This window comes from Mustela erminea, chromosome 1, assembly GCF_009829155.1.
Source record: "Mustela erminea isolate mMusErm1 chromosome 1, mMusErm1.Pri, whole genome shotgun sequence".
Lineage (NCBI taxonomy): Eukaryota > Metazoa > Chordata > Mammalia > Carnivora > Mustelidae > Mustela > Mustela erminea.
In genome coordinates this window covers 105,877,504-106,137,189 of record NC_045614.1, presented here as the reverse complement: position 1 = coordinate 106,137,189, position 259,686 = coordinate 105,877,504, and the positions used below count along the sequence as shown (strand labels likewise).

General features: G+C 39.1%; 2 protein-coding genes across 6 annotated transcripts; one reads left to right on the top strand and one right to left on the bottom strand.

Annotated features, from left to right (window-relative positions):
• Positions 1-106,119: 106,119 nt before the first annotated feature.
• On the top strand, positions 106,120-124,488 carry PLAAT1 (phospholipase A and acyltransferase 1). 3 transcript variants are annotated; one of them, XM_032337736.1, is made up of 5 exons: positions 106,120-106,288; positions 113,416-113,482; positions 113,970-114,108; positions 118,207-118,475; positions 124,231-124,488. In XM_032337736.1, the coding sequence occupies exons 3-5, from the start codon at positions 113,970-113,972 to the stop codon at positions 124,330-124,332; spliced, it is 510 nt and encodes a 169-aa protein (XP_032193627.1). In that variant the 5' UTR covers positions 106,120-106,288; positions 113,416-113,482; the 3' UTR covers positions 124,333-124,488. The 3 variants fall into 3 exon arrangements, with proteins under 3 accessions (XP_032193627.1, XP_032193633.1, XP_032193637.1); XM_032337742.1 differs by lacking the exon at positions 106,120-106,288 and adding an exon at positions 107,012-107,197; XM_032337746.1 differs by lacking the exon at positions 106,120-106,288 and adding an exon at positions 110,120-110,146.
• A 3,219-nt stretch (positions 124,489-127,707) lies between these two features.
• On the bottom strand, positions 127,708-232,876 carry ATP13A5 (ATPase 13A5). Of its 3 annotated transcripts, none has more exons than XM_032337717.1 (30): positions 232,667-232,876; positions 215,489-215,662; positions 214,431-214,577; positions 214,138-214,208; positions 213,953-214,033; positions 208,371-208,440; positions 204,406-204,540; positions 195,404-195,476; positions 194,362-194,490; positions 187,097-187,267; positions 184,700-184,857; positions 181,609-181,797; positions 177,591-177,652; positions 175,772-175,922; positions 173,290-173,376; positions 172,433-172,589; positions 170,190-170,307; positions 166,890-167,014; positions 165,920-166,080; positions 163,323-163,448; positions 162,140-162,219; positions 159,694-159,736; positions 157,642-157,751; positions 154,175-154,271; positions 151,461-151,533; positions 142,658-142,832; positions 139,684-139,886; positions 132,201-132,289; positions 129,794-129,874; positions 127,708-128,375 (listed from the first exon to the last, which is right to left on the bottom strand). In XM_032337717.1, the coding sequence occupies exons 1-30, from the start codon at positions 232,724-232,726 to the stop codon at positions 128,115-128,117; spliced, it is 3,657 nt and encodes a 1,218-aa protein (XP_032193608.1). In that variant the 5' UTR covers positions 232,727-232,876; the 3' UTR covers positions 127,708-128,114. The 3 variants fall into 3 exon arrangements, with proteins under 3 accessions (XP_032193608.1, XP_032193616.1, XP_032193622.1); XM_032337725.1 differs by having other exon boundaries at positions 194,362-194,433; XM_032337731.1 differs by lacking the exon at positions 194,362-194,490.
• Between the last annotated feature and the right edge of the window lie 26,810 nt (positions 232,877-259,686).

Genomic DNA, 259,686 nt, shown 5'->3' with positions numbered 1-259,686 from the left:
CCTGAAGCTGTTGCCACAGATCAGGGGCTCTGTCTCAGACATAGTCTTTCACAACTCCCAAACTTCTTGAACTGACCCTTATGATGTTTTTCTTAAGAGTTGGTTCATTTTTCTACTTCCATTAAGACTTTACCTTGTTTGACTTACTGTGTTGCCCCCTGGGTTACAATTTTGATTTCTCCCTTCTGTTATCCATCTTTAGACAACACAAGTAAGATCAATCTTTGTTGTCCCAATCTTAGAACAAACATCCAAATATTCCCTCCAAGTTCACCTAATAGAATCTGGACACCTGAACAAAAAAATTTAGTAATTCCTTTCCAGGGGGCAGATTTTGATTCTCAGACAGAAGGAAGTGAGATCTGGGTTTAAGAGAGTTGTGTGAGTGAGGGCACCTGGGTGGCTCAGCTGGTTAAGCATCTACCTTCAGCTCAGGTCATGATCCCAGTGTCCTCTAGGACATGAAGCCCAACATCTGGCTCCCTGCTTTTCTTTCTCCCGCTACTGCTTGTGTTCTCTCTCTTTCAAATAAATGAATAAAATATTAAAAAAAAGAAAGAAAGGAAGAATGTTGCATAAGTGTGTATGTATTCACATTCTTTTCAGCTCTGGAAATTGTATATGTTTGTGTATACTCACATATACATATACAAAATTTGCCAGGTCAAGTGGCAAAAATTGACATTTCTCTTTTCTTTTAAAAGACAAATTTTAAGTACACTAACATTTTGCTTACAGAAAATAGACACTGATGAGTCATTTAGCATTTCACATAATTTTTTGAATCTTACAGCAATCACATAAAGTAAGCAAAAAACCCCATAATCAGGGATAGTTTAAAATCTTGAGAATCATTACTCTTTCAAAGATTAAGGTACTCATCCATCCCCCATCCTCATGTAGCCTTTAACGTGAAAGCATTTCTAAATAGTATGGTAGGTATAAGAGAGTCTAACAAGTTCTGAATTGTCTTGCAATTACAACTTTGATGTTTCTTGATCAAATCAAACATTTAAATTTTCTTCTCTCTCTCTCTTTGGTATTTTGTAGGATATGGAGGCATTTTCCCTTGGTGTTATCTCAGTTACATGGGCACTTGAGTCTGTACATGGCACAAAGCCAGTAGTAGGCACAATTACTGCCATGGCCATTTTAAAGACCATCAGTGACTATGCAAGACTCATGCCCTAAGCAGACTTGCTCACCTGGCAAGAGGTAGAGCTAGAAGCAGATGAAGCTTTCACTTTTCCTACCCAGGATTACTCAAAACTTGCTCCACAAATGACAGTAGGCAAAGTGTTTGTTCCTGGTTCTGGGTGTGTAGTATAGGAATCAAGAGTAAGTGCTTAGAAATGTTTATGGAAATTTGATTTTGCTCTGACACCCAAACATATGACCAGTGGGTGCCTCTCAGTGAAGAGGGTATAGACCTGTTGTCCTACTCAGTGCAGAATCACAGAGGTGCAAGCTATTTCTGGACATGTATAGTCATTTCATCTCTTTGGGTATTGCTGCATGATGGACCGGGGGTAGGAATGGAGTTATTACATAAAATTCAGGATGCCCAGTTAAATTTGCATTGCAGACTACAATGAATAATATATATTTTTTATTTTTTATTTTCAGCATAACAGTATTTATTATTTTTGCACCACACCCAGTGCTCCATGCAATCCGAGCCCTCTCTAATATCCACCACCTGATTCCCCCAACCTCCCACCCCCCTTTTAATAGAACTATGTCCCAAGAAGTTTTGGAAACATATTTCTACTAAAAATTATCTCAGGTTTATCTATTATAATTCATATTTAATTGGGTGTCCTGTATTTTTCTTAAAGATTTATTTATTTATTTGAAAGAATATGAGGAAGGGGAGGGGCAGAGGGAGTGGAAAAAAGAGAATCTTAAATGGACTCTATGCTCAGAGGAGAGCCTAACGTGGGACTTGATCTCACACCCCTGAGGTTAAAATCGAGAGTCTGATGCTTAACTGACTAAGCACCCAGATACTCCAGGTGTCCTATATTTTTATTTGCTAAATCTGGAAAGCCTAGGTAAGGATGTTTGACATTTGTCCTCCATCACAGCTACTGCGAGAAGCTCTGCTTGGTGTCCTCAAGAGATTTGGGCCCAGAATGGCTCTACCTCATGGTGCTGAGACTAGATCCTTGGTGTCGTCTTCTGCTTCACTCATTTGTTCCACCACCATGTGTGGTAAACCCATCTATGCTGTCTTTTGCTAATCTCCTTAGCTATTTTTCAAATCTTGATGTTCACAGTGATACTATTTCTTTCTTTTTCTTGGCATTCAGTGATTTTAGGAAAGTAGGGATTTCTAAGATTTTTGTACTACTTTGAGGATTAATAAGTTAATGCCTGGCAGCACTTTTAAGAGATGCAAAAGTGCTTTCTCCACAGTTCACTAAACAATAAAATTGTTTCTAGTGTATCTTATTGTTATTATCACTCAAGCTGTTTTGCGGTGGTTTCCATCATTATTCAAATCCATCTTGGAAATTCTCCAAGAATAAAGAAATAAATCTCTAAAGATTTATGACAAAATATGCATTGTACCTTGTCCAGTAATTTGTGTACAGGCAAAATGAACATGTTTTACTTAAAAAGGCCATTTAAGCAGCTCAAAAGGGTGAGTGACCTCAATTTCCTCATTTATAAAATTGGGCTGTTGGGCTAGGTGGTATCTAGGGTTCTTTGGTAGCTTGAATGTTCTGATTTTAAAAAAATCACCAGAGAAAGCCAAAACTGTGTAGAAAGGAAGAGCAGCAGTTTGCTCACTTCCTTAATGAAGGGAAAATCCTTTTCTACTCCTTTTCTAAATCTGCCTCCCACAATTAAGCTCTCCCAGGTTATGGACTGCATCAAGATGCATTAATGGGTATAAAATAGGGTATTGGGCTGGGAATCAAAAGGGCTGAATTTGAACCTTGGCTTTCCCACTAATCAGCCATATGATTTGGGAGCAATTACTAAACCAGATGACCACATGTACTTCTGCCCTCTATGGTAAAGGCACAATTCATATCAAAGTGGCTAAATTCTATTGAGGAAAACATCTTGAAGATCTCGTTAGTCTTATTTGGTTGTGAAAGGATGGGGTGACTTGTGCTAGGTTAGGTGATCAGGGTAGCCTCAAAGAGAATTAAATGCTCTATAAGACAGAAGATAGGAATGTTAGAGCTATTTGCCAGAGAAAGAAATTGGGCCTTTAGAAAAAGAAGAAAAGTAGAGAGAGAAATTTAGAAGCACTCCCCCCACGCCAGGGCCTATTCTGGTACAGAGCTAGGTGAGATGATGCTTGAGTAGGAGGCAAGTCCTGGGCCTATCTGGTACTCAGTTCCAGCAAGTTATTGCCATGCTTAGGTGGGGCTCCAATACCCTCAGGTCTCCCAATCTTCCAAGGAAAGGCAGAAATCTGAAAAAGTTTCTCCTTTTAAAATGTTGAAAATGAATTAAAATTTTATGTTATTTCTGTGCTGTCCAAACAAAATATGTCCATGGACTGTATTTAGGCCATGAACTGCCATTTTAGAATATTTTGCTTAGAGAGAGTAAGGGTCCCTAAAAAGGTGAAAAATTATTTTAGTGCAGTTGATCCTTTTCCAAGTGGTCATCATAAAAATCTTAGGTTGCTTCCAACCTTTCTTAGAATTTGATACACACAAAGAATTTGTGATCATTTAGAGAATGAAGGAAGAAAGGTGTTGCCTTACAAGGAACAGTAGTATGAAAGGGGACAACAAGAAGGAGAGGCAAGATGGTGGAGGAGTAGTGGACTGAAATGATATCAGGTCACAGGAATTCAGTTACATAGTTATCAAAACATTTCAAACACCTACAAACTCAACAGGAGATCAAAAAGAAGAAGAGCAGCAATTCTAGAAACAGAAAATCAACCACTTTTTGAAAGGTAAGACATGAGGAGAAGTGAATCCAAAGCCATGGGAAGATAGACTGTCAGGGGAGGGGCCAGCTCCTGGCAAGCAGTGGAGCAATGAAGCACAATATCTGAACTTTTAGAAGTCTGCTCCACTGAAGGACATCACTCCAGAGGCTAAGAGAGGATGGAGCCCTCATGGGGATAGTGTGGTCTCAGGTCCCACAGGGTCACTGAAAGATTGGGGTATCTGAGTGTGGCAGAACTCCCAGGTGTCAAATTGGGGGAGCCAACTATAGAGTCAGAACCGAGGAGTGAGCTCTCAGCTCTGGGTTACCTTAAACTATGATCTGCAGCAAGTTGAACCACTGCTCTTTGAGCAGGGACCCCACAAGTGGCAGATCCAGAGAGACTCACCATCCTCCTCTGGAGAAGCAGCATGGCAGGAATCCCTGCATTTGGAAACTCCAAATGGGGCTGTGTGCTAGAGACAGAAACACGTGGTCCCAGGCTGGGTGAGCCCAGAACGTGGCCGGAGACCAGGGAGATGGGAGTGATTGACCCCTTTTCACTGAGGGCACACTGAGGAGTGGGGCCCCAAGCTCTTGGCTCTACTGGGCTAGAGATTGAGAGGCCACCATTTTCATTCCCGTCCTCCAGAGCTCAATGGAAATCATTTGGGGAACAAAAGCTCCTGAGAGCGAAGGTGAACAGATTTATTAGCCTGGCCCCTGGCAAGGGCAGTGCAATTCTGCCTCAGCCAAAGACATTTGAGAATCACTACAACAGGCCCCTCCCCCAGAAGATCAGCGAGAACATCCAGCCAAGACCAAGCTTACCAATCCAGGAGAACTGTGGAACTCCAGAACAAGGGAAAAACAATGCATGGAATTCATGGCTTTCTCCCCATGATCCTTTAGTCTTGCAAAGTTAAATTAAAATTTTTAAAATTTTATTTCTTTTCTTATTCTAATTTTTTAAAATTTCTGTTTCCTCTTTTAACATTTTTTAAACAGTTTATCTTAACAATACTGTTCTAAAAAAATTCTTTTTAAACATTCATTATTATAGTCCTATTTTATCCTTCATTGTATGTAACTTTATTCTTTGTACACATACAGGGCTTTTTTTCCCCCCCTCTAAAAAATTTTGGGATACAATTTCTTCCAATACATCAAAATATACCCTAAATCTAATACAGGGCTTTGTTCTAGTCTCCAGCCTAAGTACATTCTCTCTTTTTTCCTTCTTTTTCCAACCAACTTATCAATTCTTTTTTTAGATTTTTTAAAAATTTTCATCTTTATAGTCATATTCCATCCCTTCATCGTGTATACCCTTATTTTTGTGTATCTATAGGTTTTTCTTTCTTTAAAATTTTGGGAGATAGTTTCTTCTAAGAGACCAAAATACACCCCAAATCAAGTGGGTGGCTATGTTCTATTCACCAGTCATATGTATGTGTGTGTGTGTGTGTGTGTCTATACATATATTTAATTTCTTTTTACTTTACCCCGAGTTTGGGATCTCTTCTGATTTTGTTAGAGTACATTTTTCTGGGGTCTTTGCCACCCTTTTAGTATTTTATTCTCTCATTCATATATTCTTATCTGAATAAAATGACAAGGTGGAAAAACTCACCACAAAAAATGAACAAGAGGCAGTACCGACAGATAGGGATGTAATCAATACAGACATTGGTAATATGTCAGACCTAGAGTTCAGAATGACAATTCTCAAGGTGCTAGCTGGGCTCAAAAAAGGCATGGAAGATATTAGAGAAACACTGTCTGGAGAAATAAAATCCCTTTCTGGAGAAATAAAAGAACTAATATCTAACCAAGCTGAAATAAAAAAGGGAGTTAATGAGGTGCAATCAAGAATGGAGGATCTTACTGCTGATAAATAAAGCAGAAGAGAGAAATAGTGATATAGAAGACCAAATGACAGGGAATAAAGCAACTGAGCAAAAGAGAGACAAACAACTATGGGACCACAAGGGGAGAATTAGAGGGGTAAGTGATATCATAAGATGAACAATTAGAATAATTGGGATTCCAGAAGAAGAAGAAAGGGGGGAGGGGAAGAAGGTATATTGGAGCAAATTATAATAGAGAATTTCCCCAATATGGCAAAGGGAATGAGCATCAAAATCCAGGAGGATTTTACAGTCAATACAGTGGCACTAAACTCATATCTCTCAATAGTTACCCTGAATGTTAATGGGCTAAATGCCTCAATCAAAAGATACAGGGTATCAGAATGGATATATATATATATATATATATATATATATATATATAAATATATATATAAAACCATCAATATGCTGTCTACAAGAAACTCATTTTAGACCCAAGGACACCTCCAGATTTAAAGTGAGGGGGTGGAAAAGCAATCTTTATATCAGATCAATTAGATTTTAAGCCAAAGACTATAATATGAGATGAGGAAGGACACTATATCATACTCAAAGGGTCTGTCTAACAAGAAGATCTAGCAACTTTAAATATATATGCCCCTAACATAGGAGCAGCCAACTATATAAACCAATTAATAACAAAATCATGGAAACACATCAACAATAATACAATAGTGAAGTACTTTAACACCCCCTTTACTGAAATGGACAGATCATCCAAGCAAAAGATCAACAAGGAAATAAAGGCCTTAAATGACACACTGGACCAGATGGACATCACAGATATATTCATAACATTCCCTCCCAAAGCAACAGAATACACATTCTTCTCTAGTGTACATGGAACAGTCTCCAGAATAGATCACACCCTGGGTCACAAATCAGGCCTCAACTGGTACCAAAAGATTGGGATTATTCTTTGCATAAATTTAGACCACAATGCTCTGAAGCTAGAACTCAATCATAAGAGAAAAGTTGGAAAGAACTCAATTATGTGGAGACTAAAGAGCATCCTTCTAAAGAATGAATGGGTCAACCAGCAAATTAAAGAAGAATTGAAAAAATTCATGGAAGCAAATGATAATGTTCAAAATCTATGGGAAACAGCAAAGGCGGTTTTGAGAGGAAGTATCTAGTGATACAAGACTTTCTCAAGAAACAAGAAAGGTCTCAAGTATACAACCTAACGCTACACCTAAAGAAGCTTGAGAAAGAACAGCAAAGAAAGCCCTAAACCCAGAAGGAGAAGAGAAATAATAAAGATCAGTGCAGAAATCAGTGAAATAGAAACCAAAAGAACAGTAGAACAAATCAACAAAACTAGAAGCTGGTTCTTTGAAAGAATTAATATGATTAATAAACCCCTGGCCACACTTACCAAAAAGAAAAGTGAAAGGACCCAAATAAATAAAATCATAAATGAAAGAGGAAAGATCACAACCAACACCAAAGAAATACAAACAATTATAAGAATATATTATGAGCAACTATACACCAGCAAATTTGACCATCTGGAAGAAATAGATGCATTCCTAGAGACATATAAACTACCAAAACTGAACCAGGAAGCAATAGAAAACCTAAACAGACCCATAACCAGTAAGGAGATTGAAGCAGTCATCAAAAATCTCCCAACAAACAAGAACCCAGGGCCAGGCGGCTTTCCAGGGGAAATCTACCAAAAATTTAAAGAAGAATTAATACCTATCCTCCTGAAACTATTCCAAGAATTAGAAATGGAAAGAAAACTTCCAAGCTCATTTTATGAGGCCAAAATTACCTTGACCCCCAAACCAGACAAAGACCCCATCAAAAAGGAGAATTATAGACCAATATTCCTGACGAACATGGATGCAAAAATTCTCACCAAAATACTAGCTAATAGTATCCAACAGTACATTAAAAGGATTATTCATCACGACCAAGTGGGATTTATTTCTGGGCTGCAAGTTTGGTTCAACACTCACAAATTAATAGTGTGATACAATACATTAATAAAAGAAAGAACAGGAACCATATGATACTCTCAATAGATGCTGAAAAAGCATTTGACAAAGTATAGCATCCTTTCTTGATCAAAACTCTTCAAAGTTTAGGGATAGAGCATACATACCTCAATATCGTAAAAGCCATCTATGAAAAACCCACAGCGAATATCATTCCCAATGGGGAGAAACTGAGAGATTTTCCCCTAAGGTCAGGAACATGGCAGGGATGTTCACTATCACCATTGCTATTCAACATAATACTAGAAGTCCTAGCCTCAGCAATCAGACAACAAAAAGAAATTAAAGGTGTCCAGATTGGCAAAGAAGCAGTCAAACTCTCACTTTTCAGATGATATGATACTTTATGTGAAAAATCCAAAAGACTCCACTCCAAAACTGCTGGAACTTGTACAGGAATTCAGTAAAGTGTCAGGATATAAAATCAATGCACAGAAATCAGTTGCATTTCCATATACCAACAACAAGAGAGAAGAAAGAGAAATTAAGGAGTCGATCCCATTTACAATTGCACCCCAAACCATAAAATATCTAGGAATAAATCTAACCAAAGAGGCAAATAATCTGTACTCAGAAAACTATAAAGTACTCATGAAAGAAATTGAGGAAGACACAAAAAAATGGAAAAATGTTCCATGCTCATGATTGGAAGAACAAATATTGTGAAAATGTCTATGCTGCCTAAAGCAATCTACACGTTTAATGCAATCCCTATCAAAATACCATCAATTTTTTAAAAAAATAAATGGAACAAATAATCCAAAAATTTATATGGAACCAGGAAAAAAAAAAAAAAACCAAATAGCCAGAGGAATGTTGCAAAAGAAAGCCAAAGTTGGTGGCATTGCAATTCCAGACTTAAAGCTCTATTACAAAGCTATAGTCATCAAGACAGTATGGTACTTGCACAAAAACAGACACATAGATCAATGGAACAGAATAGAGAGCCCAAAAATAGACCCTCAATTCTATGGTCAACTAATCTTCAACAAATCAGGAAAGAATGTCCAGTGGAAAAAAGACAGTCTCTTCAACAAATGGTGTTGGAAAAATTGGACAGTCACATGCAGAAGAATGAAACTGGACCATTTCCTTACACCACACTCTAAAATAGACTCAAAATGGGTGAAAGACCTCAAGGTGAGAAAGGAATCCATCAAAATTCTTGAGGAGAACACAGGCAACAACCTCTTCGACCTCAGCCACTGCGACTTCTTCCTAGAAACATCGCTAAAGGCAAGGGATGCAAGGGCAAAAATGAAGTATTGGGACTTCATCAAGATTAAAAGCTTTTGCACAGCAAAGGGAACAGTCAATAAAACCAAAAGACAAATTACAGAATGGGAGAAGATATTCACAAATGACATATCAAGTAAAGGGCTAGTATCCAAAATCTATAAAGAACTTATCAAACTCAACACCCAAAGAACAAATAATCCAATCAAGAAATGAGCAGAAGACATGAACAGGCATTTCTGAAAAGAAGACATCCAGATGGCCAACAGACACAGAAAAAGTGCCAACATCACTCAGCATCAGGAAAATATAAATCAGAACCACAATGAGATACCACCTCACACCAATCAGAATGGCTAAAATTAACAAGTTAGGAAATGACAGATGTTGGCAAGGATGCAGAGAAAGGGGAGCCCTCCTACACTGTTGGTGGGAATGCAAGCTGGTGCAGCCACACAGCATGGAAGTTCCTCAAAAAGTTGAAAATAGAGCTACCCTATGACCCAGCAATCGCACTACTGGGTATTTACCCTAAAGATACAAATGTAGGGATCCAAAGGGGCATGTGCACCCGAATATTTATAACAGCAATGTCCAATATAGTCAAACTATGGAAAGAACCTAGATGTCCATCAACAGATGAATGGATAAAGAAGGTGTGATACACACACACACACACACACACACACACACACACACACACACTATGGAATACTATGCAGCCATCAAAAGAAATGGAATCTTGCTATTTGTAACAACATGTATGGAACTAGAGGGTATTATGCTGAACGAAACGGGTGAATCAGAGAAAGACAATTATCATATGATCTCTCTGATATGAGGAATTTGAGAGACAGAGTGGGGGGTTTGAAGGGTAAGGAAGGAAAAAATGAAACAAGATGGGATCAGAAGGGAGACAAACCATAAGAGACTCTTAATCTCACAAAACAAACTGAGGGCTGATGGGGGGCAGGGGGTTAGAGAGAGGGTGGTTAGGTTATGAACATTGGGGAGGGTATGTGCTATGGTGAGTGCTGTGAAGTGTGTAAGCCTGATGATTCACACATCTGTACCCCTGGAGCAAATAATATATGTTCAATAAAAATAATTAATAAAAAAGAAGAAAAAAGGGGAGGACAACAAATGCAGGAGTGACATTAGATTAGGAATTGAGAATTCAGCAGAAGAAATCCAAAGACATAAAAAAGAGAAAGCCTCCCCAGAACACCCTCCTGACAAGAAGAATATTGGTGTGACGTCCTGGGCTTTCTGCGTGAATAGAATGGGGATTGAGACATTACTAGTTTAATATAAAAAGAATGTGTGGGGCGCCTGGGTGGCTCAGTGGGTTAAGTCTCTGCCTTCGGCTCAGGTCATGATCCCGGGGGCCTGAGATCAAGCCCTGCATTGGGCTCTCTGCTCAGCAGGGAGCCTGCTTCCTTTGCTCTCTCTCTGCCTGCCTCTCTGCCTACTTATGATCTCTGTCTGTCAAATAAATAAATAAAATCTTAAAAAAAAAAAAAAAAGAATGTGTGACACCAGAAATCTGGAGAACTTGAAGATGTTCAGAGCAGACACTTAATTTACAAAAGGGATAAAATGATATAAAACCTCTCAAAGAGTAATGTCCTACACACACACGCACGTGCATGTAACCTGAGACTGGAATGTTCTGAGGCTGTAGGAGTCTAGAAAAAAAAAGGACATAAGTTGTCCTTCTGATAAGGGCTGGCAGGTGGGAGGAGTTTGGTGACACTTTTGCTCCAAAGAAGCCTGCCTGAGTAGGGAGAAGGGGAGAAGCAGGACAGCCTGCCTCACTGTGACTAAGAACGTTGCTGAGCGATTCCAGAATGGCATGTCCACAGAAGCTCAGAACAGTTAGGGAAAACCTGTAGTGATCAGGGGGAGGCTTGAAGAAACTGGACAGGAGAAATGAGGAGTTACAGAGACAGATGAAAAGTCAGGATCTCCAGGATTTCAAGGCCAATCACTTTCTTTTTGAATGAAAGTTATGTATACAGAGTTAATGTATGTATTAGTGACATACTGGAGAGGTGAGGCTGTGTACTGAATAACTATAATGAGCATTCCTTTCCCTTTCCTAGGAGGTTGTTTCAGGTATTCTGCAACTCAGAAAGCAGCTTATTCCTCTCTTTGTTCTCTTTCTTTTTGTGAAGAACATGGGGCATAATATCATTGGCACTCTCAAAGCCAACATGGGTTTTTGTTTCTTGTGTAACAAGCATATCAGCTTCATCAGGCTAGCATATTTTCATGGCTAACAAATTCAGAGAAATCAGCATTCCTGTTCCCTGTGCAAGTGTCAGGGGTCAGGGATGGTTTCTGGAAATGTTATGCTACTCAGCACCACACTTATGGAGAGGGAGATAGATTTTTCCATGACAGTGCCTCACTGCCAGAGAAGAGACTATTGGCCATGTCATCTTGCTGGTCATCAGATAATTAGCATGTGCTGAATAGAGGCAGTGTGCTCTGTATCATTCTAGGAAGCTGGAAGAGTGCCCTGCCTGGTCAGGCCATTTAACCAGACAGACACCAAGAAGAACAAGGGATTGGAATCACAAGAAAGCTAGTACCTATGGCTAAGATTTATGGAGCACAGCACTGAGCTCTTGACATGAATTATTTTTTTCTTCCCCAAATCTTGGTGAGATAGATATGGTTGCCATCATCATCTGATGGTTGAGGAAAGGAAGGTTCACAGAGAATAGATAAAATGCCCAAGACCACAGAGCTAGTTAGGGACAGAGCCAGGACTTGAATGCAGGTCTGTCTGATCCAAAGCCTGGGTACTTAAGGTCCTGGAAATGCCATGGGGTGACCACTGACTTGTACACAGCTAAGGTTATTGGATTCAAGTCTCCATGGAAGCAAAGATACCAAACCCACAAAGGCACCAGTTTGAGAACAAAGGCTGCTCTCTTAAGTTATCAATAGGCCATTAAATCCAACCTCATGATGCTAGAGCTGGGTCATAGCCAAATGACCCAAACACCCATGGGCATTTCTTGGTAACTCCTTCTAGCCACACACAGAGTGTTAGGGTCAGCCTTCCACACTGCCCAGACAGCCAGACTTGGATTTCAGCATGAGCACTTAGGTGAACTAGAGCGAGATTATGTCCTACTCCTGATTTCTGTGCTCCGAGCAATTTGTGTTACCACCTCTACCTCTCAACCTCTCCAACCCAGGCACTTAAGAAAAAGGAGAGAGGACCTAGGAACATGGGGTAGCTGACAGTCAGAATTTTCTCAAGATGCATCTCTTTTGTTTTCGTATTTTGGAATTACTATGATTAAATTTTGTTTTTACCAAAGAAATCCAGGCATCCAGTTAAAATAAAAATGAAATAATACTGACATAATCTTGATGAAGAATAGATGTTCTCTGACCCACAGCTGCGTACTCCCAAAAGGAATCATTTTACTCTTCTTAGTGTTTTTTTTTCTGATAGTCACTTTTATTTTTGTAAATATGGTGATCCTGTGCATTTCTTAATTTCTCCATCTGAAACAATAACTCCTGACTTTCTGTTATTGTAGATGAGTTTAATGCCCTTCTACACCCTCTACCTCATCCCAACTCCATCTTCAGAATGTAGTTTTATCACAGATTATGGTTAAAAAAGTAATCATTGTGACTATTTAAATTTTGGCTCCATACACTAACAGACTTTTCAAACATACCTGATCTGACCGTATCCCATTCTCCTGAGCCCCACTCCACTTCTTTCTTCTTACAGACCATCTTTCAGAGCTCTCCATCCTCCTGCAGCATGGACTGCTGGTGGACTAGGCTTGCTACACAGCCATCATCCTGGGACTTCCTTCTGTTTGTCTCCTGATTCTTAAGTCTTCTTTATCCTTCTTTCTCAGCCTTTACCCTTGTTTGATGGTAGGACATCCTGCAGTTACTTAGTGCTGTCTTGAAAAGGAGAGCATGTAGTCACACTTTCAGATTTAAGAAAACATCTCCAGGGACAGAGAACTGGCTCATTCTGTCACAGCGATGTTCTGGTTATTCCATCTAAACAATAACATGTTTTTCATTTATTCATAATACCAAGGCATTTTAAATTATCTATTGCCCAGGCATTTGTCCCCATGTGTCCTCAAGTTTTCTAGCCTTCATTGCCAGTTCTTCACATAATATCCAAATACAATGGCTATAGTTCCCATCTGGCATACTGTGGCAAGCTCAGTATGGTCCTTGACCACCCATATCTTTAAAGTTAGACTCTGCCTTAGCCTAATACTATCTCAGTTCTGGATAATGAACCTCAGCTTCTCTACTGGCTATTCTGATTCCTCCCCTGAACCAGCTGGGGGGTCAGCAGATCAGTGTGCCAATAGACTTCCCCAGTGAATGGGTAGATTTGGGATTAACCTCAACATGTTAAGTTCAGTAGTTCTCCAAAGTGGAAATCTCCCCACTGCTGAAAAATTCCCATGCCTCCTTCTGTTCTAGTTTCTTGGGAACCTGGTTTTTTTCCATTCCCTCCAAAGCACTGGGGATTAAAATAAAGGTCTATCCTTTACCCAGACCAGTTGCTGTGCACCTCCACTGTCACCTTCCTCCTGAATCCCAATTCCCATCATGCCCTATTATCCTTAGATGGAGTCTTTGAGTGAACTAATTTAACCCCATATTCTTGAATGTCTTATACCCCCATCCTCTTCCCGTAGGCTAACCTCTTCTTAGTTCTTGCCTTGTGACTTTGAACTGAACAGGATTCATGAACCAATTCTCTTTGGACATAATATCTGGACCTTCCTTTGAGATTTCTTTTGCTGCTTCTATTTGTTCTAAGCACCTACCAATTCTTCCTTGCCTTTGGCCAAGGTCAATTGGTGGAATACTTAAGCTCCCTCTTAAAAATCAACTGTGAATTTAATTCTCCTTTCAGATACTCCTGAGCAAGAAATTTGGAAATTCTCTCATGCTAAATCTTATAGTCTTTTAGCAAAACTTATTTAGAATATAACAGATTGTGAAGTAACAGTTCATGTAGTATAGTTTTAGGGGTTCCAGAAGAGACTTTCCAAAGAAATATTACTCACTCAGTATTCACAATGTTTCAAGCTCAAAACAGCTTTTAACCAGATAGTGGTTCTCAGTCCTGGCTGAAATTCTGTATCTCCTAGAGAGGTTTCAAACAATGCTAATACCCAACTCCATACCCTGAGATTGAGATTGAATGAAACACAGTGGGGCCTGTGCCTCAGTAGGAAAGATGTCCAGGTAATTCTAATGCACACTGAGAGCTGTGAACCCCTAACTAACAGAAAAATATAAGGCTCACAACGTCATCTCTCTTGAAGAAAAAACTCCTGCCAGTTATGCTAAATTATAAGCAACTGAGGTGTCTTCTGACTGAGGGCTACGAAGTGGGTGAAGGAAAACAGAATGTGAAACATCACAAAGAACAAATTTGGCAGAAGCCGAATCCAGTCTCCACCTAGGCCTTACACATATTTTCTTAAACATTTTAACTGATACGGCCTCTGCCCTTCTAGCTTGGGTTGGGGGGTGGGGTTCTCAGTTATGAGGCCAAAGGAGGTGAGAATGAGTTGGAACTGAATGGTGGGGTAAACATAGCCTTAGGGCTGTCCTTGTGGAGGAGAGGGCCTGGCGAAAAGTTTGAATATAACTTCTGGAATGTGACAACTTGTGTTTCACCTGGACTTGCTTTGTTAACCAATCTGTAGATGATAAACTGTGCTCATCAAGTTAGGGAGGAGAGTTCTGATTTATGATTCTAAGCAATATGACTGTTTTGAAGCAGGATCCTGGTGTCGATTATAGATTCTCAGGGCTCCAGCAAATAAACTGGGCTTGAGGAATGGTGCCATTCCTGGCATGGAAGTGGAATGCAAATGGGGCAGAGCAGCCCATTATCACGTGGATAGGGCAAACCTAGCAAGAGGAAGAAAGAATTATCTTTCTGGGTGTAGGATGGTTCAGAGAAGATGCATAGTAGGAGTTGGGATGGCAAGGCAAATCAGAGTAATCTTCTTATAAGCTCCCCTTATTTAAAATATATGGAATGGTTTTCTCCACAGTTTAAAGATATAGTAGTTCTAATGGTTATTTCTTCACTATGTCTCAGTTTCCTTCAGCATAAAATGATGACATATTCAGATAATCTCTAAGGCTTTTTCAAATATAGCAGTCTCTGAGTCTGAATGTTAACAAAATGCATGGAAAATGTTAGTCATGATCAGTCCTGGCTGTTCACAGGTCTCTCCCATTCAGTTGTAATTTCTTATTAACCATTCTTACAGCTTCTTGCCAGTCCCTTTTAAAATCACATAATATAATAAAAAAATACCCATAGTATATATAAATTTTGTTGAAGTGGTATCAAGGACTTTGGGTTTCTAATTCAAGAAAGAAAGCTAAATGATCAAAAGACCAATGAATCACAATTAATTGCAAAAAAAAAAAAAAAAAAGGAATTCTAAGTAGCAAAGGTGATCTCTCCCTCTTCTGGACAAGAGCCACTGGAGTGCTAGGAAGAAGGTTAGGCAAGAAAGAGGAGGGAAACCAATTTCAGATGAAAGATTTTTGAAAGTGAAGGTGTGGGGATAAGTAGCTGAAAATAATGAAAGATCATAAGGACAGGCCATTCTCTAACATATACAAATTAAGAGACAATTAGACCATGGCTATATTCTCTCCCTGATGCCTCTGAGGATCATCAAGTCTGAATGGCAAAGAATAATATTCTTAAGGGGATGAGGCAAGACAAAAATCATACTGTCCTGCATTACCGGCAACAATTCCTTCGTTAGAGAGAGAGAGAGTATGTGCACTCACATGAGTTAGTGGGGGCAGTGGGACTTGATCTTACAGAACCCTGAGATCATGAGCTGAGCTGAAATCAAGAGTCAGACCCTTAACCAACTGAATCAGACCCTTAACCAACTGAATCACCCCAACCTGCAAAACTTTTTGGAACCAAGTGAAAGGGAGCAATAGGAACAAGAGGAATCCCACAAGGGGCAGACCCAAGAGATCTAAGACCTCTGGTCTCTGAGAGACTGAAAATGCTAGGCTATGTGATATTGCCATGCCTACACCCCACATAGGGCTCAACCCATAGCTCAGTAGACACTCCATTAATGAATGAATGAATGCAAAGCTAATCCCATGAAATTTGCCTTAGGGAGAATGAGAAAAAGGGAAAGTTTGACTGTAATTGTATTATGAGTGATATATGAATGAACTAGATTTTAGAATATGCTGAAGGCACTTTTTCCATCTTAGACACATGGGTGGATTGCCATCCATCAATGTGCTGTGTGTGTGGAGTGGGGAGGCTAAGTTGGAAAGATAAGTGGAGCACAGCTTGTGGCTTGATTGTGACACTTCCGCAGCCCCTAGTCTTTGGTGTTCCCTATTTTCCTAAAACAATCTGTCAAGCATATTGGGCTTTAGGAGAAATGCATTAATGCTGAATATTCAATAGTAACTTCAATAGAATATTTGTCTTAAGGCTAAGCCAAAGGCCCTCAGAGATTCAGCAGTATCCTTCTAGATGGATCCATATAGTTGTAGGACTTCCCTAATGAAGGGAGCTCCTGGATGTGCCTGAGGGAACTCATCTACTATATTTTTGTACATATAATAGTCACCTAAGGCTGTACCATTTTCCTGCTTTGTGTGTTTATTTCCAGGCTCACCTACAGTAGATAGAGAGATAAGCCCAGATTAGGACCCTGAATACTGGAATCTTGCTGTTTATCAGCTGTGTATCCTTAGGTAAATCTCTAAACATCTCTGAGTTTGCTGATTTGTAGAACAAAGATAACATCCACCCTACAGGTTACTCTGGGGAATAAAATTTCTTAAAATCCTCCTAAGTCATCCCATAGCAATTAGATTATAATCCTAGCACAGTAGCATAAAAGACCTCATTTGATCTAGCCCCTGCCTGTCTCTTCAATTATCATCTATATCTCTTTCCTCAGTCGTTCAGTTCCTGTTATATGGACTTCCTGTCTCTTGTTCAAATATCAATCAATATCTCATCACATCAGGACTGGAATAATCTTCTTGACATTCCTGACTTGTTCCTTGATATCCAGGTCTCAGCTATTATGACATGTTTAAAAACAAAAACAAAAACAAAAACAAAATCTATCTACCTTGTCAAATACCTGTATACCCCATTCCTACCACCAACTGGTCATTGCTTATCACATTATTCTATTCAATTTTCTTGATAGCAATGACCATTATTTGAATTTATTTTATTGATTTGTTTGCTTACCTATTCATTAGTTTTTCCCTCCAACCAATAATATCAACACTAATAGAGTAGAGACCATGTATCACTTGCACTGGGAATAATGTATGGCAAGCACATAGTTGATGGCAATAAATATTTGAATTGAAGTAGTGAACTCAATGTTTGAGTTCAAATATTTTAATGAGGGTAATTTATAAACCATGAAATGCTATGTGCATATAAGGTGGTATTTCCTTCCATTGAGAGGGTATTAGAGGGGAAAGAACAGAAGGTAAGCTATCAAAGAATACTAGATTTTCATTTAGCCTTTACTAATTTTCAGTTGTCTTAGGTAAAGCCAAGTCACTCTTGTGCCTCTCTGTCCACTGGTTTTTTCATCTATAAAAGGAGGAAAGTGGTGTTTACCTCCTAGGTTATTCTAAGACCTAGATATAAAGTTGACAAAAGCACTGTGCACACTGCGGTCAGCCATGTAAGTTTTTATCATTCTCCAATGTGGGATCCTAAACTAGGAGAATGATTTCCTCCTATTTTCTTTTTTTTTTTTTTTAATTTAAAAAAAGCAAGAGTTTTAGGAGGCATCGATGAGAAGTTGAAGAGGGAGTTTATTTTATCCAAACTCTCCCCAAAGCATCAAAAATCTGGGATCCATGGCTTCATTTGCATAAGTATATTTGCATGTCCTAATTAGGACCTTTGGCAAGAATCCGAGGAAAGGAATTTAGGCTTTGCCCTCAAGGAAGAAGATAATTCTTTCCAAAACAGGCACAGCATTTTCCTGCTGCAGAAGATAGGGGGCAAAAGCCTTAATGTTGCTTACAGAAATTAGACTGAGCAGTTGGATTAACATGAATTTACAAATGAAGCAGCATAAGCCCCTTCAAACAAAGCACATTATATTTTATTTAGCAACACCTCCTTGTCTCTCCTAGCGCTATGTAAAGGCTGTTCAAATGCTTTCACAAAGAAGACTGTCTGAAAAGAAGAAAAGAAAGAGGAGTGTGTCTATGCTTGATCTGTGTATGCACATTGCACTTCTCTGCTGAGATCCAAAAGCTCCCCAGAGAGAGCAAACCCAACCAAACCTTCAGGTCCACCCTTTGACTCTGGGGAAAACTGAGGGTTTGATCGACTCATAACCTTCTGGTGCAGGGCTTGGAATCCAAGATTCTGGGCTTGGGTAGTGAGTCTGTCATTTATGATATACTCGGGACCTTGGACTAACCATTTTACATTCTCTTAGCCTTTAATCCTTCTGCTGCAAAAGGGAGATAAAATTGGCATCTGCCTCATGGAGTTGTTGGAAGGATTAAATAAGATCCTATGTGGAGCAAGTGCTTTGTAAAGGGCAAAGTGTTATATAAATGTCCCACATTTTAGATCCTGTCCTTCTTCACCCCTGAACCTTCTGTCCTGAGAAATTATTGTGTTGCCTCTCTTGGTTGATAAGGTTGAAACACTCAACGGCCCTGAATGCTCACCAGAGAGGTATACAAATGGCACAGACACAGCTTTTCTCCTTCATGTACATGCAGCCAGCATTGTTAATGAGCCACAATACTTTTTCCTACTGAATCTGGGCCCAATCTCAAAAATCTCCACCATAACTTTCCAAAGCTACCATCAACTGTTGGAATGGGCATGGGAGACAGAGCTGATTGGCCACCCCTCTGAAGCCTCTAAGATCTTTGGCCAAACTGTCCCACACTCTTCTCTGTTGTCCAGAATGAGGACACCCAGAATACAGTCCAAGTGTATAGAGATGACACCCTGCAGTGACACAACCCCCTCTTAGCACACACATACACAGAGCAGCACAGGCTCAAACATTCGTTTATTATGTCAGAGTTAATTTCATAGTGGAAAAGAAAAGCGATGTTCAGGGAAATGTTGGCAACAGCACAATTTATAATAAATCAAATTGCCTGAAGAGATGAGTAAAAGGTTTTGGAGAGAACAAAGGCTCTGGGACTAAGCAGCAAATGTCAAGTTAGCTACGTAACTAGTGGGAGTGTGTACACGGAGTAACAGGATCAATCCCTTAATTGCTCTATGTTTTCCTATCAAATAGGATAATTAGAAGACTTTTTGATTCACAGTTGAATCAATTCTTTCCTTAGGGTTTGAAAAGAAGTGTGTCTTACAGAAATTCCAGATGTTATTATTGAAATCTCTCCCCTTTTAGGTCCTGAAGAAAGGGTGTAGTGTGATTTTGTGGATGAGATCACAGGTCTGTCCTTGACAATCCAGAGAGCAGTCCTAAATCAACAGAAGTTGACCCCAACCTCTCAAGTGCCCCACTTGCAAGGTGAGAAATATTTATTTTATTTGGTCTGGGTGTGAGTTTACAGGGTGTGCAGTGACCCACTCTACTATTTCACCAAGGTCAAACAGTCTCACATTCCATGGGAAGCAGCATTTGCCCATTACCTGAGCTCTCTACTTTGTGGCATTAGGGGCATGACCAAAGAAAGACTTACACATAAACATGTGTCTTATTAAAATAAAATGTTTTGTATGCAGAAATACAACCCAAGTGCTACATCTTCAGTAGCCTAATTTTCAAAAAGACAGTTGACAGTTATCATGTTAACAAATATTTCCTTAAGTCCTAGAAGCAAAAAGTTCATAATAAATAATACTAAGAACAAAAATGGAAAAATTCTGATTTTTCTGGGCCTAGAGATTGTTGCTTCCTTTTGCTTTAAGGGTCCGGCATCAGGGTCGAATTCAAGAAATATATCTTAATAGAACTTTGTTTTGGACAAGAGAGATGATAGCTCCTTTTACTACTTGCTGACTTTATTAGCCATCTTTCCAGTTTTGAATGGCTAACAATACTATAGTTTATAAAATACTCTTTTTTTTTTTGCGTTTTATGTGTCACATTTGATCCTCATATTATAGTTTCGACAATGTCAACACCAATTTTCTGAGGAAATATGGAAACTCAACTGGGTGAAACCACTTGATCAAGGTCACATAGCTAAAAAGTGTAAAAATTCGGATTTGAAGCCAGATAAGCTCACTCTAGAATGATGTTCCTTACTACCACATACAACCTCAAGAGTGACTTAGGGCAGGAGTTAGCACAAGGGATTTTTTTTTTTAACCTAGTAGAAGTGCCTGGGGCCAAGAGAGTGAGCCAAGATAGGTCAACATTAGAAATCTAAGAACTAAACATTACAGAGAACAAATCCAAAGGAGCCAAAGATGCCAAATTTGGGGTTGGGTGAAGGTGACATCAAAATAAAAGCAGTTGAGCATAAATAAGACACTGCTCTGCACTGATATTTGCAGTGTACCTTGGAAACTAGAAGTTTTGTGATGTCTGTGTTAGTAATTGATTTAATAGGCGAGAAGCAAAAAGGGAAATTTATAGTCTGTTCATGCTGGTGGAGAAGTACCTGAAACCCTTCTAGGTTGGATGTCTACTGGTTCTATGGCTTTGCTGCAATATGCTGGGCATTATTTGAAACAAACTAAACAGGTCAACAGCACCACCAAAGCAGAATGAGAGGGATGACGCACATTAGTTTGTTGTTTTCAGTAAAACAGAGTATCATCACACTTAAATTCAAGTTGATACAGGGATGGGAACTTGCTATCAGGAGGGACCTTTTTAAGAATGAAGGGAAAATGTGTACCAATGGCAGAGGACAGAGCCAAATAGTAAAGGGAAGTCACTGCCAAGACACATAACAAAGGGAAAAACGTATCTCTGCAGCTGACTCATGAAGAGAGCCAGCCAGAGACCAGCCCAGTAGAAGGTGCTGTGGAACAGACAGGACTTGAGCTCATTCATCATGAGTGATTGTTATAATTAAGTGTACACTTACTATGGGTCATGTATCTATATAGCAACTTTTAAGTATTCTTTTACTAATTGTCAAAATACTATGAACTGGTTATTCTTTTTTTTTTTTTTAAGATTTTATTTATTTATTTGACAGATAGAGCACAAGGAGGCAGAGAGGCAGGCGGGTGGGGGGGGGGGGTGGGGGGGACGGGAAGCAGGCTCCCTGATGAACAGAGAGCCGGACACAGGGCTTGATCCCAGGACCCTGAGATCATGACCAAAGCTAAAGGCAGAGGCTTAACCCACTGAACCACCCAGGAACCCCTGAACTGGTTATTCTTTAGGACATTTTTGTAAATGAGAAAATGGTGGCTCAGAGGGATTCAGTGACTTATTCAGTATTAAATAGTGAGTGGGCAATAAGCCAGGATTGAACCAGAAGCCTGGCTCCAAAGCCCCTACTCTTAGTCAGTATGCTGAAAATTCGTACACCAAGTTGTTGGACAGTAAGTTGATTATGGTGAACTATATTTAATAATTTCATTCCAAGTCTTTTTTAGATATGTCAACCATATATAGTAGACCTTGCCAAGTGTTTTAGGTTTATATATTGCTTTACTGGGTTTTAACACCATTGGCCACAATTGCTAAGCTCCTCTCCTATCCTGAGCTTTAAGGACCTTCACTTAGAAGTTGACAACTCCCTGGGCACCAGTATCTGGCTAGCTTATATAATCTCAGGAAATTTTATTGACGTCACAGTGCTCATTGGGCATCATGGGAGCAGGTGGTTCAATGTTTCAAGCACAGCTCTAAGGAGAGATCTTTCACAAAGATTTACACAAGCTGTTGTCCACATCGAAACATCTTTTATATTCCTTTCCAACCCATTCTACTCTCCTACCACAACATGCCACATCTGATGAGGGCACAGACAAAGAAGAAATAACAAGTCTGCAGATGCAACTGTAATGGATGGCTGGTCTGAAGATGGTTATCTTTGGGGGCCTCACTTTGATCTCTGTGTCTTTCGGTGGATATTTGGCATCACATCCACAAACAAAAAAACAAAAATACAAAAAAACCTTTAGATGAATCTGCTTGCTTTCCTTACACTGGAGCCAAAGATAACATCATTTCATGAATGTTCAGTCAACCCTAGGATTACAAAATGCTAAGGCACTTCTAACTATCCCCGCTCAAAGAGGGCTATAATATATTCTAAGACAAAGGGAATTGGACAGCAGCATCATTTGGAGGGTGTTCCACTGAAGGACACAGGGAAGGGCACGAACAAGTGATACATCCAATGCTCCCAAAGCTCAGCTTCTAATACAGCTCACTGCAACTCTTTTTGATAAACTCCAAGCTTCTCCAATAGTAATGTATTTATGGTTGTTGGAGTGTAGGCAGTGTTTTGCTACTAGTCAGTGTTTTCAGTGTTAAGCAAGAGAAACTGAAGTCTGATTTCAGCACAAGAGTAATTCTTAAAAGAAGAAAAATGGGAGGAATTAACAGGAAGGCTGGAGAAGCAGACCCAGAACAAAAGGAAGAACTAGTCTGGTGAGAATCCTGTTGCCATGGTGGCCACAGATGACACTAGATCTCTTCTTCACTGTGGTCACTGGATCCTGGATGGTGCTTGTGACATGGGTCCTCCACAAGCCTTCCTTTTTGCATCACTGGCTCCTGATTTGAATTCCCATGTGGGTGAACATGATTGGCCAGCCTGCATTACATGTTCGTAAACAAGCTGCAAAGGAGGCTGGGAAAATTATTATATGATCTTACTGGCTTAGATAGTGGAAGGCTGGCTCTACTTCCTTTCAAAATTCACTAAGTAAGAAATTTCCCCAGTCATGGACTTATAGATGTTAAGATGCTGGCTAGCCAAAGATGTGATACATTTTGTTAATACTACCTGCATATTTTTCAAATGAGTCCATCTTCTTCAACTCTGACACAGCCTTGGGTTTTAAATATCATTACCTGTTTAATTTTTTCAGCTCTTTAAAACAGTCTCTAAGATTCAAAATTATTCTTATACCATTCTTAAAATCCCATTTAAGGACATTTTCTGGGTAATCAGCATACTTCTAAAATTAGGTAAGTCAAACTTGCAACCCAATAAACTTTATTTTTGTTTTGGGGTCATTTCTATTTAGCTCAATCAGTCAGAATAATCCATGCTTGCTAAAAATAAATAAATAAAAAATTAAAAAAGCAAGCAAGCAGACAAAATTGACAAGATACCAAATACTTAAATATCTGCTACACAGATAGCCCTTTGTTTTGAATTGCAGCTGTCTTGCAATAAATAGTACAAATATAAACAAACTCAATAGAAATTCCAGAAAGAAACTGCCTAGAATAGCAGACACTATGCACTTAAACAATCCCCAAAAGAATCATTCAGAGTTTGCCACTCTTCGTTCAATCCCATGAAAGCCATTTAGAATCAAGCTGATGATTAAACTCCCTATAGAGACCCTGATTCCTTTGCCTCACTGTCTATACTGTCATGTAGAAATCTGTTGCTTCTGAGAAGTTAAAATTAATATAAACATGTGTGTGCATGTATGTGCATGTGTGTCTACTAATAAATTTTTCACCTGAAAATACAGGAAAGGAAAGTTAAAGAGCAGTGGAGCAGTGAGTGATGGGCAAAGAGCGCTGTTTTATACAGCGTATCATGAAAGGGTGAAGCCACCAGCATTTAATTGGAGTTTAAAGCTATGGTGTAAATAAGACTGCAGAAGGTGAGAAAGTAGCTAGTGAAGGGAAGAGGTATGGGGGAGCTAAGTCCGGTTTTAAATAGCTAGCTGAAACATTTAAATGAAGCAAATAGACAACAATATTTAAGTAAATAGTTAAAGAGTTTTTAATAATTAAAATATTTAGAGGTTGACAGGAGCAGCAAAAGAGATGGAGAAGGAGAAATTGCATCTAGAAAAAGAAAAGGAAGCTCTAAAGAAAAAACACACAGAGCATAGAAATCCTATCAAAAAGAGCTTTTGAAAATTAAAAATTGATAACAGACATAAAAAATTCAGTAGAGACGTGGGAGATAAAGTCAAAGTCTGTCAGAGAAGAAAACAAAAAGAAAGAAGTAGGAAAAGGGGAGTGAAAAGATCAGGAATGTAGAAAATCAGATCATGGCACCATTGTTCAAATGATAGAAGTTTCAGCATAGAGAACATAAACTGGAGAGAAGGCAAATAAATAGATGACACGATGAAATGTCCCAGAAGGGAAGGGCACAGGTGTGCAGACTAAAGGGATCCAAGAGGTTCCCATCACGATGAATATGCATATCTGGTTGAGGGAAGATCTCACCAAAGTATCAGGGATCAAATGGCAGTAGCTATCTCAGAAAACAAAACTGGGGAGAAGTGCCTTGAAAATTCCCAGGGAACCTGCAGTGTGCACCCTACTAAACCCCCATCAAGTGTGGGAAAAAGCATAAAGACATTGTAGGGCAAGAAAATTCTTCCTTTCTTCCCTTCTAGGTTCTTCAACTGGTCTAATAAGTAAATTGACATTAGACAGATCAATAGGAGGAAAAAACAACTCGATTTTGTATATATAAGAGCTCATAAAAATATGAGGCTCAAAGAAGTGACCAAAGTAGTCAGCTTCTGTATCTTTATGAAGAATTGGCAACGTAATGAAGTTTGGGCTTGGGGTTGCAAATTAATGAAGAAGTAACCACGTTTGTTTCTATTACCTTCCTGGCCCTGCAGTCCCTATGTCTGGTGATGAGGATGCCTTTTACCCTCGAGGTGCAGGAAGGGTACTGTTCACCTGGGGAATTTATTTCTTTCTTCCAGGGAGATAAGGACAATCAGAGTGTCCTTCCCGTATCAGTTGTTTCGAATGTAACCTTAACTCAAAATAATATGCCAAAGGGTCACATTTTGGGGAGGTCTTCCCTGAACCCCATCTATATCTTCAGACATGTAAGACCTCAAAAATATTACCTTTTTCGCAATGCTACTGAGAGATTTGTTCCAACAAAATTGGAACATAAACTTTGAAAGGGGAAAACACTTGGACTCAGGAAACAGGGGCCAGTATATCAGACAATCAAAAAATTTCAAAATGATGGTGAAGGGACATTCTGAATACCAGATTTGAGCAGGTCTAGAGTACAGCACGCTGGAGATGAGAGAAAGAGGTCAAATGACTCCAAAGTAATGTGTCTAAGGGGAAAAATACCAAGTAGAATACATGATAGGCTTAAACAGATATTTACCTTTTTTTCGGGGTTTGGGAATAAGTTAATAATAACTAAATATAAACAAGCAAATAAAAGTAAGTAAATTTTCAAAAGAAGGGAAAAATTTAAATTCTATAAGAAAATATAATCTAGAATAATATAGGACTCCACTATGAGTATTATTTATTTAATCTCAAAAATATAAATACTGAGTATTGATTGTATATGACCAAGTTTATATGGCTCCAGATTTGTTCCTCATTTCTTCTCACCCCCATACCTTGGCTGTTGGCTCAGTGGAGAGCACTGGCCATAGACCACCAGGTTGTCACCTCATCTCAGCCTGCCCCAGGGGGAGAGGGAGGTCTGGGCCCCAGTGCCACTCCATCACATCCCTCACGGAGGGCTTGAATAGTAGCACAGCCTGGCAACATGGAGTAGTGAAGGCCCCGCTGCAGAAGCTTTGATGACTCATGAGAAACAGGAGATGGGAAGGGGCTAACAAATTCCTTACCCTTCTTTCTCTAGAACAGACAGTTGTGAGATGAAGTGGATCTAGTCTCCCATTCTGGAGGCTTTGCATATGGCCGCAAGCCATTGGCTAGTTTTCTTGCAAGGCTCTAGCTGCTCATTCATGCAGCATCCCTTATGTTTTTTGTTTGTTTTTGGACTCTATCTCCCTCCTCCTGCATCTTAGTATTGCACCTCCAATAAAGTATTAGCCTATAAACTTTGCCTTAAGTGCTGTTTTCTGGGAAACACAGACTGAAACTTTGTTTGAACCAAAAGACAGGTCCTATTATTAGCCATATCGGGGGGAGAGAGAGAGGGAGAAAGAGAGGAGAAGACAAAGAATAAAATTCTAATCTTATAGGAAATCAACATTTTAGGAATTAAAAAATGGTTCTTTTTGAAGAGTGAGAATCAGTGTGTGGGGAGGTATTCAGGAAACTAATGATTATATATGTGTGTGTGCATATATGTATGAGGGAGGCACATGTATACTATTAATTAACTATACATTAGTAACTTTATGTTTATAACTATGTATTATACTAATAATATATGATAGATATTATATATATTATATATAAACTGGGAAAATAAATGGGTAAAACTTACGTTAAAAGCTAGACATAAGCTTGTGAAGCTGAAGAACTATCAGTGAAATAGAATGATGTGTGAAAGGAATAATGGAATCCTTCATATCTGTGATTGGTTAATTTTACATGTCAACTTGACCAGGCCACAGGGTTCCCAGACATTTGGCCACTATTATTCTGGGGGTGCCAGTGAGGGTTTTTCTGGATGAGATTAATACTTGAAATGGTAGACTGAGCAAAGCAGGTCGTACTCTTCTGTGTGGGTTGGCCTCAACCAATCAGTTGAAATAAGAAGGCTAATTTCTCCATAAAGAAAGAAGAAATCTTCCTGTCTGATTGTTGAGCTGGGACATTGATCTTTTCTTGCCCTTGGACTTGGGTGGAAACATCAGCTTATCTTCGATCAATATTCTGGGTCCCCAGCTTGCTGACTGCAGATCCTCCATAATCATGCAAGTCAGTTCCTTATAATAAATCCCTTTCTTCCTCTCTCTCTCTCCGTATATCCTTTTGGATCTGTTTCTCTGGGGATCCCTGAAGAAGTAGTTAATTAAATTAACTTTTAAAAATTAATTTGATTAATTTTCCCTGAAAATTTTAATGTCTATTGAGTTAAGTCAATATTAATCATCTTCTTTGTGAAGATGGCCACTCATGTTTCCTGGGCTGCAGGCTACTTGTCATTCTCATTCTGTCTTTATAGATTATCCTAAATATGACAACAAACTCCAACTGCCTGTATTTTCAAAGGTAACACCAAAAAAGCAGCTGTATGAATAAATGTCTCCAACAAGCAGATGTTATCCTTAACCAAATCTGTCCGGAGAGCAGTATGGGACAAGGGCAGGATAAATAGCTTTAGTTTAAGGATTCAATGCATAATAAGAAATTTATTAAGCACCTGCTGTGTGCAAAGCATTATGCAAGGTTTTGAGGGCAGTACTGAGATGAATCATCTCCAGGGTGTGTGTGTGGACCACCAAAGCTGAGAATATGGAATCCAGTATTAAGATGAATTATGCTGAATTTTTCCTTGACATGCCATCTTTATAACCTCTTTTCCAAAGGATATGACTGAGGCATGCCTCATGAATGTTTCTCTTCTCCGGAAAAAAAGTTTTTTGGTGAAATGACAAAGAGCTATGAGCACCAGTTTCAAAGTTAAAATGTAGATATCATGGGCTTGTGACTGCAGTTGATTTTTATGTACTTGAAAAGTTCTAGTTTCTCCACCAGGCTTATCATAACAATGAATAATCAAGGGAAAAAAAAGTTCCCTCAGTTACAGTAATTTCTGACACATACAAAAATGAGAAACTTTGATTTTACAATTTAGTGAGTTAGTATCCACCACATGAAATATTGAAAAGTTCACAACTTTATGTCCAACTAAACAACCTTACCCATACATATAGGTCATGGGCTCTTTTTCCCATGCCGTAACTTATTTGGAATTTCTTAGGTTCCTAGTGAGAGTAGACACGGTATGTGATGGCTAATGTTGATACCACTTAATATTTTTCTTACCAACCGAATTTTAGGTTCAAATATTCAAATATACTAAAGAAATTTTAGTAAACCTCATTAAAATAACAAGGAAAAAACCCCTAAGAAGTATATATAAAGAAAAATACAACAAAAAAAGCTGAATTTGTTTCTTTATTACTTTTTATTTGCCTTCTGATAATTTTCTGTTAGGGCTAAAGTATCTTTTTAACACAAGGGTGCATATAAAACTGTCCAGAGCTCCAAATTCAGTCACTACTGGCCAGCCATTCCAGCCTGGTAATGGAATACAAAGAGAAAACTGAATTACAGCAGGAAATTCCCATTTCTATTAGTGACGCTGTATCCACATCCATCTTCCTTTGTCAACCAAACTGTAGACCTTCACCTCCCAAATGTAGACATGACAACAGATATTTATTTGTTTTATGAATTTTCTATTTTAATGTGCATTTTATGTGCAGGAAGGCAGTCGACATAATGAGACATCCCTGGTAATAGTTTTCTAGGCATAATGAAAAATGGATAGAGCTGTTTTCTACATTTTTAGTGAAAGGAATTTTTTTCTTTAATAAGTAATATGGGCATAGCTCTTGGACAGTGCATGGCTCTCATTGAATCAAGTCCACTAGCATTAATATTTCTGTAAAGCACACTCCATGCACAAGACATCTCAATTATCAGTAGATTTGAACTTGGGTACCATTCATTTATGTAAAATTCTGCATGCAGATATTCTGCCTATGTTAAAATAATGTGTATATAATATGTGAATATACATATAATTTATGTAAGATACACACACATATGTTTGTGTGTGTGTGTGTGTGTGTGTGTTTGTATGAGAGAGAGAATGAATACAGAGAGGCTTGATACAGATTTCCAAAAGGTTTTCATTAATGTCTTCATGATGAATAAAGAGTGTTAGCAGGAGGAATTCCTTCAATCTCATTTTGTTATTTTTGAAATAAGATCTATGCTACAGTATTGGTTATCTCAATTGATGCCCTCAAAAATCCCAGATACAAAGGAGTCTCTTCTTCTTTTGACTGTTCATTTCTAATTATTAGTCTATGTATAATGCAATGTGTGCTAGATTTGCAATCAAAGTACTGTGTGATTCTGGAAGAGATCCTTAGCATTTCTATTTCTCTCTTTCTTTACTTATAAGCTGGGGATAATAACTCCTAACGGTCAGGGTTGTTACGAGACTTGACTGAAGTCATGAGTGTGCTTTGCACATCTTAAGCAGATTCTAATACAGTCAGAGATATTACGATTAATTTTCATGGTGATAAGTCATCTTGATCTATTTATGACCAGTAATAGCATTGTATAGGTTAATATCGTATGGGCTAGATATCCCCCAACAAGCTTGGAAAATAGCCCTTGTGTACTTTGGACAGAAAAGAATATAGACAAGCAGTGAAACAGCCTGATTAAAAATGAGAAAATTCAAAATCTGAGAGATGATTGTGCCTTTTGTATCGTGCTAAGTATCTTTGAGTGTAGAGTGACAGGTAGTTCATTTTGAGGTTGGCTACTTACAAGACAGATCTGTGCCTTCATTTCAGATGGGAAGTTTCTAGTCATTATTATAGTATGGGTGAATAGCCATTTTAAATACAATTATGATTTTCTTCTTCTTCTTCTTTTTAGATGAAACAATATCCTAAACAGAAAACCTCAAGATTCTTTGGTTTCCACTTCCATATCATTTTGCCCATTTTCTGACCCCAACCCACCCTTCTGTGTAGGGTGGGTTATATGCTTCTTTACTACTAAAAGAACACTGACATTGATTCAAGTCATAAATGGCTGGTTGTTGAATCGCATACAACTTTTCAAGATTATTTCATAATCTTTTAACTTTCATTTGGAATGACTTGGGTGAGTAAAATCAGTTTTTAATTAATGAAAACAAATAAAGTTTAAATGAAAGTTACAATGACAAAAATATTCTTTCACAATATAGTTATAAAATTGTACTATTAAAATATTAAAGACCATATTCTATCCATCATGAAAAATAGAAGAAGAATGTAGTAAAGTACCTGGGTTTGAATCATGGCTTCTTTATCAATCCCTAGCTTTGTGACTGTGGTCTCACGTCCCCTAATCAGTACCAGTGCTAGTTAATCTTAGAGTCTAACAAGAACAGGAGTTAACTGACAAAGCCACTGTGAGGATTGAATGGATGAATACAGGCATTAAGACCATTATCTTAATAATTGTTGGTTATTTATCATCATCTCCTCCACCTCCTTCCTTCTTTTTAGAAAGGGAATTTTTTTTAAATCCCCAAAACATAGACTAATCTTTTTTTCTTTTCCTTTTTTTTTTTTTTTAAAGATTTTATTTATTTATTTGACAGACAGAGATCACAAGTAGGCAGAGAGGCAGGTGGGGAGGAGGGGAAGCAGGCTCCCTGCAGAGCAGAGAGCCCAATGTGGGGCTCCATCCCAGGACACTGGGATCATGACCTGAGCCGAAGGCAGAAGTTTTAACCCACTGAACCACCCAGGCGCCCCTAGACTAATCTTCTTATTGAACATTTGACGAGCTTTTTTTTCTCAACATATTGAAGATTGAATTTCAACCAAATAACTTTTATATAAATAGGAAGCTGTTTCAGGCACAAGAACAGATCTACTGATTTGTTGCCTTATGTTCTAGCTTATTAAAAAAGCAGAGTAATGGTCCTGGCTCATTAATGTAGACAATGTTTAAAGACTCCAAAGCAATGCATTGGCTTGTCTTCAACTAACAAAAACATCTATATAGGGGTGCCTGGGGGTGGCTAAGTCATCGAAACATCTGCCTTATGCTCAAGTCATCCAGGGTTCTGGATGCCATCCAAGTTGGGGGGGGGGTCCCTGCTCAGTGGGGAGTCTTTTCTCCCTCTTCCTCTATCCCTCCCCACCTTTGCTCATGCTCTCTCTCTCTCTCTCAGATAAATTAATGAAAATCTTTAAAAATAAAACAAAACAACCCCCTCCCAATTTATGTAAAGGACTCAAAGCAGGAATGGGACCCTAGTAACTGAAAACTGGAGTACCAGGCAATGGAGAAGTAAAAACATAAGCGCTTTCCTTATCCTATAGGGAAATCAATAATAGAAACCATAAAGACAGTAAAGAGTACTGAACCTAAGAAGTACATGGATACCAGGGCTCGTCCCTGGGGCCCAGGATTTTGGGTCAGCCCATGAGGTACTGGGAGTTGGGTACACTATGTCAACTCTATTGGGTCACTAAACAGCCCTCCGCTTTCCCTCCAGAACTGGTCATTCTGGGCTCCTAGGTTCTTCCATGCTGGAGAGGAGGTCAGCATTGCACTAGATGCTTTTTCTACCAAACACTGCAAGATTTTAGTGGCAGAAGTATATCAAACACAGATTTTTGGCTAAATTCTGAAGTCAATATGAAATCAAATCCAAGGCTGAAGCTGCATCACCATCATTAGGGTGAACAATTCATTCCATTGAGCCCTGGACTTTCCTGATGGCAGCATGAAATCCCACATCCAGGAATATTCTCCTTTGCAGAAAAACCAGCACAAATAATATGTTTTAATAACATATTACAAAATGTTTAATGGTTCAAATTTTCAGGACTTGAAATGTAAGATTGTGGGACTTAGTGTGGGAAAAGTAATTTCTCAGCACTGCCAGCTTCTAGATTGCAACGTGTGGTCACTGAACTGCACATTTTGGTTGTGGACAAATGTTTATTCTCAACTGAAGTGAGTGGAGGAGTAAAGTTCTTTGTGGCTAACTCTGCCCGTTAAGGCAACGATTTCAGGTGACATGGCAATCAGGATGTTAAATTGGTCTATTTCTCTTTAAAAATTTTTATTTATTTATTTATTTGAGAGAGAGTGAGAGAGCATGAGGAGGGTGAGGAGAAAAGGGAGAGGGAGAAAAAGAATCTCAAGCAGACTCCCCACTGATTGTGGAACCCAACGTGGGGCTCGATCTCAAGACCCTGAGATCATGACATGAGCTAAAATCAAGAATTATTCACTTAACCAGCTGAGCTAACCAGGTGCCCAAACTTGATTTATTTTCTCAAAGTGATCACTGAAGTGATGCCTTCATTCCTCCTCAGCTCCTGTGTTTGATGATTTAGTCAATGATGATGGTGAAATTTCAGCAAGGCAATCCCATGAACTAATATTTCTCTACTTAACTATTTGAAAAATACTTATTTTTATGTGAAAATGAATGTGTTGTTCACAATCACCATTAATTATTGCAGCAGCTTACTCTGCGTTCATAAATATATATTTATACTTCAAATGAATCTCAAAGAGTCTCAGAAATGAAAACACACAAGGTAGTTTTAATCATACTTACATCTAAAATGCTTACCCATATTTGAAAGTGAATATTCTGACAATAACAAGACATCTACTGATGTTGATTCATTGATTAGACCCACGGGTAATTGGTGCAGTCTCGTGGTCACTGACCACACATCACTACAGAGAAACCAGGAATGACACAACAGTTAGGCATTCAGCTATTTGGCTCTCTGAAGGCTGAGGCTGAAGTCAAAGTGAAGAACAGATATGAGTTAAATTTGGAAGCCAAAGTCTCATATTGCTGCTTGCCTATATGAAGATGCTTGAACACAATCTTTGGGAGGCCCTAGGGATATGAGCTTCGATTGCACGGGACACTCCTGATTAAATCGGTTCTAGTGCTGCTTCTCCCATTGACCTGTGTGCTCCCTCACATAATACCTGCTGGTGTTCAATAGGGCATCCTCAAGGACAAGGACAAGCACAAGGCTAAATGAGCCAAAGGCATACAGGGTGCAAATTCCCAGGACTAAATAGGTTCTGGATTGCACAGGCATGTAAGAGCAGCACACACTTGTGTGTGTGTGTGTGTGTGTGTGTGTGTGTGTGTGTGTGTGTTTTGTAAGCGCATCAGCAGACATTTGAACAAATTAGATAGAGTGCTCTAATCAGTTCAACAACTTTGGATTATTTGTGGAACCCTTTCACCCATGGCTGGCTCTTTGAGCCAATATTTATAAGGAACTGAACGCTGCTAACTTTCATCTGTCTCCTTTTGCCCCCCACAGCTAGCGTCAACAACAGCCTCCATCTATACTCTCAGGGATGATACTTTCCCTTAGGATACCGGGTGGATGTCAACAACTCTGGCACTCACTCCTCCTACGTCCCACCAGGCCCAACTCACTGTTTTTCCCCCTTTCTCTTGTTTTCTTTTTTCTTTATTTAAAATTGTGCTACAATTTGCATAATTTACCATTCTACCCATTTTTATGTGCGTAGCTTTCAGTACAACCCTCACCACTATGTATCTCCAGGACTTTTTAATCTTTTCCCACGAAATTCTGTACCCATTAAATAACTTTCTACTTCTCCCTACTCACATCCCCTGGCAGCCATGCTTCTACTTTCTATCCCTCTGATTTTGACTATTCTACTTTATGTACATGAAGTCATACAGGATTTGTCCTCTTATGACAGATTTAGCTTACTTAAAATAATATCTTCAAAGTTTATCTATGTTGTAGAATGTATCAAAATCTCCTTCCTATTTAAGATTGAATAATATTCCATTATATGTCTATGCCATCTCCTGTTTATCCATTTATTTTTTTATGGATTCTAGGTTACTTCCACCTTTTGGCACTTAGGAAAATTACTGCTATGAACATAGGTATAGAACTATCTATTTCAGTCACTGCTTTTAATTTGGGGGGGCATATATGCTGAAGTGGAATTGCTGGGTACAGCTTGCAGTTGATGAAACTTAGAATTGTCAGGTTCCTCTACCCCAGGATGTAGGATCCCAGACAGGATTAGTGAGTGGGCTCTTGCTCTGCATTGTCTCTTTTATAGCAGAATATGCCGTTCCCAGGAAGGATGCAGGAGCATCCTTCTGTACCTCAATTTTAATTTTTTTTTTCTTCTCTGTGATCTATCTGTTTGGATCCCATCCACAGGACCAGGCTTCTTACAAGATCAAGTTTTCACTCTGCAGACCTGCCTTTCTCTCAAGGTCCCAGAGTTGTCCAGTGGTGGACCCTACCATTCTCAACTTGGATTTGTTCTTTCCCTGATTCTGTAGGTGAGTTAACAGGAATAATGGACCTAAGGGCCTATGCCTATGTGTAGGGTCTTTAGGATTGTGTTGGACTGATTGAATGTTTACCTAAATTGGCTAATGCAAATTGCAGTCAAGAAAAGAATCCAAAACTCAGAATGAGCGAAGCAGAAACAAGCATCAGAAGGAAGGTGTGAAGGAAAACCAAGTATAATAAATCATTCAAGGAAAAAACCCTGAAATTATTCCACTTCATAAGGCAATATCATCAGAAGCAGGTAAGTCAGGTGAGTTAAGTGACGAGTTGAAACAAGTAGTTGAAAGGTACAGCAAAGTAGTTTTTAGGGGTCTGTTTTTTGGCTGCTGCTCCTAGTCTCTGCTCAGTTGTACATCTGAGCACAAAGTCTCTGCTGACACATCCCATTTCTGTGGTTGAAGGTGGGGGAATTTTACTGCTGTGAATGCAGGGAACTCTATAATTACCTTTGCTCCCTTCTTGATTCTATTGCTTCAACCGCAGACCAACACTACTGTTTCCATAGTTGAAGAGTGGCCTGGAGGCATCTACCTGCTAATATAACTCAATGACTAGAAACATCTGTCTTAGTTCTGGCTCTGAGTGGAAGTAAGTCTGCCCTAAGCTTTAGTAACCAGTGACCTAGACCTTACCTAGTTCAGATTTGTGCAACCTCTGTAATCTGGGCACTCAAATAAAAAAAATTAGATTAAAAATTTGTCTGAATACCCTGTGGACCCTGTGGAAACAAATGCAAAATCTCAACCTGGACACTCAGGATCTCCATTACCAGCAGATGATATTCAGTGAGACAGAAGCCTGAGAGGTTTTAGGAATTGAAGGAAACGTTTCAGATTCACAAGGAAAAATAATATTTTCCATTGTGTTGCTCAATGTGGTACATAATATTCCCACAAGCAAATATAATCCCAAGGGGAAGTCACCTCAGACAAGTTTATAGGTCTTTTGTGGTTCCCTTCCGCCCCCTCATAACAATGGTTATATTGTACTTTTGATTTTGGCTACCAGTGAATTAAGCCAAACTCCTTGCTCAGTTGTAGTTATTAGCTCCTACCAGGTAATAGTAACGTCTATTAATTCTGCTCTCTTCTTCTCTCCTATGAACTGCATCATTTTTCACACTGTAAACTGTTTTTGGAAAGAGACAGGGAAGGGACCATGAAGAAAGGGGGAAAGTCTGTGGGGATTGGAGCTCTTGATATTCCTATCCCTTCTCATGTTTTAGGCCAGGATCTGAGACTGCTCTGTGGGCCTCAGGGAACCTCTTCAGGTGCAATCCCAACTATGAGTTCCACTTGTCTTGACAAGTGCCACTTGTCTTGTCAATGCAGCCTCTTCACTCAGATTCTTCAAATCAGTTGTTCAGTGGGACTTTCTGTATGGCTTTTGGTATTGCAAAGACGGTCTTTGTCATATAATTTTGGGATCTATGATTCATTACCTCCTACTTCAGCTCAAAACACTAATATCTAGTTGTTAATTAAGGAGAAGAGTTAAAGTTATAAAAGAGAAATAACAAATGAGTTGAAGATTGATTATCTGCCTGTTACATCTTTAAAATGATTTAACATATTTGCCGAGTCACACTTGTGTTGATCATAATCAGTGGCAGTTAAAATGGCATAAAGAACCCACAACTTTATGACTGGAACTCTAGATGAACAAGATAGATCACCCTACTATATAAGAAACAGCACCCAATTCAGCTGTGGTTTCCACTTACAGAAATCCTGCTCGGAAAAAGAGCAGTCACTGCAAGGAAACGCCATTAATGCTCACCCAAGTGGGAAGAATCTATATCATGGGGAGGGAAATAGCCATAGAACACCAGATGTTTGCTAATTATTTTCAAATGAAATTGACTAGACTGAGTTTTAAGCAAAGATAATCTGAGAGGGTAAGATAATGTTGATTCTTCCCTTGACTTTTATAAGTAGGGATAATTAATCCCTCTGAAACATTCCTCATTGCCTCTGTCCAGTCCTATCTCCAGTTATTAAGTCCTTCCTTTGGCCACAGGAATTATATCCAGTGTCTCTGTAGCTGGATCCTGGTTGGCTCAGGAATTCTGCAAGCTTCACTTTCTTATCTCCTTTCTGCTCTCCCCCCGCATAAGCTGTTCCCTTTCCTGTCTCCTCCTTCTTGGCCTGTTATGTTCGAATTCAATGTAAAATGGTTTAGGACTTCCCACCTCAAGACTGACTGATGGTCCTATCTAATGATGCCTCTAGGAGTCTCAGAATTATTTGAGCCTATATGCCTCTAAAGGTTTGGGCAAGAACCCAGCAATTTTGACAGAATGCACCTCTATTCTTCCTGGGATATAAGCTAATTCTGGCAATAGTAGACCTTCATTTGTGAGGAACAGTAAGTGAAAGCATTGAAGCAGTGCAAAATTAAAGCTGCATTTCAAAGGAAATGGAGCACACAGGAGAATGAGTATTGCTCTTACCTGAAACAGATGAACTGCAAGAAGCAGACACATTTACAACCTATTTCGTTCATGCAAGAAGCAGACACATTTACAACCTATTTCAACCTATAACACAAGACAGTAGGGTGCTCTATGTCTAAAACTACAATACACAGCACTAAAAAGGGAACCATCTGATATCAGGTAGGCTGATAGTACAGGAGTATAAATATGGTATCTAAATTAAAAACTGTGATGGAAACAATAATATGAAATGGATACTGCTAAATATTACATTTCTAAAGTATAGAGACAAAAACAAGAATATTTTCTCTTGAACTCAAGTATAGCTTGGGCAGCATAGAGTTCAAGGGATATAATATCTTCCCTTATCAACTCTGTCGACAACATCCCCAAAGGCTAATATCCTTGATATAGAAAACATTCATGGAAAACAATGAAAAAGATGATAAAATCAAAAAAAGGTACAACCAAAGAACAGTTTACAGTTGTCTTAGCCTCTGGAAAGCAGAGGCTGGAATAGGATTTTTGTGCAAGCAATAGTGATTTATATGGAGGAGAGGGGGTGAACCCAGAAAACAGAAGTGAAGAGCTGAGCAGAATGAATGGGGAAGGAAGAAAACCATACAATAGTATGCAGTTGAGTTGGCCACCACCTTGGGTAACTGAGGCTCAATCTCACTGAGATATGCTTCAGAGTACAGAGAATGCAGATTGATCTGCTCAAGAATGTTGGGGTAAAGCATCTATTCACTATCTTACATAGTCCATTGTTTGAAATTTGCTCCTGGGTTGCTAAATCCCCCACATTTCTGAGTGGACAGGCCTGTTTGCAAAGAGGAGTTCCACCAGTACTCCATTCTACAGTAAGAGGAGTTCTGGGGGCAGGGTGATGGTGGGCACTGAGTGCCACATGACAGTCACCTGCCTGCAACTGCCATGTCTAAAAGCAGAGTGAAGCTGAGAGGCACCTGGTATAATAAAAGTGTTTGCCTTCACTGCTAATCAAAGGGATGCAAATCACAACACTGAATCTCTTCTTTTGATAAATTTAAAGTGATTTAAAAAAAATAGTAATTCTTAATGTTTTAAAGATGTAGTGAGAAAGGAAGATTTTCCCTCCCATTGCTTAATATAAATACATTCTATAAATTTCCAGGACCAAATTAATGTTATAGATTGTTATGGGCTGAATTTTGTCCCCCAAATTTCATGTGTGCCTAGCCCCAGTACCTCAAAATGTGACTGTTGGACATGAGTCTTTAAAGAGATGATTAATTTAAGAGGCAGTTAGGTTGGCCCTAATCTGATCTGACTGGTGTCTTTATGAGAAGAGGAAATTTGGAGACACAGAAAGACACCAGGGATATGTGTGCACAGAGGGAAGAACATGTGAGGACACAGTGAGAAGGTGACTGTCTGCAAAGCAAGGAAACCTCAGAAGAAACCAAACATGCTGACACCTTAATCTCCAATTTCCAGCCCCCAGAACTGTGAGACAATAAATGTCTGTTGTTGAAGCCACCCAGTTTATGGGATTTCTTATGGCAGTCCCTGAGAATTAATACACAGATCATACATTTAAAAAATATCTTCACACACTGTTTTTTGGAGAGGATAGCAACTGCCCAGCACTTGGACCATGCTTGTTCTAAGCCAATTCTGAAAATCCTGTTCTTTGTTTTCCCAGCATCCCTCGCAAGTAGGGTTGACCACATGACCAGGTTCTGGCCAACGAGACCAAAAGAGAAATCTGCAATGGGGCTTCTGAGAAAACTTTTGCTTTTGTGATTAAAAAAGACAGGTGGACATGGTACATGTACATCCCCACCCCTTCTCCTGTGCTTTAAATACACAGTGATGTTGTACCTACGTTTGCAAAGCTCCAGCCTTACATCCTGCTAGTTTGGCAGCTCTGGTGCATCAAGGGGGGGCCTCTCTGCAAATGGTTTTGGGCTTGTGACCTTGCAATCAGTCTCACTGGCCTCGCTTAGGTCACATGCAAGGATGTGTGAAGGATGAACTGCTCTGATGGATGGGATCTGAACCATGCTCTGACACCTGGAGTGTGGAGTTGATGTCAACCTTGTCCAAGTCACATGGATCAAAAGTGGTGGAGGGATACTTACCCCAAAGGAAATCAGTGTGCTATACCTGAAGATGGAGGAATGGATGCTGATCTGACAAATTGACAACTGATACCCCCTCCACCTGACTAACTCCTGCTTGTCCTTCAAGTATTAGCTAGACTAAAACTTTTCCTGTGCAGTTTTCTCAGCCATGCCCATGCCATCAATTCTAGACTCCTGTTCTTTTTTCCACTACCATCTGTACTTTATCACAGTCCTTTTAAGTTGTACTATAACCAACTGTTCGCTTCTCCTCATTCCTCAGTAGACAACAAATGCCATTAAGACAGGGAACTTGATTCTTATTCACTATTGTGTCTTCAGTGTCCACTACAATGCTTAGCACATAAACATACTTGATAAATATTTCCTGGATGAATGAATAAATGAATGAAAATGTGCATTATAGAAGACAAACATAATTGAACATGTTTTCAAGCACATGAAACTGATGTGTACTGTAGGAGTAATAGGCACCTTGGTCTCCTCCTACCACAACTATACTCTTGTTAACTCCCCTCTTTTGATGGAGAAAGAGTTGATACATTGGTTAGAGTCTAGAACATTTCATAAGGTTACATTTATCAATATTCCTTAAAGATCAGAAACTTGGTTGTTACACTCTGTTTTTCTTTGGTGGATGTAAAGGGGCTGGCATCTTTGGCAGAGAGCTAAGAGGTTTCTCTCTTTTTTTCATCCCCTAGAAATCTTCGCCTGAATAGTAAGTATGACAGAACTTACCTTACAGATCCCCCCCCCAAAAAAATATAACTTGATCTTACAATTTAGAACAAAGGTAAAGAATTGGAAGTCCATTCTTTTTTTTTTTAAATTTAACTTAATTTTTTCAGGGTTCCAAGATTCATTGTTCAGGTACACCCAGTGCTCCATGCAATACATGCCCTCTTTAATACCCACCACCAAGCTCACCCATCTCCCTACATCCTTCCTCTCCCCTCCAAAACCCTGTTTGTTTCACAGAGTCCACAGTCTCTCATGGTTTGTCTCTACCTCCAATTTACCCCAATTCACTTTTCCTTTCCTTCTCCTAAAGTCCTCCATGTTATGCCTTATGTTCCACAAGTAAGTGAAGCCATATGGTAATTGACTTTCTCTTCTTGACTTATTTCACTCAGCATAATCTCCTCTAGTCCCATTCATGTTGATACAAAAGTTGGGTATTCATCCTTTCTGATGGCTGTGTAATATTCCATCATAATATATGGATCATATTTTCTTCATCCTTTCATCTGTTGAAGGGCGTCTTGGCTCTTTCCACAGTTTGGCAATATGGCCATTGCTGCTATGAATGTTAGGGTACAGATGGCCCTTCTTTTCACTACATCTGTACCTTTTGGGTAAATTCCCAGTAGTGCAATTGCAGAATCATAGGGTAGTTCTGTTTTTAATTTTTTGATGAATCTCCACACTGTTTTCCAAAGTGGCTGCACCAACTTGTATTCCCACCAACAGTGTAAGGAGGTTTCCCTTTCTCCGCATCCTCTCCAACACATGTTGTTTCCTGTCTTGTTAATTTTGGCCATTCTAACTAGTGAAGGTAGTATCTCAATGTGGTTTTGATTTGAATTTCCCTGATGTGATAACTCCATTATTATCTCAAGTCAAGACCATGTCCTCCAGCACAACTTAGGAGAGCGCCTTGAACTGCAAGTCATTGAGCTCTCACATACCTGTTAGGAAAGCAATATTCTGTTTTTGATCTAAAAATGTTCTTTATATATACTTTTCTCTTTGGGCAATACTGCCAGTAGAAGTGATCATGAAAGAATAGCATTTGGACAGTTCTTTATTTGGGGCTGGAATGAGCATCACAAATACCTCCCTAACCTCACATGATTCCCAGGAGGTACCAGGTCACACGGCACTTTTTGTTGCCTCACACAGCCCCTCATACAGGATGAATAGGACTCTTCATTGAGCAGTAAATTCTAGATGAGTCTGGCCTAAAAAAAGCGATTGTCCAATTTATAAGGCACTGGTTTTCCTTAGTCTTATAAGTAAGTATACTGGGACAATCCCTTTTTCCTAAGAACTGTGACTCTACTCCCATTAAATACCAAAAACAATGTGGAGTCACTTAGCCTTCACAGAGATAACAGATAGGATTTCTATTTGAATATTTAATATTTGAACAAGGCTTTTGGTACACCATTAATGACTCTTGATGAGGCAACTCATGTTAGAGACTTATGGCATTAAAATTTTGCAGGAGCCTAATAACTATCAATTGATTAATTCAAAGATTTTTTACTGCCAATTTGCAATGTATCAGGCCTTTGTTAAAAAAACTAACAAAATATGTTGCTGTAATATTGCAAAATGGGTAAGCCATGATCCCAACTCTAGAGGTGCTAATATTCAAGCAGAGGAGAAAGACACTTAACAAAAGAGTCAACCATATGATGTGACACTGGGAAACACGCTCAAATTTGCCTCTGCTGGACTGCCTTACCTTAAAAAATCCTGCAAATCCTTTAAGGCCAACTCAAATCCTTCCTTCAAGAATCCTTAAGTGCTCTGCTCAACCAAAATAAATCTCTCTTTCATCTCTCTTCTCCTCCAGCTTATGTATTAACTAATATTTTTGTGAGTATTTCTTTCTTCCATTTGCTTTTATATTCTCAAAGAATAGAAGCTGTATCTTAGCCATCTTTGTATTCTCTAATTTGGCTAGGACAATCATTTTCATGTAGTAAGCACTGAACCTTTATTGAATTGAAATAAACTTTATTACATTAATCAGATTAGTTCTCTGGAGTTTTCAGATACATGGTTCCTCTGTTACAGAACAGAAAGGATAACAGATGCAACATACTTCTAATTAATATTCTCAATTTTGGTGAGAAATTATTTGCCTGGATTCCAAAGAGTATGGGAGGGGTTTAATTATAATATTATAGTAAGGATATCTTGTTTCCATTGAAAATAAGGAAAACATAAAGATTTTTAGATGTGATTTGTTGTCACTTGAAATTTAGAGCATGGATTATTCTGAAGCTGGGTTCAAGTCATCCTGTAATGTTAATAAACAGAATATTTTTACCAATTATTTATTATCAGCTGTGTCTGGGGAAGTTTGGATGGGGGTTACAGTATAGAAAAGCAGGAATGTCGGGGATAAGGAGTTGAGATCACAGGAAAGTGAAACTGGAGATAAAGGAGTGGGTGAGAGCAAGCAGAGAGACTTGAATGAGGAGATCTAACATAGAACAGAGGCCATTGCAACTTCTCAATGAATGGACTAGCTGTCTGTGAGTATGGGCCTTTAATTTCACCTTTGTGGGCCTCAGTTTGTAGGGAGGTTTGGCTTGAGACAGTGCCATGAAGATTCTAAATCTAAATTAATAGCTTTTTGGGAAAACAAGCTATACAATGGATTCGAAGGAAGAGAGCTTGGGGACAGGAAGCCCAGTTGCGAGCAGCTGCTTTTGTTCCAGTGAGAGGAGGTGAAAGTAGAGACAAGGACAGAAGGAAGGAGAAGGGACAAGGAGCCTGAGTCCCAGACAACTGAAGCTGCTCCATTTGCCAAGAGGTCAGATGCCCTCTGGAAACCTTGTCATTTACCAATGACTCATCCTGTTTTGAGTTCTCCTTGAACTTCATCTTCCCTTGTTATCACTGAGCGCTGGTACAAAGCAGTGATTTAGCGCTCTCACCACATTTTAAGGCCTTGAAAACAAACATAAATGACAAAGATGCTTCCTCTTTGAAAAATTCTTTGTGATTTTAATTTTTCAAACACTCATGAACTATATCTGAAAGGGTTGGTGATTAAGTTAATTTAGTGTTTTGTTTTTCCGTTATGCTCTTTTGGATGCTGAGCCTAGTTTGACCGGGAGGGTGCCATTCAGATTCAGTACTATGGTGGGAAAGATTCAGTATTTTGAAATAGTTTCCATGTAAGGACTGGAAAACATGTTCAAGTGTGCCCAAGCCAAAGGCTTTTTTTTTTTTTTCCTGTTTGTTTTTTATTTAGTTTAATTTAATTTAATTTAATTTATTATGTTCAATTAGCCACTGCATAGTACATAATTAGTCCCTGATACAGTGTTCAATCATTCATTACTTAAGTATAATACCCAGTGTTCATCACAGCATGTGCCCTCCTTAATACCCATCACCTGTTACCCCACCATCCCCCCTCCTCCCCTCTGAAACCCCCAGAATGTTTCTTGGGGTCCATAGTCTCTCATGGTTCATTTCCCTCCCTGATTTCTCCCCTTTGGATTTCCCTCCCTTCCCCTGTGGTCCTCTGTGCTATTGCTTTTGTTCCACATATGAGTGAAACCATACGATAGTTGTCTTTCTCTGCTTGACTTACTTCACTTAACATAATTCCCTTCAGTTTCATCCATGTCGATGCAAGTGGTGGGTATCCATCATTTCTGAAGGCTGAATAATATTCCATAGTAACTTTTTAGCTTGTACTTTTTCACAGGCCAAAGCAGAAAAGCAACCTTGGGATAAAAATAGTACCCGAAGAACTGGCTCTTATCTTCTAATGAGAGAGAGAGAGCAATGCAGACTGAAATTTTCTTACCATGTTTTGTAAATTTCACATTTCAGTACCAGATGGCATTAACTTGCCAGAAATGTCTGAGCTGAAGTTCATTTGAGGTAACAATCTTGGATTTATTTCACTTTAGTCCATTCCTTTGTTTTCAGAAAACAAAAAATATTAAAATACATAGAAAAAAAAAACCCAGAATATTCAAGACAATAAAAAACAAGCAGCTGCATTCAATTTTGGAATTAGGATCTTAAAAAGACTAGCTGGTAAATTCTCATTGCTTTTCTAATATAACATGTTGAAAAACAGAGCTAAAATGATTTTCAAATAATTATTCTTCCACTATCCACAGTTCACTGAAAAGATGCTGGAAACCTAATATTTCCCTGGTAGCCAAAGGTGAAATGATAATATTCAGTAAAATGTGATCCTGAGAAGTATTGAAAGAGAAGATAATGGTTTTGCCATTGAGAATTTTCTCTCTGGCATCAATATAATTTCCCCCTAGCAAATATCCTTTGTCTGGCTTGATGGAACATCATTCTGCCATTTTCCATGAGTTCCCAGGAAGTCAGCTGAAGCACACAAATTGTATTATGACAGAATTGTGTTACTTATACAAGGTAAAAATTGGGCCAATTGTAGACTTGGGCATTTTAAGATTTCACAATCCATTACTAATTCATCGTTATTTCTTCTCCATTTCGAAGCTAGTACTTTTCCTTCCATTGAGATCCAGGTTTAGTTTGTATCAAAATTGTCCAAAAATTCATGGGAATTTGCTCTCCTGGGATCAGCTCTTAAAAGTCTTCTAGTGTATAACTTTTTCAGTGATAAACAGTCCCAGGCCCTGTTTCCTTTGGCTTTTGTACAGTTTTTAACCTCTTTGGAATCTACCATTTCTTTAGAAATGACGAACATTTGAATAAGGTTTTTTAAAATTCTCTTGCTAATTCTTCTAATCTCCCACATTGAATACATTTTCCCTAAAAGGACCAACTATTTGATTTCATCCTGGTAACCTATTATCTTCTTTAGAAGCCAAAGAAACATAAATTTTAACATCTTAAATTTCAGTTACTGCAGTCCAGAGGACTCTGGTGACCTTTCCTCCTACAACTCAATTTGATCACACTTTACATTTTATAGCCTGTCTTGAAGCCCACAAGCCATCCAGTCCACTTGACTAATTCCAGGTTCAATGTAGGTTAAAATATTGTCAGTTCAAGTTTCTACTCTGCCTTCCTCCTTCAGAGATGGCATTGGGATTGCAGGACAAGTTTATGGCAGGGATTAATGAAGGTGAGCTTGTGGTCCCTGACAGCATCCCCATGGTGTCTGCTACTACTGTAACACATGATGAGTCCTCTTCCCTTGGATCCTCCATGATGACCGCTCTGGCAAGGGGAGGATGTGGTTTCCTTCCTCCACTCTGTGCTGTGTCCGTACTTAAAAGCTTTCAACTCCTCAATTCCCAGCCAGTGGCTGATACACCACACTCTTTCCAGTGTAAGTATCTTCATTTCTTTCTTTTCTTTTCTTTTCCCTTTCTTTCTTCCTTTCTTTCTTTTCTTTCTTTCTTTCATCTTTTTTTTTTTAAGATTTTATTTATTTATTTGACAGAGAGGGAGAGAGCACAAGTAGGAGGAGCAGGACAGGAAGAAGCAGACTCTCTGCTGAGCAGGGAAGCCCAATGCTCGGCTCCATCCTAGGACCTTGGGATCATGTCCTGAGCTAAAGGCAGATGCTTAACCCACTAAGCCACCCAGGTGCCCCCTTCACTTTTTTAAGGAAATTTTTGTCAGGTAATGGCTCTCACCTTCGATAAATTTCCGTATTCCATGTATGGATATGAAATTTTGGATCTCTTTCTCACCGTTTGTGAGATTACAGGAAAATATAAGAAGGAGCTGTCCTCAGTATCTGCTCTCTGTATTCATTTCTGTCATCTAACTACACCCTCCAATGGCCAGGTGGTGAGGGGACTGTTGCCAGAAAGGAAATTGTTCTCAAAAACCTTCAACTAGAAGATGTTTCTGGTATTCCCCAAATTTCAAGAGAGTTTGTTCCTCTGTTACTTGCCCACTATTTTAAATTCTTTTTAAGCACCTAAACACTCTTCTCAACTCTCTGCTACCATAGTTATGTTTTTGTTTTTTGTTTTATGTTTTGTTTTGTTTTTTGGGTTTTTTTGTTTTGTTTTGTTTTGTTTGTTTATTAATAAAGAAGGTGAGGACAAGTGAGAGGAAACAGAAAAGAGTTTAGCTGGATGATAACTACCTTAAAATTCTCCATCTTACACCTAAATTCTGGACTGTTTGCCAAAAACTCCACCCTCCCAAATTTGATGTCTTTGTTCATTGTTCTTGACAGCTTCTTTCTCATTCATCAGACGCATGCTGATGCTTCCAGGTACAAAGGAGAGGGGTCAAAGAGGAGAAATGCATGCTAATTAGTATAATCAGAATGCACACTCTGGCCCCTGCTGAGGTTTATGATGGAACCAAGTAAGATTATTGGTTGAGGTGCTGGTGATAACAATGGAGTACCACAGGATACAGCTAAATGTCTAAGAGGGTAAATGCTTCCCGGCAGATGATGAGTTTTGGCTGCCCTTGGGCTCAATTAGAAGAAAATAAGTGGTGTTTTCTGGAGCCAAATTATGTCTCAGACTTTTGTTGTTGTTGTTGTTGTTGTTTTTTTATTGTGTTATGTTAGTCACCATACAGTAGTACATCATTAGTTTTTGATGTAGTGTTCCATGATTCGTTGTTTGCATATAACACCCAGTGCTCCATACAATCTACCCTCCTGATGCTCATCACCAGGCTCACACCCTCCCTTCTAAAACTCTCCATTTGTTTCCCAGAGCCCATGGTCTCTCACAGATCCTCTCCATTTCCGGTTTTTTCCCCTTCATTTTTCCCTTCTCCTAATGCCCCCCCCCCCATGCTGTTCCTTATGTTCCACAAATAAGTGAAACCATATGATAATTGACTTTCTCTGTTTGACTTATTTCACTCAGCATAATCTCTTCCAGTCCTATCCATGTTGATGCAAAATCTGGGTAGTCATCCTTTCAGATGGCTGAGTAATATTCGATTGTATACATGGACCACATCTTTATCCATTAGTCTGTTAAAGGGCATCTTGGCTCTTTCAACATTTTGAAATTCAGATCAAAACCACATTGAGATACCACCTTATATCAGGTCCTTGCCAGGACAAGGCAAGAAACAACAAATTGGGGGAAATTGTGGAGAAAGAGGGACCCTCTTACACTGTTGGTGAGAATACAAATTGGTGTAGCCACCTTGGAAAACAGTGTGGAGGTTCCTCAAATAATTAAAAATAGAGCTACCCTATGACCCAACAATTGAACTACTGGGTATTTACCCCAAAGATACAGATGTAATGAAAAGAAGGGCCATATGCACCCCAGTGTTCATAGCAGCAGTGTCTCAGACTTTAAAATATCAATCCAGTGGAAGCTGTTAATCAGAGAAGTAGGATATCATTTTGCATAGAACCCCAGAGCAGACTCTACCTACATAATAGCAGAAAGACTGTTTGCATGAGAGAATATCATAAATCCACTAGGTACTAATAGCATTGGAAAACTCCTTTCAGAAGAGAGATTTTGCACACAAAGAGCCCCGAGGGAAGAGATGGAAATGGAAGCATCCATCAAGTAAGGAAAGGGTGTTTAGAAAATCGCTTTTCTGACTTCATCTATCATACTATCAGAGACTGCTGTGTTAATCCATTTACCACCACGGAGTATGAACCCAAAGACAGAATGCAGAAATACTCCTTGGGGAGAGCTTTCAACAAAACTTCTGCAGAGGCTAATGTGGACAATAGGGATTTTATTCCAGCCACTGTAAATCCTGTTGGTTTGCTGCTGTGGTTTTTGAGGAGAGTCCATGGGGTTAGAAGCAGCTGAACCTGGGAACAATCCCACTGTGGGCTGGACTTTGTCAGTGAATTGGTGAGAATGAAAATGTCCTGTATGTGCCAGGTGCTCTGAAGAAAGTCAACATGTATTTTCTGGATGACTTTGATTTTTCTATATTTAATAAATATACTGATTATTTATATAATACACTTTTGGGACATTACTTGTGTTCATTTTAAATGTAAAAATAAATCCTATTTTCTATTAAAAAAGGGGGGGTACAATGGGGATTGTCCCCTATTCAGGGAGTACTGACTTCAACTTACACACTAACAAAACAGGTGGTTTTTCAAATGTGAATTCTTTGGCCTAGAGAACATCTTTTTTTCTTCTTTCATAATACAAATTCTGAATCATGAATATATGCTGTAGCTCCATCCCTGCCCTTTCCATGGTGTATGAGCTTGCTATTATCCAAGGGTTAAAAACCAAATAAGGCCTTACTTCTCTGAATGTTACTGTGATATATTGGTTTTCCATGTATAAAGAAAGGGTGTTAATTAGAAATGCTGCAATGATTATGGAACAAAATCTTCACAATATTACTTTCTTAGCTTTTATAATTGCCCAAAGGAAGAAAGCAAATGCCAAGTGTTCACGGGGCTATTAAATGTTACCAATTTCAATATTAATAACTTAATAATGAAAATAATTCCTTTTGTTTTTACAGTGCTTTTCTCTTTTTATGGTGCTTTCATACCTTTTATCACATTTGACTAATTTTTATGAACATTCTGAAAGTTAAACACTCCCTTACTTGATTGACTAATAGTTCATTCCAGTGATTGAATAAATCTTGGTTTTTGTGAAGAAATATATGAAATTACAAGATGGGAACAGTTTTTTTTTTTGGCCCAGTATGCTTTGGCGGTTTCAGTGGAGCCTTAGTGGTGTGTGACACAGTATGGGAGAAAGAAGCCTTGCCTTGTGAAATAACCATGAGTTGTAAAGGCAGCTTAAGAGAGCAACCTGCCTGGCCATTGTTGCATTATTAGGAGGGATCACTCCCTCTAGGGAATGATGTAGGCCAGTCATTCTTTTAATTTTGAGTGTAGATGACCAGAAAGGAGATTTAGCTTTAAGTCTCTTCAATAAATGCATACACTACTAAAATTCACTTGTAATAATGATCACAGCATGCTATGTTGATGTTGGTGTTTTCAATCTTTTGAGTAGAACCTGTTTTCAATATAAAATATTACACAAATATGATATTTCCATTTTTATTATTTGATGGCTGGGAGAAGGGCCACAAATTTTCATTAATTCAGCAATACATACCTTCATAAAAATTTCCCTTGAAATCATCACACCATCACTCACATATATTTCAAGTAAAAGCAACCTGTGTCTATGGCTATGCTTGGTTAGTGTGCTAACTCTTCTTAGAATTCCAAAACCCTCAGAAATCCTCAACTCATCACCTCAGAGCCTCTATCATCCAACATCAAGTTTATGTCTACAAATTGATTCATGAGTTTATTAACATATTCTTTTCACAATTTTAAAGTATTTCTATAGACATTGCATGGTACTGGATGTTATGGAGCATTGAAATTGCAGATTTAATAAATGGAGAAATAATCCATAAACAAGAAGATAGAAAAAAATATTCAAAGTGCTTCTCAGACAGAAAAACTACTAGAAGGTCTAAGAATGAGAATGAATGAAATGGAAGAGAGTGAATAACTTGACATATGTCTATCTGATGTTGTAAAAGAAACACAGAACAGCAGCAGGAGAGAGTCCATATGTGATGAGTTAATGTCCAAAAACATTGCAAATGAATTTAAAAAAAAGGTCTTTATTTCCAGAAAATGGAAAATGCTGAAGAGTATAAATAAGGTAAAAAAGAAATATACAAATAGATGTTGTATCACAGAAGACAAAGACAAAAAGAGAGAAGGCAGATTATCCATATGGAGAGGAAAGACAGATTTTCTAGAGGAATTATTATTAAAGTGAGAGCAGCTATATATAAAAGATGAAATAATATCGTCAAGGTATTGAGAGAAAATAACTATGAATCCAGAATTACATACTTCATAAGAGTATCTTCTAATAATAAGGGTAGATTAAATACTTTTAGGAAAAAAACTGAGAGAATGTGCCAATAACCAACTCTTACAGAAGACATTCATAAAGATTGAAACTTTGAGGTGCAAGAAGGAGTAACAAGACATAGACAAATATATGAGTAAATCTAGGCAAAAACTAATAGTATAAAATAATAGCAATAATATCTAATTTATAAAATTAAATAAATAAGGTGGAACCAAAATTCTGTACAGTAAGAGCATGTAAACTGAGAACAGCTGATCAGAGTTAGTCATCTGAAGGCTTTGCATTGTTTATGAAGAAGGAAAAAATGATGATTTACTTTAACCTTTGCACATTAAAGTTTTTAGAGCGAGGACTAACAGAATAAAAATTGTATCTAAAGGGAGAAATGAAATGAAAGAAAAAAAAGAAAAGCAGATCCCAAAGACTTTGTATTAAATGTGTAACAAGTTATCCTAAAACTTAGCACCTTAAAACAATAATCATGTATGGTTAGTCATGAGCCCATGTACTGCTCATTAGGCAGTTCTGCTAATCTGGGCTAGTGGAATCATCTATGCAATGTCATCGGGTGCTTGGCCTCTGGGAGCTGGCTAATTTGAACTGGATTTATGCAGCAAAACTCATCTCGGCTCCACGTGGACTCTCATCCTCCAGTGGACTACTTGTTCTCGTTCACGGGGCAACTGGACAAGTTCTGATAGAATGAACGAAAGCCCTAGGCCAGAGGTAGGCAAACTTTTTCTGAAAAGACCCACACAGTAAATATTATGGGCTTTGCAGGCACCACTCAAGAGTTGTGACTGCTGGACTCTGCTATTTTGCCAAGAGGCATCCGTAGACAATTTGTAAATGGATGAGTGTGACTTTGTTACAATAAATCTTTATTTACAAAAATAAGATGCCAGATTTGGCCAGTTGCTGTAGTTTGCAGACTCCCAATCTAGACTTAGAACTGGCCTTAGCTTCTCTTTCACCTCTTGATAGAAGGAAATACAGTCTTATTGCCAAAGGGATTTGCTTACAAGGAGAGAAATAATTGCATCCCATTTTTTAACAACAGCAACAGTGAAATCCACCATAATGCCAATAAATCAGAAAGAAATCTAGAAAAGGGGGGGGGGAAGTCCCCAGAAAAAGTAAAATAAGACAACATAAGGCAGTATAAATAAATTCAAACATATCATTATTCACAAATTCACAATAAATGTGAAGGGAATCATCTCTCATTTTAAAGCTATAAAGCCAAAATTGCTAGAACTGCAAAGAAAAATTTTAAAATTCATCATCACTGCGGGAGATTTTAGCTCATTTCTCTCAGTAATTGATTACGAAAATGACATTATGGAGTGCAGCTGAAAACATGCACGCTGCATAGCTCTGCGGTTCTAGTCCCAGATATACATTCTGAAGTTATTCTTATATGTGTTCCCCAAGATTCATGTCCAAGGTGGCTCACAGAAGCAGCATATGTAAAGCAAAATGCTGGCAACAACCAAAATATCAGTCAAAAGGAGAATGAACGAAGAAAATAGGCAGGAGGCCTGTGCTAGAATCCTTCACTCAGGGAAGATCCATGAACTCCGCTGCACAGATGGGTTTCAGAAACTGAGCGTGGAGTGTCCAAAGCACATTGCAGAAGAGCACCCACAGTGTGATGCCATTGCCTGGTGTTTAGAACATGCCAAGCTAAACAACACACTTTCAGTAATGAATACATACCTGACAAGACTATTTAGATGGTGCCCACCTTTGTAGGTTAGGGATGGGAATGGGATGGGGTAGGGCATACGGAAGGTTCCAAATACCTCTTAAGGAGAGTGTTCATATTACATTATCTCTTTCCAGTATAAGCCAAGGATGTTCTGCGTTTCCTCTCCTCTCCTCCATTATTTCATTTGCATAATATAGACTCTGTGAGTCTGAACTCATCTTAGTCAAGAAGAGAGAGAAAGAGGTTATGTGGCCTGTGACAGATGAGACTATGGGTTCTCATATATAAGAAGCTCCCTTTCACCTTGTAATTACATTATCCGGAAAGTGAGAATTATATCTCATTCTGCTAAGAGAAAAACTTTAAATACCATTTTTCAGATCTCATTATAAATTATATTTATGCTCAGTAAAATATAATTTGATTTTTATACTTTATTGCTTCTGGTCTTCATACTTGATTTTAATAAATGTGCATTTATGAATTTTTGTATGACTTAATTTAGACATTTCAAGCTAAAGTCTACCAACCATGTATGATTGTTTAATCTACTAGTTAAAATGTGTTATCATAAAATTTATCCTGATGTGGGTATTTTCCCTAACCTGATGCCATTAAACCGGGTGGTCCACCGATGAACCTTGACTCCTTTAGTAAATAAAGTTGAGTCACGGGCACTCCAGCCTTCCTCCTATTATTTGTTTGGAATCCTCTTGCTCACTCATTCACTCTTGTTTGGGTGGGGTGGAAGGAGAGAAGGAAAATTTTCCAATCTCAACCAAGTCTTCCCTGCAGAGGTGATGTCTGGGGGAAGAGTGAGAGGCACAGGGAGCCACTGTGCTGACAGATGATTGAGTTCACTCCTTCCCTTGCTTTGTCTGTAGTACCCACACAAATCTGAATCTTGTGGCCTGGACTGTTGTCCTGATTCATGCCTTCCTGTGGGACTTGGTGGCAGAGGTTGAATTTTCTTGGCTTGCTGCTCAGAGATCCCTAGCCCAAGGCTTTCACCTGCTTCCCACTCTCCCTGTCAGTGATACTTCAGGCGCCATCCTGCCTGACATGGATCCGTCAGCCGGTCAGACCTCCTGTGACCCCCTGCAAGTGGGGTTCATGTAGTATTGATGCTAAATCTTCATTCATTTGTTCACACAATTTAAATTATCACTGATGGTTAGGAATGGTGTTTGTAGAGCAAGACTGCTTGGGTTCCAATCCCAGTTTGACTACCACTTATAGCTATATGACCCAGGACAGGTTTCCATGTCTTTGTTCTTTGGCTTCTTCTCTATAACATGGATATGATAAAGCACCCATTTCATAGGTTTATTTGAGAGGATTAAACTAGTAAAAATATTGTAAAGCATTTAGGGCTTGCCCAGAACATAGAAAACATTCAGTTAATATTCACAATTCTTACTGTTAAGTTTTAAGGAAAATTCTTGATACGAAGGGGATTTTATGTCTAGAGACCAAGTACAAATTGGGGAGTTTTAACATTAATGCTGGAAGAGCAGTTCTCAGGCTTCTGGTCTCAGGATCCTTCACACTGTTTTTCGTTTTTGTTTTTGTTTTAAATTATGTTACATTAGTCACCATACAGTACATCATTAGTTTTTGATGTAGTGTTCCATGGTTCATTATTTGAGTATAATACTCAGTGCTCCATGCAATACATGCCCTCCTTAATACCATCATTAAGAGAATGAGGAATCCTTCACACTCTTAAAAAAATTATGGAGGATTCCATATGGAATTCATACGTAATTGGAGGAATCCATATGGCACCTCCATTACAGAGGTTCCAAGTAACATTTGTTTTTGTGAGTTTTATCTATTGATAAGTACCATTAAAAATCAATACTGAGCAATTTTAAAAATAGCTACTAATTTCTTGAAAATAATATTAATAGCTCCTTTTTGTGTAAATATAAAAACACATTATGAAAAAGAACTGTTTTACAAAAACCAAAATAATTTAATGGCAAAAGGGGCATTGGTTTCCATGTTTTTAAATGTCTTTAACATCTGGCTCAATAGAAGACAGCTGGATTCTTATATTGGCTTTGGATTCAATCTGTTGCCATATCATATGTCCTGTGGAAAACACTGCAGACTTGTGAAAGAATTAGTATAAAAAAGAACATTAGCATTAGTATGAAAGGAGTTTTGGCCTGGGGAACCCCCTGAAAGCATCTGAGGGAATTCTGGGGTCTGGAGATCATACTTCGGAAACCATAGTGCTAGAACATGTAAGAGTAGGGGAAAAACAAAACAAAACAAAAAAACAAGAGGCTTAAGAGTTGGGCAGACTGCTTTAATTCCTGGTTTTCCTGCTTTGCAGCCATGAGAACTGTGTTTACTGGAGCCTCCACCTGGCACATTCTATACCTGCATCTTTGTATGGAGGACCCCCTTCTCATTCTGTCTTTAGCTTAAATACCACCTCCTCAGAGAGATGGTCCCTCACAGGCAAAGAGCCCTGCTTATTTCATAGCATAGCATTCTGTTGTTTCCTTTTTAGTACTTATCACAAATTGTAATCACATGTATTTGTTTGCTAGTTTATTGGCTGCCTATCCCAATAGTAGATAAACTCCCTGAGGTTAGGCCCCTGTCTGTTCTGTTCATCATCCTAAGAGACATCTGACCCCTCTCTTTCTTCCATATCTCATATTCAATCCATCAGCAAATCCTATTGACTTCACCATCAAACTGAATCCGGAATCAGGTCATTTCTTACCTCCCCCATCCCTCTACTCTGCCCAAGTCCATGACCTTCACAGTCATATCTGTTAAATAGCCTTCTGAATGAACCTCCCACACACCCTTTTCCTTGCTGCTCACTGTCTTATCAGCACAGCCAGAACGATCCTTTCAAAACCTAAGTGAAAAAAGAAATCGGGGCTCTGCTTAAAGCTTCAGCTATACTTAGTGTCAGATCCAAAATCTGACCCATGCTCTGTCGGGCCCAATCTGATCTATTTCTTACTTCTTTCCTTATGTTAGTCCTAACAATCACATTGCCGTTCTTCAAACACATTAAGCATAATTGGAAAACCCTATTCCTCTAGAAGACTAATTGCCTCACTTCCTTCAGGTCTCAGTTCTAATTAATCTCAGTCATCTTATTAGAAAGACCTTCCATGACTAGTCTTCATAAGATAGCCACCGCTGCTCCCTGCCGGTAACTGAGATTATTCTATATACATCTTCACTTGTTTTAGCTTCCTCTTTAGCGCCAATTAACATCCTATATGTTATAGATGCATTTGTTTGAACCTTTCCTCTCTCAATAAAATGTAATATCACTGAGCACAGGAATTTTATCTTTCTTCCTCACGACTCTATTTTCTATGCCAAGAACAGTGCCTGATACTGAACAGGCCATCACATTTTTGTTGCTATGTGAATGACTGAAAAAGAGGTCTCTTGAATTCTATGAAACCCAGTTTCTTGTTCTATGCAATAAGGGAAGGTCAAAGGTGTCTTACAGTTTTGTTGTAGAATCAGAAGGACAGAGAAGTAATTTCCCTCACTTCCAGGTGTGGGTTAGAGGGTCTTCCTAAGTTCTCCCTGAGCACTCTGAGGTTATGTTTATGGTGAAATTTGTTACAAAGAACTTGCTTGCTTTTCTCTGAGGACTGTCATAACCCCAGTAGCAAACCCAGTGCCTTTCCACATAGTGGATGCTCAACTAGGGTTTGATAAATGAATTTATGAATGAACAAATAAATAACATTGAAAGCAAGGTTTGGAAAAGTAGTACATGGTTCTATACATCTGTAAGCTGTTGTATGAAGAAAGAGGGCTAGCCTCCTTTTTCAAATCAGACACAAACTGGAGAAAGTAGAAAATAAACAGAGAGCATAAATGATAGCAACAGTCATATTTCAACTGGTGGAGATGGAGTAGAAAACAAAATAGAACAAAAAATGCATATTAACTCCAAACTATTTCTTGTCCCAGTTATGTAGCTGACCTATAGCAATCATCACTACACTATGGGTAGCAATTGCTCCTTTTAGGAGGAAATTATATTCTTTTTAGTTTTTACTTGTTATAAGTTTTTTTAGTTTTTTCGTTTTTTTAGTTTTTACTTTTAGTTTTCACTTGTTATAAATTTTTAGCAGATTAAAGCACACAGCATCATGTCCTGCTGTCATCTGTATGTATTCTTTCCTAAAGAACTAAACAGGCTTAATAAACTCCCCCCTCCAACCTAGGCATGCTGGCTCTGTGAACACACATCAGTAAGAAAACTCTGGATGTATCTAGTATAATCTACCTTGCTTTATTGAGAAGAAGAGATAATATAATTTCCTTAGTCAACAAATCCTAGCCTATCAAAATATAGGTCTATTTTGAGAAAATGTATGTCAGATTTCTTTCATTCCTATAAAAAAGGTAGGAAACTTTTTAAAAATTTGTAATGGAAACCTCCTAATCCTGGAGAGGATGTTTTTGTCTGGGCTCTACAATTTAACTAACCATGTGACCTTGGTTAAATCACATAACCCCTCTGACTGTAATTTCTTCATACAAAAAACAGAAGAATGATAATAAATAAACCCACAGGTCTCCTACCAGTCCTCTTCCCCAGCACCTAGAAAAATGCTTGTATCTGGTTCACGCTTGATGACTGTTCTGAGAATTATGACACATGATATTGACGAACTGATCTTCTGCCTTTTGAATTTTCATATAGTATCAACTCCTAGCATATGAGTGGAACTTAGAACATGATTATGAAAAGGAAATGATTTCTTTTGGTAGTAATAAAGAGATTAAGACAATGCAATTCAAACTGTGGGTAATCTAGATTAAATTATTTAAAAATATATTATTTAAAATAAATAAGTGGATGTAGTCAAGTCAATAACTGTGACTTGTTCTTTCTCAATCTTCCCTTGAGAGTTCAGCAATGTGGTTTTCAGTACCTTGCCTTCATTAAGGGATTTTCTTCACACAGAAGAGCACCCCAAATGTTCTCAGGATGGTTATCCACATGGACATTGGTGAGAAAGTGAGGTTTTGGGTCACTTGCCTTCAGAGTCACTAATACAAGTGTCATATCAAAAAGGAAGCTCTCACACCAGCTGTAGAAAGTGTAGGAAGAAACCATACTTATGATGTGCTGTTCCTCCAGGAGAAGAGGTACCTCTTTGGCACTGGTGAAAGACGTCTACTGTCCAGACCAACCAGAAAACTTGAGAGCCCTTCAGGTGGACACAACACAGCCCAGAAGGTTGTGAGCAGAATCACTAATTGACAGTGGTTCCATGGATATATATATATATATATATATATACACACACACACACACACCCACACCCACACCACACACACACACACACACACACACACACACACACACACACACATATATATCTTGATTTCTTAACATGACTGTGAAATGTCTTTTCATATCAATTTGTTACAAAGACATAGTTTTCCCAAAGATGATCTGCTTACTTGCAGATATGAATAAGGTGGAATCTGTGAGGACCTGTACAATGATTCATCATGCTGAGAAAAGAAAACTCCGAGCATACTCTGTGGATGGAGACTGCCATTCTCATGTATGAATAGCACACTTTTGGAATAAAGTCTATTTCTGTGTATCCAATTATTACTGGTCATTCAAGGTCCGGGTCTCTGGTCAACCCTTCCATGAATCCTGCCTGCTGTAATCTCCCAGCTGAAGATAAGTTGTCTCTCCTCTTAGAGCTCTGTTTCTCTCTTCTGTCTTTGAGAATTCCTTCCTTCTATTACAGATACTTGGACCTGCATTTCCTTTATTCCTTCCAGTTTTATTGAGATATAATGGACACAAACATCATATTAACTTAAGGTTATAACATAATGATTAGATATTTATATGTGGTATGAAATGATGCCACAGTAACTCTAGTTAACATCTATCACCTCATAAAGTTATAACTGTCTTTCTTCTGATGAGAACATTTAAGCTGTATTCTTTTTCTTTCTTTTTCTTTTTTAAATTAACATATAATGTATTATTAGCCCCAGGGATACAGGTCTATGAATCGCCAGGTTTACACACTTCACAGCAGCACTCGCTATAGCACATACCCTCCCCAATGTCCATAACCCAACCACCCCCTCCACACCCTGCTTCCCCCGGCAACCCTCAGTTTGTTTTGTGAGATTAAGAGGCTCTCATGGTTTGTCTCCCTCCCAATCCCATCTTGTTACATTTATTCCTTTCCTATCCCCCAAGCCCCCCACGTTGCCTCTCAACTTCCTCATATCAGGGAGATCATAAGACAATTGTCTTTCTCTTACTGACTTACTTCACTCAGCATAATATCCTCTAGTTCCATTAAGATGTATTCTTCTAACAACTTTCAAAAATATGCAATACAGTATTCTTAACTATACTCGCCATGCCATACATGACATCCACAACACTTACAACTGAAAGTTTGTACATTTTGACCACCTTCACCCATTTTGTCCATCCTCCACCCCCTTCCTCTGGCAACCATCAATCTATTCTTCACTTTTGTGGTTTGGGTTTTTTTTTTTTTTTTTAGATTCCACATATGGTGAGACTGGACCGGTGTTTTTATTCTTCCACTAGACCAAGGAGCAGGCATTGCTGTGACTTTTATTGCCTGCTAAAGGCATGTTTAGCATGTAGTGAATAGTAAAAAGTGAATAAATGAAGCATTAATCTAATACTTCAGAATTAACTATTGCCTTCTCATTTGGATATACTCTATTTGCTACAGCTTTAGGAACTAATTATATAAAAACCCTGTGGCTTAGTAGCTGGAGTTAGGCTTGGAAGTTGGGAGATAATTCTTACTGCTCATTTATTAGGACCCTTGAGGAAAATACCTTACTTATCATTTCTTTCCTGGAATAGGAGGACTGAAAGCGTCCATAAAGGTCATTTAGTCTATTTCCCAAGACATGCAGAAGAAGAGAGACTTGTACAGTTAGGCACTGTATATAAATGATCAAGTCAGAACAGGAGCTTGCTTCCTGATCCTAATCTATGTGATACAAGTCAAAGTGAGGTTACCATCGTGAGGGATTGACTGGGGAGAGGGACAAGGAAACTATCTTAGGTGACAGAAATATTCTCTATCTTGATCTGAATGGTGATTGCTGGGATGTATAGACCTTACCCAAGTACTACACTTAAGATTTATAAATTGTACTCAGTGTAACATTATGCTTCAGAAAAAAAAAAAAAGAAAAAATTTCAGTGTTTTAATGAAACTGTGTACTCATCCATTATTTTACTATTGTTATTTCTTACATGTCTGCTATTTTTTCTGATTATAAAATAATGCATATTTAGTAAAATCCAACATATCAGAAATGCAAAAACCTAGAAAATGATTATCTTTCAAAGTACCACTCTGCACTGGAAAAAAAAACAAAACAAAACATCGTTACAAATTTTTTACACCCAGGTTGCATCTTCACATAAAAAAGCAGCTCCTTTGGGAGCTTGAAGTGCTATGTTTTGTCACCTGCCCCATAATCTGTAGGACATAATGAGAAGTTGTGATGTGCTGTTATCTGAGAGAAGCTTCTGAAGCTTCTTATACCCAGAGCTCCTTTTAGTCCTGACAAGGTTTGGTTTGCTCATCATCAATTTTCCCCATTTCCAAAATTGGAAGTTTGTTTACCTTTCAGGTGACTTCTCTAGGCTACCTTTTTTGTGTGTGCCCATCTCCCTAACACATTAGGAAAGAGTTAAAATGTCACCAGTTCTTTCATTATAGAAGTTCCTAAAACAGATGCATGTTACTGCTTTGTTTTACAAATCTGTTGCTAAGCACTATAGAGGAAGGAAAAAAAGGTGTAACATAAGTAATCAACCCAGGAACTGACAAAGTCTCAGGTAGGTGTAAACCCAACTCTCCTTGATAATAAACATATGGTGAGGTTTTAACTCCCTTACACCAGCCACTCATATCAGCAGAGGGGAAGCAATTGATCCTGTCTCCCACACACTGGATAGAGGTAGGGAAGATAGAAGTCAACTTGTCTGCTTCAGCTGGAAACTTAGTCAGCTCTCCCCCTTCCTGTCTTGAACATTTCCGTCCTGAGCAAAACAGGTCGCAGAGCCTGGAGCGTCTGGTTGTACCAGAAAGCTCAGTGCTCAAGGCACAATCATATCAAAAAGACAGTGAGCGTCAAAAAAAAAAAATGATAATGGGGGCACAGAGTATCAAAATAAGCAATGATAGTAAAGGATTATAGCCCACTGGAAAAAAAATGGGAATTTATGAATCAATTAATGAATACATTGAAGGTGTGGGGAAGAATAGGATATTTATGTAGTTTCAAAGTAACTCCCCCACAAAATACTGGTTAATTTAAAAAAAAGCCGGGGGAGAGTAACTTTATAGACTTTAATTGAGTGATTAAAGTGAGCATCATCAGTGATGCAAATTGAAAAATATGCCACCTGATCAGAAGCAATGAGAAGAGCACAGCATGACTTCTGTGATCTTCCCGCCAGAGATGAGTAACCTAGATCTAATTGTGAGGAAACATCAGAAAACCTAACTCCAGGGATATTCTACCAAATAACTAAGTACACTCTTGAGTCTTCAAGGCCACAGTAGCATTCCAAATAGAAATAATTAAGGACGTGAGCCCTGTGTGATTCTGAACGGTATCTTCTTGTTACAAAGGACATTATTGTGGCAGTTGGTGGATCTGAATGGAGCTGGAGGGTAAAATAGAAGCCCCATATTGATGATGTAAATCTCCTGATTTTAATGTTGGTGCTGTGATCATGGGGGAGAAATTTCTTTTTTTCTTGGAAATACGACATGTTCAAGTATTTGAAGGTTAAAAGGTATCATGTCAACAACTCCTCATACAGTTTGAAGGAGGAGTTTTTGTACTATATGGGAAATGCCTCTATAAATTTCAGATTATTTCAAAATTAAAGAACAAAAATCCTAATCTGATGCAATGATTTAGATAGTCCCTTCACATGATATTTAAGAATGTCAAAAATAGACAAAATACCCTGTCTGCCTTTCCCCTGTGCTTCTCTAAGTTTGAAGTACTTATGTGAATAGAGGGCACCAGATTATGGAACATCCTGATTGGGAGAGGAGCCATATCCACAAGGCTTCCTTGGACCATCTTCACTGAACTCTGAGGCACTGTCTCTGGTCACTGGTTGCAGTTAATGCCTATTGTCATCTGGTCTCTCCCTGGGCTTGCTTCAGCCTAATGATGCTCCCTGGCTGTTTCTACCCTATTTTAGCTCTCATTAGCATTTCAGACTGTTCTGGATCTCTGTTGTGGCTTCTCTCTGGCCTCTGCCACAAGCCGTGCAGTCTTTACTGTGGAGTTTTACCTCCCCTTGCTATGCGTCATCTGCCTTGAGAATCAGCCATTTCTGAGATACCTCTGTAAGAGGTAATGCAGGTCTGTATCTGTATGGGCACTTGCCCTCAAGATCTTCTTTAGATCATCTAAAAGTGCTTAGCATTTAGGTAAAATAAATGTGGTATGTTCTAGAGCTATTTAGGAAATTTAGGGCTATTTAGGGAAAACAAATATCAAGGCCTCTTCCTACCTAATCATGTTGCAAAATTTATTTTGATATGGTTGTATGGTGAATTCAGCCCACCAAAGATCTCTTTCCAGAGTCTTAAATGACAGTAGGACAATGCTTGCCTTGCTTAGCTTTTTTTTATTATTATTATGTTCAGTTAGCCACGGTATAGTACATAATTAGTCCTTGATTCAGTGTTCATTGATTCATTACTTAGGTATAACCCCTAGTGCTCATCATAGCATGTGCCCGCCTCAATACCCATCACCCTGTTACTCCCTCCTCTCACCTTCCTGCCCTCTGAAACCCCTAGATTGTTTCTCAGGGACCACAGGTCTCGTGGTTCAATTCCTTCCCTGATTTCTCCCCCTCGGGATTTCCCTCCCTTTCCCTATGGTCCTCTCTGCTATTGCTTATGTTCCACATGTGAGTAAAACCGTATGATACTTGTCTCTCTCTGTTTGACTTATTTCACTTAACATAATTCGCTCCAGTTCCAACCATGTTGATGCAAATGGTGGATATTCATCATTTCTGATGGCTGAGTAATATTCCATTGTATAAATGGACCACAACTTCTTTATCCATTCATCTGTTGAAGGGCATCTTGGCTCTTTCCACAGTTTGGCTATTGTGGACATTGGTGCTATGAACATTGGGATGCATGTGACCCTTCTTTTCACTATGTCTATATCTTTTCACTATGTCTATATCTTTACCCCATATCTTTGGGGTAAATGCCTACTTATCTTAATGCACCTTCTATCTATAGCCTAAAGCCCAGAGATGAGAAGTCAGAATGCTTTGGCCTCTTTACTACCGCTGACTGTCTCTGTGCCCTGATACCTTCCTTTCCCCACCATCCTTCTGGCCTGGGAAGAGCAGACTTTCCTTCAGGTCACATTCTCCTGCCTTCCCACTCTTGCCACAAGTCTAGCCATTCTTGGTGGGCCAGAATTTTCATCCATACAAGAGACACTCCTGAATTAGTTGCTAAACCTTTGTTTTGGTGTAGATTTTAACTTCCTGCCCTCGGGAAATTCACCACAGTTTGATCTAAAACATTTAAAGCACCAGAGGAAAGACCAGAAGATTGAATTATTTTACATAATGTTTATTGTATGACTGTTATTCCTGGGTGTAAAATTCTCTGTCACTAAGACTTATGGAAATCAGCAATCCTATTAGAGCCCAGGTTGGCTATGGTGCAGTGAACAAAGTATGGGCCCTGTGTTCTAGTCCCTGTGGCTTCATTGAACCAGTCATCCCCTCAAACTGGTTAACATTCCTGAACTTTGGCTTTCTTATTGGCTAAATGGGAATATTAAATATAAAAATCTAGATTTGCAAATACTTTTCTTGATAGTCTTTATTAAAAAGTAATTAGGTTGAATAGACATTAAATGGTGTAGCATGATTTGGTTAGAAACAAAAACAAAAGCAAACAAAACCAGAGTTGGACAATAGGAGAGCCAAGTAGAGTTATGGTCAGCAACAAACTTTGTGACTTTAGACAATCACTTTCTGGACCTTAGTTTCATCATATGTCAAGTAACAATTAAAATATCCATCTGTGTCTATAAGGGTACAAGAAGACTAAGAGATTTAAGTGAAATGAAAGGAAAATGCATGAGAACATTTTCTCTGTTGAGAACCATTAAAAATAGGTTTATATAATATAGATTAAAGCCCTGGGGGTGAGGTCAGACCCTTAATGGTATCTGCTCTAGACGTAAGAGTGTAACAGCACTATTGCAAATTGACTGTTTGATGCCTGATTAAATTGAGGATGGCCTCTAAAAGTAACAAGCAAGATATTCAGGGAGTGACAAATGATGTATGCCTGTGGTATATGTGGCCAGTGGAAGAATTGTAGAACAATATTCAAACCAACCAGAAGTCAATCTATTTTTACTACTACCATGTGCTAATGTTTGTAAACCATGTTGGTGGTAAGACACTACCCCTTTCAGGATGGACCACAGCTCTCCCCTGCTTCCCCCTTGTTATGTCTGTCTCTGTTCAAGAATAAAGATAGAACTTCCTCCTGCAAGAAGAATCCACAGGCTAAGGATACAACTGCTACACACACACACACACACCATTTAGCAATACCTGTTTGCCCTTCTAACCCAAGACCTAGTGGATCTTACAAGATTTCAGATAGAAGCTGATCTAGGAAACCCGAAGCTTTGCCAGGCTGACTTAGTATAATATGGAAAGATTAAACCTAGGGAGGCAAATGTCTCCTGGAAATGTGAAGAATTTGCTTTGATTGAAGACAAAATTATATAAAACTCCTTTCATGTGGGTGACCATCTTTATGACTTGCTCTTGCTTCACATTTTAGTTTTGAAATATTTTCTCTTTGCTTCTCACTAAAGAAACTATTCTTTCTGACTTTCTGTGGTTGAACCAGCTAATGAATCATTTATAACTTGCCGTTAACAGCCAAGTTCTAATTTTTATATCTACATATAATTTCTATGTCTTTTCCAGTCACATTTATAGGACTTATAGGATTTTTTCACTGCTCTAGGGTTTCTTTCAAACCCTCAGAATCTGCAAAATCCAAGTACAAAACCTAAGCATAAAACTGTAAACTTTCTTATAGAAAGTATTAGTAATTAGTTGTTTTTAAAGTAGTCATTGAAAAGAATAATGTATATTTGCATGCTTACTTGGGTTTCTTGGTTTTATGTCAGGGATTGTATTTTTCAGTTTAATTCCATTGTTCACTTACTATGTCTATGTTTCTTTAAATCTATAAACATATGTATTTTTTATAGCTGGTTTAAGTTCTTATTTGCTAATTCCAGCACCTTGACCATCTCTGGGTCTGTTCCTATTGTTCCCCCACCACCCACCACCTCCTGTTATGTGTTACATCCTTTGATCTTTTAAAGAAAAAGATATATGTACATATATACATAAATATATATATTTGTATGTGTAAATATAAATATAGATCTTTAGATATTATATCATATAGATATACAATATGATATATTTTAAAGAAAAAGATATATAATTATATATTTAGATATATTTTATATAGAGAGATATAAATACATATAAATATCATATCATATAAATATATGACAATGGATATATGAATTTATTTATTTATTTATTTATTATCATATGTTCACCATTGGAAATGCTTTAATTTTGAGAGTCTGGATATTTTTCCTTCTGGAAGGACTACTGAATTTTGTTATGGAAGTGATTGACTGGAAGATTGGATGGATTCTTTAGAGGCTTGTTTTTAAGCTTTGTTAGGTGAGATTTAGTGCAGCCCTTAGTCGAGAGTGAGTCCCGCTGGTGCTCAATGGAGAGCCCACACATGCAGCAGGGTCTCCTCACTCAGGATGGTTGAGCCCTATGTCTCCCAGCACTGTGAGAAGTCCTAGACTTCCCAGAGGCTCACCACCACCCCAGGCACCCCGTAGCTGTTTTCTGCCAGGTTGGCACTGAGCTCCCCTTTACATAAATGTTGTATTTGGCCAAAAACAAGAGGACCGACCTCTGGGTAGATTGCTGGAGTTCCTTCTCCTTGAGACCCCTCTTTCTGGTACCCTCCCACACAGTCCCAGCTGCCTCATCCCCAAGTCTGATCTCTGCTCCTCAGCTCAGTGAAATTGCTCCATTTGGGTTCCCCTCTCTGCACCCTATCTGGAAACAGCCCCAGGTTAAAGGACAGTCAGCCCTGGGGCTCACTTAAAGAGTTTTTCTTCTCATAAGTGTCACACTATGAGCTGCCTATTATCCAGTGTCTGAAAACAGTTACTTCCGGTATTATGTTCACTTTTGTATCTGATCAAAGTAGAAGCCTATCACTATCAGTACCAAATAAAGTTATTTCTTGCCTTTACTCCATTGTTTCAAATGTATTTATATTTTTCAATACTTATTATTGATCTTTTAAAGTGTATTATCTATGGCATTGTTTTCCAAAATGTGTTCCATGAAAAATTAAAAAGACTCTGTCTTAAAATAGCTTAGGAATGCATTTGTCTTGACAGCAGGACATCTCAGAGCCATAAAAAGCTAATATGGATTGTAAATTTTCAAGGGACTATATTATTTGCATTTTTCAATTTCATTTGACCGCAGAATTTTTAACAGATTGCCTTATGGGAGTACTAGACAACGGACCACTTTTGGGTAATGTTGCTCTGCAGTTGCTATTTATTAATTTTATTAAAAATTTATATGCCTAATTAAAAAGCAATCATGGTTACAACTATCTTTTAAATTAATTTTTAGTTGGAAAATAAGCATAGTTTCTCCTTCCTCTTCTAATATCCTTCCAACCAAAATTATTTCAGGAAGTCCTCAAGAAATGTATGGAGATCTATGAGAACAGGTATGTAGGTTCCCAATGGTGAGTTTATAGTAGACTCTTCCATATTTTATGTAATATGAAAAGAAGAGAAAATAATTTTAAAGGGAGAAGTGAAACTTTACTTTTTGAAAACATGTATTTCATTTTGGCTTTTTTTTTCCCCAAAAGAAAAAGTCATTTTTTTAAGACCCTGTAAAATAAAGTCAGCATTTTTCATTCTGTGAAGTTATCATCCTATCATGCTGTTTGATAAATGAGATGTCACTAAGGATGCGAGAATGATGAGCCGTCAGGAGCAGCAGCAGCTGCTGGATCTCATCTTTACCACTAATAATTCAATTATTTTAAGTGTTTCTTACGAGCAATCCTCCTCCTTCAACACACTCACACAAAGCTCTGGGTGCAACTGGTTGGAGGCAACTGCCCACTGCTACATGTCTAGGAATTATGTGGAGCCAGCAGAAAGGCAACAGAAGGGAAGATAATTGACTGAGAGAGACTCTGGGCACAGGGTGCCATTTGGCTCTTTCATTAATCTCTGCCCAGCAGGTCCCCTCTCTGGACCTCGGTTTCTCCAAGGGGACAATGAGTTCTTTGCGTGGAGTGACTTCAGTTTCCTTCTGGCTCAGTTCTAACATTCCACAGATCTTTTTGAATAGCACTCCATAAACTAAAAAATGGTAAGAATGTCATTTCTGTAGAATATTACTTCTCTGGGTTGGGAGAAAAAGAGATGAGTTCTGAGAAGCAATGGAAAATATGGCTGTCGAGAAATTTGTAGGTTTATTTTAGCTTTAGGCTTGTAAATAAAAAAAATTCTTACCCTTCAGATTTGGCCTTCATGGCATAAATAGTTCCCTCAATCACAATCAATTTGTCATCTGTCAAAGCCTCACATTTTAGCTCTTGTCAAGTGACAAAGGTGATGGCTTTTCTCCTGGAACTTTATTCCATGTTAGCTTCCTACGAATAGGAGAAGGTTGTAAGGCAGGACAGAGACTTTCTCCCCAAAGATACAACGAATTTTGCAGAGAACCAGAAGTTTTCGAATCTCTAAATGAAACCAGGAGAAATAAATAAATCTTTCTGATTCTAGCTGCTAACAAAGGCAGAAAAAGAAAAAAACAAAACAACAACAACAAAAACCAACAGTTGCTGTTACTTCTCCATAAGCCAAACTCAATACAGAGTGAAAAAGTATTTCATGGTACCACTCTACATTATCTTCAATCACCTTATTGATTTAGATTATAGTGAAAGGGAAGAATCAAAGATCAAAATCTTTGTTTTCCTTGGAGCTTCAGACACATCCAATAGTGCATCCATCTATAAGACCGTTATATACGGACACCCATGGGAGGCTTTGTGTTCTTGTCCTACCCAAGTGCCAGGTGAACTTGAAGATTTGTGGGTTGCACTACCTTAGATAGAGCATTTGCCTAGAGCTGTGGAGAGCAATACCAGAAGAGGTCCAGATGAGAGCTGGATTCTTACATACAGAAACAGCAGTAGCATTAAGCCTGAGGGCAAGGCAAATGCATAAAGGGGAAAGGAGACCTGAGGTTTAAAGCAAGGAAGATGAGGAACAGAGTGGAAAGTGGAACATGTGGTACAAGAGGTGGATGAAGGAAAGTCACTGGGAGGAAGAAGCAGGGGTGTGATGCCCATTTTTATGGGCTGCCCAGTCATGGGGCTGAAGTTGGACCATGCACCATTCCTTCCACTCCTTACTCGCCTACTCCTTCCTTGGCCTTAGAAGGGGAGGCAGAGATGTGCTTTGCTTTTTCTGGGTTATGGGTTGCAGCTTTCTTGCCATGGAACTTTATATAGAGCACAAGGGCTCAGCACACAGACATGGCAAAGACAGCCACTTACTAACTCTATGATCTGGAGCAAGTTGTTCCATGTCTTTGAACTTCAGTTTCCTCTGTTATGAGTATCATACATTTAATAAAAATCAAAAAGATGAGGATAATAACCTTAACCATAGGGTGGTGATGAGTATTTAATGAAAGAATAGAAGGAAGGCTCTTAGCACTGGCACACAGAAGTTAAACGTTAGAGCTGCTATGATTACATCCTATTCCTTGGAGTTTTGCCTGCTTCTGGCTATCCTTAGTAGCTACTAGAATATAAGCTCCAAGAGGGTGCATATCACTCCCTTCCGGTTCACACCCGCATCGCCAGCCCAGCACCATGCCTGGCATACAGGAGGCCCTTCGTGAATATTTGCTTCATGAGTAAATGAATAAACAAATAAAAGAATTTCTGACGAGCTCTTCCCAACAACCTGCCTCAGTCTCTGTGAGGGAGGGTCATGCAGCCACCAAGTGCCAGGACACTCCAAGGTGAAAGACTCTGAGCCTGCTTGGTTTGGCCAGGGACTCTGACCCAGGCCTGAACATTCATATTCTATGGCTCAGGGGATGCAGACAAATTTCTTTGCTTTTGGTTACCGTCTCCAGCACTTTGGTTCAAATCTTCCTTATACGTGTGTGGCATTGTAGCATGTATCCCTTTTTGGTACTTTCACATAAACATTTTTAAACTCCTGGTGTTGGGTCAATAGAGTCAATATAGTCAATAGAGTCCTGTCTCCCATATCATTCCCCAAAGAGACCGGTTTCAGCAGGCATTTCATGTCATCTGCTTTTCTAGAATAGATATTAAACGTACACAGACAACTCATTATCCTGACACACATTTTCCACCCTGAGATTCAGCCTCTCCAAATCCAGTTTCAAGTCCCTCCCATGGAATGACTAACACATTTTAATAGATCTTTTCTGGGGTCTCATTTCATACGCAAGGAAAAGAGAGACGAGGTGGGTGAAAAAAGGGAGGCATGTCGGTGGTGGGGCAAACAGCTGGCTCAGGTGCTGAAGACCAGTTGGGGGAGAATGATGTGCCGGATCAGAGGAGCCACAGAGCTGAAGGAGGTGGGAAGGAAGGCAGCTAGTCACCAGCAAGCTCCCACACCATGCTGTTCTGACTTCTTATTATAGTACACACCACATCTTAGGCGGTTTTCTTTTTTTAGAAGCTGTTCTCTACCGCTATATTGTAGACTTGATGATGTAGACCCTGTCTTATTCCAAGAGTCTAACAGCCTTTGGCACATAGTAATTCTTAAAAATTTTGAATGGGGGATTAGATGAGTGGATGGATGGTTGGATGGATGGATGACCAGATTATGAGAGAGAGAGAGAGAAGAGTGGAGATGATTGAGTAAGAGCATTCAAAGTTTCTAGGAGGCATGATGTACAAAGTCTGCCTTAGGTTGTGACCAAAGGAACATTTTCCCTGGGGGTGGAGAGAAGCACAACTTTCAGTCAGAAGGCTGAGTTCAGTAGGATAGAGAGAAGAAGCCAAATATATCATCACCCAGGAACCAGAATCAACATCTAAACCTGGAACTGGAAGCTGTATCTTAAAAAAAAAAAAAAAGGTAGATTTACTTGAAACAGATATTGTTGTCTCTTTTAGATCTGATGTGTCTATCTTAGGGCTTATGAGAGGACTGAGTCTTTTCTACGGAGTCAGTTATGATGGAGACACTCATTCCCAGAATGATCCTTCAGATTTATCCCAGGTTTTAGGGGTCAGAGCACCAAATTTCAGAGTACATTCTGACTTCTAAGGCCTAAGGCTGAACATGACTTTGGCAAGGGTCCAGAAGGCCTTTGACAATATATTCAGGTCACCCATGTTAGATTCTGGGATCTGAGAGATGTATAGAACAGAGTTTTAACTGGACAGATGGAGCAGAAAGTGGTAAGAACGGGTGGACAAAAATAATACAGGATGGTGGTTAGAGTTGCAAACCGCAGAATCATAAGGCTGATTATGGGTATTAAATTGAAAGACTCAAGGTCACAGTCCTTCAATATTTAGCAGGTACAAGGATTTCTTGTGTATCATCTACCATCTGAGATTCTTTGCTGGCACATTCCCTGTTCTACTGTGTAAAAGAGAGTACATTTACATTTTCTTAAACACTCTCAGGCTACTCTAGGAAATATTTTTAAAAAGATTTTATTTGGGGCATTTGGGCGGCTCAGTGGGTTAAAGCCTCTGCTTTTGACTCAGATCATGATCCCAGGGTTCTGAGATCGAGCCCTGCATCAGACTCTCTGCTCAGCAGAGACCCTGCTTCCCCCTCTCTCTCTGCCTGCTTCTCTGCCTACTTGTGATTTCTGTCTGTCAAATAAATAAATAAAATCTTTTAAAAAAAGAAAGATTTTATTTTTTATTTGAGAGTGAGACTGTGAGCTTGAGGGAAAGGGGGTGGGAGAGGAATCTGAAGCAAACTCTGAACTAAGCGTGAAGCCTGATGGGGAGCTCAGTCCCACAACCCTGACACCATGACCTGAGCTGAAGCAAAGAGTTGGCCACTCAACTCACTTAGCCACCCAGGCACCCTATCAGGAAGCTTTTTGCTACTAAAAAGGTGGTAGTGCTGGGCATAGAGAGTTTGGGGGCAGAATCAGTACTTATTTGAAAAAGGTGGTCTGTGTGGAAGACACAAAGCCTTCAGGGTATGGTTTGACCCATTCCATTATCTGCAATATTCTAGGGTCCCACTGACCCTACCAGCTTGTTGTTAGCCTAGGAGAGGTATGTGATGGGCAGGTTAGTATGAATGTGCAAGTGTCATAGGATCTTTGAGATGAGGAGAAATGCAGGTTTTCAGGCCTTTCTAGTACAAGAGGAACTATCTCTTGTATTTCTGTTTCTCAACCCATAACAAGCTACCAAAAGAACTCAGGATCATGTTTATGGCCTTTAGTGGGCTTTGGCAGCCAGACTGGTTGGTACAGTGTCACAGTTTCTAGGTGGGGATAGCTCTTATTATCAGTCTCTCTTGTATCCCATTTCCTGGAGTTGCCTCTAGCAGCCATATTTACTCCAAGTATTGTTATACATATATATAAGTGGATGTCTAGTTTGGATTGTCTTCTTTTTAGAACTGAGGTGGGATAGATGACCAGAGAGTTTTCTAGAAAGAATGATTTTTCTAGGTGCGGCAGTTTCAACCACATTCCAGTTTGAGAGCTTTTGTAATAGGGTTTCTGCCCATCAGTTTTGCTTGGAACAAAGAAGATGGAGAATTTGAATCAAAGAACTTGGACTTCCTAGTATAGGTCATTTCCATTGTCAATGCCCTATAGTCAAAGACCACTGGAAGCACACCTATAGTTGAACAAGTTGGATTTATCTCTTCAAGTGAGGGAGACCATGGAGAACTGTGAGATATTTCAGTTAGAGGGTGTCAGAAAGGACTTAGAGGACTTGGGCTTTGGGAGAGGGTCCAAGGAAATGTCAGTTTGCTCTGTATTGTGTGCTATCAGAAGTGGGCACAATTCTGTGATTGGGTCTCTTAATAAACCTTATCAAGATGGAGGGATGGCTATAAAGCAAGACTATAGCTATAGTTAGTAAAGAAGCAACATTCACTTGTATTAGCCAGGAGAGGGGGATGTTTGATATTTTGTGGTATGCACAGTGATTTTGCTTTTGTCTGTGCCCAGAAAAAATTATGAAGTGGCCATGTTTAGTTGCAGTTGATCATGGTCACAGCATGACCTTGTCTGATGTTGGCATTCCGAGAGATTGTGTCTAAAGGGAGAACACATGGCCTAGCTGTGAGCAGTTAGGCAACTTCTAATAATACTGAGGCCATACTTTGTCAGGCCAAGTCACTGTGTCAAGGGCTGTTTTTCTCTTTCTCACCAGGCTTGTCACAATGTTCCTTTGTTTGCCCTTGTTTGAGTCAGGGAGCATAATTCACTCTGATATTTTCAATGAAGAGACTTTAATGAAAGTACAATCAGAGATATGGCCAGGTTAAAGAAAAAAATAAAGTCAAAATTAGGCACTTGGAGGGGTGCCTGAGTGACTCAGTCAGTTAAGTGTCTGATTCTTGGTTTTTGGCCCAGGTCCTAATCTCATGGGTTGTGAGATCCAGCCCTATGTCTGCTGCATGCTCAGTGTGGAGTCTACTTGAGATTCTCTGTCTCTCTGCCCCTCCCCCTGCTCACACAAACACACACTTTCTCTCTTTCTCAAATAAATAAATACAATCTTAAAGAAACCGTTTATATACCTGGATATCAGCAACAATGGCAATCCATTACCACCAGTAGCACCCCTCTCCAGAGTTGACAGATAAGGAGAGTAATCACCTAAAGTGAAACCCAGTGAGAACTGGAACCCCAGAGGAGAGGCTGCCTTCTAAAAGACAGAGTTTTGGAGACATGAAGCCACTTTCAGAAATGCTTTGGTGAAGCAGGAGGATTGGGGGAAGAAATATCCAACTTTTTCTCTCCTGCTGGTGCTTATCACTGCACGAACAAGAGCTGGTCTGCAGAGGAGCCTAGATGATGAAGTCAGAACTTCCTAGGGCATATGGCAGGGCAGAAAAGAACAGACAATCACTATGGAGATGGGGATGGAAAGTAGAAAATAACTGGAAATGTTTTCATATCAAGAGAGAGCAAGGTGGATTGGGGTGAGCAAGGAATGATCAATTCATAAGTCAATTTATAAACTATGGCTGTAGAGGGGCACCTGGGTGGCTCAGTGGGTTAAAGCCTCTGCCTTCGGCTCAGGTCACGATCCCAGGGTCCTGGGATCAAGCCCCACATCGGGCTTTCTGCTCAGCAGGGAAACTGCTTCCCCCCCTATCTCTCTGCCTGCCTCTCTGCCTACTTGTGATCTCTCTCTGTCAAATAAATAAATAAAAATCTTAAAAAGGATGTATTCCCCACTTTAAAAAAATAAAATAAAATAAACTATGGCTGTAGATACTGTGGAACAACAACAGCGTGTGTCCTGGGTTGTCATAAAGGGATTAAGATATACAGGGAGTTGATGGCCTGGTAAATGTCAATTTTTCAGGTTCAAATGTATGACTAGCATTGCCCTGCCAACTCAATGGAATTTTTAAAACATAAGCTCTGGGGTGAGTGTGAAGTCTGAATACTACCTCCACAAAGTTCTTTCTTTTGCAAAGCTAGGCCACTGGAACAATTTGTTGATTATATTTGAAAGGTGTAGGGGATGGAGACTTCAATATGGCTTCAAGATGGAAAAAGAGTATGGTTAGGCCTTAGAGAAAGAAGCACATAGTGGTTGGTTTTGCCCTTGTATTGGGGGTACCTGTATTTCAGGTACCACTGTGTTGCTAGTTAAAGATACGAGAGGCTCAAGGGTAAGAGTTAACACATGAGGAGAAGCGGGGATATCTGTTAAGTTATGACAGAAATGATAAGGATTTTTAATTCCAGATCAGAGATGGTTTTCGAGGAACAAAACTTTCACTATGGGAAAAATAACAGAACATCTTACTCAGTGATGTTTTACGGATGGCTGGGATTTGTTTTTAATCAGATATGGTAAGAAACACAGACATGGAAATGACAATAATGAAGGAGGAAATGTATTACATTTATAGATCCCTAGAACAGAACATTCAGCATGCTATGCAGGGGGACCACATGGAGAAGCGTCGGGGTCAGTCAGGAGGCAGAGGGAGTGAGGGGAAAATGCAGGCAAGAGATTTCTGTGGGAGTGAGGGTAAGCAGGCTTAAGTTTGGCTAGTTTGAGTAAATTCAGTGGGCTCTGGGGTTTAGGGGCTGTTTCTAGTCATCTGGTACCTCACTGGGACAGTTAATTTGGGGGTCAACTTAGCTAGGTCAGAATATCCAGGTATTTGCTCAAACATTATTCTGGATATTTCTGTGGGGGTGTTTTTTGTTTTTTGTTTTTGTTTTTGGTGAGATTGACTTTTACATCCCTGGATCTTGTGTATAGCCGATTATCCTCCATCTAACTAGTTGAAGCCTTGACTAACACAAAGATTAACCTCCCCTGTATAAGAAGGAGTTTTGCCGGAAGACTCCTTTGGGAATAAAACTGCAACCCTCCCTAAATGTTCAGCTTGCCAGCCTGCCCTGCAAATTTGGATTACTAAGTCTCCATGATCACATGAGCCAATACTTTAAAGCAAAATCTCCTTCTCTCTCTCTATCTCTATCTCTAACACACACACACATCTATCATTTTGTTTCTCTCTCTGGAGAAGTCTAATTCCCTGGATCTTGGGTGATTGGGGCAGATGCGCAGTGGCCAAGAGTGTGAGAGCTCAGTAAAGGTAGGCAGGGATGTGGGCTCTGGGATGAATGGTTTGCGTTTGAAAGTATGGATGTGAGTGGTTGACTTTCTCTAAGAATTGACTAACTCTAAATAACTTCCCTCCAGTATCAGGAAGGTCTTAAATGTCACAAAACACCAAAATACAGTGGGTGGGGGAGACATATGGTTAATACAAGTGAGAAAGGAGGAAGCTATGGGAACTGATGGAATAGCTTGGGGACCATTCGTATCTCCAAACAAAAATGCTACAGTAGCTGGGACTGAGAAACCTCCATGATGCATGAAGACAGGCAAGGCTCCTGCTCTCAATGTTCTTACATTAGAATGGAATGAATGCCTGAAGATAAGCAGTGGGCATTTTCAAATGTAAGAAGCCTCCTAAAAGGGTGGCAAAGAAATAAAGTGTCTGGTCATGGACTGAGGTTGGTAATTAAAGTAGAGGGAGGTTTGGCTGGAAGAATCAAAGCTCGCAAGAACTCCAGGCTTAGACTATTTATTTAGAACAGATCCCTTTGGAACAGAAAGATACAGAGCACTCTTGGGCAACTCCCTCACCACCACACTCAGCCAGACATTCTCTAAATAAACAGAGAAGCACAGTGAAAAAGAATCAGTTGAGGTAACACTACCAGAAGCATTGTCAGGTTATAGCCCTAGGAGGAGGGAGACAGAGGGGTTGGGAGGCTGCACCAGTGACTGGAAAAGTGATGAGTTTAAAAAGGCACTGCCTTTTAATGAATTTATCTATAGGTCCCATGATTTCATATTGCTTTGTCTAATCTCTGTGGTATAGGTGGCTAACTGTTCAGCAAATTAATTTCTTCTAGCAATTAATATTCCAGGGCAGATTTTTCAGACGCTTGAAGGTCCATGTGGCCCAGTGTCTGAATCAATGGGCTGTGAGCACAAGTAAAGGGTATTGTTTCCAAGCTAAGTCTTTTAAGAAACAAGAGTGTTTTCTCCCTGCTCTTTTCCCTTTATAGCTAATTGGGATAGCAACCCCACTGGGTGATCTTATAAATCATAACTTACAGAGGGCAAATGCATTGGTGGCATGGCTCCTTGGATGACTGGGGGGCAGATAGCAGACTGGCAGAGCAGGAACACCCACTTTGGACTCTTACGTGAAACAGAAACAAACTTGCACTGGTTTGGAGCCATTGCTTATATTAGGTCTATTTCACAATCCTAAGTAATATAAAGGTAAATGAAAATTATTTTCTCCATTTATAAAGGGCAAAGAGACCATTTTCCCTTTTCTTAGTATTTCCTTGGAGACATAATAAATCTGAGGTTTTGATCTCACCTCGGAATAAAGATAAATCTTGCTAGGGATTAAGCATAGTCTCCAGATTTTATAATATAGACCTATTTCTGAAGGCAAGAGCCAAATAACCTCTATTTATGTAAAATGGTGCCTTTCGAATGGGCTCAGAGGCCTCACGAGATGAACGGAGACTGTCACAAGCTTCAGCCCCTTTGTCTCTCAAGGAGATAAAATAAGTCTTAATTGCTCTTCCTACCACTTTACTGCATAAATTTGAGTAAAATGCTTCCCAGATTTGGTAGTCATTCTTCTCTAGCTCATGCAAGTGTAAATCTATTAATGGTTACTCAATAATGAATTGTGTTTTCCCTCTCTCTTCTATATTGATATAGAAAGGTCTGTTTGTTGACAGGGTTGGATTATTTCTCCATCAGATAAAAATGAAAAGAAAAGAATGGCTTTTAGAAAAAGCCAGTTGTTTGCATGTTTGCACATGTGCATGTGTAGTTAGCAAGGTATTATAAAGAAGAAAAAAGCATACAAGGACTGGCTGATTTGAAATTAGAAATAACGGTGATAACAATCTAGAAATTTGGGTCTGAGAGGCCCACTGTTTCCAGATTCTGAAGAGCAGGAAATATAAAGGCCTTTAGCAAAGAGGTTATGTAAGAATTTACCAATTTAATGAAGAAACTCAGTCCTGTAGCGCAGGTCAGATTAAGACAAACCATAAGTGACTCTTAATCTCACAAAACAAACTGAGGGTTGCTGGGGGGAGGGGGTTTGGGAGAAGGGGTTGGGATTATGGACATTGGGGAGGGTATGTGCTTTGGTGAGTGCTGTGAAGTGTGTAAACCTGGTGATTCACAGACCTGTACCCCTGGGGACTAAAAATATATGTTTATAAAAAATAAAAAATTAAAAAAAAAAAAAAAAAAAGAATGTTCCCTTCCTGCCAATGCCTATTGTTTTAGAATGCTATTATGTTGAGTGAATCCAGCATGGTTTTGAGGAAGTAACGTACCACAGTCAGCTGGAGGGGAAAATTTTGGGGTATGGTCCTGGGAACATAGAATTGACAGGAAATAAACAGATCAGAAAGAAACTTTCTGTTTTTTAGGGAAATGCTTTGCTATAAGAAATGATGAACCTGGCTTTAAAAGCTCTTGGCTAGAAATCTTTGAGCCTGCAACTTCCCAGACAGCAAAGCTAGGACATAGAAACAATAGACTAGAGAGTTCCTCCCTAAAACCAGGTCCAAGATTTATTAAGAATTTCCTCTACTAAAGAACAAGAGTTTGGGGTGCCTGGTTGGCTTAGTCAGTTAAGCATCTGCCTTTGGCTCAGGGCATGATCCTGCAGTCCTAGGATCACATCTGGCTCCCTGCTCAGCAGGGAGTCTGCTTCTTTATCTCCCTCTGCCTCTCTGCTCCTGTACTCTCTCTCTCTCTCTCTCATCACTCACTCTCTCTCTCTCAAATAAATAAAATCTTAAAAAAAAAAAAAACAAGCAAACAAACAAAAAAATACAGAGTTCTTCACAAGACCCCATCCATCAGTATCTCATCCTTCCCTTGGACCACTGCCTTAGACCACTGCCTCTGGAGTTGGCAAAGGGGAGCTTTAGTTTGGATGTTCTGTCCAGGCCTGTCCCTGACTGGTGGCAGGAATTTATCTTTCCCATATTCCCAACCATAAGTTGCCATATCCAGAATCGATGGAAAAAACGTATCACCAAGTGATCCTGGCCTTGGAGATGGTAAGATGGGACTTTGGATTGTCTCCCTTTGGGAAGAAGGCAAGTGGAAATTTGGGGAACAGATGGGGAAGAGTTTAGGAAGTTTTGCTTCATATATCCCATTCATTCCTACTTTTTCTCTTCTTCAGGTCTTCAGCACACACTTAGAATATTTTTCAAAACTTTCAGAGATAAATTTATTTTTATTTTCTTCCCAAACACAGGTAGATTTTAAGGCGGAAGCAAAAGTTTGAGATAAACTGAGATAAACACATCACTACTCTTTTGGCAGGGGAGGCGCTAATGAAGCACAGCCTAGGAAAGACAGCATTAGTAAAACAATCTTCTTAAATGAGTATTATGCTCTAATATCTTACAATTTGGATTTGACTCTGAACCCTAATAGTAACTGATTTATTTTCCTGCCTCCATGAAGGAATCCAGTTTAATCGGTATATACATAGGTTGTCATTTATATTTAATTCTGGGGTATTTATGCCATGAGCTACAAAGCCAAAGAAAGCTACAGTGTCCTTACAGAAAATGCATGCTCCTCTTCCACTGTGGGGATGAGGTGGTCCACAGTTGTGCTGGCTTGATCATGCCTGCACCTGGCAATCAATCACTCTTCTGGAGACTGCAGCCCATTAGGCATCAGCACAAAAAGGACTCTTGCCAGGTAGAAACAGGAGCAAAAAATGCAATTCCAATATCTGACAGTGATTGAACATAGATAGGCCAAAGCTTTGCCCAGAATCCCTGGACTCGAAATATGCACAGAAAAGTTGCTCAATGCGTGGCTCATGCTTCCTTCAGAACAAGACTGCCCTGATTTTTTTTTTTTTTTTAATTATACAACTTATCCACAGCAAGTACATGGAATACAAAACTAGACCTGTATGTTCTCTGGAAAATGTGTATTATGGTATTAGAGGTATACTCCAAGTAGACAGTTCAGTGACAAAGAATTGGGTCCTGAATGCCCCACCCATGTATAAGACTTTTCTAAGAAGATAAGAATCTTACAAACTTAACCCTCTCCTCCTGCACATCATGCCTGAACTGCCTACTTCATTTAGTCCCTTTCCCCGAAGGGTTCATTTAAACCTTGGCCCAATCTAGATCTTTCCTGGAATCACAAAAACCACACAGTGCTAGCACAAGAAAGCTCCATAAGCAATTTTCCTTCATCCCCTTGCTGTAAGTACTGGAAAACTAAGCCCAAGAATGATGAAGCAATTTATCCACATTCAAATAGCTAATAAACACAGGACTCAGAATTAGGTCTCCAGGCTCCCATCTCCTGGGCCAGAGCTTTTCTCTTGTTTACAAACACTTTTCCATTCACATTCAGATTTCTGAATGTTGGTAGACATCAACTGAATAAAAGACATTTTTATCCGTTACTATTAGATAATCAAGTACAATTCTAAATTTTAATACTGGTGAAAAGACACATAAGAGGCAACCTCCATGCTCTGTTTGAAGAGAAGCAAACAGTGCTCCTGAATTCCATTATGAATTGCATCCTTTATACTCACAGATCTTCCTCAAACAAAGATTTATTGCTTGATAATCTGGAGTGAGAAGTATTAGCTTGTCAAAAGAAGAAATTTATCCTGGAGAGAGGGATGTAGTAATTATAGAGCAACACATAAATGACAGCGAAGACGATTAAGGTTGATAATTATTCAGTTAGTTATCTCATTCTTCACTCTTTCTGTATGTATATACTTAGCGCCTGTGATGTTTGCAAGATATTGTGGGGAATATAAAAACAAATAAGACCTAGGTCTACTATCAGTGAACTAGCTTCTGGTCTGTTAAGGAGAACTAAGTAATGGTATTAGACATGGTATTTTGATTCTGTAGGAGGAGCGAAAACTCTGATGTTTCTGGAGAAAAAGTTCAGCTGGCATGTTTTCCCCATGTATCCATTTAAAAACAAAAGCTTTATTATAGTATGATTATCAGGAAAAAACACATATTTTTACAGCAAATAATTTGATATACTTTGACACAGGTAGGCATCCATGAAAAATCACCACAGTCAAGATGAAGAACACATTCATAACTTTGCAAAATTTGCTAATGCATTTTTGCAATCCCTTCCTCTCACCTCTCTTTGACCCCACCCCCAAGCCCAGGAAAATCCTGACTGCTTCACTGTAAATTACTATAGATTAAGTTTCATTTTTCTATGATTTTATATGAATGGAATCATCAAATGCTTTTTTTGTTTGGCTTTTATTATGCAGCATAGCTTTTTTTTTGAGATCCACCTATATTGTTGTGTGTATCAACAGGTCACTCATTTTTATCACTAATATTCCACTGAATATATATAAATATGTTTATATTGTTATATATAATATTGTAAAATTATATATAATATTGTAAAATTATTATATTATATTATAATATTGTAAAATTATTCAGTGGAATGATACTGTATCTATATCTATATCTATATCTATATCTATATCTATATAGATACTATATCTATATCTCAACCACCATAAATTGTTTATCCATTTGTCTGTTATTGAATATTTGGGCAGTTTCCAATTTTTAGCTTTTACAAATAAAACTATGAACATTCATGTACAAGTCTTTATTTATGTGGATAAATGCTTTCATTTATCTTGAGTTTATACCAGGGAGTGGAGTGTTTGGGCTATATGGTAAGTAGATGTTTAACTTTTTAAGAAAAGGCCAAACTGTTTTCCAGAGTGCCTATACCATTTTGCATTTTCACTAGCAATGTATGAGAGTTTTAGTTGCTCCACATACTTGCCAACACTTGATATGGTCAGTCTTTTTAATTTCAGCTTTTCTAAAATTATCCATTTACATTCACTGACTTACAGAAAGGCTGGTAACCTCTATAAAAAAAAAACAACCTTGAATCCATTCTACCATTTGTTTTCAGAAATATATGCCTGATCCTGCAGAGAGAAACAAAATGCACCATTGAGGGGAAAAGAAACTTATTATGAAGGGGAAAAAGACTGTTTCACAGGATACCAGATTTAGCAACAAAGATGGAAGAGACTAGCAATCCTGAAAACTACGTGTTGGTGAGAGCAGAACTCATCTTATTCCAGTTTTGCTAGCATTATGCATATGCACAGGGGAGAGAGTTATTACATCCCTGAAGCCTGTAGTACCAAAGTATGCAAGAAACCTTGCTAAGGGTCTCTCCTCTGCCCAAGTATCACAAAAGATGTGTTGTCTTTTTCACTTCATAAGAGTAGTTGAGTTGTTCCCATTCTACCAAGATTAGGTATGGCAGCTTACCAGCTTTGCCAGGTTCCATGTAATGGCAGTGGTGTTGGTAGGTGCAGAGTTCCAACTCCAGGAGACACCACTGAGGAACTATTGGGCTCAGGCTAGTTAAAGGGGATGAGTTCTTATCAGGATTTGATTATGGAAGCATGAAAACAGCCTTGAGGGCAATTGAAAAGGGACTGAATTTCTGGTTGTGTCTCTGAAACAATCAAGTTGAGGGTCAGAGTCATTGATATTTAGTGGAATAGATGGGACAACACTTATACTCACTGAATGCTGAAGCCTGAGACATTCAGGTAACAGACTTAAGTAATCATAAAGCCAGGTAGAATTAAAAAGAGCTATAAGAAATGGATAACGATAGCAGACATTTACTGAGAACTTAATGATGTGTCAGGTAGTATTCAGAGTGCTTTAAATGGATGAATTCATTTGGTCTCATAACACAGGGCTTTTACATTATGGGTTGCAAAAGTAAAAAAAAAAAAAAAAAAAAAAGCACTAATGTGTCCTCATAGAAACTACGTGTTTTTCTTCTTAAACTTTGGGGATGTAGTAACACAGAGATGTATTCACTTTATCATGACTGTACCTATGAGTGGCTGTCAAAATTATCTCCATTTTACTGGTAAAGAATCTAAGACCCAACAGGTTTAATTGAATTTCCTAGGGTTATAGAGCTAAGATGTGGCAGAGATAAGATAAGAATCAGGGCAGTCTGGATCCAGAGCCCATGCTCTTAATCACTCTGCCATATTGACTCTAGAAAGAAGTACAAAATCCTACTGAGTTCGGTGAAATGTAATATTATTTATTTTTTTTTTTACTGAAGGAATAGGAATGGGCTCATGCAAGATACAGTATTCTAAATTATCTCTTTGAAGAACTGTGAAAGTAAAAACTTGGAAATTTGTAAGAATTAGGACAGGATGGAAAGCATTTCTGTCGGACATTCAACTATGCCAATGATTTTCTATATATTATATTCACTCTGAATTTGACCATAAATACAATGAAAGCAGCCTATATCAAATAAAGCTGATTTGGCTTATTGAGGAAACATAAATATTTTATGAACTTTTATATAATATAATACATATTTGAGTTGTATCCTTCTGGTCACTTGGAGCCACCATTTGTGGTTTTTGTTGGTTTGTTTTTTACTACAGCATTGTGGGGGAAAACATGTATTAGGAATAGGAGTAGAACTTCCTGGGCTGGTGCTCTTCCTGGCTTTCCTACTTTTTAGCTGAGAGGCCTTGAATGTGTTCTTAATCTCTTATTAGAATTGTGAGGAGTCTGTGAATTTACCTAAGTGCAAGCTTAGTCTGTCACTGCCTCTTGGATTCTAGCAGAAGACACAAGACTCATGAGTCAGAGACAAGGGACATCATTACTCTAGCAACAGCAGTAGCCAGAGCTTCAGCTTTTGTGCCAGGTACCTGAGCACCAGTCTTTATGGGGCAAAGAGGGCAAGAGATGCTTACATGGGCTGTGGGTTGTTACAGGAGAGGGACCTCCAGTGTAGAGAACCCAAATCTTTTATGAGAGACAGTAAACCTGCCTAGCTTTTGCCCTGAAAGGAGATGGTACCTTTGTTACATCTGGAAAATAAACAAACCTGCCTTTGTACCTGAGGGAGACGCTACCTCTATGCTCCGAGCCTCTTTACTATACAAACATCCTTGAAAAAACAGTCTAGAAACATGGAAGCCAGTATTTCTGTTCACAAGCTGTACAGAAATGTGAGAGACCCATGGAGTATTGTCTCCCAGTACCTCTATATGTAAAATTTATTCATCTACGGAAGGGAATAACGACAAATCTTCACAGGGTTGCTGTGAGAATGTAGTTAGATTCTATTTAAAAAGAACTTAGAAGGGTATCTGCCATATTTTAGGCACTCGGTCATCATAGTTCTTGTAGCTATTATTTATTAGTATTATTTTCCCCTTCCCCCTTCCAAAGAAAGAAAACTTGGGCATGATCTCATGGAATTGTAGGAAGTCTTGCAAAGAATTCCTGGGGATTATCTGTTATACATTACTCTAAACTCCTGTTTCTCATTCAATTCTTTATTACGTAAATGTCTCCTTCTACTAGCCCTCTCTGACTTCCTTTGTTCCCAAAATATGGCCACAGTCCCATCTCCTTTGCTTCCCAAAGAACAACAACTGAAATATTCTTAGCCAATTTCCCTTGAAGGTTTGGCTAAAATGAATTCTGCTGAAACTTTTCTATTAGTCATTATCATTCTAAAATTCTTTAGCTGTGGCTTTTATCAGGGGATTTCTTCCCCTTAATACCATCCCTACCCAACCCAACCACCAGCAATGGGAAAACCTTGTGGTCTTTTACTCTTTTATGCAGAGTTATTTACAGCCTTTTTGTCCCAAGACTAGCCTGGGGCCTTCTTTTGTAACTAGAGGTCCATTAATGTGCTTTTCATAAATGAAAAAGCGATTTATCCCTCTAAGATAAATTCTGCAATTTCCCTAGGATGTAGAAGCGGTTGAGGTCAAGTTAAAAAATACATTAGTTTTCCTTCTAGCTCAAAAAGAAGCCATTTAGAATTGCTAATTTTTAAAACAATCTGTAGAGTTTGGTCAACATGTTTAGTCAGTCTTTCAGATAAAAATCCAGGGTATAGAACATTCAATTGATTTATTCAAGAAAAGCAGCAAATTCATGGTGAAATCATAATGAAACAACACCTGGATGATTCATAGTACAGCACTTTAACTTTTAAAGTTTAATAAAGGTATGTGTTGGGTCGGCGGCTCTGGGAATGCAGGAGAAACAATAAAAATGACCACTGGGCCGCCATCTTCTAGCCCCCCCTTTCCTTAACTCTTGACTATCCCACCATAAGGATGTATGCCCAGGTCACATCTCCACAAGTAACCTGATACTTATGCAGGAAACAGGAGCATCAAGACTTTCCCAACCCTCCGATCACCAAATACCTTACCAGATATGGATGTGAACCCATGCCCTGCCTTGGCCCCATAAAAGACCCCACCAACTCCCTCCCAGTGCGACTTTCCTGACTCTTCTCTCCAGAGTCACTGAACGTCACCTGAGGGCACCTTCAATAAATCTACCTCGCCTGGTGTTGTGTTTATCTCGCCTGTAAAACCTTACAGTACCTAACTTCTAGTTTCATATAGCAATATGAAATCTAAATAAAGTAGAACAATGTCTCCTCTATTCTTACAGTATAGTTGAAAGCAAAACAAATAATATTTGGGGATTCAGGAACTAAAAACTACTACTTAAATGTAGGGTACTCCTTTGCTGTTATTCTTCAATAAGAATAGTGTCAATTATTAGCACACTACTTAAGTTTAGTAAAAGGCAACATCCATTATTCTTAAGAATGGAATGCTTTTCTCTTTACCTCCCTATAAAAGATTCTGATATTTATTAAGTAGAGATATTTATTTTGGCATATTACAGTTGGTTGAATTTCTTCATGCAAATTTTCATACTACCTTCTCTTTTGAATACTTATTTAATTTTTCCCACTGTTCAAAAAGCAATGAAAACAAAACATTTTATATCGGCATTTTAATGATCTTTGCTTTAATGATTAACTCAATGTGAAGTTAGTCACACTTAATTGAGTTACAAAAATAGAAAATATTCAGATGCTTGAGTTAAGGGTACAATGGTATTCAGGTACAACAAAATCCTATTTGACTAAACTTACCAGATGGTAACTTTCAATTAAGTTTTCATTTTAATTGTTTGTTTTGGAAAATCAGAGGAGGGAAGAAGGGACTATTATCAGGTGAGAAAAATAAAACATTTTGTTTCAACATTTATCCTCTGTCCTGAGAAATTCAACTAGTGACTTTTATATATATTGTATATATATAGTTGAGGAAGGCCCAGAATATACATATACTTATACACACACATATACATATACACATACTTTGATATTTTAGGTACACCATGAAATGGTCTCATTGGTACCATATTCCAAAATAGACAATCCTAACTCACCTAAATTTCATATATCTAATAAGGAGAAAACGAATTCTCTATTTTTCTCCTTAAAAAAAAAATCCAATCAGTTAACATACTACATTATATTAGTTTCAGCTGTAGAATTTAGTAATGCATCACCTGGTGCTCATCACCGCAAATGCACTCCTTCATCTGTATCACTTATTTCACCTATTCCCCTCTGGTAACCATCATATTGTTCTCTGTAAATAAGAGTGTGTGGGTGTCTGGGTGGCTCAGTGGGTTAAAGCCTCTGCCTTCGGCTCAGGACATGATCCCAGGATCTCTGCTCACCAGGGAGCCTGCTTCCCCCTCTCTCTCTACCTGCTTCTCTGCCTACTTGTGATCTCTGTCTGTCAAATAAATAAATAAAATATTAAAAAAAAAAAAAGAGTGTGTTTCATGATTTTTCTCTATCTTCCCCCCCCCTTTGCTCATTTTGTTTCTTAAATTCCATATGAGTGAAATAATATAGTATTTGTCTTTCTCTGACTTATTTTGCTTAGCATTATACTCTCTAGCTCTATCCAGGTCTTTGCAAATGCTACGATTTCATTCTTTTTTATTACTGAGTGATATTCCACTGTATATACACACCACATCTAATTTGTCCATTCATTAGTCAATGGACACTTGGGCTGCTTCAATATTTTAACTATTATAAATAACACTGCTGTAAACATAGGGGTGCCTATGTCCCTTTGAATTAGTGTTTTGTATTCTTTGGGTAAATACCTACTAGTGTGATTGCTGGATCCTACGGTAGTTCTATTTTCAACTTTTTGAGAAACCTCCATGCTGTTTTCTGCAGTGGCTTTACCAGGTTGCATTTCCACCAACAATACACAAATTTCCTTTTTCTCCACATCTTCACCAACAGCTGTTGTTTCTTGTGTTGTTGATTTTAGCCATTCTGACAGATGTGAGGTGATATTTCACTATGATTTTGATTTGCATTTTCCTCATGAGCAGTAATAATGAAAAGCCTTTCATGTGTCTGTTAGCCATCTGTACATCTTTGGAGAAATGTATATTTATGTCTTTGGTTCATTTTTAAATTGGATTATTTATTTTATAAGTTCTTTATATATTTTGGATATTACTCCTTTATCAGTTACATCATTTGCAAATATCTTCTCTTATTCTGTAGGTTGCCTTTTAGTTTTGTTGATTGTTTCCTTCACTGTGCAGAAGCTTTTTATTTTGATGCAGTCCTGTTGGTTTAAATTTGCTTTTGTTTCCCTTACTAGAAAGAAGTTGTTAATGGCCAATGTCATAAAAGTTACTGCTTGTGTTCTTCTCTTGGATTTTTACGGTTTCAGGTCTCACATTTAGGTCTTTAAACAATTTTGAATTTATTTTTTGTGTGTGCATAAGAAAGTGGTCCAGTTTCTTTCTTTTCCATGTAGCTGTCAAATTTTCCTAACACCATGTGTTAAGAGACTGTCTTTTTCCCATGGATATTCTTTCCTGCTTTGTTGAAGATTAATTGACCATATAATTGTGGGTTTATTTCTGAGTTTTCTATTCTGTTCCAATGATCTACATGCCTTTTTTGGTGCTAGTACCATTTTGTTTTGATTACTATAACTTTGTAATATAACTTAAAGCCCAGAATTGAGCCATCTCCAGCTTTGCTCTTCTTTTTCAAGATTGCTTTGGCTATTTGGAGTCTTTTGTGGTTTCATACAAATTGTAGAATTATTTGTTCTAATTCTATGAAAAATGCTGTTGGCATTTTGATAAAGATTGCATTAAATGTGTAGATTGCTTTGCTTATTATAGACATTTTAATAATATTTGTTCTTCTAATCCATAAACATGGAATGTCTTTCCATTTATTTATGTCAGTGTTTTATAGTTTTCAGAGTACAGATCTTTCACTTCTTTGGTTAGGATTATTCCTAAGTATCTTACTATCCTTGGTGCAATTGTAAATGGGATGGCTTTCTTAATTTCTCTTTCTGCTGCTTCATTATTAGTGTATAAAAATGCAACAAATTTATGTACATTGATTTTGTATTGCACTACTTACCTGATTTTGTTTTAGGCTCTAGCAGCTTTTTAGTGGAGTCTTTTAGGTTTTCTATATAGAGTATCATGTCATCTGCAAATAATGGATGTTTTACTTCTTTCTGACCAATTTGGATGCTTTTATTTCTTTTTGAGGCCTGATTGTTCTGGCTAGGGTTTCTAGTACTATGCTGAATAAAAGTGGTGAAAAGTGGACACCTTTGTCTTATTCCTGACCTTGGGGGAAAAGTTCTGTTTTTCACCATTGAATATCATGTTAGCTGTGGTTTTTCATATATGGCCTTTATTATGTTGAAGTATGTTTCTTGTAAACCTACTTTGTTGAGGGTTTTTATCATGAATTCATGTCGTATTTTGTCAAATGCTTTTTCTGCATCTATTGAAATGATCATGTGGTTCTTATCCTTTCTCTTACTAATGTGACATATCACATTGATTGATTTGCAAATATTGAATCATTCTTGCAACCCAGGAATAAATCCCAAGTGATTGTGGCGAATGGGTTTTTTTTTTTTTTTTAATGTATTGTTCCATTTGGTTTGCTGACATATTGTTGAGCATTTTTGCATCTATATTCATCAGGGATATTGGCCTGTAATTCTCTTTTTATTCATATCTTTATCTGGTTGTGGTATCAGGATAATAATACTGGCCTCAGGGAATAAATTTGGAAATTTTCCAGCCTTATTTATTTATTTATTTATTTATTTTTTGGGCATAGTTTGGGAAGAATAGATATTAACTATTCTTTAAATGTCTGATAGAATTTGCTTGTGAATCCATCTGACCCAGGACTTTTGTTTGCTGGGAGTTTTTTGATTACTGATTCAATTTGTTTGCTGGGTATGCTCAAATTTTCTATTCCTTAATGTTTTAGTTTTGGTAGTTTGGATGTTTCTAGGAATTTATCTATTTCTTCTAGGTTGTCCAACTTTCTGACATGGTTTTTTTTCATAATATTCTCTTATAATTATTTGTATTTTTCTGATATTGATTGTTACATGTCCTTTCTCACTTATGATTTTATTTATTTGAGTCCTTTCTCTTTTTTCTTGCTAAGTTTTGCTACAGGTTTATCAATTTTATTGATTTTTTTCAAAGAACTAGTTCCTGGTTTCATCAATCTGGTTTTTTTTTTTTTTTTTTTTTTTTTTTTTTTGCTTTTCTTCCCATATCTTTTATTTCTGCTCTAATCTTTATTATTTCCTACCTTCTGCTGGCTTTAGACTTTGTTGTTCTTTTTCTAGCTCCTTTAGATATAAGCTTAGGTTGCTTATTTGAGATTTTTCTTGCTTTTAGAGGGAGGCCTTTATTGCTATAAACTTCCCTCTTACCCACCTTTCTTCTTTTAACAGGGAGCTGAAAATCACTCTAAGGCTTAATAGACAAACCTAATGTAATTGTCTGGGAATAAAAGGAGCAAAAAGGTGGACATTTGCAGCCATTACACTTGACAGCTATAAGCGGTAAGAACACATTTGAGCTCCTTAGCAAAGTGATTATAACTTTTGGTAGTTAATTGCAGGTCTCTGTAGTAGTCCTCAATGAAATTATTTAACTATATTTAACTACTTCTTAAAGGATTTAGGAAATTTTCAGTTTACACACAAACACAGAAAGACAAACACAAGCACTCACGTGTATGAACATGCACACACCAATAACATGGAGAAGCTAAAAACAAATTCAGATGAAAATACCAGAAAGTACCAGGTAAAAGAGGGCAAAGGTGATGTGTCAAGAACCTGAGTGATGGTGGAGGTGATAATGATGGTGTATTCTCATGGGAGTGGTGGCTATTATTTTTTAGTTGCTTATAATGGCTAGTCATGGTGTCAGGAATTTTACCTCAAAGGGACTTACTACATTTAAACATTACATTTATTAAGCTCTAAAATTTTTGTATCCAGGTCAAAGGAAGGAAGCCAAAGGTGAATATAATTTAGAAATTTAAAAGCAGAATTGGAATTTGTGGCAAGAAACAATCTGCCTAAATGTAATTCAAATATCACAAACTCTCACTTTTATTACCGAATTTTCATAGATATTCTTGAATAGATATTTCTTCATTTCCTCTTTGCTCTTACAATCATTTCTAGGAGCTTTAATTTTTTTTGTCTTTTAAGGATTTTTACAAGTTTCACTGGGAAATGTATCACTGGAGTTTCTCATGCTGTCATGCCAGAAGTCAGTCTCCTCAGAACACTTTTTAATGGATATACAACTGACCCTTAAACAATGCAGGGGTTAGGGCCACCAAACCCCCATGCATATAACTTTTGACTCCCTCAGAACTTAACTACTAATAGACTACTGTTGACCAGTAGGTTACTGATAACATGTACAGTCAATTAACACATATTTTTTCATGTGATATGTATTATATACTATATTCTTATAATAAAATAAACCAGAGAAAAGAAAATGCTATAAGAAAATCATAAGGAAGAGAAAATACATTTACAGTACTGCATTTATTAGAAAAATATTGCACATATGTGGACCCAAGCAGTTTAAACCAGTGTTGTTCAAGGGTCAACTATATTTTACAATGTTCTGAGACATAAAAAAATTGAAGGTGTTTAAGGAATACACTAGGGTTTTGTAAATTTCATGATTTATTTCAAACATAGACAAATCCCAGTTGGACTCTTTGATCTTCAGTAATCAATCCACACAATCAGGCTCAGTGTGGGTGATTCAGGTAATTTATTACATACAATAACATACAGGCCCCACTGTGTGCCTATCTTGGAGAGCACTGAAACTTAAAATAGGTTTCTTCTCTTTCTTTTTTGTTGGATTCAAATCCAATTAGATCTAGAAAAAAATTAAATCTCCAGATTTCATTTTAATCAATAAATTCAGCTTTTTTTCTACTTAAAATTTCTTTTTTTGGGTTTTATTAAAAATTGAGCAAAATGAGGGCTGCCTGGGTGACTCAGTCCGTTGACATCTGTCTCTTGAGTTTGGTTCACGTTATGATTTCAAGGTCGTGAGCTTGAGCCCAGTGCTGGGCTTTGTGCTGGGCAAGGGACTGCTTTAAGATTCTCTCTCTCCCTCTCCCTCTGCCCCTCCTCGCCACCTCCCCCCAGCCCCCACTCTCATGCACATGTGCTCTCTCTCTGTCTCAAGATAAATAAATAAAAATTTCTAAAAATGAAGCAGAGTGAATATAATTTATAATACAATTTTCTGCAGTTGGGGCACTGATCTAGAGTGAAAGGTCTATGAAACACAGATGAAACCAAAAAATTTCCAAGTAATCTTCATATTGGTTAGGATTAGTTTTGGCTGCATGTAAGAGAAAAACTAAAATAACATCTACTTAAACACTGAGGATTTATCTTTTTCTAATATAAAAGGAGGTAGAGGAAGCTATCTGGTGTTGACAGAATGCTCCAAAAAAAGAACTGGAATCTCGGGTTCCTTCTCTCTCTCTTTCTGTCTCTGCATATGGTTTTCATCCTCAAGGCCATTCATGATCCAGCACAACTACTGGAGCTCCAAACATATCTAAAACTCACATAAGGGAAAGAGAAAAACAAGTGAAAGAAAGGTACACTGCCAGCTCTGTGAACTCCCTTTTCTGGAACTACCACAAACTATGATAGGGTACTACTTCCATTACCATCATATTGCACGTAAGAGTTACATAGTTACACATAGCATCGGGGAGGCTGGGAAATATAAGTTTCAGATGAACATATTACCAGTTCAAATAGAAGTTGGATTCTTTTATTGAGCAAGAAGTAAAAGTTTCTGGATAGGATATCAACCACTGTATAACAATCTGAAAAAATAGACAATCATCCATACTTTGGAATTTCCTCCCATTTGAATTTATTGAAGTTAACTATACAGACAAACCATACAGAATATTTACACCTCAGACTTTTTAGGCAAAAAGAGAGAGCGTTTGCCTCAAGGAAATTTTAGCTGCTGGTGGTCCTCACATATGTAAGCCAGGCCCCACAGAGAGTTAAGCTTCCAGGTTGCCGAGTCAGGTGGAGTTGGGTTTGTGTCCTTTGTCTACACTCTGTAGGTGTGTGAGTTAATTTTCCTCAGTGTAAAATAAGGTTATCAAAGGAACCTGCCTCTCAAAGAACTGTTGTGTGGGTGAAAGTAATATAGGATAATCCCTGAGGACTGTGCCTAGTACTAGTTGAGCGTGCTGGAAGTGTTTGCTACTGTTATTGTCTGCTACAGTTTTCTTCATCATTTATCCCACCTGGCTTTTAATAACTTTAATCAAAGTAGATGTAGAATGCTAATCTAAGCAGAACAAGACTGTCCTATTCTGTGTCTGATGACATAGAGCCACTATATTGCTCAAGGGATATAACCAGAAATGTCCATGCAAGCTAGTTAATCACTTCTCAGGGACGTGTACACACATTTCTAGGACATGGTTTTTATTTGTCCTATAATCAATCCTCCATAATTCTCATGTAGCTAAATGGAGCCAGACATCTGGTGTTACTTTTAAATGGTACCAAAGGTGCAACTGGTCAATCTGCTTTGCAGAGTAGCTTGGAGATGTCCCAGGTTACTGGTGTAGAGTTTGGTCTTTCACTTGGATAACAGAATATGTTTCAGCCATTGTATTTAGTTTGAGCTTCCCGAAGAAATAAATGCCTCTATTTTAGGCATTGTGTTTAATTTGATCTTCCTGAAGAAAAAATAGAAAAACCTCAGATGGCCAATATTAAGGAATAAATAATGCTAAATCACTACCCTCCATCTCCCCAGTGAATTTTCTATTTTGTAAAGTGATTTCAAATTCTTTACAGCCTCTGAACTTCATAAAAATCTAACAAGGTCAGCAGGCTGGGGAAAGGATCATTTTCCTTGTTTTTTTGCACATGAAGAAACAGACCCAGCTCTATGTGGCCTACATTAAGTCATATGGATTTCAAGCTACAGAGCCAAGACCAGAATTCAGGCCTTCTGACTACAAGCCAGTGCTTTCTCAGCTCTGCCGAAAGCAAGTCAGTGGGGAGGCTGCTGAACAGCTTCTGAGTTGTCAGAAATCAGAATTTGCAAGTGGTTTCAGTAGCAGTCCTGGTGACAGCAGGTGACAGAGGGCAGCTGTTTTTACCAGATTATAATTTTGTGTGATAATTATCCATAGAACATCCTTCATTTACCCTCGAGGAGTTAGGGAGATGCACCTTCCTGCCATTCGTTTTTGAGGTCTTGCAGAAATGCCGGTATAAGAACAGCAAGAATTGGCACTTAGGATTGGCAAAATGACTCCCTGATGAGAAGGGCCAAAATGACTGTAAGGAGACAGAAAATAAAGCAAAGGCAATGTTCACTTTTTCATTCTTCTAATATCATTTAACCACCCTAACACCTGCAATCCTGAGTTAGCTATTAGGGACACAAATGTGAATAATAGGTCACAAAACCATCAATACTTTTGATGCTGAGGAGGTCAGAGAAGAGAGGAAAGCACCTATGTCAGGCATTGTTCCAGAAAGTTACAAATGAAATGCAATGGAAGAAGGGAAAATGCTGTTCATTTTCAGAGTGGTAACACTGGTAACCGGGCCTTGAGATCTGAGGAGTTTTTCCATTGAAACAGGAGGCAAAAGGGCATAATGGACATGGAGATAAGATGACACATGTCATGGTCATGGAATTTTAAATAGTTCAAATGCAGGGAGGACATATGGTGTAGGACTGGAGGTGGCTGGGTGGGAGATGGAGGTAGAAATGGGAGGTGAAGTCTGAACGGTGTAATGGGATAATATCAAGACTGAAAGGAAGGGCTGAGGAATTTACACTTTATCCTGCAGGTGGTGGAGAAGGATTTAATCAGCAGAGGAACGTGATCACATCTGTGTCAGGAGGTTAAACTGAGGTGGGTGGTCCGGGATGGGCAGGAAAAATAACTGCAAAAAAAGTGGATGCTTCCTTGGTAGTGGAACTCTTTGTATTTCTTTTCCCTTCAATTTTCTTCTACTTGTTTACTTATATTTTTCCAGTAGTTTCCAGGCATTCTGGAGATACTACTGCTCTTTCTAACCAGTCCAGGAAGTATGTCTAATGGTTAACCTGGATATTCATAAGAGACTATGCCCATTAAATATCAGTGCGAAGAGTACTGGGCTGTGCTTTACAGAGTCGCTCTTGTGTGCATGGGGGGACTGCTTTGCACCTGCGACGTCATGGAGACCCAGCACTCTCAAGTGTGTGTTCGCCCCTGGACCCACCACCAGCCAATTTACCATGGATAATCTTTCTGTACTTTATATGCAAAATGCTAGGCCCTGGCCTCTAAGCTGACAATATTAGCTGGGTTAAGACAGATATTGAGAATCAGAAGCCCAAGGATTCTTGACATTTCTTATAGCAATAAGCCACAGAGAATCACGATTTAAAGTTTAACATTAACAAGCTATGCTTCACATTGCTCTGGGAAGAGTAAAGATTATTTATCTGCTAAAAACAAAAACAAAACAAAACAAAAAGGCAGTTCCAAGTAGCCTAGAGGATGGAAGAGATACCTGTTCAGCTGGTTCTACCACCCAATGGAATCCATCCGTTTGGGCAGAGAAAGAAAACAAGGTCAGTCTGAGCTAAAAACTTGTTTTCAATGATTTAGTGTCCTGGATTGAATGATTAATTTTCCAGCCAGTTTGGTGATGAGTCTAGTTTTATGTACAGTCCAAACCAGAGAAAAATGGGCATCTATGATCCATTTTATGCAAGACAATGTCTTTTATATCTTTTGAAATAAACAACATCCTACAATGTCTTATTAATGGGTTTTGCAATTCTTTTTTACTTAGAAAATACTTATGTTTCTTCTGTCCTTGAATCTACTTTTTCAAAGTTTCACTTCCACCATATTCATTCAAGTGTCCACTCACTGACCACATATCTATTTTGGGTAACAACAACGATAAGAATAGCTGACACCTACATAACATTTATCAAGCATTATTCCACATTTTTATTACTTATTAATTTGTTCAATCCTTGCATTAACCAGAAAAAGTAGGTTTTCAGAGAAAATAGGAAATTTGGGGACAGGGAGGTAAAGTGATCTGCCACGGTCAGTCACAGGGCTATGCATGGGTAAACTACCATAGAAAATCTGGGAATATGTCCTTTTGACCTCTTACAGCACAGCCCGGTCAAGGTGTCATATATGACAAGCACTAAAAATTGGTGGAAAATCAATGATCTCAAGGGCAATGTGTTCAGCTTTATTGTCCAGTCTCTTTTTATTTTCTTTCAACTGAAAGCCAGTTTTTAATAGATTAGAGAAAGCGCCAATTTGATACCAAGATGCACCATGTGTGAACAGAGGGCAACGAGCCTGTGTCCTTATCCCAGACGTCAGATTTTTTTTTTTTTAAACATATTAGGTTTCATGTTTATTCAACTTCACAGAAAATCCAAAAATGTGTCTGAAAATGCTTATCTATCTAAATACCAATTGTTCATTATGGTGACATAATACTATGTGGTAGGGGAGATAGACCTAAGTTAAACAAATTCTTAAATTCCTGACATTCTTCAAGTGGGCAAAAGGAAATCTGAAAAATCAAACTTACAAGTTGTAAGAAGATACAGAAAGTAATTTAACCTGTAATACCTGGAACAAGTTTTACAGCCACATTTGTAATTTACATATACAAAAAATAGAGGTGTCATTTATATGTAAATGACACCTCTATTTTTTTTTAATTAATTTTTTATTTTTTATAAACATATATTTTTATCCCCAGGAGTACAGGTCTGTGAATCACCAGGTTTACACACTTCACAGCACTCACCAAAGCACATACCCTCCCCAATGTCCATAATCCCACCCCCTTCTCCCAAACCCCCTCCCCCCAGCAACCCTCAGTTTGTTTTGTGAGATTAAGAGTCACTTATGGTTTGTCTCCCTCCCAATCCCATCTTGTTTCATTGATTCTTCTCCTACCCACTTAAGCCCCCATGTTGCATCACCACTTCCTCATATCAGGGAGATCATATGATAGTTGTCTTTCTCTGCTTGACTTATTTCGCTAAGCATGATACGCTCTAGTTCCATCCATGTTGTCGCAAATGGCAAGATTTCATTTCTTTTGATGGCTGCATAGTATTCCATTGTGTATATATACCACATCTTCTTGATCCATTCATCTGTTGATGGACATCTAGGTTCTTTCCATAGTTTGGCTATTGTGGACATTGCTGCTATAAACATTCGGGTGCATGTGCCCCTTTGGATCACTACGTTTGTATCCTTAGGGTAAATACCCAATAGTGCAATTGCTGGGTCATAGGGCAGTTCTATTTTCAACATTTTGAGGAACCTCCATGCTGTTTTCCAGAGTGGCTGCACCAGCTTGCATTCCCACCAACAGTGTAGGAGGGTTCCCCTTTCTCCGCATCCTCGCCAGCATCTGTCATTTCCTGACTTGTTGATTTTAGCCATTCTGACTGGTGTGAGGTGATATCTCATTGTGGTTTTGATTTGTATTTCCCTGATGCCGAGTGATATGGAGCACTTTTTCATGTGTCTGTTGGCCATCTGGATGTCTTCTTTGCAGAAATGTCTGTTCATATCCTCTGCCCATTTCTTGATTGGATTATTTGTTCTTTGGGTGTTGAGTTTGCTAAGTTCTTTATAGATTCTGGACACTAGTCCTTTATCTGATATGTCGTTTGCAAATATCTTCTCCCATTCTGTCAGTTGTCTTTTGATTTTGTTAACTGTTTCCTTTGCTGTGCAAAAGCTTTTGATCTTGATGAAATCTCAATAGTTCATTTTTGCCCTTGCTTCCCTTGCCTTTTGCGTTGTTCCTAGGAAGATGTTGCTGCAGCAGAGGTCAAAGAGGTTGCTGCCTGTGTTCTCCTCAAGTATTTTGATGGATTCCTTTCTCACATTGAGGTCCTTCATCCATTTTGAGTCTATTTTTGTGTGTGGTGTAAGGAAATGGTCCAATTTCATTTTTCTGCATGTGGCTGTCCAATTTTCCCAGCACCATTTATTGAAGAGGCTGTCTTTTTTCCATTGGACATTCTTTCCTGCTTTGTCGAAGATTAGTTGACCATAGAGTTGAGGGTCTATTTCTGGGCTCTCTATTCTGTTCCATTGATCTATGTGTCTGTTTTTGTGCCAGTACCATGCTGTCTTGATGATGACAGCTTTGTAATAGAGCTTGAAGTCCGGAATTGTGATGCCACCAACGTTGGCTTTCTTTTTCAATATCCCTTTGGCTATTCGAGGTCTTTTCTGGTTCCATATAAATTTTAGCATTATTTGTTCCATTTCTTTGAAAAAGATGGATGGTACTTTGATAGGAATTGCATTAAATGTGTAGATTGCTTTAGGTAGTATAGACATTTTCACAATATTTATTCTTCCAATCCAGGAGCATGGAACATTTTTTCATTTCTTTGTGTCTTCCTCAATTTCTTTCATGAGTACTTTATAGTTTTCTGAGTATAGATTCTGTGTCTCTTTGGTTAGGTTTATTCCTAGGTATCTTATGGTTTTGGGTGCAATTGTAAATGGGATTGACTCCTTAATTTCTCTTTCTTCTGTCTTGCTGTTGGTGTAGAGAAATGCAACTGATTTCTGTGCATTGATTTTATATCCTGACACTATACTGAATTCCTATACAAGTTCTAGCAGTTTTGGAGTGGAGTCTTTTGGGTTTTCCACATATACTATCATATCATCTGCGAAGAGTGATAATTTGACTTCTTCTTTGCCGATTTGGATGCCTTTAATTTCCTTTTGTTTTCTGATTGCTGAGGCTAGGACCTCTAGTACTATGTTGAATAGCAGTGGTGATAATGGACATCCCTGCTGTGTTCCTGACCTTAGCGGAAAAGCTTTCAGTTTTTCTCCATTGAGAATGATATTTGCGGTGGGTTTTTCATAGATGGCTTTGATGATATTGAGGTATGTGCCCTCTATCCCTACACTTTGAAGAGTTTTGATCAGGAAGGGATGCTGTACTTTGTCAAATGCTTTTTCAGCATCTTGAGAGTATCATATGGTTCTTGTTCTTTCTTTTATTGATGTGTTGTATCACATTGACTGATTTGCGGATGTTGAACCAACCTTGCAGCCCTGGAATAAATCCCACTTGGTCGTGGTGAATAATCTTTTTAATGTACTGTTGAATCCTATTGGCTAGTATTTTGTTGAGTATTTTCGCATCTGTGTTCATCAAGGATATCGGTCTATAGCTCTCTTTTTTGGTGGGATCCTTGTCTGGTTTTAGGATCAAGGTGATGCTGGCCTCATAAAATGAGTTTGGAAGTTTTCCTTCCATTTCTATGTTTTGGAACAGTTTCAGGAGAATAGGAATTAGTTCTTCTTTAAATGTTTGGTAGAATTCCCCCGGGAAGCCGTCTGGCCCTGAGCTTTTGTTTGTTTGGAGATTTTTAATGACTGTTTCAATCTCCTTACTGGTTATGGGTCTGTTCAGGCTTTCTATTTCTTCCTGGTTCAGTTGTGGTAGTTTATATGTTTCTAGGAATGCATCCATTTCTTCCAGATTGTCAAATTTATTGGCATAGAGTTGCTCATAGTATGTTCTTATAATAGTTTGTATTTCTTTGGTGTTAGTTGTGATCTCTCCTCTTTCATTCATGATTTTATTTATTTGGGTCCTTTCTCTTTTCTTTTTGATAAGTCGGGCCAGGGGTTTATCAATTTTATTAATTCTTTCAAAGAACCAGCTCCTAGTTTTGTTGATTTGTTCTATTGTTTTTTTGGTTTCTATTTCATTGATTTCTGCTCTGATCTTTATGATTTCTCTTCTCCTGCTGGGCTTAGGGTTTCTTTCTTGTTCTTTCTCCAGCTCCTTTAGGTGTAGGGTTAGGTTGTGTACCTGAGACCTTTCTTGTTTCTTGAGAAAGGCTTGTACCGCTATATATTTTCCTCTCAGGACTGCCTTTGTTGTGTCCCACAGATTTTGAACCGTTGTATTTTCATTATCATTTGTTTCCATGATTTTTTTCAATTCTTCTTTAATTTCCCGGTTGACCCATTCATTCTTTAGAAGGATGCTGTTTAGTCTCCATGTATTTGAGTTCTTTCCAAACTTCCTTTTGTGGTTGAGTTCTAGCTTTAGAGCATTGTGGTCTGAAAATATGCAGGGAATGATCCCAATCTTTTGACACTGGTTGAGTCCTGATTTAGGACCGAGGATGTGATCTATTCTGGAGAATGTTCCATGTGCACTAGAGAAGAATGTGTATTCTGTTGCTTTGGGATGAAATATTCTGAATATATCTGTGATGTCCATCTGGTCCAGTGTGTCGTTTAAGGCCTTTATTTCCTTGCTGATCTTTTGCTTGGATGATCTGTCCATTTCAGTGAGGGGAGTGTTAAAGTCCCCTACTATTATTGTATTATTGTTGATGTGTTTCTTTGATTTTGTTATTAATTGGTTTATATAGTTGGCTGCTCCCACGTTGGGGGCATAGATATTTAAAATTGTTAAATCTTCTTGTTGGACAGACCCTTTGAGTATGATATAGTGTCCTTCCTCATCTCTTATTATAGTCTTTGGCTTAAAATCTAATTGATCTGATATAAGGATTGCCACTCCTGCTTTCTTCTGATGTCCATTAGCATGGTAAATTCTTTTCCACCCCCTCACTTTAAATCTGGAGGTGTCTTTGGGCTTAAAATGAGTTTCTTGGAGGCAACATATAGATGGGTTTTGTTTTTTTATCCATTCTGATACCCTGTGTCTTTTGACAGGGGCATTTAGCCCATTCACATTCAGGGTAACTATTGAGAGATATGAATTTAGTGCCATTGTATTGCCTATAAGGTGACTGTTACTGTATATGGTCTCTGTTCCTTTCTGATCTACCACTTGTAGGCTCTCTCTTTGCTTAGAGGACCCCTTTCAATATTTCCTGTAGAGCTGGTTTGGTATTTGCAAATTCTTTCAGTTTTTGTTTGTCCTGGAAGCTTTTAATCTCTCCTTCTATTTTCAATGATAGCCTAGCTGGATATAGTATTCTTGGCTGCATGTTTTTCTCGTTTAGCCAGACGTCAGATTTGACAAAAGATTTTACAGCCAGCAGTGATTTCCACTAAGTCCATTTTACCTGTTTCTCATCCGTGCTTTGTTGCAAAAGATATCTAAATGACTAGGCATTCATATGTCATTTATTTTAAAATGTCTGCCTCGCATGTCATCCTAAATATCATGACAAAACGTGAAAAGTTCTCCTTCCTCCTTGAATGGCTACAGGAGGAAAGAGCAGGATCACATAATGTCTGCCTGCCCACAGCAGGCGGGGTTGATGTGAAACTCTGATAGTGCTGGCACCTGTACATTTCACACCTTCTGATTCCAGGGTTCTGGGACTCTGAACCATTATTTTCCTCTGTGTCAGAATGCTTGAGGTGAAAAGGTAAGGAGGCTCTCCTGGCCTCTTCTGTCATGATCTAGAGTCCTGTACAGGTTGCTTTCTCATCTACTGCCCCACACGTTAGACCTGAACTTCACGTCTTCACCTTGCAGTTGAGATATTAAGCCATTGGTAGCTCATGAAAGACATGAAGAGAGTACAGCAATCCTAGCGTCTCTTCCAGATTCCCTTAGAGCTAGGAGGATTGTGTCATGTGCCACAGCATCAACCTGCCCAGAACTGAGCTTTGGGAAGTTCCTTAAAAGGAAAAATGAAGGTGTTGGCAAGGATGTGGAGAAAGGAGAACCCTCCTTTCTGGTGCGCAAGCTGGTGCGGCCATTGTGGAAAACAGAGCGGAGGTTCCTCAGAAAGTTGAAAATAGAGCTAACCTATGGCCCAGCAACTGCACTACTGGGTATTTACCCTAAAGATACAAATGTAGTGATCCGAAGTGCACCCGAATGTTTATAGCAGCAATGTCTACAATAGCCAAACTATGGAAAGAACCGAGATGTCCATCAACAGATGAATGGATAAAGAAGAAGTGGTATATAAAAACAATGGAATACTATGCATCCATCAAAGCCCCCCCGAAATCTTGTCATTTGCAATGACGTGGATGGACCTAGAGCATATTAGGCTAAGTGAAATAAATCAATCAGGAAAAGACAATTATCATATGATCTCACTGATATGAGGAATTTGAGAAACAGGACAGAGGATCATAGGGGAAGGGAAGGAGAAATGAAACAAGATGAAACCAGAGAGGGAGACAAACCATAAGAGACTCTTAATCTCAGGAAACAAACTGAAGGTTGCTGGAGGGGAGGGGTGTTAGAGGGATGGGGTGGTCAGGTGAAGGACATAGGGGAGGGTATATGCTATGGTGAATGCTGTCTGATGAATCACATCTCTGTACCCCTGAAACAAATGACTCATTATATGCTAATAAAAAATAAAAATTTAATAAAAAGGAAAAATGAATTCCTATGCAGCATTCTAAGTGTGTGATTTACAATGTTACTTAAAAAGCTGGTCTTGGTTCTTTTGCAAAGTGTGAATAAGGATGTGAAATCAAGTAGGAAAGTATGGTCTCTGGCTCCTGTCCTCAACCCCCAATCTCACCCTCTAGTTCCTTTACCCATATGATTGTGTCAATCTCTCAGCAGAGCGAACTTTCCTTAGCTTTTCCCTTTTCAAAAAAATTTTATTTATTTATTTGATAGAGAGGGCCATCACAAGTAGACAGAGAGGCAGGCAGAGAGAGAGGGGGAAGCAGGCTCAATCCCAGGATCCTGAGATCATGACCTGAGTTGAAGGCAGAGGCTTAACCCACCAAGTCACCCAGGTGCCCCAGCTTTTCTCCTTTTGTCTTGTTCTGAGATATGCATGCTTTTGGTCATTTTCCTTCATCTGTCTATCCAGCTCTCTCCTCAATATATTTTTCTATCAACCTCATCTAGTGGGATTACATATGTATTTTTTCCCACGTAATTATTTGAAAATGTTTTTGTTTAATGAAACAGTAATTAAATTGGAAAGATAAGTCATATAAATGGCTATACTTTCAAGATGTGAAGGGTGGAAAAAGCAGGAGAATTACAGGGTGAAAGCACTCTATTGATTGCCTCTGGATCTCATGGTTTATCAATCAGCCACGTGATATAACTGGGGTAATAGAAAGCATAACATTTTATTGACCTGGTGATTTTATTAATCATAGTTTTCTCCCTTGCCTGTCTCTCTCTCTTTCTCTCTCAAGGCCAAATACTTTCTCACCTCTCTTTCAGACTGAGGTAGCCCTTGAGCCAGTTCTAGTCAGTAAAAGTTAAATGGAAGTCTCCTGGAAGATTCTAGGGGAGGTATTCGTCTTTCTGTTAAAAGAGAAGTGCAGAAAGAAAACATTCTGTCCCCAATGCGTCCTACTTCTAAAGGTGGTTGCGTGAGGACATGGTGGTTGGGGCAGCTGCAGCCATCTTGCCCCAAGGAGGAGAACACCAAGGGGATTGCAAAGACACCAACAGAGGGCCTTTGTATCATTCAGTTGCTCAAGTACTCATTCAGCCACCATATAATGAATGCTTATTTTGTACCAGACTGTACTAGTGCTGGGAATTCACATGTCCATTTGTACAAAATAAACCAAGTCCCTGTTTACAGGAAACTTACCTTTAATAGAAAGAAAGACAGCCAAAAATAAATATATACCAGGTAGAGTTAGGAGCTATGTAAAATGTTAAGAAAAATAAGAGAACTGGAGAGTGACAGGGTGACATTTTATATAGCTTGATCAAGGGAAGTCTGATAAAGTGACATTTGAGAGACACAAAGGAAGTGAGGGAGTTAGTTATGCAGATATTGGGGTGTAGGAAGAAGTGTTTCAGGAAAAGGGAACAGCATATGCAAAGGTCCTGCACCAGGAAGGCCAGGGAGGCCAGAACTGAGCAAGCAACAGGGAGAATGGAGGAATGAGATAAGAGAGATAGCAGACATCCAGATAATTTAAAGCTGGAAAAGCATGGTAGGACTTTTCAATTTCATTCTGAAAGACATAAGAAATCTTTGGAAGATTTTGTGTAAGAAAACAACATGATACTTTAATCTTACCTTTCTGATACTTAAAAAAAAAAGCTTTTGGCCATTGGATACAGAAATGTTAAAAAAAAAAAAAAGAGAGAGAGCAAGGGAGGAAACTGGGAGACAGAAAAATACTGTGAGAGATGATGATGGTGGCTGGCTGCAGGTGGGGGTGGTGAGGAAGGGAGAAAAGTTAGATTCGAGGTATGTTTTGAATTTCCTGATGGGGTTCCATGCAAGGTATTAGTCCAATGAGGGTCTATCTTCAGATTTCTTAATACATGAGAAATATTAAATTCCTCCTGTCTAAGCCACTATTGATGGGCTGTTCTCCTACTTAAGGCTGAAAGTATTACTGATAGAGTTGGAAGCAAAACTGCTGTTTCTTCAGATGTTCTTTTCTTCCCATTTTACAAATTCGAACAGAGTCATTAGAGTCCTGAGCCATTTTGTACCCTTAGCCTAGGGTTTACCTTTAACATTTACTTAATTATTAAAGTCCATTAGAAATAGAATAGAATAAAAGAAAACTGAGGACTGGAGAGCTTATGTGACTTGACAAAAGTCACATAGCCAATTCACAGGTATTGATATTACAGCTCAGGTTGTAATCTATGTTCGGCTTACAATAAGAAAAGATGATAATACAAAAGTACTTCAACTATTTTTCCAGAACAGTTGGAAGTGGCTGAGCCAATTTCAACATGGAGCAGCCCTCTCTTGTGAGGTACTTAACAGATTTTGTCTCGTATCCTGTGTGCTTTCCCTGGCAAACTGTGCATCAGGCAAGGGCAGGGTTTCCTGCGTCTCCCAGGGCAGGTACTCTCCTCATTGCCTCTCTTGAAGCAAAGAAAAAGGAACTGGGTTGATTCGCTTAGTGGGATTTTGTCAGGGAGACTTGGATGGGAGAAAAGGAGAAAAACCTGGCCCAGAAAAAAAGCAAATATAAAGCACTTTTTTTTTTTTTTTTTTTTAGGTGAAAGCAATTAGTGCTGTTAATCTCTTTATTCTGGTGAAAAGTATGGCAGGTTAATTACAGGAATGAGCCAATCTGGTACACTGGGAATGATGAGAAAAAGACCCCTTTTAAAGGCTGGGGACAGCTTCATGAGAACAGAGCTGTCCAGTAGAAAATAGAATGCTAGCCACATATGTAATTTTAAATATTTTGGTAAGCATATTTAAAAAGTAAGAAGAAACAGGTGAATTTGAGTCATATAGTTAGTTTACCTCAATATATTCAAATATTATCATTTCAAAATGAGACAAGCCACATTTCAAATGCTCATCAGTCGCCTGCAGCTAATGGCTACCACATTGCACAGCACATTTTCGGAGTACTAAACATGAAAATATCTTTAATGTGAAAACTTCCGTGAGGATAAAACACAGTCTTTTTCCTTTTGTAATATTTTATTTATCTATTTATTTATTTATTGAGAGCATATGAATTGGGGAGGGGCAGAAGAAGAGGGAGAGAGAGAATCTCAAGAAGACTCCATGCTGAGTACCCAGGGTCTGACGTGGGGCTTGATCTCTTGACCCAGAGATACCACCCTAGTTGAAATCAAGAGTCACATGCCGGGCACCTGGGTGGCTCAGTGGGTTAAAGCGTTTGCCTTCGGCTCGGGTCGTGATCCCGGGGTCCTGGGATCGAGCCCCACTCCTCCTCTCTCTCTCTCTCTGCCTGCCTCTCTGCCTACTTGTGATCTCTGTCTGTCAAATAAATAAAATATTAAAAAAAAAAAAAGAGTCAGTTGCCTAACCTACTGAGGTGTCCCCAAACAACATCTTTTTAAGGACTCAGCAGTGTTACCTGTTTCAATGTATTTCAACCAAAACACAGACCATTTCTAAGTCATTAAAATCTAGAATAACATTTGAGAAAGAATCCAGGACTAGGTAAATGAAGGGTAAAATGGGGATAGTAATACTCATAAAGACTGATATTGCCCCTAAATGAGATGATATGTATGTTTGGAAAAAATAGAACACTATGTGAATATACCTCTATGAGCAACATTCCTTTTATTTTATCAGAATATTGGTCCTTGGCTATGTAAACACTTCAAATATCTGTAGCGTTTATAGAATCATCTGTAAATGATTCTTTCCTTCCTATGTTTTTATGCTCTTTGCCTTTAAACCAATTATACATTTGGAAGCACTGACCAGGAACACATTCAAATTCCCAGAAATAATCAGTCTGATAAAGACTTGCAGCATTTTCTCCAGCCAGTCAGGAAATATCTGAATGTGCACACATGGAAAATCTAAAGTCTTTCTCAATGTAGCTAAAAATGTTGGGGGAAGGCCAGTGTTGGGGGGAGAAAAACACTGATGGTTTCTCAAGCCTTTTCTGGTCAAATATCTGATTTAAGGACACCGTATTCTGAGAGATAGAAGTACCTATAAATATATAAACATGCTTTTTTTTTTTCTGCATCATGTCTGAGACTTCTGAATTTCTCTGTAATTACATTTAGCAGGAGAAAAACATCCACGGTTGTGCTGAGCAGCTCCCAGCAATCTGTCAGCTTTTCACAGCGTAGTAACCTACTGATCGCTGCCTCAGCCTTCAATAAATACGTAGGCTGCGTGCGTGTGCGCTTAGAGAACTTCACAGGTTTCCATGGATACAGGAATTTTAGTGCTGAGGCACATTTACTATCGCTTTTCTTGTCACCGAGAGTCCTGTAAACACTTGTGTTGTAAGATTTTGTGCAGAAATTTAGCATTTTACAGAGAACCAAGTCAGAATTACCTTTTCCCAGATGCATTGTAGGATTTTGCCTTACGGCAAAGTCCCTGAAATCATTTAGATCTGTGGCCTCCTTTTAGTGATGTGCTTTCATTTATTAGACTAATAAAAGACAATAAAGGCTTAACTACATTGTCAGTATCACTTTTAAGTGGCAGATATTTACACTATGTAAATGTTACAATTAATAAATAAGACTACTGGCCCTGAATTTAAAATGGGAAGAGGCAAATAGGGAAAGTAGGACTAGGAATATTATGTATATATTGAGCCATTTTTCTGCCTGAATATGGTGAAATTCAAGTATCATTTCCAAGGATATCTCAGTGTATCTATTGACTGAGCATAATTTGAATTTATTCTCTCTTACTTATATTAAGCGTTTTGAATATTTTAAAGACCTTTCCACAGATCTATGAGAATGGCAGGATATGTGTTATTTTTCCTATTTCACACATGTATAACTGAGGCTTAGAAGGCTTAAGGAACGTGCGCTAGTAAGTGGTAAAACTGGGATTAGAACCCAAGACTCTTGACTCACTGTTCAGGGCTTTTCCATTGTCTTTTTTCTTGGGGGGGGTGGAATGCAGGCAACTTCTATAGAAAGCGTACCCCTTTCCTTCCTTCTTTGTTTCTGTGTGCCTCTGACCTGGGGCCTCATTAAATCACTCTTTTCTCCACCAATCCTCTTGGTGGCCCCAGAGACTTTGTTCAACCTGATTTACCGAGCTTAGTAATTTCAAAAGCACATGACGATTCAGAAGTAGTAATCCTAGAGAGATCACATAGCCTGGATGCGCACAGCAAGAGGACTCTTCAGGGAAAGAGATTTCTAGATCCGATCATGCTGACTGAGGATGTACAAAGCAGACAGAATGAGAGGCTTGAGCACTTTGTAGAAAAATCTAGTCTGAACAGACATGAGCCCAGATATTGCAGTCAAGAAAAAAGCTTTTACTTTAATAACATGGATTTTGGGGTACAGGGGTGGGACTATTCGAGTGACTGTCTCAACTCTCACTTAACTATGCTCATGTAGCCAGCAAACTCTGTCACCTCAGCAAATACCCCAGCTAAGACTGGGAAATCTTCTTAAGAGTGTTTTGTGCTCGAGGCCTCATTCACCTCATTTTGTACAGGCCTTTTGTTTTTCTGGTGTTTTGCATGTGGGTGTCTTCCTGGTTTTGTTTCATTTTTGTTTTGCTTGATTGTTTAATCTAGAAGGAAGGCTTCGCTTTCACTGTCCAATACAAGAGAGAGTTTGGGTAGAGGAAGAATTCTCCAGTAAGAGGCCTGATCTTGGTCCAATCCCCATAGACATGGAGTAAGACGCTTTGAGGCTCAGGCCTCAAGGGCAACTTTCCAGGACCTGAGGAGTCATGGGTTTGTTGTGAGGATCAAATGAGACTATGGATATGAAAGTATTTACTGATGTGTGTGTGTGTGTTTGTGTGTGTGTGTGTGTGTGTGTGTGTGTGTAAATATCCACACACCAAAACGTTGTGTTGAGCACTCTGTCTGACATCACACAATACAAACTGGTTTTAGTCTCCATGTATTAATATGGCAAATAGTGGTTTGTTACATCACAGGCTTTTGCTAGAATGTGGACTTTATTCATTTAGCAACAAACATGACTAAATCATCTCCATTATAGTTATTTCAACGTGTTTCAACCAACCCAGTTAGGCAACAACTGAGGGGGCCATGCACGGTGCTTCAGTTAACAGAATAACCAAAGTAATAGAAAATGGTGATTTGGTTGTAAGCTGACATCTGCTCCCATTCCATACCACGTGAAGCCCATGAGATCCCGGGATCACAGCTCTGGATTCAGATCAGCTTTGGTTATAACTGCCCAAGATTCACTCCTCATTCCTTCCGCCCGGAAATTTGAATTCTGTGCTGCTCCTCCATAGAGAACCACTGAGTGATTAACTATTACTCCTTCCTGTAAAAAGGAAGAGAGAACTCAGGGTTCTCCTGGACTACAAGGTTCTCTCTGTTTCCCCTGCAAATTTCACTCGGGCATCAAACTGAATTTACTCTGAACTGAATGCATTTTATCTATACCTGGCAGGGATCAAGAAGTAAAATTATAAGATTTATCTCATCTTAATTCTATTATGATGCATTTAATCACAAATACCCCCCAAAAGAAATGATAATTTATCATTTTGCCCTGACTGAGCATTCCTCCTTGGTTCATATTCATGAATCCATAATACAGAGAGGAGAAGGGATGATTAAGTGTCCGATTAGAGAAAACAGATTAGCCTGGCAAACATAATAAATTTAACTCATAAGTGGGATGGCTTTATAAATGCTCACAATAACTCTCTTGTAGAAAATCATGAACCACTTCCTTCAGTGATGACTCAATGGAAATAGTTGGGGAACATAAAGCAAATACATGTTTATGGCTTTCTCTTACAGACATTCAATGGGTATTGAAAGGCATATCTGATTCAGCTTAGAACTCTAAAAATATATCAAAAAGGAAACATATAATAAAAATATAAGCTAAAAAAAAAAAGCTACCCAAAGCTACAGCCTGTCAAGTGTTCTAGTTTCCTTTCCACTTTGCCAGTGATTATATCTAGATCCCTCATGCTTTCCATGTCTTTCTATGTTCTCTCTCTGTCTCCAAAGTTGCCAAAGCCAGACCTAGTTTCACACCATACAGATTCACCCTTAATTTTCATAACAGAACCTGATTCCTTTATAAAGGCAGCTGCATCTTTACATAATTCTTATCCTACTGTGGCAAAACACATAAAATTAGCAAGCTATTTCAGCCCTTGACTCCTCCCTTTTAGCTGTGATTCCATTTAAATCAGAGTAAAAATCTAGGTTATGACTTGTTTGAAGGAAAGTCCTGTACAGAGCTCCAAAAGGTTCATTTAGCAGTCCACCAGGTTTTCCTTACTTAGCTGGCTAGTCTTCCTGGCCTCCCTTTTTTAGCAGTAAGAAAAGGGATACTCTTCATGCCCAGCTTTATTTTTAAACTTGCATGGCTTTATTCCTGGAAACCTCTGTTGACCTACCTGGCCTGAAAGAGAGTCAGTTAGGCCCTGCTCTGTCACATGCACCCAATTCATGCTGAATAAAGGACCTGCAGAGCCAGAACTTTGGCAGGGAAGGGCAGAAGAGGTGAGGGAGGGGCACACCGGCTGCTGGAGAAGGAGAGTGGCTTGTCTTTAAGGAAAGCCCCATCCCATCAAGAGTCAGGTAAACTTGCACTGGGAGAAACTAGTACCCGGCTGCGGAGGGGGTGGCAGGCCCTTCCTCTCTCCTTTCTCCTTCCTCTCCTCTTCCCAATCTGAAGCTGATCTTAGGTTAGAGGGTGGTGATACGTAGGAGTCCAAAAGGGTGCAGGGTCCATGGGTGTCCTCATAGCCTTAGGCTCTGGATCAGGCTCACAAGCTCTCATCGAGTAGGGGTGTGTGTCTTTGGAAAAAGGGAAATTTTCTAAGGCCACGCCCTCCTACTTTTGCTGAGTTAAAGAACCGAGTTGCTTTCCTGGGGGCACAGACACTAAGGGTCCTTTCCTGGGTAAAGGAATCTGCGCAACTCTAGCGGTGCAGTGTGCATGCATAACGAGTGCACACGAACATTTCCAGGTTCAACAAGACATTAATTTAGTAATTGCTGTGCCTAGCACAATCCTTGATACCATAAAAAATCTGATGCAAGAGTATCCCAGTGGCTAGGGGCCGGGGTGGGGAGGGCGGGGGCCCTCCCGGGAGAGTGGGCGGGGGGGGGGGGTGGCTCCCTCATTGTTCAGGTTCCGCGCTGGGGCTGCGCTTTGACCGCTGGGTGTGTGCGTGTGTGCGTGCACGCGCACAGGGCAGGTGCCTTGTCAAGGCTCCTCTGAGCGAGGAGTGTGAACCCCGCCGGCGCGGGCCAGTGCGTGAGCCCGCAAGAGTGCGCGGCAGCGTCAGGGGGCGCCGGGGCGCGCGGGGGAGCTGGCGTTGGGCTGGAGGGCGGCTGGTGGGCGGCTGCGCCTTGACCTCTCCCGAGGGTAGATGGAGTGGGCCCGTGGCCGCTAGCCAGAGGGTCGGCAGCTGCGAGTCCAGGGCGACCCCAGGACCCCAACAGCTGCCACCGGCGGAAAAGACGCCCCCGGGCTTGAGCGAGGTGGGCTGGGGATGGTGGGGAGGACCTCTTGGTTCCCAGATAACCTTGTTTGCACCATCTGTCAGATGTGAAAAACTCGAAGGACCAGTAGAGAGCATCCGTGCCCTTATTTGTTACAAATGGAAGCACCGACTCCACAAGGAGAGACTCAGTCCCCAAGTCACACAGCTATTAAGTAGCAGAACCAGGACTAGAAACTGGTCTTTCATAAGAAGTTTTTTGAAGCTATCGTCCTCACTGAACGAATACGGATAATAATACAAGTAATTGGTATTACAAAATATTAGATTTGGGGGATGGTGATATTACTTTGGCATTTGGGACTATTAATATGATTTATGTGTTGGAAAAACCCAACCACTCTGTCCTCCCTGGGCTGGGGCTTCTCATTCCCTCATTCATTAAATATTTGCTCAGCAGTTATTTGTGCCAGGCGCTCTGCTAGAAACTGAAGGTATAGGGACAAACAAGAACCAGCCCTCCATACTGAGCGGAAGGGATTATTCCCTGGACACCAGTAACTGACGCAGGTGTGGGAAATGCAATAGGGGTTAGATAACGCACGGTGGAAACTACCAAGGAGACGTCATTTCTGGCCGACTGCCACCAGACCTTGGGAAGGAGGCGGCATCTGACCTGGATCTCTAAAAGTGGGACTTTGGGGGGGGGCATTTGGAAAGGGGCAGCGCATACCAGGTAGAAGGCTCAGTGTTAGCAACAAAATTCCAGGTGAGTGTGAGGAATAATGAATAGTTTGGTTTTCCTAGAACATAGGGATGAACATATGCGGGCAAGATGGGAAGTCAGTAGTGGGGAGCCTTGAAGGGATTCCAAGCAGTGGTTGAGTGAGGGTGGTTTATCTGGTGGGGAGGATGGTTCATCTCCTCAGCTACAGAGTGAAGATGTGGGACCAAAGTGCCTTGCAGCTCTGAGAGGTTGCGAAGGAGCTGTTCTGGGAATGTGGGGCTTCGTGGAACCATCTCAGTGTACTGGGACCATGGATGAAAAATTCGGCTGAAGTGGGAAAGGGTCCAGATCAAATTGGAAGATTGTTGGACTAGGGATGATCTGTGGCGGTGTTTCAGATTTCCAGTAGCTTTGCATTTGGGGAGGAGTTTGTGAAAAAAGTGTTCTTAGCATTCCTGTAACACAGGTGGCCTCATGGACATGAGCAGCAGGTAATCAGCCTGTCTCTATCTGTTCAGGGAACAGTTATATCTTTAGATGCTCTGGGAGGGACCAACAAGGAGCTGTAAATAAGGTAGCCTGTTTTGGCAGTTGAAACGAGAAATTTCTTGTATAAAGATTGCAGATTTACCTTCATGCCACTCTTTGTTATGAACTAGATAAACAATTCTGTGCAGATGAACTGTTAAAACAAAGTCTTTTTTATCTTAAAGGAGACACACAGAGATTGTAATAGAGGACTTTATAAATGTATATTTCCTTGGTTCTGTGTTATCTCATGTTTATGAAGCACACTATTATTTTCGTGTGTCCAAATGAAATGGGTAGATGTGGTCCATGTAAATCAAGTTACCCAAGCAGACAGGTTATAGCCATTTGTCTAAGGTCTGAGTCTAGGTGCCTTTTAGATGCTTCTAGCCCCACCTTGACACCCCTCCTGCAGGAGAAGATTCGGGATTACCCGAGTTCTATTTCCCATTACTCTCTGGTTCTGCATATAAATGTTTAAAAACTTTCTGTGTTGTTAGATGAAATATATATTCCATGTGCTTTGGCGGCTTCTCATGTGATGGGTTTTTGAGAAGAGGGAAAATAAGAAATGTTTAGTAGCAGTTCCTTTGGTTAACGGTGTTAATTAATGATATAAAGAAGGAGGCAGGCTGAAATAAGAAGACGGACATGGAATTGAATTCTCTCTCTGCCATTTACTACCTTTGTGACTTTATGTCTGACAGATAACTCATCGGAGCATCAGGCTCCTCATCTGTAAAATGGTGATCATAATAATCAGCTCACAATGGCTAACTGGCCCAAGTGTGCGCTAGAAGGGCTGCTGAAATGCCAGCAATGGAGGCAGTACAATGTGAATGAGCAGAGGCAGTTAGGATAAGGAGCCTGATCTTAGAAGGAGGCTAATCTGAGTCCAGGTTGTGGGTTCTGCCCTTTCCCACTGTGTGACTTTGGGTAGGTTCCTGAACTGCTTGTGGACCCCATAAGCCTCATCTTTAAAATGGGGGAAATAATTCTCTCTCGTTCATGGTGTTGATTTGAGGATTCCCCCTAGCACCGTGTTGGGGAAACAGAAGGAGAGAATATCAGAGCTGAAGGGGACCTTATAAGGCCTCCTAGCCCTAATCACTCTCGCCTTCCACCACTACTGTGGAAATGTCATTTTTATCAACCTTGACTGTATTTAAACATTCCCAGTGACAGACTGCTACCTGCACAAGGTGCTCTATGCCATTGCTGGACCACTTTCGATGAAGTTTTCCTCCTACACAGCTGAAATCTGCCTCGATATAACTTCCACATAACTGTCCTCTCCTATGTCCTATATTTTTAAAAAAGCACTGGTCTCTTTTCTCACTAATATTTTTGTTTTTAGGTAATTCTCGATCCATATGTAATTCTAAGAAATAACACAGAGCGATCTCTTGCACCTTTCCCCAGTTTCCCCCAGTGATAACATCTGGCATGCTGCAGTGCGATATCACAGACAGGTTATTGCATTGATGTGATCAAGATGCAAAACATTTCCATCATCTCTAGAATCTCTCATGTTGCCCTTTTATAGCGACACTCTCCTCCCTCTCACCACTTCCTTAACCCCTGGCAACCATTATTTGTTCTCTCTTTCTCTGATTTTGTCATTTCAAGAATATTTTATAGATAGCATCGTACGGTATCACACTTTCTGGCATTGGTTTTTTTCACTCAGCATAATTCTGTGAAGATTCACTCAGGTTACTGCACCTATCAATGGTTTGTTTCTTCTTCTTCCTTAGTAGTATTTCATGGTATGTCTGTCCCACAATTTATTTACCCATTGAAGGTCTCCTGGGCTGTTTCCAGTTTTGGGCTATTACGAATAAGCTGCTCTAAACACTCATGTATAGGTTTTTGTGTAAATATAAGTCTTCATTGTCTTCAGACTCTTGGGTAAATGTCTAGCAGTACATCTCTGGATTGTATGGAAGTTACAAGTTTTTAAAGAAATTGCTTCAATTGCCGTTTTATGATCTCACCAGCAAATGAGTGATATAGTTGCTGTGCATCCTTGCCGGCATTTTCTGTTGTCAGTATTTTTAATTTTTGTTATTGGGGTAAGTGTGTGATGTTATCCCATTGTGGTTTTAATCTGCATTTCCCAAATGGCTAATGATGTTTAACGTGGCTTACTTGACATCCTTGTCTCTTCTTTGGTGAAATGTCTTTGTGTCTTGTAGTCAGGTTCTAATTGCATTCTGTGCTCTTTCACTCTTGAGTTTTGAGAGTTCTTTCTATGTTCTCAGTGCTCGTCCCTTCTTAGTTATGGGGTTTGCAAATATTTTCTCCCATTCTGTAGCTTGTCTTCTTGAGCTTTTAACAGGGTCTTCTTTAGTGCAAAAGTTCTAAATTTTAAGGACGTCAATTTGCCAAATTTTCCTTTTATGGTATCAAGACTAAGAACCCGTCTACCCTAGATCCTGGAGAATTTCTTTTATGTGCTTTCTCCTCTATGTTTTATAGTTTTACATTTAATTCCATGATCCATTTTGAAATATTTTTTGTATAAGATGTGAGACTTGGGTAGAGGTTTGTATTTACTTTTGTTTTGTTTTCTGTCTGTTTTTTTTTTTTTTAATGAGTATTCAATTGTTCTCCCACCATTTGTTGAAAATCTTTTGTAAAATAGCATATGACCTTTGGCTACTCAAAGTATCCACCTGTTACTAGTTACCCTATCTTGAAAATGAGGGGCTGTACTAGAACTAGATGGGTGTTATTCAAGTTCCATTCCTAGAATTTCTGGGGCCCCAGAGAACCTCAGTAGCAGCAGCAATGAGAAGCAGATGGGACTCTCGTGCTCCTTCCTGACTTCATCCAGGATAGAGGTACTTTTGTGGGTAGAGGTACTTTTATATTTTTGTGGGTCCCTCTGATATTTGATTTAATTCAGGGCCCTGCTGCTAAAAACAAGTTTGGAGAGCAGTGGATTGGATAATGTCTGATGTACCTTTCTGCAGTAAATTGCTGTGTTTCTAAGCACTTACTGTTGGAACTCACTTTCCCCTTACATATTAGCTTCCAATCTCCTCCCTCAGTTTCTTCAGTGGCTACTCATATGAAATGTTTTCCTTGTCATTCCACCATCCTTCAATATATATAAATGATAGGGTTCATTAAATCAATTAACTTACATTTCATAAATCAGTTTACAAACTATGTGTCAGAATTGAAAATGTGTTAAATATATTAAAATTGTGCAGTGGAATCATCCATTTCATGGAATTATTGTGGCTGAAAGGATAAGGAGCTCAAATCACACAAAAGCCATGAGCTACTTACTCAACATTTACGCACAGCCACCTCTGTGGCTTACCATCTACCTGTCTAGCTTTGGCTAGTTCACAAAGCCTGGTTACAGTAGCTCACCACCACTGCCCCAGCATTGGGAACCATTTTGTACCCATATAGCTATACAACCACATTTTTCATTTTCAGTACAATTCTCAATAAATTACATGAGGTGTTCAACTCTTGATTATAAAATAAGCTTTGTAGTAGATGATTTTGCCAACTGTAGGCTTATGGAAGTGTTCTGAGCATGTAGAAGGTAGGCTAGGCTAAGTTATAGTGTTTGGTGGGTTAGAAGAAGAAAATGCATTTTGACCTGTGATATTTTCAGCTAACAATGGGTTTCCTGGGATATAACCCCAATGTAAGTGATCTGTACGAAGGTTTCAATGAGTATTTTCCAGAAGTTGGCATTAGCTATTGTATATTTTTTTTCTACAAAATGTAATGGCAACATAATAAGCTCAAATAGTTGTTTAAAAAGTTAAATAGGGTTAATTGAGATAGTGCATTTGAAAAAAAAAAATGTTACACTACAAAGTGCTCTCTGTTCAAAGGATGATTATTATTGTAGGCTTGGCTAGGTCCCTGAATTCTAGTAGGCAGCTGTGTGTGTTTGCTGAATCCTATTCATGGGAAATGTGTTTGTTTATTTCATAGTATATTATCTATTTTTCCTTTTAGTGCCCATGTGGCCAAATTCTGAACTCCATCTTAATAAGACTCAAACATATTTGACAGAGTGGTTAGACTTAATGGTTTCCATAAAGTTGTTTTAATAGTTATTTTTCAACAGATGGACAGCTTACATTTGGCTGGATTTCTGTGACAGTGTGATGATTGAAGTTTTCAACAGATGGCACACAAATACTTGGGAAAACACCCTCCCAATATTAAGTGTTGTAAAAAAGACTTTTAGAGTGCCAGAAAAATGATAGTCTGTATTCCCAAGTCCTTAGCCTATGCTATTATGATTATAACATAGATGGTTTGGAAATTTCCCTTTTTGGCACTTGGATTTATTTTGTTAATGAGCATACATATCTATATTAGAGTGAGAGATGATGAGAAACTGCTGTCAATTAGAGATTCAACACGGATATAGCACTAAATCTCCTTTTGAGTATTGATGTAAGTCTCTAACTTCCTCCTGCTGAGTCATTCTACTTCCATGCCATACATACATAGGAAACCTCCTATGTAACCTCCCATAAAAATCAACTATCAGGGATTTCTATGTTCTTTCTGAAAAGTTTTGACTTAAAAAAAAAAAAAAAAACTTCACCAACTCAGAATTTTCAGACATATTCACCAACATGGTGAACTCCCCGACCTTTCAAGTTGTCTCACTTCTACAATGGCTACTTTACACTGTTTTTGGAATCAGTAAGTAAGTGAAGCAGTAGGGGAGTGGTGGAAATCTGTGGGGATGTTCGTGGTTGTCATATGACAGAGAACATTTACTGATTATTTAGTGGGTAGAGACTGAAGTGCCTAGTCCTGCACGATACAGTTTGGCACAAGGAAGCAATGTCCTGTTTCTTACAGTGTGACTGAATATCTGGCTGGCCACTCATCTGAGCCTGGAACTTATCTCTGGTTAAGTTAAATGATAGAGTAAGTTTTGCAATATAAGGTATTTTTTTGCACAGAATATCAGTATCCACCCATGCCCTGTTCTTTGATTTTACTAGGCTGGTATATGAAAGGCGGAAAGACTTCTCATCTTCTGCTTCTGAATGTTGACCTTTCTCATGCTAAGTAAGTACAAGCATATGGACACTTTATTATGGGTTTTGGTACAGTCACAGACTGAGTGTTTACATAAAACAGATGTTATTATAAATTAAATTCCCCTCTCTATTCCCAATAGGACATCCTATTAATTCTTTGGAAATTTTGTATGCAGGCAAATTATCCTATCTATGAATTTCTGGATTTAAAGAGAGAACTATAAAATGCTTACTATTGTAAAGGAGCCCTGGGATTGACCAGGATGAGAAGCATTACTATAGAAAATTAAGCAATTAACAAACAAAATTCTTTCTCACATCTTTTTCAACTGTATGCACATAATACAGTGTTGGAATCATTCAAAGAAAAGGACAGTGGCATGAGTTTTGATAACTCTTTAATAAGGAATGCAATCCCAATAATTTCTGTGTGTCTATACTTCTATGGAAGTCTTAAACAGATTTTCTTTTGTCAAGTCATATCAGCTAGATCTTCTTTGTGTCTATCATTTCAGATGGCGTTTAATGATTGCTTTAGTTTGAGCTATCCTGGTAACCCCCAGCCAGGGGACTTGATTGAAGTATTTCGTTCTGGCTATCAGCACTGGGCACTGTACTTGGGTGATGGTTATGTTATCAACATAGCACCTCTAGGTAAGGTTTGTTTACAGCAACTCCTAAGAGCTTTTTAGTTTTCTTGTTATAAGGAGGAATCATGAATGAAATCATGAAATAAAATAGAAACAAAATATAGAAAGTAGATAAACCTATCTGAAACAGGTTTAGAGAAGGACATACTAAGACCAAACTGGCATTGGATAAATCACAAAGACCAATTAACATTAAGATTTAAAACCTCTGGATTGAAAAAAAAAAAAATGAAGAAGTAAATAATCCACTGGGGAAAATATTTGTCACAAACATGATAAGAATTATTGTCTTTATATATCACACAAATTATATCAATACATTCAACATTTATTTATAGATTACTCAGATGCCAAATGCTATTCTAGATGCTGTGGATACATAAACATCAAAATCCCAACAAACAACTGGGTAAGGACCTATGAACAGTTTTTAGGAAAAGAATACCAGAAGCCAATACCTATCTTTAAAGGTAGTAATCTAGAAATTGTATAATAAAATAATAGATTTTATGACTATCACATTAGCAAAGATTTTAAAATGATAATAGTGTGGATAAGGCTATAAGGAAATAAAATCAAGGTTATTGTTTAAAGAAATGAAACATCGTTCCTGAAAGCAATTTAACAGTATGTATTAAAAGTCTATTTTAAAAGATTTTATTTATTTGACAGAGAGAGACATAGCGAGAAAAGGAACACAAGTGGTGGGGGGTGGAGGGGAGGTGGGTGGGACGGGGAGAAGCAGGCTTCCTGTGCATCAGGGAGCCCAGTGTGAGCGTCTGGATCCCAGGACCCTGGGATCATGACCTGAGCTGAAGGCAGAGGCTTAACAACTGAGCCACCCAGGTGTTCATATGTATTAAAAGTCTTAAAAGAGTTCATATATTCTGACCCTGTAATTGTACTTCCATGATTTTATTCTTCAGAAATATTTATAGAAATGTGGACTAACATTTCTTATAAGAGTGTTTACTTCTACCTCATTTATAACAGTTTAAAAAATAAACAATAGCAAAATAACAAATATTGGTGAGGATTTGGAGAAAAAGGGAACCCTCTAGCACTGTTGATGAAAATGCAAACTGGTGCAGCCACTTTGTAGAAAACAATATGGAGGTTCCTCAAAAAATTAAAAATAGAAAGTCCTATGATCCAGTAATTCCACTATTGGGTATTTACCTAAAGAAAATGAAAACATTAATTTGAAATGATATATGTACCCCTATGTTTATTGCAGCATTATTTACGAAGGCTAACATGTGGGAAACAACCTAGGTGTCCATCCATAGATGAATGGATAAAGAAGATGTGGTATATAAATAATGGAATATTACTCAGCCATGAAAAAGAATGAGTTCTCACCATTTGCAACAACATGAATGCACCTAGAGGATATTATATTAAGTGAAATAAGTCAGACAGAGAGAGACAAATACCACATGATTTCACTTACATATGGAATCTAAAACACACACACAACACACACACACACAAGTGAACAAACAAGCCAGAAACAGACTCGTAAATATACAGAGCAAATGGGTGGTTACCAGAGGGGAGAGGATAGGGGAATGGATGAAATATGTGGAGGAGACTAAGAGATACAAAAAAAGAAATTCTCAGTTGCTTAATGTTCAATAGGGAACTAGTTAAATGAATTATGACTTTGCCACAGAATATCAGATATATGACATATCTAATATTTGACATATTAGATATGTCAAACATATTCTATGTTTGACAGAATTCTTAATTGCAAGTAACAGAAAACAAACAAATTAGGTTGAGCAAAAAGGCAAATTCATTGCTTCACTGAGGGGAACTACCAAAAGGGTGAAGATGGTACTGGACTCAGGGATGCTTGGATGAAAGGGATTGAACATGATTATCAAGCCTCATATCTGCGTTTTCTTTCTGTATATTGTCTTAATACTCCCAGACTGTGTGTCTCTAGAAAGCTGAACTAATTAACCGTCAGTATCCTTAGGCTCTCATTCTTACAGTCCTGTGACCCAATAGAAGAGAGCTAATCCCTTCCTGTTCTAGTAAGAACTAGCATGGAGAACAATCCTAGTTCATATAGTGTGGATCCCATGCCCATCACTGGACCATCCCTGTGCCCAGGAGAATGAGCTACTATAACTGACCCATACAAAACCTTTTCCAGAAAGAAAGAGTCAGTTGTGGGATGGGGTGCTAGATAGGCCAAAACAATAGCTACTATAATGGCCATTAAAAAATCATATTTCTGGCCACGTTTAATTGCATGAGATAATCTTGCATGATATTTATTTGAAAATTCCAGATTAAAAATGTAGTATGTAATATGATACCTAATTTGCAAAGAAATAATATATACACATGTGAATGCACACATATACACACATCTGTATTCATGTGTTAATAAGACATAATGGAAGTACATCTAAATAATAACAGTTATTTCTGGGTGGGTAGATAATGGGTGATTTATATCTACATGTTTATGTAGTTTTTTCTGTATTTCCTAAATGCTTAGAAATAAGCACAAATCATTTCTTAAGAAAAAATATATGCAATTAAATAGACTGGGACATAATACCTTTAGAAAAAGTGTCAGAGAATTTTTAATGAAGTGGTTTTTTCAAAATTTTGAGATATTTGCCTCTTGTTCTAGAGTATTGGAAATAGAAATGGCAAATAAAATAACATATATGATAAAGAGCCATTAGTTTCTGCAGAGTCTGGTGATTACCATTAAGCAATGTTACATTATTTCTGCAGTTTTCACATCTGGAAAATAATAAAGAGATTTTCCTGTTCTTTCCTTATTTTCACACATTAAGCTCCATATTACTGTGGTTGTAGCATGGAGCTTTGATCATGGATATTGAAATCCAGTTCCTGGTTCTGTTGTTAACTACTCACATCATATTTTGCAAGCCAGTTTATCTCTCCACACTTCAATATCCTCACCTGTAAATTAATTGCAACAGACTAGTCTTTAAAAATTTTAGGAATTCTAACTAGGAGATACAGGCTTTAAAAACTTGTAATGTATAAGGACTTTCAACGTGTAAGACAGTAACTGGAAATGCTGCTTGAAGAAAAGGAGCTTGGAATGTAGGAAAAAAGAGAAGTAGAAAAAGGAAGAGTGTCTAACCACTAGTTATATGGAGACCCCCCACCCCACCCCATGATTTACTTGAACAAATAGCCAAGCATAGCAGTCTCAGGCAGATGGAGAGGGACCAGGGCCTGGCATTAGAGCTGAACACTGAGCAATCATCTGTCCAGGCTCAGATACCGACAGTTATGGTCCCTGGCAGTCTAGGCAGATGCTTGCCAAATAAGGCAGCTGAAATGGAGTGGCAGGGGATGGGGCATATAACAGGTGGGTGGGTAGGGCATAGCCTAGGGCCACATCTATTGGACCGCACCTACTAGGTTAGGTTCAGTTTCAGGACCTGGTTTCTTGGTCAAAAGAAACTGGCAAGACCAAAGTAGGGCCCCAGTTGACCCTATCTGACCCTTTAGAGGACTGAAGTACCATGCAGGTTTCAAATTGTACTATGCAGATTTCAAGCCAAGTTGAAAGGACAAGTGTAAAAGGCAGAGGAAGGGGTAAGGAGCACAGCTTAGAGACTAGGATGAACTCACTGATCCTAATACACAACTGCTGAGCTCCAGAGATACTAGTCTGGAAGGTTCAGATGCTGAAAAAGAGCATGTTTTATAGAAAAAAGTAGACAGTGGTCTTAGATGTACTGTGCTAAGAACATATACCAAGATCTCTAACAATAATGCCAACTGATAGAGATCTTATTCCTCAAGAATGGGTAGTTTTCTCACCCAGTTTGCTCTATGGGCAGATACAAATATTCAGAGAGTTTCCTTATATTCCCACTCAAATTTTACTAAGTGTTACTGATAAACTTACAGAATTAGTTGTTCAGTCTGGCAAGATTAAGTGGCCTCTGGTTTGGTGGTAAGTTAGGAACAGAGCTTCCTTCAGGGGCCTCAGTGACTCCATCATTTCCAAAGGTGTGGCACTGTAATTATATGGCATTGGGTTTCACTGGGTTGTGTCCCTTGATCTTGCTAACTAGAATTCTCCTTATAGAGGATGGCATTTCTTCCTCATTTACGAGCGCCAAGTCTATATTCAGCAGGAAAGCCCTGGTGAAGATGCAGCTGCTGAGGGATGTTGTGGGAAAGGACACATACAGAATAAACAATAAATATGATGGGGCCTACTCCCCTCTCCCCATGGAAGAAGTCATGCAACGGTCAGAGATGGTTATTGGACAGGAGGTGGAATATGACATACTTGTCAACAACTGTGAGCATTTTGTGACTTTGCTTCGTTATGGAGAAGGAGTTTCAGAGCAGGTGAGTTTCCTTTAGAAGATACATAAAAAGGTTCTTACATTGGAAAAATAGTAACTACTGACTGTAAGACTCCCAGGCAGCAAACAAAAGGAAAAGGACAAGAAAATATGAGAATTCCGAAGGATAAAGGAAGGAATCTAGCTGACCAAGGTCATGTAGCAAGTTAATGGCCAAATTAAAGCTTGAATGTGGACATCATAAATTTGGGGCTGGAAGGAAGTTGAAGCAGAACCAAAACCATAGCTTTTCTGTCAGTCCTATTACTCTCTGTCCTTCAGAGTTTTGTTTTGTTCTATTTTCCCATTTCCCTGTCATACAGCAGTTTCAAATCAGTAACCTCATGCACTGAAAAGAACATTCTGAAAAGAATGTTGCCATTTTTAAGTGGGAGATCATTTGCCAAAAACATAGATGGTAACTCCGGGATTCTTTTCCCTTAGCTGAGAGAGGCCAACTAATGACAGACATATTTTGGTGGATTTGAAAATGGTTTCTGTCTCCTTGCAATGCCAGTTTCAGAGGAATTGTGTGCTTTTAAGCAGCTCCTTTGATTCATTGAGCTTTTGGATGATTTTTTAAAAATGGATCGATTATTTTTAAAATAGCATGCAATGTTGCCATTTCTCACACTATTTTGTAGCATAGCAGATTCCTAACTAAAAGCATGCTTGATTCATTTGCCTTCTTTTTTCCTATCATATCACCAATCCAATTCCAACATGGATGTTTTAAGCTAAAGATTTATTAAAGTGATGTAAGAGAATGAATAAAGTTTCCCAGTATCTTGAAACTGTTGAATGTGTTATATAAAAGTCTATTCTAAGGAATGAGTTACAATTCTTCTCATGGAAGCTTGGGAAGATAGGAGAGGGAATATTATGAAAGGATACATTTGTTTTCATTAGGAAATAATTTAATTGGAAACTCATTTTTATTAGGAAATACATTAACATAATGAATGTTCTATTCACATGTAACAATAAATTGCTTCTGAACCAGAACACAGAGGCTATCCATATAAATTCCTGCTCGTCTTCACACTGAAAACTAGTGATACAGCTGGAAATGCAGTCCATCCCTCTCCTTTGCAAATGATAAAGTTGTCTGCTGTGTTCAAAAAGCAATTTTTTTAATGGGCTTTTTAAAAAAGGGGATTAATACCACCTTTTTGCTTTGACTCTAATTTACAGTTCCTCACCTTTTCACCTTTCATACCCAGAATCAACTCAGGAAAATTAATCGTTCCTCAACAACTAGAATGGTTCTGTCACAGGTTCTGTTGAAGACAGTGCTGTGACAGCTTTAAGGAGCCATCTAAACTTTGGAATTCTGCTGACCGGAGCTAGACCAACTTCTTCCCCAGGGGTTAGCTGGGTGGTTTGGGGAACATTGTTTATCAGTTTCCTAATCTATAAACTGAGGTTGTTTGGAGGATTATAGGAGATATTTGAAGTCTGTTAGCACACTGTATTACATATTATCCACCACCAAACCAGCAAAACTTGGATGAATATTTTTAACTGCAATATTTAAAAAATTTTATATATCTTTGTTGGTACTCTTCAATAAAATGTTGACCTGATAGAAACTATAGTACTTGTATTATTATTTTCATTACTATCAATAATTAATAGTATTATTACTAATAACAGTAATATTGGATTCATTTTTGGATCTCCTCAGGGCTTTGGGGTCTTGAGCTTAGAACTGTTTTTTGGGGGGGAATGGCTGTGTGTTTATCCCAATTTAAAAAACTGCAAATACATTTAAAAAGATTAGAAAGGTGGAAGGATTTTAGCCCCATCTTTTTCTTCTTTGTATTTTTCTGTATTCAAAAAAACAATAATAGACTTTACTTTTTAGAGCAGTATATAGTTCACAGCAAAATTGAACTGGAAGTTTAGAGAGTTCCCTCAAAGCCCTCCCCATTAGTCATGTACACAGCCTCCCCAACTATTAACAGTCCACATCAGTGTAGTATACTTGTTACAAAAGATGAACCAACATTGACATGTTACCCACCAGAGTACATAGTGATGAAAGCTGGAATATGTCACCTCAAAATATGTGGCATAAGGATTATTTTGAGCTGAAGGCAGTTGAGAAGCAAACCCTAAAAGTGGGACATACATTTTCAAAGGTGTCCCTCTGCCCTTCTCTAGCCGGAAGGACAAAAGTTAATCATCCAGGACAACTGGTGGTTATCATTAAGACTCTTACCAGCCTGGAGAGGACACCAGAAAAATCTAAATGACAACCTTAACTAACTAGATTTTGTCATAAGTTTCTCATATATTTACCTTCCCATGGTCCGCTGCTCTGGGAAGCCTAAAAGTGCTTTCTTTTGTCCTGTCATTACTCTACAAACCTACTGTTCTTTTTTGAACATGCCATATAAGCCTGAATTCTACTCCACCTCTTTGAGATACTCTTCCCTGAATTTCTCCCATGTATATATGAGATGAATATGTTAGTAAACTTGTTGGTTTTCTTTTGTAAAGTTGTCTTTTATTAATAAGGTTCAGCTGAGAAACTAATGGGGATACAGGAAAAAGTTTTGCCTCTCCTAAAATAGTTTACATTAGGGTTCACTCTCAGTGTTATATATTCTATAAATTTTGACAGATGTATAGTGACATATATATACATCACTATAGCCTCATACAGAATAATTTTCCTGCCTTAAAATTCCTCTATCTTCTGCTTGAGGATTCATCTTTCCTTCACTCTAAACCTCTGGCAACAATTGAGCAGTATGCATACTATGCAATATGCATGTAAAATTCCTCCATCTATTTTCATGGTTTGGTAGCTCACTTTTCTTTATCACTCAATAACATTCCATTGCCTGGATGTACATTCACCTACTAAAAAACATCTTGATTGATTTCAGGTTTTGGTAATTGTGACTAAAACTGCTAGAAACATTTGTGGGCAGGTTTTCATGTGGATATGAATTTTTAGCTCCTTTCAGTAAATACCAAGGAGCATGCTTACTGCATTGTATGGTAAGAGTATGTTTAGTTTTATAAGAAACCACCAAAGTGTCTTACAAAGTGGCTCTACCCTTTTGCATTTCCACCAACAGTAAATGAGAGTTCCTGTTTTTCCACATCTTCTTTAGGATTTGGTGTTGTGATCATTTTGGGTTTTAGCCATTCTGCTATGTATAGAGTGGTATCTCATTGTCTTACTTTGCAATTCCCTAAGTCTGTGAAGTTAAGCATCATTTCATGTGCTTCTTTGTCATCTGCATATCATATTTGATGATGTGTCCTTTGAGATCTTTTGTCAATTATAGATTTTTAACTTGGGTTCCTTGCTCATTTTCTTTTTGTTGAGTTTTAAGAGCTTTTTGCATATTTTAAATAACAGTTCTTTACCAGATCTGTCTGTTGGAAATGTTTTTTTTCTAGTCTGTGGCTTTTCTTTAAAAAAAATTTTTAAATAGACATTTGCCACTGTTCCAGTCTTAAAAGGTATTAAAATGTGCCTGCCTTTGTGGAAGATGGCAGCACCCTTGAATAGACCTGGACAAGCTGAACTGTGATACACTCTGACTGTGCTTCAGTGCATAGCACTGTGGCCTTAGTCTCAGGGGAAGAGGAATTTTGATAAGCCCTGCAGTCATCTGTGACCCAGCTACACTATGTCAGGACACAGCACTCCAGATTCAGCTAATGTTTCATTGGTCATGTATAGATCCTCGGAATGCGGCCTTTATTCTTTATGAACCCTGTAAAAGATAAAATGTGAAGAGTCAGCTTAAGTGATTTTGTAATCCTAAATTATAAAATAAAAGCTCTTGTTCATAATAGTTCACTGAGAAGATTCTGGGATGTTATATTCTTGCACGTCAAATCCCATTACACATAACTCCCAAGAGATTATCTGAATTACTCAGAATTTTGCCATCTAGACTATAACTTGAAATAAGTTTTTGGGATTTGGGAAACTGCCTACACTGTAGGAAGTAGCTTCCTTGTCATGGTATCTGGCATATGTGCTCTCAGGGGGTTTTGGTTTAGGATCACATTGCTTTCCCCAGACCTCTTAGATCTGTGGGATTTCTCTCACCTCTTATGTTTCGAGCAGCTGAAGGAGACACAGTGAATTAGGTCTACATTTAGCTGGGACCACCCTACCCATAGGCCTCTGCCACCTCCCCAGGCTATCTTTTGACTCCTCTTTCTAAAGGCACCAATTGCACCTTCTTATTTGTTTATTACCTTCCACACTTCCCCATCTCAGAACTTCCTGGGATCTCAGTCTCTGCCTGAAATTAAATGACGGTTAGGCTTGATTTATAATCCTTGATTCTTGTCTGATTACTGATTTTGCCCCTCTTTGGAATGTTGTCCTGTATCTTGTATCTTCCTGTCCCTTTGGCTTTCCATGTGCCAAGTGGGTAGCTCTATGCTGCGGCAAATTCTGACTCTTCCTTGGGAAATAACTTAGGCGGTAACTCATTAAAATGTATGAATAAAATAATCAACCAAACAGAATTAGAATTGTAAACTAAATTGGATTTGTCAGTTGTTTGCCAATGCCATTCTCCCTGGCAACTGAGGATGGTGGCAGAGCAGGGAGCTACAATGATAGGCCTTGTCCCTAGAGACCACAGGATGGTATAACATTGTGTTTCTTTCTTGGCCAGGCCCTTGTGGTCTATTTCCAACAGGGAAGCTACAGTTGGGGAGTAGCACTGTGTAGCAGTCCTGTGGGGATGGCCTGTGGGTTAGACAGAAGATACGCTCAAACGTGAGCTGGGTCAGGATTTCCAGTATTTGGGTTGGTCCCTAGAGTCATTTGGGAGAAATGTTTTGCTTTATTTGAAAGCCTGATTCTTAAATCCCAGAGAACAACTGTTGTTTTCAGAATACCTGATGACTCTGAAGCATCTGAATGTGACCTTTGGGTCATAAAATTGCACTCAAACTCATACAGATGGAAGGCAGTATTAGCTGAGTGCCATGAAAACCATGAATATTCATTAGATCCCTCATCATGATGATGATTAATATCCTTAAAGCTATAAATGTCTGAACTCCTTTATGGACAATTGAGCTTGAGAGTGGTTTATTTTAGTTTGTCTACATGAGAAATTAATTTTTGACACAATAGTTAACATCATTATTGACTTCTTTGGAAGTTTGTTTATCAAAATAGAAATTGTATCTACCAAATAAGAGCTTATAGATATTTAGCTTAGATGACATCTCTGAATTATTTTGCTAGTAAACATTCTCAAGTCAGAAAACACAAACACACACACACACATACACACACACACACAGATTTTCACCCTGGTATGGACCCAACCAAACTTGTATGTGTTTAGGAGATAATGATTGTTTAGAGGGAATTGGTTCATGACTCAACCTGTATCTAAACATCATGGTGGTATGACCTCAGGCAAATCACTTAACTTACGAAGCTTTGCAAAACAGGAGTACTACCTCCCAGATGTACTACCATGCTTATAAGGAATTGTGCCATAATGAGTTATAAATTGTTGGGGACCACAAAAATATGAAGAATATATACATATATGTATTTAACTATATCTTTGTCATAATTGTAAAAATCATAAATTTATTTGTTCATACACAGTTAAATTTTACATGAAGCTTTAAATTTATCCTTTGTACATTAAAAAGGTCTTCGTTTTAAGAAACAAGCTAAAGTTTGGATTTAAGACAGAGATGCCTTTAGAATAAGATTTGTTTTTTGTTTGTTTCTTATTTCTTTATAGGCCAACCAAGCAATAAGTACCATTGGGTTTGTGGCAGCTGCTGCTGGTGCCTTCTCACTCCTGGGCTTGTTTCCAAAAAGACAAAGAGCAAAATACTATTAACAATTTACTGAAGAGATATTGGAACTGAAGGAATTTGTGAGGAGGGGAAAAAAAAAAAAACTGGGATGAATACTTATTTTCAATGCATCATTATTGTTCCAAATTCCAGTGATGGATGGCAGGCTCTTTAATAAATTGCTTACTGATACTATCTCATCATTGAGCCATGGAAATTTTTCTTCCTACTATCAAAGATTTGCTGTGGCAGCTTGAACAAGAAGCAGTAGCCTTTTGAGCAAGCCAGCAGCGGATCTTAACAAAATCACATCATATTTTATCTTCTACCATAAATGTTGTTTTCCTTTTTCCTGAGGGTGGCTATTTTCTCCTTTCCAAAGGAATAGAGAACAGTTTATATGTGATTTTAAAGGAAATGTTAAAAGCCCCAAATTGTTGAGATTGACATCTAACTTCATATTCCCTTTCTGGTCAGAAAAGAAACTGGGACATTTGAACATTTCATTAAGCAGTTTGAGGAGCTCTGATTAACAATCTATTTGAGAGTGCACGCCCATCTCTTAGTTCCTGTGTCGATGCAGGTGGAGTAGACAGGAGACAAAATTCTGTGCTCCAGCATTTTAGATCCAGTGATTTCCCTGGAAGTGACTCGTTTGTCAGGAGTATGTGACAAGCAAGAGTGGGCTGTTACTTCTACGTAATTCCCTTTGGATTTTGAAGTATTTCAAGGATTTGACCCTCTTAACCTTAGCAAGAGATCATTAAATGCAGGTTTAAAGTGCCATATTTAGAAAACAATATCTCGTGTTACTATTTAAGACTTTTACTGTAAGTCAAGGAGTGTCATGATTTTATTCTTGCGTTTTATTGATTATGTGTTGAATGAAACAAATTACCTTTTAATAACTTCCCAGTGGAATTCTTGTTGGCAGCAGGTGGAGAAAAGCGAATGCAGGTCTCTAAGCCCTAGGATTGTATCAGACATTACAACATTACCCTACAAACCACACTACCAGCCAATGACATCCTTCTCATGCCATAATTAGAAGCATGGCATTAAATAAAGGAAAAGTTCAAGCAGGTGGGGGGTGGAAGGGGATGATCAGGGAACTAGAAATGTGGTAGATAAAGTAAACAGAAGACTCAATGAAAGTCTTGGACCTTTTAAGCCGATGTAGATTTTACCCCAGAGTCAGAAATACTTTATGGTTTAATTGCAGCGTTAAGAGTAATGATGACAGCAGGGGTAATGTGCTACACTCAGGGCCAGTAGAGATCCTGTCTTTCTTCTTTGTTCCCTGACCAATCTCTTTTCTTTCTTATGATACCAATTCTATCTCCTGATAACCCCCAAAGTGGTCCTCTGGGAGGTGTGAATATCTTCTACCAGGTATCATGATCAAAAATGACCCCTTCAGTTTTCTTCTAAATTAAATTTCCCTTTCCTTTTATGTTTTGCATTCAAGTAAGAGTAAAAAACAAACAACCCCCCAAAAAAAACAAAAAGTTTTTTTTTTTAAGATTGTCAAATAGGGATTAGATTGACAGCAGTTTAATATGTTACTTTTCCCAAGGTGTACTTACTTTTTAATAAAGGATGACTACAGAGGGCAAATCTTACCCAAGGCAGGAGACTTGAGTGTGGTGGGATTACCATGCTAACCAATGGGAGAGGAGAGGGAGTTGAACTGGAGAAGGAGAGGACCTCCTGAGGACCCTCAAGTCAAACATTTCTAGACATTTCCACTCCAGAAGACAGTTATAGCTATGCTATGTCACAAATGCACCTTTAAATTGAATTTAAGGAAACCTTTTCAGGTAAGTAGCATTCAGACTCCATTGGTTTTTACCCTGAAAGGAAAGCTCACAAAGTTAGTTATCAGTCTTTCCATAAAAATGGCCAGTCTTGATGATGGGCAACTTAAGACTGTACAGGTTGTGTTTCCTATAGGTAATCATTGATAGATGATCATGCTCATTGTGCTTTTATCAAACATTTCTTCCAAAACTATTAAACCTTTCTCTGAGCGTACTTTTAGCAAAGCCAAGTGTAGAGTTCAATTTTATTATGTACCCCCTCCACACAAAAGGATGAGTGAAATAAATATCATCATCTATCAGGTAACAAATAGGTTATTGGAAAAATTGGGTGGGAGAAGTTGTACATTTATTTAATAAAGTTTAAAAAAAATCTTTTTATGTCATCTAAATGTCATGGTGTATCAGTTGAATCTCTGATTCTAAAGGTCAAATTACTAATTACAGATATGCCAGTTCAAGGAACCTGAGCTGTCATATATTTTAGGTTGACATACATTTCTTAATCATAATCTAAAAATCCTTTTCATCTTTTGTTCTTTCATTGGTAATCACTAAATGAAACACATTTAAAAATTATCATTCTCCAAAGCTGTGCACCAAAGAAAAGGTTAAAAAGCAAATAAAATGTAAATATAAAGGCTTTATTCCTATAGGAATTGGCACCTATGCTACTGGCTTGAATAACATAGTAAAAAATACTATTTAGAGCAATGCATTGCTGAAATGTTAACATTTTTTTCAATCCTAAAGATTCCAGAATCGTGAAGGTGTATGGAATCCATACATCCCACAGTATTTGGCACATAATTGGCACTCATGGGATAGAACTGGCTAACTAATCACCTATGAGCCACTAGAAATCTGTTAAATTGGCAAAATCAGATTTATTTTTACAAAAAATGACTAGTAGTTAATTTAAAATGTTCACTGGGGATATATGTCCTCTCAAGGTCACAGTGAGGTGGATATATATTAAAGGTAATAGTGTGCAGCATATATCTGCAGATTTACCATTCCTGTGGCCATTAATAATTGATTAAGATAATAAAAAGATGAAATGGAACTTAAGGTTGTTTAGCAGCTTGATAATTGTCATGCTGTAGATACAAACATCATGGGTCCCTTCCCCAGGATTGTTTTTAAGATGAGCAATGCTGATTTTGAGCCAACTTTTCAACTTAGTACTTGAGGTTTAATCTGTCAGTAGCAAAAAGTAAATAGAAGTGCCATGCTTCTTTAAGTTAAAAGTACATTTTAAAAGGTTATCCCATTATCTTTGTGATTTACCCAGGATTTTCTTGCTCTCTGAGCCCAAAACCATATCCTTTGGAAGATGCCAACATTGGTGGAGTTTGCTTAGATATAAGTTGTGCCCAAGCCAAGATTATAGACAATTAACAGACATCTCCTTCACTCTCCTCACCTATACTACCAGAGTTAGTGTTGACTTTTCTGAAGTAAATGTCAATTCTTGCTTCTCCATTAAAGCCATACAAAAGAAGCAAAAAGAGGAATTTTGTGACCTTGGGAAAAGATATGCACATAAATGATCTTTGCAAGTGAATAGAAGATTAAACTTACGATGATTTATTGAGAGAAAGTCTTTTCCCCCAAATTCTTTTATTTCTGGAGAAGCAAATAAAAATGTATTATTGAAACTTTCAAACATTAAACTGGTCTTCAATTTTCCTTTGTTCTACCAATGTTCATACTCCTAATTTCACTACCATGAAAACCTGTGCATTTTAGACAGGATAATGCTATGCAATGTGACTAGTTTATTAGGGGGGAAAAAAAAAAGGTAATCCAGGAAGTGCATTTTTTTTTCCTCAATAGGAGAGAATACAGTCCAAATAATCATATTTAAAATTCTCTTTTGCAAGGTTCAGTACATTGAGAAACACCCTTTGAATCATCCAATGGAGAGAGAAAAGATAAGGATAGACTATGATCCATTTTCCAGGGAACAAGGAGATGCTGTGAAGCAAGTACGACAATTCTGACTACAGCCTCGTCCAAAAATGCTGTTCTGTGCTTTGGCCTCCCATTTCGAGTTTTGCTCTTGGAATCTGTTCATGGTCCTCATAGCCGAGGTTAATGTAGAATCCATTTTTGCCATCACCTGAATAATCTGTTCTGTGTGTAGGAGGCCAGGTGGAATCTTCTGCCAGCCTTTTCTGCCAGTTTTTATATTGACTTTTAGAAGAGAATCCAAATTCTTTTTTGATCCATAGCCAGAGCTTTTGGTTTTGAAGGATGACATCCTGAGAAATCAGGTAGAGAAAACAACGAAATTATGAGCCTACTTTTCCCTGCAGCCAGTTTGCTCACCACCGCACTCTGCTCCCCCAGGTCTTCCTATGAGATGTGCTTAGTACTGCTGCTTCTGAAGCAGCTTCTCCTTCCTGCTGTCCCCATGATGTCTAGCAGCTCCCCCTGGTTCTTCTCTTTGAGGAAGAAGAGTGCTTGAGAGAAATCTGCCCAAAGCTTACAGCCTTTCATTTCTACAGATTTTCTAGTTAAATCCTGGCTGCTGATTCACTTAGAATTATTTTACTGCCAGACTGAAATAATAACAAAATAATGCACTCAAAATCAAGGAAAGAAAAAAAAAATCACTGCTATCTGCCACGTGCCACATAGGAGGTGCTACATAATGGTTTGCTGAATGAATGGATAAACTCCAAAACTCCAATGGGTTTTGTTTTCCATTCAGGGGTGGGGGGGTGCTCTCTTTTTTTTTCTTCATAATAGAAGTCAAATTTTGCATTCCACTTTTGGTTATGCTAGACCTGTTATCATATACAGTTTATCAAATTTATCAAATTGTTGTATAACTATTTAAACAACCAGCATCTCTATTTTTGAATGCATGAGTTGAGTCTAAAATTTCAGATAATACTGAGATAATACCTGATATAATACTACAATGAATACTTTCATACACATAAGTTTTCTTTCTCCTTTTGGCTTATTTAAAAATATATAGGCTCAAAAATGGAATTCCTTAAAGAGTACGAGAAATTTTATACCATTATATACAGTTATATGTATCGGTGTGTGTGCGTGTGTATGTATTTTTTTAAAATTTGGTCGATCCCTTTCCCCAAGGGACTTAGAATACATAAATCTTTTTTTTTTTTAACTATCCCTTTAAAAAAAACAATAGTGCCTGAAACTTTCACTGAGTAGGTGAAGTCATTTCGTGACACTGAGTAGATGAAAAATGCTATAGAGGAAGACTTTCAAGGGTAAGAATTGACTAAAATGAGAAATGGCTTCCTTTCTCTCTTAATTAAGGAAGCCCTTCTGAAGATAGCTCTTCACTCGAAAGGTCTCATTGAATTTTAGAGCTAGTAGGTCACCTGGTCTTCTCTCTACTAGCTCATGAGAATACTAGAAAAGTATAATATAATGCCTTCATGGGAGATTACATTAGAGTTAATTTAATGTTTTGCTTTCTATGCTACAGATCCTAAAAGCACTTCTATCCAGTCTTTAGAGATTTTAGATCACTCTCCATGGAATTTCCCCCAAAGAGAGCATGTACAGCTTTTACAAAACCTTAATAACTATCACTTTTGGGGACAAAAGAGGTTGCATTAAAAAACAGGCATGTGTTGAGAATGATACCTTTTTTTCCCCTAGAAAGAAAGTAAGAGATGTATAGAAATCACTTTACCTCTACAAAGAAGGCCACACAGAATTGGATGAGGGCTACCACCAAAACTGAAACCCTCCATGATGTCAGGGTTGGGATGAGCTGTTAAAAAAAGAAATACTACCTTTATGCTTTGCATATCTTCCATTTTCAAACAAAATATCTTAATGATCTTGTTTATATTAATTAATATATATTTATATTAATTAATTTATATTTGTAACAAGTCTCTGAGCTTGGAGGGTGGGCATGGCTTTCTCCACTTCACGGATGAGGTCAGTAACTTGCCCAAGGATTCAAAGCCAATCAATAAATGGCAGAGCCAGAATGCAAATGAGAATTGACTGCCTCTGGGCCTGTACTCCCTTGACTGCCTGACAGAGACTTTGGAAAATGTGCTCTCGGTCACACACATGAGACAAAGCACTTTGGAACCTGCGTGTCTCTCTTCATTTTTATCTTTTCAAAAATAGGAAAGAGAACACAAGACGAAGTTGTTCATTTAATAATACTATTACTTCTAATCCTCCCAAAGTAAAATCTACCTGGAGATTATTCTTTTAGTAATACTGATGTATGAGTAAAACATATAGGGGAAAGAGATTCAAGTTGCTTTTGAAACTAGGTGGAAATTTTCTGAACAAATGGTCCTAGCACTAAATCTAATGGCTTGATGGAATTTGAACCCACTCAACCCACCTCCTTTTAAGGACTAAAGGGTGCACCAAATAAAATTAGGTAATAGGTGTGAACACTACAACTTCTCATGCTGCATCCATAGCAAGAGACTATTCACACAGAGCCCTTCTGACCCAAAGTAAAGGACGGGGATTGAGCTGCCTTTAGGACTAAACCCACAGACCTTTCACCATGTCTAGAAGCTCACTTGCAATTCTCACCCCTAGTCTGATATGGGGTATTTCAAAGTAACACTTTGTTATTTTTTTCCCCAAGTACAGACAGACTTTCTGAGGTTGTGAGACACAGCCTGGGAGCAGGCTGTCTGGAGAGGGTTGTAAGGTGTGGTAGGGGGTCAGATCCCAGTGGAGAACCTGGCCCTTGCCCTCCCTGTGGCCCTGCCCTCATCTTGGAGGTCTCTTCTCCATCTCTTGGCTTGGACGGCACCTGTCATATTGCTTTGGAATCATCTGCTTGTGGGATGGTCTTCCCTCCTAGTCCCTGAACTACTTGAGAGGGGTGCCCACATATTACTCATCTTTGGAGCCCTAGTGCCAAGCATGCGCTAAAGCTTCATAATGTATGGTAAGTGACTAAATGATCTAGGTTTTCACTTCCTAACTGCGTCTCTGTCCACAGCCTCTCTGGCTCTAGCATGTAGCCTTCCTGCCATCATCTAATTAGTCATCCTTAAAAACTCTGCTGAAAAAAACTTGTTTGGATATCTTCAATGACTCCCTGTTGCTTTCAGAAGAGAGCCCAACTTCCCTGACCCTCTCCATCCAGCCATGCCTTCATCACATTCCACAGCACGGTGCTGCCATCTTTGCCAGTCTTCCAGGTGTTCTGTGAAACAAGTCTGGCTTTTGATTTTTATCTCTGCCACCCTACATTCTTTTGCATTTCCAAGACAAAAGAGATTCTTCCAGCCCTCTCTGCTTGTGCTCAGGCTGTTCTCCTGGTTGGAAATACCCCTACCCTTTACCTAGCAAAACCTAGCCTATCCTCTAGACACAGATCACATTGTGCCTCCTCCATGAAGCCTCCCATGATAGACACAGGCCCCGTGAGAACTCCTCCTTCCTATGTTCTCACTTCTATGTTACACCCTGTTGAAGCATGGGTGGTCTCATGTTACTACATCATCATATCTCTTGAGTGGGACTCATCTTCACAACAAAACTATAGATTGCAAATCAAGAGTCAATCCTCTTTTTTTTTTTTATTTCTCCCACAAGTCTGGCTCCAAGAATGGATTCAATGACCTCTTGATAAATTTTATTTTAACTCACTGCACCCCAGATTAAATGATGTCCACTGAAATAAAACTCCCTGCAGTCCATGTCTGACAGAGAGAATATGATTGGCCTGTACGTCTACTTTTCCTTACTCCTTACAACTACATCATAAAGGATTTCTACTATATGTTAAAAAAACTAAACTTGAAGAATTAGTTATTATTGTGTTAATAGATTAATTTATTGTATTAGTATAACATGGAAGGATAAAATATCCACACATAGTATTTTAGGTGTGAAGAGATAAATGTCCATGACTGAAAATACAGATCATCTGAAAACAATCAGAGGGTCGCATATGGGAGAGCCAGGTAAGCTCTTTGTTGTTTTAGTGAATGAGAAGAACCTCACAATATTAAAATATCAGAGAGAATATGGTAATAATTAACAGTGCAGATATAGTTCCATTGCACATGTGAGTCACTGAAGATGTGATAATGAATAGCTCTTACCTCCATTCCATGGTATATATCTTGAAAGTCAGAAAACAGAATGAAAACTGTGAGACCCAAGGCAGACATCAGCAGAAATGAAAATATATCTGAAGAAACACCAAAACATTATTTTTATATACTAAATGAATGTTTCATATAATTTGGCACACACTGCAGAATCAATGATCTCTGTTGGGCAAATACCGGATACATCTTCAGATGTTTTGATATATCCTCATATGCTTTAAAATATGTTCTAATGCTTATAAGACAAAGGCTGTATCGTAACATCTTTCTTTGAAAGGCGAGGTGCAGAAAACTGCCAATTAACTACGGTAAACTCCATAAAGGAGTCACGTCAGCTGAGAAGTCCAGGGGGGCTAGGACACCCCGCAGGGACCAGCTCATGTAAAAGGTCCCCAGAGAAGCCCTAAATCACTGCACAGCTAGTGAGTCGTGCCTGAACGGAGAGTCAGTCCCCTCAGCACCACTTCATTCTTCCTTGTTGCCTAGAGAATAAGGTCCAGGGTCTTCAACTGACGTTCAAGGCCTTCCCCAATTCGATTTCAATCTGCCTTTCTGATCTGCTCTCTGATGGCTCTTCCTTATGTGTCTTAGGGAAGTTAAACCACATAGCTGCCATTTCCACGGAGGCCTTTGTTGACAACATACACTGTGTAGGTGATATTTTTCCTGTCTTGGCAAGTTCCACTTTTTCTTAAAAAAAGCCAATTCAGATACCACTTTTTAAAAAAGACTTCCCCAGCCTCTCTTACAAAGTTTTATTTTGTATAGTTATGGACCACTCTGCTTTGCCTGATCTTCCTTTATTAATCTACTAGACTGTAATCACTTAAAAGTGTCTTTGTATGTGTTTTTCTAGGACTCTGAATGGAAAGAATGAGCAACTCTCCTGTACATCTGCTAGGTTCTTTCTCTCCAACCAGCCCAAATGGCTTTGCTTTGGGGAGCTAAACTTCCCAGGATGCAATGTACCAGCACCACTGTTCTTAACCCTCCAAGCTTCCCAACACCTGTGTCCTCAGAGCTCTTGGGCACTTTGCAGATGGTGCCTTAGAAATGTTTTTGGTAAGATTAGCATCTCCAGGCCAAAAGAGTAGCATTTCATCTGTGTTGCCATGACATAAATGACTCTTACAAGTGTTAAAATTCATAAACAAACAAGCAAAGTAGATTTTCTCTTATATTCTCTCCACCTCATTTATTCCAGTGTTTATGGTCTGCCAGCCCCCAACTCTATATAGGCCTCTATAACCAGAAATCAGAAGTAACTGCCCCTCTACTGCTGGCCCTATTCTATTTTTTTTTTTAAGATATCAGAGTTCTGTTTTCACCCTTGTGCCCAACGTGTGCCCACATACCCTTCCAAGCTTCACTTTATTTATTTATTTATTTATTTATTTATTTATTAAAATTTTATTTGTTTATTTGACAGAGAGGGACAATGAAAGAGAGAGCACAAGTGGCGGCGGGGGTGGTGGTGGGCAGCAGAGAGAGAGGGAGAAGCAGGCGTTCCACCGAGCAGGGAGCCTAATATGGGGTTCGATCCCAGGATCCTGGGATCATGAGCCGAAGGCAGATGCTTAATGACCCAGGTGCCCCAAAGCTTCACTTTAGATACACAACTAGATGCAGCACCTCTCAGAAGAATACTCAGGCTTGCATGGAAGAGGTGTGAGGCAGACAGAAGAAAAGCAGGAGCTGTAGGATTGCTTATTTCCCAAAATAAAGTGACCTGAATAGCTTGGTGATAAGAAGAGCCCAGAAAAGGGGCTGTATGGAGTTTTCATTTATTCCATTGTCTCCATGTCTCAGGGCCCAGCTACTGGGAAAAAGAGGATGCCCCCCAAATGTCCAAGCTGATGAAGGCCCGGTCATCACAGGAACCAACTGAGTGCTGTGCACATCACATTGTCCTTAGACTGACGATCTGAAAACCAGGCCAGGTGGGTGCACAAATGACCATTGTGGAAGCAAACGCTTAAGACCTTCATTTAATTCAGCTTTGATTACAAAACATAATGAGGAACCAGATGAATGTTGCCTCCCCTGATCAATCGCTACTGATGAGGAAAGTTGAAATTCTTTTTACATAGGTAATTTGGAAAGACAAGTCCTTGGCAAGGCACTACAGATTGTTTTCAGACCATGAAAGGGAAGGGATCACAAATATTCATACCTACTTCCATAAAAATTAAATTGTATTTTTTCTATATCTTATCATCATAAAGTTGACCTCCTGTCCAAGGTTATTAAGACAGGGACAGACTTGTCTTTTTTTTTTTTTTCAAGATTTTATTTATTTATTTGACAGACAGAGATCACAAGTAGGCAGAGAGACAGGCAGAGAGAGAGGAGGAAGCAGGCTCCCCGCTGAGCAGAGAGCCCAATGTGGGGCTCAATCCCAGGACCCAGGGATCATGACCTGGGCTGAAGGCAGAGGCTTAACCCACTGAGCCACCCAGGCGCCCCTAGACTTGTCTGTTATATCAAAATAAAATCGTTTGATATTTTAATATTAGTTCCAAGACTTTTGAGAGTATGTGATTTATTTCGAGATTATGTTGTTAAAGTATTTGTTTATAAAGCTTTTTTATTTAAAATTAGCGGTTAGATTTGATGTAGAACTTGAATTCACCCACAAACTCTAAGTCAATATGTTGTAACTAATCTAATTCTCACTTAATTCAATTTATGAAAAAAGACTTTGTAGCTACTGTTCAAATTAAAGTGCTAGCTAATACAACATATCATATCCTCCTTATAAAATATATTCACAATTTAAAAAAGGGACTATAAGTGATTAACCTTAAAACATAAAGTGAAATCTTGATTGTTGTGAGAAGAGCTAAAGGCATTACCAAAACGGAATCAAAATTAAGAAATCTCATAAGAAATTCAGGAAGAAGTGTATAGAATATATAAAATTAAAAGAAGATATTAGCATGCTGTCAAAATCCTTGACAAAATAGCTATACAGAAAAAAGGTGGGGTTGTGAAAACAAATAGAATGTAAATAATTACTAAAATTAGTTTAATGTAGTAAATGTATGTTTCTAATTTAGAAAGAGGAATAAGGCTTACTTTTCTAATATCTATGACTTATTTTGAAAATTAGAGGTTACAGGTTGTGCCACAGGATGGCATAACTGTAGTAAATTCTCTAAAGCAAAAATTTTATAGAGTAGATTTTCTGATCATGATAATGAAAGTAAAAATTATTAATCAAATTTAAATGAAAAATCCTTTCCAACATAGAAATTTAAAACAAAATTCTAAACATCTCTTGGTCAAAAAGGAAATCAAGTCCATTTCACTTGTAAGCTACTGATAAGAAGAGTAGTAAGAGAATGAAAACAAAATCTCTTCCCACTTGAAGATGAAAAATTGCTATTCGTAAAATAGTGGGTCAAAGAAGAAATTCAATCATAATTAGACACATGAAAATGTAAAGAACGTAACCCAAAATATATTTCTTGATCTTGAATGCTTTTCTAATTTCATAAAATAAAAGAAAGTGCATGTATTATAAAGACAATTCAAACATTACAATTTTTTTCAGACAAAGTAAGAAGGGGGAAAGAATGGGAAAAGCAAAAATTAACAAGTTAGAAAATGGAAGACAGAATTATTAAATTTTAAATAAAACCAATAAAAATACATTTCCGCTAAGAATAAATGAAACCAGGGAAATCGGAGGGGTAGAAGAGAGACTGTGGACTCTGAGAAACAAACTGAGGGTTTTGGGAGGGAGAGGGATGGGAGAGATGGGTGAGTCTGGTATTAAGGAGGGTACATATAGCATGGAGCACTGGGTGTGGTGCATAAACAATGAATCTTGGGACACTGAAAAATAAAATAAAATTTAAAAAAGAATACATGAAACATAAGACATACAGGATGAGAACATTAAAAGTTAGAGAAGGCATTAAAGTTAAAAGAAAATGCCACTCAAAATCTGATGCTAAGGTTTGATAATCTCGATGAAATAGAATTATCCAGACCCCCCCAAAATATTATTATTTAAAAAACAGTTTAAAAATAAAATAACTTACTGTTGGTGGGAATGCAAGCTGGTGCAGCCACTCTGGAAAACAGCATGGAGGTTCCTCAAAATGTTGGAAATAGAACTGCCCTATGACCCAGCAATTGCACTATTGGGTATTTACTCTAAGGATACAAACGTAGTGATCCAAAGGGGCACATGCACCCGAATGTTTATAGCAGCAATGTCCACAATAGCCAAACTATGGAAAGAACCTAGATGTCCATCAACAGATGAATGGATCAAGAAGATGTGGTATATATACACAATGGAATACTATGCAGCCATCAAAAGAAATGAAATCTTGCCATTTGCGACAACATGGATGGAACTAGAGCGTATCATGCTTAGCGAAATAAGTCAAGCAGAGAAAGACAACTATCATATGATCTCCCTGATATGAGGAAGTGGTGATGCAACATGGGGGCTTAAGTGGGTAGGAGAAGAATAAATGAAACAAGATGGGATTGGGAGGGAGACAAACCATAAGTGACTCTTAATCTCACAAAACAAACTGAGGGTTGCTGGGGGGAGGGGGTTTGGGAGAAGGGGGTGGGATTATGGACATTGGGGAGGGTATGTGCTTTGGTGAGTGCTGTGAAGTGTGTAAACCTGGTGATTCACAGACCTGTACCCCTGGGGATAAAAATATATGTTTATAAAAAATAAAAAATTAATTTAAAAAAAAAATAAAAAATAAAAAATAAAATAACTTAAATCAATTTTTTAAAAAAAAATTTTCAAAGGAAGGATTTTGAGGCAGATGATATTACTGGGTTCTTGCAAACTGCCAAGGAATAGACAATTCCCTATCTACAAAGTATTTTTTCTGGGAAAGAAAAAGTCGAAGAGTTTTCAAATCTAATACTCATACCTAACAAAACACTGCACAAAAACATCAGAACAATCCAATATAAAATGCAGACATTAAAAAACTATAAAATTCAATTTAGTAAGAGATAATCCACCACAAATAAGTAGGGTTTGCTCAAGAATATGAAGATAATTTAATAATAAGTTTATTAATATAACAGATTCTAACAACGGGTCAAAAGGAAAAAAAGGTATCATCATCTCAGTAGGTGATGGGAAGGCATTTGATGAAATACATCTCCTGTTCTTGGTTTATTTCATGGAAATAAAAAGGTATTTTCTTTACATGAACCAATATTGAAACAATATTTGAAATCATATTTATAGGTGAAAACAACTGAAGTATTTTTATTAAGGAGTAGAACTTTTTGCTACCAACACAATTATTTAATATTATCCTGAAAACTCTGGACTGTATACTAAGACAGAAAATATAAATAAGCATTATAATTACTGGAAAAGAAGAAGAAGCATTACCTGCAGATGATATTATCTTTCTAGAACACTCTAGAATCAAGGAGTAATAGCAAAGTTCAAAAAGGGTTCTGTATAGAAAATAAACAGCACTATAACTTTTACAGGTATTAGTGATAACCAGTTAAAAAAATGTGATGGGGGGCTAGGTGGCTCAGTGGGCGAAGCCTCTGCCTTCGCCTCAGGTCATGATCCCAGGGTCCTGGGATCGAGTCTTGAATTGGGCTCTCTGCTCAGCCGGGAGCATGCTTCCTCCTCTTTCTCTGCCTGCTTCTCTGCCTACTTGTGATCTCAGTCAGTCAAATAAATAAATGAAATCTTTTTATAAAAAAATGTTTAAAAAAATGTGATGGGAAAAAGTCACTCACAATATAAAGAAAAATATTAAAAAACACAAAATAAGTTTTTTAAATGTTCAGGATCTACAACAGAAAAAACAATAAATATTTACTGAACGATGTAAAAAAAAAAAGCGTGAACAAATAGAGAAGGATGGCATGTTTTTAAATGTGAGGACTAAATTGTGTTAACAAATAATTTTTTCCCAAAGTATCAGAATTCAGAAAGGGATTTTTTTTTAAACCTTACAGTTTGTTATAGAGTTTATCTGGAAGGATGAATAAGCAAGAAAAGTAAGAAATTTTTGAAAAGTGAAGAGTAATGAAGATATGCCAATTTACTATTCATTAAAATTTATTATAAAACTATAGCTAAATGAATGAAACTATAAATTTTAGATCAAGAATAGACTGGTACATTAATGAGAGAAAAGATAGTTTAGGAACTAGTTAATTATATAAAAATTGATTTGTAGGTGTATAACATATATAAATATAATATAGGGGTGCCTGGGTTGCTCAGTTGGTTCAGTGCCAACTCTGGGTTTTGGCTCAGATCATGATCTCAGGATCATGGGATCCAGCCCCGACATGGGCTCTGAACTCAGTGGGGAGTCTGCTTGAAGTTCTTCCACCTTCCCTCTCCCTTCCTCTGTTCTCCTTGCTCCTACCCCCACAGTCTCTCTTCCGAGAATAAATAAAAATAAAATATTTAAATATAATATAAAAACTCACATAATATAAATTATGTATATAATAAAGCCATACATATACATGAATATGTATGTATGCTAAGGGTGGCATTATATTTAATTAAGAAATAAATGATCCAAAGAAATATTAAGTAATAAAATCTTCTGGGAAAACTAGTAATTACTTGAATAAAGTAGTTTGAGTTCTCAAACTATATGCCACTATCAACATTAGATTTAAAAAAAGAATGGATTAAAAAATATAAATAAGCAATTCAGAAAAGAAATGTTTAATCATATGAAAATATGTTCATCTTCACTGGTGACTTAAGAAATGCATAGAATGGTTAAAGTAACTTGTCCAATGTTATGAAGCTACTAAAGAGGTCAAGTTGTATCTGAATTGATTAGAAGGTCTTCTACATGGTCGCCTGTGTAGCCCAGTCGTTTAAGTGTCTGCCTTGAGCTCAGGTCATGATACCAGGGTCCTGGGACGGAGCCCCGCATGGTGTTTCCTTCTCAGTGGGGAAGCTGCTTCTCCCTATCCCCCTACCCTTTCTCCCACTCATGTACTCCTTCCCACTTGTGGACTCTCTCTCAAATAATTTTCTTTTTTTTAAAGAAGGTCTTACAAAATACCTTGACATATACAAATGCGCTTTAAATCGTTCTTGATGATTCACAATGGGACAGGACTCACGTGACTATTTAATAATGCATGTGTTTATCTGCCAATGAGGAGGTTACTGCCCAATCTTCTACCACCTATGAAATGTCCTTCAATACTCAATTAAAAAAAATTTACAACAGAATTATATTTTTAATGACAAGGCAAAGCTGAGAAAATAGAGAAAACTGAATAAAATAATGAAAAATGTGGATAACTAGAAGGGGAACTTAGAAGAATGAATCAAGTCAAAACAGCATTATACAACCAGTAGAAATGCCAGCACTCCATTTTGGCATTCAGCCATCCCTTCACCACCGACCTGGGACTCTGGGAGGGTGGGGAAACGGAAAGAAAATGTGAAAAGAAAAATTAAACTTCATATACTCACAGTTTGTGTAGATGGGTTTTCGAAATGGCTTTCCCTTAGAAAAGATAAACGCCACCGTGATGCAGTTGATGGTGGTGATGGGCCACAGTGTGGTACTCTCAAAACTTAAAATTGAACCAGGAATCAGAGTCGCATTTCCAGTCCCATTTCTCTCCAAACTCACATTCGTTGAGAAATTACTTTGGTTGTCCAGAAAGCACTTACTACAAAAGAATTGCCAGCATTTATGGGATCTTTTATTCTATTTTTATCAGGTGGTACGAAAAAAAAAAAGTTTATCACTACCATGGGATCTCAGCTTTCAAATTGCTCCAGCCAGTAACCACCAGAACATATTTTGTTCACTTTTTGCAATGACAAAGCGGAAATAAAATTTAAAACAAGTCAAAATTATTCTTTGTCTAGCATTCCATTTAGCACAAGTGATCTGTCTTGAAAGGACTTGGATGATAATTTTCTATGGCATTCCTTTCAATTCAGAATGAATGAACCATGGCTATCTGCGTGTGTGTGTTTTTCTGCATATATGGTTAGGTGTGTTGTCACACGTGTGCCTGTATGCGTTAGAGTGAGTGTGTGTGCGTGTGTGTGTGTGTGTGTGTGTGTTGTTTTCTCTTCTGTGGACTCAGCCCACTGACTCAGGCCCTCAATTTGAATCTGCCCACTCTAATCCACTCTCTTACTGAGGATCCAAACATGACCCTCTCCTGCTTCTAAGTGTCCATGGCTCTATTTTGCTAATAAATTAAGTTCCAGCTTCTCAGGCAAGCTCAGAAGATCTGTGTACTCTGGTCTCTATCGGCCTTCCTTCCCTTATCTTTTGACAGTCTTCCTATGCTCCTTATATTCCAAACATAGGAATATTTTCTGTTCCCCAAATATCACAGTTTGCACACATCTGGGTCATGTACTCCATTCCCTCTCCACCCCTTTATCTGACAGGCTTTGTCTTTAGTTCACTGGCAAGCATAACTACCAGACTCCATTCTTGCCTCTAGCACTGAATTTAGCTCACTGTTTTGCAATTATTCATTTGCATATTTTTATTTTCCATCTCAGGGATGAGAGTTCCTTGAATATGAACTGTCTCTTTTGGTTTTATTTTGTTATTGTTTTACTCAAATTTACAAATCCTTAGCACCTAGCGCAGATATGCCACAGAATATTTGCTCAGAAAAGTACTTAAGAGATCGGTTTTCCCAGTCCAGATTGAGCTATTAGCAATATTCATTTTTTTAAATAATCAAACTTACAAATTAGTTTCTATCCACTTTCTTGTTCAGCTTGAAACTTTTTACTCCTATAACTGTTATAGATGAAATTAGTTCCCAAAAAATAGACTTAAGTCTTTTAATCCTTGGTTCCCTAGGGTACTGAGATGTGCTTTCCATAGAGCAGAGGTTCAGTGACTATTTGCTAAATACATTAATCATCAGTAGCCACAAAGTGTTTTCGCACAAAGGTGACAGATAGACCAAAGGCCTGAATTATAGAGTTTAACATAAAAGTGTATCTAATCTGTTATACTTACATTGCAGATAAGAAAGTTAAGGCATAGTATAGCATAGCCATTAGTGATAGAGGCAGGACTACCTATCGATCACCCTTGGGGCTATACGTTCTTGTCCTCCAGATTCAATCAGAATATTATCTCTGAGTACACGCACTCCAATTAGGAGAAAAATCTTGTTTTAAGAAAAATCTGTTTATGAATTCTCACTCCAAGTAATACTTGAATTTCTGAATTTAGGATCTCAATGACAATCTTGGACATCATTTGATAGTTTTTAATTTTTCACTGATTCCTGGGGCTCGGCTCCTTCAGGATCACAGTAGAGTGTGTGTAAAGGAGTTTGTACAAGCCTTACTTCAAAAAGAGATGCTCCTTTTCTGCCTTTCCTTTGGAGGTCAGGCAGGTTTTGTCAGAAAAAACAAAGTTTGAATATCTATGGCATAGTTCACTACATTTTACCCTTAATTTACAGTTAAAGACTTTCTCTAAGTCTAGTGTTCAGTTCAGTCAGAAAAATGGTACCATCTACTAACATATTATTCATTTGAAAAATGTAAATAAATTTAAACAAATATATCTGGTAAAACAGGGATCAACTGACTACAGCTCATTAGGTCAAATCCAACTCAACACCTCTTTTTGTAAATAAAGTTTTTTTAATTAACATATAATATATTATTTGTTTCAAGGGTATAGATCTGTGATTCACCAGTCTTACACAGTTCACAGCACTCACCATAGCAAGTACCCTCCCCATCTTTGTATAAACGAAGTTTTATTGGAACATGGTCACACCTACTTTTTTACACATTGTTTGTGGCTGCTTTTCACTACAACAGTAGCACTGGGTAATTACAACAGAGATCGTCAGGTCCACAGAGCCTAAAATGTTTACTCTCTGACCCTCCACAAGAAACATTTGCTGACCTCGGGTCTATATGATCTCCAAACCACCAGGGAATGAGTACATTCATTCAGTCAACCAATGGTTGGGTCTACACACCAACAACAAATGTGAAGATCTTTTCCCACCCACTGCACATGGCTCACCCCAGGACTCTACCCATTAACTGTGTTCTGTGTTCTATCCGGTCATTGATATTTTGCAGTGTGGAGACACAACTTTTGGTAATTAAAAAGTTATGGACTGGGGAGAGGGACAAACCATAAGAGACTCCTAAACTCAGGAAACAAATTGAAGGTTGTTGGGGGTCAGGGGACCGATAGGGTGGCTGGGTTATGGACATTGGGGAGGGTATGTGCTATGGTGAGTGCTGTGAATTGTGTAAGACTGATGATTCACAGACCTGTACCCCTAAAGCAAATAATATATTATATGTTAATAAAATAAAAATTAATTAATTAATTAATTAAGGGTATATGTGCAAAACAAGTTGTACAATGACATTGCGGACTCATTGTATCACCTTCAGAAAGGAAAACTAAAAAACTGAACTTTACCTGTATCTGTAGACCTCACAATACCAGGGCTGCTGCTTCACGTAGAGAAATGCACAGATTTGCACAATGCAGGTGAAACAGGTGTTCAAAAAGACTGAGAGCAGCAAAGGTGGAGAAAGGAGCTGTCCTGCTGGTCGGTAAGAAGCCAGCTTTGGGTAGGCATGAGTTGAACTCACTGAAAAACAAATGCATTTTCCCCTATTATGATTTCGTTATTGACAGTAAAAATTGGGATGCATCTTATCTCAAGACTTGCATTAGGGTTCAGAGTCAGCAAACATGAATGAGGCTTTATATCTAGATAAGCACATTGCCTAGGTGCATATCCAATGCTACCAGTCCTTGCCTCTTCCATGTTTTTGTTTCACCTTCAGAAATGAAAACCAATAGGTTTAAAAGTTCTGCTAATTATACACTTACCATGTTTCATGGTGCAAATATTTTCTCTATAACCAGACTGACCAGGAATGGTAGGTAAAATAGAGTGTGGGCTTTCACATGAATAAGCAGTACTATGATCTCTCAGTAGAGGTGGGAAGGTGGGGAGTTAAGAAGAGGAGTATAAAGGTCGCCTGGGCGGTTCAGTCAGTTAAGCATCTGCCTTTGGCTTAGGTTATGATCCCAGGGTCCTGGGATTGAATCCCCTGTCAGGCTCCTTGCTCAGCAGGGAGCCTGCTTCCCACTCTGCCTGCCTCTCCCCCTGCTTGGGCTTGTGCTCTTTCTCTCTGAAAAATAAATGAATAAAATCTTCAAAAAAAAAAAGTGGAGAGTAAGAGGCATCAGGCTAGATTAATCTTTATATACTGGTGATTTTTTTTTTTAAAGCACTCATTTTATTATTCATTCAGTCAACATTTTCTAAGTACTTCAGTGTACCAGGATAGATGCTAAAGGTGTGTTCTGTTCCATCCTGGTTAAGTCGTAAGTGGAGAACTGCTAGAACACATTATACCTGGTCAGGGAAAAGAGTTCATAAGATAATCTTGCTTCCAGATGAGAGTGTTAAAATGTATTATAGTTTTGATCCTAAGGTGTTATTTTTTTTTTTAATTTAAAGGTTTGACAATAGGCAAAGGTTAAATAGAACAACTATAAATAAGAAAAGATGACTGCATTCTTCTTAGAAGCCACATATTCTAACAAGCTGATGAAAACGGAATGTACTTTACTTCTTAGTGCATCACAGGAAAGAAGCATGGAAAGGTCAGGAATTAGATACAATGCATTCAAAGGTTTACATTATAGTCAGGTTTCAGTTCTTATCTTCATATCTATTGCCTTTTCCTTTTTTATAGCTGATCACTGGTTTCTTTGATGTAAAGAAGAAAGTAGGGTATATATGATTAGGTTTGTGTTCATGAATGTAAGGGCAAGGCAGTAGGAGCAGGTGTCCAGTTTGGGATGATAACACTCTAAAGTAGGTCTTCAGTTTTCTCAGTGGGTTCTCAGATAATCACGTGGACCTTCTGGTACTTCATTTTCTCATGTAGAAAGTGAATGTGTAGGAATGTCTAAATGGTCTCCAAAGTCTCTCCTGACTCATTTACTCTAAAGCTCTATAACTATCTAAGGTTTTAGCTCTACCAATTTAATCAGTGTTTCCCCAGGAGGATGCTAGGCTTCCTTGTGTTGCTAGACCATGGGGTATGCAGAGATGAAGAGACATCTCATTTGCCCCGAAGAGCTTGAATTCTGATGGAAAAACACAGATGGGTTGTGTCATAAAGAATTTGGCCAACCTTTATTCCTAGATCCTAGGATGTATCCTCTAAACTGTTGGGATTTCTTGAGTTGACAAAACTGTCTTTTTATTCATGGTAGCCCTGATGGTTTATGCAAACAAGATCACAGATGGTGGGCCCAAAGAAAGTTGGTGATGAAATGATGACTCAGGATGGAACTGACCATCCCACAGAAAAAGCTAGAGATTGTGATCAACCTCATGGCCAATGATACAACCAAACATGTCTACATAAGAAAAACCCAATAAAAATTCTAGACAAGACACCAAAGTTCAGGTGAGTACTGTTTGGTAATACTCTGCATATTGTCGCCATGGATGTGCCAGGAAAGTAGGGCAAACAGATACCCCAGGAAGAGGACAATGGAAGTGTTGAGATCCTCCCACCATGGGATCCTTTCACCAGACCTCACCCTGTGTGTCTTTCCCTTCGGCTGGTTCTGATTTGTATCCCTTTGCTATAATAAAACTGTAATCCTATGTAGACCACTTTCCTGAATTTTGTGAGTTATTGATATGAATTACTGAACCTGAGGAGAAAATGAGAACCCCTACATTTGCAGCCAGCTGGTCAAAAATGTGAATGGGACCCAAAGCTTATGGCTGAGGTCTGAAGTAAGGACAGTCTTAAGGACGTTATGTCCTTAACTTGTGAAGTTTGGCATCACTCTGGGTAGTTGGTGTGAAAAGTCATTGCATGGCATGCAAGGAAGGGGCACACAGTGTGGCCTCTTGTCAATGCAAAGAGACTGCTCTGGCCACAGAAGGCAGAGGGTGCCATGCTTGGAGTTTTTTCCACATTCCTATACTCAAGGATGAAGATGGCTACAGAGTGCATGAAGAGGCTGTGGGTGATGGAGAGAGGTGCAACTATATCTCTATGCATTTGGCTCTACCTCTCCAGTCCTCCCTTTTTCAGATGCTCACTGAGTTTCTGACTTTTCTATTACCCAGACACCATACTGGCTTGAATTATTGGCCTCATGGTGGTAGAGTGCACTTTACCAGCCTTTAATTTCGGTTTCACTGTGTGATTTTCTGAGGCCAAAGCAATGTTTGCAGAGGTTTCAGGTGTGCTTGTGTGGCCAGCCTCACTCTCTGTGATCACAATGAGAGCATGCCCAAGTCTGTCATTCCATCCTGGCTCCAGAATGAAAAATGTGGAGCAGACCTGAATGAAACCCATAGCCTGGACCAAGACTACCTGATCTACGTCCTAAAGCTGATCCGATTCAACTGACCTAGATGTGCTGAATGACAGTCTATCTACAGAGCAAGAGTGGGTATTGTAAGCCACAGAATTTTGGGGAGAGGTTTGTTATACAGTATTATTGTGGCAATAGCTGATTGAAGCAGAGTCCTTACATAATGATTATTTTAACCCTTTCTATATTAAAAATTCTAATGCTTTCTGATAGAGAATCTGAATATCTGATCACACACACACACACACAAAATAAATAAAAAGAAAAGACTAGCATTTTAGGGCCCCTATTATGTTCCAGAGGCTCTGCAAAGTGTCTTACAAACATTATTTCATTAGAAAGCAATGCAAGAGGCACATGTGTGACTCAGTCAGTTAAGCAACCAACTCGTGATTTCTGTTCAGGTCATGACCTCAGAATTGAAAGATCGAGTCGTGCCTTGAGTTCTGTGATGGGCATAGAGTCTGTTTCGGATTATCTCTCTGTCCCCCTACCCCCGCCTCTCTCTGACCCTATCCCTTGCTCATTCTCTCTCAAAATAAAATAATAATAATAATAATAATAGTAATACATTTTTTAAAGTAATGCAAAATAGGTATTTCAGTTTTATTTTACAAGTGAAGAAACTGAGGTTCAGAGAAGTAAGGTACCTTATTTAAAGACCCGTAGTTGGTGAGCAACAGGGTGATAATATCAACTTAAGTCTGCCTAATTATAAAGCCCCCCATTCTCTGCTCTATAGCACATTGCAGTAGCATGGATTTCCTGAACTGAAAAGGATAAAATGAGGAGCACTACAATGCCAGCTTGTTATTTCCCAGCAGCCAGAACTTTTCTGAATAGTCCAGGTTTCCTTAAAATGGTGATGATATATGTTATCATACTGTATGCAGAGGAATGTAAGCCTGTGAAGTGCTCTATTTCATTCAGAATTAATTATTCCCTCCTCTGAGTTTCCACAGCCCATTACTCATTTTGCTGCTATGTAGTGAGAATGTCTTGCATTAAATCCAGTCATTTACACATGCACTCAGCAGACTCTGAGCTCCCCGAAGGAGGAAACTCTGTCTCATCCCACTGTCCCATCCCCACTGAACCTGGTACAAGGCCTGCTAAGTAGGAAGACATTTTCAAAGTCTACTTTTTAGTTGTTCAGCATCATTTGAATATAAGGTAGGCATGCTTTTCCTAAACAGTTGGCTTAGCTTTATATAAAGGACATTTCAAGTCATGTACATCAAATTTTCAGAGGTTCCCAAACCCACCTAAACTACATGCAAAATTTTGAATAAGCTTCATGAGATTTTTAAGGTGAAAAGATCTATGTCTTCATGAGATTCTCCAAAGGGACCAAGACCCCAAAAATGTGAGGAGTCCTTGAAGCACTGATGGAATTTATGTAAGAGAGGCATTTATATAATGGATGGGTTCCCTCCCACAGTCTTCTCTGGACACTGTCTCCATCCATATGCTGGAGTGGTTGGCCTAAATCGAGCTAAATTACATGACCTCATCTTTATTTACAGAAAGGACTGGCTTAGAAGTGGACATTTTACCCAAGTTAGGTCCATGAATTTTCTCTCCAAAATATTTGCAAAGGAGACACTGAGAGGCAGAGCTAATTAGCTGTCCAAAGACAAACAGAAAGGTTATGGAGGTTCAATAGTAGAGTCACCATTTAGGGTCATTTGCAAGGTGAATGAGTAGAAGTCACACAAAAACAGTAAGAATAGAAAGAAGAAGAAAGAGATAAGATGGCCTCTTGGAAATAAAAAAGGTGGCCTCTGTTTTCTATTCTTTAGTGCTCTAGACCTGCTCTGACCCCAGGTGCTTCTGAGTTTCTATTCTCAGATTTTTTTCTTTTGAGAATTATATTCTTAAACATCCCCCTACTTCTTTTTTCTTGATCTAATTTGAGTGGGTTTTGTTAAAAAGAGTAGAGATGCAGCTAGAACAATTTCCTTTTATAATGACTTTGGTAACTTTTAGGGTCAAATTGGGCTTTAAGACATACATTTTCTTAATTGAGTTCTCTGACTTCATTTTACTTTTCTCCTTGATTTCCCTTTAACATATTATATCTTGTCTTATTAGCTGCTTTTGTGTTGCCTTAAAACCTATGGAAACAAGACAAAGTATATATAGATAAGCAAGTACCTAAATTAATTAAATATATTATAGTGCTGTCTTTGTCCTATACTAATTCAGGCTTGAGGTCAAAAGCCCTAATCCTGGAACCTGGAAAGGCAGGCCGCTTGGTGAGTGTGATTTTACATTGATCATTCAATTGCCAATGACTACTAACATCCACAGATGAATGTCCACAGATGAATGTCCACAGTTCTCAGCCTGGAAGTCAGGTTCTGTGATCTGATCTGACTCACCTTCTCAAATTTTATCTCCTGCTGTTTTTTGTTTTTTTTTTTTTTCACATATCCTACAGTATGGTCAAATTGAAAAACTCATGTTCCAGCTCTCTCTTGATCATGCTGCTTCATTCTACTTGAAGTACCCATCCTTTAGGAAAAGATTTTCGAAATCCGTCCTTCTTTTTCTATTCTGATGCAAATGTTACTTCTTCCATGAAGCAGTCCTTAGTATTTTTCTCTTTTCTCCGTTGCTAGCTCTTCCCTAACCCCAGATTTTCAACAACAATCTCTCCTTTCTCTGAACTTCCAAAGCACCTGTTGTTTCTCTCTCACTCTCACCAAGGTGCCTGCCTTTTTAGGTTCCCACATTAGGGCTTTTGACCTCAAGCTTAAATTAGTATGAAACAAAAACAACACCATCATGTATTAATTAACTTATGTACGTGCTTATCTATATATAGCCTGTCTTGTTCCCACAAGATTTTATAATCTCTCCTTTCTCTGAGCATTGTTTTCTGGCACTTACTACTTTTGACTTGCATTTCCTTATTCATGTATGTGAATCCCCCACTAAACTGTAAACTTCAGTGATCAGGCTTTTTATGTCCCAGACACAACTATGTGCCTAACACATAGTAGGAGATGAACACATCTAAGAGGATATTAAATGGGGCTTTTCCTTTGTTTAGGCCTTTCCTTGCTGAGCCTTATATTTGCTGACCATGAATGGTAAACGCTAACTGAATGAAAAGAGAGATGACAGCCTGTTTCTAATGCACACACTCAGAGGGATCCATACTGGTCCCTCAACTGTAAGCACGCCCCTAACCCCAAGCAATTATCTATGTGCAGAATATATAAAACTACAGAAATTAAGAGATTTTTTTTTAAGATTTTATTTATTTATTTGACAGACAGAGCTCACAAGTAGGTGGAGAGGCAGGCAGAGAGAGATGGGGAAGCAGGCTGCCTGCTGAGCAGAGAGCCCCATGCGGGGCTCGATCCCAGGACCCTGAGATCATGACCTGAGCTGAAGGCAGAGGCTTTAACCCACTGAGCCACCCAGGCGTCCCTAAGAAATTTTTTAAAGGGAATTGTGAAGAGTAGCGAGAACTGTGATTTTCTTCCTGGCATCATTCCAATCCAAAATGAGGGGTGGTCATAAGAACCCCTCCAGGAGAGACCTGAAGTATTTAGGGAGGCGGAGATTAGCTTGCTCATTCTGGTTGCAATACCAGAGGGAAAGACAGAAGGCAGCAGTGAGAGCAGGCTACATCCACTATCTGGTAGCCAGGCTAGAGTTGTCTCGGAAGGACTCTGCCCAGTGTGGGTAGAGGGCCGAGCAATAGAAAAAGGCTTCAAGTGCATACCATTAGAAGGCAGCTCCTCAGAGGAATCCTGAGGAGTCAGAGAGTGAAAGCACCACCCATGTCAGGGAGTAGTCTAGTCCAGAATAATTCGCAGGAATTTCTGAAGAGCCCAAGAACTCACCAGTGAGTCCCATGCCAATTTAAATCAATGATACTGCTTCAGCAATATTGAATATTTTTAAGCAATATGTATGATTTACTTGTGAACATGAATTTTAGATGGCTTCCATGTTAGAGGACACTTGATAGGACAGATTAAAATACCCCCATGTAAGTAAAAAGTCATTGGCTCTTGTTGCTCCTAGAGTCCCTGAAGCAAGAGTGGAGAGTAAGCAACACAAGCAGAGTAGAGACCATGGCCTTCTCTCCCATTGCTTGCTCCAAGGTCAGGCTTGATCTAGAGGAAGAAAAAGTCTGAACTGGATGAAAGCATGAAATGTGAGCTTACAATGTCTAGACTAATGTCTAAAGATGAGATCGTTTTAATACCTGATACTGACCAGGAAATGATCTGCCTGTGGGATGACTGGGCTTGCAGTAATGGAAAAACAATAGTGATTGAAAGCAGAGGATAAAAAAACAAACACTGAGGTGTGTGGGTGGCTCAGTCAGTTAAACATCCAACTCCTGATTTCTTCTCAGTGTTGTGAGACTGAGCCCTTCATCAGGTTCCCTCCAGCTCAGAGCCTGCTTGAGATTCTCCCTCTTCCTCTTCCTCTGCCCCTCCCCCCATCTCTTTCTCTCTTTCTGTTTTTCTATCTCTCTCTCTCTCAAACAAATAATTAAATAAATAAAATCTTTAAAAAATACCCCAAACACACTATTCATATTTTTGGATTTCTAATCAATCTACATGTACTTAGTTTAATTCTGTTCAAGGGTTTGCCGAGTTAGCCAGTCATTTCGAAAGAATAAAAGACTAGGTGCAAGGTGATAGCATTCATGTTGTGACAAGGGCTTTCAGTGTGTGGCACACTGCTGTACACGTCACATGCATTGTTTTGTCTGATCTTCTCAACCCTAGGAGGACATCTCATATCAGGAAATTATTTCATGAATAGTTTGCCAAAGTTTGCAAAGATAGGGAGTGATCGAAAATGGCCATGGCCTTCTCCACCATGCTACTGCCTTCTAGCTTAGCTCCTAGAACTTCCTGGTGTATTTTTGTTTTTTGTTTTAGCATCATCGACCATGTTCACAAATAAATCATACAAATTACTTAAAAATGTCCAACACTGCAAAAGCAATATCACCAATTCAAAATGTTCCAGTCGTGTGACTATTAATAAAACACAGAAAATATGTTAACGGACTATGAATATATATTTCAGCCTGAAGAATCAAAACTGATGTTACTTACATCTCTAATGCTGGTAACTTCTGTCATCGGGTTGATATAATAAACGATTTCTGTATCAGTTTCATGTTTTAAGATGTTACATGAAAATTCTTGAGTTTATTAATATCCTGCATTGCCTGATGTTTAATCTGTTAGTTTTCATAACACTTCCATTGTTGAACAAGGAAAAAGAGATGACTATGTCATTCTTTTTCTTTGCTCTCTGTTGAGGTAGTCACCTTTCTTGCTTATTAAGAGTTAGTATGAAGCCCTGAGTCCTTTGATAGGTAATACTTTATCAGTGTCATCTTAAAGGAAGGAAATGAGCAATAGCTACTGTGAGCCACACCTTGCTTTTGATAGAATTCCTAGAATTAAATGCTAGCATTTGTTTTCACATGTCAAAGACCTAGCAAAAATCTGGTTTTACGTCAATGTGAAGTATAGCTGAATAATAGAAAGTGACCTTTGGGTTTTAAAGATTTCCCTTTCTAGATTTCTTGTACATTTTTCTATGTAAAAGACACACACCTATGAAGAACTCAGAATACATTGATCATTTTATGAGACTAAGACCTATTTGCTATCAGGATGTTTTAGTGCCAGATCTGAGGACTTCAAGACTCAAATTACTCCAACACCTCTTTCAAAAAACTCACAGGTGATGTGGTTTTAGTACATAAAGGTGCATCTTTCTCAGAAGCTTCGGTTTATGTGAGCATTTCTGAAGTGTCATGGATAAATAAAGATAATTCTGTTTACTTTGCTAAAACACTTACTTGTTAAACAGACCATCAAAGTAATGGCTACATCTTGCATGAGGTACTGGTAATTCCCAAAGAGCTGTAGTTGCTGAAAAGGAAATAAAAGTAAATATAAAGGGACGCCTGAGTGGCTCAGTCAGTTGAGCATCCAACTCTTGGCTTTGGCTGTGGTCACGATCTCAGGGTCATGGGACTGAGCTCCACCTCTGGCTCTGCAGTCAGTGCATAATCTGCTTGAGATTCTCTCTCTCCCTCTGCCTATATCCCTCCCTCCCCAGGCTCTCTTTCTCTCTCTCCCTCTCTCTCTCTAAAAATAAATAAATAACTAAATCTTGAACAAAAAGTAAATGAAAGAGTTGCTTCTGCCATTGCAGCATTGTTATCACTGCCAAAAATCTTTCTGAAAGTAGTCAGGAAGCAACAGTTATTTTTCTTTCCTCTTTAAAAAGGAAGTAATTTACCTACAACCTTTAGCATCTCATTGGAGAGAATGAAACCAGATGATGATTTTGCAGTGTTTGCCTTAACTCCATGTTAGCAATGAGAGTCAGCCAGTTGGGAAACACCCTCTTTATTGGCCACAGTAATCTGGCAGCTGCAGTCTCAGCCTGGACAGTTGAATTCTCAATATAAAATACCCACTGGGAACGTCAAACTTAAAATTTTGAAATCCAAGCCACGAATCATTCAACAGGTATTACTCTCCATCTTTATCCATAGATTGAGTTCACAATATCATTCTCTTGGGGTTCATTCACTTTCACAAAATGAACAAGTACCCCCTACCCCAAGTAAGCCCATTGCAGACTTCAGTATGGTATGCTTGACTTCCTAGGTTTGTATAGACACAGAACTTGTCTGAAGTTACGTTTATGGAGTCTTATATAAAGGTCAGCTCATTACCACCAGAAACATACTTTGCAATACCTGTTGCAACCAGCTGTTTCTTTGCTTCATGGCTGCTGACTGAACACTAAATTATGATTTGAACCATTGGGGACCATATTTATGCAAATAAGAAGTATTTCTGGATTTTTAGAGTGTGAACCCAAGACCCTGAAGTTTCTAATTAAAGGTTTTTTGTGGGGTGGGGGGTGTGCACCTCGGTGGCTCAGTTGGTTTAAGCATTTGCCTTTGGCTCAGTCATGATCCCAGAGTCCCAGGATTGAGCCCCGCATCAGGCTCCCTGCTCAGCAGGGAGTCTACTTCTCCTTCTGCTCTCCACCCCGCTGGTGCTCACTCTCTTTCTCTCTCTCTCAAATCAATAAGAAAAATCTTAAAAAAAAAAAAAAAAGGTCTTTGTGGAACACTTTTATTTAAGCCCAAACCATCAGAGTGAATGGCTGCAGAGTGACCTATCTCTATGTGGACATGACTTTATGCATAAAGACTTGGAACTGAGAAGTCTTTCATATTTTTGAGAAGACATAAATTGTTCCTCATCCCCATAAATTGTTCCCCAAGGTTCTCACCCTCCAACTTTCTCTCTATCTTCCTACATTTCTTCCTCATATCTTTTCCTTTCTTTTCCCCTCAGAATGCAGGTGAGATGCAACAGGGAGAAATTTCCCAAGGCAGCCTTAGTTTTTGTTCTAGAAGCTGCTTTCCTAGAACTTTAGAAATCTGCCAACCTGATTTCCCAGAGGCACATAAGGGCTTGGCCAAGGGCAAAATCTAAGGTGCTCTTAGTGATAGAGGTAGAACCTGAATCTAGGTTTTCTGACTCTCAACCCAGTTCCTATTTCTAATCTGCCTGGTTGCCACTTAGCCCTCTGTGTATGATTCTTGCACACAACAGCCCACAAGACGCTAGAGGCCTATGGTCCTCTCGTTCATCTCTCAAATGTCTCAGAAAAAAGAGTATAATAATTGCCTCCTTGAAGTGTTCCCTGAGGCTGTTGGATCATCTCACTATAGAGCAAGCTATGACTGAATTAATGAAGATTACTTTTGACTTATACATATTTCTTCCATACAGTTAGTTAATTTTAAAATGTTCATTTTTTATTATTTAATTTCAAAAATCTTTTTAAAAAGTTTTTTAAATAGGGACACCTGGGTGGCTCAGTCAGTTAACTGTCTGCCTTCCACTCGGTCATGATCCTGGGGTCCTGCGATTGAGCCCCACATCGGGCTCCCTGCTCAGTGGAGAGTCTACTCCTCTCTCTTCCTCTGCTTCTTTCTCTCTCTCTCTCTCTCTCTCTGTTAAATAAATAAATAAATATCTTTAAAAAATTTTTAAATACTAATCCTTTGCTAATGACATGTCGAAGTTCTGACCAGGTTCAGCAGTAAATTTCTGGTCTGGGAGTTTTTCTAATTCTTGGTGCTTCAAGGTCAAATTCAAAAACTTCTCTTTCTTTTTATCTCCTCTTAGTCTTTTGTCAAAAATATTCCATAGTTGGAGACTGATGCATTTCCTGCTGAGTTATATTTAGGCTGTTCTGAAGCTCTCTTCATATTCCAAGTAAAGAAATAGATGCTCAAGAGGTCAAGTGTCTCCAGTTATCTAGAAAAAACAACACTCCTAGAAAACTGATCCCCAGCTACTTATTTCTAGCTCCATGTGTCATGTGCAGTTATGCCAAGTTCCCAAGTTTGCAGACATCTATTTTGAGAAATGTCATTTATTTATAAAACATTAAATCCAATGTAGGAGCCACACCCCAAAGAATAAACCAAGGATGTAAATGCAATTAAAACTGGGAAGAAATTATTTAGGTTCATACCCAATAGAGCAGTGAAGTACCAATAAACTGGATTATGCCGTACATGGTCAAGTATTTAAATACCCCGAAGGATGAAACCAGAGCAGCTCGGCCTTCTCTGTTTGAGAAAAAAAAAATAAAAATAACTGGTTATGCATGATATACATTTCTCAATCTCTTATATTTCAAACAGAGTTCAAGTTTAATAGCTTGTTGATATACATTCACTTAATCAGTGATTCATCCTCTTGATTATTTATTGAAGCGCTCATTTGCTCATTCATTCTCTGCTTCAATCATGACCTCACTCACTGACTCATGCATGCACTCTTATTTAGGACTGATGAGGTACCAACATTCTGCTTAGAGTCGTGGAGGATATAAACGAATCAGGCACAGTCTTTATTTTCAGTGAATCAAAAAGATTAACGTGGATATTATAAACACAAGACATCATGATAAGGTGCAAAATGTCAAGCTTTGACTCGACTGTGACTCGTTACATCCTAACAACTTGCTTCTGAGAACTGAACTGTGTACATTTTAGAGTCCCACAGAGACTTCACGCTAAAGGACAGGTGTTCTCGCATATTAGGAAGCATGTCTATGACTCCAATATGTGAGATGAATGGGGTTTTGTTAGTTTCAATGCTCCAGGAAGATCCCATGGTAATAATCTGAGCTGGTGTGGAGTTCAAAAGACATAAAAACAACAGTAGAAACTGCAGGTTAAAAAGTAAGTATTTCCCTTTTAAAAATGCTGTTTGAGCTCTTATTCCCTTAACTGAGGCTTGTTTCAGTGGTGGATGATGACAGGCAAAGAAGACAGTGTGGGGCAGGAGCTCACAATGGAGGAGTGAGGAAACCTGGCAAATAACCCCTCCTGCAGCCTGCTATTGTCATGACAGAAGTGAATTCACATGGGAGGCAGCCCACGTCCTCTCTCCGTGGCATGGACATCTGCACTGCTTGAACATTTTGTCAAAGGATGGGGTACCCGAGAAGGAAAACCTTAAAAGCCAAACTAGTAACCGCTTCGCCTTAGACATGATGAGAAGGTTTGGGAGAGATGGGCCAGGATGCCTTGGCCAGATGTTTTTCACCAGTTTTAAGGCACTGCCATTTGTTTTCAATGCAGAATGGAGCAACCCACAAGCTGAGGAGGGGCCAGCATGTGAAGCCTGGACCAATTTCTCACATAAACGTTGTGGTTTCATCCTTTTTATCCTTCTGTGTGTACCTTCCCAGAAAAAAATGAAAGCACCCAGATTCAAAGGCAAGTGCAAAAAGCCATTTTGAGGAAAGTATAAGGGAGGTTTGCACAGGCCTCCAAAATTACCGCTATCCCTAATGATGATGAATTTTAAGAAGCTAACTCATCATTTATGCATTCCACAACCACTCCTCGAATGTTCTGATGTATCCAGCTTAGTACTGGGCATGATAATACAAAAAGGAATGAGGTACAGTCCTTGTCCTGAAGGGCATCAACTAAAGAAACAGGTCAATCATGTTTCAAAAGATACAAATGAGAACCTGTGGATCTACGCATCTAAAACGGTACCTCAATGCCCCTGGGGTGGGGAGGATGCTTTCCCAGGAATAAGCATGCTTCAAGGATAGCAAGGGTAAAATGAACCTAACAGAGTTGAACCATACCTAATTTTTATGAATCTATGAAATATAAAAGCAAAAAGCTTCTACCCTGAAATCTTACTAAACCATCTGCCACTAGAGAAATTTTACATCATGACTTGGATCTTAAAATACTACACTGCATTCACAAATGCATTAGGTCACATGTGTGAGACAGAGCATCTGAAGTTCAAATGTTACTGTCTTTGGATGGATCAAGTAGGCACTTTGTGCAACTGTCCAAGAGTTTAAAGTCTCTCCACACTTGGCACTCCAGCTTACCCTGCGTCACTCCCACCTGAGAAGCTCCTTAGCCCAACTGGGCCATTGGGTTTCGACACTCCCAAGTCAAAACCCCATTGCTAAACATGGCTCTCCACTTCCCCAACCTGGAATATTCTCCCACCTCCTTCCTGTTTACACATGTTCTGCCCCTCCTTCGAGTTCCAACTCCCCTGCTGAAATCTTCCTTTCTGGCTTAAGTCATCCACCTGAACTACTGGAAAAAATTACCATATTGTCAGGGCATTAATTCATTAAAACTAATTTGCTGAACACTTCTCACTTATCAGGCAGAAGAGTCTCTGTTCTAGGATTAGCTTTCTATCTATCTGTACCTTTACTAGGATGTGAGTCTTCCAGGGCAAGATTGGTCTCATCCTTCATCCACTACATTTCCAAGCACAGTATTTTAAAAAGCTCCATGAGTTGTGTTGACTATGGAAGGCATGATCTAGGGAAAGGGTCCTGGGCACTGACATTTTGCAGTTGTCATAATATAAACCAAAGTTAAGACAGTAGAGAGAGTAAGGAAAGGGCTTGGAGAGAGTCTCTGAAAGATCAGGAAAACACAATGCTCACTTGGCTATGGACAAAGAAGGGAAAGAGTTCAAAATGCTCCGAGGTTCTCAGGGCTCTAAGGACCAGAGAACACAGGAGTTAGGAAGAGGAGATGTTCTGGAGGCAGGGGAGGTGCTGATGTTTCAGGGTATGGAAGGCATAGGTACATGCACCCTGGGATCAGGTAGATGTGTCAAGCTATCTCGCTGCTATGCAAACAGACGCGGGTGTGGAAAAAATTGCACTGGAATATTTAGGCCAATGACTCCTACTAGTAGTTGCCCATTCAGATGCACAGATGCACCAAGGGACATACTGGAGAACTTCAGGATCATCCTTTTTGAATAAATCTCAAGTTTTGGTGCTTTCAGACCACTGGCTGTGAATATAGACTGAAGTTACCCCACCGTGTTACAGGTGAATAAGATTTGTGAACAAAACATAAAACTTAATGTTTTATTTTTAACTACATTTCAAATATGAGTAGAGACAAAATCAGCAATGAGAGTTGAGTGGAGGTGAGGGACCTACTGAGAAAATCAAGTTTTTATTCCTTAACCTTCCCTCAAATGTAGTCTTCCATGTGATCATTTTGGGTTTTTGCTGATTTGTATCTTAGAGATGTAACACTATTTGGGGAAGTTATCTGATGCAGTGTTCCCTTTGTGCTTCCTCACCCACCCCAATCCTAGGGAGGAAGGTTCCAGTATATATCCAACATATAAAATAAGGGAGAGAAGAAGTAAGAAATGCAACTGTTTTTTAAATATCAACTCTACCTTTCAACTATTCGCATGGCACAGGCTTTCATCCTGTAAGCCTCAGCAAAAGTCACTTTTTGGGTGGCTGTTACCAGCATTCCCAAGCACTGATGGTCCCTTAATTGGTGCTCTGATAACATTTTACCCATACATCTGTTGGGATATTTATCGCTTTAAATTATGTTGAATTCTGCCCAGAGTCAGACAAGGAGCCCAGCAGTCATGAGGGTGGACGGGGAAGTAGTGGCTTACTTGATGAGCTGAGGCACACACTTGATGTTGGCTATTTTCGAGGTGAAATGGGAGGCCACAGATGCTTCCTGCTCTGACAGCGAAATGCCTGCGTGAGCCATTTTCAAAGCCTAGAATGACAAGTCCACATTACACCCAGGACTCCTCAGGCCACGTTCTAACTCTTCCAACTCCACGAGGCTATTCTTCACATTGTCGAGTTTATAACACTGTAACCTTCCAGCCCTGGGTTTGTGCTTATGCTGTTCCCCCACCTGGAGTACCCTCCCTCTCCTGATCCAGAAAGTCATCAACTGAAGAGGGACCAGCTAAACAATGACCTCAGTGTAGGAGAGTGGTGGGTGTGTTCGTGTGTGTGTGTGTGCGTGCGCGCATTGGTTGCAGGGATGTAGATGTGAAAAGAAAATGGAAGCATTCATTCAAATAGTCCATGAAAAAGATGACAGCATTTGGGTGGACATTTGTGGGGGCTGTCACAATCTTACCACTCAGCAGGCTATCTTCATGAACAAAAGGAAAAGCTATCTAATCCTCATCTTTTCCTGGGTATCCTGATCTAGCCAACCAGCTAACTGCTGGAATGAAGTACGGGACGGAAAGCATCTTCACTGGAGACAGGGACCGGATCATATACATCACAGATCACTCCAGGACATGTGTTTCCTCACTGAAATAAAGGCTAATTCATTCTCATCAAGACGAGAAGCAGCCCAGAGAGTGTACAGAACAGACAATGGCTAATTAGCAGGCCAGCAAGTTCCTAATCCTACAAGAATTTTATGAGCATAAAATGGGATTTTGTACTTCTGTAGTTCTTAGCATGCAAAGTACCTTGTTACCACAGCCAGTACATGCTAAATTCCTATTCAATAAATATTAGAATATTTGCTTCTTCCTCTTTTCTCCTTTAGTATTTGGTTTCTTTATTACATATTTAAGGACTATCTACTTTATGCTTCAGTTAATATTATGCAAGATTCTTACCCTGACTAGATAATGAATTTTAAGGAGACAGAGACTATGTCCTTTTTAACACTTACTATTTCTTTTGTACTAAATTCTACATAACTATGGAAATGGGTACTCATTTTTGAAAAGCAGACTAACAATGGCTTCTCATGAAGCATAAGGTAGAAAAATGTATAAGAGATCTTTAAGTGTGAGCAGTTTTTCCATAGCACTTTGAAGAAAATATGTAAAAAGAAAGTAAAACAACTACTCAGATCTCAAGTATCTAACAGCTTTAGAAATACAAAGCAATACTCCTCAGTTTTGTACTGAAAATTTTGTACTAAAAATATTTTCTTATTTTCAAGGTAGGCTATGGTTTCAACATATCTTCAAAACTCAGATCCAAAATATGTGCTGCCTTCTATTGTGCATGGAATGCAATCTGCTGAGAATCACTAATTTAGGCTTGCTATAGTTTGTAATAGCCAAATAGTTTGGTCTATGATTTTACTGATGGTAAGAATTTGGGGTTAAAGCCAACTTTTAAAAACTAACCTTGGGGAAGTTTAGCAGGGGAAAAATGCAGTTTATACATAATTCAAAACTTTAAACCATCTGTTTCAAATGTTTTCTTCACTAAGCCTTAATACTCTGGTTTCTCTTCAGATCGCACTAAGCCTTTACCAAGTTGTGTGACTTAAGACAAAATAAATAAATAAATAAATAAAAATGAAAATGAAACAAAGGAGAAGAAAAAGAAAGAGAATAAAGAATTCATCTCCTTGAGATTCACTTCTGTATTGGTAACATGAGCGATTTAAACCAGCTCATCGTGAAAAGTCCCTTCTGGGTCTGAACCACAGGAGTCTAAGTAGACTTTCATTGTCCTTCTTATTCTAGGAGTTGTCAGAAAACAGAAATGGCTCATCTGACTTTATGCCTCTCAGTGTCCAGCTCACACTCGGGTGTGGGGAATGTAAACAGCAGACTGATGAAGTGATTGCTGACAGAAGGGTGAAGAGACAGACCCTGGGGAACTGTGGCGTCCTCGAGAGGGACAGTAGGGAACCACCTGCATTGGTTGAAGTCATTTCTACTCACCCCACAGTCATTAGCCCCATCTCCACACATGGCCACATAGTAACTGCAAGGGAAACCATGAGAAAAATTAATACCTTAATGCCTCACTTGGATAATTTTCATCACAACCAACTTGCATGCAGCGTGTGTGTGTGTGTGTGTGTGTGTGTGTGTGTTTTGAACACATGTGGAATCAGGCTGACAGAAAATGACTGGGAGAGAAGTATTCCTAGACAAATAAGGCCATTGGGTTATCTAAATTGTTTCAATCACATAGAAAGTATAGTGATTCTGCCAAAGACATTTACCAAGATGAATATACATTGTGTAAGAAGTCCTGGGTGATTGTATCAACTAGGGCTAAGCCTTAGAGCGTGCAATCATAATCATAGCACTTTCCACACCTAACACACAGATAGAACATAATCCATCTGTGTTTTGGTGGCTGACAGCATGGAAACCTCAGAGTTTAGACACGAGGAGGAGAAACACTTTTTGGAAATGGTTGAATTGATAAAACCAGAGACATAGACACCATAATCTTGGTGCAACCTGGAGTGATATGAGATAACATGTTATACCAGTTGATGTGCAAACACAATGATTTAAATAGAAGGTAAATATAAAGCTGTTGCCAAAGAAAAGGAATTTCTGATGCAGGACATACTCTGTCTTCTCTTATAGGTTAAATAATACATTATGGGTATTGATTAATGGCAATACTATTAAAGGTTCAGAGACAATTTGCCAGAAACACACAAAATAACAAAATTAATACAGGCAAAAAATGAAGTTCTCAGAAATTTCCTTATTATTAGTTGAAACATAAGAAATATTCATTTTTTTAAGTCTAAAATGGTCAAATGTAAGCAAACTCATGAAGTTTGAACAAGCTCATGAGGTTGGCTGGGAGACATGAAGATCCCCCATGAACATTTCATGCGCTCACATGAGTGTCATGACCACACACATTTGCTGAAGTGGTTTCCTTTCTTCAGGCTTGAAGCCCATGATTAGTCTTTACATCACACAAAGAATCTTACATCTTCTAGTGTTCCCTGAATGCAGACAAGAACTTGGACAACTTTATGTGCATTGCCAGTGATAAAGACAGGAGGAGTAAGATGGGGAAATCAAGAAGAGGGTTCATTCTGAGACAGTATCTATCTTCCTGAATCGATTTTAAAGGGAATATAGCTTTTCAAAAGTAAGCATATAAATTGGTAAAATATCTTAGGCATTTGAGAAAGGTAAAATCACTTTCTTCAGCCACTATCATATAATGACCATGTAAGTAAAATAGTCATTTTAGACACGGGTTACTAACCCAGCTTCAAGGCATTATAGGAGTTGGTAGGCAGTTTCTTAAAACTTCCCTAAGAATGTTTTGACAACAAAAAATAATAGTGAAAGTCAGTCTCCTGATTTTACCTACTACTTCTTGGCAATTATGTGAAGTTTCACTATTCTCTTTTCCTTTTTACTTTCCTGAAGTCTGTAGCCCAGAAATTTTAACATTCCCAGAAAGTTATAGGTAGGTCTGGTCTCAAGAACTATTTTGTTCTGATGTGACTCGGTCATCTCTATTTTTAAAAACATAAAAAAGGACTTTTTTTTTTTTTTTTTTTTTTTTTTTTGCCTCTATACCCAAACCCCTGCCAGGACCGGATACAGTGAAAATATCACTCCACCTCCTTCCTGGAAGACCTGAAATTATTCACCTATCCTCTAAAGAACCAACCTTAAATAATTCCAGGTGACGACTCCAACACTTCCCCATTTTTCCTGTTTTAAGCTATACAAGCCCCTATTTTTTCTATTCTCCACATTCAAGCCAAGAATCTTCCTCTATGTTATGCTGTAGAGGAATGCTGTCTGGGGTAGGCAGCTTCCAAAATTGCTCTTTGCGGTTGCCACCTCTTGGTATTCATAATGTTGTTTAAGTTCCTCCTTCAGTGTGGGCTGGACCTACTGACTCGTTTCTCATGAAGAGAATACAGCAAAAGTGATGGGCTATCACTTGTAAGATGAGATTATTAAAAATGGTGATCTTTCTCTCTGTTCTCTTGCTCACTCTTGTGGAAGCTAGCCACCACACTGTGAACTGCTTTATGAAATGACCTGTGTAGCAAGGAACTGTGGATGGCTTCTGTCCAACAGCCAATAGAAAACTAGGACTCTTAGCCCCACCACACACAAGGAACTAAATCCTGCCAACAACGTGCCAGGGAGACTGGTGGCAGTCCCCTCCAACTCCAGTGCTGAGGGAGCTGCTGTCCTGGCAGACCTTTGATGGCAGTCTTTTGAGAGGCCCCGAGCCAGAAGATTCCACTCAGTACACCTGGATTTCTGACCCATAGAAATGAAAAATAATAAATAGTGTTATTCTAAACTAGTAAACTTGGAGGTAATTTGCTACACAGCAATAGATAATGAATACAGTCTCCTTTCATGCAATGATACCTACTTTAATTTCTGAAATTCTTCAACAAGACTAGATTTCTGTCCAGGCGACATTCTTGCAAAAATGGTTCCATTCACCAGAAGCTGAAGAGAAAAACAACTATTGCAATAAGATTAGGATGAGGAACACCTTTTAAGTTAAAGAACAGCCCTGAAAATCATTCCTGGCCTCTGTTCGAATATAGCCTTGGGCGGTGTGTCATTAGCGCACATGTCCGGACAGGGAGAAAGGGGACTCAGTGCTTTACTTTTCAGCTTTCACTTTCATCCCCCATCACGACTTTATGACTTTCTTCCAGGCCATTTTTCTGAAATGGGATAACCTTGAGTTAACAACTGGAAAGCAGCAGAGCATATGGGACAAAAATGCTTAAGGAAATACAGTTCTTTCTACTAAACACCATCCCCACAATTGCAGTATAGGTAGAGGAGAAACAACAAATGAGGAGTAGAGAACCAAGGTTCTGTTCTCAGCTCTGGTCCAACTAGCTGGGCAAACATTTCACAAGGGACCTAACCTCTCTGAGTCTCAGCTGCCCCATCTCCTCAAGGAGGAACTCCACTAACAGCTTTCTAGAAGCCTCTGGGGTTGAGATCCAATGGTCCTTGACTGGTAAGGCGACAGAATTTTCAAGAAACTGCTAACAGATGGTTGCTGCCCTCAGCTTGTGCTTCACACTTATCTCCTTCACACTGACAGCACAACCCTGCACAGCACTATTTTTAAATAGACACACAGAGGACAAGATAACAAATGATTTTGAAAATAAACCATGAAGCCTTTGTTTCCTGCTGCTGTAATTTAAGAATCCAGACAGGACGGGGAATAGAGCTTAGCCTGACATTGAGTTGGTGGCTTTTAGAGAGAGACTGACCCACAAAACAGGCAGCACATTTGGAACTATTTGGAGATATTCCCTGCTAGGGAGGGAGAGATGGAGGAAGCCTGAGGTTGAGCTGGCCATGGGGGTGAGGAGCTGGACCAGAGCTCAGACTCTGAAGAAGGGGTCATGTGCATATGTGGGACCAGGTAGGTCTGGGGAACTTCTGAAGGGACAAGTGCCCCTTTGGGGATGTATATTCCCCAAATCTGAGACAACCTCACTAATTATCACCTTCACTACTCTCTTCTTTTTTGACTCACTAGTTTGAGGCAAAACAAAACACTTCATTTCACCAGTACTTACTTTTGGAAGCAAGCTGTTGAAATGCTGAAATATCACTTGGTATGATTTCCCACTCATTGCAAAATGGTAACAGCTCCCTCTTGCTCCATCAGGCACTGAACTGTTCCCAATGTTAAGGTATGTTTCCTAAATTCAAAAGAGCATGGTTTTCACATGGGTTCTCAGGGAATGTTTCTGCTTTCCTATGTTTTATAGAAGGAAGTATGTTTAAGTTATGTAACAGTGGGAGGACCAGCAAATACATAACGTGTAATTGTTCATGGAACGTAGATACAGATGAAGAAGATGCTTACAATGTCCTCCCCAAATTATATGAACATATGAGACATTGACAACATAATGCTTGGGATTCTGTCCCAGGGGATAATACATGCATTATCGGTCTACTGAGGAAATCCTTCCAAGGTATCACTTAGCAATTCCAGGGAAGAACAGAAAACATTCTTCCCTTCTCTTTCTTCTCCTCTTCATGCAAACTAATTTTCTAAGATCTTTTACTATTCATTCATTCATTCACACATCATGCCCCAATATCTTTTCTGTAAAAAAGGCAGACTTCTTCTTTGGAGCCTAATTCCTTATAGCACCTGCCTTCTCCCCACCTCAGCAGGGGACACATTCCTTCACAGTGGCCAGCATCTCTTGCATACCCTAGGTGTCATTGCACCAGTTTGACTCCTTTGCTGAAACCCTTCTCTCCTGTCCTCTGTATGTCAATGTGTCCCACCTGGCTCAACCTCGAAAAAGAGCTCCCAGTGAATGCATATGTATTCATCATACCCACAGCTGATCATGCTTTTTTTTTTTTTTAAGATTTTTATTTACTCATTTGAGACAGAGAGAGAGAGAACATGAGCAGGAGGAGAGGGAGAAGCTGACTCTCCACTGAACAGGGAGCCCAATATGGGGCTTGATCCCACAACCCTGGAGATCATGACCTGAGCCGAAAGCAGATGCTTAACCATCTGAGCCACCCAGGTGCCCCGCTGATCATGCTTTTTAATGCAACATTTCTCGAGGTCTTTACATTAGTGTAGGACTCTGAGTTCAAATGGTATAAAAGGTGAGAACATTTTTTTTTTTTCATTAGAGGGATCCATCTGAGGAAAAGCATTTTTTGGGGGGAAGAAAAATATTTTGATGTACTGAATTAGGAGGCAAAGTGATAGAGCCCTCCCTTTCCATTCCCCCATGCAAAACAGCCAATGAAGGATATGCTTAAAGAATTCTACATGAGGTAAAGACAGAATTCCTTTTATTTTCACTGAAAAGCGGGAGAAGAAAAGTGTGGTGGGGAGCCAGGGAGGAGGAAAAAGCCTGAGACTGTGATGTGACTTCTCCCAGCAACAACTAAAAATTCACTAAAGGTATTACACAGGTGAATGGGTAGTGTGAATGGACTATTTGTTAAAAATTAATGCAGACTGATCTCTAAAAAAAAAAAAATTAATGAAGACTTGAGTTTTATCACACAGTGCAATTGAGGCAACATGTACTGACACAGAAGCAAGTGAGTTTGCAAGGAAATAAGCACCAGAAATCTGCAAAACATAGAGAGAGCTGCCATCTTTTACAGCCAATGCAAAGGGGTTTGAGCCAAGTAAGGGCAAAGTCACTCTGTACAGCTGTGCAGTTTGTATACTGAACAAGGCCTACTCTACACTTAACAATCCAAAGGGCTGGTCAGTCTCAAGGAAGGGAGCATTTTTATAATTTGCCATCTGAAAACCACCTCCTTGAACTCACATGTAGGCAGAGGCATTACACTTAGGGATGGGATGTCAGGCTGCAGCTCATTTTCTTCACAAAAGCATAAGAAACTTGCTATCTAGAGAAGCCCAACACCTGTTAACTTTATGTCACAGGCACAGCACAATCTAAATGCCCATGGTTCTGGGTGCAATCAGACAGACTTAAATTTTATTTCCCACTCTGCAACTTGCCAGTTGTGTGTCTTGGGTAAGCCTACCTTGCTGGGCCTCAGTTTTTTCATTTGCAAAATGAACATTTTGTCAACTGTATAAGCTAACTGTGAAAATCAAATGGGAAATATGGATGTAAATTCTTGGTTCTCAGCCACTATGGCATATCAGAATCTTGGGGAGAAAAGGGCTGCTGCAAGCTCCCAACACAGAGATTTGGATTTAATCAATAAAGCCTTGGCACTAGAAGCTTAAAAACTCTTCCAGGTGATTTCTTTGCACAGCCAGGGCTGAGACGTGCTAGTGGAAATGCTAAATGCTTTGCAAATTGCAGAACTCTGGACAGCTGTAAGGGGTTTCGACTGTGGTGACTTTTTTTTTTTTTAAAGATTTTTTTTTATTTATTTATTTGACAGAGAGAGATCACGAGTAGGCAGAGAGGCAGGCAGAGAGAGAGAGAGGAGGAAGCAGGCTCCTGCTGAGCAGAGAGCCTGATGCGGGACTCGATCCCAGGACCCCGAGATCATGACCTGAGCCGAAGGCAGCGGCTTAACCCACTGAGCCACCCAGGCGCCCCTCGACTGTGGTGACTTCTAATGGTGAGAGAAGGTTGCTGGGACCAGGGCTATATGCCATCAGGGCAGGCCACCAAGGGGCCTTCTAACATTTGCTCACATTCTTCCTCAGGCCATTCTCTTGGTTCTCGACCAGTTGCCAAGTCACAGAGGCAGGAACAAAATCTTCTGGTTCATTGGCTTCAACAAGGATCACTTGGCTTCCTCTAGGAATCATTTCAGAATTCTTTGCCACAGTAATAGCTGTTTGAAGGTTGTCACCTATATGACAAAGAGAGTTAGCTTGCTTCTGTATTAATCTCTCAGCAGCAAGAATTGAGCTCTGCCTCTTCTGGGTGTCCGTACTATATTGCTGGTGCTCTTTGGGGGCATTTCCCTTTTTCTGCCTTATTTTATAACCATTTGGCTGCATCTCTTGCCCAAGCTTGTCTGTCCCTAGTGGTGAAAAACTATGTCTGCAGCTCCCTCCCATAATAGCATCATGTCCAGAACATTGCATATTCCCAACACATGCAGGACTGAAGAAAGACATGGTTAGGCAATTTATGACAGATCTCAGGAGACTGACAGCCCTGAGTGGTTGAAGGTAACATGGGCCCACTCTGATAGCATGGGACCATCTTGGGGACCCGGATTGCTGACAAGCAGAGAACAGAACACTGAAAGCTGTGCCGCCCTTGGATTAGATCAGCATATGACTGCCTGCTCCACAGCCCGAAGGACAGTCCAATAGAGTCTTTACAACCTTTACACAGAAGTCTCACTGAGGTTCCTGGTGATCACATATCTATTCTTATGTTTAAACATTTATTATGAGCTGACTAGCATTGTGCCAAACCCAGGTAGGGAGAGGGGACATGAGACAAAGAGTATGAAGTATGGTCCCCGCCACCAAAATATATGGTCATATTAGGGCTGCTGCACTTATGCCCAGGTAATGGGAGCCCAAGATAACAAATGACAGCTAAGCATTTTTCCTTCTACCTTAGCCACCTGAACCCACTCAGCTCACATGGTCTTCTCTGATTCCTGGGATACATTGAATGTTTCAGGCCTCCAGAAACACACACCAGTAATCATCACCGTCCTGATGCGGGCTTCACTCAGTTCCTTCAAGACTGGTTTGGTTTCCTTTTTTAAGCGATTCTCCATTATAAGAAGTCCCAGAAATGTCAACTCTGACTCTGCTTTCTCTCTTTGGATTCAGGAGAAAATCAATTTTAAAGCTTATTTATGTAGTTTTGACAATTGAACTTTATTTCTTCCTTTAAAAAAATTGTTTTATTGATGTAACATATGCATATGTTTTAAAAATCGGAAAGAAAGAACCCAAAGCTTATGATGAAAACCAATAGTCCCTGTCTCCAGACACCCTCTCGCCTTCAGCTTCCCAGAGGAAAGCACGTCTATATCTTTTATCAACTTCTCCCAGTTTCAACTTCATTTTTAAAAACAATGTGCTTCTCTACAGCTCTTTTGTTGTTTTTAAAAACTTTTGTTAACCATATATACATGCCATATTAATCATATATATATTTATTTATTTCAAAGAACTTTTTTGACCTTGTAATTATTTTAGACATTGATTAAGTATGTACTGCATATGAAATACTATGGTAATAGTTGAATATGGAATCGTTCATTTCAACCTCCATCTGTAACCTCCAGAAATTACATGACATCAGCCAAACATTTGAAAAGTTTTCAGAGTTTGAAATTGGAAGCTTGGAATCTAACTGCGTCACATTCATTATGTGGGACAACTCCTCAGGAATGGAGACCTTTTAAAAAGTAAATGTGGGACCAAGATCTCTTCCCTAGTCTTGCATCATTTCTTTTTCTGTCCAGAGAGGAGTTAAGATTGAAGAAGGAGAGGGAGATTATGGTCAGTCAACCCTGGTGCTGGGTCCTGTCCCACCTCCATCTTCCACAGTATATGACAGAGCTGAGTCACAGCCTCTCAGCTTCCACAGGGTGAAGCAACTTCCCTCTCCTGCCATCTCTCTTTCTGGAGTGGTGTAGACTATACGTCTTCCATCTGCTGATTCAGTTGCCTCTCCTCCTTCCCCCACCCACCTACTTCACATCTTACAGAAACGTACAGAAATCTCTCATCTGTACTTATCGCTTGTCTAGTTTTCTTTGGTATTGTTTCTTTTCTATCATGGTGGTAGAACTGGGAGGGAGAAGAAATAAACACATGAGAAAGAGAAAGATCAGAGTTGGATGTCCTGGTGAAAAATAGAACTCAAACTTAGATGGGAACATGGTGAAGAAACTTCTCTCTGGAGTAGAGAGCAAGTTACTACATCTTCATTCAAAAGTCCATTCACCAAATAACTACTCTGTTTTAGACCAAATAGTAGGCACTTTGGTGAATACTCAGGTAATTAGATATGAGTCATGACTTAGTGACCTCAGGAGAATATTATAAAAGAAGATCTATCTAATACAGATTGTGCTAAATTCCCATCATTTAACTTCATGAGTCTCTATTACAGATTGGACTAATATTTTCTAATTACCTAGAACTAAAAGAAAGATCCAGAAATCTTCTCACCAGTTTATTCTGGTTTTGATCTCTATTTTATGACTCTTCCATCTTTCACCAATTCAGACACTTGGGCCTCTTGTTACTCTGCAACATTCTCAGCAAGATCCTGTGTCAGGGCTTGTACTGCACTTCCTATTGCCTGTAGTGCCCTTCCTCCGGATAGCCACGTGCTTTGCTCCCCTACTTTATGCATTTCTTAGTTCAAATGTCACCTCCTCAGAGGACTCACTGATCACCCCATGTAAATTGGCATTATTATCTATCTCCCTTAATTAGGATATAAGCTTCTGAGGGCAAAGATTTTGTTTTATTCACTTCTGAATTTTCAGTGTCCTGAAGAGCATCACACAGAGTCAAGCTCAATAGAAATTTGCTAAAACAATGAAAGAGGGGATTTTGAAAAAGTACTGCTTCTGTTTTCTAGTTTGCTTTTCTTTTTTTTTTCCTTAAAAAAATGAAACTCTTCTACTTCCCTTTTATGATACCATTTTTAAAAGAAGCTTTTGATTTTTCTGATTGGGAAACTTTGCTAAATATAATTTGATTGTGCTAAAACTCAAAACACTTTTCCTTTTCTCTGTTTGAAAATAGTAACTAAATTTTAAGAAGCATAATAGGGGGCTGATATTCTCTATGAAAATACGAGATGGTTGGAAATCTAGCACATTATATCATCACTTTCTTATTTTGTTATATTTATAGTAATAGCTATCTCATTAGTTACTAGTATGTGGCAACTGGGAGATGGCTATCATCCTTGTCTAAATACATCAACTTTTTTCTTCACACATAACCCTAGCTTTTGTTATTAAAATTGTTTTGTCTTGAAAAATTACAAAATCCTGTGTGTAATGGGTCTTCATGCTTGCTTAAGAATAGCTAACACCTTGAATATTAAATCTGACAGTGCCATTCATTTATTTCAAAATGATCTTTGCAATTCTATTTAGAAGATTAAAATGTCATGGTTGAAAGTCTCCTTGAAGATCATCCAATCCTACACTTTACACAGCTTAAAGAAGAGACAATGATTCCATTAGAGCAAATGGACATAGGTTGCAAATAGTTACACTGAACCAAGGATATCCACATCTTATGTATGCAAAGGTGTTAATTGAATATAAATGAGGGTCTTTCGATCAGCAACACAAAATCAAAGATAATAATGCATAGATAATTTGTTATTCAATGTTCCACAGTATTTCACTATTCCTTTGTCTTAGGCAATTCAAAAATAACCTTTAAAAACTGAGAAACATTAAGAGAAAAAAAAAAGAATCTGCAGATTATCCTCTAATGGAGATGATTTATACCCTTAATGTAATGAAGAATGCTGAATTCTATTTCATATAACTCAACTTGCACTCACTATCTCTCCAGAACTGAGGGAGGTGTACTATTGAGCCCTGGAAGAAGCCAGGTCTGAAGGATGCTGAAGGTCCGTCACAGTGCCCATTGTCTCCTTCTTTCAAGGAGATGGGACCCCAGTGAGTCAGCCACATAATGTTCCAAGGCTGAAGGAAGGTCAACTATTTTTGATGGGATGTTGGAAGGTAGGGCAGAGATAGCACACTGACGTCTGGGAGTCAGGAGATCTGGACTGCCATCCTTGTTCTACCTCTAACCGGCATTGTGACCTCAGCAAGTCTTCCCCAGTGTGGCTTAGAGTCACCTATCTCCAAATTAGGAGATTGGAGGAGATGAGTCTCCATCTCCAGGAGGCTTCCCTGTGATTTGAGCTGCCCTGTCCGTCTCCAGCATTCACTTACTTGATGCACACAGAGCCTGCTCTAGTGCTGATTTCTGAGTTCCTTACCGGGCTAAATTCTGTAATTCTGAAAGCTTCTTCATCTTCAAGTCTTTATGGGCAAGAGCAATAACACGGAAGCCTTGTACTGTATAATTCCTCAGTTTCTGTGGGAAATCCTTGGGTACTGTCAGGTGAGAGGAAAGAGGTAAATGTAATATCACATTGAAGGCTACCCAGCTCCTAAACAAGACTGGGATCCAGTCACTGTGCCTTGTTTTAACAAATCTTTTTTTTTTTTAAGATTTTATTTATTTATTTGACAGAGAGAGATCACAAGTAGGCAGAGAGGCAGGCATAGAGAGAGGGGGAAGCAAGCTCCCTGCTGAGCAGAGAGCCTGATGCGGGGCTCGATCCCAGGACCCCGAGATCATGACCTGAGCCGAAGGCAGCAGCTTAACCCACCGAGCCACCCAGGTGTCCCTGTGCCTTGTTTTAAAACTCCAGAAAATACTTTAATAGAAAAACTAAAGCTCCAACTAAAAGTCACTAACAACTTCATCAATGTGATCTTATTATTTTGACAGAAATGAACGCCAAAGCTACACTGGTCATCAACTGGGTGTCAAATCCCCTGGCTAGCTTTAATAAAGACGGCCCTCAGGACTGGGTCTACCTGGGTAAAACAAGGGAAACAGCCAATCCTCTAGACTAGAAGTCAGCAAACTACTGGCCAAACCCGGCCCATTACTTGTTTTTTAAAATAAAGTTTTACTGAAATGCAGCCATGCCCATTTGTTTACCATCTATGACTACTTTGGAGTCACAATGGCAGAGTTGAGTGGTTGAGACAATACCATGTGGCCTGCGAAACCTAAAATATTTTCTACCTGGCTCTTTGCAGAAAAGCTTGCCAATCCCTGCTTTAGATGACAGATGATACAATGCCAACATTTGTGTATTTTGGCATAATAGTCATAACTACTGTTAAAATACTTACAAAATCTTTATGGTTTGTAGAATGCCTATAAGGGTATTAGAAAGAAGCACAGCATAATGGAAGTATATTGTGGCTTAGGTAACAAAACACCTAATTTTTAGTCTCTACACTACTAGATCTCTGACCTTGGGCTTGTTAGGTCTCTCTGCTATACTTTAATTTCCCCATCCATAGAATGAGGGGATACGGAACTCTATGTCCCCATTCAGCTCAGACTTTCTGTAGTTCTAAAATGTTCCAGGAGGCGGGGATTGAAGAAGATCCTGGCTCTCTCTCTTTCTTAAAAACAGAGTCCTTATTAGCCTATGTCAAAGATCTGAGATAAGAACAATAAGAAAAACTGAAAGTTCTACCAGAAGGATGAGAGGTGAGAAGTGACAGGCTCAAACCCTCACAATAGTCATTGGCAATAGTCAATGGTTAGAATTTCAAGAAGATACTCACTTGTATCTGTGAGGGAAAAAAAATTAAACAGCGAAATATAGGACATCAGTCTGTGAAGGATAGAGTGATAGAGGTAATGAGAGCTCTGAGAAAGATCAAAGTCAGAAAAAAAGGGCCCGCTTCCAAGGTAAAAATGGCTCTAAGTAGGAGGCAGAAGTTAAAGCAATCATTTGCCGAATCTAGAATTGTGTGCACAAGTTGATGGTTATCAGCAATCATAAGGAGAATATAGATGAAAATCAGGAGAAAAAGACCAATTTTATCCAAATGAACTCATTTGAATGCAACAATATTCTTACAAATCTGGGCTGCCGCTTAGAGGGTGCATATATTTATAAGACTAAGAAACAATACAAATCAACTCAAAATCTGTCCCAGAAAGATGAAATTGCTATGAAAATGATCAATTACACTGCTCTAATACCACCTAATTTACTCCAATCACTTTTTTTGGTAAGAGATTTATCTTGTCTATATTCTCCTTCCATTGATCTGCACAAGCACTTACGTGGTGTCAGCCCCCAGAGGGGGCGGGCGGAGTACCCCAGCCGCAGGATGAGCGCAGGGTCCAGACCTGTCCCATTGGTTCCCAGTGCATGCTCCTCATTCTTGCCCTTCTGGAGACCCTTATATAGCTTCCTGTTTTGGCTCCTGATGGCTGCTTCATATGTCCTTCCCTAATACCCCATTGTGGTTAGACTTTTCTGGATGGACCGAAGTCAGATATTTACTCTCTGCCTTTCTGCCTTGAAATTCTCACCTCTGCCTTATCAGATGTATTCATTGATTCAGAGTTGTGTGTTTAATGTATTTGGATTTCTAAAATATTTTACCTCCTAAAAGAGAACAGGGTCAGTTAAATGAGTACCTGTTTCAGGCTTGCAGAACTTGGCTAGCATCTCTGGGGCACCCTTCATGTAGACATGGAAGTGATCCTCCCCGGCCATCTGAGTGACCACAGACATCCTCTGCAGACTTGAGGAGAATGGAAACTGGCGCAAGATGGCTATGGCTTCCACAGGACTCTGCGAGAGCACCAAGAAAGGGGAGCTTAAGATGCCTATAAGTGAAATTAGCAGGTGCACACCAACAGATTTGCTCTGCAGTGAACCCAGGGACATAACGAAGTGGTGTATTTGTCACAACATTGATACTTTTCTGCCTGTCTCTAAGGTGATTCCCTCATCAAATTGTCTGGTCTGCAGGGCCCTTCCCCATGGCTGCGTGGGGAAATCCTAATTATCTTCCAGGCAAACTTAACAGGTCACTTCATCTGTGATGCTTCTCTCTCTCTCAGAAACAGTATTCACTCCCACCTCTGGACCCATGTAGCTCTTTCTTCAGCTTTTATTAGGGCACTTGACACATTGTCTTGCACTTATTTGCACCTATATGGATTTTTCTACCCACCCATGTATTCCTCCAACACAGAGGCCAACACGTCTAGCTCTGAATTCACTCTGTCCTTTAGCACATAGCATAGTGCTCTAGCACACATAGGCACTCCATGAGTGTTTGTTGAATAAATTAAAGGACAGATTCATTAATAAATTAAAGGATATATTCAGGAATTCATTAATAAATTAAAGGATATATTCAGGAATAACCTATGCATACTGTTAGGAGAAGGCAAAATAATAGGAATATAAAAATACGTGAAAGTCCAGGGAAATTTACCAATTTCAAGGAGAAAAAAACCATTTGATTTAAAAAAGCAAATCATACCCAACTGGCTTTTGGTCCTGGTTTTATTACAATGTTTGAATCTGACATCCCAAATTTGCCATAGTCTGCATTGCAATCTTCCATTATCTGTTTTAAAGTGAAAACATTCATAAGATTCCTTAGAGAAAAATAAGAAGAAAGAAATACCTCTCATTTGTATAGCATTTTAATCTTTTCAAAGTTTCTTTCACATGTTTTCTCTTCTAGGCCAATTATCTGAATACCATCATTGTCAAATTTCTGTTGCATTGATTAAGATTAAGGACCTTATTGTAGAATGTCAAAAAGCCAGAAATATTGTGAGTACCATTTAAGTAGTAACTAATGGAAGAAATGTTAGCTATAGGCCAATGGCTCTTCCTAATTAGTATGTCTAGTAACTGGACAAGTGTTTAAGTAGAGATCTACCTCTAATAGAGCTGAGTACATTAGCCCTCAGATAAACATGATCTTGAGATAAACATAGGGTTATTTCTTATTCTATATTTATGTTACAAACAAATTGGTTAGCTAGAGAATTAGCAAGTTAGTTGTTAGCAAATTAGAATGCATATTTGAAAATGGTTTGTATACCTTGGATGTTACAACAGTGTAAGTTATATCATCTGAGAAACTGATATTAACAAAAAATATGGAAAAGGCCATCCATTGTACAAATCTGTTGTACAAATCAGAAAATAGGAGACTACATCTGGCCTTTTCCTCTTTCACTTACTGTTTAACCTTGGGAACATTACTCCATTTCTCCAGATCTCAAATTTCTCCTGAAAAATATTCTGATATCCTTTTTAGAGCTAAAATTCTTAGAGTCTACTAGGATGTTTCCCCTCCCCCTTACGTTTCATGAAAGTTTCCTAACCACCAAAGGATATTTAACTGGAGGCTGCTTCTCACCCAGCTTTAAACTCAGTGAATCACCTTGCACTTTCATGCTTTGTTTGGGGTGGATACCACTGTTCTTAAAGACAATTCTTCTTATAAAGCTAATACTAAAGATTTATGTTCCCATGCAAGACCCCAACTTGTAAGTAATTTGTACAAATAGATCAAAACCCCTCGATGGAGAAGAGGCACTGTCAGAACCAGGATCAAAGTCACATACAGTAAATATTGACCCTAAGAAGCTCATCGTTGTGTCAGCTCAAATGATGCTGCTAAAGACATTGTTTATAAGGATTACACCAATTACTGCCCTGTAAGATCCAGGAAAGTGATCACTGCTTTGTCTTTATGTCAAAAATTTCTCCATAACACATGCTAGAATTTTAACTTTCTGATATCAGAAATTTCCCTGCTAACTAGGTTTCTTCTTTCATTACTTTTGCTTCTAGAAAGCTGCTCTTTTCTTACTCTCCATCTTTAAATTCTCTCTTGTGAGGTGTATTTCACGTCCCTGCAATCATTTGTTTTCACCCCTTCACCATTCTGTTTAAATACTGTCCCAGTGGTGGGAGTGGCAGGGGAAGGCTCAGACTGACACCTGCAAGCTCTTCAGAGTAGTTTCTAGAAAGTCACACCCGCAGGCAAGATGCATCACTGTCAGTAGCTTTAAAATTTATTTTTTGAGGGCAGAATAATGTAATTAATTAAATAGTGAATGAATGAATGTGTGCGTTCCACTCGTGGGGCACTTTACAATGCAAGCAGCTCCTGTAGGGTCATAAGCTCAATGCTTACGACAAGTCTGTGAATGAGGCATCATTATCACAAGGGCACGCATGAAGGTAACAGACACAGTCTTGGTTCCGGTTTTAGGGTCACAGAGCTAGAAAGTGGTGGAGTTGAGAGGCCTGCCTACCATGTCATGATGGCCACCAGGACGGTTTTTGTACCCTTCAACTCTCATTCACACTCACCTCAGAAAACAGCCAGTTGGAGTGGGGGACTTCCAGTTTGGTGTCTAGACCTATACTGTCTAACACAGTAGCTACCAGCCACTTATGGCTATTGGTATTTAAATTAATTAAAGTGAATAAAATTGAAAATTCAGTTTCTCAGTTGCATAGCCACACTTCAAGTAGTAGATAGTTACATGGGGCTAGTGGCTACCATGCTAAATAGCACTGCTTTAGACTACTGTTTCTCTGAGGGTGTTAAGGAGCGTCATTGTACCATATTTTGGCCTGTCAAGATTTTGAGGTCAAGTAGGCTTGATAAACGCTGCATATCATAGTCACTCTTGAATATTCATAGTGTACCACAATATATCAAAGAAATTCCATAGTTAAGAAATCAATCTACTTTACTTTCTTAAAATAGCAGTTCCCTTAAATTATTTGATCGTGGAACACTTTCATGTTGCACTTATTAATAGAGTTCTTTTGCGTATAGATCCGGAAATTGGGGAACAGTCAGACCTTCAATCACATATTGTTATAAGTCTTCTCTGGGTTTCAACTGAAGTTAGAAAAGCTTTACCACTCCCTGTAAGAATCTCTTCAGGTTTTTCTCATTTAGTCGCACCAAGAAACTATCACCTTACCCAGGCAGTGCCCTCCAACATTTTGAGGTCCAGTGGGTCTCCCTGGATGGTCCCGTCGAGAAGGATCAGAGAGTGGCAGCTGGCCATGGCAGCACACAGCGGGCTCCATGGCAAAGTCTTGCCTGAGGCAAAGCTGTGGACTTCTTGAAAACTGATAGAGAAGATGATTAATAAGTGAAGGTCCTTAATAAAATCATTTTACACATTCTGCCCCTTAAATCTCACCAACATAGAATTTAAATAATATGTAAACCTTATGCTCAAATCCTTCCATAGCTCCCATGCCCTATGTAATAAAGTCTGAGCACTCGGATATAATCACTGAAACTTCTGTCAGATTACTTGCAGCCAGCCCCTATGGTGGGAGTGGCAGGGGAAGGCTCAGACTGACACCTGCAAGCTCTTCAGAGTAGTTTCTAGAAAGTCACACCCCCAGGCAAGAGGTCTCTGGGTCAGTGAAGTAGCAGGGATTGGAAGGAAGACTGCCTACTGGTTTCTTTTTCCTTCAAGTAAAAGCACACCTGGACTGTGAAATGTTTCTCAAGACTCAGTCCTTCACCCTTTGTCCTATTTCTGACATTCTGGGCATGGATATCCAGCATCTGAAGTTCACTTTCCTCTATGCAAATAGATTGGCTGGGTTTACCTTTCCCTCCTCCCATCTTACAGCCAAACAGTAACTGTATCCAGTTTTCTCTACACCCCAAAAGTTTACTTGGGGAAAGCAAAGAAGAGGAGGGGTAAAAGCTGCAAACACCCCATTCCCCTTTCACTGGTCTGGCCAATAGAAGGCAAAGTGGTACCTGTCTGAACAAAAGCCTGGACCAGACATCTGAGCAGCCAGGAGCTGAAGCACACAAGTAGGGTTGAACCCAAGTATCTTCACATGTCTCACTGCCTGTCTGCTGTTATCTTGTGCCAGATCTACACTCTTCCCATCACTGTCTTGGGTAGCTCCTGTATGACTCTTTCAATGACAGAGACTGAGCCATGTTTGGAACCAAAGTAGAGTATCCAGGGCTTAAGGGCTGAGGGATTTGCACTTGGATTGAGAAGGCAGATCTCATCCCCACTACAAAGGGAGCTAGGGCCTTTCCCTCTCTAGCTCCATCCTGGGGTAGCATCTCTGTGATTGCTGTCTCCACTCCCATGGCCAGCTTTAAGCCCGTGTCTATAAAAATTTTAGCCATACCTGTTTCAAGATTCTATTTCAAGTGGTATCTCCTCTGTCAGGTGGTTTTCCTCATTCTATTCATTTTCAAAATTAATTTCTACCATTTATTATGTTATTCTAAAATCTGACTGTGCAGCATATCAAGCAATCATTATTGTTTCTTCTTCTCTATATTGATCTGTGTGTCTTAATAGTAGCACTTTCCACAGCCTATATTGTGCATAGAAGGCAGGTGAACATTTTTCCCGTGAAATGTGAGCTCTATGAGGGAGGAGACAGAGCTCTTTTCCTCTGGACTCCTCCCCAATCCCACCCCCACCAGCCCACTAACCACTAGCAAGTCTTTGCAGTTTCTAATTCAGCACGGTTCTGATTTCACTCTTTGTTCTTCCATTTTATTCATGCAATTCCTTACTCACCCAGCTCATTCTATTTTTCTTGTGGAGTTTGAAGACCTACTTTTCTCGTCTGATTCTGTACTTAGAACTCATTTAACTTAACAAATTAAAATAATTGAGAAGTAGTTCTAGTAAATTATTATATATATTTTCTGTGACATTCATCCCTCACCACTGGAAGGATGGCTCCGAGTAGCACCAAGGTAGCCACACAAATCCCACAGTCCACCTTCGCTAAAGTACCTACCAGTTGTCAACAGTTGGGACAGTCCCCCAGAGGTCCAGCCCATCTTCCGTAAGGGTGCCAGTCTGGAAGAAATTAGAATTGGTGTTAACACAAGATTTAGAGCTTTTACTTACATCATGACTTAAACTAAACCCAAGCTCCCAAGAAATCAAAGTAGATCTAGTTGTCCAAAGCCCCTCTTTGTAAACATCAAATTTTAAATCAGAGAAGGGTACCTGAAGGAAAGATTCAGCAAGTGACAAATGGTTCTCCCGAAGCCTATGTTGATCATTAAATGACTCTAGATACTAGTCATTACAATAAAATGTGAGTGTTTTGTTTTTGTGTGCTTATTGTACTTGCTATTGTTCAATGGTAGGTGCTCAGGGAATGGAAATCCAATAAGAACCAGTGCGAGTCTGACTTTTCAGTTGGCACCTGCTGTCTTTCTAAAGCAGAGTTCAGAATTTTTTCTTTCTTTTCAAGACAATTTAGTTCATAGTGTGCCATCTGGTTCATAACAGTTTTATAAAATATGGGTGACATGGTGACTGTCCAGATTGATAATGAAATGTTGATAAAGGACTTTGAGAATTTGGAGATAATGAAGTGCTAATAATAAATATTCATTAATGCCCATGAAAGACTTTTATTGTTAGATCAAGAGGAAAATGGTTGGGAGAATTTGATTTTCTGTGTTATGAGGATATTTGTCACATAATGTAACAGAGAAAGCTACATGAAACTAAGTACTATCACAGCACTTTGAATTTGCTCTTTGCTTCAGAGTCCACTATTAATTACAGACACTGGTGTCTTTATGCAAGAAGCCAACACCCAGTGTAAGCATGAGGCCACACTGCTTCAACACTATCAAGGCTAAACAGAACACTACCAAAGGGCTGGGGTGTGTCCTTCAATACTGACACCCAGGTCTCTGTCATCATTCTTTTAAAATCATTTCTGTACAAGGCACTGAATTTTCTAGTCTTCTATCAATGACATTTCTGTCATTAAAAAAACATAAAATAGGCATAATGCTTTACAATGAAGTGCTTATGATGCTCCCAATTCTTACAACTGAGTAAACAGGGAAAGGACATTCTCAGGTTAGAGATGAAAGGAGCAGCCTCAAGGTCCAGTGGCCTGCAGGTTGAAAAGAAAGAGCCAGAATCCAGCCTGTCTAGATAAAGTTAAATAAATTTTGTAAAATATGCAGAAAGACAAAACCCATACTGGACTTTCAATTAAAAAATGAAGGAATTTTGGTTTCATTAATTTATTTGGACTTCCCAGAAAGCTAACATGTTTTGTGCGAGTTATTCCTTGAAGAACAACAGCAAAAATCTGTTTGCTTCATTTCCCTCCTGCAATTTGTAAGGGTCCCAACCTGTGTGTTTAGATTTCAAATCCTCTTAAGTTTTTCCATAAAAAAGTTAGTAGCTTAATTCAAACTGAAGTGTTTTCCTGATGATCAGATTATATTTTTAAACATCAATATTTTGAACATGAAAACAGAATTGATACCAAAACAAAACAGGAATGGGACTGTGTTATTTCTCTGTGCGAAAATGATCTTTATACAATAAAACTAGACATGAACAGAAAGAAAAGTAAATTATAGTTGCAGTAGTAAAGGGAGTAAGACAGAGAAAGCAAACTTCTTAGCATGAATACTAGCCCAGGCATAGGATGAACTGGATAGAAAAGAGAGAACTTGTTTTATAACAAAGCAACATAAACTGGAAATATATGGAACAGATATACGCAGAAGCCCAGTGGTGAATGTCTTCAAAATGGAAATAACAGTAGATGGGGCTTCAGTCCATCGTGGGGTGCTTTATTCCAACAGCATATTGGTAGAGTTTTACAATGTGAAATCTAGAAAGACACTTAGAGATATTAGAGTTCAAACTTTTTCTCTTAAAAGATCACACAGAGGGACGCCTGGGTGGCTCAGTTGGTTAAGCAGCTGCCTTCGGCTCAGGTCATGATCCTAGCGTCCTGGGATCGAGTCCCACATCGGGCTCCTTGCTCCGCAGGGAGCCTGCTTCTCCCTCTGACTCTGCCTTCCACTCTGTCTGCCTGAGCTTGATCTCGCTCGCTCTCTCTCTGACAAATAAATAAATAAAATCTTTAAAAAAAAAAAAAATCACACAGAAATTTAGTGTCAGATCCAGGATCTGACTTCCCATTTTGAGGATTCCCAATCCAGAGTTCTTTGCACTCTAACATGCTGTCATGCCACTGGGGTTTGGCCAAGCCTGCTGAGAAGCAGTCCTTCAGCTGTTCTGGCAAAAGAGCACATGAGGATGCGGAGGAAAAAAAACTTTATAAGAGATGTAAAATGAACATCCTCTGGAAGAACTAGTTTTAGAAACAGATGACTATGAAATGAACGTGTTTTATAATCTCCTTATTTTACAGGCACTAGTGAGGCTCCTGGATAAGTACTGGGAATCCCTGCCAGAAAACTTCTCAGGGGCTGTTCTCTGGTCCTAAAACTAAAAGGAGGTTACTGTTAAGTTAACCTTAGTGGTTCCTGATGAGTGGGGTTAAGGGCTTTCTTGTCAAAGGCAACTTGACAAGAATAGGACAAAAATAACTAATCTGCTAACCTGTTCTACTTCCAGCTCGGGGCCAAGACCCATGAACTCTACTCTTGGTTTTTCGCCAACTGCATTCAAAGGGACAGGAGTTAGACTCCTCCACCTCTACTCTCCATTTTTGCCCTTCTTGTCTAGGACAATGTTCCCAGATAGCTTTTTGTCTCAGTCCTATCTCCCCTCTGTCCCTTCTCACCAATTACCCTGGATGAAATAAATAAAATACCACCTATAACAATGTCACCCATCTTCTTACAATAAATGGTAAGACCCCCATTCTCCTTCACAACAAAACTCCAGTCCTTAGCTTGGCACATCAGGCCCTGAGCAATAGGACTCACTCCTCTCTCCACCTGCATCCCCTACCACGCAGCCCCCAATCTAGCCACACCCCACTGTCCTCTGTCCCCTATGTGCCAAAGGCCCTGATATCACTGTGCTGCTGAACTGCTTGCTTCTGAGGCCAGGGCCCACTCTGTGTAACACCCAAAGCCACACCTCTCACCCATGGCAAGTAACTTCACCTCAAGGCCTTGTTCATACCTCTTTCAGCATGCATTTCACTGTGTTATCATTGTCTACACTTCTGCTTTACCTGCTTCCTCAGCTAAGTCAAGAACTTCTGCAGAGCAAGGAACATCTCATTAACAGGGCTCTTGGCCAATGCAGATTAGATAAAAAGTGGCAAAGCCTTTATCAATTACTCAAATGGGAATGAAGTGGAGACACGGAAGAACCAGGCCAGGTCCACTGTGTTATAGCAGTTAAACTGACCTGCCCAAGCAGAGGCAAGATCTGATCAGCAAGCAACTGTGGCTGAGGTCCCTCCAAATCCCCTACAGGAGAGGCACCGGAAGGGGTCTTAGAACCTGTCCCAGAATAGCAATCCTCTCCATTTAGACATACTTCTCCCCTGCCACTTCTAGGACCCTAAGCACAGGGACATATTCGCTAGTGTGGAATTTTGCTAACCTGAGGATCAAAGGAGAAAGGAGGAACTGAGTGCATAAACAGCCATGGTCCCCTCCCTCCCTTTCCTTAAAAGAAGCAGAGGAAATGAAGGGGATATGCTCAATGAAGCACAAGACAAACAAAGCACTTCAGAGAACAGAAATGTCCCAACATTTTTTGCCTGAAAAGTCAGTCGTAGAAGTTTTTATAATAGGAGACTGTTTTAAAACCCCACATGAGCACAAAAATATTAAATTTTATAGGAAAGGAATTCATGATGTGATAGCTAAACCACTTCCTTAGGACACAGTAGAGTGGTCCTCTAGAACATGGTCTCACGCTAGCTCACTGTATGACCTTCTCTGGCTTCAGTGTTCCCATCTGTAAAATGAGTGCAGTGAGCCAAGCATTCTTGGAGTCCTTTTCCAGCTCTGCTGTACCTTGAAATCATTAACCTCCAACCTGGAAAGTTTAGATCATACTTTGTCAAAGCACACGAGGTTTATTTGCCCACACATATTGATTCTCTGTGGGGAGATACAGAAGATTTTCTTTTTCTTCAGCCTCTTTTGTGCATACACGATGCCTGTGGTCAGGGCAGCTGGCAGCACAGGTGGGACAGTAACGGTGAAGAGGAGCAGGGCCATGGTCGTGGTATCTCTTGAAGAAGCCTGGGGAGGGAGGGACATACAGATTAGCTCAGCAGAGCAGGCTGGCACCCTCTCTGGCCCCATCTCCTATAATACCACAAGAGTATTCAAAGTGATCTGGCTTTCTTGGTGGGACTAAGAGCTCTTTTGGGTGTGCCTAAGGAATAGACTTGTCTCCCACTGAGAACAAAAGGGGACTCTGATCCCTACTCTATGTCCATCCTGCCCTTGGATGATTCTGTTTCTTTTAACTTCGCATTCTCTCCATCCAGAGCACCGTCCTTCCTCTGCTCATCATAACACACTGTCTGGACTCCCAGGCACAGAGACCACCTTGAATTTGTAACATTTCACACACCAGCTTGATGGTTAGGTTATAAATCTCTCTCAAAAGCTTCCAAACTCCTTTGGGGAAGCAGCTCTAGCTTATACATTTTTGAAGTCATTTTCAAGTTCATCTTCTTCATTTCTAGATACAGAGTCTTAGCACAGTTTCTGACAGAGAGGAGGTACCCAGCACATATAAGAAATGCATGGTGACCTGATAAAGATGATGACCAAGATTCTGCTAAGATCTCAGCATGTATTATCTGTTATAGGGAGGTCAATAGTAAAAATACTTTGCTCTCACTACTCATGTTCTGGGGCAGGCATTGTGTTAATCAACATACATTATTTAGTGATTTCTCATGGCAACCTTATGTTGTAAATACTGTTATTTTTTTTCTATTTAACAGATAAGGAAAGCAAAGCTTAAAAAATTAAATAACTCCTCAATCCACCTGCTAATTAAATGGTGAGGATCTGAACGCTAGTCTGTCCCACTCCAGGGTACAAATATGTGACCATTGTGTTGTATTATTTGGCCGGTTCTCATCAAGTCAAAATCCCAGTCAAGTCTGCAGGAATTCACATGACTGATGAGAGTGGAGCCAAGATCAAATCACAGGGTGGTTTGTTGTATGTTTCAAATACTTTAGATACTATTGGCTTTACCTTAGATTTTGATGAAATCAACCATAATTTCAGCCATAAAATCCTCTTCTGAGTACTGGAAACTCAGGTTCAAGTTCAGTAACAATGCCTGCTCGATACATCATTGGTTCAATCTCAAATTTATTACAAAATCCATCAACTCCTGCTTTTTTCAATTACAGCTGTGGAGTGTTGACCCTGAGAACTCAGCCCTGTCAAGTCCTGAGCCAGTACAAATAGAAGCAGCCAACAGGGCCCCAGGTTATGACCAAGAAGACGGGGTTTGTGATTAGTGTCATTATTTTGGTATATATTGGATAATGAGTCTCACCCAGGAAATCTTCATTCCCAAACACTGCAGGGACTTTTTACTTGTTTTCTTGCTCAACACTCCTGCTCCCCATATAAAGCTGGCACATTGTCTCAAGTTCTAGTCCCATTGGCTGGAGCTCTTTTCAAGATCTATTCTACTGGTACCATTACACCATGGCTTCCTTTGCCCTCTCCTACCTAGAAATACTCCCTGGGGGCTTATATCAGACTGAAATGACTACCCAAAATGCAAGTGTGAGCATGAACCTTGCCTGGAAATTCTTGTGAATCCCCAGCAATATTTACCCTTCTCCCCAATAACACACATAGAATGCACTAAAGTTACCAATTTGGGCTTTGTAATTAGGTCACCCATACCCAGTTTCATATCTATGTTTAGATCCTTTTATTCATAATTTTTTCTTCTTCCCTATGAGCCCACATTCTTAAGATCCTAATATGTCTTACAGAAAGGACCACACAATTCACCACAAAATCAGACTCTCAGGACCAGAAAGGACTTCAGAGGGCATCTACTTCTCTGTCCAGCCAACACAACTATTAAGAGGGACATTCAAATGAAACCAGATACCATGAAGCTTAAAAGGAAGTGGGGTTCCATGCCACATACAGTTCTGTAGAAGTGGACATTTATAATTTTTATTCTTTTTAAGAGAGAGAGTGTGTGAGTGGGGAGAAAGAAAATGGGAGGACAGAAGGAGAGAAAGAATCTCGAGAGCTGAGGGTGGAGCCTGACACAGGGCTTGATCTCACAACTGAGATCATGACTTGAGCTGAAATCAAGAGTTGGACCCTGAACTGACTGAGCCACCCAGGCACCCCTGTAAAAGTGGACATTTAATTCCATTTTGGAACCCAACAGAACACAGAGCAATTCATTGCCTACATAGCCTGTCAGGTATGTCTTCGACAATGTACACTCTCAAATATTTCAACATTCTCAAATAATCCTAAATTTCTAGGCATGGAATTCAAGATTCCCTTCCATGTGACCTATTTCTACCTTGCTAGACTTAATGTCTCAGTTGCTTACTGGTTCTAGAAGACACATCTGCATTTCTTGCTTTGTCCTTTGCTCACTCTAATTAGTATGCCCTTTCTGCTCTCTGGTATGATTGACTAAGTCCCCTCCATCCTATCAGACTTGAGAAGCATGTATTACCTCTGAAGCTTGGGTATTGCAAATACCACACACACAGTAACCTCTCATTCCATCAAAATGGTGAAAGGACTATGAACTTTGCAACTTTTCATAGCTGTGTCATTCAATACAATTTTAACTAACCACATATGGGCACTTAAATTGAAATTAATCAAATAATCAAATTAGTTAAATTAAATTTGATTAATTAAAGTAGTTAAAATGAAGTAAAATTGAAAGTTCATTTCCTCAGTCACACTAGCCACAGTTTAAGCATTCAATAAGCACACGTGGTTAAGGGCTACCAAATTGAACAGTGTATGTATAGAATAGTTTAGTCATCTAAGAAAGCTCCGTTGGACATGCTGACTCACAGAATGATGGGGCTAAAAGGTAACCTTATCTAATCCTTTTGAGTTAGGTCAAGTTCCTTGAGAAAGCTTCGCTATTAAAAACCCTACCCCCAATACTTACTCCATGGTACATATATACACCAAGGGCATAGAAGAAACCCACTACTCCAAGGCAGGCCAGGAACACTATGAACTTGAAGGCATCATTGTATAGTTTGAAGTTCAAAGGCCGAGGGTAGAGGATGGATCTTACCAAGTCCCCTTTGGCAGTATTGTAACCTACATAAAGATAATTGCAGGTGTAGTAAGGTCCTTTAATACAGTTTCCCCCAAACCCAAAATGGTTTGCATCAAGTTAAGGATTGGTTAATAGTGTCATTTGAATATGGAATGAAAACACCATTGCTAAAAGTATATTTATATTTATTATTCTTACAAGATTTCCAGGAACAATAAATGGCACTCCTTAGCCCTGCTCAGTTTCATTTGTTCTGGGAGTCAGTGTTTCAGTGGCTCACACAGTGCAGCTCCTCACTCAAGCGCATGACTAGGGGAAAAAAGACTAAGGAACCGACAGATGCAGTCACCAGAGAAGATGAGCTGCTGAGAGAAGAAGACTTTAAAACTCAAATATGTGTTGAAAACAATAGAAAATTAAGAGAAAAGGAAAGCACAAAACAAGTAATTTCTTAAATATACATGCCTCTCATCATGTCATTTTTATGCTCAAAAACCTTCCAGAGCCTCCATTTTTTACAATAAAGTTCAAATTTCTAGGCATGGCATTCGCAGCCCCATCAATCCAGTAGACTACTATCTTGCTAGACTTTTAACTAACACTGCTCTCAGAAGACTCCAGTGCATTCTTTCCTTTGTGTTTTGCAGAAACAGATCAGGATCTTTTTAGTTCTGTGATAAGATTGGCTCAATCCTTCCCATTCTATCAGGCTTGGCTCAATATGCCACCTCATCAACAAAATGCTTCCTGAATTCTACTCCCATATCAAAATATGGGACTTCATACCAAACTTCATATCAAAAATAATTTCTCCCCTTCTTTGGAGTCCCTATAATACTTAATCACATGACATCTATCACTGTTCTTTGTTTAGATAGCTATAAATTCACTTGTTTCCTGCCCCAGACCACAGTCTTCTTTAAGGTCAAGGAGTATCTCGGTTTTTTTTTTTTTCCTTTAGCCCTCAGGGCATAGCACTTTGTAGGTATCCATTAAAATTTAAGTCATTGGCCACAAAAAAAAAAAAAAATTGACTACCAGAAATAGGTCACTATTTTTAAGTGTGAAATGCTTTAATTCCTATGCCTTGTGAACATCTTGCTTGGCTCCTCAAGCATGGCTTTGTAGGCTTTGGAGAAAAGGAGCAGAGCTTTCTCTAACCTGTTGCTTCAGCATTTTACAAGCTCAGATAAGGGTGCTTCCATGATTACCATCCATTAGTTCCTGTTTATCAGCTAGCTGAGAGATTTTCTTGTGCCTACTGACTACTTTGAAACAAAACGATATTTTTAATTAAAAAAAAATCAGGTAGAACAATTGAATCATAGCCTAACTAAAACATTGAGACAACGAAGTGTTTTGAATTTGTACTTGTGTGGGCTGGCAGAAACAAAGATCACGGGTAAATATAGCGACCTAGGATAGGTCATGGAAGGTATTGGTTGCATCATGGACATAATATTAATTATTTGAGCATGGTGTGAATAAACTGCTTCAAAATATGTTTTAGAAATATGACTTGGTGACAGAGCAAGGGATAGACAGAACAAAAGTCAAGACAAAGTATTTCAGGCCAAAGCTCAAATGAAACAGTCAAAAAAATATTTCTCTTATAATAGTTAGACAGGAGATGATGAAGGGCCTGGACAAAACACCAACTGTGGGGATGAAGGAGAGAGAGACAGGACTTGGGAGGTATTTGTAGAATCAACAGGATGTGGTGCCCTACTTGGTTCGGGAGAAAGTAAGGAGTTAAAGGTGATGTGGAAGGACTGGCTAGATGGTAAAGCCGTCAACAGAAAGAGAAGGATGAATCCTTTAGATGCCTCGACTTTGAAGTGTCTGTAGGGAAACTAAGTGGAGGTATCCAGCAGGGATCTTGAAATAATATCTAGCAAGCAGCACTTTAAAAGGAAAAAGTCCTCAAGCAATGATTTTGGAACTGATTTCTTGGTAATCACTCAGAGTGGGTATAGAAGGAAAAGAAAAGAAGCACGTGGACATAAAACAAAAACAAACAAATAAACCTATAATAACATAGTCTTGCCTTTGAGGAAATCTGCTTCATCTCTGTATATGCTTCATCATAGACACGTGGTTTAACAACGAACCATTCATTTGGATATGGTGGCAATTTAGAACAACAAGGGTCCGACTACAAATGAGTATGGCTGTTATTACCAGAATGTAGCAAACTCCATATTCCCAAACAAAATTGTTCCAGTATAATTTCCCCACTTCTAATCATGAACTAAATTTACAAAAGTGGAATCTACCAACCTGTTTGCAAGACAACTGCTCTCACTGGCCCCTGCCCAGACGGCTTGACCTGGATAACGTCTGTCCCACAGAAAAGGACATGCTTCCGATAATCTTCCAAGCTGTGGGATTTCCAGGCCATGGTGCTGTCCACACGGGGCAATGGTGTCTTTGTGACAGGTATACTTTCTCCTGAAGAAGATTGTCTTTTGTTGATTCCATGTGATCTCAGGTAGTCATTTAGAGCTGGTACTTTCCAGCTTCAAGAAAGTATACAAACACAGCTATTCAGGTCTTACTGAGCATCCCTGAGTCAGACGACTTCTCAGGGATGCTGGTGATGTAAGCAGTGGTATATTTGGCTATATATCAGATATTTACTTAATTTAAATTTACCTATATTTTCCATACCTGGTCTGCATGGGATGCTGTTATAATTTAAAAAGCAGGACTTTTAGCAAAGGGAATTGTCACTTAAATGTCCACACTAGTATTCTTTGGCCCAGATCTATGCTAGGCAATGAATGAACTATAAAATAAAATGTGTATAACTGGGGCACCTGGGTGGCTCAGTGGGTTAAACCTTGCCTTCGGCTCGGGTCGTGTTCCCAGGCTCCTAGGACTGAGCCCCGAATAAGGCTCTCTGCTCAGCAGAGAGCCTGCTTCCCTTTCTCTCTCTGCCTGCCTGTCTACTTGTGATCTCGCTGTGTCAAATAAATAAAAAATCTTTTTTAAAAAATGTATATAACTATTATTATTCCCTTTCATCTACTTGTTTATCGGTCCATTCATCCATTCATTCAACAAATATTCAACAAAAAGTGCTTTTTCTGTGCCAGGCACTGATCTAGGTGCTAAAAATATACTAATAAACAAGACAAACAGAAATCCTGCCCTCAGAGGCCCAGGGGCTAAGCCAATGAAAAGTAGTATATAATTAATAAAAATACAATAAAAGAAGTATTTTTGTAATAGTACCAGGTGATCTGAAGATCTAACCCAAGAGAGGATTAGCCAGGAAAGAGGTCCTGGACAATTAATAAATGACAACTCAAAAGGAAATGAGGCCAGCTAGATCAAGGGGAAGAGGAAAGTATTCTTGGAAGAAATGACAGCAAGAGCTTGCTATGCTCTGGGCACTAAAGATGGCTGAGGGTGTTTGGAACATTGAGTGTGACAGTAGAGGTAGAGTCCTAGAAGTACAGAGATGAACAAGAAATTACACTCTCATACGATCTATAAAACATTTTTCATGATGTTTTTGGAGCTTGTAGTGAAAACTAGAAACCAATATAACAGGACATCTTTTTTTTTTCTTTCCGCATTATCTCAGCTCTATTCTCATTAATTAATACTTCTAAATCATTAGATCAATGACATCTGTCTTCATCTTCCCTCCCTCCTGTGTTCTTGTTTTTTATTTCCCAGTGGTGGGTTGTTCATCCCAATCTGGATATCTTACTAGCATCCCCAAGTCACCATATCTAAATATCTACAATCTATACTAATATTTTCATCATGAAACGTCCTCCTGACTACTTATGGTACCATCCTTTTGTTTACAGTCTCAGAATCACCACCTTTTCCCATGCTTCTCCCTCTCACAGATTGATTCTCCAACTCTTACTGCTTTTGCCTGTGAGTGGATTTCACTGATTCATTCTTGGACTCTTGCATTTGGATTCCAAAGGCTTCATTGGTAACTGCTGACTCATGGTGATTGCCTTATCAATAGATTACCTGTAATTGCTTAGCCCCTTGACATGAAACACATTTTAATAATAATAATTTGAGACTACAGTAGAATTAATACCTCTTTTTTAAATGAGTAAGTATTTCACCCACAATCTGGCTTGATCTCCTGAGTTGGGAGAAACCTTCAGTCCTTCCTCCTATGAGTCTCCTTTGCTATGACGCTACAATCACACTCACTTACACACTCTTGATGCCAGGTGGGTGGGGATTTTCCCCACAACAAGCAATTCTGTGACACTAGCTGGTTGTCCTACAATTTAACTGAATGCAATTCAATTCTCACACTATCTGCCTAGAGACAGCATCAGATCTCATCGCTTAAGGACACAGTCACATAGGACTGTTCCCCCACCCCACCCCCATTTCAGATGCTAGTTGCAAATCTACATTGTCACCTGTGCTCCTGACTAATAAATCTGAGGTTCCCACAATCCCCTTCTGGGGTTCAATTAATTTGCTAGAGTGGCTCACAGAACTCAGGAAAATACTTGCATTTACTAATTTGTTAAAGGATATGTTAAAGGATACAGGTAAATAGCCAGATGAAGAGAAACAGGATGAGGTTTGGAAGGGTCCCGAGTGCAAACATTCTCTCTTGCTAGATTTTCAAAGCCACCACAAACTGGGCATCACTGGCTCTTTTTCCTACACATTCCAGCTAAACCAGGCCACTGCATATCCTATTACTGACTGCCATTCTTTGCTGGTACTATTCCTTTACTTTTCCTGATAGCAGCAGGAAGACGGGTTATTTAAAATACAAAGAAAATTAACTTGGAGTTTAAAAGGATAGGTTTCAGAGACAAAATAAAAATGCTAATAACACTTCCTGGCTCTCAGATTTAAAAAGCATTAGAATGAATTTAAAACTCCATCAGTCATTTGCTAAATGTTCAATTAGCAAAATAACATGTCATATTTCTAATTTGGAAATAGTATTATATTGATTATAGTTACACAAATTCAGGTTCTCTCTCTCCTAGGTAATAACTGAGGGCAAGGACTTGGACATTATAACTTTTTATACTGCTCATTTTCCTTGCTGATATGTAACAGGTTCAGAAGACATATTTTTGCTGAATGCCTGGGTGAACTGAATAAAAACAATTACCCAGGTTTTGCTATGATTGGTTTTTCAAAACTAGTTTTCTACATGATGCATTTTTTACATCCTAAGGTACAAGAAGCTATACAATTTTTATTAGTGATATTGAATATTCTCAGGAAATTCCTTTAGCTGAGCATTGTTCCTAACTCATTCTCTTTAAAACAGTTATGCTATTTATTCTTTGTTTGGCTTTACCAGTTATGTTCTAAGTGGTTTTGGAAAAGGGATAGAACCTTTTTGACAAATCTCCAAATCACTGTATCCCCATTGTTTTTGAAATCAGCCTTCGTAGAAGCAGATATTTAGAGACAGTTTCTACTGTTTTTCTGCTTTTGAATCACAGAATATTAATCTACAATACAGTCTTGGGCTAATATTAGTGAATAGCTTCTGCACACACTACCCACAGTTCTAGTGGCAGGCAGGCATTCAATCAACCAGAGATGGAAGTCATTTGGAGATAATGTTCCAAAGATAACATTCAAATCAGATATGATTTTAACACAGAAATGACTTTCAAGGCTCTTTTACGCTATTCACATATTAATGAGGAGTCTAGTGCTTGGCCTTTCTCAGAATCCCAAGAAAGAGTGATTTGCCTACAAATGTTTAGAGGTCTAAAGAGTCTGGAGAGTGTTTTAGAAGGACAAACACTCATCATCAACTTCCGCTGACTTCTGGGACCTGGAAGCACTGGCTCCTGTGAAGTGGGATTCTGCCTCTTATCCTCAATGAGCCAGTGCCTCCGCATGAAATGCCACGTTCTTGTCCTGTTCTATTTTGGGGCCATTCGACTGGAAGCTGTTTGAGGCTAGTGGTCATCTCTCATTTGTCTTGCCACTCAGGAACAACACAGTGCCTGGCACAGAAAAGGCATTTCCGAACCTTTATTGAATAAATGGATGGACGAACGAATAAATGAGAGAAAGGGAGAAGTGAAAGACAGAAGGAAAGGAAAAGGGAAGAGAGAAAAGAGCTGACCTAGCAACTCATTACAAGCTTGTCTGACAGGATGCAAATGTGAAATCACCACTTCAGGAAATTCCTGTGTGTTCGACTCGGATCTCTGTACACTACCTACACACACATTTCAAATATGTCACTAAGTCTAATGAGTAGAGGGAAAAGGAAGGGATTGTGGCAGCCTCAATACTACCAATCTGTCCCATAATTACTCTTAAGAGAATGAGGGGCCTGTAGTTTTAGGCCCAGGTTCTCAGGTCAAAAGACCTGGATTTGAGTGTTTTACTTTCTTCTTGGCATTTATGTTCGAAAACATGTCATTGGAAATTTATGTCACTTACCAATTCTCGTGGTTTTTTTTTTTCTCCCCACTAGACTGTCACCCCCATGAGGGCAGAATCTTATCTGCCGTGTTCACTGATATATCCCCAGCACCTAATAAAGTGCTCCATAAATAGGAGCTAATACACATTTATGGAATGAATAGATGGATAAATAAATAAACAAATGAATCCAAAGAGCAACTCTACCACTTTTAAAATGTGTGACTCTAGGCAAATGGCTTATCCTCTCTGGGCCTTAGATTCTCCCACCTAGAGAGTTATAGATTGAATGAAATAATATATGTAAAACATTAGCATAATGCTTAATATATACAAGAATGAAGAGAAATGAGCTATCGTGCCAAGAGAAATTTCAGAACATTAATAGAATTTCCCCCACAGTATTTATTCCCTTTTGCCTCTTGACTGCTTTGTGAGGAGCTGTAACTTGAAGGGGTTCGCCTCCTTCAGAGGCAGAAAGGACTGAGGAGTTGGTAATTGGCTTTGGGTCTCAGAAGTCATTCATAAGTTTGACCATGAACTTTAGAGACCACCTGAGAATAAAAATAAAACTTTTCTGTTCACTATGCCTTCCCTCTACTACTTTTCTAGCTAAATAAAAATCTCTGGATTGGAAATTAGAAGGATCCAAAGGAAACTTAGATATTATGTATCCCTGAGAGAAGCTTAAGGAAACACTCTTAAGCTTAAGGAAAACTGAGCAAAAGGTACCACTTGGCTTCCTTTTGCAGGGACACAGGCCTGAGACACTTCCCAAGTCCAGAGTGGGGAGTGAGGGCAACAGACGGAAGAGTTACCCTAGACCAGACCTACCTTTTCAGTCCCTTGCATCAGGGGACCCGCCAACTGATGGGAACGACTGAATTATACCACTACTTACTCTCAAGGATGGCAAATTTGGAACAAAAATTAAAACTGTTTAGTTATAAAATTAAATTTCTTGCATAATTGAGCTTATGGCAATAGGATGAAGCTAAGGAGATGAGGAGGAGGAAGATCCTATAATGGGCATGTGCTGTGAGTAGGACTATCCATTTGAGAGAAAAAAAATGATAAGGCACAAGAAATGAGAGCTTTACCCCTCTTAGAATTCTCCTCCTCCTCCTCCCATGGTCCCTCCTGTTTGGAAGCAAAAGCTACCTCTGACCCTGACACTTGCTAGCTGACCAGTCTGGTCTCTCTCCACCTGGGTTTCCACATCTGGAAGTTGGGTATTATAACAGCTCTTCATTTATTTTATGCTATGATGAAGTGAGATATAAAAGTTAGTTATAAAATGTAAATTGCTCTAGAGATGCTAGGAGTATTTGCTATTTTTCTTCTAAATAAAGACATAAAGACTCCCATATATGCAAAGGACTGGTTTGCACATAGAAAAACAAAACAAAACAAAAAAAAAAACAAACAAAAAATCTGAGTCAAATTTGTGGACAAATGCTCTAGGAAGATTACGCATTTTCAGGAATCTAAGCATAATCTGATTGTTCAATCAGGATCCTTTTTACAAATAGTGTACATGAGTGGGCAGATCTATGTTGACTGCATAATAACGTATTTAAAGCATGGTAGTATTTAGATCTTTCTGAAGAAAACAATGAGAAAGAAATACATGTACTTCTATTTTATGTGTTAGTCCCTAAAATTGACATTTATTAGTACTTAGGTTACATAGATATTAATGCTGGTGACCTTATTTTTCCAGAAACAGACCTAAGAAATGCCACTTACTTCTTAAGGTCATTTTAGGTCAATTCTGGAAAACTGTGGAAAAGCAGCATTGTTTACCCTCTCTACTTCTCCGGAACTCTCTGAGTTTTCCTGGAATCAAGGCAAGAACGATGTACCCAAGTCAGTACACCCCGGGGCACAAACCTGATCAGTCCTCCCCTGATCAGCCATGCTCCTTTGCCAGTGAGAAAAGCCATTCTTCACTGGCAGGCTGCTGGAAATGTGAGAGAGTTGCTACCTGGGAGTGAGGAGGACAGTTTTTCTTGGGCCTGAGGTTTGTGCATCGGGTACTATGGCAACATTCTGGATGAAGGATATGATCAGTATGCAAATCCTCATCGCTATCATTATAAGGCAGTTAGATTTCAACACACTAAAGGAGTATTTTGTAATTATACTGAGCATATTTATGTTTACTACATTTTCCTGCCTCAATTTTAAATTAAGCAGACCCATTTTTAATATGAAATCTGCTTATGTTGAACAATTTAGGAATTGGTAATGTACTTTACATTTAGGTGATATTAAAAACGTGTGTGTGTGTGTGTGTGCGCATGCACATGTGCATGTGTGAGTGTATTTTTCCTGTCTTTAGCAACTCGGAAACAGAAAAATACAACAATTTGTAAGCAGCAAAAACCAAATATTTTCTATTTTGTGTTAGTGTATGGTTTCTTCTTATTATGATGTCCTGTGTATTGCGGGGTTTTTGGACTGAAGAATATTTTATACCTAGTGCCTTGCTAATAACACAAATTCAAGTGAACTTTACAAAATACAATCAAGAATAAGAATGACAGTTCAAACCATTACAAGAAAACTGGCTTTCTGCCCAGTAAGATCAACTGGAAACACAATTCTAAAGAACAGAACTTTTATATGGCCTTTCCTTGAAGGTTCAATTCAATCTCCTTCCCAGGGAATCCTGGGGCTCAGTTTTCCATCTACAGAGAGTAGGGTTGGATAAAATCTCTGCACCCTGCCAATTGTGAGAACTGTTGGTTTCCTGTTGTGTTGTGTTTGGATAGACGTGTAAACCATATTCATGTTTATGAAGATACCGTGCACCAACTAGTCTTATGCCTTCACCCGATTCACCCGATTCACCCCACCCATCAGGAAATGAATCAGTCACATGCATTAGACTTTTCTTCTATTTAAAAAATTTTGTATTTACTGTCATTTGATTCTTAAGTTATTAAATGTTTCCTCTTTGCATATTATGGAGTCTCCATCTGCATGAATAGCCTAGTTGTGTCTCCCTCACCTGTCTCCCCACATCTTAATATCAGGCTGGTATAAAGCAGGTAAGGATGTGTTGATGCACTTTGCTAACTCTTGGCCTAGGTGTTGGACAGGAAAGAAGAAGCTCCATGACAACAGCCTACCTGTGAGCATGCCTTCATTCACCACACAGCTTCCATCAATCAGAATAGCATCACAAGGCAATGAGAATTTTCCTGGAAGAATAAGAGTATCTCCAGGAACCAAGAGACGGGATTCCAGCTCCTGCAAACCTACACAACAGCAAAGGTTTCATGACTGGCTGATCTATTCCTGTTTTTACTGAAACATGCAAGTGGCTGAGAACTCTAAACCAACCTGTTGACCAAGGACCATTCTACACATTCACTTGCTCCAGCTCTTTTCTGCTCATTTGTAGAACCACAGAAGCCAGATCCATAGCTAAAGATTACCAGAGCAACAAGATTTTACCTTGATCTTAGTACTTGGGACAGCTCTCTGTCCATAGGAGATACTCCAGGCTATCGGTCATCTAAGAGGTGCCCCTTTAATGCTGCTTACTTGCTGGGGCTGGGTTCCTAATCCACTTGGCACACTTTGTATTGGGGCCTAGTGTAAATCATTCAGACAGCTTCTGCTGCCCTAGGCTGAAGCTCCTCACTCTTTGCAAAGAACCATGGCCTCCCCACCCCAGGCTAAATCCAGAGAAAATGCCAAATGCCCAGCCATCAGCAATTTACAAGAATTATTCAGGGCTAGATTCTGGATAACGGATTGAAATGTTATGATTCGGGGTCTGTTTGGGATGGTTATTAAGGGAATTCAAAAAGCCTTAAGAAGGTTTACTGAGCAACATTCAAATGAGTGAAGTATGGAAGGCAGAGGGAACTGGAAGCAGCCCAGACACTGGGTGTAAATGATTCAATCAAGGCAAGGCATGCGAAGTACCCAGGTTACAAAATTCAGTGAGGGGTTCACCTTCCGGGTCCTGCAAATGCAGAGGTAATTTAGCATGATCTTTCCGCCTTAAGTTTTGCATCTTAGAAGCCTTATTTGCCTCACTTTAGCCCCAGACCTGGGTTTAATCAGAGAAGACTTTTCTCCTCAACTAATAATCAATAACAGATGAGACTGATTCCACCCTGAAATATTAGGATGCTGAAGCTGACAGAACATATCACTTACCTGTGCCCTTTACGGTGACTGTAACCTGGACTTTGTTGTGATCCTCCACAAGGTTGTGCAGCTTGACTGATTGCTGCCAATTCAAAGTTCACATTTAAACATCGGATAGTCCATAACTTGAAAACCACATAATCTTAGTACGGTAAAAACAGAGCCTGCCATCGCAGCCAAAGTGACTGTGGGCAAAGGGTCAAGTTCTGCTTTTGATGCTTCTGCTTCCCTACCCCAACCCCTACCCTGGCCATCCCCCAACCAGTAGCAATAAATATGTTAATACATTTAATACTATTTCAATTCCAGGAAACATAATGCACAATCAACCTGCCCAAGGACCAACACTAAGTCCTGAGGCTGCACTTCTTCAAGGCACATGGTGAAGCAGGGGAAAGACAAGACCATGAACATGTTACTTTCCCTCTTGGGACCTCTTTCCCATCTATAAAACAATTAAGCTGAATTTGATCTTTACATTGCAAGAGCCTGGGAATATTTGGGCTATTTTGATTTTATGTGGAACAGCCATCCCTTCCTTTATAAACAGGTGGATTTTCATCTTGGAGATGTTTGCAGACTAGACCAGTGTTGCTCGTTTTGGAAGCCTGGCACTTCCAGTAAGGCATTATTATTCAACCTAACTCCCTTTTCCTCATCTGAAAATGGAGACAATAGCAGTATCTGTTTCAGATGGCTTTTAAAATTTAGTTAGTGTTTATCTTGGTTCTCCCTTTGGAGGTACTTATTACCATGGTAAGAGCTCAGTAAGTACTAATGATTAATAAAAGTTGTTGCTGGATAAACAATTGTTGAAGTGCGTCAGCTGGGAAGATCTGCTTGGGGTGGAATTCATTGAGATATGACCCTGGGCAGAGTGAAGGAATTGGAAGCTGCCCGGAGAAGTGGAGGCAGAGTCTCCTGAGAAAACTCAGGAGAGGGGAAGGCAGAGGTGAGAGAGTATATTCTCCACACAGTTCCCCATATAGACTGTAGGGGGCGCCATCAGCTGGAGCGTTCCTGGAAGGCACAGCCCTGCTCACCTGGATACTCAGAAAAGATCTGAATACTGTCAACAGTACTGAAACACAGCCCAGCTTAATGCAAGTATAAAATTTTCCTTTCAGATGTTAGGGTCAATTATTTTTATCTGTCCTATTGATGATTTTTAGCTGATGGTAGCCAGTTTCACCAGACTAAGACAAGTATTACTCACAATTACGTAACTTTCCTCTTGAGAAATATAATAAATTCCGTGTTTTTATTTACACAGAACAATTTATTCTTTACTTCAATTTTTTTTTAAAGATTTTTTTATTTATTTGTCAGAGAGAGAGAGAGCGTGAACACAGGCAGACAGAATGGCAGGCAGAGGCAGAGGGAGAAGCAGACTCCCTGCCGAGCAAGGAGCCCGATGTGGGACTCGATCCCAGGACGCTGGGATCATGACCTGAGCCGAAGGCAGCTCCTTAACCAACTGAGCCACCCAGGCGTCCCACTTCAATTTTTTATAAAAAGCTACATTTCGAACATTTGGACCAACCGAGTGGAAGAAGTGATATTACTTTTTAGTTAGGTACATATTCAGTGCCTTAAATTGACTTCCTGTGGCTTGCCAAGTGGGGCATCCATTTTAATGATGGATAATGGTGAGAAAGTCAGCCTCGGTTCTGTGACAAGAAAACTGGATTCAGTCAGGATTCCTGATTTGTGGGTCAGGTTTACACACTAACCAGCCATGTACCCCTATGTAAGAAATTTCACATGATAAGTTATTTGTTCCTTCTCCCTGAACAAGTGACATTGAATTGAATCATTTTCAGTTACCTTACAAAACTGAACACATTGAATTGAATCATTTTCAGTTACCTTACAAAACTGAACATGGTCTGATACTGATTTATTTTGCATATCAGAGATTTATTCAAAGCCCCCAAGTCTTCATAGGGGAAATACCCAGCGTTTCTAATGGCTCACATTTATTACTTTTAAACGGTTTAGAACATTAAGCAACTACTCTGTGGCAGGCACAGTGGGTAAGCACCTGGAATGTATTGCTTGATTTTTTTTTCTACTCCTCAAACTAATCCGACAATGAAAATGTTATCATCTCCAATGTACATATAACAAAATAAAATCCAAACAAAAGCAAAACCAAGACAAAATAGGGGCTTGAAAATGTTAAAGTAACTTGCCTACAATCATTCACTTACTAAGTATTAAGATTGACAATAAAACCCTAGTTCATCTGGCTCTAAAGCCTTCACTGTTGATGAATACATTCTCCTAAAGTGCTTGAAAATAGCTTTTTTTCCTGTAAGAAGACAAATAACCTTCCTTATAAATTTCTTTAAGTTACTTTCTTGCTTAGCAAACTCTTTTAGTCAATGCCATGATAACTTCAACCTAGCTTAAGAGGATGATAATCAACACATTTGGAAGTGGTGAAGTATGAGTTCATAATGATTGACTGTAACTCTCAAAACTCATTATGGCATCAAGCCGGATTTATTCATCAGGCTTAGTGTTCTGCGAGACCTGTCATGCTTCCGCGCCTTTGTTCAAGCTCATACTCCGAATGCTCACTCAGGTTTTCCACTAGCAAACTCTTCCGAATCCTTCACATTAAGCCCTTCTCAAATGTCACCTCCACCCTGTATGTCACTAACATCCCCAGAAAGGATTAATTGTTCCGCTGTCTGTGTTCCCACCAGTATTAGTGAACTGATCACATTCCATTACAGCTGTTTTCTTGTCAGGTGTCCCCTGGGAAGCAGGCAGTTCAAAGAAGACCCAAGTACTCATCCAGGTACCCTGGGAGTCTATCCCATAGTAGGCCCTCAGCAAACACTTATTTAATAGAACTGAATTATTTTACTCCTCCCAACAACACTGGAGAAGGATAATGTAAGCATCCTCTTCCAGCTAATGTACCAGGAAACTCTACAAACGCTGGTTTCTATGACAACGAACCAGTTAGGAGAAAGGGAGGGCTGTGATGCTGCCCTGATTTGGAAGCTCGCTGCCTGCTGCCTGCTTTTCCTCAGGCCCCCTCTGGTTTCTCCCGTCCCCGTTTAGTGGGACCAGGATCCGTTTCCAAGACTAATTTGCATATTGTTATTACTCGGCATCTGTTGCTGTGTGTCCTTGCGTTTGCTGTGGCTGGATTTCCTCCAGAGATGAGTCATGAGGGCATTAACTCAGGTATCTTTTGAGTCCAGTTCCGTCATGACCGAAGGCAAGGCACTGTGGGTCAGATACCCTCCGCGCTATTTCTAGCAGCGGCCTGTGGAGCCAGCGATGGAGTGTGCGAATCAGCTCAGTGTAAATACAGCTGAATGCCAACCCAACTTGCACTCACACCTGCACCAAACTTGTTAGGGGCTGCCACGGGGTTTTTCTCGGCTTAGGCAAGGTTACTCTCTCTCTTTGCGGCGTGATTTGGCGCTAGGTTAGGTAGAGAATGATAGCTTTTTCCGCTCCTGCCGACACCACTTCTCCTCTTGCAATTTTCAAGGCTGCTATTTGTTTAGCAGGATTTAGAGAGGGCTGAAGATGGTCCTTCCATTCCTGGCAAAGCCTTTCCCCAGTCTTTTTTTGAAATAAAATGATCAAACAATGGTTTACTGCTGCAAGGAAACTCCTAGGTCGCTTTGAAATTTTGTTCAGTGGGACGGTGTGAAATACTTGCCTTGGAATCAGGAAACCTGGGGCCATGGTCTTCACAGCCACGGTCACACCGCAAGCCTGAGCAAGTCACTTCCCTCCCAGACTGTTCCTGCTCTTCCCTGGCCGGTGGTGGGAGAATACAACCGTCACAAGTGTATCCTTTTAGAGTTTGCCCTGCCCCACACAAGCGCCTGTTACGGATGTGGGAACCCACTTTAAATAGTGAAGAGCTAAAGAAATACTGATTGTTGGGGATTTGTGACTTCAACTGCAAAGATAAGTTTCAGGAAATTGGCTTATTTGCAGTGGTGTTACCAGTCGCTTTACAGGGTGTCAGATAAGCTTTGTTAACAAACAGGAGATGCTAATGGGATTAGTGTCTCTTTGTTAAAGAATTCTTGGCAGTACTGTGTTCAAGTGAAGTTCCCAGGCCAGTCGATGCTTTAAGCAAAGGCATTTCGGAACTATTAAAATGTAGAAACTGAATGTTCAAGATTCATTAACTATTTTAAAATAAATATTAAGAAAGCTACAAATGGAAAAACAGAGCATACCTACTCTTGGAAAAGGAGAACTTGATAAGCAAAACAGGAAACCCAGAAACCCAGGAAAGGAAAAGAGAAACATATTTGACTACACATTTTTAAATACCTGGGAAAAGTCAAGGTCAAAAGAAAAAAGATGGATTAATAAAATGAAATTTTCCACATGTACAATGGATATGAAGAGACAGTAAATAGAAAAGAAAAATGCATATATCTATTAGAGAAAAATGTGTCTAATCTCACCAATACTCAGCGAAATGTAAATTAAAACAACCATGGGACATAATTTAAAAAATGTTAGCTTGAAAAATTATAAACATTAGTATATAACACCAAATGCTGGTGAGGATCTGGGGAAATGGATACTCTCATATGTTGCTGTTATTTTATTTGAAGAAAATAATATCTCAGTATCTATTAACATCCAAAATACATGTATCTTTTGATTCAACAACATGGCTTTTGGTTGCTTTGCTAAAAAAAAAAAAAAAAAAAAAAACTGTGAACACTAAAATGTAAGGATACATCTATAGTGTAGTTGTGTGTAATTCAGCATACTTACGGAAAAGTTGGAGAGGAAGCCCCTATTTTCCATAAAGAAAAGGATTGTTGAATAACTTATGATATACCATGGAATGTCACACCATGATTTTTGAAACATGGTTTAGAATTATTTATTCTAAACTATTCCTGGTGGATGGCCACTGAATGTATTGTAAAGTGAAAAATACAAGTTTCAGATTAATACTCAAAGTACATTCCTGTTTTAATAAAACAAATTAATAAGTATATAAATAAATCTCCATATAAACTAATATTTCTGTGCATCCTATAGAGTAGAAAGAGTGAAAAATATGTCCACTGATGATGCCATTAATAAATAACTAAACAGATGTATTTGGATCCTAGTGCTTGAAATTGTCGTTTAGTGGATTCCTCTGGAACAATAGCTCTTAAACTTTTAGCATGCATAGCAATCACCTGTAATGAAACTGTGAAAAAGCACAGATTCCTGTTTTACCCTGAATATTTTGATTTAATAGGTCAAGAGCTTAGGAGACTTGAGTAATTCTCTCACTGAAACATTGCCCTCTAGAGTGAAGAATCAAACCTATTTTTTTCTGTAACCCTTCCCCCAGGAATCTCCGTATTTCTTTTCTGTTTCCCTCAAGACAGTTATACCTAAGTTCTAAGTGAAGAAATGGGCATTGTAAGAATTTTTTTTAAAGATTTTATTTATTTATTTGACAGACAGAGACCACAAGTAGGCAAAGAGAGAGACAGAGAGAGAGAGAGAGGAGGAAGCAGGCTCCCCGCTGAGCAGAGAGCCAGATGCGGGGCTAGATTCCAGGATCCTGGGATCATGACCTGAGCCAAAGACAGAGACTTTAACCCACTGAGCCACCCAGGCACCCCTGTAAAGAAATTATAAAAGAGAGACTGAAGTTTGTCATAAACATGTAGATGGGAAATGTGTAGAACAAAAACAGTATTTAAGTGGGGGAAATATGTGGAAACACTCTGGGGGGGTGTAAAATAGCATGCGGTAACACCCCATTTAATTGGGACCCATTAATTACAGGTAACAGAAATTTGTTAAGTTGGCTTAGGCAGGTGAAAATTTGTGAAGATACAGGGATGTCATATAAACCTAAGGTGGGAAGCGAAGCCAGGGGTCTCAAGGGATCCCAACAGAAACAGGAAAAGCTATGAGGAGCGGGTCATTCATTCTCTTTCTCCCTCTACCCTCTCTTTCTCCCTCAGCCTCTCCCCTGGACTCCATATTGTTCACCTCTGTGTTTCCCTGTGTATTTGGCTCATTCTTTTGCTCTTTCTCTGCATAGTGTTTTCTCTGTTTGTCCCCACACAGGAATCAAAGGTAGCCATTCTGGTCCTAGCTAGCAGCATTTCTCAGATCACATTCCTAATAAAGTGTAACAAACAGCGTCAAACCCTTAGGCTTGGATCCCAGGCAAAAAGTTATGTTGGCATCATTCCTGTCGACAAACTGGCTTCTCCAGAGTTTGGTGACCCCTGTTCCAACTATGCGTGCCAGTGCAAAGAAAGATAGAGCCAGTGAAACAAACTAGCTGCAGGCTGCTAGAGCTTGGGGTGCTCTCAATGGTCAGAGAAGAGGAGGGAGGCAGAGCGCTTGCTCCAAAATATGTGTACTTAATTTCATGCCTGTCAAAGAGTTGGAGGCTGGAGAGAGTAACCCAAGTTCATGGGTCCAGCCCCTGTTGAAGTCTGCTATACTTTATGCCCTTGGGTTCTATGAGCTACTGGTACATATTTATAATATATATCCATTGGATGATTAGGGTAGTTTAAGTAGGTTTCTATTATTTGTATACATCTTGACCTGATTTGTTTATCTGATAGGTAGACTAACACCTGATAGTTGCACCTAAGGGTCTAATAGGAAGTGACTCCAGTCTAACACATGCGCCCAGATTTCTAGTGGTCAGAAAATTTCTTAGTAGTGTTCTGAATTTTCAAGGGCTCTTTTTCATTCCTTATTTGTGGCCCGGGCAAAATAATAGAACCCTCATGGTGAGACCTAAAAAAAATAGAGTATAGCCTCCACCATTTACGGCTGAGAAAAGTGAATCCAGGGAAAATAGAGTCCAGAGTGTCATACAATGAGTGAGCCAGTGGTCATTAGCAGCCCTGTCCCCATATTCCCATGACGCTTCCCTATTCACATTATAGGGCTCCTCCCTTCTATCTCTGTGCCCGCTCCCATCTGTCCACTGCCAACTTTCCCCACTCCAGACATAATAATAAAAACAATGACAGTAATACTAGTGATAAAAAGAACTAATATTTTGTGAGTATCTACTATGTACCAGGAATGTAAATATTCAAATTCATGGTTCAATTTAATTCTCTCAGCTGTAACATCAACACACACACACACACACACACACACACACACACACGCACACACCGCTTATAGATGAGGAAGCTTATAATAGTGTCAAGTAACACAAATAGGAGAGGTGAGGGGGAGATTTTGAACTTGAGTAGATAAGATCTCCGCACCACAAACGTCTTCAGAGAGTTCTGTATTTTTCCTGAGAACATTTAGATGGTTTGTGATGATGTATTCGAGTGAATGTATGTAACTGTCTTTCCTGTGGAACGAAGGACGTGAGGGTAGGACCGTATTCACTGATGTTTGACTTAAGCCAGAAAGTGTATGAACGGCTTGCAGGTATCAAATTAGATATTCTAATAAAGCAAAGATTTCTCAAAATCTGGGACCTCTAAATTCTATTTGTGGGCTTCACATTACATACATTTATCATACGACCAAGGTAAAAGCTTAGGACACTATGGTTTCCTATTGTGGCTGGCAGAATGTGTCAGATCTTTTGTTATCCTTTTATTATCTATTTTCATGCTTTTGCCCAAATGCTTAGACTTCACCAAGAGGACTGTCACTCTTCCCCCTGACTTGGCAGCCAAGAAGAAAGTATTCACCACCACCAAAGGCGGTTTACGGGTCACTGTTAATATTTTCATGATTTAAATTAGTTTGTGAAAAAAACACACATGAGCACTCATTTTTAAAAAAGAAAAGAAAAAACAGAAACAAATAAACAAAACAGGGCCCTGTCATCCCCTCTCTCTAGTTCATAGAAGTTCCATTTATTTAACTTTTCATGTTCAGGTTCTGTTTTCTAACTTTTTACATACTTATTGCTTCTCTCTCATTTCTCATCCGACATTTCATAACTCAAAATTTGTAGGATCTAAACCAGATAAAGAACCAATATTAGACCTAATATTTGTTGAGCAACTGAAATAGAGTTGGAATAAAAGGTCCCTTTCAGTGACTCTTGTGTCAGCACCCCATGTCTACCTTCCTGACACGTGCTCAGAGCTTACTCTGCGGACATCTAGAACTCGTCTCTCTTCTCACACGTGTGTTCAACTTCCATCCCCAGCTGCGGTACTAGCTTTCTGCTGATGAAATATTGCCTGCGCAGTAGAATTTTGTTGTATAAGGAGCCAGAAGCCCCGACTCTCTCACGAACCCCCTGGACCTGGAACCCCCCTCTGACCTGGAATAAGCACTCTGGATCTTAATTCCTTCTCCCTCAATGAAGGATGAAGTTGGAGACGAGATGGTTTCCACAGGTCAGTAGGATTGACAGACTGACACATTGTGCCGTACCACCGTCTGCCCCTCAGCCCCATGTACACAAAGCTAATTCCATGCTCAAGTTTTCAAAAAATATACAATAAATACAGCAAGACATCTTTCTGGAGTGGCCTCATGATTCAGCCTGATGACTCTTAAGCAAAGTTGCAGAACATTTTCTAGAAAGATGTTGTGGGAAGCTGAGACTTGCAGGGACTATAGGATTATAAGTAATATTCCAGAAAATTTTATTTCAGAATGCATTGTCATATTATTTATAAGACTTATTTAAAAAAAAAAAAAAGGAAGGCTTTCAATGGCTATAAGATGAACAATAATGGAAAGTTACTATGTTGGCATCATTAACCCATCACAGCATTCTTTCCCACCATACTCAGACACAACCTCAGAGTCCTTCCAAACATAGTATGCCATTCAGCCTTCAGTCAATAATTAGACTTTACAAGAACATTTTCATCTACCTGCCAGTCCTGAAGCACTTTTCCTGAGATCCCTCATTGAGTTAAGACCTTTCTTTTTGCTTTATGACATAAGTTTAACAAAGCAACTCCTTGCTCTCAATAGAAATCCTGTAGGTTTTGCTGTGTGGGCACCAGAAGCGAAATAGAATCCCAGACAGCTCTTACCTGTCGCAAATCATACACACTTAAGACAATGGAGAGAACAGACAAGATGATGATGGCCACAGAGTATTCTACGTAACCTTGAGACAGCCACAAAGTTAGGGTAAAGGCTTGGAACACGTAGAATGGATTTAAAACCTGCAGGTACAAAAACTGCATTTCAGTCACTTGCATAGATCTTAGTGGCAATCAGGTCATTTCTTTATGGAAATTTTTTCTTTAATTTTTTACAACACACAATGATCTCTAATATTCAGGAATTCACTTAGAACTCAATTTCTGTAGAGAAAATGTCAAGCACGGAGAATGTGCTATGGTGGAAGCAAAGTTATTTTAAGCACTCAGAGCCTGACCACACATTGATCATTCTTATTTCTTTTGAACTTTGAAAAATATTTTAGGGCTGTCTGGGTGGCTTAGTTGGTTAAGTGTCTGTCTTTGGCTTGGGTCATGATCTCGGAGTCCTGGGATTGAGTCCTGCTTTGAGCTCCCTGCTCAGCGGGAATCCTGCTTCTCCCTCTCCCTCTGCCCCTTCCCCCAACTCATGCTCTCTCACTCACTCTCTCTCTCAAATAAATGAATAAAATCTTTGAAAACAAAAAATATATATATTTATCAATAACAAAATCTAACAAGTTATCTTTTTAAACAGTATTTACCCATAATGGAAGAGAATTATGATTTAGTCTCTCTATTTTTTCTAAAGATTTTATTTATTTATTTGACAGAGAGAGAGAGAGATCACAAGCGGGCAGAGAGGCAGGCAGAGAGAGAGGAGGAAGCAGGCTCCCGGCTAAGCAAAGAGCCCAATGCGGGGCTCGATTCCAGGACCCTGAGATCATCACCTGAGCCGAAGGCAGAGGCTTAACCCACTGAGCTACCCAGGGGCAATTTAGTCTATTTTAAAAACAAACTTCAGCTTTGACCATTTTATTGCATTCTTCACGTGATCACATGCTGCAGATTGAGTCAAGGTGTGTGAGGAAGATGCAAGACTGCACTTGTATCCAGGTCATTTTAAAATGACAGATTCTTCATGTCACAGGTCTTAGCATGATGCTCTGAGAGTCAGGCAAGTCAGCACAGGCCTGCCCTTAAAGAGGGACCATTGTACCCACAGCTGTGGTGAAAACCATGGGCGGAATCTATCCCCAGCCCAAAGCTGGCCATCCATTCACATAGTTTTTCGGTCTCTTTATAACACCTTTAACTTTTTTAAGCCCTCAATTGTCCCCATTTTGGCTTTGCTGACCCCACTATTAATGATAGCAGAGAGAGCAAATCTGAGGAGCTAGAGTCATATGATGTACACACATCGCATGAATTAAAGAGCCCATCTGAGCAAAACAAGGATTCTTTTCTTTTCTTTTTCAAAGATTTTATTTATTTATTTGACAGTCATAGATCACAAGTGGGCAGAGAGGCAGGCAGAGGGAGAGAGGTGGAAGCAGGCTCCCCACTGAGCAGAGAGCCTGATGCGGGACTCGATCCCAGCACCCTGGGATCATGACCTGAGCCGAAGGCAGAGGCTTAACCCACTGAGCCACCCAGGCCCCCCTAAGGATTATTTTCTAGATAAAGTGCTCTTTATGATAATTATGAATTAGATGCAATATTACCTAAAACCAGTGCTACTCTTTCTACCTCTACCTTCTATAATTCTCTAACATCTTAAATAAACTTCTCCTTTAGTCCTGAAAATGAACTGATATCAGGTTAATAAGTTAATAGGCTTTATCTTAAGAGTTCCTTAAACCCTTGGATATATTTTGTACATTAACAAGGATTTGTTCCTTAATGTTTCTTATTATTTCCATTGCAACATGCTTTCCTTAGAAATTATAGCTCTTCTGTCATGTATAAACTGTTTTAATTGTAGATTATGCACTAATGATAATGTGATTTTGAGTTTGTATAAATTCAGTAGAAAATTGTTTAAATACTTCTTGTGTAAGAAACAACACCATCATAATTAATTTAGTTCCCTTGTTCAATATTCTTTTGAAATCAAATACAAAATAGTTTTATCTGCTTTTTTCCTACTAAAGGCTTAGTAAGTAGGTGGAGATAATACTACCACTCCTTTCAAAATAGATCAGATTGATACCTGGGAGAATCTTCAGCAGTTTGAAAATAAATAAGAAGTTTATTTATTTTTTTAAAGATTGTATTTATTTATTTATTTGAGAGAGGGGGAGAGAGAGAGAGAGAGAGAGAGAGAACACAGCATGGGGAACAGCAGGCAGAGGGAGAGAAAGAGAGAAGCAAGCTCTCCAAGCAGGGAACCCAATGTGGGGCTCTATCCCAAGATCCTGGGATCATGACCTGAGTTGAAGTTACTATTATTAGTGGTGGTGGTGGTGGTGGCAGTGGTGATGGTGAGCCACCCAGGTGCCCCATGAATAAGAAGTTTAAAAAGCAGCCAGCTTTTTGATAGTGGAGGAAACTGTGTGTATGTGGAGAAATAGGGTAAGTGGGAAAATCTCAGTACCTTCTAATCAATTTTTCTGTGAACCTTAGAGTGCTCTAAAAATAGTCTAATAATAAAACATTATTTTGAAAAACATGTCTTGCTAAACAAAATGTTTTAGAAATAGATTAGAAACATGCAGCATGGAGTGGAGGCTAGCACAATCAGCCCACTGTGTTCCACGTAAGTACTGGAGAGTGATGGCTAGGAATTCATTGCTGTGGGGAGTAAGACCAACAGTGTTCCACAATTAGCAGGAGACCAAACCAGGGTTTCCCCCCTGCCCCAGAGCAGAGGCCAAGAAAAGTCAGAACCATAAACTGTTCCCTAGCAGAGGGTGGGGTAGGAAACAACAGAGTTCACGGTGCAACTGTGAACCTGGCCACATTCCAACTGGCTCAGGGCCTATGTCTACTAGATCCTGGGGAGCAGAGCCCCAACCCTCAGGAAAGTCCCTGGCTCTGAATGGAGAACCCTGGAACCACTAAGAGGCAGTCAAACTCAGAGCCTTCTAGGTGTGTGAGTGAACACAGAGAGAAAGAGAAAAATGGAGGCAGGGGAAGGCCCACTGATGGGAAGCCACCACCACCACCACCACTGCCACTGTCACCACCACCACCACCGTCATCACCACCATCACCACTTGCACTACCATCATCACCACCACCGCCACCACCACCATCACCACTGACACCACCACAACCACTACAACCACCACCACCACCATCACCACTGCCACCACCGCCACTACCACTAATAATAGTAACTTCAAAGCACACAAAGAAAATATTCCAAAAAAATAAATAAATAGGCTCACTAACAAAAAAATCATTCTCAAGAAAATTAATATGATAAAGTAACATGAGAAAGACCAAACAATTCCATTTATAATAGTCAAAAAGATAATAGAAGTAATAATATTACTCCCACCACCAGCATTACAATCACCATCAGAAACATAAGAAAATAATTTTTTTTAAAAAAAAGAAAATTATGAAACAGCAATATGTCTCTCATACTGGGATGGAATTTTTTTAAAGTGGATTTTACTTTAAAACAAGTGGTTGTTATTGAAAAGGACCAGTTAGAAATCCTGGAATAGGGGCGACTGGGTGACTCAGTTGATTAAATGTTTGCCTCTTGATTTTGGGTCAGGCCATTATCTCAGGAACATGAGATTGAGCCCCACAACAGGCTCCATGTTCAGTGGGGGGTGGTCTGCTTGGGATTCTCTCTCCCTCTGCCCCTCTCCCTACTTGTGTACATGCTCTCTCTCACTCTCTCTTTTCTTTTGCTCACTCTCTGAAATAAACAAATAAATCTATGGACAGGAAAACATAGACTAAAAACAATAGGGAATAAAAAGAAGTTATATGAAACACAGATTTTGTTCAAATCAAAGTATCCATGTGTTACCTGAAATTCCCCTGTGTACCAAGAAGTAAAAAGTAAACAACCAAATTTTTTTTTTCAAAAATAGATAAAAACAGTTAGTTACCTGTTTAACAAGCAGCTTCCATATAGGCTGGATTTCTACCTCAATGGCATTGGGCCCGCACACTAATCTTCTGTAGGAGATTGATCACCTATTAGTAACATATCTAAAACCTCATTGGTAAGTGAGTACAAGCCAAACTAAGCAAAAGTCACTGCTCTACCCTCTAGGCACTTTGTGCCTTTAATCAAAAATTAATGTGCAAATCCTAAAAAATTAACGTGTTTTTAAAAGGAAAGTGCATGATGGACAAAGTTGTTTTTCCTAGTTAAAAAATACCTTAAGTACAATGTAACTCAATAATCAAAATGAAGTTAGTAAAACATTTTGAGTTATTTTTTAATAATTCAATTATATTCTAGGAACAGCTAAAAAGACACGGATATGAAGATGTTCCTAGAATTCTCAAGCATTCGAGATTGCTCTTAACTGTAGAGATCGTATCCATTTTACCTTGGTCTCTTCAGCACCTAGGACAGGCCTTTAATATATGAAAATAAATACATGAATGAATAGTTAATGAACTGGAAGAGGACATATGGTCCTCATAGCTAACCTTTGTAAATCCACACATATGTACATTCCAATAAGAAGCTCTTATGTTTGTGTAACATTTAAAAATTTACAGAGTTCTCACACAAGATTTTCTCATTTGATTGCCAATCAAATGGTCCAAAGGGAAGGGACAACATCCCCATCTTTCCAATGGGAAAAACTATTCATTTGGGTGTTTTGGCAAAAGCATGCATATCTAGTATTAATTGCGACAATACAACTTTTAAGCACAGGTGACTGTCAGAAACTGCACTTAGCCTTTTGTATGTATTATCTTCTGCAATCCCCATATTACCCCTATGAGGTTTCATATTACCATCTTTAATATAAAGAACACTGAACTTTGGATAAAGTCAGTAACTCTGCCAGTCTCAGAGCTAGAAAGAAGCAGATCCAGGTTTCACACCCTGGTTTCCATGCCTCAACTTCACACTCCATGAGCACCAATGGTGCAGTGTGTATGATGGGTTCTTTAGCTAAGCCATGACATCACTGAGCCCAAGTTTGTCTGACTTCCAAGCCATGCCTTTCCAAGTGCAATTATTGCTTGCCTGAGTCCAAGAGGACTCAAACCAGGGTTTTCTGACCCCATATGTGAAAACCCTGAGGTGCAGAGATGCTGGAGGACAGAAGGGTCAAACAGTATGTGCTACTGGTTTGGAATGTTACATGTCTCCAAACTTCACACTGGGAAGGAGACGTAACCAAGCCACTTGGTGCTCAGGATCATTTCCAGAATCTGTGGGAATAACCTATTGTTGGCAAAGTGTCAGAACTTCTCAAAATCCTGAACTTGGTCTTCTCCCTTTCTATCTCTCTGCTTAGAATACCCCTCCCACAATCTTCAATTTATAAAGGCCCACTCAGGCTTTGAGAGTCAAATCTGATGATAGAGCTTAAGGCTGGAGAAATCCGAGATTTAACAAACCTGGATTTGAATCCAGCTAAGGCTTAGCTGCTCCCTAGACCTGGAACTAGATTTCCCACCATCTTTGTAGGGCCAACTCTCTCATTTCATTCAAGTTTTTCTTCAACAGCACTTCCTTAATGGAGTTTTCTTTAACAATTCTATTGAGAACAGCCACCCTGATACTCAACTCAGATTCTCTTTATCTCCTTACCCTATCTCATTTTCCTTTACAGTGTGTTGATAATCTGAAATTGTACCTAATTTTTTACATGTTAGTAAGCATGCAACAAGAGACTCTTATCATTCCCTATAATATAGGCTTCTAGAGGACACTGATATATCTTGAATGCCTAAAAAAAGGGCCTAATACATATACTACTCTCAAATAATATTTGTTGAATGAATGAGGGGTGAGCCTCAGTTCCCTTACCTATAAAATGGGTTTCATAACACATTCCTCATAAAACTGCTATCAGTAACATATAACATAAACAAGTAAAGCATTTAGCACAAGTGCCAAGGGCATGACAAGCTCTCAGTAAATGCCAGTTATCTTTCAAGTCTTCCTTAGTCCCACAGGCACAATTAACTGTGTTTTCCTCTCCTCCAACATGCCTCCTTTTCTTAGTGGTAGCAGGCACCTCTTTGAATTGTATCATATAGTTATATATCTTTTTCTTCAAATTTCCTAGACCCTCTTTAATGGCAAGGATGGAGCCTTTTCAACTCTGTTTTTCTAACATCTAGAGGCACACTGTATGAAAGAGAATGTTCCCTAAATCTTGGGATTAATTAATGAGGAACTTTGCGAACCATGTCTAGAATGCTCTCTCCCCTAACAAGTCTGAAAATCCAGTTCACAGAACTATAGAAGCACACAGTTGTGAAAAGTCAGTTTAGAAAGAAACAAGGCAAGTCTGATGTTCTTCATCTTTTTCTGTCTGGTGACATGGTTTCTGGTGTTACCATCAAAAGGAGAGGAGCTCATTTGCCATGAGGACTGAGACCCAACAGATTAATCAGTGCCTATAGATTATCCTTTTTAGGGCTTGTCTGAGACATGTTTGGATCACAGCCTGGCATATCTCTTGCTGCTTGGTCTTTTCCACCATCTCTTGCCAAAAGATATTGCATGTTTAGGGATCATGTACTCATCTCAATCTGAGCACAAAGAAGGATTTTCAGGGACATTGACCAATGACTGAGCAATCAGAAGGAATGGAAGTCTTGAAGCTGGAAATGTGAGGAAAGTTCCAAGGAACAGAGATTATATACCCTGACTTTAAAAATCTGACAAGCTGGAAGGGAAAAGTCATCCTAGATTTATTCCAGAATTATTCCATTATATCCAGCCTTTTTAGAACTAAATAGGCTGAATAAAATTATGTAGACTTGCCTAATATTCAGAACTATTCATTAGGAGTATAATTTCTTTGCAGGCAGAAGGTCCCTCTCCAAAAGAGATTGAAATACTTCTTAACAGGGAAGCTGTGGAAAGCATTTCTGGGTTGGCTCTAAACTACACTTGAAGAATCACTGAGCTTTCCTGCAACTGTTCCATAATAGTAAATCTACTGCAATGTATTTATTTCTGAAAAACCAAATATAAATGACTAGGAATACTTTCTTTTGTAGTATGGGATGGTCTTTGGGACCATCTTTTGGAATAGTCTATGTCTGTTTCAATTTTATTGTTTGTTCATTCATACATTTTTCAATTTATTCACCAAATAATTATGGTGAATATGTTGTGTGAGGCTCCAAATGGTGAATCCTAGAGTCGGGGTCCTCAAGGAGGTAGGAGGACTGTGTCAGAATCACTAGTGACCTTTTTCAAACCACGCATGTCCACTCTGATTCCATTCTGAGAAGCCACCAAAGGAGTCCTTGGCAGAAAGGGGGACCTGAAGTTTCCTAAATAGCTAAGGCTAATCCAGGGGGTTCTGGCATGACCCACTTCTGTGAACTTTAGAATTTTCAGGGAGCAGGATTGTAGAATTAAAAAAAGTTCCCAGTCCTCCAGTTCATGAATGAATAGAGATAGGAGCAGGGGACTTCCTAGAACATTTTTCTTCCCTGAGACCCTCTGAAAAGTTCTCTTCAGGACAATGTTATCTCTCTTGATGTCCCGAGTTGCCTTTTTGCTAGAGATATGTGCATTTTCCATCGTTGCCTGGCGGCAAGGAAGCCTAATGAGAATGTTGTATTTAGACTTCGTGGCTTTTCGTTATCAGAGAGTTTTGTGATTCTCCTTCCTTTACTGCTCGTGTTGCATCCCTGCTTTTCATAAAGGCAAGCTTATATCCATTCAGGAAATCAATCTAATATCACACAACCAACAAATGAATTGATCACATTTAATTTTTGAAAAAAAGCCCTAGTCTTATACTAAAAAATTAAGGGGGGATATAGTTTACATTCTACTTACTTGCTTTACTGTTCAATTTAAAAAGGCCATAAATAAAGTCTGCCTATATATTTATAAGGACATTATCTCCTCTATTCTTCATATCTGGGATACTATTATATATACACATATATGTGTGTGTGCATATATATATATATATATATATATATATATATATATATAAATAATAAGCAAGACTCTTTGTCTTGCTTATTAGATTGTCAAGTTCTTTACTGCATGGGCCAGATTTAAATTTAATTATGTATGATGTTTTTTAAATGTTTATTAAAGCTTGGCACTTGATAAATAAGGACAAACGTGTGGTAGCTACATTGATGGGCAATCTTTCCTACGGAAATGGTGTCCTAGGCAAAGGCAAAGTATATCTGTGATAATCAATTAAATTTCCTAATTAGATCCACTCTTTGGACACCTGGTACTTAATGCTATTAAACCAGTATGTTTTTATGACTTTGAAAATATTTTGTGTTCAGAGTATTAAGCATTGCATCTGAAATCTTACATAATGATATTCTTTCTAAGGCATTTTGCAAATATTGTCGTAATCTAGATGTCTTGTTCATTTTTCAACATGTTCAGGCAGTAGGAAAAGTTTAAAAACAACAGCCGATAGGTAATTCTCAGAGTTGGTATGTGTATGAATCATGGGCCTGCTAAAAGTGCATTTTCTGCTCTTACCACCACCCTTTAATCCTACTAGATCAGAATTATGGGGGTAGGCCCAAGAACCTGTATTTTAAGTACCAGATTGCTTCTTAGCTTGAGAATTTGTGCTTCTGATGGACTGGAAGAAGGGCAGGCAAGAAATGTCTTTAAAATGGGCAAGAAATGAAGGTGATTATTAATTCTGGAGAAGGCTTGCAATGGTTTACTTTCAGACTCATCAGGAGTCACCATTTCAGATGATAGATGTGGGAACCAGAAACTCAAAATCTCCATGGGTTAATGAGCAGCATAAGCATTTCTGTACTATTATTACACTATTATGTCCTAATCTATGTGCATTTATAGATCTCATTCTCACAATTATACCACTGTTCTTTGTCTCTCTTTCCCAATAGTCAATGAATGCCTCTGGAGCAATGACTAAGCCTTATTTATCCTCAGATCCCTAGTTCCTTCCAAAGTGCCTAGCATAGAAGGAGATATTGAGTTCATAGGTCAACAAATATATTACTATATTCATTCATTCTGTAAATACCTATCAATCTCCTACCAGGAATCAGGCACTGTTCCAGGTGCCTGGATACAATGGTGAATGACAATACAGTGGTGAATGACACAAGTACCTGAGCAAACAAAATCCTCATCTCTAGGCTGTTTCTTCACAGGTAAATGCAGTCATAATATTGTCTTTCTCTCTCTCAGAGGATTTGAAGAATGAGGAAGCAGATGTCTATGAAATGACTCAAGGTTTTTTTGAGGAAAGAAAAAAAAAAAAAGACAACAAAAAGGAGACTGTTTTGCAGTCCTGAGAGGGGAAAAATCAAATATTATTTGATTGGCGTTTCTTTTTAGTAAGTTTGCCTAAGATGAGAACAACTTAAAATACATCTTTGTTGCTGGTAAATAAACTGGGATTATAGGAAGCTGATGAAAGAAACATTATGTCAACTGTTCACTGATCATAAGCCATTTGATACCTCACTTTTTACTGGCAGAGTTTATCTCAGGGAGTGTCACAAACCCTACCTGACCTCTTGTTCTTCGCTGGTCAGGCCCAATCCAAATGTGTGATGGATGTCGTGGCAGGAGTTGCTGTCTTCCAGTAGCCTAGGATGTGGTCAGGACAAGAAGCATGCTTCAGTTCATGGCATTCAACATATCAGTGCTTTTCCTTTATACCCTGATGAATGTTGAGAAAAAGTCAAACTTACCCGACTTTCTGAAACCTCTTCTCCAAGTAATTCCAAACGTACCTGATTTTCTGCACTTGGATACATCTCAGCTGCAATTACAAATGTGATAGGACAAAGTAAAGCCCATGGTGTTTGTGAGGTCTATTTGGCACAAGTCCCAATGCCATGCTCACTTTCCTTGATACCTTGCAATTCCCAGCGCAGCAATGTGACATTCAGAACTTCCATCCAACAAACATTTGCATTATTCTTTTTATAAAGATGATGATTTTTATAAAACATGCCATAACATTGCACTCAAAATTACTTACTTTTAATTCTGGCTTCAATACGGCTTGGTTAATGACAGAGTGGCGGTCAGCCACCACGGGTTCTTCTGGATTCTTGCTTATAGGGAACTTGAGTGTGGATAAGTAGAGGCATATAACTTTCTTCCTCATATATCTTTGAAATTCATCCTAGAGAAGACCCATGATATCCAGCCCATGAAATTCTCAAATGTCATTTATTTAATAAGACAATCAACCAAATATCTACCTAGACTAATGGTTACCAAGAGCCTCAGCATTATATTGGAACTTGCTAGAAATGCAAATCCTCAACCCCACCACAAGCCTACTGAATCAGAAATTCTGGGATGAGGTCAGCAGTCTGTGTTTTAAGGAGCCCTCTAGGTCACTGATTTGCATTAAAATTTGAGAACCACTGTGCTAGAGAATACAGAGAAAGACACACTTTACTGGAGAGTTTTATATCCAGAAAACATTTTCTGGCTATCTTAAAAGTGACATATAGGTGTTTCAACTGTCTTCTTTCCCCTCAGAATATGTATTCTTAAAAAACTGAACTATTGGGGCACCTGGGTGGTTCAGTCGGTTAAGCGTCTGCCTTCGGCTCAGGTCATGATCCCAGGGCCCTGGGATGGAGTCCCACAGTATGCTCCCTGCTTAGAAGGAGCCTGCTTCTCCCCCTCCCTCTGCCTTCTGCTCCCTCTGCTTTTGTGCTCTATCTCTGTCAAATAAATAAATAAAACCTTAAAAAAAAAACAAACAGAAAACTGAACTATTCTTTCTGTGTTTAGGAGTTATAAGATTGTATAAGAGTTTTGTCTTTAAGAGTTATAAGAGTGACAGCCCTAGCTCGTATAATGGCTAAATCATTGACAATTAGCCTGACATGGTAGAAACTTCCCCAGAGTGACATGGAGGACATGTTCTTTCCTGAGTCAAAATAAGAGATGGCAAGTATGTTCAGGAACAGTTTGCCATCTCCTATTTGGGGACAAGGAAGCTTAAGTAAAGAAAGGTCTACCCTGGAATGCCAACCAGTCATTAGTTGTACCATCAACGCAATGCTGAAGGGCACTCACCATTGTTTTTAGCAAAACAGTGTCTGCTTCTTGCAAAGGGCATGGGATGCAATTGGCCCACACCCTCCACTGGGGCTTCCAGTAGAACACAAGCAGAAGAACCCCACATGTAAGCACGGAGGCTATAAGGCAGAGGGCTCTGCGGAGATTCTGGGTCCGGTAACCAAACACCTCCTGGAATGTAAATAAAACATGACTCTATTTTTCTTTTTTCACATAAACACATCACTCTGTTCCAAGAAACACAAGTGTTAGAGGCAGCAATATTAGTTGGGAGGGAAATCTGGTTTCAGCCAGTTGAATTAGTTTGATTGCTTACAGCTGTCAGCTGATATCATAAAAAAAGAAGGACTCATTTTGCTACCCTGGCATATGAAACTAAAACATGAGGCAGGAGGAGCAAGAAACGGGCAGACTTATTTGGTTCTAAACACCTCAAGAGTCACCTTGACAGGCCCCCCCATGACGGCCCAGGGACTGTTGATGTCCCTCCGGAGATGTTTCCAGACTTCTTGAAAAGCCTCTCAAGGCTTCTTCTGGTCAGGAGTTACCCTCAAACTGGTTTTGGAGCAGTTTTACTTTTTTCAGGTATAAGATTTTAAAAAAATATATTAATGTAAATTTACTGGAGGAGGATGATACAAAGGGTAGGATGATATGAATCAAGAGATTATCTGTGGACATGAAAAACTTTTAAAAGATTGCTCATAGGAATTTACCCTGACAGTAACATGCTGAAGTAGTTCTACTTTTAGTAGTAGAGTAGTTGCTATTAACTTGAATGGAGTGAAGTCTTTGAAATGTGGTTTTAGAGCGAACACATAGCCAAAAACAATAGATTCCTTTATTTCAAGCCAATTTCTATTTTCCATCTTCCACAATGAGGTTTCATAGCATCAGTTTTTAAATTTCAAAAACTAGACTTTTATTGTATTTGGATGACTCAGAGGGATGCTGATTGTGAATTATATCATTACTATACTATTATTTTATGCTCTGCTGTTATTTTTATGTGCTCTTTCCCTAAGATTCTGAACTCCTGTGTCCAGATCACAGAAATGTAATGTCAAGAAAATAGGTTTTTACTGAGTTTCTATACCGTCTTTAATGACAGAATCTCCTGAATCTTATGCCGGTTTAGATCATGTCATAATTAATCTCTTGGCTTAATACTTTGGAAAAGTTCTCATCTTCAATATGGTCATTTTCATTAATTGTTTCTAGCAAAGAACTCTTTGGTAGATTAAGATTGTAATAACAGTTGTTGAAAGTAATCCTTAAATGTAATGGGAAGGTCACAGGTAGCAAAGATGTAAGTTTGAGTCACTGCTCTACTAGTTATCAGCTATGTCACCTTAGGTAAATCATATCACCTCTAGGGAATCCTCATGTATTCCTTTACAAAACAATTAGAAATACCTGCCTTACAGGGTACTTGTACTCAAATGAGATAATGTCTCCTTAAGTGCTCTGCAAAGTAATTACAATTTTAAGAGTTCCTTTCCAATGCTCCTCAGTATTATCATCCACCTGGGAAAAAAATGTTCATTAAGTTTACTGATGCAGCCCCTCTATTTTGAGATTATTCATGATGAGGTTTAAATGAATTTAAAAATGTGTTCACTCTACTTCTAAGCATATTTTCAGCTGGGTCTCCTTTCTGTCTTCCTACCTACCTTCTGATTCTAAAAACCTGCTTTAGTTTTATTTGTGAATGATAGTTGTATTAGACTCCAATAAACTGCATATGCCAGTTCACATATTATGTCATAAATTTGCATTATTTTATTAACTCATGGAGCTTATTGTCAAAGTGTTCAAAATTGAAGCAGAATGGTTTGGAACTTTACGTCAGCTTGTAGCTGAAAAAGCAGATCTCAAATGTCTTACCCTTTTTTTGTTGTTGTTAACTTACATACAATGATGACATTGGTAATCATAATTCTGATACCCCTTCAGTTCTTTTCTATACATTTTTATTTAAAAAAAAGGGAACTGACAATGCCAGCAACATGGCAATAAAATCACTACAACTACATACTGTTAATAACCTTATAAACTGGAATAATTCTTTAGAGAAAGCAAGGTGGCAAATTATATCAAGATCTATAAAGATGTTTCTATCTCTTGAATCAGTAATTTCACACTTGGAAATACACTGTAAGGAAATGATACACCAAGTAGAAAGTGATGTGCATAGTAGTGTTCAGGGCAGTATTATCTGTAATAGCAAAGTTACTGGAAGAACCAAATGATAGCTAATAGCTCAGCAAGATGTGAAATATCAAAATGATGGCCAAGGTGGCACCATTAAAAAGAAAATGTATGAAGCTGATGCAGAAATATGGGCCAGTCTATGACATAACGTTAGGTGAAGAAAAAGACAAAGAGTAGGTAAACTAGATCGGAAACAAATAGTCATGTTAACTCAACGATATCAGTAATTACATTACACGTAAATGACATTAATACTGTGATTGAAAACAAAGATTGTCAGACTAGATAGTAAAAAAACCCACTATATGTTATTTACAAGAGACCCCTTTAAATACAAAGAAGCAAAAAGATTAAGGGGGGAAGGGAAAGAAAGTAAACAATACAAAGACTAGCAAAGAAGAACCAATATAGCTATGTTAATTTCAAACAAGTAGAATTTATTTTATTTTTTAAAGATTTTAATTATTTATTTGACAGAGGAAGAGAGAGCACGAGTAGGGAGAGCAGCAGCAGGCAGAGGGCGAGGGAGAAGCAGGCTCCCCACTGAGGAGGGAGCCCTATGCTCCATCCAAGGACATCAGGATCATAACCTCTGCTGAAGACAGATGCTTAACTGACTGAGCCACCCAGAAGCCCCAAAAATAGATTTGAAAAAATACATATTCTGAGAAAACGAATGGTAGCTCATAATCTAAAAAGTCAATTCAACAGGAAGAAATAAAGAGAGGAGATAAAAGAAAGAAAGGAAGGAAGAAAGAAAGGAGAGAGAGAAGGAAGGAAGGGAGGGAGGCAGGAAAAGAAAGAAAAAGAAAGAAAGAAGAAGAGGAGAGAAGGAAAGAAAGAGAAAAGGAAAGAAAGAAGAGAGATAGGGAGGGAGGGAAGAAGAAAGGAAGAAAATAAAGAAGACTCTCAGCATACTAGGAATAGACAGGAACATCCTTCAGCCAACATCATGGTTAATAATGAAATACTGAGTACTTTCCCCCTGAAGTTATAGGTAAAATAAGATTATCAATAATTACCACTAGTATTTAATATAGTACTGAAAGTTCTAACAAGCACAGTAAGACAGGACAAAGTAACAATTTTATAACAACTGAAACATAAGAAGTAACAATTCTGTATTAATACTTAAAAGTTGTTAAGAGAGTAGATCTTAAGTGTTCGTCCCACAAAGAATAAACCGTAATTATGTGAAGTGATGGAAGTGTTAGCTAACACTTTGGTGGTAATAATTTCACAGTATTTAAGTGTGCAAAATCGACATGTTTAAACACCTTAAACTTATACGTTGTTATACGTCAATTATATCTCAACAAAGCTAAGAAAAAAAAGCAGAACTCTCTGTATGAATAAATAATTATGTATATTAGGAAAACCAAAAGAATGTACAGATTATTAGAGTTAATAAGTGAATTCACTGGGGCCTGGCAGCTCAGTCAGTTAAGCATCTAACTCTTGATTTCAGATCAGGGGATCACTGGTTGGGGAGTTCGAGCCCCACCTCAATCTCGGTGCTCAGCTCAGAGTCTGCTGGAGATTGTCTCTCTCCCTCTCCCTCCCCTGGCTCATGCCCTCTCTCTAAAATAAATAAATAGGATCTTAAAAAAATAAATGAATTTATCAAGGTTGCTAGATACTGGGTCAATATAGAAAACCAATTATATTAATAATAATTTGAAAATGAAGCTATTTGTAATATTATCAAGCAAAAAATATCAATATCCTTATAATGGTTCTAACAAAGTTAAACCTCTAAACTGAAAACTACACATTATTGCTGAAAGCAAAGATCTAAATAAATGAAAATATATATTAAGTTTGGGGATTAGCCAGGAACAATTCCATTTATGATTACATTAGACATTTTTTTTATGGTAATTGATGAGTTGACTCTAAAATTGGTATGGAAGTGTAAAGGACCTAAAGTAATTAAGACAATTTTCAGAAAGAACAATTGTGGAGGACTTACACTGCCAGAAATAAAGACTTACTACAAATTCCTAATAATTATTTAAAAAGAAAAGAAAGACAAGAAGAAAGAAAAAAGAAAGAAAAGAGAAACAAAATAGACAGTCCATAAAGAGACTCAAACGTGTAATCGCTTTATTTACAAAAAAAAGAACCAGAGGGGCACCTGGGTGGCTCAGTGGGTTAAGCCTCTGCCTTCAGCTCAGGTCATGATCTCAGGGTTCTGGGATCAAGTCCCACATCGGGCTCTCTGCTCGCCAGGAGCCTGCTTCCTCTTCTCTCTCTCTCTGCTTGCCTCTCTGCCTACTTGTGATCTCTCTCTCTGTTAAATAAATAAAATCTTAAAAAAAAAAAAAAAAAGGAACCAGAACCACTGCAATTCAGTAGGCGAACGGATGGTTTGCTCAATAAGTAGCTGTTGGATCAAAATGAATAGTACCAGAAAAATGAGTTTTTATCCCGGTTTACTCCATACACAAAATTTCATTAATGGTAGCACATATACTTAAATGTGACAACTAAAACAATAGATCACCTGAAAGAAAATATATTTCATGAAGTACACACAGTTAAGTACACAAATATTTCTTAAACAGGAAACAAAAAAAGACCAAAAATATATCTGACTTTATTAAAATTAAAAGCTTCTGTTTAACAAAAGGTGTCTGGAGAAAATATTAGCTATATATGTATGTATATCTGTACCTATATATAAAAAAAGAATCATATTTGAAAAACACAAAAAACTACTTCAAATCAATAAAAAAAGAAATACATAAACAATAAAAAATGAGCAGAACACTGAAACAGGCGATTTACAAAAGATTTCTCATATAGCATGCAAGAAGATACTCAATATCATGTCATTAAGAAAATGCAAAATAAAATTACAATGACATATCACAGGCTAGAATAGCCAAGACAATCCTAACAAAGAACAAAGTTGAAAGGCTTACACAATCAGATTTGAAGATTTACTCTAAAATGACACAATGCAAAGATGACAAAATGATATAGCCATAGAATAGCAAAATTAAAAAGACTGAATATACCAAGTATTGGTAAAAATGTGGAGAAATGATACTCTGATACATTGCTATTGGCAGTATAAATTGATACAGACATTTTGAAAAACTGTGTTGCTCAAGATACAAAAAATCTATGAGCTAGTAACTCCATTCTTAGATTTTTACACAGAGAATTGTATATGATACAACGAGATCTGCACAAGAATATTCATATCAGCTTTATTCAGAAGAGCTCCAAACTGGAAACAATCTAAAGGTACATCAACAGGAGAAAGACAGATAAATTTTGTGTTTTTATGCAATGGAATACTACAAAACAATTTTAAAAATGAACTTCTAATGCAAACAACAGTATGCATGAATTTCACAGACATTATACTGAGTCAATGAAGTATGGTAAATTGATACACAACTCTATCAATAGGAAGTTCCAAAATGAGCAAAAATAATTGGTGATAGATGTCACTGAACTGTGCACTTAAGATAAGTGCATCTTATCAACACCACCAATAAAAAGTAAAGGTGGGGGGTAGGTGTGCCTGGGTGGCTCCGTCGGTTAAGTTCCTGCCTTAGGCCAAGTCATGATCCCAGTGTCCTGGAACTGAGCCCTGCATTGGGCTTCCTGCTCAGCAGAGAGTCTGCTTCTCCCTCTGTCCCTCTCCCCTGCTCAGACGCTCTCTTTCTCTTTCAAATAAAGAAATAAAATCTCAAAAAAAAATTAATAAAGTTTGCTATTTATTAGCCATGGTTCCAAATAGGCAGGAGTTACTCTAATTTCTTTAATGGAGTTAGATTGAGAAAGAGAAAATGGCTGCAAAATTTGAGAAGTAAGTGAAAACAAATAAGAGCAAGAGGAGTTTCTGTGGGAAATGGAAGGAAGATTTGATGACCTAGGAAGTCTGTAGCTGCCTCCCAGTGTGCATGATTGGGAAGTGTTTGTTTTCACTGAGCACAGATAAGATCACATACCTAATAATCAAGAAACGGGAAAGGTTTCTGTGAAAGACCTCTTTATAGTTGGGGACAGCCCAATCAATATGTCAGCAGATTTCCCCTCCCCCATCTGTCAAAAAATAAGTAAGTAGATAGATATAAAAGAGCTTATAAGTGTCAAAGTAGCTTTCAGAAATATGTACCTCCTTGAGCAAAGATGAATAGAAACAATATTTTTGCTTCCTTGATAAACTGGTCTCATAAACTCTGGTAAATTTCCTTTCTATCATTTCTCAGTTTTCCCAGAAGTTATATGCTAGACATGGACTTAAGGTTTTGGTTAAAAGAGTCATTCTTTAATCTGGAATTCTTTTAATCAAATTGCTCTTGGTCAGCTTGCCAATATTTGCATAATTTGAGTTTATCACAGTATATGTTTCCATTTTGATCAATTAATCTCAAGTATTATTTGAGTGTTCTAAATGATTATTCTTCTGATGATTATTCTTCTGATGCATGGTAAAATCCACTAAGATGTGCAGGGTAGAGGAAGGAACCAGGGGCAGTTTGTGTGCTGTAAGAGGAAGATGAGTAGAATCCGGAGGTCTCATAGATGTAAGGACATTGGGAACAGGGAGAGGGACGATCAGAATTTCAAACCCACTACACATGGTTCCTTGCGGTAGAGTGGGTTTTGCCACTCTCGGGATTTAACTTCTTTCAATCTCAGTTTCCAACTCTGTACTTAGGGGATAATAGCACACACCTGGAGGCATAGTTGTGAAGATTAAATAGAGGTGTAAGGTGTTGCACACAAAGGAAGCTTTCAATCAATGTCAGCAGGTGCCTTGGTAACAGGTTCAGCCAAAGGTGGAGAGAGTTTTCAGTTTTGAGTTGCAATATACTGAAACAAGGTTGTGAATGGAAACAGGCTGTGTTCCACGGGGTGAGGAACCCAGATCTGACACCTGTGAGTCGAGTTGAATAGCACAGGGGTCATGCCATCTTCACATAGACTTGAATTGTACTCTCTCTAAGCAGTCCCCTCACTTTTCCGTTTCTCACTAAAATTCTGTATTCCTGATACCAGGAGAGGTACCACATCTTTAATGGTCTTTTCCAAGCCCAAAGTCCAGAGGAAGTAGCCTGGATTAGGAGGAAGAATAAAATATGCACATGCCTTTCAACTGAGGTTGCTATTAAATAAAGGTCATTGACTTAGAGCCCCTCCCAGGTTTATCAGCAGAGCCTCTTTTATTTATACCCCACCCCATTGCCTTCTAGAAGGTTTCACTTCACTGTTCCTTGCTCCGTCACTTACTAGTTAATGTGATTTTGGTAAATGATTTAAATTCACTAAATTTTAGATTCCTCATGTGAAAAATGCGGCTGGTTGTAAAACGCAACAGGAATATTCTGGTGTAGCAGTTAAAAGCTGGGGATATGGCATGAGAAAATCAGTTCAGATAATTCTCCTACCACTTAACCAGGTGTAAGACATTGGGCAACCCACTTTATTTCTTCTGATGACCCAATTTCCTCTTCCATAAATGAAAATGATAAAAATACCTTCCAGGGTTGTTGTGAGAAACTAATGAGTTAATTCATGCAAAGCATTTAGCACAGTTCCTGAAACATTCTGAGTGTGCAGCATATATTAAAAGTTAATATTAGCTTGAATAATCTACAGTTCCACAAAATCTCAGTGCATGAAAAGCGGCTGGTCCCATTGGAGTTATTGTGAAATGATTCGACCACAGGCAATATTCAGAACTAAATGCTCTTTGGGAAAACTGTAAGTTGTATTTCTAAAAGTGATTGAGCCAATGTCCTAAATGGAATTTTTGCTTTTCGCCCAGAACACCAATTGTCAAAATTAAAGTCAAACACAGGCCAAACAGAAAACTGCTCACCTTTGTAAGACATGAAACTGGGAGAAGGGCTGTAAGATAAACACCAGATTGATTCGAAGATCAATTAGCTCAGGAACTATATAGATGAGCACACACACACACACACACACACACACACACACACACACCCCAGTATACTTGTACTGGAAGAAAACCATGTAATAGGGGATCCTCACCAGCAATGTGATGTGACTTTGTATCTGTGACACTTAACTGAGCCTCATTTTCCCAGTGTAAAGTGGCTATCTGACTGGCTAGCTCCTAGGGATTAAATGAGAACATACATACATGGATGTATGTATGTAATAGTATATAAAGGACACTTTTTTTTTAAAGATTTTATTTATTTATTTGACAGATAGAGATCACAGATAGGCAGAGAGGCAGGCAGAGAGAGAGAGGGAGGAGGAAGCAGGCTCCCCGCTGAGCAGAGAGCCTGATGTGGGGCTCGATCCCAGGACCCTGAGATCATGACCTGAGCCGAAGGCAGAAGCTTTAACCCACTGAGCCATCCAGGCATCCCTATAGAGGGCACTTTTAAAATTATTTTTCTTTCTTTCTTTTTTTAATAGGTAGCTCTTCTACTTCTATCAGAAATGGAGCTAAAATTAGCCAAATTCCTTAGGAAAGAAGAGTTACGGGGTGCTGCTTCAACTAAACATTGTTTCTTCTCAAAATTCTTTTTAGGAGGGATCCTCTTAGTCGTGTGGAATGGTCCATAGGCTCTCTGTCTTTGTTCCTGAATTTTCATTGCATCTGGAGCACTAGCATTTGTGCATAGTTGGTCTTGTGAACATGTCCTTTACCATTTCTTTAAATTTATTTTTTATTTATTTTCGGCATAACAGTATTCATTATTTTTTCACCACACCCAGTGCTCCATGCAATCCGTGCCCTCTATAATACCCACCACCTGGTACCCCAACCTCCCACCCACCCACCAATTCAAACCCCTCAGATTGTTTTTCAGAGTCCATAGTCTCTCGTGGTTCACCTCCCCTTCCAATTTCCCCCAACTCCCTTCTCCTCTCTAACTCCCCATGTCCTCCATGCTATTTGTTATGCTCCACAAATAAGTGAAACCATATGATAATTGACTCTCTCTGCTTGACTGATTTCACTCAGCATAATCTCTTCCAGTCCCATCCATGTTGCTACAAAAGTTGGGTATTCATCCTTTCTGATGGAGGCATAATACTCCATAGTGTATATGGACCACATCTTCTTTATCCATTCGTCCATGGAAGGGCATCTTGGTTCTTTCCACAGTTTGGCGACTATGGCCATTGCTGCTATAAACATTGGGGTACAGATGGTCCTTCTTTTCACTACATCTGTATCTTTGGGGTAAATACCCAGGAGTGAAATGGCAGGGTCATAGGGAAGTTCTATTTTTTAATTTCTTGAGGAATCTCCACACTGTTCTCTAAAGAGGCTGCATCAACTTGCATTCCCACCAACAGTGTAAGAGGGTTCCCCTTTCTCCACATTCCCTCCAACACATGTTGCTTCCTGTCTTGTTAATTTTGACCATTCTAACTGGTGTAAGGTGATATCTCAATGTGGTTTTAATTTTAATCTCCCTGATGGCTAGTGATGATGAACATTTTTTCATGTGTCTGATAGCCATTTGTATGTCTTCATTGGAGAAGTCTCTGTTCATATCTTCTGCCCATTTTTTGATATGCTTGTCTGTTTTGTGTGTGTTGAGTTTGAGGAGTTCCTTTTTTTTTTTTAATTTTTTATTTTTTATAAACATATATTTTTATCCCCAGGGGTACAGGTCTGTGAATCACCAGGTTTACACATTTCACAGCACTCACGAAAGCACATACCCTCCCCAATGTCCATAATCCCACCCCCTTCTCCCAACCCCCCATCTCCCCAGCAACCCTCAGTTTGTTTTGTGAGATTAAGAGTCACTTATGGTTTGTCTCCCTCCCAATTCCATCTTGTTTCATTGATTCTTCTTCTACCCACTTAAGCCCCCATGTTGCATCACCACTTCCTCATATCAGGGAGATCATATGATAGTTGTCTTTCTCTGCTTGACTTATTTCACTAAGCATGATACGCTCTAGTTCCATCCATGTTGTCCAAATGGCAAGATTTCATTTCTTTTGATGGCTGCATAGTATTCCATTGTGTATATATACCACATCTTCTTGATCCATTCATCTGTTGATGGACATCTAGGTTCTTTCCATAGTTTGGCTATTGTGGACATTGCTGCTATAAACATTCGGGTGCATGTGCCCCTTTGGATCACTACGTTGTATCTTTAGGGTAAATACCCAGTAGTGCAATTGCTGGGTCATAGGGCAGTTCTATTTTCAACATTTTGAGGAACCTCCATGCTGTTTTCCAGAGTGGCTGCACCAGCTTGCGTTCCCACCAACAGTGTAGGAGGGTTCCCCTTTCTCCGCATCCTCACCAGCATCTGTCATTTCCTGACTTATTTTAGCCATTCTGACTGGTGTGAGGTGATATCTCATTGTGGTTTTGATTTGTATTTCCCTGATGCCGAGTGATATGGAGCACTTTTTCATGTGTCTGTTGGCCATCTGGATGTCTTCTTTGCAGAAATGTCTGTTCATGTCCTCTGCCCATTTCTTGATTGGATTATTTGTTCTTTGGGTGTTGAGTTTGCTAAGTTCTTTATAGATTTTGGACACTAGTCCTTTGTCTGATATGTCGTTTGCAAATATCTTCTCCCATTCTGTCAGTTGTCTTTTGATTTTGTTAACTGTTTCCTTTGCTGTGCAAAAGCTTTTGATCTTGATGAAATCCCAATAGTTCATTTTTGCCCTTGCTTCCCTTGCCTTTGGCGATGTTCCTAGGAAGATGTTGCTGCAGCTGAGGTCTAAGAGGTTGCTGCCTGTGTTCTCCTCAAGGATTTTGATGGATTCCTTTCTCACATTGAGGTCCTTCATCCATTTTGAGTCTATTTTCGTGTGTGGTGTAAGGAAATGGTCCAATTTCATTTTTCTGCATGTGGCTGTCCAATTTTCCCAGCACCATTTATTGAAGAGGCTGTCTACACATTTAATGCAATCCCTATCAAAGTACCATCCATCTTTTTCAAAGAAATGGAACAAATAATTCTAAAATTTATATGGAACCAGAAAAGACCTCGAATAGCCAAAGGGATATTGAAAAAGAAAGCCAAAGTTGGTGGCATCACAATTCCGGACTTCAAGCTCTATTACAAAGCTGTCATCATCAAGACAGCATGGTACTGGCACAAAAACAGACACATAGATCAATGGAACAGAATAGAGAGCCCAGAAATAGACCCTCAACTCTATGGTCAACTAATCTTCGACAAAGCAGGAAAGAATGTCCAAGAGGAGTTCATTATAGATCCTGGATATCAACCTTTTGTCTGTACTGTCATTTGCAAATATCTTCTCCCATTCCGTGGGTTGCCTCTTTGTTTTTTTGACTGTTTCCTTTGCTGTGCAGAAGCTTTTGATTTTGATGAAGTCCCAAAAGTTTATTTTTGCTTTTGTTTCCTTTGCCTTTGGAGACATATCTTGAAAGAAGTCCTTTATCATTTTTGTAAATCCTTTTATTCTTACACTCATCTTTCACTTATTCATCTAAATATTTGTTGCACAGGCACAGTAGTATGGGTCTTTTGGTTTACAATTCATAACACAATCAGTTACTCTAACCAACATTCTCACAGTACAAAGTTGTAAAATACCTATTCAACCAAGACATGACATCAATGACTCTTAGTACTATAATTACTTTCAGAGAATAGCAATGCCAATTTTTGGCTGTGAAGTGTTAAGTTTTTCCATGGGTGAGTGTTCCAAAAGACTTAGAGTAAGTTAGCTTTTTCTGGGTAGACATCAAATGTTTAGATCTTGAATTGTGACCAAGGAGATAATATCTCTGATTCCTTTGATGGGGCAAGATTTCATCATGTTTGCCTTCTTTTTTTCAAACAACAATCACATCACCAGGTTTCTATTCATTATTCACAATCTACCCTTTGTCATCTTTATCTGAACATGCCAAGATATGTTCCTTATGTGTTCCATGGGAAGCGGTTCTTAGAACTCTACTCTCTTGTCTCCAAATCTGACATGTTTCAAAGGTTCTTTAATGTTAGGATAATATGTCTCTGTTTAATGGATCGTGTTAGTACGGTCATTGTTCCTCACCCCTCTATTACTGCTTTGGTTTGACCACATGTAGGCATTTGTGTTAATTATCACTAATCATCAAGCATTGTTAGTTATAGTTTCATATATTTTGTCTTGCATTCATGCCATGAAGTGTCCTTTGAGTAGGGGAAGAAAATGTCTTGGACTACTTTCACGTTTTCTACATATTGCAATGAGAAATAACCTTTCTCAAGCACTTACTTAGGTGCCATCCCATCATCACAACCTAGTCCATGAAATAGGCATAATTTTATTGAAAGTACTATTATTAATTAATATTCTAATTAATTATAATTAGTATTAAATAATAATATTATAATTATTGATATGTTGAGAAATTATTATTTGTAGATCAAGAAAACTGAGTCTTGAAGATGTTCAAAATAATTATTAAAATAGTTCATCATCTTAAATTTTCCCTTATGCTTCCCTTCTGGAATAAAGAAGTGCCTTTCCTCTTTAGTGGTGTGAATCAAAACTTAGTACCAAAGAGATGAGCATATTATTACTCTCAGTTACACACATTCACATAAAGTCGACTAACAAGAGTGTTAATATGTGGTCTTCCAAAACACAATTAGAAGTAAAAGTGCAACTAAGGACTTTCTTTTGATGTGGCTGGAGTGAAAGAGCAGAAGGCATGGGTCAAAAGGTAATGAGATGCATGGGCTAATCAGCAGGGACAATTTCTAGAGCCAGAATTTACCTTAAACCAAGAACATGCGACAACATGGCATGTTTTGTTAAAGTTTATTCCTGGAATAAGAGCACCACTAAACAAAAGCAGTGTCTCAGACATTATTTGATTCAGTTCCCTTCCTGAAAAAAATAGCTATAGACCATATTTTGCCAATGAGCATCTAGTGTCTGCTTAAGATAGTCACTGACTTATAGGGGTATACTTTCTCTTGCTGGACAGCTGTGGGGCTTTAGTTTTCTGTCGTTGCATAACAAACTTAGTGGCTTAAAACAACAAAATTTATTATCTCAGTTTCTGTGGGTTAGGAGTCTCATTAGCTAGATCATTTGCTCAGTGTCTCAAAAAACTGACATCAAGGTGTCGTCTGGGCTGTGTCCCTTCTGGAAATCAAGGGCCTCTTTCAAGATCTTTTTGCTATTGGCAGGATCCAGTTGTCTGTAGCTCTGACATAGAGATGCCCATTTTCCTGCCGGTTGTCAGCCAGAAGTTGCACTCAGTTCTCTGTTCTTAGAGACAGTCAGAGTTCCTACCACCCTGAGCCTTCCATCATCAAAATGGCAATGGAGAACCTCCCTTGCCTCAAGCCCCTCTCACACTCTTAATCTCTCTAACTTCAGGAAGGACACAGTATCATTTCTGGCTCACCTGATAAGGTGAGGCCCACTCAGACAATCTTCCTTTTGATGAACTCAGCTGAGTTCAAGTTAATTAGAGCTGTAAAACCCATTTTGCCACATAACGTTACATAATCACAGGAATTACAGCTCATCATATTTATGGGTTCCACCACACTCAGCTGAAGGGAATTATATAAGGGCAAGTTCAGTGGAGAGTTGTCATGTTAAAATTCTCCCACCACAAATGGTTAGGAAATTCTTCTATAATGAAAATAAATCAGGCTGGGTTATCCCAGCTTCTACTCTGTTCTCCACATCAACCATTCAACTACTGGAAGACAAGGGCCTTGACTGCTCTTTGGGGAACTATTCCCAATGTCCTTTAAATAATTGTTATTTGTGATATCCAGATATCCCTCTAGAAACACTATGCTTCTTGTGTGAATCTTAGGATGAAATATAACTCCTTAGAGATTTCCTAAATAGTGCAGATTATAGCAGGACTATTACTTCTTCTATTATGCAGAACAGACTTCTATTGAGACATCCAAGGATTAATTTTTTATAGCAATATCATCCTGGCAACTAAAATTCAGTCATAACCAAATAAAGAACTTTAATTACTTTCTCATGCATAGCCACTAAGCCCAAGTCATTGATATTCCCACATTCTGTCACCTAGATTGTTATCTCTCCCTCATAGTAAGGCCTCAGTTGCAGATTAGATAAGCTTGCCTTCATCCGAGCTGTCAATATAAATGTTGACAAAAGATAAAAGCTAATAGAGCATGATTTTTATTTTCCTTTTTAATCCTTTGAGTAGGGTTTGTGTGTGTGTGTGTGTTTGTGTGTGTGTGTGTGTGTGTGTGTTTTCTTAAAGATTTTATTTATTTTTTTATTTGACAGACAGAGATCATAAGTAGGCAGAGAGGCCAGCAGAGAGAGAGAGAGGCTGAACAGAGAGCTTAATGCGGGGCTCAATCCTAGGACTCTGGGATCATGACCTGAGCCAAAGACAGAGGCTTTAACCCACTGAGCCACCCAGGTGCCCCTGTTTGTGTGTTTTTTAATAGAAGATGAAGAGTACATGATGTCTAAAATAACTTAGACATTCTAAATTCCTAATTTTTCCTACTAACTCTTCACACAGTTTCCATAATGGTAGACCTCAAGCAATTCTCACTACCCAAGTTTAATCAGAGAAAGGGGAGATATTCCTAAGCTCAATTTCACCTACTATATGCAATTCTGCATTTTTCAAATTGCCCACATATTTAAGTCCTGACTCCTTGGATTTAAATAACTCTTTGTATTGTCATAGCATTCCCCATGTTTTATATGTGGCCCTTAAAAACCTTTTAAGTCAGGAGGGATAAGTGATGTTGTTTGGAGCAACTAGCAAGGTCCCAAAAGTTGTCCACACCATGTGGTTAGCAGTGGTTCTTTGACTAAAGCCCAGTTCTGTGGTCTTAGAGTCCAGGAGTGCTCCACTGGTTCCCCGAAAAAAGTTACCACGAAGTGAAGTGCTCTCCAGTCAAATCTGTGTCCTCCACACCAAGTACCCATTCTTCCCTCTGGAGCTGCTTCCAATTGTAATATTGACACTTAGTTGGTAGGTGTTTGTACAGGCGTGGGGGTACCAACTGAATGGTTGGGCTTTGCAACACATGTGAACAAAACATCTCTTGTGTTTCAGAGGCAGAATCAAGGTCATCTCCACAAAGTAAACGCAGCAAGAATAGCCAAAGACCATCCCAAAATAAATGCTAATATTGCACACAGTATGCCTCCAGACTCGCGTGACTGAGGAGAGGTATCTATGTTCCCTCTGTGATTAAGAGAATTAAAATACCAGGCTATAAACTTTACAAATATGCACATCGTTAGGGAAAAATAATAAGCTACCAAAGATTTTCATGAACACTCATCTACACATTGAAAAAAACATCAGAATTAGCACAGAACTGTTGAATAGTGAACACAGGTAAGTTAGGTTTTAGTTCTTTAAATCCCTTCAGTCTAAAGATTGTAAGCACTGTAACATTGTCAAGATCAGCATGGTATAATAACAGAAGTGATGTGAACCATATTTGGAATCTAAACTTTCTAGTGGCCGCGTGAAAGCAGTAAGAAGAAGTAGGTGAAATCAATTTTCATAATATAGTTCATTTAATCCAACATATCCAAAAGTTGTCATTTCAATGTGTAACCAATATAAAAATTACTAACGAGATATTTCACTTTCTTTTGCTGTCTTAAAATGTGATATGTATGCTATATGTATGCTATACATACACATTTCATTTTGGTCCAGCTACTTTATTAGAGCTCAAAACCACATGTGGCCAGTGCCTGTCTTCTTAGACAGTGCAGATATAAACGACATCATTTATTTCTCTTAGGTTCACAAAGAAAGGTATGTGGAGAGAGGGTGGGTGTGGATTTCCCACAGATCTCACGGGGAACCAGGAGGCCAAGCAGGAAACGGACACCCTTCTGCTATGTGAACCGTATCCCTTGGGCCCCTCCCCTTGCAGCTTGCTCTCTCTGATCCAGCCCTCCCGTTCCTTCTCTCTTTCTCATTGTCTCGCTGTGGGCGTGACTGCCCTGTAAACATCATGGAGTGTGAAGGGGGAAGAAGTGGGCTGCATTTCCACCCGTCCCTTGTAGGCTGAAGACCTTAGGCGAGTTACTTAACCTCCCTGGTCTCAAATGTCCTTCCTATGTGATAGGATTAATTCTTCAACACTGAGTTCTGAGGATCAAATAAAATAACAACTGTAAACCTGTCAGTCCTAAATAGGCACTGTAATTTTCAAGGTTTTAATGATTGTTTTTCTTTTTTATTTGAGACTTTTTAAATTTAAGACTTCGCTTATTTATTGGAAAGAAAGAGAGTGTGCAAGAGAGAGCATGAATTGGAGGTGGGGGTGGGAAGAAGGTGGCAGAGGGAGAAGGAGAGGCAGACTCCCCACTGAGCAGGAAGCCTGATGCGGGGCTCTATCTTAAAATCCCGGGATCATAACCGACCCAAAGGCAGATGCTTAACTGATCGAGCAACCGAAGCACCCCAGTAATTGTTTTTGAAGTGTATATATATTTAGTGGAAAAGGTAACAGGGAAAAAGGTGAAAACTTTAAAAAAAACAGGTGTTAAATCCCAGACCACACTACACTTTAAACCTCTCTATGCTGTTTGCATAACTTCAGCCCAAAGCACACGGAGCCTAAGTTAAACAGATATACCAAAAACATAAGAATTTTTTTTAAAAGTTTCAGTTTTTGCCCGAGTTTGCCAATTACCTGGAGACCCAGATGATAAGGGGGAGACACCTTAAGGAGCACCATGTAGGGTACATGTTGACTACTCTACAAAATGTCTAAGAAGGAAGAAGTTTCATTTGGTCTGATGCATATAAGGATGGCAATAACTCAGTCATCTAGAAAACACGACTTTCTCAGCCCCTGCAGTTTTCCTGAATATAAAATTGTGACCTCAGATCTCAGGGAGCCTTACCATACTTAAACCTCTGCAGTTCCTAAAGCCAGCCCCAATACAGTAGCACCTGCCCACAGCCTCGGGTACTTGAGAAGACTGTAATCACGAAAAGGGAAGACTCACCAGTTCATTCTCCTCTCCTTGGTTGAGCAAACCCCGGTGGTCCTTACTCTTCTCTTCCATCTAAACAAGACCTCCAGGATAATTCTTTGGGGAAAATCAATACCAGTTGAGGCTATGGGAACTCAGAACAGTCACTACTTGTCACTGCTGTTCTTAGGTGCTTTTAAAATCTCCTAGCACATACTTCACCTATCAGGCTAACAAAGAGAAGAGAGGAAATACTCTCATCAGCCACAGGATTGGTCTGCTAACCTATCGGCTTGTTGTGTTGTTTTTGTGTTTTTTTTTCTTCCTCCCTGGTGTTTATTTGTGGAACTAAATGTGAACGCCTCTAGACTTAAGTTGTCGAACCAGAAAGACAAATAATTTCTTGTGCTGTCCCTAAATGTCTCAACTAACAAATGAGAATAGTCACTTTACTAAAATCCCAAAACAGGTGCACCTCGTTGGCTCAGTTGGTTAAGCGACCAACTCTTGATTCCTGCTCAGGTCGTGAGCTCAGGGTCATGAAGCTGAGCCCTGCATGGGTCTACCTACACTCAGTGCAGAGTCTGCTTGTCCCTCTTTCTCTGTTCCTCCCCACTGTCTCTCTCTCTCAAATAAATACATAAAATCTTAAAATAACAACAACAACCACCTAAGACAGAAAGATTAAGCAATGAGAGATAAATAAAAACCATGTGGACTTTGGGGAAGTAATGGATATGTTGGGGTGACAAAGAGATTTTAAGGAAGGAGGGTTGGCTCCTGGCAGGGAATGTAGCAATTATTTTGGAATTAGGAAAACCTGAATTCTAATCCCTGCTCTACCGATGATGCTGGACAGATCAGGGTCATCTGAATATTAGATTACATTTACAAATATAAATGTAATTTATAATCTATAAATTTATAATATATTATAACATATATTATAAGCTTATAGTTTAATCTAAATACAGATTAAATATAAATCTATATTTATAGATTGTATTTATATTAGATTCTATTTCAATCTGCATATTAGTTTTCTAATATGTAAAATATCAAAAACAGTTATAGAGTTGATAGGAAGATCTAATATGATATTTGTAAAATATCATCTATAGCTCCTGTCATATTCCATAAAAGATAATCATCATCACCATCATCATAAACTAATTGAGAGAAGTTTTTTTAAAAGTAAACTATAATAATAATAATTTGGTTCTTTTCATTTTCTCTTTTTAGTTTGCAAAAAATTTTCAGAGAAATATATAATGCAGGAAAAATGAGAAAGGCTGAATATTAGGATATCATATAAATTTCCATGATTATATAATCACCAGTGAATTTGATATTTTTATCAAAAAATAAGTACACTAGGATCCATTCAAGGGCTGGTTTATTTGTTTCCAATAAACACTTTTATCTTTTTTTTTTTAATTTTTATTACATCCAGTCCAATGAGCAAAATCCTTGCCACTTTGACCATAGAAGAAAACTTACTGGGAATCAAGACTACAGAGAATGATACTTGACTCTTTTTACTGAGAGGGAGTTATTGGGTGCCTTGAGGAGGAACTCGTGCCACCTTGAAGTTTAGAGAATCCAGTGTGCTCTCTGGCCCAGGAGGAAGTGACGGATGAAAGTAAACAGCTTTTCATGCCAGAGAGGCTACCGAGGTGCCCACACTATAGAATACTATGTCATCACAAATGCTGCATTTTAAGTATCACCAATTTAAGGTAGAACTAAAATATGGAGAAAGGAGTCCTGAGCTTTGGTAGAATCTAATTAAAGACTTGAGTAGTGCTCATTCACTTCTTACCCATTAACTATACACTAATATTTCTGGCTAAAAGAACATTTCCTTTGTCTGGCAGCCTGACTTCAGCTAAAGCACCACGATGAGTCATGATTATAACTAAGAGTGGGCACATGACCTAGTTTTCAACGATATATGCAAAGGAAAGACAACTGGGGGCAGAGGTCTTCTGGAAAAGATTATCCTATTTTTTAAATTATCCTATCGATGAAAGAGCGAGAATAACTTATTTTCTACCAATGCCAAAAAGTGCAGCAAAGGACAAAAGAGCTTAGGTCCTTATGATACCACTAAGCCATGGCACTATGGCTGGGACTACTAACTCTAGACATCTTTCCAATATGTAATGAGATGTTCTTAATAAAACTGCTGCTGTTTGTGGTTTCTGCTACTTATAGCCCAGAGACACAAAATATAACACTCATCAAAACTTTGTTCAACACTTACTCAGCAATTACATGTTTAACAGCAGATATTTCAGACCCTTGTCAGCCCCTTGGGATTCAGTGGCAAAAAAGAAATTCATTACCCTGAGGGACTTTACAGATGTTTAGGAGAGACAGACCAGTAAGCAGCCTCTTAAACAGAAAGGATCTAGAACTCAGACTGAATTGCTGAGACAAGAACTGCTTCCTGAAAGAAATGACATCTATGCTGACATCTCAAAGACGAGTAGAAACTAACCAGGTGGGAGGAATGGGGTATAGTGGTAGGTGGTGAGCACAATCTAGGACAGAGAACAAAAGAGAATGTGTGACAATGTTCAAGAGAGATGAGAAAATATAGCCTGTGTGGTGTATCAAGAGAAATCAAAGTAAGACTTGAGAATAGAAGGGAAGAAGGGAGGCACTGAGCGATGATGACGGAGATGTGAACAGAGGTGTGCCTGACCACTAAGAGCTTGTACACAGGCCAAACTGGTTAATCCATTCTGTGTTTGTGTTTGTGTGTGTGTGTTTGCTTTGTATGTGGCTAAAGGGCTCTCTCTACTCACCAAACCAAAGACCTTAGCTTCTTTCTACAGATGACCAATATTCTTTCAGTTAAACATGAACTCTTCTAATAATCACAACTGTTCACAAATACCTCATAAGTAATGAGCTCCCCAACCCCAGAGGTATACATGCTGACATTCGGCCTGTTCACCATACAGATAATTAAGATTTTAGGTCAAAGTTTGTATTAGGTAATCTTGAGGTTCTTTAAGTACTGAGCACTTGCTTCAGCCACCAGAGGATTTGCTCTGCAGAGAAAATTATCACATCTGCTTTAAACCCTAACTCCTGGGGTTAGGGTTTTCGATATTAAAAGAGATTAGAAGTAAAACAGGTATTAAAAGTCAAAAGATCTACTTTCAAATGTCCATAAGCAAGAAAATGCCAGTCATACCCCCATGGCTTAATCAGCCCCGTGAAGGCCACGGGTGGAAGAGTCACCAATTGTGCTGATGCATGTAGCAGGGACGTGGGGACATAGGAGTGGAGGATAGGGAGGGGATGAAAGGGTCTCTTGTGGGAGGAGTAGCTTCAGCATTGCTGGGAACGGCTTCCTCTAGGCTGCTCCGTCATAGCACCCAGGAGGCTGTAACTTAAGTTGGGACTCTCCAGATTTCTTTTCTATCTAAAGGGACCAGATTCTTGACCTCTTGTGACTGGAAGCAAAACACAGTGCCTCCTGGTAAACCCCGAAGGCAAACTCCTTATTAATGAAAAGAAGTTGTCAGCACCATATGCCATAAGGTAGGATCTCCAGAGATAGGAGGGAAGGAAGGAGCAGAATGATTAAATGCAAAGGAAAAGGAGTGAAATGCTCACTTCATGAAAATACTCTCCTCACCTGAAGAACTGGTTCCCCCCAGAACCCTAGTCTTAGACCTAATAGGGCCTTACTGTTCAGAGTGAAGCCAGAGGAAGTAAAGGACTAAGAGTATCTCATCTCCTCTCACAGTTCCTGACTCAGGACACAATTTCCAGAAAACAGGAAAGAAACATGGAGATGGAAGGACATTTGCTCAGAGCGACACAACACAATAAAGGCAGATCAAGAACTCAGAGACAGGTCTCTGGTCTGTGGCCCAGCTTATTTCCACTAGGAAATACTTCCCCCTCTTCTGCTGTATTTTCTCAAGAACTCTTTTCTGATTCTGGAGAGGTGAAGGTCCTGGGGGGATTATATGGATTAGGAGAGTAGGGATGTCTCTACCTCTAGTACATGAGCCTTATAAAATGAAGACGCAGTATGCATGGTGGAGTATGTTAGAACAACACTGCACCTTCTTATTTGGCAGGGACATGATTACCTATCTTCACGTCCCCATGACCTAAAGGGAAACCAGGCTGGATTTGGATGTCTTATCTAGATTTCAAAGCTCCCTTGCTGTTTTCTCTACTAACTACTGAAGCCTTATTAGGGCATCCCATTTCATAAACACTGTCGAATGTCTACACTGGCAATACTGTTTAGTTAAGGTAAGCTGACAGCTAGAACAGCCACAAAGAATAACATTTGTCAGTGGTTTAACATAGTAGAAGAGTGGTCTAAAATTGTGGTGGTGGGAGGGCATTGGTAGAGCAGTGGAAGGAAGAGAAGTTATCCTCCAAGCAGTGATCCTGAGTCCCAGGGTCCTTCTTTCTTGTGTCTCCATCATCTTCAGCAAGTAGCTTCCAAGGCTGTTGTGGTTATTACAAAAGAATGCCTAGAGGATAATCAGTGAAGGTCTCTATGGACCAGTCCTGAAAGAGGTACTTTTACTGTACTAGAAGATTAGCTAGAGCTCGGCCAGATGCCTATACCTGACTAACTGCAAAGTTGACTAGGAAATGTGGTCCACCTGTGTGCCAGGAGGAAGAGGAAGTAAATACGGTGGTTGCTAGCAGTCTCTTCCACACAGACTCTATGAAGGTTGAAGGGATGGACAGGCTGGATCCTTGTCCTCAGGGGACTCAGGCCCAAAGAAAGGGGAAAAACAACACAGAGGTGGCTGCTATACAAGGCAAAGTGAGAAAGGCTTGGGTTATTGCAGGATTAAGAAGGAGTATCTCTAAGAGGCCCTGATATTGGTTGACAGGGTATTGAGTAGCCTATGATATCCAGTTGAGTGACCTTGAGAGCTCTTTGCAACAACCACAAGGTGAGGGAGAAACTCATATTTCAATACATGACTAATCCTCCATCTGAAATATGGACTCAAAGATGTGGGTAAACATCTACTCTTTAACTGCACTCAGTCTGTCACCCACTCCTTGCCCCTGCCACCCCTAATCACCACTGCACCAAAACCTACACATTTTCTACAGATTAGAACAGAGCAGAGGGAGCTCCCTTTAGGAAACACAAATATGGGATGTTTAAGCTGAAGTCATGGTTTGTCTTTCATATTCCCTACCTTAATTTTCTATTTAGAAGATCCACAAATTGAAAATGTGATAAATATGTCAAAACTTAAATGAATAGAAGTAAAATTTTATCTTATCTAGGGACAAAAAAGAGCCCAAACTATGAAAAAGGACCTTCTCTTATTAATTCTCAACTTCTTGTTGTCCTATTAATTCATATAGCAAACAACTTCCAAGCTCTTAGACTGTTAGACCTGAAGGGGTTGCAGAAATGAATCAGACACTAACCCTGCCCTTAGTAAGTTAACAGTTTGTAAGAAAACTAGACAAAAATATGACTCCTCTATGGGAAGAACAAATGGAATAGGCCAGATGGAGAGAAAATAGAAGAGGGAGAGAGCTCTGAATCCAGCAGCTCAAAGGACTAACAAAGGTGTGTGTCTAGTAGCTTATTCACCTTCATGAGCTCACAGAGAATTTTGAAAATCTGACGAACTTCATAGATTATCTCCTCCTAAGAATGGAATTCTAGGAGTGGGCAACATGGTCTGAGATCTCCCGGGTTATGGGAGGAGAAGCTGTTCCCCTGCTTGGAGTGCATGTGGGAGTGGTGGCATAGGAACAAAAGACCTGTGGACACCATTGACTTGCTCCTTTCGCTACCACAGGAACAAAGACACTGGCTGAAGGCAGCAAACCTTAGCGCTGGCTTTTAGGTCCACTTTGCCACAAACTCCATACCATGGTATGGTTGCACAACCAATTTTAGGACAAGCGGGTACCAGCCACAGGGCAGCAAGACCCTCCCCCAGAGGATTAGTGCTGGTCTGTGTGCGTGCGTGTGTGTGGTGGGGGGGGGGGGGGGGGGTCTCTAAAATTTGGAGTTTAGAAACCCTGCTGCACACCTGAAATAAAACACAGAAGTGCTGTGCCCTTTGGCAGATGGACAGGCCAGACACAGGCAGGGTGAAGATGGGGATCTGGTGGAAGCCTGGGACACAAGAGAGTGTCCTTCTCTGTGCTCTTCTGTGAGGGATTTCTGAGGAATACCAGCCCTGAGTTCCCAGCTCTGGGGATGGGGAATGCAGGATGGTGCCATTTCCCCAGACCCCACCCCACCCATTAGCACTGACCGACCTCAGGGAGCATAACAGTGCCACCTAGTGGAAGCTGGAGCTGCTTACACCAAGCTCTGAACCCCTGAGCCCTGCAGGTGTAGATGGACTAGGATACATTCTCCTGAGAATCAGAGCAGCAGGCCCCTCCCACAGAAGACCAGCACAAACCCCTTGGCCACACCAAATCTACTGATTAGAGAGTGGAGCAAAGCTTCAGCTCTAGAGGAAAAAGGATCTAGCTTCTTTTTTATTTTTTATTTTTATTTTTTTGTTTTTAAAATTTTTAATTTATCTTTATTATTATTACTATTATTATTACTATTTGCATCTAGCTTCTTTTAATGAGCAGACCAAAACACACTTAGGATCTGGCTTCCCGTTTTGTTTTGTTTTGTTTTGTTTTGTTTTGTCTGGATCTACCTTCTTTTAATGAGCAAACCAAAACACACTTGTTCTAGTTTCCTTTCTTTTATTTTTTGTTTTGTTTTGGTTTGGGGTTGCTTTGTTTTGTTTTGGCTTTTGGTTTGTTTGTTTGTTTATTGGACCTCTTTTTAATATAGCTGTTAGTCTCAGGAGCAGGATACAATAGGCTTTACTAATCATTACACACACACACACACACACAAGAAAATAGTGACCCAGACATAATGACAAGATGAAGCAATTCACCCCAAAAGAAAGAACAGGAAGAATTCACTGCCAGGGATTTAATTAGTAGAGATACAAGTAAGATTTAATCAATACAGATACAAGTTATTTAAAATAATAATTACAAGGATACTACCTGGGATTGAGAAAAGTATTGAAGACACTAGAGAATCCCTTACTCTGGAGGTAAAAAGAACTAAAACCTAGTCAGAAATAAGAAATGATCTAACCAAAATGCAAAACAATCGATTCAATGACAATGAGGATAGATAAAGCAGAGGAATGAGTGAATCAATGATATAGAAGATAAAATTTTGGAAAACAATGAAGGTGAAAGAGAGTGGGAAAGAAAGGTATTGTATCACCAGTGTAGACTTAGGGAACTTGGAGAAAACTTAAAGCATAATAACATTCATATCATAGTCATCCTAGGAGAAAAAAAAGAAAAAGGAGCAGAATATTTATTTGAGCAAATTATAGCTGAGAACTTTCCTAGTCTGGAGATGGAAACAGACACTGAAATCCAAGAAGCTCAGAGATCTCACATTAAATTCAACAAAAGCTGGCCATCACCAAAGACATATAGTCAGATTCACAAAATACACAGACAAGGAAATAATACTGAAAAGCAACAACGGAAAAGTCTGTAACAGATGAGTTTGCAGCAGATCGACCCATAGAAACTTGGCAGACAAGAAAAAAGTGACACAATATATTCAACGTGTTGAAAAATATACAGCCAAGAATACTTTATCCAGCAAGTCTGTCATTCAGAATACAAGCAGAAATAAAGTTTACCTAGCAAACAAACTAAAATAGTTGACCACTAAACCAGCCCTGAAAGGAATATTAAAGGGGACTCTTTGAGGGGGGGAAATAAGACCAAAAGCAACCGAGACTAGAAAGGAACAGAGAACATCACCAGAAACACCAACTTTATAAGTAGCACAATGGCACTAAATGCATATCTTTCAATAATCTCTGCATGTAAATGGACTAAATGCTCCAATCAAAATACATAGGGTTTATGTACCACACTCAGTGCTCCATGCAATACATGCCCTCCTTAATACCCAACCTTGGAACACTGAAAAAGTAAAATTGAATTAAAAAAATAAAAAAGCAAGAACAAAAATAAAAGACATAGGGTAACAGAATGGATAAAAACAAGACCCATCTCTATGCCATCTATAGAGCCATAGGTAATGCTGCCTCCTGCATACAGGAGACTCATTTTAAACCTAAAGATAACTGCAGACTGAAAGTGAGGGGATGGAAAGTCGTCTATCATGCTAATGGATATCAAAAGAAAGCTGGAGTCGTGTGCCTGGGGGGCTCCATCCCTAAAGCATCCAACTCTTGACTTCAGCCCAGGTCATCGTCTCAGGGTTGTGAGATCAAGCCCTGCATTGGGGCTTGATTCTCTCTCCCTTCTCTCTCTGCCTCTTCCCCTCTACCACCCTGCTCAAACTCTCTCTCTCTCAAAAGAAAGAAAAAAAGAAACAAAGAGAGAAAGCAAGCAAGCAAGCTAGAGTAGCCATACTTATATCAGACAAACTAGATTTGTAACAAGACTGTAACTAGACTTGTAACAAACTAGATTTGTAACTAGACTGTAACAAGCAATGAAGAAGGGCATTATATCATAATTAACGGGTCTATCCATCAAGAAGATCTAACAATTGTAAATATTTATGTGCCTACCTTGGGGGCACTCTAATACATAAAACAATTAAGAGTAAACATGAAGAAACTCACTGATAATAGTATAATAATATTAGGGAACTTTAATACCCCACTTATAGCAATGGACAGATCATCTAAGCAGAAAATCAAGGAGAAAACAATGGCTTTCAATGACATACTGGACCAGACAGACTTCAGATATATTCAGAACATATCAACCTAAAACAACAGGATACAAATTCTTTTCAAGGTACATCCCACATTCTCTTGAATAGATCAAATACTGGGTCACAAATCAGCCCTCAAAAAGTACAGAAAGATTGAGATCATGCCATGCATACTTTCAGACCACAATGCTATGAAACTTGAAGTCAACCACAAGAAAAATTTAAGGAAGATCAGAAATACATGGATATTAAAGAACATCCTACTAGAGAATGAAAATTAAAGAAGAAATTAAAAAAAATACACAGAAGCAAATAAAAATGAAAACATAACAGTCCAAAACCTTAGGGATACACCAAAGGTGGTCCTAATAGGGTAGTATATTGCAATACATGTCTACTTCAAAAAGCAAGAAAAGTTTCAAATACATAAATACAATAGGCTAGAAAATGAACAACATAAAGCCTAAAGCCAGCAAAAGAAGGAAAATAATAAATATTAGAGCAGAAATAAATGATACAGAAACAAACAAACAAAAAATCCCCAGTAGAACAGTTCAACAAAACTAATTAATAAAATTGATAAATCCCTAGCCAGACTTATCAAAAAGAAAAGATAAAGGACTCAAATAAAATCATGAATGAAAGAGGAGAGGTCACAACCAACACCACAGAAACACAAGTAAAAAAGAATATTATAAAAAATTATATGCCAACAAACTGGGCAATCTAGAAGAAATGGACAAATTCCTAGAAACATACAAACTACCAAAACTGGAACAAGAAGAAATAGAAAATTTGAGCAGACCCATAACCAGCAAAAAAATTGAATTAGTAACCAAAAATCTTTCAACAATCTAAAGTGTAAGGCCAGATGGCTTCCCGGGGAAATTCTACAAGTCATTTAAAGAGTTAATACCTATCTTCCCAAACTCTTCCAAAAACAGAAGTGGAAAGAAAACTTCCAAACTCATTTTATGAGGCCAACATTACATGGATTCCAAAACCAGACAAAGACCCAGTAAAAAGGAAAACTACAGGCCAATACACCTGATGAACATGGATGCAAAAATTCTCAAAAAGATAATAGCAAATCTGAGGCACTTGAATGGCTCTGTCAGTTAAGCATTTGCCTTTTCTCGGATCATGAACTCAGGGTCCTGGAATTGAATCTTACATCTGGCTCCCTGCTCAGTGGGGACCCTGCTTGGCCCTCTCTCTGCCCCCCAACCATTGTGCACTCTCTTCTTCTCTAAAATAAATAAATAAAATCTTAAAAAAAAAAAAAAAGAAAGAAAGATACTGGTAAATCCAATCCAACAGGATATTAAAAGAATTATTCACCACAATCAAGTGGAATTTATTCCTGAGCTGCAGGGGTGGTTCAGTATTCACAAACAACTCAACATGATACAACACATTAACAAAAGAAATGATAAGAACAATATGATCCTGTCATTGCAGAAAAAGCCTTGGACAAAATATAGCATCAGTTCTTGATAAAAATTTGAAAAAGAAAAAATATATTATTTAATATTACTGCTTTAGAATATGATAGGGAATGAATGCTTTAGAATATGATAGAATATGATAGGGAATGAATAAAAAATATATTATTTAGTATTACTGCTTTAGAATATGGTAGGGAATGAATCTGTTTCCCCACTTTTAAAAATTGACTTAAAATATATTTTTATTTTTTATTTTTTAATTAATTAATTTATTTTTTTAAGTAAACATATAATGTATTTTTATCCCCAGGGGTACAGGTCTGTGAATCGCCAGGCTTACACATTTCACAGCACTCATGATAGCACATACCCTCCCCAATGTCCATATCCCTACCACCCTCTCCTGTCCCCCCTCCCCCCAGCAACCCTCAGTCTGTTTTTTGAGATTGAGTCTTTTATGGTTTGTCTCCCTCCCAATCCCACCTTCTTTCATTTTTTCTTTTCCTACCCCCAAACCCTCCACATTGCATATCCACTTCCTCATATCAGGAAGATCATATGATAGTTGTCTTTCTCCGATTGACTTATTTCGCTAAGAATAATACCCTCTAGTTCCATCCATGTCTTCGCAAATGGCAAGATTTCATTTCTTTTGATGGCTGCAAAGTATTCCATTGTATATATATACCACATCTTCTCTATCCATTCATCTGTTGATGGACATCTAGGTTCTCTTCATAGTTTCGCTATTGTGGACATTGCTGCTATAAACATTCGGGTGCACGTGCCCCTTCAGAGCACCACGTTTGTATCTTTAGGATATATACCCAGTAGTGCAATCGCTGGGTCATGAGGTAGCTCTATTTTCAGTCTTTTGAGGAACCTCCACACTGTTTTCCAGAGTGGTTGCACCAGCTTGCATTCCCACCAACAGTGTAGGAGGGTTCCCCTTTCTCCGCATCCTCGCCAGCATCTGTCATTTCTTGACTTGTTAATTTTAGCCATTCTGACTGGTGTGAAGTGGTATCTCATGGTGGTTTTGATTTGTATTTCCCTGATGCCGAGTGATGTGGATCATTTTTTCATGCATCTGTTGGCCATCTGGATATCTTCTTTGCAGAAATATCTGTTCATGTCTTCTGCCCATTTCTTGATTGGATTATTTGTTCTTTGGGTGTTGAGTTTGCTAAGCTCTTTATAGATTTTGGATACTAGCCCATTATCTGATATGTCATTTGCAAATATCTTCTCCTATTCGGTCAGTTGTCTTTGGTTTTGTTAACTGTTTCCTTTGCTGTGCAGAAGCTTTTGATCTTGATGAAATCCCAATAGTTCATTTTTGCCCTTGCTTCTGTTGTCTTTGGCAATGTTCCTAGGAAGAAGTTGCTGCGGTTGAGGTCAAAAAGGTTGCTGCCTGTGTTCTTCTCAAGGATTTTGATGGATTCCTTTCTCACATTGAGGTCCTTCATCCATTTTGAGTCTATTTTCGTGTGTGGTATAAGGAAATAGTCCAATTTCATTTTTCTGCATGTGGCTGTTCAATTTTCCCAGCATCATTTGTTGAAGAGGCTGTCTTTTTTCCACTGGACATTTTTTCCTGCTTTGTGAAGATTAGTTGACCATAGAGTTGAGGGTCTATTTCTGGGCTCTTTATTCTGTTCCATTCATCTATGTGTCTGTTTTTGTGCCAGTACCATACTGTCTTGATGCTGACAGCTTTGTAATAGAGCTTGAAGTCTGGAATTGTGATGCCACCAACTTTGGCTTTCTTTTGCAATATTCCTTTGGCTATTTGAGGTCTTTTTGGTTCCATATAAATTTTAGGATTGTTTGTTCTATTTCTTTGAAAAAAATGGATGGGATTTTGGATTGCATTAAATGTGTAGATTGCTTTAGGTAGAATAGACATTTTCACAATATTTGTTCTTCCAATCCATGAGCATGGAACATTTTTCCATTTCTTTGTGTCTTCCTCAATTTCTTTCATGAGTACTTTATAGTTTTTGGAGTATAGGTTCTTTGCCTCTTTGGTTGGGTTTATTCCTAGGTATCTTATGGTTTGGGGTGCAATTGTAAATGGGACTGACTCCTTAAATTCTCTTTCTTCTGTCTTGTTGTTAGTGTAAAGAAATGCAACTGATTTCTGTGCATTGACGTTATATCCTGACACTTTACTGAATTCCTGTACAAGTTCTAGCAGTTTTGGAGTGGAGCCTTTTGGGTTTTCCACATATAGTATCATATCATCTGCAAAGAGTGATAGTTTGACTTCTTCTTTGCCGATTTGGATGCCTTTAATTTCTTTTTGTTGTCTGATTGCTGAGGCTAGGACTTACAGTACCATGTTGAACAGCAGTGGTGATAACGGACATCCTTGCTGTGTTCCTGACCTTAGAGGAAAAGCTTTCAGTTTTTCTCCATTGACAATGATATTTGCAGTGGGTTTTTCATAGATGGCTTTGATAATATTGAGGTATGTGCCCTCTATGCCTACACTTTGAAGGGTTTTAATCAGGAAGGGATGCTGCACTTTGTCAAATGCTTTTTCAGCATCTATTGAGAGTATCATATGGTTCTTATTCTTTCTTTTATTAATGTATTGTATCACATTGATTGATTTGCAGATGTTGAACCAAACTTGCAGCCCTGGAATAAATCCCACTTGGTCGTGGTGAATAATCCTTTTAATATACTGTTGGATCCTATTGACCAGTATTCTGGTGAGAATTTTTGCATCCGTGTTCATCAAGGATATTGGTCTGTAATTCTCTTTTTTGATGGGATCCTTGTCTAGTTTTGGGATCAAGGTGATGCTGGCCTCATAAAATGAGTTTGGAAGTTTTCCTTCCATTTCTATTTTTTGGAACAGTTTCAGGAGAATAGGAATTAATTCCTCTTTAAATGTTTGGTAGAATTCCCCTGGGAAGCCGTCTGGCCCTGGACTTTTGTTTGTTTGGAGATTTTTGATGACTGTTTCAATCTCCTTACTGGTTATGGGTCTGTTCAGGTTTTCTATTTCTTCCTGGTTCAGTTGTGGGAGTTTATATGTCTCTAGAAATGTATCCATTTCTTCCAGATTGTCGAATTTGTTGGTGTAAAGTTGCTCATAGTATGTTCTTATAATTGTTTGTATTTCTTTGGTGTTGGTTGTGATCTCTCCTTTTTCATTCATGATTTTATTTATTTGGGTCTTTTCTCTTTTCTTTTTGATAAGTCTGGCCAGGGGTTTATCAATCTTATTAATTCTTTCAAAGAACCAGCTCCTAATTTCGTTGATTTGCTCTATTGTTTTTTTGGTTTCTAGTTTATTGATTTCTGCTCTGATCTTTATGATTTCTCTTTTCCTGCTGGGTTTAGGCTTTCTTTGTTATTCTTTCTCCAGCTCCTTTAGGTGTAGGGTTAGGTTGTGTATTTGAGATCTTTCTTGTCTCTTGAGAAAGGCTTGTACCACTATATATTTTCCTCTCAGGACTGCCTTTGTTGTGTCCCACAGATTCTGAACAGTTGTGTTTTCCTTTTCATTTGTTTCCATAAATTTTTTTCAATTTTTCTTTAATTTCATGGTTGACCCATTCATTTTTTAGAAGGATGCTGTTTAGTCTCCATGTATTTGGGTTCTTTCCAAATTTCCTCTTGTGATTGAGTTCTAGCTTCAGAGCATTGTGGTCTGAAAATGTGCAGGGAATGATCCCAATCTTTTGATACTGGTTGAGACCTGATTTATGACCCAGGATGTGGTCTATTCTGGAGAATGTTCCATGTGCACTAGAGAAGAATGTATATTCTATTGCTTTGGGGTGGAATGTTCTGAATATATCTGTGATGTCCATCCGGTCCAGCGTGTCATTTAAGGCCTTTATTTCCTTGTTGATCTTTTGCTTAGGTGATCTGTCCATTTCAGTGAGGGGAGTGTTAAAGTCCCCTACTATTATTGTATTATTGTCAATGTATTTATTTGATTTTGTTATTATAAAATTGTTATATATAAAATTTGTTATATAAAATTGGTTTATATAGTTTATATAGTTGGCTGCTCCCATGTTATGGGCATAGATATTTAAAATTGTTAGATCTTCTTGTCGGACAGACCCTTTGAGTATGATATAGTGTCCTTCCTCATCTCTTATTATAGTCTTTGGATTAAAATCTAATTGATCTGATATAAGGATTGCCACCCCAGCTTTCTTCTGATGTCCATTAGCATCATACATTGTTTTCCACCCCCTCACTTTAAATCTGGAGGTGTCTTTGGGTCTAAAATGAGTTTCCTGTAGGCAGCATATTGATGGGTTTTGGTTTTTTATTCATTCTGATACCCTGTGTCTTTTGATTGGGGCATTTATCCCATTAACATTCAGGGTAACTATTGAGAGATATGAATTTAGTGCCATTGTATTGTTTGTAAGGTGACTGTTACTGTATATTGTCTCTGTTTCTTTCTGATCTACTACTTTTAGGGTCTCTCTTAGCTTAGAGGACCCTGTTCAGTACTTTCTGTAGAACTGGTTTGGTGCTTGCAAATTCTTTCAGTTTTTGTTTGTCCTGGAAGCTTTTTATCTCTCCTTCTGTTTTCAATGATAGTCTAGCTGGATATAGTATTCTTGGCTGCATGCTTTTCTCGTTTAGTGCTCTGAATATATCATGCCAGTTCTTTCTGGCCTGCCAGGTCTCTGTGGATAAGTCCACTGCCAATCTAATGTTTTTACCCTTGTATGTTACAGACTTCTTTTCCCGGGCTACTTTCAGGATTTTCTCTTTGTTGCTAAGACTTGTAAATTTTGCTGTGAGGTGACAAGGTGTGGACCTATTTTTATTGATTTTGAGGGGTGTTCTTAGCATCTCCTGGATTTTGATGTTTGTTCCCTTTGCCATATTAGGGAAATTCTCTACAATAATTCTCTCCAATATACCTTCTGCTCCCCTCTCTCTTTCTTCTTCTTCTGGAATCCCAATTATTCTAATGTTGTGTCGTCTTATGGTGTCACTTTTCTCTCGAGTTCTCTCCTCATGGTCCAGTATTTTTTTGTCTCTCTTTTGCTCAGCTTCTTTATTCTCTGTCATTTGGTCTTCTATGTCACTAATTCTTTCTTCTGCCTCATTTATCCTAACATTAAGAGCTTCCATTTTTGATTGCACATCATTAATAGCTTTTTTAATTTCAACTTGGTTAGATTTTAGTTCTTTTATTTCTCCAGAAAGGGCTTTTATCTCTCTGGAGAGGGTTTCTTTAATATCTTCTATGCCTTTTTCAAGCCCGGCTAGAACCTTGAGAATCATCATTCTGAACTCTAGATCTGTCATATTACCAATGTCTGTATTGATTAGGTCCCCAACCTTTGGTACTGCCTCTTGTTCTTTTTTTTTTTTTTTTTTTTGTGGTGAGTTTTTCCGCCTTGTCATTTTGTCCAGATAAGATTTGCTTTCTCCTCCTCTGGAATTCCACTTTCTCCTTGGTGAGTGAAGTTGGTCTTGGGTGGGTTTCTTGTTGACCTTCTGGGGGAGGGGTCTGTTGTGATTCTCAAGTGTCTTTGCCCCAGGCAGAATTGCACCACCCTTACCAGGGGCCGGGCTAAGTAATCCTCTCGGGTTTGCTTTCAGGAGCTTTAGTTCCCTGAGTGCTTTTCATAGAGTTCCGGAGGACGGGAATGAAGATGGAGGCCTCCCAATCTCTGGCCCAGAGGAGCTGAGAGCTCGGGGTCCCGCTCCTCAGTGAGCCTTCAGAGAAAAGTGCCCGACCACCCCCGTCTCCCTGGCCTCTGGTTGTACTTGGAGGAAAGCGCCTGGTTGCTTCCATCTCTGTGGCCTCCAGTGCGCTCCAAGCTCACCCAGCCTGCAACAGATTCAAGGTAACCCTGAGCTGAGAGCTCACCCGTCAGCTTTGTCACTGTAGCCAGCTTCCCCGTTCTAATACCTGCATGCTCTGCGACACTCAGACACCCCAGGTCCTTCTGTGACCCTACGGGACTTGGGGTTACGCTGACCCCGCCTGGGCTTTCCCCTGGTTTAGCCTCTGGAGCAATGTCCCACCATGGAGCAAACTTTTAAAAGTACTGATTTTGTGCTCCATTGCTCCGCTGCTTGCCAGGAGCTGGCCCTTCTCCCGCCACGGTCTATCTTCCCCTCACTTTGGATTTACTTTTCCACAGGTCCTACCTTTCAGAAAGTGATCAATTTTCTGTTTCTAGAATTGTTGCTCTTCTTTTCTTCGATTTCCCGTTGGATTTGTAGGTGTTCGCAATGGTTAGATAAGCTATCTAGCTAATCTCCTGCTACCTGATGTTATCTCAGCCTGCTACTTCTCCACCATCTTGACTCCTCCTCTCAACTTAAAATATTTTTTGACAGAATCTAAGAATTTGCCATTTACAGTGACTATTATAGATTAGTCAAAGAAATTTATATCTACCGAGAGGGTTTCTCTAATATCTTCCATGCCTTTTTCGAGCCTGGCTAGAACCTTGAGAATCATCATTCTGAACTCTAGATATGACATATTACCAATGTCTGTATTGATTAAGTCCCTAGCCTTCAGTACTGCCTCTTGTTCTTATTTTTGTGGTGAATTTTTCCGCCTTCTCATTTTGTCCAGATAATAGTATATGAAGGAGAAAGTAAAATACTAAAAGGGTGGCAACAACCCCAGGAAAATATGCTTTAACCAAATCAGAAGAGTTCCCAAATCGTGAGGGGAAGAAAGGGGATAAAAAGAGGTTCAGAAAGAAAAAAAAAAAAGAAAAAGAATAGAAACAATTAAAAAAAGAAAACGAATAATGAAAAAATATAAAAAAGAAATATATATATATATATATATATATTAGATAAACTAGTTAAAAACATTAAAAAAGAAAAGGGTAAAAGTTAAAAAAAATTTAGCAGAAGAAGAGAAAAAAAGATTGAAAAAGAAAAAAAATTAAATTAACTGCAAGACAAGAATCATGGGGAGAAAGCTATGAGTTCTGTGCTTTGCTTTCTCCTCCTCTGGAATTCCGCTGCTCTCCTTGGTATCGAAACTGCACTCCTTGGTAGGTGAACTTGGTCCTGGCTGGATTTCTTGTTGGTCTTCTGGGGGAGGGGCCTGTTGTAGTGATTCTCAAGTGTCTTTGCCTCAGGCGGAATTGCACCACTCTTACCAGGGGCCAGGCTGAATGATCTGCTCGGGTTCACTTTTGGGAGCTTTTGTTCCCTGAGCGCTTTCTGTAGAGTTCCGGAGGACAGGAATGAAAATGGCGGCCACCCGGTCTCCGGCCAGGAGGAGCCAAGAGCCTGGAGCCCCACTCCTCAGTGCGCCCTCAGAGAATAACGCCCAATTACTCCTGTCTCCGTGGCCTCTGGCCGTGCTCTGAGCTCACCAAACCTGCGACTGGTTCAAGGTAACCCGGAGCTGGGAGCTCACTCCTTGGCTCTGTCTCTGTAGCCGGCTTCCCTGTTCTAATACCATAAGCTCTGCGACACTCAGACACCCCCGATCCTTCTGTGACCCTGCGGGACCTGAGGCCACACTGACCGCGCGTGGGCTTCACCCCGGTTCAGCCTCTGGAGCGATGTCCCTCAGCAGAACAGACTTTTAAAAGTCCTGATTTTGTGCTCCGTTGCTCCGCCACGTGCTGGGAGCCAGCCCCTTGCCCCAGGGTCTATCTTCCCTTCGCCTTGGATTCACTTCTCCGCCAGTCCTACCTTTCAGAAAGTGGTTGATTTTCTGTTTCTAGAATTGCTGTTCTTCTTCTCTTCAATCTGCCATTGGATTTATAGGTGTTTGCAATCTTTAGATAAGCTATCTAGCTGATCTCCTGCTATCTGAAGTAGTCTCAGCCTGCTACTTCTCCGCCATCTTGACTCCTCTAGTCAAAGAAATTTATATACTAAGTTTTTGTATGCATTAACATAATATATATTCTCCTTTATTTACTTTTTATATTTATTACTTTTAATTTTCTTTATAAAATATATCAGAAAAATAACAATGTTGGCTAGAAAATAAACATTAGGGGTTTTTTTTTTGGATTTTGTGTGTATAACTATGCCAGTGAAAACAATTTAAAAAAAGAAAATAAATATTTTTGTACATAAAGAAGTAAAGGATTAATATATTTTTACAGGAGAAAAATATATATGTTGTAATTAATAGTAATGTTGCAGTAACTAATAAATGAATTTTAATAAAATCAAAACACCAGCAAAACAATCAAAACACCTGCAAAACACTTGTAAATGACAAAATTTAAGCAATTATCAAATTGTTCTATTGATGTAATTTTTTTTTTCTTGACCCACTCTTTAATTTTAAAACATGGATGGAACTGGAGGGTATTATGCTAAATGAAAAAAGACAAGCAGAGAAAGACAATTATCATATGGTTTCACTTATACGTGGAATATAAGGAATAGTACAGAGGACCATAGGGGAAGGGAGGGAAAACTGAATGGGAAGAAATCAGAGATGGAGACAAACCATGAGAGACTCTGGGCTCCTGGAAACAAACTAGGATTATAAAGGAGAGCAGGGGGAGGGCATGGGGCATTAAGGAAGGCACATGATTTGATGAGCACTGGGTGTTACATGCAAGTAATGAATATTGAACACTACATTAGAAATGAATGATGTACTATATGTTGGCTAATTGAACTTTCATTAATTAAAAATTTAAAAAATTTTTAAAATTTTTTTAAAAATTAAAAAAGAAAAATAAATTTTAGTTTTAAGATATTATTCAAAGTCAATAATATATTTCAAGTATGAACTAAAATTTTAATTTAGTATACAAAAATATTTCAACTCACAATATGTACCTTGCTTTATCCTTTTTGAGGAAGATCCTTGGAAGAAAAAACAACAACAACAACAACAACAACAACAACAACAAAACCCCTAGATAACCAAACTGGAGCCAGGGATGGGAATCTGAACTATCTAACTAAGGAATTAGAGTACATATGGTTGGTAAAAAAGCATCCCTTGGAGATGTTGGTAATTCACAGCCTGTCCAGCTCTCCCCCATTCCATTCTTCTCACACGTGTGAAAAGCTGTCATGTGCAGTACACTATTCTAGGCCCTAAAATAAGAATCCAGAGATGAATGAAGCTCAAACCCTGCCCTTGAGCTCAGTCTACTGGAGCCATGCTCTGGAATCTAAATCTTCTGTATTTTCTACTTTTCCTTCAGCTGTTCTTGTGCCCCATATCACAAAAAAGTTTTGGTGACCTCATCTTTCACTGATATGTAAACCATTCACTGCTCAAGTGGATCCTTTGAGGGATCTTCTTCCTGTAGAAACTGAATGGTTCAGAATCTGTTGACAGAGGTTACACTGTTTGGAAGTGATTGATTGTTGAAATATCTGAACTTTTAATAGAAAACAAGCCAGCTCAAGGACTTCTGATTAGAGCATGTGAAGCAAAAGGAAAAAAAAAAAAAATTCACCTCACCCTTACAACTGACTCCTGATCCATGAAGGAAAGTCTCCCCTTCTTCTGCTATTGGCTTTTCCCTGAGGTTCTCATTTCTGCTCTTCATTTTCATCCAACTACCCTCTGTAGGGCAAAGATACAAATTAGGTAGTAGAGCTAGCTCTTCCTTGGCCTTCATGGGAGTCAAGCATAGGAACTTAGATCAAATCCTAGGCTCAACTTGGTCTCTATTTAAAAAATATCTTCCAATGCATTGCTGATAACTGTAACTTGGTATGGACCATTGAAGAAACTAATCTTTTTCATTTAATTGCTCACATTGGGGTTGTAAAAACATCATCTCTTCAGCCATTAAATAAGTACTAATTGATTTCATCTGTTATAGAGTAGTTATATTTTCTGAGTGGTTTATATGTCCAGCCTTGGTAGCCCTCACTGCTCATGGGTCCAAGAACTTTTGGGGTCCATTCCCATAGCATTTTATACATTAGTCAGTAATCGTTCTTACCACATTCAAGGGAAAGGACTGTTCTTCAAATCTAAGCACTTAGTTCAGGGAGTGGGAGATATGGTAGGTATCTCAGTCTGCTTGTGGAAATCCAACTTCAGAAAATAACTAAGGGTTCCTGGTATTTGACCCCTGAATCCATGTAGATACCATCTACCAATTTCTTTTGAGGAGAGGGAAACCACCTACTATATAAGCAGTTTTCACCTTTCCATGCTCTCAACCTGCTCCAACCCAGCAACCTCATCTCAAAGCCTCTAATTTCTTCTGTCCCTGCTATAAAATTTTCCACAAAACCACCTGAGTTTAGTCTAACTATTTTTTCTGCCTAAGGTATTCAAATGTTGCAAGAGAATTCAATAGCTCATTTTATGCTTCTGGAAACATATTGACTTCAAGCTTGCCAAAGCCAATGCCACATTGCCCAGGTACTCTGTGTATTTAGTAGCTGCATAGGAACAGAATGTCTGTTTAATTTAAAATTTGGGAGGGCTTTCTGGATGACCACCCACAAGAACAAATCTACACAGATTGCCAGTCAGCTCAGCACAGTAAATGTCAGTGAGGATGATTGTCAAGTGGTAACTGTATTTGTTAGGTAAGTCACCAACAAGAGTCTGACTAGTGGCCAAAAATGCCCCAAAGCTGTCAGATCAATACCATGGGGAACACTAAACCCTCATCTCTGCCTCCCTCACTGCTACTGAAAATGCTGATAACCACTGAGACTAGTGAAGGATGCTGAACAGAAGGGCGTTAGTGTCTCTGAAATTGGCATTGTCTCTGCTCAAAGAACAAGGTTCAATTATATTTGTCAATCCAAGAGACTTCCCTGGGAAGAAAACAGCCTGGATGAGGTGGGATGGTTACAAAGACAAAGAATGAATTTAGGTATTCCACAGTGAGGTGGATCCTATGATCTATCCTAAGGAGAATATAAGCCTCTAAAGTGACCTTCTGAAGCAAATTGGTTTCTTACTAATCAATTCTAGATGAACTAACCAGGTTAAGAAGATGAGGGTTCCTTTGAGATATCCAGGTCTGGGTATGGTCCAAGATCAGTTATTCTTTTTCTCCCTTATCTGAAGTGTGGATCAGATTGAATATTTATGGAGGAGGATCTTTGCATATATTTTCAACTAGCTCCAAGAATACAGGACATTACACATCATTCTATGCTTTGCCTCTGGCTAGTGGCAATGTTTTCCTCATTGAGCTTAGCTAGCAGGTAATTGTTTTGTCAAGAATGGAGTACTTAAAGTTTTTATAAAGAGTGTGGATAACTGGGATCCACTCAAGGGAAAGAAGTTTGTCAGTAGGATTTCTTCTCACCAGTCTTTTATAAAATGGAGTAGAGAATACATGGTGACAAACGTAGTATTTCTAAAAGAAATACACCACAAAAAGTTCTCTCAGCACTACAGGAGTTGGCATAGATGAGTCTCTATGGGGACAAGTGCAAGATGACACATTTAGGGGAAAATAATCTAAATTACTCTCTTAGGGTTATAGTCCTCCACCTGATTCATCATCAGAATTACCTGGAGAATCAAGAAATGGGCAGAAGACAGAAACAGACATTTCTTCAAAGAAGACATCCAAATGGCCAACAGACACATGAAAAAGTGCTAGACATCACTCACCACCAGGGAAATACAAATCAAAACCAGGATGAGATACCATCTCGCATCAGTCAGAATGGCTAAAATTAACCAGTCGTGAAACGACAGGTGTTGGCAAGGATGTGGAGAAAGAGGAACCTCCCTACATTGTTGATGGGAATGCAAGCTGGTGCAGCTACTCTGAAAAACAGTATGTAGGTTCCTCAAAAAGCTGAAAATAGAGCTACCCTACCACCTAGCAATCGCACTACTGAATAGTTACCCTAAAGATACAAAGGTAGTGATCTGAGGGGGCACGTGCATCTGAATCTTTATTGCAGCAATGTCCACAATAGCCACACTATGGAAAGAGCTTAGATGTCCATCAATAAATGAATGGATAAAGAAGATGTAGTGTATATATACAATGGAATACTACGCAGCCTTAAAAATAAAATTCTTCCATTTGCAATGGCGTGGATGGAACTAGAGGGCATTATGTTAAGCGAAATAAGTCAATCAGAGAAAGACAATTATCATATGATCTCTCTGATATGACGAATTTGAGAGGAAGGGCAGGGGTTTGCGTGCAGGCCAAGAAAAACAAGACTGTACCCATCTCGAGTCTAGCCCTGACATAAGTACAGCCATCTTGACAAAGCAAAAGCTGGCACCTTGCACCCCCTCTCCACCCGCTCCCCTCCCCTCAGCAGTATGTGTGACACTCCTCAGCCACCCCTGGCTGCCCTAAAAGAAAAACAAATAGTTTACTTGCAGAAATCTCAATCCCGCAAGACAAGAGTCTCCCTCGGTTTACAAATGTCCCAATGCTAAATCTCACTAACAGAGACGCTTGATAGAAGGAATGTGACATTCCACCAGGAAGCTCCCAATTGTCTTCATGTTAGTGCCTCATTAGAGGGAAAAATGGCCTTGGTTTGATAATAACCAGGCCTCCAATATCCTGACAGTCTTCTTTACCCTGATAGCCCTTCTGAATATCCCCTTTGTCCTCACCCACTGCTGAGTCAGCTCCCTACTCTGCTGTGTCAGGTATACTTGGGCCCAAGCTTAACCTTGTCAAATAAACCCTCGTGTGATTGCATTGCTGTTGGCTCCTTGGTGGTCTCTCGGACACAAAAAATCAGGCATAACAGTTTGCGGGGGGAAAGGAGGGAAAAATGAAACAAGATGAGACCGGGAAGGGAGACAAACCATAAGAGACTCTTAATGTCAGGAAATAAACTGAGGGCTGCTGGGTGGGGGATAGGGATAGAATAGCTGGGTGATGGACATTGGGGAGGGTGTTTGCTATGGTGAGTGCTGTGAATTGTGTAAGACTGATGAATCACAGACCTGTACCCATGAAACAAATAATACATTCTTTGTTAAAAAAAAAAAAAAAAAAAAAAAAAAGAAACACCTGGAGAGCTTTATACTTCTCCCCAGGAACCATCCCAGAGATTCTCTGACTGAGTTATGTCTGAGGTTGGGCCCTGAACTTTCTTCCTAATAAGTTCCTTGGGAATTTTCATGATGGGTCAAGTTTGAGAACCATGTTCCAAAAGAAGGCTATGAACTGCTATGGACTATTTCCTAGAGACAGTGAGCTAACACATGATGAGACGGCAGAGACCAACTAACCACTCCTACAAATGTGTCCAAATCTGGACTACTTTATGCAGGTCTTCACATCTCTTGAGAGATCTGGTAGACTTGGAAGTCATCCAGCAAGGACCAATTTTAAAAAGCAAGCCTTCAGGATAGTCAGACGATGGGATCACAACATGGCAAAATGATGTCTAAAAAGAAAATTGACTCTTTTTAATTTCAAGCAATGATTCTATAAACAAACAGTGGAGGTAGGTCATCCTATACCTTATTTTAAATAAATAAGAATCAACACACTACATAAAAAGAATGATTTTAAACAATTAGTAAATCATAGATAATTACATTTTAATTAAAATAGAATTATACTCATTCAATTTCTAAAAGTTTATGTGTTCTTTAGTTCATTCTTCATTTATGCTGCTTTTATCTACTCCTTTACCAATTCATACAACACATTAAATAACTATACTCTGTACAAGACCAAGATTTAAGAATCCTCCTTAAAGTTTTAGAGATGAAGGAAGTTCTTGCCACATTTAATTTTCTTTGATTTTTGCAGTTATGAATGAGGTAATAAATAATATTTCCATGCCAATAGTCAAGGCAACCAAGATGCAGTGACTGATTTGCTCAAATCACAAATCAGGAAAGTCTAGATTAGAGCTCAGACCTGTCTGTCTCCTAAGCTTATAGTCTTTTTTTTTTTTTTTTTTTTTTTAAGGCAAAGAGTGAGTGAGAAAGCCAGTGAGTGAGCATGGGCAGGTAGAGGGGGAGGGGGAGGGAGAGAAGCAGACTCCCCTGCTGAGCAAGGAGCCCAATGCAGGGCTCAATCCCAGGACCCTGGATTTGTTACCTAAGCCAAAGGCAGACTTAACAAACTGAGGCACCCAGGTGCCCTTAAACTTATACTTTTAACTGACATATGCCAATGCCTAAAGGAGCATTAGAGATTGACTTTATCTATCCAAGTTCCGTGTAGCTCCTGTTAATGTGGTCAAATATGGGGCACTGACTGAAAGCCAATGACTTCTACTAGCATGACTGTGTGCCAACAAAAGCCAGCTCTGCCCTCACACAGGCCCCAGGTGCAGGCCCAGACTCCTGCTGGTCTGAGCCACAAACTCTTCTGGGAAACCTGTGAACTTTCCTTCCCTCCGGTGCTAGGGTACGGTATGGACAGATACAAAGATTTGGCCTTTCCCAACTACAGATCTTGGCACCCAGACCAAATCAGTTTCCAGGATCCATTTAGGGAGGGCCCAAACCTGTGAAATTGTCCCCATATCAAACCAGTTCCCAGTTAGTCATGGATGGTAGCTAGATGCTTAAGATTATCAAGTTCACCAAATTCTCAAGGCTAGCTTTGTGTTGGTTGAGGAGAAAACTGGCTCAGCTTTCAGGAAAGAACATCCAGCCAGCTGGGCAGTCACTTCCTCTTGCGCTTTGCTCTGCCCCTAAGCAGGCCAGGGACAGAGTGGCCTTAGGGCTCTGCAGAGCTTTCTCAGGGTGTTTTCTCCCTAAATGTTCCTGTATGCACTTTCACCCAATTGGAATTCACCTAATGGGGAGGAATCTTTCCTATCTTTATAATCTATGTTTCCCTGGTCACATAAACCCAGAAGAGTGGTCCAAAACAGGATCATAGAAGGCCCACCACTCTGAACTCCCTCCTGAGTCATGGAGATATTCCATAGACACCCCCTACAAATCATGCTGCATGCAGGGCTCCTGCTTATAACGTGCTCTATCCTCCTGCAACCTGGATTGGCTCTATGTACCACAGGTTACCACTTTGGAATGATCCCTGCTACTGACTGAAGCTTCTATGGGCCTTGCCTGACCCTGAGCTTGGTTGCCAGGGACCCCAGACTTCCAGGACTGCACAGTCACTCTGTATCATCTGGCCATCCTCTATCCTCTTCAGCCATTTTCTATCTCCTTTAGCCATTTGGAGACATGCTCAGACTGTCCAAGTCACCTATGTGTCTCAGCATGGTACTAGCATCATACGTCTTCCACCTATGATCCCAAAGTCACATCACTGCTGGGCGACAGAGGACACAGGTGGATTCCCTCTGCCCTCCTTTCATTATACTCTCTGACACACAGATCACAGAATGGACATTTCTTTCTCTGCCCTCCTCCTCTCTTCATCATATCTTTCTTTTTCTCAAGTCCTTGCAAAAGTTCCTAAAGTTAGGGTGAAACTAGAGATCAGGTAGAAAAATACACACCCAGTTGAACTTTTCTCTTGTTCTCTGTTACATAGTGTTTGGTTTTTAAACAAGTTTGCTTTCCTCAATTCCACCCCCGCACTTGGATTGAGTGTATTCCTAGAAGAGCCTTTGTAGCTGTGCAAAAATCCACCTCTAGGGTCCCCTACATATTGAGAGAGTCTTTTTTTTTTTAAGATTTTATTTATTTATTTGAGAGAGAGGAGAAAATGAGAGAGAGTGAGCACGAGAGGGGGACATTCAGAGGGAGATGCAGACCCCCTGCTGAGCAGGGAACCCAATGTGAGACTCGATCCCAGGGTTCCAGGATCATGATCTTTGCCAAAGGCAGTCACTCAAACAACTGAGGCACCCAGGCACCCTTGAGAGAATCTTTGTAACATATACCCAACTCTAACTCTACAGCACACCTCCGCATCCCGCCAAGTAAATGGACAGACAAACTAAGTTCAACATTGGAATCGCTATACTTGGCACTTTTTGTTTTTATTCATTGTTCTATTACTTCGGTTAAGCTTCTTTGTACTGAACAGAAAACATATGTTCACAGACAAAGGAGGAATAATAAATCAACAAAATATCCCAGTGATTATATTTTTTATCCAATCATGCCACAGCTGTTTGCTGAGTCCCAGCCTTCACCGTGTGCTAGGTGCAGAGTGGGTAGGTGAGATGAATCAAGTTTGGTCCCTACCCTCAGAAAATGTGCTCTCTAGTTAAAGCGGCGTTGAGTGAGAGTTGGAAGAAGTCAGAATACTATAGGACTATAACACATGGCAAAAAGAGCTGCCTGGCGCACAAAAGAGGCATAAGTGGAGTGTGAGCAGCGTGTAGACAGAAAAGATCTCCCTTCTGGTTTGGCAGACCAGGTGGCATTCTAACTAGGTCTTGAGAAATGGGAGGGATTGGACTGTGTGGAGATGAGAGTAATAATGATTGATGCCCACAAAAAGAAAGCAGCATGAACAAAAGTACTGAGTTAGGAGAGTTAACTTCCTGTATGCCTAGAATGAGTAGAGTTATGGAGTGCTGGAAAGAATGAGTGAGCTACTGACTACATAAAGAAGTGAATTTAGCACAAAGCCAAGACAGAATGCATATGACCCTAAACGGCTGTACAAAGCAGAGGCAAAATTCAAGCAGAGATACAGGTTTCTGGTTCTGGAGACTGAAGTCAGGAACCAGAGCTATATCTTCTCACATGAAATAGACTCAAAGAGCTCTGGTTATATGATTTTACTCCTCAGCCATAGAAGTTGACCTTTTCTGTGATCAATGAGAAGATCAAATTCAAGAGAATGTCTATGAGAACTAAAACGTCTTTTTGGAAGCAATTACACGTGTGATGGCAATCCATTGGATAGTTGCCTTGCCTTGCTTGCCTTGTTTTTCAGCGCTACAAACATTTCATCTAGGAGAAATATCATGGGAGAGTGAGAGAGCAGGAAAGTCATGGGTAGAAGTTCCTC

What these genes read in the sequence shown, in the direction of transcription:
- PLAAT1 (XM_032337736.1), top strand. Translation starts at nt 113,970, where the DNA reads ATGGCGTTTAATGATTGCTTTAGTTTGAGCTATCCTGGTAACCCCCAG. An exon ending in TATCAACATAGCACCTCTAG is followed by an intron (nt 114,109 to 118,206) that starts GTAAGGTTTGTT and finishes TTCTCCTTATAG; the next exon opens with AGGATGGCATTTCTTCCTCA. An exon ending in GAGAAGGAGTTTCAGAGCAG is followed by an intron (nt 118,476 to 124,230) that starts GTGAGTTTCCTT and finishes ATTTCTTTATAG; the next exon opens with GCCAACCAAGCAATAAGTAC.
- ATP13A5 (XM_032337717.1), bottom strand. Translation starts at nt 232,726, where the DNA reads ATGGAAGAGAAGAGTAAGGACCACCGGGGTTTGCTCAACCAAGGAGAG. An exon ending in CAGGACCAAAAGCCAGTTGG is followed by an intron (nt 172,590 to 173,289) that starts GTATGATTTGCT and finishes GTGCTCTCGCAG; the next exon opens with AGTCCTGTGGAAGCCATAGC. An exon ending in AGAATGGCCTGAGGAAGAAT is followed by an intron (nt 163,449 to 165,919) that starts GTGAGCAAATGT and finishes TTTTGAATTTAG; the next exon opens with GAAACATACCTTAACATTGG.